Raw genomic sequence first — 281,826 nt, forward strand, 5'->3', positions numbered from 1 at the left:
ACACATCATCTGCTGACGAGCCTCTGACAGCAGCAGCAGCAGCAAAGAGAGTCTGGCAGCAGAACAGCCCCTGGGACCCAGAGAGCCTGAGAGGAGACGTAGGCTGGTCAGTGAGAAAAACACACAGCCATGAGAAGGAGATGGCAAAGGATGTTTGTCCTGGTTTCAATCAGGTAGAGCTAATTCATTCTCAGTAGCTGTCACAGTGCTGTGTTTCGGATTCGGGATGAGAACGGTGTTGATGACACACTGATGTTTTGGTTTTTTGCTGAGTTGCTGAGTTATCCTAAGTCAAGGACTTTGTTCTTGTCTCCTGCTCTGCCAGTGAGGTGGTTCAGGAAGGAAACTGGGAGGAAGCACAGCTGGGCCAGGTGATCCAAACTGGGTGAAAGGATATTCCACACCATGGAATAACAATCTGGGTTGGGGAAGGCTGGTCTGGCATCTGTCAGCGTGTCGTGGGCAAATGCATTGTACATCACTTGTTTTTCTGTTTTTATTATCATTATTATTATTATAATTTACCATTATTACTGTATTTTACTTTATTTTCAATTATTAAACTGTTCTTTTTTCAACATACAAGTTTTACTTTGATTCTCCTCCCCATTCCACCAGGGTAGGAGGGGGAGGGAGGGGGGGCTGAGCGAGTGGCTGCATGGTGCTTAATTTCCAGCTCGGTTTAAACAATGATTACATAATGATGCATTATGTAATATACATTAAATGATTACATATGCAATATACATTAAATGATTACATACGCAATATACATTAAATGATTACATAACGATGCTCCTACTCGTTCTGTTTTCAGAGGAAATACACAATTGCAAAATGAAGTATAACAGCTGACAAAATAAAATCCCTCTCCTGCCTGAAAACGCTGTCCTTACTACAACTGTAACCTCCCTGTTCGTGACTGAAGAGACCTTTTCTTTTCAAAAAGATTTAACACAACTTGTCACAAACCCAGTCTCGCTGTTTTCTCTCATATAAGGCAATCACTTGGGAACAGAATGCAAATAGTGACACATGCTTCAATAAGTTATGTGTTAAACTCAAAGGACTCCACAATACTTGAGGAGTCCCTGAGACTGAGAACTTGGTGACAGAAAATCAGATAAAGAAGAGGGAGCATATACCAAGAGAAACTACCTTTTTTCAGATAGAAGCTATTAAATCAGAAAAAACTGGCACAAGAAGGTCAAGGGTAGGAGGAGCTGATACTACTTTCAGTGAGCTTTCTGTAAAACTTACATTAAAATTACAATTATCTATGTAGGGTTTTATGAGAGGACTAAAACCAGGACTTCTGAGAGCTCTAAGAAATAGCAGAAGTACTGCAGTTTTGCAATAGATTTACAGGTAAAACGTTATGATGATACATTTATGGATGCACAGGTGAAGAAACCAGGTAATAGTTAAAATAAAAACCAGAATGAATGAGCATCTACAAATTCAAGTTAAGAATTAAGATGAATGGGATTTGACAAAACATAAGAGGCCTTTTAGCCAGGAGACAATATTAAACTCATAGGTACTCTTACAAGGTAGAACCTAAGGCAAATCTCAAGTTAACCAGCTTCTGACAAGCTCAGGACCTCCAAACCATCATGGATGCTATGCATTAAAGGGTGTCTTCAAGGATTGTTTCCATTGATCATGGTCAGAATCTCCATGTTACTTGTGAGCTAATTGATTTTTCTTATCAAATATTAATCCTCTTCCTTGAAGCCGTAATGGAAGAAGAGCTCTCCTCTTTCTCTGTCTGGCTTGGTCTGGTTCTTGCCCCATAATTGCTGTGAGCAGATGAGGCTTCTGACACATAGCTTTTTCCTAATTTTTTTGTCTTTCCCTTCTCTGTTTCCAATGCAAGCCCACACCTCATCTACTCCATAAAGACTTGTTACTGGATAGGGGATGGAAATAACAACACTCTTCAGGTGCAGTGCTCCCAAATGATTTCTTGGATCATAGGTTTTTATTCAGTCATGCCTATGAGTTCTGACTCTCTCCTAGGAAGCTCTCACAACAGCACAGACACCAGAGCTGCTGACATGCAGCTGATTCAGGAGCAAGTATTTCGCCTGGCCATGCTCTGAAAGTTATCTTTAATGGATGAGACACCTAAAGTATTTTTATGCCAGGCCCTTTCCTCCCTAAAGAAGGCCTAAAGGTTCTTCTAGACACCTGGTAGCTTGAGTCTGGACAGACACGCATGCCACTATTACAAATCTCTCATGAGTATCTGATCTCCCCATCACTGGTCCTGTATCCTCGTTCTCAAATCAAAGTCACTCCAAGTCCAAACTCCAGGTCACTTATGAGCTGGTGCTAAAAAGAGGGGAAAAAGAGTAAAATTCAAAAAGTGAATGAATCATGACACATCAAATTCACACAGCCTGTTAGCCAAAGATTGAAAGGAGGGAGGGAGAAATATGTCATAAATGTAGAAAATATATATAATCTATTTTCACATATATAACGTGGAATATTATACAATATATATAATGATAGATATTCCCATATATGTACGCATATATATACAGAAAAAAAATACAGGAAAACAAAGCACTTCTGAAGGAAAAAATTGAAAGTGTGTGTCCAGACTCAATATGCAAATGAATCCAGTATCTCCAAGCCATTATTTACATTGCAGAATGCTGATATGTATTGTTCCTTTCTATCCCTTTGACACCACAGTGAGTTTTGTCCAGCATATTAGTATTTTTATAAACACTGTGATTGCAACAAAGGCTCCTGAAGTGATCACAAACATCACCAGTGGCACAAACACGGCTTAGAAGTGCTACAAAGCTTGGTACAGAATGGGGATCTGCTGCTGCTGTCCCCAGCAGTGTTGGGACATATCCCCACCTCAGACCTGCAGATCACTAGCAAAGCTCTAACACTAGTTTTCAAATCAAATCAATCACACACACAGTATACATGTTATAAATATATATATACAGATCTTTTATATATATATATATATATATATACAGATTATACAAATCTTATATATACATACAAAATTTATATATATATACACAGACATAAATGTCTATATAAATGTTATTATTATCCAGACACTTTCATTTCTGCTAAATGTTGTTATAAAACATTCTTGTTTGGCCAAAAGAATTCCTTTCAAGAGTTGGTTCGTAGTGTACTACGTTTAGCTGGGAAAGAGTTTGCTTTGTGCACAGGAGCTGAAACAGTGCTGTGCTCAGGCTGGTGAGGAGAACAGTGCTGATAACACAGCCACACTTTAGCTAACTAGAGAGAAGTCCCATGCCATGTGGCATCATGTTCAGCAAGAAAGCTGGGGAAGGGTTTCTTCCAAGTTTTTTCCCATTGCCTGGGACTAGGTGAACATTGGTCCGTGGATGGTCAGTGATTGCTTGTGCATCACTTGGTGGGGTTTTTCCCTTAGTTTTTTTTTCCTTTTCACTTATTTGTCTGTCTGTATCTCAACCCACAAGGTTTTGTGGGTTTTTTCCTCACTTTTGCCCTTCTGATTCTCTCCTCCATCCCACTGGGAGAAGTGAGTGAGCAGATAGGTGGGGGCTCACCTGCTCACAGGGTCTGCCCAGCACAGCCAGGTAAGGACATGTGTTGGCAGCATGAAGCATCCTCTGCACATAAGGCAGTAATGGTAACAGTTCATTCAGCATTCTCCACACCTGTGGCCCAAGGAAGGGAGAAATCACAGGGTAGGGCAAAATAAAAACTTCTACATGGCAGCATAAATGATGTCTAAAGTAATAGCATTTATAAAAATGGACTTTGGGATACCTTCTAGGCTGACTCTGTTCACAAGTCAGGTGCTCCTAAAATTACTTCTAAAATATCCTTATATTTCAGTACACATTGTTGAAAAACTTTTTTTTAACATCACATTCCCGGCTGTGTGTGAACCTTTGACCCACTGACATAGGAGCGTGAAGAAACTCCTGGAGGCACAAATCCTACTTCTGGCTTTGAAGGATGGACAGTCATGCCACAGTCTTGCTCACATACTTCGCAAGCTCTATTTAAGACCAGGTAAGGCACTGGCCTGCACAGGTGCCATTGTGGGGTTTGCTCTTTGTGCCTCATTTGGGTAGAAAATACTCTTCAAATGAGAATTACCCTTTTGATCATACAGGAGCTTTGGAGGAGGGGTTGTGGATTTTTTTCCTTTTCATTGCCAGGGCCCTGCTCTTGTGATAAAGAGGAACCTCTAATTAACACTTGGCTGGTTCCTATTGATCCATTTGTAACAATGCTCCCTGCTCCCTTCCTGTGTCTGCTCTTCCCTGTGTCTTATATGAGACACTTCCACCAACACACCTTTAGAGATACCTTTTTTCCCCAGAACATCATATTTTGGACTCCTGATCAGTTTATGATGTGTTACAAACCAATTTCTTCCATGCTGCTGCTCCCACACTGTATTTACCATCTGATTCCTTCCTTTCACATGGACAGTCTCATTTCCCATTACAAAATTCCCTCTTTCTGACTGACGTCAATTCCTCCGGTTTATCCCACTGTTTCCAATTGGCTCCTTTCCCATCAGAGTCCTCCCGACCCCTTCCCGCCTTGGCTCAGCCCTGGGGGAGGCCTGGGCAGCAGCAGCTCCAGTCCCAGTACCAGCCCTACTCCCAGCCCTAGTCCTAGTGCCAGCCCCGGCCCCAACCCTGGCTCCAGTCCTTAGTCCCAGTCCCCACTCCTACCCCCATTCCCATTCCCATTCCCAGTCCCCAGTCCCCACTCCCAGCCCCATTCCCATTGCCAGCCCCAGTCCCCAGTCCCAGCCTCATTCCCATTCCCATTCCCAGCCCCATTCCCATTCCCAGCCCCAGTCCCCAGTCCCCAGCCCTCAGTCCCGGTCCCCAGTTCCAGTCCCAATCCCAGCCCTCAGTCCCAGTCCCCAGTTCCAGTCCCAATCCCAGCCCCCAGTCCCAGTCCCCAGCTCCAGTTCCAGCCCCAGCCCCATTCCCAGACCTAGTCCTAGTCCCAGCCCCGGCTCCAGTCCTTAGTCCCAGACCCCAGTCCCGGCCCCAGGCTCATTCCCATTCCCAGCCCCTGTCCCAGTCCCGCCCCCAGCTCCAGTTCCAGTCCCAGTCCCAGTCCCAGTCCCGGCCCCATTCCCATTCTTGACCCCATTCTCGGCCCCATTCCCACTGCTGGCCCCATTCCCAGCCTCAGTCCCAGTCCCCAGTCCCGGCCCCATCCCCAGTCCCAGTCCCCAGACCCAGTTCTGGCCCCAGGCCCATTCCTATTCCCAGTCCCCATTCCCAGTCCCAGTTCTCATTCCTGGCCCCATTCCCAGTTCCCATTCCCAGCCCCAGTTCCCATTTCCAGTCCCATTCCCAGTCCCCATTCTTATTCCCGGCCCCATTACCATTCCCAATTCCCTTTCCCATTCTCCATTACCAGTCTCCATTCCTGGCCCCATCCCCAGTCCCATTCCCAGCCCCACTCCCCATTCCCATTCGCAGTCCCATTCCCAACCCCACCCCCCACTCCCACTCGCTCTCCCCACCCGTTCCGTCCCCGGGGCGGGCCGTGCCCGAGGGGCGGAGCGATGGCGGTGCCGGCGGAGCGCGGTGAGCGCGGCGGGGCCCGGCTGGCCCGGCTGGCCCGGCAGGAGGGCCGGGAGGAGGCCCGGCTGGCCCGGCAGGAGGGCCGGGAGGAGGCCCGGCTGGCCCGGGAGGCCGCGGGCTGGGCTCGTCCCCCCGCAGGCAGGGCTGGGCGGGGGCTCGGCGGGAGGGCCGGGACGGGCGGGTGAGGAGGGTCCGCTCTTCCCCAGTCTCTTACAGGTTCGCCGTGCTGCTCTTCAACTGCCTCCTCACCTTCGGCTCCTACTTCTGCTTCGACATGCCCGGCGTCCTGCAGCAGCAGCTCCAGGGGGTGAGTGTCGAGGGGCGCTGAGCCTCCGCCCGGGCCGTGCAGACAGGGGCACAGCCGGCAACACAGGCCGCGGGCGCCGCTGGAGGTTCCAGACCTTTTCCTGTCGGTGCAGGGGTCCTTGCCTCGCGGTCTCACCTCCCAGGTGCTGCGGGTGGGAGGTTGTCACTGGCACGCCAGGTGTTCGAGCTCCCTCTGCTGCCGGGAGAACTGGGAATGTGGCACTCGCCCGTGCTCCTCTTCACCGCCCTAAGGGAGTCCAGTCGGGACTTCACACCACCCCGCACGCAGGAGATCCACAGCACTGACCGTCAGTACCTGCACGGGGGTGGGAGACACGAGTGCTGGAGGTGATTCATTTGCAGCAAAACTTCACTGTGCAGTGTGACCGCAGTGACACTCACACAGTGCTCCGCGAGGCCTGTCTGGCAGCCTGACGTGCTTGCATTTTCTTATCTGGTGGCTTTGCTAACACTGCTTCAGTTTCTTCCCCTTCTATTTCTTTCCCATTCATTTCATTCATAGCCTGTACAAAAGTTAGAAGCAAAATATCTAAAAATTTGTTTCCATTCAAAAGGAAACTAAAACTTACCAAAAGGAACCAGAGGGTTGGGCTGCTCCAGGCTGAGCTGGGCCTTCTTTTGCTTTGCTTCTGCGCTGCATAAATAGAATGTTACACATCACTCTTTCAAGTCCCACTGTATTCACCAGTTACAGTGAAGCAGCATTTTTTTTAAAAAAAAATCTCTTCATATCATAAGGTAAAAAAAAATGGGATTAAAACATATTAAGCATAATTTTTAAGAAGTCAGACGTAACACCATCACTTTCCTATATCCCCTAGAAACCTTTCAGAAATACACGAGTTCTCAGTACTCACTTTTACCAGTGAGAAGGAAAGTCTTTCTGGGTCTCCAGGTACAAACCTTCTGACACTGCAGGCATCACATCAGTATTTGCTGGCCCAAGGACAGGAGCTGTGCGGGGGGGTCACAGGAGGACTGACATGTAAAAACCAGTCATATTCTCAAATGCTAGAAACTTCTGTTGTTCAGCTTTCACACTGCCATCCCAGCTGATTGCTGGGAGTTCTCCAGAGATGCTGGAGAGCCAAAGCCAAATTTCTGAACCCCTGACAAATTCTTACTGGACTCATTTACCTGTCGTGATTGCATTGGTTCTGTATCTCCTGAGAGATGATTTGCCTCTCATGTGCTGTCTGCTGGCAGGTCAGTGTGTGTGGGGGCAGAGTCACTGTCCTATTCTCTATCTGCCTCAGTAGCCAGGGCAGGAATAGCCAGAGCTTGCACGTAACTTTTTTTTAACATAAATGCAGTAAATCCCTAACATTCAGACAGTGAACTCCAGGCTAAATTGGATGCAGCTTGTCATTGCAAATGTGAGAAAAATCTCCCCCCCAAAATAGGTCAGTAATTATTCCTCAATCTTCCACAACTTCTGTAGGTTTGTGAGGGGAGGAGTCAGTTACTTATTTATGGAATACAGGAAAGGCTATGTCATGTTTTGTTACCCAGGTAACAAAACACTTTGTAGGGTAGTGAAACCAAGCCATATTTTTCTGTGTTAATACTGTGCAGAGTTTTTAATCTGTTGACACTCTTGTCATATTTTTACTCTAGTGAATTTAGCCTCTCCCTGCCTCAGCAGTGGTACTGTGGTGGTTGGAGCAGCTGAGACGAGTGCTTGCAGTGAAACACTTTGTTCTAGAGAGCTGCTTCTCTGCAGCCTCAAACATTTCTGCTGCAGCACACCTGAGGAGTTGTGAATATAAAAATCTCGTGGTGAAAATCACACTTCTCTTGTGCTTATTCAAGGTGCTAAGCTCTTGTCTGCTGGTGTGAAGACCCAGCATCCATGTCCCAGTGCAGGTGAATTTTCAGTAGCTGGAAGATCTTAGGGGGGTTTTCCTGATCATATAGTGTTGAGGAGATGTTGCTTTTTAGTAGCAAAACCAAGGTTTTTAAATCATGCCCAGGACTACCAGTTTCTTACTGGTAGTAATGCTTTAGAGCTGAGAATTGATACAGACTGAGTTGCATATTTACATGCTGCTTGAGACTTTATAGTATGGAATGAAGAGTCAGATGAAGCTGAACTATAACCAAGAAGCTGAGGGATTAGGTAAAGCTGGTGGTGCAGGCTCCTGGCTTTTCTTTTGGTTGGAAATGTGTATAAAAATGCTGAACCCCTGCTGCTACTGCCACAGGAAGGGAAACAGAAGCTGTGCCATGTCATGCCAATGGCCAGTCATTTCCCATTTGAGAAGGGCTGGCTTTCTAGGAGAAGGCACAAGTCCCCTAATGGCTGCTTGTGGAAGTGGGAGCTGAGCAGGATAAATAGAAATCTAGATGGGAAGAACCTCATTTTTAAAGGCACATGTGAGTTTTTGTCTGTGTCTGCACCTAACAAAGGCTCTATGACTTGTACAGAACTTGACCTGCCCCAATGGAACCCACCATAACAGCACTGGGCGCAATGGCACGCTGGAGTGTGTGGAAGGCTTGGGAATGACCCCAGCTCAGTACAACCTGCTCTACGCGATCTACGCCTGGACGTGAGTCACTTTGCTCTTGCTTTTGGGGGTGGGTGGTTTGGTAGTTGCTCCCAAGCACCAAGACAACGCATTTCTGTTCTGGTTTTCTCCTAGAAATGCAGTAGTGGTTATTCTGGCTGGATTCCTGATTGATAAACTGGGAAATCACTGTAAGTTCCGAGGTTCCATTAATTTATTCTTGTTCTGAAGTGGGATTTCAGGCTGTCCTTTCAGTGCAAAGGGATGATTAAAAGTCCCAGTGCCGTAACATCCCAGAGGGATGGAGGGCAGGGTGTGATGGTTAGCTGAGCAGCTCTGTGAAGCAACTGAGACATTTTCCTCCTTTGACCACTGACTTACCTGAATTGACACAGCAGGGCAGTAAACACACTTTTCTCTGACACACACATGACAGGGACTAGTGTTATCTGGTTTTGATAGGACAAACTGATAAAACACGGTTCTGTTCCCTACTCTGGCATTTGTTCTGGCATGTGCCATAAGCTCAGACCCAGCAATCCCAGCAAATGCAGTCCTGATGTCTCTGTATCCTGGAGGTAAACATCTTAGAGAGGAGAGGGGGGCACAGAGGACATCATGTCCTCTAGGACATATAATGGAGCTCAGAACAGGGACAAGGACTCTACACATTTGAGAGTCCTCTGTCTGAGTTACTCTGCCCCTCTAACATCCCACCATGATAATGTCATCATTACTGTGAGGATTCCCAAGTCATTTTATAAAGAGACCAGTCTTACAAAATTGAAAACTGAGAGTAAGCTGATGGAAGCCCACACGTTTAGTGGTGTGTTTTGAGGTTTTTCTTTTGCTTCTTGACACAGAATACTTTTGTTGTGATCTCAGCATGTCTATTGAGGTTTGTGTATTTTTTTCTGTTTCTCCCTAGTTGGTGTCTTTGTTTTCTCTCTTCTCACTGTGCTGGGATCATCCCTCTTTGCTCTAGGCTCACACTTTAAGGGCTCACCATACCTCCTTCCAATGATGCTAACAGGAAGACTGCTCTTTGGCTCTGGGAACGGGTCACTTACTAGTAAGGAATTCACATTTACATATTTTCATATTTACATCTCATCAAATGGTCATGATACATTTTTATTTTGCTTCCTAGACCCTTGTCCTACCAGTGAGCTTCACCTCTGCACAAGGGCCCTGTGTTGCTGGCAGAACACAGCTCCCGCTGCATGGATTTAGTGTGTGCCAAAATGTTTAAAAGTCTTCCCCTCTAACAACTTAGTCCTTCTCTCAAGGTGGGGACTGACATGTGATTTCTCTGCCTTTGAGGTTATTTTTGCTTGCTTTATGTGAGGGATAAGTTCACCTCCCACGTCCCAGCATGATTTAGTACATTTTAAAATGGACTGTGAGGCTGGCACAATCTGCTTCCCCTTGGGATGAGTAGAGGTCTCCCCCAGCCTGAGCTCTCCAGCTTAAGAGAGCTGTTGCTTCTGTGCCATGCTCTTGGCCAAGCCTGTCTGTTCAAGAGAGGATTTTTTGTTCTCCAAGTTGTGCAGAATCGTATCACAGCCTTCTGGTTCAAGGGGAAGGAACTGGCACTGGCTTTTGGACTGACTCTGTCCTTCTCCCGTCTTGGGAGTGTCCTCAACTTCTTCTTCACCCAGCAGTTTGAGGCAAAGTTTGGAATGCAGTGGACTCTCTGGGGAGGTGAGTTTCTTTGGTGCTTTTGGCTTGTTGTTTTTGAGACCTCAGGCCAGCTCGTTTTGTCCAGTTACTAAAAGACTCTGAAAAAGGTAGTGAGGTTAGCGGGAACAGGCACGTGATTTTCCAATTTTTCCTGCTGCTTTCTGTGTGCTATGAGTGGTGTTTTCTACACTGATGCCAGAGAACCCTCTCTTAATACTCTAGTGTCAGCCTGACAGTGTTGTTTTCTTGACATATTTTAAACATCTGCAATCACAGGTAATCAGTACTTAATGTATGTTTACTCCCATGGAATAGAAACTTCAGAGTGAAAACAAGAGGAATCAAGTGTGTTTGTTATTCCATACTTTGGCCAGCAGAACGTGCTGGTTCTGCAGCAGTGTCTGTACTGTCCCAGCAGAAAATACCTTGCACGTGGCTGATTGAAACTACATATTTAAATTACTGTGAGAAGCAGAACCTGAACTACACATTTCTTAGTGTGAATCTGTTCTAGGGCTTGTATCTTTAGAAGATTTGAGTTTCTGTCCTCTTCTTGCTGCAGTGAGATGGGATCTGTCTCTAGTGGAAGGGGTGACTTGTTCCACAGAAGGGTTAAATGGTACACGTGGACTCTGGTGTGCTGGGATGCTGATGTAAGGGAGACCTGCTTCAGGGCCTCCTTTGTGTACAAAAACTCAATGATTATAGGAAAGTGTTATTTTCCAAACCACAAAGCAGCATGGGCCATCATCCACGGAAAAGAGGATGCATGTGTGTGATAAATCTCATGCAGAAATTGAAACCCATTCCTCTCCTCTGATTCCAGCTCTCAGAGAAAAAGCTGTGGTGGGCATGGGCTGTCACATCCCATCTCACATTTAGTTTTGTGCTCAGGCAGCATTTGTAAGCACAGCACAGTGACTTCTGCAGTCCATTTGGCTCTTTGGAAAGCAAAACAGGTACAGAACTCTTTCTGAGAAGGATATCTGCAGCAGATGCCCATTGCCAAACTTGCTAAGACATATCCAGCATAACTGGACTCTGGAGCTGCCTGTGCTCGCAGGTCAGACTGCTGTGGTAACTGCAGCAGGTCACACCAATGGGGAGGTACAGCCTGGCTTCCAGTGCAGCCCTGGGATGCCTCTCCTGCTCTAGGGACCAGGGAAGTTTCCCAGTGTCTGCCCTGCTTTAGCCTTGGGTTTGTTGCATAAGCCTGCTGCAGGTCAGGAGCATCAGGACCATCAGTACTGCAGCCATGGGAGCTCGGTGGGCACAGCTCAGGGGCTGGAACAGGATGCTGTGAGTGGAAGGGTCCTGCTCTGTGTGTTAAGAGAAGCCAGGAGTAGGAGTCCTGGAGAATTCAGCATTTTACATGCAGTGGAGTTTATCGTTCAGCTCTGTCCATGCTGAGGAATTTCTAACACCTCTTGATTTTCTAGGGAGCCTGCTCTGTGTGCTGGGGCTTGTTTCAGCCCTCACAGTCAGTGTGCTGGATAAAGTGGGCATGAAGCAGCTGGGCTTGGATGGCATTATCCAGCAAGAATCCAAAAAAGTGGTACGTGGTGCTTTTCCACCTCCATCCTGGCAATCCCGGGTGCAGGAGCACTGCCTTTGGAGCGCAGGGAAGGCTGCGGCAGCAGGAGCCGGTCCCGGCCAGGAGAGGGCATTCCCACCCCTCGGTTCGATCCTGCAGAGCAGCACTGAGCAGATCAAATCTATGAGCCACCAGCCAAGAGTCGATTCCCTGCCTAGAACCTTTCAGAGAGCACTCAGGACAGCAGTAGCTTTCTGAGCCAGTTACTTCCTATCTGTAGGTGGCTCAGAGGAGGATTTTGTGCACAAAATTCGCTGGTAGCCTCCCTCTGAACTGCTTTCTGGCTCACAGGATCTGTGATAGCAAACAACAATACTGAACTATCTCTGGTCAGCCCTTCTGTTCCTCCTTGCATTCTCCTGTCTAGGAACAAACATTACAGGCTTGTAATGTGTGCAATTTTTATGGCACTTTAATCTATTAGATGTACTTCCTTCTTATGATAGTACTCTCACTGGTTTCTGTAGCTCAGTGTTGTGACTCGTGTTTATCCTGTACCTTTCTGCTGTGTTTCACTTACGGATTTGCAGCGGACTCTTAACAGAGCCTGCTCAAAAATCTCTTGCAGCCAGAACCTTTAGAAAAATAAGAAGAAAGCTTTTATGTTTTCTTTACTGAATAGTGTTAAAGAAGGAATGTGTTAGAGTCAGCACATACCAAATTTCACTTAGAGGTGTATGAGCTGCCTCACAGTTCCCTTTTACCTGCTGTTACTCCTTAAATCTCTCATGCCCTTCAGTGGCTTGCAGGAAGTGACACTGGTGTGAAGCTGGGCTAATGCCTGGTGAGTGAGGGCACATCTTGTCTTTGCAGCGGATTCAGGACATCCAGCACCTTCCCCTTCGCTACTGGCTCCTGGTCCTCACCATCATGTTCTTCTACAACGGAGTGTTCCCCTTCGTGGCTGATGCCAGGTACTGTCCTGTGGCTGTGACTCACTGACTGACATGAGCCTGCAGAGCCTTCCAGGCCTCAGCTGTGGGCAGACTGGGAAATACAGTTTCCTTCCAGTCTTGAAATGCAGAGAAACATGTCTTTAACACCTAGTTGAAGGTTTGAGGGTTCTTTGACCTTTCTTTCCCTTCAAAGATGAGAGAGGCTTCTGAAAGAAAGCAAAAATACCTTTGAGGGAAATGATTCATCCAATATTTATAGCTTGGAACACTGCCAAAGGAGGATCAGAAGGTTTTGGGAGAAGGAGAAAAAATACTTTATTCAAAAAATAGCCCATAGGCATTTCACCTTTGTGATAGCCCAGCAAAGTGGGTGTCTCCTGAGCTGGGTGGGGTGTCAGCTCCACAGGCCTGGGGCAGCTCTGCCTTGCAGCTGCTGCACACTGCTGTGTCTGGAACACAGCTGGGCTTGCTCAGCCTTGGTTTGTACGTGAGGAAGCCTTTGTATCCTGGTGAAGGCCTCAGACTTCCTTTTTAACGCCTTCTTATGCTTAAAACAAAGCAGTGACCTGCCCAAGTAAACTGAGACTCCTGCTTCTGTCGTGGGGCTCTGCCACAGACTTGTCATTTTGCTGCTTTGTTCCCATTTGTGGATGGTGCACAATCGGGATGAACTTTTCTATTAGCAAAGGCCTGCAGTAAAAAAAAATAAAATTATTTTGGTAGTATTTCATTAGCTGTGTATAGGAAGCCACTGTGAAATCAGGGAGGAAGAAATGTCATCAGCATGATGACTGAGGGGAAGTAGCCATGCAAGCAGCCAAACCAGGCTTAAGGAGCTACAAGATCTCTAAATAAACCTCTGTGTAAGCTCTTATTACAACTGGATGACTAAATTCTGTAAAGAATTTGAGGAAGTTTAATGTAATTTCTGCGTGTCCCTAAAAAAGGTGAAAGGCTGGCTTTGACAATGGGTGTTTTTTGCTGTAACCAGGTCTCCTTAAAGGAATTCCTAAGGGGCAGTTCCTAGTACTTCTCAAATACAGGTGTTCAATTTAAATGCTGATCTTTGCTGACGGATAATTTTTAAACAGTTGTCCAGCCCCTCAGCATTCTCCCCCTTGTACTGATAAGGCTTTCTGCCTCGTAAAAGAGGATGTCAAACTCCACTGGTGTGTTGTGGACAGGTGATGGCACATTGCTGCCCTGAGCTGTATTGATGGAAGGGAACAAATTTTAACCTGCACTTTAACCTGCATTTTCACTCTGCACTTGCAGAAGTGTCTCGAAAGTGGCTGTTTAAACTTCTCTGTGGTGTGCACCAATTAAAAAGAAAATAAACCACCAAAGGCTTGGCACTACAAACTACCAGACAAAATCAAGCTTGTTTTCAAGTCTTCTCATTCAAACCCTTCCAGTCCATATGTTTGTGCTCAGGCTTACTTTCTTACTTTTTTCCCCTTCATTTTGTTTTCAGCAAGTTTATCCAGGATAAATATCCCGGTTACAGTCAGCAGGCAGCAGCTTACATTGCTGGGGCAGTGTACGACAGCTCCCTTGTCCTCTCTGCAGCAGTTGGCATTTTAATTGTGAGTACCCAAGACCTGATGCGCTTGCTGATAACTTCCCAATTTTTTGAACTGTCCATTATAGCCCCTCAAACAGAATTGCACCTTTTGGGGCTGAACAAGCAGTCCTTTATACCCTTGCAAACCTGCAAGGTGCACTTCAGTCTGATTTAAATTACAAGAAGTAACATTAAGCTGGTTTTCCCTCTGTCCTGTAGTTGTGCTATGGGTAGCAGCAACCCATGGCACACAGCTGTGTGTTTTGAGGGGTCTGAGACTGGAACAGAAAGGATTGAGATAAGCTTTGCAAAGTAGATGGGGAAGGACAATCTGCATGAAACCCAGACCCTGTTTTGTCAAATGCTTCCTTTCCTTATTTCCATAATTGTCAGGGTATAATACTGTTTTCCCTTACCTTGTGTTAAGGGTTTCACATGAGTACTGGACACCTAGTGTGGCATTTCAGACTCAGTTCAGAGGTACACAAGAGAAACCAGGAACAGCTGGTCTGCTACACTACCAGCAGCCAGGAAATCCCATGTCACTGCCCCTCCTGCCAGCCCACTTTGCGCAGCCCCTCGTGTCCCTGACCCATGGGAAGCAGGATCCCCTGTAAGAGGCCTGCTGTCTGTTCCTGCCACCAGGACTACGTTGGACTGAGAGGTGTCTTTGCTGTTGGCTGTGCCACGCTGACTCTGCCCGTCTTCGCTCTCCTGGCCTTCACGTTTGTGCCTCCGCTGGTCTCTACCATCTGGCTGGGGATCACTTACTCCTTCGCTGCCGTGAGTTCCCAACCCCACTGGGTAGCTGCGTGTCTTGTGGCTACACTCCTACACCTGGATGGTGTATTACTGCTGCCCTGGTGTCCTGCTGAACAGGTTTAGCAGGCACAGGCAGGCACATTAGGCTCCCCAAGCCTAATAACTTTGGTTAGTAACAAATAACCCCAAAGAATCAACATGGAGCAGAAAGTGGGGCAGAGCGAGGAAGCGCTCGTACAGTGTGAAGCATTAACCTGGCTATGATTTGCTTAGTTCTTTTTTACCTTGAATGTAACACCTGAATCTCCTTTGAATCTTACCCACTCAGCCACCAGGTCTGACTCCCCTTCTGAAATCTGGAGTCAGGTTCTTCCAGTTTCAGATAACCTGTGTTGTCTGTACTGTCTCCAGCTGCTTGAAAAGGATGGGGAACAGTCTAGAACCAGCCAATAGGCTGGAGGGACAAGCACCAGATTTTTTGAGGGGAAGGTATAAATGTTTATTTCGTGGGAATAATTCCTTTTTGAACCAATGTCTGTCTAACACCTTTAAATCAGGCTCTGAGTTCCTGTTCTCATTGCTCCCCCAGGCTAGTATGTGGCCATCTATACCCCTTGTGGTGCCCCAAGCAACTTTAGGGACAGCGATGGGGCTGGCAACTTCTGTGCAGATGGTTGGAGTTGGCCTTTCAAATCTGATTGTTGGACACATGCTGGGAACAAAGTCCAGGTGAGAATGCTTTGTCTTTTTTTTTCCAAGCAGAGAAATCACCAGTGCTTTAGTGGAGCAGTGTAAACAGGAATCAGGGGATTTGCAACTTGATGCTGCAGGGAACTAGAGCAGTGCCTTAAGTATCTTAAGTGACTGGTTGTTCTCTCCTGTTTTGGCTTTCTAGTGAACTAAAGATCCCCCTGTGGCGCTGGCAACAGATGATGATCTTTATGCTGGCAAACGCTGTCGCCTGCATCATTGCCTCCATTGGCCTCAATGTTGTGGACAAGAAACAGGTAAGTGTGATAAAAGCTGAAGAAATAGCTGTACATCACCAAGTTCCTTTTACTGATGTACTGGCTCTTGGGTGTGTGAGTAACTCTTAAAATGGGACTGCATAAAGAGAGAACCCTCTCCTAAAGACTGACACAGCGTGTCGCACTCTTGCCTGCTATCAAGCCATTGGTGGCTGTATTTTTTTTGCAAGACAGTGAAGGCAAGGGCCAGGACCCACCTGTGGCAATGTGTGTGTACAGGAAAAAGTGTCCTTTTGTCACCAGTTGCTGCTTTGAATTTCCAGGATGAGACGCTGAACAGAACCAGAAAGGGAGCACCCATGGGGCAGGACAGAGACCCCGCAGATGCAGCACAGCTCCTTGAGGATGAAACGAGAACCGAGGGCTCTGTCAGCTGAACCTTGGCAGGGAGAGAACCATGGCCCTGCCAGACACAGCACTGGTCACTTCTGCCTGAAAGCAGATTTTAGCCTGTGTACTTCAAACATCTTTAAGGGGAATCTTGAAGGGAATTGTCTAGAAAAAGGGAATGTTTCCACTTTCTTATGCCTGGCACAGCAATGGAAGGGGTGTGCTCTGGTTCTCGGGCATTCAACACCCCCCCACCTGCATGGGGCACGTTAAGGGCCACACTGCAGTCACTGAAGCTCACCCAGCTAACCTTGTTCATGAACCATTAGACAGCTGCTTGTCAGCCTTGCAGGTGTGCCTGCCTGCTCTGCCACAAGAATCCTTCACAGCAGCACTCACTAATCCATACAGGGTTAGCCTGATGTTTCACCCCCTGCTCTAGATTAGCCTCTTTCACAAATCACATGCGTGTGCAAGTGACACCATCATTATTCTTTAGGCAGGAGCCTGAATTAATCAAATTGATGACCTTTTGCACACAAGCCTCGCTTAATTGCTTATTACTTTACTAGAAATGCTTCTGTAAGCTATGCCTATTCATTGCCCTTCAAAAGCATAAAGGGTTTTGATCTGGAATCCTGTCCTTTACACCAAGGTGCTCTTACTCATGAAGGCTAGAGGCTTATTTTACTCAACCAACTGCCCTTTGCACTATGCAAACGCTCACAAACACTCACAGTGTTTACAAAAGGACAAAGGAGGCTTTAAGAATGAAGTAAACTGTACCACAGCCAAGTACGAGAACTGCTGAAGTGAACGACACTTAAATTACTAAAATTCTGAAGAGCAGCTGTACTCAAGTTGCATTTAATATAAACAGTAGTAGATTGAAAGCAATTTAGGTACTGACAGCACCCAGTAAAGTCACATTTTAAGACAAATGGACTCATCAAATCAAAGCTTGGTTAAACTGATTTACTGAAGAGGATGAGCTCAGAGAGCAAGGTCTTCAAGTTTTAAGTTACACTGTGAGTTCATTTCAGACCACAGTTAAAGGATTTCCCTTTTGGAGTTTGGTGCAGCAGAAATTTAGAGGGTGGGCTTGAGAAGTCACAGAACTGCAAAAGTCACAGGCTCCTCTAGTTTGGTGGTGGCCTCCCAAGATCATTGAGTCCCACAGCCCAGCTCAGGCAGGGGCAACCAGAGCATGTTGTCCAGGACTTGTATCTGGTGAGAGTTTGAGCATCTCCACAGATGGACTCTGCAGTCTCTCTGAGCCACTTGTCCCAGTGCCTGATCCCTTTCAGGAAAAAGGTGGATCCTTGCAGATGGAATTCCATGTGGTTTCCCTCGTGCCCATTGCCTCCTGTGCAGAGCAGTCAGGCCCCCCCATCCTCGCTCTCTCCCAGCAGGTACTTGAGCACACTGGTCAGACCTCCTGGAGCCTTCTGGAGCAGCCCCAGCTCTCTTGGCCCCTTCTCCCGTGAAAGATGCTCCAGTCCATTTACCCCCTTTGTGGCTCATTTGGCACTTGCTAAATCACATCTCTTTTGTACTAGAGAACCCAAAATTGCACTCAGTGCTCCATGCAAGGTCTCACCAGTCAGACTCCTCAGTGGCTTCAAAACACCCCTCAGTAGCTTCAGAACACCCCTCAGCCTCCATTCACTACACTGTTCTTCAGTGCTGAAATCCTGCACTTGCATTTTTTTACTGGAAGAACCCCATGGTGAATTTCCAGCTGTGATTATGAAGAACCACATGCAGCAGTGCTGTAGATTCATGTTGGAGGCTTGTGTACAGAAGAAAATACGTGTTCGGAGCTGATTTGTGTCTCCATACACTGGTTCAGAAGCAGCAGCTTTCTCAGTTTATACCATGTGATGCTGCAGCTAAACAACTGAGGGTTGGTGCTGCAATGAGTGCTGGGATAGCCGGTGAAAGTCCTGTATTTGCTCCTTCATGGAAGAAGCTCACTCGAAAACCAGGCATTCCTGTTTACCATCCCATAATCTACCTCCAGATGACTAGAAAATAAATGTTATGTCTTCTGTTTTGAAGAAAGAGTTATGACATACTTTCCTTAAAGTCTGCCACTGGTTAACAAGGTTTGTGCCGGTGTAGCACTGCCTGCTCTGCCAGGTGTCACTGGGAAGCATTCCTGCCCCTCTCTGTGTTTGCTGCCTACATGGAGAACTTCTTTTGGCTAGAGAGGGTTTTGTAGAAACCATGCTACAAAGATCCCTGCATGTGCTTTAATAAACCCTGTTGAAGAATCTGAAGATGTAGGGAGATTCTGGGGACCTTTGGATCTGTTGCACAAAGACCATCTTCAGGGTGGGAGGAGTCTACTGGAGCCTCTCACAGGCAGAGTTGTTCTGGACAGACTGTTCCTGTCTTTCAGCTCAGGTGGATAAAGCTCGAAGCTGATCTAACAGCATGAGCCTTACTGCAGCAGTAGCTGCTCACCTCTGCTGGGCACATTGACAACTTCCTCTTACTCTGCTTTTATCAGTAATGTCTCCCCTGATGACAAGGAAAGCCACTCTCACTTTGCTTGTCTTCCCCGTTTGTGCTGGACACCTGCTGTTGGGATTCCAGAGCTCAGCTCTGAGCAGCTTTCTACAAAGCCATTGCATGGCTCTACTTTGCTTAAGCTTGTCATGAAATGAAAGGGTGGTGGTCACAGAGGTCAACATGTTGCAAGAGATAGAAGGAAACAATCGGGGGTTTTTTGTTTAATTTTTGTAGAGTTGCACTGATCATGTATACAGGTAACTGAAACCCCACCCCTCACCCTGTCCCCAGCGTTGGGCAACCTGGAGATGGTGGGCTCCAACAATATTCTCTGCCAGAACATTCCTTTGTCTTAAGACACTGTGGACTGTGAAGCCTGAAGGTGGACATTAGTTCAGGCAACTCACACTGAGATGGGTAGGACACCAGAATTAGAAGGTGGTTGGAGCTAGAAAGGCTGATGGGTAAAGCAAATTCCCACATTCTTGCTGGCTCTTGCCAGTACTTTTGACCTGCTTGAGGAGGAGGAGGAGGTCCTGTTAGCAATATAAGGAGCTGCAGCTTGAAAGAAAGGGAAAGCCAGTTCAAGAAAAGATAGTCTTCATCCCCAGAGATGAAACTAAAAATAATCAGGGCTGCTAATTCAGCCCAATAATTAAAACCCGCTCTTCCTGCTCACTATGGTCAGAGGAAGGAGCAAGTGGTTAACTGGGCACAGCCTGGGCAGCCAGCTCAGCCTGCTGGGGGGTTCTGCCCATCAGTTCTTGGCCAGCAATGAATCGTGCCCCCAGTCCTGTCCTTGCACACCTGATCTCCAGTTATGACACCAACGGCTCACATGTGCCCAGGCCTCCCCACAGCCAGGATGCTGCAACTCCTCTTTATTCCTTAAGAAAAATAAACAATGGAAAACTCCAGCCTCAACATTTAACCCATCGCCTTTTCCACAGCGAAGCCATACAGGGTTTCATCAGAGCTTCAAGCCTGAAATTCAACAGGAGACACATCAGGGGGCTTGGACAAATCAGTGGGTGGCCATGTGGCTTCCAGCCTGTGGAGATGCAAGTTCCAACTGAGCACACTCCACATGCTGAGAGGCATCAAACTGTTCTCTCCACAGTCACCCAGGTAGCCACGATGCTTGGACGTCCATGCACTGGTGCGATCACATTGTACATGAACAACTCCAAGAGCCTTCCAGGGAACATACCGCAGCAGTTACTCATTTAGTGCTTGTCTCCACACAACAATCACTAGACAATCCCCAAGAATGTAGAATGGATATCCCAGGTCTGACTGGCCTGTATAAATCCTTCAAAAAACCCACAGTAATGCTGCTTAAAACACCACCAGAGCGGACATTAATCTTCCTCACTGGGAGTGCAGGATGGGGTGTTAGGCAGCGATGCAGCAGACGGACAGGATCAGACAGTGCTTGCTTAAAAGGTTTTGCACAGCAGCCAGCAGTGGGCACAGGGGAGAACACACACTGCTCTGGGTTAGGCAGGTTCACAGGGAGCAGGGGATCAGTTGCAGCTGGGCTGTTCCCTACAGCACTGCTGTCTTGTACAGGACAGATATGGTGACATGTTTAGGGCCTAAGCAGCAGCCATGCCTAGAACCACACCTGACTCATGTGCAGGTCCTCCTTTAGCCACTTCCCAGGCTGAGCTCACTATGGATACCATAATTTTCCTTCCCAGACTGAAACAGCAACCTAGGTAACATTCTATCCCACATGTTTATGATGGTCCTTGTGGGTCTGTCTCAGTTTGAAGAGACTGGAAAGTTTGCTAAAGAGGATGAGTTATGAGACAAACCAAACTCCTCTCTCTCAGCAATTGTGAATTCAAAATTAAGGGGCTTTAATCGAGGAAGTGTGGAAAAAAACAGAAGAAATAACAACTCTTTATTAAAAGATATATGTATGTTGGCAAGAACAGTAACAGCACACAAAAAACTAGGCAATAGTCCTGTACCCAAAAAAAGAAAAAAAAAAGTCCCCTTCAAACAATAGGGGAAAAAAAAAAAGTCTGAATGAATACTCCTCTGTCCTTCAGCGCAGTTCCAATCACGGCCGGCAGGGGCGCTGTTGGGTCGCTGGAGTGCAGAGCCTGCCGTTCTCCGTGCTGACCGGCAGGGGGCGCAGACGGGCTCTGGCGGTCACCGCGCGGGGAGGGGCCTGGGGTCTGGTCTCGGATCGCGGGAGAAGCCGAAAAGAAACAACGGGGGCCCTTCCCCCAGTGGAAGAAGGGCAGAAGGAAAAGCAGTCCACCCCCACAGGACTCACTGTTGTTCTCAGATGACGGCGCCCCAAAGCTCCTCCTTTTCTCCCAGCGAGCACAGAGACTTTCTGATGAAAGCCCAGTAGGTCCCAGCTGGAGTCACGAGGCAGCGTGCGAGCCGATCGGGGCCGGTGGTCAGGCCTCACCAGGACGAAAAGCCAGAAAGACCGGCTTCCAGGCCCCCTCTCCAAAAATGCCCGGTCCGTCTCCCCAGTCTGATCTCTCCCCTCCCAGAAGAGCCAGCCACCTCCTCCCAAAACTCCTCCCCTCTTCCCCCAGCCTCTGATGGGCCATTCGGTAGGAATGCAGCTTGGCCAGCTAGATTCTTTTGTAAGGCTAATTGACCTTTTTTCCATTTGGACTCCATCTTTCTTACAGTGGGAGGCAGGGGGAAGAAAATTCTCCTGGATTTCTAACCTATAACAGGGTCCCTTCCAACTTTGCATATTCTGTGAAATCTGCAGTTTTGGGAAAGCAGAGGTAAGACACGGTTGCAGAGTGAAGCTCTGTTGTGGTCTACTGCCACAACTCAAAGGAAGGACAATCCTTCATTGCTAATGTGTCTACCAAGGACATTCCCAAATTCCCACACTATGCAGATCCCACTCAAAGCACTGTGCATGCTTCAGAGGAGAGTTCTGAACTGTAAATGGCCAAACACAGCAGGAGCTGTAGGAGTGAGGTCTGGCTGGAAGGCTCTGGAGGATGAACGCCACAGACACACAGCGTGCTGGCTGAGAGGCCACTGTGTCCAGCTCACCCAGAAGAGCAGTTTCTGTGGGTGTAGTTCCCTCCTGTCAGCCAAGGCAGTCTGGCACGTGAGGGGGGTTTTATGCACTCACTGGAAGAACAGAAGTGGGGGTATGACTTCTCCATCTAAAGAACATCCCCTGCTCAAGGGGAATTACTACATTATTGTACATTAAGCAGCCTTAAATATTTAAATTATTTGGATATTTAAGTCTATTTATAATCTTGCTGAAGAACATAACAATCCCTGTGTAGTACAGAACATCATGGAATGCTGCCCCTAAAAAGGCACTGAACTGAACCCTCCCCAGGGATAAGAAGTGTCTGTCTCATTGGCAGCCTTGGGCAGGATGTCACAGCTCCAGAGCACAGTCCCCTGTATGGAAGGCCTGAAAATTTATGTGTAATTTTTCCCGCTTCAGACAATAAAATTCATGAGTGTATCTACACTGAAATAGATTGACTGATTTATAAAAGCAGACATCTACAGCACACAATGAAGTAACAAAATACAGAGGTTTATTGACAATCGCATGTTCTGTCATTTGATTTCCAATCTCCTTCTGTCCCAAAGAAAAGCTCAGATCAATCTTACTTGATGAGTTGAAAACCTTGTTTAGATTCCAAAGAAAGAAATGCAAGAAAATTAACATAGTTTAACTAATTTAAGGCCTAGTTAGAAGTTGCTGTTTAAAAGACAGGCACTGCAGCCAATGCACATCAGGGACTAAAAGATGCCAAATGCTCAGTATTGCAGATGGCACCAGAGTCTGCAATGCAGGAAGCAGCCTCTGGTCGACTTTCCCACATGACAGCCTCCTGTCAAGTACTGGAACAAGGAGCTGAAACAGATAGATGTGTCTGAGACAGCCAGAGGCTAGAGAGCACAGACTCAGGAGTAGTTGCTAGGAAATACATGTTTGGAAGTAACAAAAGTCCATTCCAGGGTTGTAGTTTGAGTCACTGCCTTGTTTTCCTAGGGGGACAAATAACAGGCAGCTCCAAAGCAATCTGAAAGGTACAAAGACACTGAAATCCCTATTCTCCATGGCTGTTTTACCCTTAGCATTGCCCCATATATTTCACGATTTGAAAAGGCAAATAAGTGTCCAAGCAATCACCCACCCTGCTGCCACAGGGGAACTGTGGCCTGGAGAGCACCACCATCACAGAGAGGTTTAGCGCCTGGCCCAGCATCCTCTCACTGGCAGCACTTCCCAGGGAACCTGGGCTAGAACAGCAGTGGACATACAGATAAGGCCACTTGTTCTTTGGTGTACCTGAACAACTCCTGTTTGATACATCAGATTTAAAAAGTCACTATTCAATACATTGAACAGTCAGCACCTAATGTTAACATTCATATATCAAAGTTGTGGATACAATCAAAAAGTCCATTCAGAGAACAAACCCTACCCCAAAAATGTCTGTGCAAAACATGCACATCTTCCAAACATGATTTACAATAGCCAGCACTAACAGAAGGTTTGTATTGCTTAAGCCTTTGTTTTTCCAACTAGGATAGTCTACAGCAAAAACAACTATGGCTTGGTGAGAACCCACACAGCTCTCCCAACCTTACCAACAAAAACGTGAGGCAGTCAAAGGCAAAGGTAAGGCTCACCAAAGACAGGAGAATTCACTAACAGAGTCAGCACAGACAAAACAAACAGGAAATTCACTGTGGTGGAGAGAGAACAGTCATAGTTTCCATGGGGTGCAAAGTGAAAACCTGTGCCAAAGTTAAGGCATTTCCACACATGCTGGGTCAGAGTGACCTGGCTGGGCACCTGGGCATATTCTCCATGGTAACTGTAAACTTCAAGTTACCTCTGTGCAGAGTACCATAAAGCTATTTTTTGCACCCACATCTTTACCAGAACGTGTGCAAGCACTCAAACAGGGCACTTTTAAATAAAAGTCTTCTAGAAGCACCTACGTGAAATAGTATGTTGGACTGCCACGTGTCAAGATCCAGTCATTGTAATCAGCAGATTACCAAAGGCATCAGAAAGGCCTGAATACCTGGGAGGGGAAGACCGCAATCTTTATAAACGTAGCGAAGGTTTATGAGTATAAAAGAAACTTTCAGCATATTTTGTCCTTGTATCAGCAATCACGTGTTGCAAAGCAAGAAAGGAGAAAGAGAACCAAAGACTGAAGACACTTCTAACAGTGGCAGCACTACTTGTTCCAGTGGAACATATTTACATTCATGTCACTGCAAGTCAGCTCATGCTGTGAAGCTGCATCCCACTGCTATGGGGAAAGCCTAGCCTACCTGCTGTACTTTGGAATCTCCAGGCTGCTCCTCATTCACGACCTTTGACATGTTGGCTGCATGGGCAAGCCTGACTCCCCTAGAGCGTCCTGAGCCACGAGCTAGCTAACAACCTAACAGTCTGAGGAACTCACCACAAAGTAGCACTGATCTTTCACAAAGTTACACTAATGTCCCCTCTGCCACCCACCTAGGCAGGCCAATACTTACATCTTCCACAGGGCACCCGTTCCCTCCCCAGCCCGCCCTCCCCAAATCACCAGGTTACCTTTCCTACACACTCTAACATAACCCTCATCCATCTGCCTAAGAATCTACCCACAAGCAATAGTCTATAAACTGACCTCGCCACCACAGACAAGAGTTTCTGTGCAGACTCCATTAGGGACAGTGCCCTGATGACCCTAATAGAAGGCAATGCTGGATTTCCCCCCGGGTGGATTGAGGACTTTGTTGTGTGAGCGTGGCCTTGGCCCCAGGCGGGGCTCGTGATTGTCTATCTTGGGTTCTGGCTCCTTGCATCGCTCCTCTTTGCCCACATCTTTTTTCTTGCCTCCATCTTCCAGCTGTGGTTTGACATTTTCTGTAGCTGCATAAAAGAAAAGGGATTAGATCATTACATCACCATTCTTAGTCCACAAAGTGCCTCATTTTCTGTAGACTATATTATTTCCCATGTCTCCCATCCCCAGCACACCAAGGTTTCCCATTATCTGTTCATTTTTCCTGAAGGAAACAGGTGCTGAGAAAAGAATTTCACTTTCCACAACAATTCCTCTCTTCCTTCAGCAATCTTTCTAAGGAGAATGGGGAGGCTCAGCAATACACCTTCAGAATGATTATGGTAGTTTCAGGAAATTAAGAGATACAAAGTACCAATCAATCCTTTCATCCTGAGTTGAAAAGCAGGGTTCCCATCACTCTTTAACAACTGGCTGAGCAATAATACATTTTTTCAGTCAGCTATTTGTTATTTACAATTACAGAAGGCCAAGATTACACACTTGAAGGAGATGGCAAGGGAGGAAGAAGTAACCTGATAGGATGTTTTGCTATATACAGATTCCATATATATCTATATATACACACATGGTATCAAGCGAAGCGTAAACACACAGACACAGAGTAGCAAGACTCATGCCTGTGTTCTCCTCAAAGGAGGAAGAAAGCCATCTCCCTTAGACAAGAGATTAGATCTCTGACTTCTCAGTATATTATCCCAAAAACATGAGACTAAGGTTGGTGTTTAAGTGGAAGCATAAGAAACTATTCCTCAGAGCATATCTTCTCAAAGAGCACAGAGAAAGGAATCTCTCTTGCTGACCTTCTAGCTTCTTTGGCGTTTCATCTTCTTTCAAGACAATGTGATCCTGCAAAGAAATCAAGAACTGTCTTAGCGTATTATCGTTCTCAAACATCAAGTCTGTCACAAAAGCCTTCCGAAAGTTTTGCTTTGTTTCTGATCTAAGTTCATATGTTGATCACAGTAAAAGCAAACAGCTGCAGGCACCATGTGCAGCTCTTCATCCCCTCCTCCATTTCAGAACCCCAAAAGCAGAGGGACAAAACTCCTGTTATGGTAAGGTGCCCATCTCAGACAATTCATTGAAACATGGGTGAAGAGGCTACAGTGGATCATCAAAATGGTAAGCACAGTAGAGCTGGGCTAACAGCTGGACTCCATCTTAGAGGTCTTCTCCAGCCTTAAGGATTCATTGATCGTAAGGTCTGGAATTACCATTCCTGTTGAGCACCCACTACCACCCAGGAGAAGTTTGGCACACACAACTAGAATACAAGCAGCTCCTGAGGACCTTATTTATATTCAGCAATTCCTGTCTTCGGCAAGTGTCCCAACGGTCAGGTAATAAACAAAACCTCTTAAGACCACTTCCCCAACAATCCCAACTGACTGTCACAAATACAGAGTCACACTTTAGAGAGGTGTGTTTTCCCAGCCATGAAACTCAATTTGCAGTAGTTTTTGTAAATATGCTGTCTCCTTTCCACCCCAGTATTTTCCACAATTCCAATACTCTAATTAAAGACAGGAATTTCTGAAGTGTTGTCCTCCATTTAGTCAGGAATTCATGGGAATTAATGTTACATTTCTAAAAAGGAAACAGTGACCATCCCAATAAAGGGGTACAGAGGAACAAAGCAAAGCCCTCTCCTACACCAACAGCACTACTCCTGACAAAACCTAGCTCCCAGTCTTATTTTTCCTCCTACTTTCTTACTGCCCCAAACACTACTCAGAATATGCATAAAAGGTTAAGCCTTTCTTGCACACTCTGTTATTAATATTGTTGCTGTTACTGTTAATTTCTTATTTCATTGCTGTTTCCAGCAAATTGTTCTTATCTCAACCCGTGATCTTCACCTTTTGTGCCTCCAATTCTCTCCTCCAGTTCTGCCATGGGGGAGGGCGGAGTGAGCAAGTGCTGTGAGGTTTGGAGTGTTTCAGTGGGGACACTAAATTGGGGAATACCATTCCTAAGCCACAACAGACTTATTTGGCACCCAACATGGGGCATGAAGGGTTGAGATAATAACAGAGCTGTCCAGAGTGAGTTGGAAACAAATTTGATCTAAGCATTTGTTGTATTAGGTAGGGAGCCACTGGTCAAAATGTTGCTTGGTCTGTTCATGTGGGTGTATATTCCCATCTTGTATATATTCCCATATATGCAATATGTGCTCCTTGTGATGATATTTTTCAGAGCAGGGAGAGGGATCAGGATTGCTTTGTTGCTGCACTGTGAGATATTGGTTTATGACATGATAACATCAAGGCAGCGAGGGTCATTTGGGATGTGTGTTCAGTGCTGCTCTCCTGCCCTTACCTTTGGGAGTCCACTAATAATCATACCCAGTCTGTGGGAAGAACAGGGGAGAATGATTTACCCCAGCTTTTCACCCCTTTTTCCTCCTTCAGGCTTGTTACAACAGCCTTTGAGAATCTTGAATTCCCTTTGGATGTTAATGAAAGCATGTTCTTGTTGTTAAGTCTGCCAGGTCTCCTCAGTGCAGTCCACACTGCACTGTGTAGTCAAGAAAGAGATTTCTATGGAGGTTATTTGGACATCTGCCCCAAGGGTGGATAGTCATGAGTGTCATGGAATGTGGGAGAAAATGGGCCAGCTTTTGGAGAAATGGTTTGGAAGTTCACCTCTGAACAACCACAAGACCCTGATGAAGTGGAGAATCTTTGACAAGAGAATGCTGTGGCAGCTCCAGAGAACTTATTGCAACGTGCTGGGCCCTGGCTGCTATTTATTAGACACTGCTCATCACCAGACAGAACCCTCAGGGGGAGGAGAAGGAAAGCAGAGCAACAGGCACCATGGCCACTCAAACTGCAGCTGAACCAGAGGAACAACTTGTGCCAGTAGCAGGCAACCCTATACAGAAGAAGAAATCCAAGACCAAAGCAGTTCTCCCAGTGAGGGATGAGGAGGAAGCAGGGCCCTCAGAACATGAGGAAGAGGCAGGGCCAGAGATAAGAGGCAGGGCCAGCTGCAAGATATGCGAAAAGATTTCAGCCTCCAGCTGAGAGAGCCCCTGGTGACCTGGCTGCTCCAGAGCTGGGATATTGCGGCCCACAATATGAAACCAAATGGTGGTCAAGCCAAGCAAGTGGGATCCCTGTCCTGGGATACGGGCATCTAACACAGGATTGTGGGAAGAGAACAGAAACTCTCAGCCTCTGCAGGCGACTCCTGTCAGGCGTGAAGGAAAGGCACCCTTTTCCAAGGATGTTCTAGTAGTGGACCCAAGCAGGTGGAACGCCATGGAGAAAGGTATCCAGTACCTCAGATAATCAGCTGTGCTGGAGGTGAAATCCATAGGGATTCAAATAACAAGCAGTGCCCTGTAGATCCAGATGAGGACCAGTGCACACAATCCCTGGGGCAGAAGTTTATACAGAGAGCACCATCGTCGTACATCGACTCATTGGCAGTAATGTCAATGAAAGGAGGAGAACAAACTGACACCACTGACAATACCACACCAACTGGGACTCTGTGAGCCCCATCCAGGACATAATTTGTGAACTGGAGAGCCAGGGAGCGGTCAGCAAGATTTGCACCCCCTTTAATAGCCCTACAGGGCCAGTGTGTAAGTCCAGTGGCCTGAAGTCACCCCACCACTGATGCCGCTGTGTTGGACATGTTGGAACTTCAGTACAAACTGGAGTCCAAGGCAGCCACCATCGACACTGCTAATGAGTTCTGCTCCACCCCTTTGGCAGCAGAGTGCAGGCCACAGCTGGCTTTCATCTGGAGGGGTGTGCAGTACACCTGGAACCAATTGCCCCAGGCTGGAAACACAGCCCACCGTTTGCCATGGACTGATCCAGACTGCACTAGAAAAGGGTGAGGCTCCAGAACACTTACACTACATTGATGACATCATCGTGTGGGGCAACACGGCAGAGGCAGTTTTTGAGAAAGAGGAGAAGATAATCCAGACCCTCCTGAATGCTGGTTTTGCCATAAAGCAAAGTAAGGTCAAGGGACCTGCCCAGGAAATTCAGTTTTTAGGAGTAAAGTGGCAAGACAGACATTGTCAGATTCCAATGGATGTGGTTAAGAAAACACCAGCTATGTCCCCAGCAACCAGCAACCAGGCAGCACAGGCTTTCCTGGGCACTGTGAGTTTTTGGAGGATGATTATTCCAAATTACAGTCAGTTTGTCAGCCTTCTCTATCCAGTGACATGGAAGAATGATTTCAAGTGGGGCCCTGAGCAACAACAAGGTTTTGAACACAATAAACAGGAGACTGCTCATGTAGTAATCCTTGGGCCAGTCAGGACAGGATAGGATGTAAAAAACCATGCTCTACACTGCAGCCAGGGAGAACAGTCCTTACTGGAGTCTCTGGTAAAAAGTACCTGGGGAGAGACCCAAGGATGACTCCTGGGGTTCTGGAGTCAGGGATACAAAGGATCTGAGGCCTGTTACACTCAAACTGAAAAAGAGATCCTGGCAGCTTCTGAAGGAGTTTGAGCTGCCTCAGGAGTGACTGGCACTGAAGCACAGCTCCTCCTGGCACCCTGCCAGTGCTGGGCTGGATGTTCAAAGGGAAAGTCCCCTCCACACACCATGCCACTGCTGCCCCGTGGAGCAAGTGGATCACTGATCATAGAGAGAGCTCAGACAGGAAACCCCAATCACTCAGAGGTCTTGGAATTCATCACGAATTGGCCTGAAGGCCAAAATTTCAGACCATCATCAGAAGAGGATGAGGAGAAGGTGACACGTGCTGAGGAGGCCCCACCATATAATCAGCTACCAGGAAATGAAAGGTGACACTCTCTCTTCCCTGACAGTTTCTGCCGCGTTGTAGGGACACATGCACAATGGAAAGCTGCCGTATGGGGTCCTATGCGGGGAGTCACAGAAGCCATTGAGGGAGACAAGGCGGATCAAGCAAGGCTGCAGAGCTGCAGGCTGTCCAGCTGCCTTTAGGTATCACTGAAAAAGAGAAATGGCCCACACTCTACCTCTCTACTGACTCGTAGATTGTGGCAAATGCTCTGTGGGAGTGGTTGGACCAAGGGAAAAAGGCCAATTGGCAGCTCAGAGGGAAATCCATCTGGGCTGCTGAAGTGTGGCAAGATATCACTGCCTGGGTAGGGAGATTGGCTGTGAAAGTCCATCATGTCAGTCTGCTGAAGAACAGCGCAACAACGGATAGGTGGATTGAGCTGCCAAAATTTAAGTGTCTCAGGTGGATATGGAGTGGCAACAAAAGGGTGAATTATTTCTGGCTCTGTGGGCCCATAACAACTCAGGTCAACAGGGAAGAGATGCAACATCCAGAGGGGCTCATGATCAAGAGGTGGACTTAAATATGGACACCATCTCCCAGGTTATCCATAACTGTAGAACATGTGCTGCCAAGCAGGTAAAGCGTCTGTGGTGTGGGGGGCAACAGTCAAACTATAAATAGGGGGAGGCCTGGCAGATTGATTACATCACTCTCCCCAAACCTGCCAAGGCAAGTGCTACGTGCTGACAGTGGTGGGAATAAACACTGGATGGCTGAAGATGCACCCTGTGCCTCACAGCACTGCCTGGAGCACCATCCTGGGCCTGGAAAAGCAAGTCCTGTGGCAACATGGCACCCCAGAGAGAACTGAGTCAGACAATGGGACTCATTTCAAAAAAGGCCTCACAGACACCTGGGCCAGGGAGCACGGGATTGAGTAGGTGTGTCACATTCCCAGTTATGCACCAGCCTCTGGGAAAGTTGAACAGTACAATGCACTGTTAAAAACCACATTAAAAGCAATGGGTGGTGGGACCTTCAAACACTGGGATCTACATTTAGCAAAGGCCAGCTAGTTAGTTAACACCTGAGGCTCTACCAATCGAGCTGGTCCTGCCCAATCAAAACCACTATGCACCATAGAAGGGGATAAAGGCCCTGTGGGGCATACAAGGCATATGTTGGGCAAGACAGTTTGGATTAGTCCTGCTTCAAACAAAGGCAAACCCATCCATGGATTTGTTTTTGCTCAAGGACACACCAAGTCCTTGAATTTTTGCACTTGATGGGTAATGCAGAAGGACAGGGAAACACAATGTGTCCTTTAAAGGGATTTGATTTTTGGGTAAGAACAGTCTGTAATGTTGAATTGTATGACAGTGGTTGCTGAATGACACTGCCACTGTGTGCCATAGGTACCACGGACAATGAGGGTGGATTGCTCCAGATACACCAGTCCTGAGCTCCCTGTGCAGCTTGAACCAGCTGACAGCACACCAAGCCTCCTGCCCTGGGAGACATTTTAGGATGGATAGAACCCACAGTCCTGGACTAAATGAACTCAAAAGACATCTTAGAGGTTCATTCATTGACTACGGAAATGACATGACGTAGATTGTATAGAATAAGGGGTAAATAATGTTCTGGTTCTGGCCAGGACAGAGTTAATTTCTGCAGTAGCCAGGAGGTTATTCTATACCACCTCATTATCAACATAACAGCTACTCACTTATTAGTATCTACTTAGAGTAAGGCAGCAGGTTGTAAATCCACATATAGGGCACCTAAATACAGAAATAAAATAACTGGCAACGTATCCTGCTTTTTACCCAAACCCAGATTTGATCATAACTACAAGCAACTATTACACATCACAGGTTTAAGATCTAAACCCAACTCTATAAAATATGTATAACAACTGTAATAACAATTACAGTTATTACAGTTGCAAAGAGACACTTTCATCTACCACAAATCAAGCATCTGCTGGGCCTGACACCATGGCTGATCCCAAGTTCACTTTTTCACTGTTGATCACTTAAGCCCAATCTCCTGCTGAAGTGCTTTCACAGTGACTGTAGATACAGGTACTTAAGGGAGACAAAGTGCACAGCCAGGCCACATGAAGGTTTATGACTGTAGCTCACTGGGGTTCACCAAATTCCCAAATTTGAATCAAGATCACCTCTAGCAAACTGCAGAATAAGGAGAAATATCTCCTCCCTATCCACCTTAAATGCCTCTTGGCTCTGTCAAGAACTCCAGCTGCACCTCACAAGAATGATCAAAAGCTTTTTTCTCTTTTTTTTTTTTTTTTGAACACATATCCAGAGTCTAATTAATACTTTTACAGCAAACTGCAGAGCCTGCAGAGATGAGATACACCCAAAATAACAAGCTATCAAAGAGATTTTGGGAATATAACTGTCTAACTCAAAGTCCCTCTGTGCACAATTCAGGTCTGTTCTTAAAGAGAGCACTGCGACAGTGTGAGAGGACCCCTGGAGCTGCTTCTTGCTCTGACAGTAACAGAAGTACAAATACCTTGGGCTTGTTGGGGTGTGCTCGCACAATGCTGGGAGAGACAGGAGACCCAAAGATATCGCTCGTCTTCCCACCAGGTGGATTCATGCGCGGACGAGGCTGAGCAGAACTAGAGTCCTCAAAAATGCCACTTTCTTTTCCTCCTGCAAGGCAGTTGTTAGATTTTTTTTTTCCAAGATGACTTAGTTTTATCACTCTATATGAAAATATTTAAAAAGATATAGGAACTCAAGGACTTCCAGAGCCCTGCTGCCTAGGGACTTGCTTTTGTTTGCCTATCTGAAAACCTTTGTTGCAACGATTCACCAGTGGATCTCAGATTCAGGGCTGTGCCCACTGCAGCTAACTGCTGACACAGTTCTAGAATAGAATCTGTTTCCTTTCATCATTTCCTAGACCTCAGCTTGGAAAGAATTAACATTTGGGTGATGTGCTAAAAAGTTTGTGAACATGCAGATCACTGAAATATTCATATATTCAAAAGTCTGAAGTGATTTGTTGTTCAAGCCTGCTCAATATGCAAAAATGCAACATAAAAAAGATTACAGTGTTCCACTTTAGAAACATGAAACCAGTTCTGTGCTGCAACTCAGAGCCTAATAGCACAGAAAGAGGGGGCAGGTCTTACCTGGAGGGTTTGTTCTTTTTGGAATGTTTTGAGGTTGTTCTGATGCTCCAAAAATATTGGATGCCATCCGGTGTGGTCTGCTTGAAGAAGGCACTTCCTCTGTACTCCCAAAGAGATTACTAGAACCTCCTCCCGGGGGCTTCAATACCCTGCATCACAGAATGAGGAGCAAGATACAAAAGTTCATTTAAAATTTATAGCATTCAACATATTTGATGACCTCTTCCCATTCTCCCTTGTATGTAACTATTCTGACTTTAAATTACCTCAGGTAATTCTGCTGTGCCCAGCATCTGCTTTTCAAGAGCTGTTCTAATAAAGTATTCCCAAGTCCAGCACAAATTTTGCCAACCTCCTGGTGAGTCAATTTGATCATGAAGCTATCCATGATTACTTGGAATGATGCTAACGGTGCCAGCAGCACAAATGACTACTCTCCCTGTGGTGTTCCAGAAGCAACAGAAGATTAAGAGAAGGCATATGACTGGTTAGAGTTTTAAAAATAAATTACAGAATCAGACTTTCTGCTAAACTGCACATACCAACTATGCATCCCTGATACAATTCAAACCCAACGACTTTTATTTAAAAGCAGACATTTCAGAACTACTAAAAAGTTTGCCAACTCAACCATCAGTTATCATAGTAGCTGGTGTAGAGTTCAGAACGGAGAAGTGGAATACCAAAAAGCCAGATTTTTAGTGGTCAAGCTGCAAATCCATTAAAACCAAAGCTTTGTACCAGAGGATATCAAACAGATCTGCAGAAAAATTGGAGGTTACAGTAGAAATGGACTGACTTCTAGAAAACCTACCAAAAGTCATGCTTGTCCTTGGGTAGTAAGTCCACAGTTAATGCCTATGTTTTGTACAACAAACTTCAGGTCCAGCTCTGAAAAGGAACTGAACCACTACTTGGGAGCAGAATCAGTGGAATCAATTGGAAAATTAACAGAAAAAGCACAAGAAAGCAATGGATACTGAGGTATGGCTGAAAAGCAGTCTAGTGGAAAAGGACCTAGGGGTACTGGTGCCAGGGGCTGAACATGAGCTGGTGTGTGCCCAGGTGGGCAAGAGACCAATGGCCTCTGGGCTGTGTCAGAAATAGTGTGGGCACAGGCCCAGGGCAGTGCCCATCCCTGTGCTGGCACTGCTGGGGCACCTCCAGCCCTGGGGGCAGTTCTGGGACCCTCAGACAAGGGAGACTGAGGGGCTGGAGCGTGTCCAGGGAAGGGAACGGAGCTGGGGAAGGGGCTGGAGCAGCAGGAGCGGCTGAGGGAGCTGGGGGGGCTCAGCCTGGAGAAAAGGAGGCTCAGGGGGGACCTTCTGGCTCTGCAACCCCCTGACAGGAGGGGGGAGCCAGAGGGGGGTGGGAGGGTGGGCTCTGCTTCCAGGAAACAAGGGACAGGACAAGAAGTAACAGCCTCAAGCTGTGCCAGGGGAGGTCCAGGTTGGACATCAGGAGGAATTCCTTCACTGGATGGGTTGTTAAATGTTAGAATGGGCTGCCTAGGGAGGTGGTGGAGCCACCATCACTGGAGGTGTTCAAGAAATGACTGAACGTGTCACTTAATGCTCTGGTCTAGTTGACAAGCAGAGGTTGGACTTGATGATTTCAGAGGTCTTTTCCAACCTTAATGATTCTGAGATTCTGCATCAGAAATAATCTTTACAGTTACATCTACTTGACCAATTACCCACAGTCTAAGCAGCTGAACTCAATTTTATTAATTCTCGTCTGAACCCTTCATCTGGGATCTAAACCAGCCTTTACTTTTAAACCAAGACAACAGTTATAAATTGCAAGATCTTCATCCCACTCAACCTGAACACAAGTCAAACGTCAGTGAATTAATACAACCCCTCCTCTCCTCCCTAGATGAGACTGCAGCACTCCACTTCAGGTGAGCTATCTCCAAGGTTCCTCTTGGAGCCAAGATCTAGTCCAGCTTAAGATTTCATTTCACAGAAGCAGAGGTATTTGGCTGCCCTGTTAGAAAATGAGCTTTGCATGCATTTCAGATCTCAAGATGCAGAGAGCAGTTCTAGGCTCTTTGGGAGGAAGGAGAAAAAAGTTCCTCTTTTAATCTGGTAATAGTTTTCATAGATAGTAGGGGCCTCAGAGAGACTGTCTTTGCTGCCCAATTTCAATATTTTAATCCTTAGCATGACCGTGAATTTAACGAACCCCTTAAGCTTGATGAGTAACAAGAATTTCAGCAGACAGGACAATTTCTGTCCATGGCACAGGTTAGATCACACAAAGCAGAAGGTTTACTTACAATTTTGTGTCCATCAGACTACAGAGCCAACTATCCTATGTGCTTTCCACATATCTTAGAAGATCTAAACCCACTATTAAAGCAGACATTGTATAGGAAAATTATGTATTTCGAGCATTCATAATGGTCCAGAAACCACAAGGCAGTTTAAGTATTTAAACCAGGGAGACTGAAGGAAAAGGGAACTCTATAGAAAAGTACTTTGGGAAGGGGCTTCTGCTAAAAGGGGCTTCTCTCACCTAATTTCAATGATTTTTGACTTTACACATTCTTTTCAGATACTTGTTTTAAATGCATCTAGTCTCTCTTGCATTCCAAGTATACTCAGTATATGAGTAAAGCATTGCACCACAGATTCACTCCCTTTACCATGCTGTTTGCTTAACACATGCCTACAAGCATAGAGGGGAATAACAAAATAACTACATTCAGACTTTTTTGGTGTAAGAATAACAACCAGTCATAATTACTTCTCATTCCTGTAACGTGTTTTAAGATCTATTGTAAAAGAAAATTCTAGAGAAACACCATTTTAAGATTAAAAGTCTTGCTTATTCAGTAAACAAACTGAATTAAGCATCAAAAGAAATCCAACATTGATTAATCTTATATTGTCCTCCCATTTTCAGCTCAGTACCCACACTAAGAACACCCTACTGTTCAATGAATAAGCCAGAGGCATCACTAGTGGTGCTTATGAAGCACTTGGAAATCAGCACAAGCGACCTTTCCTGCCAGCATCACCCAAAATACATACACAAAGTGCATTTGCCACCTCAATCTCAGAAACCTCTAAATGCTGGGAACCTTCCAAGCATTCCATAAACTTTCAAGTGACTGTGACACCAGGTTCATAAAATTCTAACGAATGCCAAGTCAGATAACTAAGTCATTCACAGGAATTACCAAAAACAATCTTGAGTACAGCAACAAAGTTTGCCAGCTGGTGACAGCAAAGAGGACAGGGCTTTGCACTCCTTCCCTTCAGCCAAAAACGTAGGAGAATACAAAGCTATTTTCCTGCTGTGGAGTCTCTAGAGCACTACTGGCTCCTTGTACTCCTGTGCACTCAGTTCTAGACCAGAGTGGGACGTGAAGTCCCCCCACAGCAAATAAGAAAATCAGATTCTGCCTGTGAACCCCACCAAGCTCAGTGAGCCAGTGTGAGCTGCTTCAGCAGAGTACAGGGAAATCCAACACGCACTGCATAGTAACTTCAGTTTATACTTTAGTCATTTTAGTTTACGTTGGTATTACGTCGGTTTACATAGAGACATTTTTGTGTCTTGTAGCCAGGTATGTTGGGTCTTTCTTCCTTTGGGAGAAGGGCAGAAGGGAAGGTGTTTTCTTTTTAAGCAGTAAAAAAAAAAAAATAAAATTGTCTTCTATGAAATCTAAATCTGCCTTTCTCCCCCTCCTCTCCAGCAAAACAGAAGTCTGCCAATTCATCTAGAATAGCTAAATCAAGAGCCCTACCCTGCAAGTTTAAAAGCCTCTAATAATTGCTTTGTTCTCTTCTGGTAGATTGGAAGAATTTTAATTAGTTCTTCTGATCTTTTTTTCCTCTCTACATTTGAACACACTTGAATTTGAATGCGCTTTCCTCATTGAACCTTTCAGCCAACCTATGGAAGGGGTGCAAGACTTATCCATTACTTCAAGACACCTTCTACATAAATAAATACATTTTTTTTTTAGTTCTGCCTGAAAGTTAAACACTGAGCTCCCACCAGTTTTCAGACAGTTCTAACACAGAAGTAAAACAGGATGAATTGAGGGTAAGTTTAAGCAACGCTTCTTTACCATGTGTAACAGCAGAATGATACAAATCTTTCCTGCTTTGCTTTTAGAAACTCTTAGACATGCAATCCCTTGTTTCATTTTGGAAAAGCAAAGCTTCCTTAAAAACACAAAGTGTCATTATTAAAGTTTAATAAAATAAAACCAGGCAGTTAATTTGATTCAGCAAACCAGATGTTTGCTCTATTGCCGTGCACATTAACAGGATCACTGGAAACACATCTCACTGGACAATTATTTAAGTGAAAGGTTTCATTTAAAATCTTTTTAGCATCATTTATTTCTAACAGCAATTTTGACGTTCTCAAAACGCAAAATGTCCTCAGAAAGATCTTCATCTTAGGATGAGTTTGTTTTTTTTCCCCACTTTCACAAGTGTTTGTAGTCACTGCAGGGATTTGGAATTAGGCTCAGTTTTAAACAGAGAAACTTCTACATATCAAGAACTGCAAAAGGATTTGCATTCCCACTAAATAAACTTTTGTTTAGGGAATGAACAGAACAAGCTGTGGACACAGTGTACCTTAAACCTGGTACCGAGCTGTGGGTGGCTCCATCTTTGCTCCCAGGAGCCACGAACACACCCCACGCCGCTGGGACAAAGCTGTGACACCCCCTTTGCTCGCTGTTAACTAACACCTTACAACGGGCTGCAGTCCAGCCCTGCCCAGTTTATACCTTAAACGTGGTTTCAAAGGTCCTGTGAGAACAGAGGCTTCCCAGGGACCATACCAAGGGCAGAGCATCCTCAAAAGTCTTTTACAACCAGGTCACAGCTCAGAGAGACTAGAACCCAGGCAAACGTAAAGCATTGTTACACAATTCCCAAACCCTTCCTTCCTTCCTTCCTTCCCTCCCTCCCGCACGCCACAGCCTCACAGACGGGTTAATCAGTGCACTCGCTCCCTGCAGTACTCGGGAGATCTGCCCTCCTCCAAATATATAACAATATACTTCAACTTCGCAGGGTGGAAACAAGCCGGCGTTTGTGCTGGATCCTCCCTCTCACAGCCTCACGGAGCAGCCGCGCCCCTCCCCGGGGACCCCTCACCGGAGCTCCAGGGCCGGGCCGGGCACTGAAGTCCCGCGGGCGCTGCCCCAGCCCGGGCGGCCCCGCCGGGGGCGCACCGCGGCCGCTCCCGCCCACCCGGCCCAGCCCCGGGGTGCGGCACGGGGGAACTGAGGCACGGCGGGGGCACCGGCCCTGCGCCGGCCCCGGCCCCGCAGGGACGGGGCGAAGAGGCCCCTCAGCAGCGACACGACCCCCCTCAGCCAGAGCCCCCCCGCCCGTCCCTCAGCCGGAGCGCCGCACCCCCCGCGACCGAATAAAGCCCCGCCGCGGGCTCCGCGCCGCCGAGCGGCTCTTCCTCCCCCCCGAGCCTCCCCCGCTGCCGAACCTGGAGCTAGGCTTGGCCGGCTCGGCCTCGCCGCCTTGGAACATGGTGGCCCTCGGCGGCTCCGCTGCCCGGCCCCGCTCCGCCCGCGCCGGGGGAGCAGCGGCCGGCCCGCCCTGCCTCGCGCTTGGCTGGAGTAGCTGCCCATCACACCCAACAGCCTATCGAACGCGGCTCGCCCTCCCCTCATCCCGCCCCCCTGGTCGACCCCGGGGAGGGAGGGAAGCTTGAAACAAGCCGCGCCATCGATCCTCCTGGCTGCCTTCTATTGACTACATCGCGCGTCCGTCAGGAAAAACTGCGCAGCCATTGGTTAAAGACGGGCGGGGGGCGGGCAGCGGGAGGGCATTTAAAGCGGCGGGCGGGCAGGGTCCGCCCTGTGTTCGCTGAGGGCCTGCGGCAGCGCGTAGGGGCCTGGTCAGTGCCTCAGCCCCGCAGGCATTTCACCTGGAACCGCCGGGGCAGAGCAGAGACCAGGAGGGAAGATCGTCATACGGAATACCCTCAGAGAGGACTTCGCGACTCGCTGCCTCTCGGCATCGTCCCCGAGCTCAGGGACACGCGAGCAGCAGCCCCGGGCCCCGCAGCTCTCGGCAGCCGAACAGGATGCCTGGAACATCCGCGGGAGATTTAACGGGCTCCAGGGAGCGGAGCGGGGAGAGCACCAGGGCGCTGCAGCATAGGCAGTTTACTCAGTTGCTGGTCATTACACTTACTGAGGGAGCTCAAATATGTTTCCCCTCTCGGCGGGGAACCAAGTCCTCTAAACTCACCAAAAAAGATGCGGTGACCCAGGCAGAGCTCCCAAAAAGACATGCAAAACATGCCAAAAGCCCTGTAGCCGCCCGGGCTTCAGGCCGTAGGGATTGCCTGAACCTCTCAGTGGATTGTACAGAGATGGCAGCAGATGTGAGCAGGCGGATGAACTGCTCAGCCTGGAAGCAGAGTTACGAGACAAAGCAGAAAGGTTGAGAAGTATTAGAGAATCAAAGAGACACTCTCCTCTGGCCTCCCTAAGACAGGAGCAGCCACCAGGAACAACTTCAGATCAAGGGGATCCTCTGTCCATCCCCCAGCAAGGAGCAGATACCAGCTGTGAAGGAAAAGCGGAATGGATAGTAGTCCATACTCGAAGAAGAAAGCAAAATCCTTTTTCACCCACCTCACTTTCCCCTCACAATATTCTCATAGGCAAGAAGTGTGAGTTGGTTGAGCAGACAGTGGGCTGGATTGAGAACTGGCTGAGTGGCAGATCCCAGAGGGACATGATCACTGGTACAGAGTCAGGTTGGAGCCTGTCACTTAGTGGTGTCCCTGAGGGCTCTATGCAGGGCCCAGTGTTGTTTAACTTGTTCCTCAATGGTTGGATGAAGGGGCAGCAAGTTTGCTGATGACACAAAGCTGGGAGCAGTGGCTAATACCTCAGAGGGCTGTGCTGCCCTTCAGAGGGACCTTGACAGGCTGGAGAGATGGGCAGAGAGGAACCATCTGAAATTCCACAAGGGCAAATGCAGGTCCCGCACCTGGGGAGAAACAACTCCAGGCACCAGTACAGGCTGGGGGGAGGGATCTGCTGGAAAGCAACTCTGCACAGAAAGACCTGGGGGTCCTGGTGGACAACTACCTGTCCCTGACCAGCACAGTGCCCTGGGGGCCAAAAAGGCCAACACTTTCAGCTAAGGTTTCATTTCATGGCTCCACAGCTTTCCATACATATGCCAAGTAAATTTAGAGGCATAAATTTAGCAGCATACTTTTGTCTCAAAGGATTAAAGAAACCCAACCAAACTAAACAAAAAAGCACCAAAATATGTACTCTCACTGCAATATCTCGCTTTGTTTAATTTCTTGCTTTGCCACTCTTCTGACTCATTATTTTTTTAGTCTTCAGTTTTAGTCATTAAGGGCAAAATTAGCTCATTTGTGAGAAAAGATTCAGTACCAGCCTTGACATAAGGTGGAAAAGATTTAAAGGTCTCTTATCCTGCTGAAGGCTGGCAGTCTGTGGAGGGGAGAAGCTGCATAGAAAGAGCTCAAACCTGGTCATAGCCCAGTTTTCTCAGTGAACAGATGGGAGAGACAAGTCCTCACTCTTTGGATGGGAAGGAAGCCTCACAATATTACTGATAAGGCTTTTGTTGAGCTTTTCAGAACATTTCTTATCAAGAACACACTTGCAGTTTCTCAATGCAATGTTAAAGCTGCCTTTGTATGTTACAGAGACCAAAATGCTAAAGGTGTTCAATCCTCTTTGGGCTTCCTGTTCCTGAGTGTCCTGGGGTAAAAAGGTGTTTCTGGTAGTGGTTTTATAAAACATGATGGCCTAAAACCAACTTCCACAGCTGAGTTCCTGCTTATCTGAAGCTGTCAGTGGAAAAAAACCCCAAACCAAACCCCAAGATATACACTACCCTTTTATTGTACCTTTTTTCGTGGTGGTAGTTGGGATTTTTCTGGTGTGGTTTGTTTGTTTTTCTCTCTTTCTCCTCCTTGTTACTGGTGCCCATGGCCCAAGACAGGCCATTCAGGACAGCCAGTCCTCTTTGCCACCTTTCTGACACTCACCATGAGCAGATGCTACTGAGAATGGAAGCTATCAAACAAAAAACCCCAAACAACCAAAACCTTCTCTGCCCATGGTAAGAAGCATTAAAATTCTGGGATGGGAGATGCCAATGGGAGTTATGCCACTGATTTCACTGCAACTAGAATTTCACATTTGAAGGCTTGGCCTTATAGACAAATCTGAGCCCCCCCCCATTATGAAGTAAATAAAGGTTAAATGGAAAAATCTAAGAGAGCATGAACAGCAAGGAACACACTGGACGTAAGTTAGACCAAGTATTAGTATGTATTTATGCACAAGAATAAAAACAGCTTTACAAGTTGAATTGGAAATTTAAACAGAGGAAGTTTAACAGCTTTTGTATATTATATTAAATAACCAAAACACCTTTTTCCAAAATTGGTAAAGAATAAATAATATAATTTACAATATGGTACAAAAAATAATCAGTAAGGACAGGCATTCTGCTTTATACATACACTATATAGGTATATTTATAATCTATAAAACAAATTCACATCTCAAACAAGCCAGAAACCTTAGATGATATGGCTTAACTATTATTAAAAGAAACAGCATTAAATTTTGCTGCCAGAACCATAAGCTCTAAAGCAGTTATCATGTTTCAATAATTAATGATAACTTATTGCCGTAGTGCTTGCCAAGGTTTCGCTTAGTTAACATTTACAAATTGCTGTGAAATTAACAGATTCAAAGGTTTGAAAAGGTTAAAAAAAAGTGCAGTACTTTCCTTATAAATGCATCCGAAGTCTGAGTGTAGAAAACAAAATGCAACTGAATTTCCACTCTGCAGTTGGTAAATGAGATGTCTTTGTAGGTTAGATTTGATTCAAGCCACGTAATTCAATTTAGAAATATAGGGGGGTGTCAGAAAAAGGCTGAACAATGCCATATGAAAAACAATTAGTATTCCTATGCTTAGTAAATTTAGTGATATGGGTAAAATGGATTGTGTAGATGATCAGGATGCAACACCCAGCAGAACCTCAGTCAGCGTGTGCATGACCGGGTGGACCCAACCCCTGCCTGTGACAACAGACACTGACGCTTCTGCCATTCACCTCAGCTACTCAGAACTGCCTGATGATAATCACTGAGAGGGAAAAGCCTAGACCTGGAGGCTGTTAGTGTCCATTTGTCCTCTCCAACATCCACCTCACAGTGCCCTGGAAACAATACTCTCCACCACCTCGCAGTACCTCAGAAAAAATCCCATGGCCATTTCACTGTCACTTGCTTGGATTTTGCTTAAGCTGACATTGTCCCATACACAGATTTTCTTACTGCTGGTGGAGAAGCTGAAATAATTAGAATTGAAAAAGTTTTTAGTTTTACAAAAAAACACCCCTCCCACACACACGTACTTATGTGTGTGTGTGTGGATACACCCCCCAGTTTTTCACTTTGTCTCAGGCACAAACTGATGATGACTACTATTGTAAAGCACAGCCACCTAAAATCTAGAGCTGGTCGGATCACAGATGTGTTTAAGTGGCCTTTCTCATAGGAAGGGTAACAAATTCTGCATCAATTCAGAATTGCCACAATGATCTCAATTATTGTTAATTTTTTCCCTGGTAAGACTTGTCCTAAAAGGGCTTCATTCTTAAACTGAAGTCTGCAAAGCATTTCATTTCTGAACTCAATTTCTGAACTTCATAATGCCAACTTTTAAGGGGCTGATGCCAAACACATTTCTAACCCCAATGCTCTGAGTGCAGAACCAACCCATGTCATTTCCAGTCTGTTACTACTGGGTGGTCCATGCCCACTTGCAAAGGTTCAAGGTATTAAAGTTTTCTGGCATCATCAAAAATAGCCACTTCTGCTGCCTTCATTCTGCAATTGTGTCCTTCCCCCCTGGGAACTGAGTGGGCTGAGCAGGAGCTGACAGCTCCCTGTGGCACAAAAAAAAGCCCTCCCAGATCTGGATGGAGTGCTCTGCTCTCCATTTCGGCTCCAGGTGCAGCAGAGCCAAATCCACTGTCACAGCCGCTGCACTGCCAGCATCAGTAGGGAAGATAAAAAGTTTGTCAAGATACAAATACACTGGAGACCCTCATGCTGGTCTTGCGGTATTTAGAAGTTTAGGAATGAGAGTTCATATTTCTTTTTATACAGTACTTGATTAGAACACATCACATTTCCTCCTGCATATTCTGTAATCCACAGCCACAGAAGGTGCCCTCTACTTTTGTTCTGCAAATCTGAAGGATTTTTTGAGACATAGCATACAGGAAAATCAGCATGAGTAATGTAAAGACCCAAAGCCAAGAGGAAACAACCTGGGAAAGCCTGGACCAAAATACAGATCAACTTCAAGGAAAACTGAGAACTTCTAGCGGGAATGACTCTTGATATTAAGGCGGTGTCCTCTCCATACCAAGGGGGAATGCTCAGAATGAAACAGGCCCCAGCGTTCATTTTTGTGACAGCCTTCAACTTTTCCTATTCCAGGTTCATGTGATTTCCTGATAATTGCATCAAATAAGGGTCTGTAAGAATAATGAAGGAGAAATAATGACAGAAGGACTCAGTGTCTCACAGGACCTACAGTCAGGGTGGGAAGTCAGCCCACAGCTATGAACTTCTCCTTTCTTCTAGTCATGACCTTCCCCCTTGCTAGTGATAGAGGTGTGTCCTGCTGGCAACATCCAACTGTACTCATGCTGGGTTTACACACTGGGTGGCTCCTGTGTCACAGAGCAGAATGCAGCAACCTGGTACGTGGGCTCTTGGAATGTCATCCAAATCTCACCCCTTTCTGAGTGAAACAGGAAGGTTGCTCTGGGCCACACAAAAAGTGCATCAGAAAACTTGTTCCATTTTCTCCTAAAGACAGAAAACATAAGGCCAACTCCAGAGCAGCTAAAAATCATCTGCCTAAAGCAGGGTGAAGGGACTGGGCAAACAACAAACACAGTCAGTGCATCATGAGCAAGGTTACAAGAGACTCCCAGTCAAAGAAATGCCTTGTACAAGTAGCTAAAGGCAGGCAGAACTACATCCACCAAGTATAGTGCAAGTTGGGAAATGAACCCCTGATAACAGCCTAAGGGATGGAGAAGGTTTGTTTATTTATTAATAATACAAAGTTGAGGTTTATATAGGAGCAGCCCCTGGGATAAATTCAGAGCTACTCAAACCAGCCAAGGGACATTCTCTAACTGGAGAAGCAGACAAGTGCTAAAAAAGGGGCACAACAAGGGTATTCTCGCTCAGGACTGGCAAGAAAGGAAATAGGAAAAGTCTCCTGAGTTACAAAGCTAGAACTGACGGACAACCAGCTCTCCAGAAAGTAACCTGATATCCTGTTGAACCCACTGCAATCAGGATCTGGGTCTTTCCTACAGTAAAACACAACATTAAATGCATAGGGATTTCAGAGAGGGAGTGCCAGACCCACTCATGCCTGGGAGTGACTGTAATGAAGAATGATGCCCTGAGGTATACAGAGCACCTGGAATTCACAGAGCAAGGAGGAAATAAGGAAGGACTAAGGGATTAAGCTAGGACTTGACACCTCTCCTCTTCATGACACAAAACTGATCTTAACCACTTTAGCGTTAACCTAGTATTTGTTCCTACACATTACAATATTCTTTCCTATTTCCTCTCCCAGGTAAATCCTCAGTTTTTGTGAAGAAAGATGGCGATATTTACAGGTTTCCAGCAAAGCCAAGAGTAATTATGACACAGCTTTCCTAGTGTAAGCTCTTTTGCAGTGTTTCCCGACTTAAAAAGCAACCGTTCTTCGGGGAAAGTAGGAAAGCACTCTCCCCACTCACAAGGTGAACTGTGCAATGTGCTGAAGAGTCTCAAAGGTGAAGAATGTGAGTGTAGTCAGGGTGATGATGGTTGTGACGTGATGGGGTTTAAAAACTAGAGGATCCATGCATTGTGGGAGGAGGGTGGACCAGAGCTCCCCTACCAAACAGGCAAGCAGGAGTGAGCCCTGCTGGAATGGTCAAACAGCCAAACAAACAGAACGGTCTGTAGGAACAGCATCGAGGAGTGGCAGTGCCCTGGGCAGAGTGCAAGAACTTCAGTTTGACTGACTGATAAGAAGAGTGCCAACTAGGACATCTCAAGATGCACAATTGTTCCCCTACCCACCCCTACCCTTCATCCTCCACAACTTCCACGCGGATCCGAAAGCACGCCATTTTTATCACTACTCAAACAATAATTCATGTAGGGGAGCCTGTGGCAATCCCTTCCCTTCTTGAGCCATTTGCTTAGGCCATTCCAAAGTACAAGTCCAGGACTGTCTCACAAACCTGCCATCTTACATCACTGATGCAGGGACACATGTAATGTTATTCCATGTTTTGTTGTTCCCCACATATTGCACATTCCAGGACTTGGAAGTACTTCTTCAGACCTTTGAAGCCAATGCTTCTCTGTTAGAAAGAAGCACACAGGACAGGGACAACTGGGCCTCAGCTGCTGCTCTCCAACCCACCCTCATCAAGATCCAGCGATGCAAGCTCCAGCTCAGCCAAGCAGTCTGCACCAGCCTGCTGGTCACAGCCTCACTGAGAGAGGTCCCCAATTGGGGGACCACCACCTCCTCCATCAAACAGGATCTCCCTGCGAGTTGGCTCAGGTATCGACAGTTCCTGGGCAAGGTCATTAAACCGGGATATGTAATCTATGCTGTTCTCATTCATCATGCAGGCCAGCTGGGAATCCACCACCTAGAAGAGACAGAAGAGATGACCTACATGTCAGTGGAAATTTTGCAGAATCACAGAACTGTTGAGGTTGGAAAAGACATCTTGAGAGCATCTTATCCAACCATCTCACTCAAGAACCGGCTGCCCTGCATGTAGTTGGGCAGGTGCCAAGTACCCCCACGAATGAAGACGCCACAACTCTCTGGATACTTTGTTTCTGTGTCTGACCACCTCACAATAGTTTTCTTGTGTTCAGGTAGAATTTCACGTTTCAAATTTTGCCTGCTGCCTCTTGTCCTGAGAAGAGTCTGGTTCTCTCAGCCTCCTTCCCAGCCTCAACTCGTATGAAAGATACACTTCATCTCGCCTGAGCTGAGTTAGAGAACAGCTCTTATCCACAGCTAAATGGAAGCTTCTTAAAAACCCAACCACCCATAGTCTCAGTGGACCTTACCTCAGCATTAAGGTGCACAGCTAGATGCTCTAAAGACATTACCTCTTTTATTTACAAACCGTGTTTGTAAATAAACCTTGACTCTGCAGGACACTTAATAAAAAGTCATTCAAAATTCTGTCATCACTAAACCCATTTTAAATACTTGCTTTCTCTGAAGACCCACACAAGCCCACCTCTCTCACAACTGCTCTGGTGTGCCTAACATAGAGGCTAACCCCATTTTCTTCTAAAGGCAGCTGGTAATATCAAGGTCTGCAATATCAGGGTCTGAAACAGCCAAGGACACACTAAATAAGCATGAGTTCACTGCAGCTCCCAGTTAAAAGGTCTGTACAGAACCTCCTTTTCCAAATCCAAAGGGCAATGGAGGAATTACATGTTCCTTCCATAAGGGCAAGTCCCCAAGAAGTTACAAGGTATGTGATGTTGCACTGAGGTAATGACTGTAAATTGTAGAATATTTGAGACTGGAAGGGACGTGAAGAAGTCTCTAGTTCAACCTCTTGCTCAAAGCAGGGTCACCTATGAGGAGAGACCAGTTTACTTGGGGCTTTATCGATGTGAATCTTAGAAAGCTCTGTAGACAGACACTGCACAACATCTCTGGGCAACACGTTTTCCCGCGGGCCTATCCTCAGGGTGAAAAACCTTTTCTTTAGGTGTAGTCTGAACCTTTTTCAATTCAGCTTTTGCTTATTCCTCCCACCTCCCACCACCACTTTGTGAAGGGCCTGGCTACATCTCCTTGATGACCTTACTGTAGGTACTGGCAGGCAGTAGGGTCACTCCCACCCTGAAGCCTTTAGACATCACTGGTGCTTTGACCCCTGATCACGCTGGTGACCCTCTGATGAACTTGGTCCAGTTTATCTCTCTCTCTCTCTCTCTCTCTCTCCTATATTGGGTGCTCTAAACTGGTCACAATATTCCAGACATGGTCTCACAGCAGATAGATTAGACTCTACTACTCTAAGCGTAGAGCGGGTTAATCATCATTTTGTTCAGTATCCTGGCCATGCTCCTGTTAAAACAGCTCCCGACACTGTTGATCACCCCAGGTGCCACAGATGCCCCAGCTCACACTCAGCTGGTGTCTATCAGCATCCCCAGGGGCAGCAGAGCTGCTTCCCAAACAGCCAGTCCCCAGCCCATATTGCTGTGGGATTATTCCTTCTCAGGGCAGGACTTTGCATTTTCCTCGCTGAGTTCCATAATATTCCTTGCAGCTCATTCGTCCTGTCTGTCCCTCTGAAAGGGAGCTCTGTCCTGAAGCATGTCACAGCCTTAGTAACTGCTGGGCTTCATTCTACGCCTTAAAAGAGTTCAACACAAAGGGACAGCTCTGCCAATAGAGACAATAACTCAGCAGCACAGGACCTTCTGCCATTCTCTCAGGTAATTTTGTATTAGCCATCTCCTGTTTCTTCCTTCTGGATTTATTTATTTTTTCCTACCAGCCCTCCAACTGTACTGTAGCTGCATCACTGTTAACCTTTCTCTTACCTTTAGTACTTTCAGTTCCTGCTCTACAAAGCAGGACATACAGAACAGGACCAAATCTCTCTCTGTCAAAACAAAAATATGTCCAACAGGTGACCATGACCTCCCCCACCAAAAGGAACCTGCTCACAAGAGCTTCTCACACCAGCTCTGATGCCGAGTGCCCTCAGGTCATTTTACATATCTCTTTGTTACGACTCTAGTGCTCTTTTACTGAGCTGGAGCACAGGTGTCAAAGCGCCTTTGCCTCAGAAGTATCTCAGGAGGGTCTGACGGACAGTACCCAGTAACTGCCCTGCAGGAGGAAGCAGGCTCTGAGTGTAGTCTGCTGACATACCTCTGCCACATCTGCCAGAGACCGTGACACAAAGGAATCCCGCGAGTTCCCATCCAGCAGGCTGGGTCCCAGTAAGGAGGTGCCACTGGTGTTCCCAACAGGAGTTGGCAACATTTTTCGTCCCTTCTCCGGGGAGATGAAACTTGCTACAAAGAACAGGAACATCAGTAAGTCACTGCACCGAGTGTTTGCAATTGGGAGGATAAAGAGAAGGACCAGGAAGTAGGACATGGAGGACAGATATCCATTTCTTCTCTTAAAAATGATGTGTTACCAGCATGGACACCATCAGCACACTGCTAAGAGTAGGGACACTCATTACACTGGTGCCATGAAATATTAATGAAAAAAAACCCCAAACCAACAACCAAACCACAATCAAACCCAGTGACCTCATGTCTTTGAGACAGTGCTTGCCAAGCACACAACAAGGTCTATTTTTCCAGCAGCAAAGCCTAGGGCATCTTTTTGTTTTGGCACAATAGCCCAAATGCCTCACCCTAACTGATGAGTCAGGCTCCAAACAGACTACAAGAACTTGTCCCAAGGTATGGGTCATAATCTAGCAACGGGATCTTTTCAGGAACAGACTTGCAAAGAGAAAGAAAATGTATTCAGGGCAACACTGTGGAAATGAAAGCAAGAAGTAATGAAAGCAAGACATAATGGAATAATTCTACAAACATCCTACTGGGTTTACAATTTTCCAAAGGATTCACTTCTGATAAAAAGTGCCCTTTTTTTTTTTTTTTTTTTTTACAGGAAAGCACTTTTTGGGCACTTCTCTGCATCTGGACACTTACAGAACAAGCTGCTGAGGGAGGAGTCTGTGGAGTCATTGGGGTACCACTGGGGATCGTGGCTGGGAGATGCAATCCAGTTCTGCTGAGGACTACTGGATGGGGACGGAAGACTTTTGGAACTGTCACTGCCATTCAGCTTTGCAGGAGAGAGAGAAACACCTTCACCTGTAACCAATGTCAGGGGGCACTGATTCAGTCAATGCAGTTACAGGACACTGCACCAACTTTTGTTTGGTAAGGAAAAGAATACAAAACAACAAGCCCCTCATCCATATCTGCTAGAAAATAAAGGCCAAGAACAGAATTTTATTTGCAAAACAGATATTAAAAAAAAAATCCCACAAAAAAACCACAACCCAAGAACTGCTTTCTGGAAAAGTTTCTGCTGACATGTAAGATGCCAGTGATTTGGGATTTTCTTTTAACTTGACAGGCAGACTTTAGTTAAGCTTAGACTTACTGTACTGGCCAGAGCTGATGGCTATTTCGATGATGGAATCACTGATCTGAGTGGCAGGTTCCCCTTGGGAAAGCACATCTTCAGGTGGTCCGGGCAGGGAAATATCCAAAAGAGCAGAAACATTGGGAGGAGAGAGCCGGGTACTGGAAGCTTCTGATGAGGGAAGTGGAGGGGTGGACAGACCATTCTGGAGAGGAGTCTTGGCCAGTTCTGGCAGAGAAAGGACTGATGTGCCCTGTTAACAAGAAACAGAGTTAATTGTTCATAAATTTATGAAGAACTTGGAAATCTAAAAAGCACAGCTTAGCTCCTGAATATCAGATTAAAACCAGACTTTAAGAGGAAAAAAAAATCCAGTAGATAATATTCCTAAATTTAGAGGAATATATTATTTATATAATAAATCTGTATTATTTTCATAAAAAATATCAGTAAGTATGAGCAAATATGCTTCAGCCCATATCCCGCCAAATCATTTGAAAAAACATTCCAAAGAATATTTAGAACACCTACACAACAGACACAAGCATCTTTGTATGATCATGAAATTAACATAATTTTGATGAATCTACTAAGAAATATGTATTAATTTGTATTTGTATAGGCAAAAACCTGTAACTGCTTGAAGAGTATATAGGTCTTTTAGACTGATAACTCACTTTTTACTCACACTTTACAGCCAGACTTCCCAAAACTCAACTCATCTTTAAGGAGTCTCATTACCTCATCTCAGAACTGCAATTTTGTTTTTCTGATGTAGTGTACACAGCTGTCCTGAGAGCAAGAACCAGAACCCAAGGCCCCATTACCCCAATAAATGTCTCACAGGTTCACTTCCTAACTTCTGTGCTATAAAAATTTTTCCTCTCCTTTATGCTCTCCAATCAAACTAATTTGATCTTTTTCACATGCAGGTATCACAGGAAGGGTGGTAAAAGCTTCCACTGAAAACAGAACAGCCTGTATTCTGAGGCTTAAGTATCCAACACTAGGTCCTGGATCCCACTGGAGAGAGAGGTTGGGGACAGGATGACAACACTCCCACAACTTACGTGCTGTCACAGTTACTCTTCAGGTATCTGTCTACGTCTTACTGGATCCAGCACAAAGAACAGAGATCCTCTGGACAGGATTCTGGCATTGCAATCGGGCTTTTAGTCTTAATATTCCTCCTTCAGCAACATCCAGGCAGCAGGACTGCCAGCTGCTGAAACCTCTCCTTGTGATGTCTAAAATACACTCATAGATAGAGCACAGCAATCATAAACTCCTCTGCTCCACCAAGAGATATGTAAAGCCTGTTTGTCCTTCACAGGACAGGCGCTGTCAGCCTCACTGTGATTTTAGGGAACAGCACCCACACATATTTAAGCAGCTTTCCTGAATTTCTTTAAATTTCCAGGGATTTCATTCCCACCAGACAGTGCCAGTGGCGCACGATTACCTGGGGATGTGGGGTTTAAACCAGCAATACCAGTGGTGTTCTCACAGAACATTCCCCACTCCACGGCACTGTTCTCTCAGCACACACTGTACCTGGAAGCCATCAGGAACTGCCTCCTGCTCAGGCCGTGTCGGCAGGTTGATGAATGGTACTCGGCACCCAGGGCCTGAGCCCTGGAACACAACAGAAACCACATGAGTGACTAGCTGGGGAGGGAAGGGACAACGGTATATCACGGTTTATCCTCTTTATACATCTCATGTCTTTTAAAACCGTCCATCAACTCCCTGGGAAAGTGACCAGGACTGACATGGACTAAGGTGTATCTTGGTCACAATGAAAGCAACAGCAAGGAGAAATCAGAGTTCCCATTCCAAATACATCTCTAAAAGTCCATGTTTTGCGCCAGATTTCCTCCTGAATTAGTCTATTGAAATGCCACCATTTTTTTTTTAAGCCAGATTTCTGGATGGCCAAGTTCAACACTCACAACTGCAAGCCACTTTACAGGATGGAAATCTGCTCAATGAGATGATGGTTTGATCCCTCAACCTCAAATACACACTACACAACACAGGGTGCTTTGCCATGACAGCAGTGTCTACCACCAAGCCCCAGGAGAAAGCCCACAGAGGAGTCATAATAATACAGCTTTTTGACACAATGAAAGAGCAAGACACTTAAGTACTTGAAAAAAGAGCCTCTGACCTCCACAGTGGTGATGGAGCTTCCGTTCTGATGTGCTACTGCTGGCTCCTGCCCTGTCACCACCGTGGGCACCGCGTCTGGTGACAATGGAGACACACCTGGCAAACCGTCTGCATCCAGGACAGGCATAGGGCTGCCAGGGATAATGCCAGCACTTTTAGCTGCCAAGTCAATAGCACCTTGTGTGAAACAAAAAAAACCAAAAACCACATTACAAGCCTTTTCTTCACTTTGCTGTGATTCTCTAAAAGATGATTTTTTAAAATGACCCAGAGGCAAAACTTAACCCACATAAAAAGTGGCAATGGGAACACCTGATCAGTTGGGTCAGCATCTCCTCTTCACCAAGGGTAGCATTGCTTTTAGCTAAACGGTTTAACTTTTCTGTCCTGTTCCAACCTGTTACCAGGTATATCAAAATAGATGAGAAACATTCCAGTTCTCCCCCCACCCTTTCCTCCTATATTTTTGCTTTTTTGTCCTGCAAATTGGTAAGTATTTTGTTAGGCAATTTCTAGAAATTTCCTGTGGGTTACTAGAGGGGCTCTAGAAACAACAGAGCCTTATTTCATTACCTTGCCTCTAGCAGCCATACAGACTCAATTTAAAACACTTAAGTTGTTGCAAGGGTCAACCTCACCTGGACCTTTTAAAATCCACTTCAAACATCTGAATGTCTTTCCATCCCAAATAATCCTCTAGGTAAAACCTAGAGGCACTCGCTGTTTTCACCTCACTAATCATTCTAATGATGGGACCCACTCTCTGTTGCAAGACAGTTATCTGCCTGGGGGGCACCAGCACGGCTTTTATTGCAGAATTTGGAATGACTTACTAGACAGATGGTTGGTGGCCTGTGTTGGAAGAACTTTGGGCACAATTGGACGAGAAACAGCAGCTTTAGTCAGTGAGGACTGGATTGGCCGAAATGAACCTCTCCCTAGGGGGAAGGATTAATACCTCTCAGGCAAATGAAATCTAACACCTTTAAAGCAGAGCACAACACAATTCAGTGGAAGCAAATAAATTCCAAGCAGCAGCAAGCCCCAGGAATGCAAGTGATGGAGATGATGGAAGAGAGCTGAAATATAACCAGTGCCTTGCCACAGACAGGCAACAGCAAGTGCTGCTGTGCTACTGGGGCTGCTCTCATATTGTCAGTGAAGACAACCCTTAATCTCATGCTGGCTTTGATGGGGGATCACCTGTACTACCACACCTGTACTCAAGAGTGTACCAGCAGAAAAGGACACATGGGCAGTGGATTGATTATACTGTATGAAATTTAGATAGTATGCCAGGTACTAGAGAAACTCCAATATAAAATCTAGACAAATGATTACACACTGCAGAACAAAAATTTCTACGTAATTTGTTCCAAATTTTGTCTCCTGGTTGAGAACTCCTTGCTCTTCCCTACTTTCAGTATTGGGAAATGGAAGAAAAAAATTCTATCACAAGCCTGATTTGCTTAACAATGATCCAGGAGAACAATCCCATCATCCTGTGGGCTGGTGACACTGTTGTTTTGACAGGGCATTTTTCCTCTTTTTAGAGCTTACTCCTTTATGCAGTTTTAAGGGTCACTTTTCAGACCAAAGAAGTGCTAAAAGAGACACAGACTCACCTGTAATGGATGAGTTGGATAAGATAGAAAAGGAACAGACATGCTGGGACGGATTTCCAGATGGCCTGGGGAGCAGTGTTCTCTATGTGAGAGAAACAATAAACCAGAACAAGATTTAAACACAGAGGGTAATGCTCATCTTTCAAAGCCCAGAAGTTCATGAGACCATCCAGAATAAGCAGAGTATTTCCATGGCATCGCTACCATGCAGCAGACACAGCAATAAGGTCTGTGTACTCTTGATAAAGAAGTTACAGACAGGAATAATGTATTTTCTCTGTAAACTACTACAAGAGAAAATTTCCACGTGAAAAATTCTCAGAGAAATGTTGATTAGAACTATATTCCTCTCTGATTATACTTGCAGTATTTTTCAAATCTCTCAGAGAATTACAGCAGTGGTCTTAAGGACAGGACCTAGTCTCTGTGCAAACTGATCTTCCCTTAAAATTGAACAAGTGTGAATTTATGAGACACCTGTATGTACTTCGGAGCTCTTAAAAAACAGGGAATTGCACAGATCTGAAGATCCCAGGATAAAAAAAATTAGTCCAGGGGTAATTTCTGAGTCTCCTACTCTTAAACAGAGTAGAGGAGACAAAATGGTATATTGGCACTTGGGAACTTTGCTTTCTCCACTAAGTTTCCATTATTTGGGTTTCAGATTTCTTGTTTGCTCCCTGCCTGTCCATGGAGTCCCAGTGGCACGTGCCTTTTCCCTGGGTTATCACAGCAGTCTGAAGGAGGGCAGTGCCTGTCTGCTGCCAAAGCACCACGACAACAGGCCACCTTTTCCATACGTCTCTTTGCAAAAGCCATTTTTTCCCCTGCGATCATTGTTCTTTCAAAGTGTGTTATGATTTATTTCACTACAGAGGTTTATACCCACCACAGTTTAACAGCCACTAGTGAGCAGGAAGCAGGAAAAGTATCTAAAGGGAGATCTTGCTGTAGTAGGGCTGCCAGCTCCAACACTGCCAGCGCAGGACAGCACAGGGACACGCTGCCTCTGCCTCAGTACCAGCAGGCCCAGGCAGCAGAACCTGCTTCCAGACAGAGGGTTTTTTATTCTGCCAAACCACCTCAGGCACTGGACTTCTGCGGTTATTGATATTCCTCATTCAGCGAATGTAACGTGGCTGGTTACACCAGAGACCAAAATGTCTGTTCCCTTCTATGTTCAGCTTCACTTTTCCAGTGGGTGTATGAGGGAAATTCAATTTTTCATTAGGTTCAAATCACTGTAGCCTTACTGATACCCAGTCAGGGAGCAAAACAGGCATTCACACTTTGCTCTGACCTGTACTACCAACGGCTTCCGCAAGTGCCTGTTCCTTAACTTCCTGGGCTTTGGCAGGAAGAAGTCCGACTGCATCTGGACAAGAACAGGAAATGCATTACAAAGTATTTTAAGCATCCGGACACAGAATAAATTATACCCCCCAGACTCTGTTTGTCAGTAAAGTTGACTCTAATTAAGATACTGTGGTTTATTTCAGACAGCACAATATCCTTTCTGCAACAGTCAGAACATTTTCCACCAAGAACATATTTTTTCTTTATGGAGATAAAGCTTTCTCCCCAAAAAAGGCACTTCACTACTTAACTACTGCAGCTTCCTATGAAGTTCTTACTGAGATTGTATTTGACTTAAATACGTGTTAAAACTAGCTGCACATCAGAAGGGGATCAGTTTTTGCTAAACCTGGCAAATATATTTGCTGGAGCAACTTAATTAGAGAGTGAACCAGTTTCATTGGGCTGTGTGATGGCATTCAGACTCGGGTCTGAACAGGTAATGTCACTTCAAAGCACAGTTATATAGTCCAAATCTGACTCATCTCAGCTAATACAACGTTAGACTTGAGCATCATGAGAAGCACCAAAATCCCAAAATCCCTGCGATACCTCTTGGAAGCTGGCTCAGGCTGCATTTTCCATTCAGTCACCTCACTTACACTGATGGTGTCCAGGTGCTGCCGGAAGGTCAGCTCTGCTTCCTTGCTGGGCAGGAACAGCTTCCCATGGCGGCTGTTGGGGGGCAGGGTTGTAGGGACTGCAAAGAGCCCACTGTCGGCCTCAGTGCTCCCAGAACTTGAAGGACCAGCCACCAAGAGAGGTCTAGGGAGGCTTCTCAAACCTAGAAGATTTTAACAGCAATTCAAATGAGATGAAATCAAAAAAAAAAAAGGAAGTAACTTTTAGTAACTGAAGGATCATAGGGAGAGCTGGGACTTAGGGATTCTGGCTCTGCCACCAGCTGTGTGTGATCCCAATCTCTCCATACTTCAGTTTTCCCACTTGCAAACCGACAGTATTTACCCGCTTCACAGGGATACCACTAACATTCACTTGCTTTGAAATCCTTGGAAGTAGGGGGTTAAATGCCATTTTACACTGCTAAAGTAACTAGAATTGAAGCTCTCAGTTTTCAGCCCCATACAGACTGTGATAACCAGTTTATCTGTTATCTGTTCAGTTTGTAGGAATACTTGAGGGCCTATCCCAGTAAACAAACTATATATCCCCCACTCCTTACGTAGGGGAAGATAATACAAACACAGATCCATTACAAACACATCATGAATGATTTATTTACACTCCCCACCCCCCTTTTCCCATAGTAATTCATGGACGCGGACCTGCCTCTTTCCACACAGAACACTGGGTTTCCTTACTCACTACAGCAGAGACATGCAACAGCGTTCAGAAGTGTTCTGAAGAACATCAAACTTTATTTACTGAACCAATAAACCTGCAGGTTTTAATTATCCTCCTGTTTAAAAGACGAAATGGCCACCTCCACCCTGCTGCTCTAAATTCTTTTTTCAAAGGTTAGTTAAAATTTCAGTGTGCTAATGTACCTAAAAATCAACTAAATGCAGAGGAACACATAAATTTGTGCCTCCTGCCTGACCAAATTACTGCAGGCATTTACTAGCACTGTGTGAAGATATAAAGGAGCTCAGTAATTACTGTATACTACAGGTTGCAATCCAGACCACAAAGAATCCTATTTTAGATTCAGAACACCCTTATCAGGGCTCATACAAGGGATTCAGTTTGTCTACCAAACAACCCAACTCAGGGTGGGGATCTCAGACTCAGTTACCCTTTTGACACCCTGGAATGCATCCCCAAGGCCCAGGTAGAGTTGCTGAGGGGCTGAACTAGTTAACTGGGTATAACAGTTGTACTGAACACACTTGTACTGCTCCTCTGTTCCCAAAACACTCAGCTGAAGCCAACGTGGCATCTTTGATACGTACAAAAGCAGGAATACATAGTCTGTGTTTTCCACTTTGCACCAAAGGCAACCTGCTTCCTAATAATATGTTAAAGCACAGAGCTACTTGTAACCCAGTGGTGCAAATCAAAGAGTAACATGGACAATTATATTTGGCTTTGAATTACAGAAGCTCTATTCCAGCAGAACAGGTCTCTGTTTCTAGAGGATCAGATACAAATACTGTTATTTTCTTGCTGTTTCTGCCCAGGATCCTCAGTGGATGAACCTTATCCTTGCTTAAAATGCTTCAGAAAAAAATTTCAAGGCATTAGAGAAGCATGAAGTATAATCTCATAGAAATGAATGTTGCAAACTCAGGAAGTTTGATTCTATTTCAAGTCTGACTTAAAAAGATTTAAAAAGTCCTTTGAGACTGTGGATCTCACTGAACTGCAATTTATCTGTTTGATCTATTAAATTATTGCCTTTTACTAGATATTTAAGTAAGTGTGACCTTGCCTAGAAGTGCAATGAAGCTTTAGACAAAGGTGAAATTGCTATGTCATTTTAAATGAAAACCACCCAGAGTACCAACCAGATTTTACAGCACCAGTTAACCTGGTCCATTGCTTCTCACAGCAGGGGTGTGAAAAGGACACCCTAAGAATCACAACTGGTCCCAGTAACCCTAACACCTTCACAGACTTTCCTAAAGTCATAAACAGTTGGTGGCCAATGCAACTGGGCTGAAGCACAGAACTGAAATTCTTGGCCTTCGTGGCTGGGGCTCACAGGTTACAGCAGCTGTACCTGCTAGTAAAAGAAAAGGTAATTCATAATCATTCTGTATCTTATAATGACAGAATCACAGAATGATTTAGGTTGGAAGGGATCTTAAATCTAATCTAATTCTAACCCCCCTGCCATGGGACACCTTCCACTATTATCCCAGGTTGGTCCAAGCCCTGTCCAACCTGGCCTTGGACACTTCCAGGGATGGGGCAGCCACAGCTTCTCTGGGCAACCTGTGCCAGGGCCTCACCACCCTCACAGGGAAGAATTTCTTCCTAATATCTAATCTAAATCAAAAATGGCAGGATGGCACAGGAAATTTTTAGTAATTATTTATCAACAAACTTTACACCATGTATTTAGTCACCTGCTCCGTGAGCTGATGCTCTCCTGAGATCCCACACCCTGTGCCCGTCAGCTTGTGCTGGTTTGGGCTGGGAAGGAGTTCATTTTCTTCAGTGGGGCGGTTTTGGATTTGTGCTGCAAACAGTGTTGATGGCTCAGGGATGATCTGGTTACTGCTGAGCCTGGCTTACGCAGCCTCAAGGCCTCGGCTGCTCCTCACCCAGCACTGCCAGCGAGGGGGCTGGGGGTGCACGAGGAGATTGGAGGGGACACAGCCAGGACAGCTGATCCCAACTGACCACAGGGGTATCCCAGACCATTTGGCATCATGCTCAGCATACAAAGCTGGGGGGAAGAAGAAGTTAGGGGTGGACATTCAGAGGGATGGCGTTTGCCCTCCCAAGTAACTGTTCATGTGATGGAGCCCAGGTATTCTGGGGGTGACTGAACACCTGCCTGCCCAGGGGAAAGGGGAATGAATTCCTTGTTTTGCTTTGCTTGTGTGGCTTTTGCATTTCTTATTAAACTGCCTTTATCTCAAGCCATGAGTTTCCTCACTTCTCCTCCTCCAATTCTCTCCCATCCCACCAGAGGGGAGTGAGTGAGCAGCTGCATGGGGCTGAGCGGCCGGCTGGGGTTAAACCACGACACAGCTCCCAAAACCCACAAACACTCTGTAAGAGCAACTCAGGGGAGTCCTCCTGGATTGTGAATTGCATTACTGATGTGCACTATTATTTGAGATTCAAAGCAGAACTGAATTCTAAAGCAAATTTAACAGACACCAATGTTCTCAGACAGTGAAGTTCCTGAGAGTAAGAACAGTCCTTCTTCCAGTGTTCCATCACTGGGAAGTTCTCATCACCATGTGAGATAGTAATGGGCAGATCTCTTCAAATGGATTTTTGGGAATACTCACCTGAGGAGCTGGAAGCAGCACCAGGAGAGAAAGTCTTGTTGTTGCGAAGGGCAGACTGATTCCGTGCGCAGCCTGGGCTCCTGGTGCTGATGGCAACCACCTTCCCCGGGGGAGTCAAGGACTGCTCCTCCTGAGCAGGCTTGATAGGGGACGTGGCAACGGAGCTCATCTCGGGCGTCTGCAAATGCACCTTAAATGAACACTGTGCGCTGGTACAACCATGTTTTGTGAAACTCACTCTACTCAGGGAACCTGGAAATGAAAATCTGACTAGGATACCTCACAGGACTCTAAGCAATACCTTCTAGCAGGGCTGTGGGGCAGCTGAAATTTCCCTTCCTACCTATTCAGCAGTGTTAGATGTCACCAGCTCACCATCATTAATTATGTTACAATTGGGTTAACACTCAACAACCTTCACACAGTTTATGCTGGACAACCCCAGGATAGAAAGAAAAAGAAAAAAAAGTGTTGGTTTTAGTTCAGTGCAAAACTAATTTTCATAAACTCCATCCAGAGGGCTCTGGTGGGAAATACATCTGGACAAAAACATTTTGCTCTTAATTCTAATCAAGTAGAGTTTTGAATTTTCTCCCTTCCCTTCTCCTTCACACTGTAACACAGCACAAACAAGAGGCACATGGCAAGGTGCTTCACTAATTTTCCAGGCCTATCCATTTGTTTCATTATGTTGTTTAAGCTGTTTTCTAGAAATCACTCCCTTTTAAGGAATCTGTGTGCAATCATGGGCTTCAAATTACCCCCTCCACTCAAATGCAATGCCATTTGGCACACTTTGTTTTATGCTGGTGATCTTCATTTAAGGAACAAACCACAGCAGAGCTGGCTGTTTGGACTGTTACAGATTATCTGGAGAAAACAGCAGGGATGCACACAATCAATCCTTCCTCTTAAAATACCCTGTGGCAAAAATATTATGGTTTCTGTCATTATTTGATGAAATGCAACTTTAAAATGGCTACAGTACTTCCAGTGAGGCAGTAAATATCCTCCTGACCTCCGGAATATCAGTGCCATTACATTCATGCTGCAATGAGAGTGTCTTCTTCTGAAACACAGCAAGAATAAAGTGGTATTTGATCAATGAAAGGGTGTGTTCCTTCTTTTTGCTGGAATGTATGATATGGTACACATCTGATAGAGCTGCTCTATTGTTCAGTAGCACTGTGCTGCTTTGATTAAAAAAAGTGACAGGGAGACACATGCAAATCATAACTGCTGTTTTTTTCTGCCCCCTCTTCTACCTCTCTCCCCCCCAAGTCTCAGGGATGTCCCTCTTTGTAGTCTGTAATTGTTTTATCATGTCATGTCTAGCTGTCACCTGTGTCACCAGAAGTAGAAGTAGATGCCAAAAGAGGAGACAGTGTCCCAGATCTGTGAGATGTCAGACCAAAAGCCTTTGCAGTTTAAACAAAGTCTATATGTGGAGCTGCATCTGAACAAAGATGGGTTTAAATTTATAAAATCCTTCATTCTATGTCTACATAGAATCAGGATCAAAAGGAACTTTGATGGGGGCTAAGTCTGCGCCAACAAAGAAAGACCAAAGAACTCTGTGTTTGGGAACAGGGATACATTTGCATCCTGGGCTGGAATAGGATTTTAACTCATTGTATCTCCATCACAGGCATATGAGCAGATCTACTGAACTTGGTGTCTTTTTAAAAGGTGTTTTAATAAGTTTCAAAGGGCTGCACTAGGTGGAAATGGCTGCCCAGGTATCACAGGGCAGATCTTAAATACAGGTTACAAAGCACAAGAAGAAAAGTTTGTTCATTCTCTAAGGTCTGCCTAAGGAAGAAAGTATTTTTCTGGAACTGTTAAACAGCCATCCTGGAGTCTGGGAACTTTTACATGTATCAACTGTGGCAGGCACAGTTCTATTGCCTCTGCTATTCCAAAGAAATACATTCTTTTCACTCTCACACTTAGTCTAATTTGAACTACATAAACATTGAAAATCAAGGGTTGCAGTTTTCATGCAGAATATTAATCTCAACCAGGCTCCATTTCCCACAAAAGGTTGGACCAGATGATCTTCCAAGCTCCCTTCCAACCTGGGCTGTTCTAGGGTTCTGTGAACCTAAGATAGGACAGAAGGCACCTGCCTCACCTAACCTCACCACTGATGTTTCCAGCAGTCACATGAAATGTTCACTGAACCACCACTGAGAATCACAGCAAACCAGAAACTAAAAGGCAGTGTAAAAAGCATATTGAAGCAAAGTCCACTCTGTAGCCAGCTGGGTTGTGTTGTGGTTTTTGGGTTTTTTTAAACACAGGAACCTCCAAAGATCTAGACAAGGTTAGTAACTGATTTACTGTGAACACACAAGTGGGCAAAATTATTCCCCAAATCAAACTAGAGTTCAGTATCTGGAGCACAAACAAGAGCTACTTACTGGTTTGGGATTGACCTCAGTAGAGATGAGTTTCAGAAGGCAGTTCAGGAGTCTCTGCTTGTGAAAGGTGGGACACGCAGGGAGAGCACTTGACTCGGACGTCTGGTCTCTAGCATCCTGGGTTTCTGGCTCCAAGACAGCCAGCCAGTCATATTCCAGCTGCAGCTTGTTCGGTTTGCCCATCATGAGGTAGACTTCAGCCAGCGTAAGGCTCTCAGAGGTTCGCAGACTCCATCCTTCTTCTCTGACCTGTTGGGAGAGCCGGCTTGGGTCGTCCTTGAGAGACTTAGTACTGGATTGTCCCTGAGGTGGAGGTGGAAATGAGGAGCCCAGTTTCTCCTGAGAATCCTCCATTACTGCATCCGTGATATCCTTGGTACAAGTGTCGAGCTGCTGGCCCTGGCTGTGGCTGGCCTGAGTTTCACATCTGGATGGGCCGCTGCTGGGGGAAGCCACACCACCTCTCAGGAGCTGGGAACAGAAGTCAGAGGTCTCTGCACTCCTCCCGTTTGGAAAAGCCACCGGGGAAGCGTTACCAGCTGCTGGAGCTGTGTCTTTCCCATGCAGTTTGTCTGTGCAAGAACATTTCTCTGGGACAATTAGGTCCTGGCAGGACTTCATGTACCGTGGGAACGGATCGAGCAGAGACAGCTCCTCCACATCAGGGATCTTGCTGCAAGCACATGCTGTGCTGCACGAGGGCAGCACAGCTGCCTGGTCACCAGCCAGGACCTCCCTGCCCTCCACACAGAAGGCCACTAAGCTCAGCTTTTCCTGGTGCCCCCCTGGATCCTGGAGTCCAGAAGGTGGTTTCTGGATGGAATTGGTGATGCCAAGATTTGAGGCTGTTCCTTCCATCTGGCCAGGCTCTGGAGCACCATCTTCAGTGCTTGCAGAAACTTCAGCTGTGGGCTGCAAGGTTCTGCTGGGCTCTGTAGTGCTCTCTGCCCTCCCTACACCCTTACCCTCTGTTCCCCGCGGGTATTTCAGCTGTCCCCTCGCTGTCCCCTGACTGCTCTGAATGCCCAGGATTTGGGCAGGGGGGAGTAAGTGAGAGTCTTTTGTGTTCTGTTTGCATTTGCCTGTTTCCTGCCAATGCACAGTGCAGAAAGCCTTGGAGTGCACCACTCTGGCTACCCCGGGCAGTGGAGTGAGGGTACAATTCTCTCCTGGAAAGAGATGGAGCATCACTTTCTCCTCTGAGAAGTTGCCTCTTGTTTCTGAGCCTCTGGAGTCTTGAAGCTGCTGTTCTTCTAGTGTTTTACGCTAAAAAGATGTGTCAAAGAATGTAACAAACATCTGCCCCTTCCAAACAAGCACCTGGGAGACTATTTTGTAAGTTTAAAAAAAAAAAAAAAGTAGTTGATCAAGGACGTGTTCTCTATTCAGCCCAGATATGAAGACACTATAATCAGAAATAAGGTCCTTTGTGGTGATAAAGACTACAGCAAAGACCTGCTACAAGCACAAACTAAATCTCCGTTGCAGACAGAATTACTTATCTCTGCTTCACACCCCACTGTAATTGTAAAAAAAAAACCCACCCCCAAACAACATACCCCAAACAAAACCAAGCAAAAACTCCAACGTCACCGCACAGCAAAGCAGCCTCTCCTTTCTGTGCAGCAAATTCCACCTTACAGGCCGTGAGATCCTTTGAAATTTCAAGTGATGTACTGCCGCTCTTCCAGGCTCGCAAATTGAAGAGAATAGCCTGAATGAAAGGCCCAAGAACAGGATAAAATAAAACAGTCAGGAGGAGAACAGAACAGCTGTCAACTCACAAATCCTTCTACTGCATGGATCAGAGTTCAGAGGCAGGGACACCCCAAATGCTGTTTGTCTCAGACAGTGCAGCTTGACAAGAAGCTTAAGCCTTCATTGGTGAAACTGCACAAAGTGCAAAGATCTGTCTTTAAACTCTTTTCTGAAATTGGAAACAGAATTGTCAGTTATTATCTAGGCTCTGTGGGGGTCACCCATCGATAATGAACCAGACTAAGATCACTGTTTGAGGAAATGAAGCAGAAGCTTCATTATTCCTCACTAGCTTTCACGGGATCAAAGCAGAGAAGAGTTGAGGTCAAAGTGGAATGTTGGGGGATCTCCCATGAAAGCTTCTATTAGTAATGCTGAGACTGACCTCTACCTTTACCGAGCAGAGACTCTAAATTTATGAGGTAGATTCACTTTTCTGATACCAAACTGAACTTAGAATCGGAAGGGAACTGCTCCCAGGACACACAGCACATGGAACAGACCGACCAGGAAAAGGATACAATCCGCACTTCATGGAGAGCCCACTTCTGCTTCAGGAACTCAATGAGGCTGGAGACCTTCCGATGTAACTCCACGATCATCCTGTATGTGAGAGAAACAGAGGAGGGAACAAAACAAATGTCAGCAGCAGTTCAAGTCATAGCCTCAATGCTGGAAGGGGAATTAACGAATAAACTGGCATTCTATAACACTAGCACAGAGAACACACCTACTGCTCCCAAGCTCTGAGAAAAAACCCCAACAAAACCAAAAACATGTTATCCCACAACTTTAAAATCTAGATAACTCACATCTGCAACTCACACAATCTAAAAGCCTGTTACATAAACCTGACTGTCATGATTCAAGAAACTAGTTTTTTTCCAGATGGAAGAAGATAGGAAAAGATGGCAGGATTTAGCTGAACTGCAAAAGTGTAGGCAAGGCACAAAACTACCACAAAGTACAGAAAGAAAGACAAAAAGGGGCACAAAACACTCATTTACTTTTTGAAAGCATTTCACAAAATAAACCTAATACATTCTTCTGAATGGAGATTTTTATCATGATCTTTGGTCACTAGACTGAAGTGTATTTGAGCCATATTTGAAAGAACACTCAACACCATAGGCCCCATGAGTTCTGGACAAGGTATAAGTACCAGGATGAACAGCCACTGATGACAATGGAACAGCAGCATCAAAGTCCTTTTGCAACAGAAACTACAGATACCTTCCATGCTGCTCATATAACTGGGTGCAGGTGCAATATTCAGAGCCTTGGTGCAGGCACCTCTGACCACTGTGCAACTTCCCTCCTCTCTGTCTGTGGTACATTAAATACAAATTTTTGTGGAACCAGTGCTACAATCTCCGTTTTCTTTGCACTCTGCTGTGACAATAAGTGGCACAAAGTATATTCATCTCCAAAGCTCCTTCATTACTCAAAAGACATAAAGAACACTGGTAATCTCATTTCCCAGTGTGATAGGTCATGTTTACAAATCATCCACTGTGGCCGGACAAAGGCTTCAGACCAAGTACATTTAGGCCACCTGCATTATCAAAGAGAACCCTGAACTCCCAGGGACCTGGGAGTTTGGATTGAAAGGAAGCTGAAGATGAGCCAGAGTGTGCCCAGGTAACCAAGAAGGCCAGTGGATCCTGGCCTGTATCAGGAACAGTGTGGCAACAGGACCAGGCTTGCCCTGGACTCAGCACTGGTGAGTGCTGTGTCCAGTTCTGGGCCCATCAGTTCAGGAAGGACATGGAGGTGCTGAAGCAGGTCCAGAGAAGAGCAACAAGGCTGGGGAAGGGACTGGAGCACAAGGAGAAGAGAGGCTGAGGGAGCTGGGGTTGTTGAGCCTGGAAAAGAGGAGGCTCAGGGGAGACCTCATCACTCTCTACAACTACCTGACAGGAGGGTGTAGCCAGGTGGGGGTTGGACTCTTCTCCCAGGAACCAGCAGTAGGACAAGAGGGCTCAGTCTTAAGCTGTGCTGGGGGAGGTTTAAGTTGGATATTAGGAAGAAATTTTTTAGAGAGAGAGTAACCAGCCATTGGAATGGGCTGGCCAGGGAGGGGGTGGAGTCAGCCTCCCTGGAGGTGTTTAAGGTGATGTGGCATCAGTGCCATGGTCTGGGAACCACAGCAGGGTTGGACTCGATGATCTCGGAGGTCTTTTCCAACCTGGCTGATTCTATGAAGAAAGAGGAAGGGGCTTGGATGCTGCTCATCTATTTCCCTGTTCTAATCTGAGCAGCATAATCAGTTCTGCTACCTAAGCCGGGGGTTCTGGGCAAGACTCTGCACTCGAGCCCACGCGTGATTATTCCGCGGCTGCAGCTCCACAGGGACCTTGAGAGGGAGTCGTACTGGCTTCTGGTCCTCTTCATCACTCACACCTGAGGAAGATGAAGCACAAAGGGTCAAAGCAAGGACAACTCAGTCACAACACTGTGTGCTCAGTTACATGATAAAATCCACCAGACACCAGCATCACCTACAGACAAGCCAGCAGCTCAACTTCACCACTGGAGCCTGCTTCCTTAATTACCTTCTGTTCCAATGTGTTTATTCTTATCCTTGGACACTGCAGCGGTACTGGAGATTCCAACTGTGCAAGCAGTGTCAAAAATCAGGTGGTTGGAAACTTGAGAAAATACAGTATTTCAGACCTTTTGAACAGCCTGATTCTACTTACTTGGGAACAAGGAAGAGAAGGAAAACAAACAAACGAAATCACACATAACTGAATGGGAGAAGGTGAAGAAAGATGGAAAATGCTTAATGCTAGACACTATAGTGCTCCTAATTCACTGGCAAAAGGGACTAACCTGCACACACAGTGAAAGTATAGTGGGTAAAGCAGTAGTGAGCTGATCTAGTGTGCTAGTGAGAAAACTGGGTGGGTCCTGAAGTCACTGGGATTATTCAAGCAAACAGGCCAACAGTGACACATCCGTGCTCAGCACAAATGTGCAATAGCCCAAATTTCCCTGCCAGTGATGGACACACCACAACAAGCCCACTCATTCTCTATTCTTCCAACCATCTGCTAAAACACCCCATGTTCCAGCATCTCTTACTCACCATCTGGATCACAGAGTTTCTTCAAAGCCCTGCACATGGGAGCTTTGATACGCAGGTTTCTGCCTTTGTAACGAACAGTCGTAGCCCTGGTCACGTGGAAAGAGAAGTACTTAGAGGCACCAGTAACAACAGTTCCTGAATACAGACATATCAGGGACACAGAGCCAAACACAATCATGGCTACAGGAATGAACACAGGAATGGAAGGCTCTGCAGTGCAGGTTCACAAGAGCATTCGGTCTTTTCTGTCACCTTACTTTTTCACTGTGCAAATGCTACTCTTGTTACCCTCCTCTTCCAGACTTTCATGAAACACTGGGCTGTCCACTCAGGGAGGGACTGCTGTTTTATAAGTGGACCAGGACTGTGCTACTTGGGTTGAAGAGCACCCACACAGACAGCTGTTTCATAAAAGACAAGTGGGTTTGTTTTAGTCTCCCCTTTATACTCCTGACTCTTAATTACAGGAAGAAGAAGTCTGAATTTCCATTTTTCCATATTTCCATTTTCCATTTGGAAATATCCCCACCTCCTCTGGTGCAGTCAGGAGGTCTAAGAGCTTGTGCAGGAACCTGAACAAAGTAACTTTTACAGTATGATTTAGCTTCAGTATCAGATCAGCAGTTTCAAAGATCCTTAAAAGCCAGAGGTCATTTTTATTTTCACACAGTGGAACTACTTGATTTCTTCACTCCATCGCTCCTGTTTTCTTTTTAGGGACTTCAAATGCAGGAATTGAGCCCAACCAAGCTACCAATGGCAGCATTACTACCCAAAACTTGAAACATTAAGCATCAGCTAGCATAGAAGCGGCAGGATCGAACACAAGTCCTTGCAGTAAAATGAAAGTTCTAGGAATTAGAAAATATTTCTATGCTGTAAAGAAGACATCATTAGGTAGGAAGAGCACTTGTCTATGGTGCTAAGAGGAAAATTTGCAAAAGGGCAGCAGAAGTGAAGCCAGACCTGAGAAGATGGAGCTGATGGGGTGAACAACTTTCATTTACTCAGTTATGAACTTTGACGGATTCAGAATACCCCAGGGCTGGAAGGGCAGATTTCCTTCCAACTTAATCCTAACCTGAATTCTTGGAAACAGGAATTGTTTGAAGACAGTTGGTCCCACCAAGTCCAACAGTCAGTCTCTGCCAGTGTAAAGACTCTTAGAGAAGGGTACAGAAACCCTTGTGGGTATCTAATCAATGACATAAGACAAGGATGAAAGGTAAAACCTCCTCCTGGGCATTGCAATGGGCGCCTCGGCCTTAACATAGAAGGCTCCATATCCTCTTATACAGATCCTTATATTAAAGTGTAGATATGATTTTATCAATAAATCAGCATTTTTAGAAAATAAATATTCTGAAAACAAGCTTAATCAACTAGCACTCTCTCTCTTTTTTTTTAAATGTGCAAATAAACCCAATTTCAATACAAGTGAGGACAAATCAGTATGAACCCAAACTCACTTATGTCAACAAGGATTGCAATGTATAAAACCAGGAAACTCAACTACAAATTCTGCTGTGCTCGAATTCAGCTGGTCCGCGTTAGGACAACTTCTCTCTTAGGTCTGAATCTTTAGCTGGAGAATCTCCACCTTTTTCCATGAGCTCAGACTTTGGTCTCAGCCAGCAGTCAGAAGCAGTTGCCCAGTATAAAAGTGCCTGGTACAGATCCTGAAAGATTCAGCAGCACCTAGAGAGTTTGCAGCAAATAAAAACTCTAGCTACACATTACATTTCTTTGTACAGTGCTTATTATCATCTCCTCCAAGAACAATAACTGAAAAAACAGCTGAGGACTACAATTCTTCAACTTTTACTGCAGTTCCCAGAAATCACTCTCCATTTTACTCAGTTTTACACTGAAGGAACACATCCTCAGGATTCACACCAAATACCTTGTATCTTTAACTAGAGGGATTCAATGAAACTACATTTGCTTTACTACCAGTAATGCAGTCCCCACGGTAAGTAATTTGACAAAGGTCACACTGATATGAGAAGATGCACAAATGCACCCAACTGCTAGAAAAGCAAAGTCTGGGAATGTGACTGAACAGTCGTACACAAAACAATGCGGCTGCATCAACATGCCCAAGTGACTGTCTGCCTTGTTCCTGCAAGGAGTCCACTACAACATTACAGCAACCTGAACTGCTGGGGTGATTTCCTTTGTGAAGTCCATGCCTGGATGTTCCCTCCTGTTCAAGTGAAAAACACAGGTTTCATAATTGCCTCATACAAAACCCACTACAGCCAGTGAAAATCACCCAAAATTTCAATGCACCCTGGAACAGGTTTCTAAATTGCAAATTTATACTGCTTTAAGACAGCAAATTCTTTTGAACTACTTGTGCGAGCTGAGTGTCCTCCTTGATTTTAGCTAATGCAATTCCTTATTATCAAATGTGCCCTTGAAGGCACATTTATTGTTGTTGTAGTCATTATTACTGTTATTGTTACTACCTTGACAATATAAGGGTACAAGTGGAGAGAAAGATTTTTTTTTTTTAGAGTAACTGATACATCTATATAAAACAGACAAGCTTTGTGGAAACTGGTCCATCACATGAGTGGAAAAAGGGCCTGGCTGCTCAGAAGGCCATTTGATCCACCTACAACAAATGAGCTAATTGATCAAGGAAAAGGAGGAACAAGAGAAGTGCTGCTGCTAATTTTTCACATTTTCTATCTCTCTTCAAGAGCCTAACTAGTTGGTCATAAAGCGTCTATTGTTGAGTCAGGATTCCTGGCAGTTGTTCCTGTTCAATTTGTCTGCCACCTGCTCAGGTGCACCTTGGGCTGCAGGTACCCAACATCTGTTACCACCATAGAGCAGCTCACAAATGAACGTGGATCAGCATCACAAACTCCTGGCTCCATCTGTACCTGTGCTTAAAGGGCAGAGAGATGAGAAAAAAAACAACCCACCCAACCAAAACCTAGGACAAAAGCCACGAAAGAAGTGTGAAAAATGTAAGTATATTATGGAAAAGGTATTATAAAAATCGCACTGGAAGAAAGCAAATAACTGTGAACCTGCTGGTAGCCCTAGAGGAGCAGGAAATGCTGCATTTCCTGAGCACTGAGGGTGAATGGCACAGTTCAGAACTCAGCAAGCGAAGTACAGTGATCAGTCAATGAAGAAACACAGAGCACTCATAAATGTGACAAAACAGCACTGACAAGTTCTCATGGAAGTTTTCACCCTGGCACTACAGCACTCTCCCACAACTACAACAATCCATCCTTTTACTTCCATTGCTCCCTCATGCTGTAGAAGTAACATCCCAGCTCTCCAGATTCAGGTGTTCTGCTTGGAGAGATAGGAACAATTCCCCTAATTCCCTTTTCCATTAAGTCTGATGAGCTTCAAGCAATCCAGGCAGAGTCTAAAGAATAACTTATTATCAAACTAATATAAAAGTAGATATATTTAGAGACTATACCTTCCTAATTGCCATCCATGTCTGGGAGGCTGGAAGAAGACTATTTCTACAAATTTAAGGGAAGAAAGGAGGAATGGTCTGCAACAGAACTACTCTTAGCTTCAAAATACCTATTTTCTCCTCTTACCTGGATCCTGGATGTTTCCAAACGCAGTAAATGGTAAATCTTAAAAACAGTTACTCTACTGACTATGCATTCAGAACTACCAGTCTGACTTGACATCAAGAGCATGTCTTGCCTACTTAAAAAGATTGGGTTTATATGTTATTTTTTCAGGATGAACTGCTATTTTATGATCAAGATTTTCAGGGAGTTACAGATGCCCCCTCAGCCAAAGAGCTTTCCCAAGGAAATAGAAGGCAGTGAAGAATCACTCCCATCCCACACAAAGCACATTCAGAACCTGAACCAGACAAAGCAGCCAATCTGTCTTTCTTACCTTGTGCTATAAAGAGCCTCTCAGTTTGGGGGGGAAAACCACAAACACTACCAGACACTGAGCAGTGCTGTGCTTAACTGCTGCATAGTTACAGTACTTCTTTATTTAGGTGTTTATTGCAGTTTGTTTGGATTTTTATTTTAACTTATCCAGAAATCCTACATGTTTACACAGAGATCAAGAAAATATTTGTATTTGTTTATATACAGGTTTTTATTGAATGTAAAGTGTTGCAAAACTAACTTAAATAAAAATGTTTCACTCCTAGAAATGAAACAAAAAAAAGCATCAGTTTGTTTATTTACACTAGTTACTGAGCAGTTCTGATATAGTGCCATAAATCTCTGTTTCTTGTTACATATCCTAATCACAGAACCCAATGACGTAATAAATGCATAGTAGAATTAAAATGCTGTAATAGAAACCTTAGCACAAAGGACTGGACAGAGTGATCCTGTCTTCAAGCAGCTGGTGTGGGCCAGCGTTGACCTGAGTATGCTGAACTACTCAGAGCAGTTACAGAGTAATTCTTATCTCCCCCTTGCATTTATAAATATCTAAACCTTAATCTGTGAGACCCCCGATTTATTCAGCTACACCTGTCCCAGTGGCTGTGGTCCAGCCTCATTTACCTGTTACTGACATTCTGAAGACAAGTACAGAGATGTGTAACAGCAAATGGCCTGAACTGCAACAGCCCAACAGGAACAGGTCACAAAGACTTTGCCAGCACTTACCATAGACAGATCTGAGTTTTCAGGCATTACTTTTTATCTGTTACCTGGGTTATAAGCTCAGCTACAAAGATCTTAAGTATGGTTTTCTTATGAGTCCCTCACAGGGTCATTTGTTTTTCCACACTCCATCAAATCAGTACAGAAACCAGAGATGCAACACAAGCACTGAATTAGAGTGTGTAACTCCAGGGTCTGGAGCCCTCCTGCAAATAAACCGCCACGTAGCTCCTCACAACCTCAGCCTCTCTCACCAACCAAATGAGGCAAATGTTTACCTAGTTAAGGAGCAGATCATCAGGATAATACATGTTCACATTCCCCATTTTTAATCACTTTGGATTCACTTTCCCTCACAACTTTCCACACAGTGACAAGCCTTACAAAGTGCATTGCACTCAGAGGAAGAGCAGGAGTGTGTCACGCTTGAAAGAAACACGTTATGAACTGAGAAGTGCTTACAAATAGGGAGGGGGATCATAAAATTGTACCATCACTGAGCAAGATGGGAAGTTGAATCAACTGGGATATGTGCAATGTGTTTGCTTCTGGGAGCTATGAGGTCCTGAACATGCAGGGGATTAATTCACATGGTGCAGACAGAGGTAGTAATGAAGACACAGTCTGCTCCTCTTCAGCTGATGAGGTTCACCCACCAAACGGGTAAGAGATGCAGGAGAAAAAGGGAAGCAAAGATGTGCCTCCCATCTGTAGACAAAAAGTCTGTGCAAAAGCAACTATTTCTGAACTGGTTAATGTTACGCACGCTCTAATTTTGGAGTAGAAGATTAGCATTAATATTTTCAAATGCAAAGACTTCTGTTTTCAAAATGGTTTGTAACAAGACTGGCCTCATAGAGTAAGCACCTAGACTTCACAGAAATCATCAGCCCTCATTACCAATTAATTAGAATAACTAAGGCCTGAATCATGCGAAGTGCTAGATTGATGCTACAGCTCACTAAACGTCATCAAGCTCTTTTGTTATGCTTTAGTTTGTTTGGATGACCCAGTATTAGAAAGACTCTCCAGTACAGCACAGAGTGACTGAAACAACTGCTGACATCTTGAACTAGAGAGATACTCATGACACTGTGGATAAAGGCTCATCCCAGGCCCATTTTAACTGGTAACTCCAATTTGAAGAAGTAATTGGCTTTAAGAATAATTTTGTTATGTGAAAAAACATACTGCTTAGGTTTTCTTAACTGTACAAAACCCAAACTAAATGGCAACTTCTAATTTAAAACCCGTCAGTTAACAGAAAAATGAACAAGTGATTTAAGAATCATATTCAAGACCTGCAACACAAACACACCATACAAAGGGCATCTTCCAGGAAAGGAAAGGTGGTTTGATTCTAAAAAACTGATTCTGCAAACTCCATTGGGAACAACAGGAAGGTACAACATCAAGTATCCATATAATGCAAGGTAAAGTCAAAACTCTGCAGCTACTGAGGGGACAAACTCCTACTCCTCTCTGCAGTCAAGTTTACTCCATAGTAACTTGTCTGCTCCAGTGAAGCACCCTAAAAGCAATAATGCCAAAGGTAAGAAGGGACCTGTAACAGACAGAAAATAATGCTGTTTTCAAATCACTTTTAAAGACATGATTAGGACAAAACAATGCCTTCTGAGTGATCACAATCTTTAAAGTAGTATCCTTTCAGAGAGATCTCACTTCAAAAAACATAAATTCTAAAAGCTGGACTACTTCAAAAAATTTTATGTGCAAATACATCAGGTATTCCCTCATTTCTAATAGTACAGCAACTTCTCACTCCTTCTGTCTTCTATGAATACATTGACTCACAGACTAAACTCCCAAATCCTGCAATTCTCCCTTGAAATGGAAGAGAACACTCGTTCTCAAAGTCAAGCAGATGCAGAAGTGACTGGAGGGCTGAGCTCCCCAGTGTCTGAGGAGCCATTTCAGATCTGAAAGTCAGGACTCATGAGCACTGCGCACAGAAGGGTTTGGAGATGAACCCTCACTGCAAGGAGGAGACTGAGGGGCTGGAGCGTGTCCAGGGAAGGGAACGGAGCTGGGGAAGGGGCTGGAGCAGCAGGAGCGACTGAGGGAGCTGGGGGGGCTCAGCCTGGAGAAAAGGAGGCTCAGGGGGGACCTTCTGGCTCTGCAACTCCCTGACAGGAGGGGGGAGCCGGGGGGAGGCGGGCTCTGCTCCCAGGGAACAAGGGACAGGACAAGAGGAAACACCATCAAGCTGTGCCAGGGGAGGATCAGGTTGGATACTGGGGAAAATTTCTTCACAGAAAGGGTGGTCAGGTACCAGCACAGGCTAGAGTCTCCATCCCTGGAGGGATTTACAAGATATGTGGCATTTGGGGACGTGGTCAGTGGTGGCCTTGGCAGTGCTGAGGTAATGGCTGGACTTGATGATCTTGGAGGTCTATTCCAACCTAAATAATTCTATGACTCCATATTCCCTGTAGTGAATCCACATAGTTATAGTGACATAACTTCTGTAAAGAATTCTCATTTAATTATTTTATTAAACTTCACCCATCATTTCTTACTGATAACAATTAATGGCTTCATGGAAAAGGGGAGAAAAACCTAATACAAAACAAGCTAAGAACGGAAAACGTCAAACTGAGCTCTACAAAATGAAGAAACATCCCCAGACTCTGGATGACCAATACAACAGTCAAGCTGGTGAACAACTCAGTTTTATGAGTTTCAGAAGTTCTTACTTACCCGGCTTGAATGAGCTCATTGAGTTTAGCTGCGTTCTTGTCATCCATACCTTTACAGGAAATGGGATAACACAGTGAATTAGGATTTACAGTCATAATGCCATGACCTTTTCTGTGTCCTGTTGGGTTTTCAAAGCTATTACATTTTATTATCACCTAAGACTGACACGTGTAAATGTGCTGTAACATACCCTTCCTGAAAAGTTTGCACTTTCATAACGAGCAAGCTTTACATGATCCTTGCCACAAAAATTACACTTTACGCATGGATTAAATGACCCCAGTTTAGGTACTACAGCTGTCTTCAAATGCTAGGCTTTAATCTGACACTACAACATTACAAAGAAAAGCTTCATCTTTCTGCTCAATCTCTGTTGCTAAGGCAGCAAGAAACAGCATCATAGCAACGAACACAGTAAAAAACTAAATAAAAACCTAACATGTAACCCTCACTTTTCTCCGTGCATTATACAGCAAGTTTTTAAATGGACATTTTGGTAACTTGATTCATGTGATAGTAAGGTCCAGATCTATTTACTGAACAATTAACCTCCCTCTGGCAATGCTGAAAGTATTTCTGACATGCTTTCATGTCTCATCCCTATTTCTGGGACTCTGTGAATACATGAGGAAAAAAAAGACAAAAGGAAAAAAACAAGCAAACAAAAAAAAAGAAACTGCTTTCCCCAGCTGCAAAGCAGACCTCTCATAAACTGGGTGCAGAGCCTTGCAGATCGAGTCCATTTAGTCTTGGAGATGAGAATTTTCCAACTGTCAGTGGATAAAGTATGTAAATAAGTCCTAAAGTTCTAAAAAGACAGAAGTATAGAGGTTGCAGGCATTGCCATGGTGACTGTATGAAACCTTACTCCAAGTCACAGCAAGAAGGGTCTGCTGATGCTTGTAAAACAAGATGTGGGTACAGGGAAGAAACACTAACACTGATTTCTGGTGACAACGCAACGTGCCTTGCCTCTGCACCTGCTTTGTCATGAAACAGCTCAAAATTACTTCTCCAAGGTGAATTAACATGCTGGAGATCTTTGAACATACAGAGTAAAGTCAGTTTGAACATCCAAAACAGTCTTGTTCACGACCTGCTATAACAATCCCTGGTAAGGGACAGCGAAAAACCCCCTGCCAAATACCACAGTCCTGTTAGGAATTGTACACGTCCACCCATGAATCCTTCTTGTCCTTCTCTCTTTGCAACTAGTATAACTTCAAAAAGAAGTATTTTATTTTCCATGTCTCACAAATTAAACAAACATGTAGAAGATGCACTATGACGTAACACTGAATGTACAAAAAGCTTGGGGACAAATGAAAAAATGCACAGATAAAAAGGTGTATGTGCATGGACTGGCACACACAGGGTGTGTTCCTCTGCCCACTCCCCAAGCCAGTCATGTCAGAGCTCTCTCTGGAAACCATAAGGACCATGGGACCCATGTCCTGGGCTGATACCACAGCAGGTAAGGGAGGAATTCTGCCCCTCTGCTCCACTCAGGTGAGACCCCACCTGCAGTGCTGCCTTCAACTCCGGGGGTCCCAGCACAACAACTACTTAAAGGGGGCTTATAAGAAAGACAGGGACAGACTTTTTTACAGGGCCTGCAGCAACAGGACAAGCGGTGATGGTTTTAAACCAAAAGAGAGGATATTTAAACTACATGTAATGAAGTTTTTTTTTTACTATGAGGGTGGCATAGACTGCCCAGAGAACCTGTGGCTCCCCTATTCATTGAAGTGTTCAAGGCCAGGTTGGACAGGGCTTGGAGCAACCTGGGATAGTCGAAGGTGTCAGCAAGGTCAGAACCCATCTTGGCTAGTCAGTAAAGTCTTATGATTTGTAATGTTTTTTCATCTTCAGGGTTCCATGAGGAAAGATTTAGAGAACAACTCAGAGAAAGGCACTATCCCAGATTTTGACTGTGTAGGCACAAATAATTGTGGGTGCAAATTATATCATTTACACATTTAATTGCTTAGTTTTCAATAATAATAAAATAGATCATCTAAGCTGTGTGTGTGTTTACCTGTCACCTATGGGCAATACATGCACTGCATTCTGGAGACAGGAAAAGCTAAAGAAATCTCTCAAAGGGGACTAATGCAACAGACTAAGGTGGTCTCTAAAAATAAAACTACACATAACAAAGAAACAATACCACAGAGTACAGCAATAGAATAAAATGAACACAAGTTCTCAAGAACTCAAAAGTGGAACTGAACTAGACACTGCCACCTTCAAGGGTAGATACTTGTGATTCTACCATGTAAAAATAACCTGAAGTCATTCGTACTCACATCCCCCGATCTTTTTCCTCAGTTCCCCATAGCAGATTAAGCCATACAGCTCCAGGGAAGATTTTTTCAGTCCTTGAGAAAACACTGAAAAGCAGAAAAGGTGTCAGTGAGATGCAGGTTGCAGATACTCACACACAGCTACGCTGAAGATACTCATTTCAACCCTGAAAAGGAGAGCATTTGTATTTTCAGTGATGAGACGAACATCCCACCGAAGGCAAAACTTAAGTTCTCGTTCAAGAAACACCAGAATGGGATGGTTCACCAATTCAGATTACAGGAAAACAAGCAGCTTCCACAGAATTTAAACAAATATGCAACAGTTCAATTTGCAAAATAAAGCAAATTCATAATAAAGCTAACTCCAGGATCACTTCACTGTTTACAAATTCTCAGGGAAATGTCCAGACGCCCCCAAGGAAATGCATACAGAACTCTTTTATATGAAAATTTAGAAGTAGGTCTGGATTTTCCAGAAGACAGAATATTTTCTGTGCACTCAAATGCACCTTAAGCAAGTTAATGTAAATTCCAGATTTTAAATTTTTACATGAAGAATTGCAGACATTTTATTTAACTTTACAAGGGATTTTTTTTTTTTGTCCTTTCTCATCAAGACATATGATATGGACATTACTGCTAATAGATCTAAAGATCTATAACAGTAAGAACAGTCTTGTGGTTTACAAATCAGGTGAAAATATTTATTCTTGTCTATTCATCAAGACTTTAGTCCCCTTTGACCTGCAGACTCATTTAATCCCAAAATCCAGGCACACATTATTTCTACCGATACTAGAGCTTACCAAACTACTGCACTAACTCTTACATTCCTTCAGACAGTGAGATTCTAGACCACACAGATACAGATACAGAACTTTGTTATCCAAAAAACAGATTAACCTCTTCTGTGACATCTTTTAATTTTAAAGATTCTTCCATACTGTGTTTGCTGCAACATTTGTTTTTAAATTAAATACTAATGGCTTCTTTCATCTTAAAGTGTTGCCTTGCTTTGGAAAGAAGGAACTCACAAAAACACATTATGCCAGGTGGTTTAAATATACAAGTCCTCCTTTAGGTAACCCAAGCTCAGGAACAGACAAGTTCATAAACAGACTGTACCATACACTACATTCGCATTCCTTCAGCTTCTTTCTAGACATATCCATTTTTCATTAATGAATTATTCTTCACTTGAGAGGTTCTGGCCACAAACTGTGTAGACGAGTTTACTATCCAAACTTTTGCAGGTATTCAAAGACCAAATACTTCAATCATCACAAACTGCCACGATTTCTGCAACTTAGAATATACGATCAGGACAGGAAAACTCCAGAGACTTCTACTTAATCAACAAGCTAATGGGAGACCTGACATTCTTGACACCTTGAAGTCAAAAGAATTGGATCTTAGTAAAATCTTGTCACTGAAATAGATTTCTTTAACCTGTTATTCAGATCTGGGCACACATAGACAAACTTGAACCCTCACTGCCCATTACTAAATAGTAATAGATTTGATAAAAATCCATTCTCAACAATCATATGTTACTGTTATTGTTACAAAACACCATCAGCAGTTTATCTGACTTCCCAACTTCCTTTTCATTAAACAAGTTGCAGAAGGAGGGAATAGAATGGAAAGGGGAAGTTACTGACCCAATGGTATAATTTCAGGTTTGTTTGAAGTGGGAGCAAATATGTCACCATTTACACTTTTACTGGACTGTTTATTTCTGACTTCCCCCAAGAATTCCAAAGTGGTGCTGAGTGGTGCAGTGGTGCAGCTGCTTGATGCACTCATGCCTGACTAACATTTAGGCAGCTCTCCTCAAAGGAGTGTTCCTGAGAATACAAAAACATTCCATCGAACCTGGCTTTTCTACAGCATTATATAATAAAGATAAATGATGTGGTGAATTCATATAACAGCAGTGACACAAATACCAGGTTTTGAAAAGCATTTTTCAAAAAATATGAACCTCAGCAGGGCCATGCTAACAAAAATAAGATGTGAGATGTTGTGGACTCCCCATCCCTAGAAGTGTCCAAGGCCACGTTGGACGGGGCTTGGAGCAACCTGGGCTAGTGGAAGGTGTCCCTGTCCAGGCAGGGGGTGGAATGGGATGACCTTTGAGGTGCCTTCTAACCCAAACCATTCTCTGGTCCTACAACTCTGTGTTCACAGGCACCCTCCTCAGTATTTATTTTCTCACCTCCACCACTCCAGCCCTCCATGACGGTACCAAAAGGCAGGACTCCAGCCCCCACACCAAGCCCACACTGGTGCATACTGACCATTATCAAAGTCAATGTACTTGGAGATCTTGTGCCAGGTGCGGTAATAGAAGTGCCGGACCTGCTCCTTGTTCTTCACCATGCTTGCAGGTTTGCCTTTCTTCTTGTACTTCAGGGCAATGTTGTTCTGGATAGCTTCAAAGTCCTTCCCATGCTGAAGAATAAATAAACCAAACTGAAATACTCAACCCCAAACATAGATCTCCTCATAAGTCAACTCAAACAACGTGAGGGCCTTTGGGGTTCTTTGTGGGATATTGGATTTCAATGGTCATAAAAAAAATTCTTAGGTATCAGAACTCGACAGTTCTGAGAATGACAGAAAATGTCAGAGAATAACACTGGTTTCCTTTGTTTTATGTAAAATGCATTATAGATGCCAAATTAATTACTTTAGAATTTCTTTAACAGTTTCAAAATAAAAACAGTAATATGCTAGGAAATTAAACAGAAACCCAAAACATCCAACCTTACTCAAAAACGTGCTAAGTAGCAGAACTGAAAACACTTGATTCTCTCCCTGAGCTTTCTTCACTTTCCTCTGCATTCCCCCCACCATTTCTAACTAGAGTGAATGAAAAACCTATTATATTTACCAGTTGCACTTTTATTTACAGTACATTTCATGATACGGTTACAAAATTTGAGTTCCAAAAGATTTGATCTTACATTTAACTCCCGCTATCACAAAATTTTTGTATTCACAATAGGTTAGAACTGATTTACATATAAAGTGTGAAGATCTCTTCTGAAAGGCAGTGACACAAAATAAATGAAGTGGGGGACCAAACAGAGTTCCAAATCAAAAAAAATAGATCAGTGAAGTGACTTAAAAACTCACAATTCCCAGGAATATTACCGCAAGTCAGAGGAGTTAAAGAAAACAGTGTGTAAGTGTTCATTTTGTCCACAAAATATATACATGTGAACCATGCCTATGACAAAAAAAAAATTCAAAAAAATGCACATGTGCAAAGTTCTGACCACCACTGCATCCGTTTTTACCTTTGTTATGCACTTTGATAACAGAAATACTCTTAAAATAATCACGGGAACAGGACAAGCAGGAATCCATCATACATCATATGAGACAGAAGACAAGATGATGTAACTTTTCCGTGTCTCTCGGCCTAGGACTGAACTGGCTCTAACCTCTTCATGGTCAAAGACTAAACACAGTTCTTATTAGAACAGAACAGCTTTTCTTGTTTGGTATTATTACAAAAGAAGTGTGCTGCTTTTGGAAGTCGAGATGGGGACATTATTTATTTCTCATTTGAAACCAAACCGTAATTCAAAAACAACTGAAATTATTATAAAATTTCATTAATAAAACTCAGAAATACTTCCTGTGTATTTAAAAAAAAACACCAACAAACTTGACACTTTTGAAATGTGGCTTTGAGTGACAGCTGGTTTATAGCTCACTGTATGGACACAGAAGTGCTCATGTGTAAGTGTGCCTTCTGTTCCTGCCAACCTCACTGAACCAACCTTCTCTAGAAATATCCAGACTAACCAAAGCCATCTAAGTTTGTTATTTTCTTCTATGTGTACCTCATACAGTCCCTCAAAGAAAGTATTCTTGTCCTCTGTGCTCCACGACTCCCATTGCCGTCGGACCTTCTTCCCTTCTTCCTTCTCTCCAGTCGAGGAGCCCAGGTTCCTTCCCGCTGACTTGGAATTCCCAGCCGGATTGCTGGGAGGAATTCCCGATGTGCCACCAGACGCAGTCCCTCCGTTATCTGCTGCTGCAAAAAACCACGACAAGAGTGAATAATAAACCAACAGGAGGATTCATGGATAGAGTCCTTTTTCACCACTCGTATCTGTAGCAGGGTTTTTTTGCAAGGTACTTCACCTGAAATACATCAGGCAGATAACAAAGTTTGGTTTTATAGAAATAAAATCTTGAAGAGGAAAAAGCCAGGGGAAGGTTTTGATGGCTTAATTTTGTATTTCCAGGAGTAACAGAAATAAGCAGGAATAGAGCACAGCAACCTCTACCAGACAACCCTCTCTGATACTTGCATGCCGGTGAACTCTGCAGTCATTGCTCTGCAGCCCAGGGAGCTCCTGAGCAGTGCTGAACAGGGAGCTGACCAACAGAGTAAACTCATGACTGTGAGGAAAATACATGTAATGTCACATCCTTGTCTTTGGTTTTGATCCTCTTGCCTCTGGAATAACTGTGGTAAGGGACTGACTGAGAGATGTTGGCTTTAGTTCATCACACAATGGATCAGCATTTCCACAGTCTGATCCACAGTGTAGGATCCTCAGAGCACCATCTCTGACATGGCCCATCTAGAATAACTCAAGGTATCCCAAAGACTGGCATGTCCCAACCCCTTCTCCTTCCCCAAATCCTGCTGTGGCTTTCCTTAAAAGGCACAGAAGTGTCATCTTGGTCGTCCCTTCATCAGTTATCGGCACCCAAAGAACATGAATCAGAAGAGAGATATGAAGATTGGAAATACTAAAATCAGAATGATGTCAAATGGAACTGAGAGAATTTGCTGTTTACTCAATTAGAGGGCCAGGGAGAAAATGGGATGGAAAATCTACAAACCAAATATCATGCTTGGTTTGACACTCTAACAGATTATCAGAGTGTTAATCCAAAAACCAGGGACACCTCCCAAAAATGTACCCATTTTTTTCCATAAGAATGTAACCATTCCCAGTAATTTATATTTCCAAAATATATTATCTTTAATTTTATTAAGAAGTATTTAGTTAAGATTTGACTGTCCCTATCAGTGCAGGCATGTACTTAATAAAACAGAAGTCGTTTAACACTAACATTCATTGCTCATTATAAAGAATGCCCATTACACTTTCCATTCTCTAGTTACTGCCCTTTATGTTTTATATTTTATCTCATGATACATTGGCTTGCCTTGGTTTATTGGCTTATACACCCAGCTTGTACAATACAACAGTCCCAACCAGTTCCCCAACTTTTATACATATCGGCACAATTCTCTCTTTCATATTTAGACTTAAAAAGTTATCTTTTCGAATTCAATTACACAAAGCAGATTTTTTACTGACAAAGCCAATGTTTTATACACATATATATCTTACTCAAGAACCCAGATATCCCAGTTTGATAATCCTAATATTATTTTTAAAAAGAGTATCAGAAGAATCAGCTGTGACAGGCTCGGTGTGCTTTAGAGATTTGGAAGACTTGTACGTAAATCCTAACAATTCAGTTGCAATTTGAAAGTAATTCCTTTGGGTGACAAAATAATATTTCTCCAAATCCTAAAGAAGCTGGTTTATTTCAGTAACAGAGAATATTTTACATCAAACCTGGAAGAGAGTAAGGTGTGCAAAAGTACATTTTTCTCCTGCATACAATAACTATTTACTTGATATAAAATATGATATTGTGACCATTTTGAGGTTAACTTTTCTTTTCTTTTTAGGGATGACTATTTGACTCTTGTGAAGAAAATTATTGTAACTACAGGGAAGCATGTAAGACAAGACATGAAAAACCATTAGATATCTAGAAGAAAATGCACTTAAAACAAATTCTCAAGTAAACAGCTTCTCTACTTTCTAAAGTCTTCATCAGCCACTAATAAAATAAGTGAAAGTTAAACCATTTAATTCTGGCAATGAGGAGGTAAATCCTTTAAAAAAAGGAAACCACAAGAAAAAACTGAGCACTTTAACAGATGGCTGAAAAGAAAACCAACACAGACACAGAACTGACACTTCTTTATTCTGCAAATGTGAGATTGGAATATCACAACTTGCATGGTAGAGAATATACATCTTTGGTCAAGAAGAGGGAATTCAAACACATCGGTCCCCAAACTCAATCTCCCATTTCCTGTTGATACCAGCTCCCAACACAAAAGATGTCCTTTATCAGAAGTCAGTTACAAGATTCTAGTGTCACTGGATCACTACTCTGATCATAGCCCTCTAACTCCTGAGAAATCCTTCAGGAGAAAAATGAATGCAGGATATGGGGGGTTCATTTGTTTGTTGGGTGGTTGGTTTTTGTTTGGGGTTTTTGTGTTGTTTGGGGGGTTTCTTTAATACTTACTCAAGTAAGTAAAATCCTAAGTCTGCCTAAAGATCAGATCTTATCAAGGATTTTCTGAAGACTGTTCAGTGCATTTGGTACATATGAAGTTTTCACTATTAAAAAGCATAAGAAGCTGAAGTATCCATCAGTGACGGCTTCCTGGTCTTATTAGAATTTAAAGTTCAGTACATTTCCACTTACATTTTAGGTGTAGATAAAAGATGGACTGAGGAGTTCTGTTGAGGACATGCTGATATTGATACTGATTCAACTTCTACACAGGACACGTAGCTCATAATTCACCTGTTGTTCCTTTATGTACATTGACTATTCTACAAAACCAACTGTAGTGCTGAGAAGTTTATCAGAATCTTTTTTGTTTTAAATACAAATAAATTACCATCCAGGCAATTGTTCAGAGTATTATATATGAAGATCTAAAAATTCGAATATCCTGTCACTTCTACAGAGATCTTATGTGCCAATTAATTATTCCAGGAACAAAGGGGTTTGCTCTATTACCCCTCTGCATAAACCTTCTTACTTCTGTGCATGGTAATATTTATGATTGGGTTGTCCCAATCCACCCTGGAGTACACTGGATCTTGGTATGGCAATGGAATGCACCATATTCTAAAACATGGTATTAGAAACCAACTCAGGATAAAAGGCAAAAGCAAAAATAACCATACATCATCAAATTACTCCCCATAAATTCATTATTTCAATCTTGCTGTATGAGATTCTTTTTAGAGGACGGCTAACGAGCTTTCATCCCCTCACTAATGACTGATGATTCTATGATTAATTCCCAACAACAGACAATTTAAAACTTCAGCAACACATTAAAACAAGAAGGTCCCCTAAGGCCAACCATACCATTACTGCTGCAGAACGCTGGGGAGAAGGAGGGGGCTCACTCCAACAACCTGCTCTGGTGCTTGTTCTAAGTAAAGTTATTTATAAAAAAAGGAGAACATGCAGAAGAGACAAAGACAAGCTGGACTTTCCCCCCGTCTACTCATCCTGCATCACCCAGCCACTGGCCTGGACATCCATACCATGACAGCCATGACAACTCCTTCCCTTTGCTCCAGGTGCATCAGAGCACCAGCATCGGCATACAAGGTTCAAGGCAGACATTTGGATGTGTAAGTTCTCAGCATCTTCCCTCAGCTTTCAACCCACAGTTTGCAAAGATATCATGTTTTTGTAGTTGGTATTTGAACTGTAACCCCCAACAAAATCAGAGATCAGAACACCCATGTTTCAGAGAAACACTGATTCCTTTTATCCAGCCTTCTCACCCATTTATATGCCCCATTATTAGAACTTCATTTATCTATGACTGGTATAACATCATCTCAAAATACATTCCTGTGGAAAAAGCTGGCTCTGTAGCTCTAAGCAAAATGTAAACACTTGCAAAAATTTATATAAAGGGATTCAAAGACTGCAGTTTAAGAGTCTGATATGAAAATGACAATGGAACATGCAGGTATCAAATAACTGAAACACTGACAGTATCAGGGTCGTATCATAGCTACAGCCACAAGTTCTTCCTTCCAGACTCCATGTAGCATCTCAAGTGTTTGCTTTTCAGTCTTCCATGCTGGCTCTTACAGGCCTGCTAATTCATATCTTCTGTGACAGATTCCACACACAGAAGCTGGAATCCCCACAGTTAATCCCAACACATAGGCTGGTTCTCTCACTGGTGTTCCACGGGCTTAGTTCATGACATCTCAACTTCCTCAGGAGTCACCAGTCACTGTAGGTGGAACATCCATCAAGGAATGCCTTTGTAAAGGAGACAACGTGTTCAAACTCTTGCAGACCACAGCCCAAAGGCTGAGTGTTAGGACAAACTCACTCCCCAAAAGTACAGGACACTTGCAACATGCCAGGAACTTTTCTTCAGAAAACTCTTTCTTCTTCTCTCTTGGGTTCTACAGGAGCCAACAGCAAGGCTAAATTACACAAGATCACCTTCAAACAGGGTTTCAGTGAAGATTGCCATTAAGGAGGCCACACCAGAAAACAGCTTCGAGTGTGTATTTTATTGTCAAAAACCTGCATTAATGCTTAGCAGTCTTATGGTACGACACTCTGGTACGAGAATACATTCAAAACATTCTCCTATGGTACGAGATACATTCAAAACAAAAAATCCAATGCCACCAGAGCTGGGTGAGGTGCTGTGATCTGCCCTTTTCAGGAGCTTCGAATGCATTCTGCTGTTCTCACGACAGAGTATTCCTCCTTGAGCATTCGCTTCTCAATTTTAATGAAAAAGACATCAAAGACAAACATACAAACTCTTTTTCTGATCGCTGGTAAATGAGCCCCTTGTCTAGCCATTACAGATATTACATTGGGTACTGCAGTGAAGAACAGAAAGTGCGTGCTGTAGGAATTTAAGTGAAGCCCCTAGAAGGACAGCCCAAGAGAGCTGCAGGCTAGCACCAATCTGCTTTTGTCTCCAGCAATTGTAGCTAAGAAGAAAAAGCAGATGACAGAGGGAGAGAGACAGACACATTCCCCGCAAGTCAAAACTTCATTTTCAGTGCTAGTTTCTACCCTGTATGTCTCTACAGTGCACAGCATGAAGTCCTGAGAAGGGTAGGTCTAGGACAGCTTATACCTTATGGCATGGCTACGGCATATAGTGTTCCAAAGTTTGAAACAGAGAATCACAGAATATTCTGAGTTGGAAGGGACCTACAAGGACCATTGAGTCCAACTCTTAAGAGAGCGGCCCACACCAGGATTGCACCTGAGACCTTGGTGTTACTGGCACCTTGCTCTCATCGGCTGAGCTCATCTCAGGGTCAACGGGTGCCTGTCCTACAGGGATAAACGTAGCCTACCTTCCTCTAATTCCTACCAGTTGCAAAATTAGCACAACCAAGAGATAGCTGAATGTGTTTAAAACATACCCAGTGTCCGTTATCAACAGGAGCCTCCTAACAAAACTATACTGATGGTTTGCCTCTGCCCAGACAGGATATGTTCAATATACAATGTATGAAAGGCAGCACTATCTAAGCCAACCAAGCAGAGCTATAAAAAATAAACAGGGTTTATTATACATTTGCTTACTCCTCCACCTCCAGTGAACCATTATTCTCTTGCTCTTCCATTAGAAAACACCCGTAAAGCCCAGCATGAAGTTCCATCCAAACCTCGCGGCTGTGCAGCCCTGCAGGCAGGTACCTGTCAGAGTTCAGTACCTGCTGCACAGGGCACAGGAGAAAACCCTCCTCTTATGCTGTGGGCTGAGATACTGCACAGTCCTGGTCCTGAGCCACTTCCAAAGGGAGGAAGGCAGAACTGGGGTAACTGGGAGGGCAAAGAATGAATGAAAGCATGTCAGGGTAGGATGGAAAGAGAGGTACGGAGTGCAAAAGAGATGGACAGAATTCAGGAAAATGTTAGAACAAGGGACTGTACAATAGTCCTTGAACAGTGATTCATGTCCTAGAGAAATAAAGCTGGAGGAATGACATCTCAAATGAAGGCTACAACATATGAACTTGGGAAGATACAATAAAACACAATATAAGTACACACATCAGGTGTTTTGGTACATACATCCTCTCCACAGGAAAAGGCTGTAGTTGATTTAACCACATGCTACTGGGACATGCAACTTTGATGTGCTGAAACTAGACTGCTTCCGACCACGTTCTATACCATCCCAAAAAATGGAATGTTTTAATTCAACTAGTGCTTTCAGCTGAATAATTCTTTTTTCAAGAAAGAGCTGCTTATTAGTGCAAATACTTTTGCAAATACTTTTTTGAGCCATTCTACACATTTTAGGAATAAATCCAGAGCAACAGCATGAAACACATCTTCAAGCTTCAGCTCATCACCATTAGCTACTCCTCCTGACTTCATCCTGCACTCAGAAAATGGATGAAAGCATGGAAATGGGAATACTCTACTCTAGTTCAAGCTACATCCACAGCACACGATGGCCATGTATTCCCACACTGGCTTTTACCAAAGTGGCCACAACCTACACATGTGTATTCCATCTGTTCTGGCTTTACGGACAAAAGCACACCTTAACACCTGTGCTCAGCAACCATGTGGCATGGATGGAAGAAGCGGACTCCAAGCAATCCCTCTTTATCAGCAACCTTAACTTGTTCTGCATCTTCTCCCTCAATAAACCTCCTTGCATTGGAACTCTCAAACTGTCTCCACTCCACTAGTCCTTCAAGTTACTCCTACGGTTTCATGCAAGTCACTTGAAGACTCACTTCATACTTCAAAAGGCATACACCAGTTGAGGTGTAGACTATGAACTTGAAAATAAAATAAAAAGATGACCAACAGTTGAAAATAGTATCATAACCATTCCGAAAAAAAAAAAAAAGGCAGATATTTAGATATTCGTGCAGGAAATTTGATAAACCTTCCCGCAATTCTAAATGGATTGGCTGTTGAAGTCAAATAGTTTTCAAACTTTATTTTACTGTACCGCTTTCTATGTAATTTTTGCCCTAAACTCAAAAGTGCACCTCAGTAAACAAAAAGCAAGAGACAGGATCCAAAGGTGCAATTAAAGAGTGTATGTCAGGACAATCTGACGATTAGCAACATGTTTATATACACTAGTAGGCAGAATCTGAGAATTATTAAGAGCAGTTTTCCCTGAACCACAGTAAGATAAAACTGAAAGTCAGTAGCTGCTGAGTGGGCAAACTCTTGCTACAGTTTACTGTCAAGTTTATCAATAATTTGTCTGCTCCAGTTAAGGGCCCTAAAAGCACAAATGCCAAAAGTAAAAAGAAATTTGCAACACATAGAAAAAACCACTACTTTCAAAACTCTTTTGAAGATATGATGAGGACAAGCAACTACCATTCGAAAGAAATTAAGCACACTGATTACACTCTTTAAAAACTACCAAGTGAGAGCGTTTTTAGTCTAGAATGCACAGGTTCTAGAAGTCGAATCACTTCAATAAAATTTTAAGTGTCATTATTGAATGACTACAACAAAAACAAGTTTCTGGTTTCTCTGGACCAAGTGTAAGTGTGGTCTCATCACTCCTGCTGGCCAGTGCCAGAGTTACTTGTGCAGCCACCACCTTGATTGTGAAATAATGGAAAAGCTTCCAGAGCTGATCCAAAGCACATGCGTTCCAGCTTTTTATCATTTTTATACTTACAGAGAAAGGAGAAAGATGGTGGGACAGCGAATGAAAAGATTTAAGTCTAATCTTTCTTAGCAGTCTCCACCCTATCCTAAATCCTGCCCTATCCCAAGCTGGCTCTGTGAGACACTTCACTCAGAATACAGGGCACTATGAATTCTGATCACAAGGCATTCCACTGCGGAGAATTCAGACAAGCCTGGAAAACCTCTCATTATGCATCTCTGAACATAAAGAACTCAAATTAGAGAGGATCCCACTCCATGACTTTGTTCTCTAATATCTGACGGTTATCATCTCAACCATATCAGAGAAATCAATCAATCTGACACATTCACACCAAACCTGACCAGGCAGAGCTGTGGCTGGTCTAACAATTCCAGAAGTGAAAAGCGCAAATCCACTACCAACTGTCACTCCTGATGATTTAAGAAGTTCCCCCAAAGCTCACAACGTAGCCAGGTACAGCAATTACAAGCGCTATCTGTGACGGATTACTGAAATAATATTTTCTGTTCTGTATGTAGCTTTATTAGGGTGGTTTTGGAGTCTGAATTGCAAAAATGAAGGAAATCTCCTTTTCTATTTTATTGATACACCTAGTTAAAAATCGTTCTGCTGCTCTAAAACTAGAAATGAATGTTCACGTACGAATACACAAACATGAATAAACACTTACACAAAGACCCATGTATTTGTTCACACGTCTATACGCTTCCAAAGCAATGGAATAATTTCAAGTGGATATATTCAACTTGTCAATTATGGACCAGATGCATTTCAAAGAAACACCTCCTTGTATCTAATACTATTTACGACCCTGGAAATAATTATCTGAAGCTAAACACTCCTGGGTATTCCATCTGTTTATTTGGTTTCATGCAACTAGGAAAAAAATTACATAGGCCTTTCTGTTCTGTCCTCCAACACCATGTAGAGAGTTTTCACTTAACATTCAAGACATTAAAGAGGACTTACCACGGTATTCAAAAATACTTTAGTCAATTATATAAACTGTCAAGCAACGGAGTTCAAGAATTTTTTTGTGATATGACAATAACCAAAATATCCCAATTTGCACTGATTTATTACTGCAACACAAAACTATCATAACTGTAATGCTTACTTAATGCCCAGCATGTGCACAACCCTGTGATGGAACAGAGTGAGATAACCTCCAGGACACAGTTATGCTCCATGGAGCTATACTCCAATTTAGCAGACAAGAGTAAACTTCATTATTTCAGATACTGAAGAAATCTTTGAGTGCTGTTTTTCTCAAAAATTAATGGAAAATAACACTTGAGTACTTTTGCATAAAGTATCCAAAATTAGGCTCAAGTACAGCTCAACTGCAGTGCTGAGATGTCATCCAGTCACTGCTGAGCACACTATAGCACCAAGATATTCAAATATCCCTGCTGCCTTCCAGCTACTCAAGTTAGAAACAGCTCTGAAAAAATCAAATTCTTGTCTCCAACGCTTAAGTGAAAAAGCAGGTGCGTGTATGTCTGCACCTACAGACATTCAGATGTATACAAAACAATCTTAATATAAACTCAAATTACATTGAAATACCCGAACTGTTCTGAAAAAGAAACATGGGACTCTCCAAACCTTAGAAACAAATACGGCAATATATGTATTTCATAGCTGTTTCCAAAATACTTATTTGGATCATAGAAATAACTGGGGTAAATCACCAATGTCCCATGGGTTGTTTTTTTTTACCCTTTGCTAAGCAGCACCTAGTGAATATTTTGTTATTATCTAAGAACAGAATTCAGAGTGCAGCCACCTGATTACACAGCTATCTAGAGTCTCATTTCCTAATCAAAATACAGGCATTTCCTCAAACTTGAGAGAGATGAAATGCAGAAATCAAAGATTTGCTTCAATAATGGAGAATTCTTCCTTCCCCACATACACATCCAGACTCCCCATTTCTGGAAGTGCAGAGAGAGCAGTGGGCAGCAGAGAAGCTGAAGCCTTGGGACACAAAGAAGATTTCAGCTACTGTGAGAAACAAGCCCCAAAACACCTTCCCAAAACCAAACAAAAGATGGCATCCACAGAAGAAGAATGACAACCCATAGCCCCACAGGTGCCTCCCCTCCTTGCCACCCCCCTTGTCTGTATGTTTTTTGTACCTTTGCCTTTTCCAGCAGTGCTGCTGCCAACCGAGGAGGATGCCTGGGAATCCTTCTTCAGCCTCTTGCTCTGAGGTCTGACGCTGGACCTGAGAAAATGATGCTGGTCCTGGCTGTGGGAGGGCTGGAGGGAGGCCGGGGCCGGCGACAAGCTGGGGTTCGGTGGGGGGCTGCTGGTAGTGTTGTTGTTAATGATCTTCTCTTCTTTCTTTGTGCTGCTGCTGCCTGGAGCTGCCTCTCCTCCTCCTCCTGCCCCTTCTTCTTCCAGGGACTCCTCATCTCCTCCTGCTCTCTTGCCCAGCTTTTTCACCCCTTCCTCCCCGCTGCTCTCTCCCAGTTTCACTGTCATCCTGCGGGGGAGCAGAGAGAGAAAAGAGGGGGGCACACAGTCAGGCCGGGGAGCCCCCCGGGGAGGCAGAGAAACCCCTGGGCTGAGAGGGGAGAAGTTTAGCTGCAGAAATTCCTCTCAACATGGCCGCCGTTGTTTGTTACTAAATCCCCTTTCGTTAGCTGTCCCGACCCAACAACCTGTGCCGAAGGCGGGAGAGGGAAAGCCCCGCCGCAACCCTCCCCAAACCGGCCCAAACGGCAGCCGGGCCCCCCCGGCAGCCCCCCGGCCCCGTCCTGAAAGGCTCTGGGCCGCCTTCGGCCGAGAAATCCGCCCGGCCAAACTCGGGTGTGCGGCAGCGCTCGGCCGGTGCCCGGGGAGCGGCAGCGCCGGCCCGGCAAAGCCGAGCGGGGCAGCGCCGCTGCCCCATCGCACCCCCCGGGGCGGACCCGGGGCTCGCTGCCCTCTCTCCTCACCGCGGAGCCGCTGCCCGGCCCGCTGCGGGGGGGGGATCCATGCTCCTGGATGCGGCGGCGGCTTCTCCTCCTCTCTCTCTGTGTGTGTGTGTGTGTGCGCGTGTGTGTGTGTGTGTGTGTGAGTGTGTGTGAGTGTGTCTGGGACTGGGACCGGCCGAGGCTCCCGCTCCCCTCCGCTCCGCTCCCCTCCGCCCCCACCCCGCACCTCCCCGCGCTCCTTCCCGCCGGGCAGCGCCGACCCCGTGGGCTGTCAGCGGGACCGGCTCCCCGGGCCGGCACCCCCGGCCGCCGCCCGCGCGGGGGGATAATTAATGACACCCCATTCATTAATTCCCCTCCCCCCCCAGTTTGGAGGGCAACAAACTCCGGAGGCACCTGTGGCGGCCTGTGCGCCCTTGCCTCGCCCAGACCTCGCCTGAGCAGGGCAGCTCTGAACCCTCGTGTGCCAGGGGAGCATCCCTGGGCTCCCCCAAGGCATCTCTCATGTTCCACCCCGAACCCGACGCTCAGGCCAGCTGCTGGGATGACCGCTCGCTGTGCTGGCTTCACAAATCCTCTCAATTCTGAAGTTTTTTTTTTCAAATACTTGGAACAAAGCGTGAGATATGCACGCAAGCTTAAGGCATTAAACCACATTATCTGTTAAAATCCAACAACTGTTTGGGTTTTCCTTGAAGAGTGTAGAAATATTACTGACACCATACCTAAAAGAAGTCATCCTCCAAGAAAGAACCACTTACAGCGCCCAGCAAGGAGCAGCAGTTGGGATGCAGCTGCCTTGTCACCATGGCAGGAGCCACCATCCAACCTCCATCAAGGGAAAGATAAAAACCAATAGGAGAAGAAAATTCTGAATATCGCAAACATTGGAATGACTACGGGTTAGGCTGACATCAGGATAAGGAGGTTCAAAAGAAAGAAGATGCATCAACCTGATATGGCCTACAAACTTGTGAGGTTACTCTTTATGGGTTGTATTCCTACTTCGAAAATGATACTTTTCCCTCTAATTTTCAGCTAAACCACTGAACTTACCGATCCAGAATTTTGTTGGGCAAGGTTCCTCTCTTCGCAAACGCTCAATAAACTGATCTGAACTGTGGATCTAAACTCGTATTGAAACTTGGTTATTTATTCACCTGACAGGTCCCTAGTTACTGACTGATTCTCCATACACCAAAAGCTGCAGTGTTTCCCGTTATTTTGAGGACAGAATTCTTACAGTTCTGACAGCCTGTGCTCGAAAACTTCATGTAAGCAAGGTTTAAATAATTCCAAGCCTGGCTTTATTGCTGCAAATTAAACAATACACCCACAGGCATCCCCCAGAGATTAGCTGGGGGACACCAAAGACACACTCCTTGGGGACGCTTCCTTACCAGAGTAGCAAATCCCACTTCCCAACTGCTGGCTCCTTCTAGCGTTCTGCCTGAGCCCTCCGGCAGCGCCCTAAGCCCAGTGTCCCCGTCTCAGCCGCTTTCTCCTTTCGTTTTCACCATGTTCCTCTTGCTCCCGAAGAGAAAACCTCCTCAGCCTCGCTGCTCTGGTGCTCCACACCTCTCGGCCGTCCCTCCGCTCCCTCCCACGGGAGCCGCAGAGCCGCGTCCCCCTAGCGCCGCCGCGCCCTGGGAGAGCGGCGCCGGGCCGGTCCCCCCGCGCCGGCCTCACCTGCCGCATCAACGCCGCCGCGCAGCCTCCGTACTCTGGCTCCGCCGCCGGCTCCCTCAGCCCCAGGCACCCCCGGGCTGCGCCCAGACCCGCCAGCTCGGGAGGCGGCCGGCGCCGAGCCCAGCGGCCCTCCCAGCTTTGCTGGCGGCCGTGGGGCCGACCTCTCTCCACGGGCTGCTCCCGCCCCGCGGCTTCACCGTCTGCCCACGGGCGCGGCTCCCGTCCGTGCCGGGCTGGCTCCGTCCGTGCGGGCGCGGCCGCGCTGGGCTCGGGCCGGGCCAGAGCCGCGGCGGTTCCGCTTCCTGCTCGCCCAGCCCTGGCCGAGGGGCAGGGCCGCGGCGCGCGGGCCCCGCGGAGCGCCCCGACCGCCGCGTCCTATTGGCCCGCTCCGGGCGGGAGCGAGGCCGGGGGGGCGGGGCTGTGGCGCCAGCGCCAGCCAAACAGAGCGCGGCGCGGGGCGCGTGACGACAGCGCCGGGAGAAGGAAGAGGCGGGGAAGGCAGGGGGCGGGGCGAGGCGCGTGAATCGGGTGCTGATTGGCTAAAGGGAAAACCAATCGAGCGCCCCACAGCCGAGCCCTCCGGATTCGATTGGTCAGCGAGCGAGTGATTTGCATACGGCGGGGTATTTATTGCGACCGGGGGAAGAGGTGCTCTCGCACCGAACCGGTGTTGGTCTGTTGTCTTTACGTCTTTGCGCGCTGCCCCCGACTCGGCGCTGCCCTCCTTCTTCTCCTCTACCTCTCCCCCCTCCCCACGCGCTGCCGGCCCGCCCGCCCCCCTCTCTCTGCTCTGCTTGGTGCGCTACCCCTCCCTTTTTTTTTTTTTTTTTTTAAATTTTGTGTCTCTCGTAGCAGGAAAGGATGCCTTAGCTTTCTCTTCTGAGGAAAGTCTTTGTAAGCTGAAACTTAGAAATCAAAGTCATAGCTATTTGAACCTCGTGATGGTATCTAAATTCTGGAAGACTGGGCTCCCATGGAGAGTTTTTCAACTGTGATGGTGAACTAAACTTGAACACGCCTTGGGCTCTGCATCATAAACTGCAAATATGCTGTAAAACTTCTCTGGGAGTAACTAAGTGTACTGCTATAATTAGAATTTTTTTTTTAAATCAATGCTTTGTATTTAAATCTACTTTTTTTTGGTTTTGTTATAATCTGGCACAAGATTATATGGTTTATTTTTGCTCCTTGGCTTGACCACAACCAAATTCAACAGTATAGTCAGGATAAATTCAACAGTATAGTCAGGATAAATTCAACAGTATAGTCAGGATAAATTCAACAGTATAGTCAGGATAAATTCAACAGTATAGTCAGGATAAATTCAACAGTATAGTCAGGATAAATTCAACAGTATAGTCAGGATAAATTCAACAGTATAGTCAGGATAAATTCAACAGTATAGTCAGGATAAATTCAACAGTATAGTCAGGATAAATTCAACAGTATAGTCAGGATAAATTCAACAGTATAGTCAGGAAGCGATGGGTTTTGCATCTCTAGTGCCATGTATTTCCATGATGCTTTTGCAGAGAGACATGGAGTTACGTTCAGCTCCAGAGTTGAAAGTTTCTATTCTCTCTGCATGTAAATAACTTTCCATGCTTGAATAGCCCCATTGCCTCTGGTGGACTGTTAAGGTGTGAAATTGCTCATGTGTGTAAATGTCTGTGAAAGAAAGGCTGACTGAAAAGGAGTTGGACAAGAGCTGAGAGGCAGGGGGTAGGGTAAGAAGTCAAAAGACACTTGAACTTCCATTTGTTCTTTTTTGATCACAGGCCCTCCCCACTATTCTACTTTGACAGACCTGCGCAGCTACAAAATGCAAATAGTCTTCCGGTGTTTGTTGCCATGGTTTTCTAGGCCAAACAAGAACATTAACTAGGATTCATCTCACAGCCTGTGTATTTTAAGGTATGAATAACACATTACATGTTTATTAGAAATAGAGCAAGCAAGGCAGAACTGTCCAGCAGAAAGAAAAAAGTTAATACTTTATGTTGAGATGCTTTTAATTTTGCATCTAATTTGCATGATAATCACCAATTATAACATGGAAATACTCTTCTAAAGATCTTAGATGTAAAAACTACCAGTAAAGTGGATGTTGTTCTGTATTTTCCTTTTAGGTAACTTAGAAGCTACTACATTTCATTTATAATTAATTTGTTCTTAAAAGGCTCCTAAATTGTTTATTCTGGCAAAAGATCTGAAATGATCTTTGTGTTGCTAAAGCAGTTCTTTCCCATGCAAGTAAGAAGATTTCAATGGAAGCACAGGCTGCTATTGTTAATCCCTTATTGCTTACAGAATAGGAAGCACCTAGTCATGCAACTTTACTTTTCTCTCAGTCTGTGAGGTCAAGCCCTTAGAGGAGGGGAGGAAATGCACTGTGTGCAGCTGCACTGCTGCAGCCTGTCCTGGGATTTTAGGGACTAGCAACTGTTAGGCATCTTTTACAGTAGCAGGGCATTGGAACTATATGATCTTTAAGGTCCCTTCCAACCCAAACCGTTCTGAGATTATATGATTCTTTGAGTGCAGTACTCAGGAGGGAAGATGTTAGGATCCTAGGATGCCATGTTCATTTGTCTGTTTAGGATAGAAGCAGAGCTTCTCTGTTGATTATTGAAGGGCAGGAAAATTTAAAAGCCTGCATAAGTAGGGATATGTAGTTGAGTTATTGGGCAAAATTTTGTCTAACAGTGAACCAGCCAATTCTGACAGCTCTAAAGTGGTCACTTGAGCAGAGACAGTCAGTGGGCTATTTAGATTATTTTTATTACAGCCCAGAAAGGGATGATAAGCTAAATGATTGTTTGATGCTCCAGCTGGCTGTGTATTTCTGACTCGATTGTACCATGTAGTTGCAATAGTTTCCTTATTAGCCTGGTTGTCTGAGAAAACAAGGCATCTGCACATGGTCTGCCCAAATCCTCAACTTCCAGTCTGGTATCTCAAAGCTTTTCAATCCTAAACATCCACTGGTCAGATGATGTGACCAATCCATCTGTTCTAGAACAAGCAGCAGTCACAAGTATTGAGGCCATGTTGCTGAGAACACAGCTGCGTTGGGCAGGGCACGTCTCCAGGATGAAGGACCAACCACCGCCTCCCTAAGATCTTGCTTTATGGTGAACTTGCCATCAGCTGCCGCAAGAGAGGAGCCCTGAAGAGAAGATACAAGGACTGCCTCAAACAACATCTCAGCCTTGGCCACATTGATCACCATAACTGGTCTACTCTGGCCTCCAATTGGGACGCCTGGAGACACACCATCTATAACGCTGCTGATGCCTTTGAGAAAGCACGCAGGATCAGCCTTGAGGAGAAAAGGCAACGCAGAAAGAATCGTGCCTTGCAGAATTTACCACCTAAGGAGTCTTTCTGCTGTGCCTTTTGCAACCGGACATGCCTGTCTCATATTGGCCTTTTTAGCCACCAGCACGCTTGCAACAAACGTGGGTAGAGACCTTTCCCAAATCTTCGTTCACGAAGCCCAGCCATGATCTCAAAGCTTCTGTGGGCACCGTGAGAACAGTCAGATGGGCAGAGGCAAGAGATGAATTGCTGACTCTGCTTCAGGAGTGGCACCTGAGTGAGCTGAGGGGGCTATTGCATGTCCAAGGATCCACTCTGAAGAGATGTCATAAATGACTGTGTCAGAGCTGCACAGGAGAAGATAAAAAGCTCCAGGAAACAGGATTTTGTCAGTTCTGCTGCTCTGGTTGTGGGTCTTCCTGGCTTATAGTAAGGTCTAAAGTCAGTATTTTCCCTCTCTACCTGAAGCCTGCCCGTAATTCTGAAAGAAACACTGTGTTTCAGTGCAGTGTGCCTCCCACCCAGTACTTTTTCCTACTTGCTAACAAGTTGGGATGCCTTTTTTTTTTTTTTCCCCAGCGGAGTCCCAATAATTGCTGCATATTTGTAAAAGGAAACTGTGATAAACACCACATAAATTACATGTTACACGTGGCCAGCCAACCTCAGAGCATGCAGGAGCTGCTGGTCACAGGTGTACCAGGTGTGGCTGCTTTTCATCTGCACGGAAGTGTTGAGACTTCAGAGGAATTAGAAGTGACTTTAGACTGGACAGTGCTGTGGGGATTGGGTCTTGAATTGCCTCTTCTGAAGGTGTTGGGTAAACCTGGCTGTTAGGGTTGGCTGCAGGCCCAGTGTGGGCGAGGGCTGGGCTGTATCTGACCTGGGCCGTACCTGGGGTGCTGAGGAGCATCCAAGGGAGAGCAACAAAGATGGGAAAGGGTCTTGATTTGAAGCCGTGTGAGGACACTGAGGACACTTGGTGTGTTCAGATGGAGAAGAAGAGACTGAGGGGAGACCTCCCTGCAGTTCCAACTTCCTGAGGAGGGGCAGGCCCTGAGCTCTGCTCTGGGGGGACCGGGGACAGGACCCAGGGAACGGCTGGAGCTGTGTCAGGGCAGGGTCAGGTTGGATGTCAGGAAAAGGTTCTTCCTCCAGAGGGTGGTTGGGCACTGCCCAGGCTCCCCAGGGCAGTGGGCACAGCCCCAAGGCTGCCAGAGCTCCAGGAGGGTTTGGCTGATCCTCTGGGGCACATTCTGGGGATGGTCCTGTGCAGGGCTGAGGGTTGGACTCGATGATTCTTGTGGGTCCCTTCCAACTCTGCATCTTCTGTGAGGAGGTGCACGGTGGTGTGAGGGCAGGGGCAGGAGGGCTTTGTGGGGTGTCTTCACTTAGATGGTACTAGAAAAACCCGGTCAATAACTTAAAAAGTTACCGAACCCTTTCCCCCCCAAAAAAAAAAAAATCTCTGAAAGAGCTGCCGAACTCCGGGAGGGCCGCTCGGGGCCGCCGCGGGCCCCGCCGCGCTCGGCACTTTCCGCCTCTCTCCGTGAGTCTTCGGCCTCTCCCGCCGCTCCTCGGCCTCGCTCGGCAGTTTCCGCGCGTTGTCGGGGTAACGCGGAGCATCGCGGGGCGGCCGCGGCCTGTGGTGAGAGCGGGCGGGGGGCGCGGCTGGGCCGGGCCCGGCCCCGCCCGCGGCCGCGGGTCGGTCGCAATCGGTGGGAGGTGCGGGGCGGTCGGTCCCGAGGGCGGGCGGGTCCGCTCACGGGTGCGAACGTGGCGGCGGGACACGCGTGTTTGGCCGTGTTTGCCCGCTCGGGCCCAGGGGTGCGCGGGGCCCGCTCTGGGCCGGCGAAGGGTGGCCACGGCCCGGCCGAGGGACCCCCGCGGGGCGCGGCCCGCAGCTCCATGCCCTCTTGGCTGAGGCAGGACTCAAACAGGTTTTTCCTCTGTCTATTTTACTACTTAGAGGAGACTGTATTTATTTAGTCACTAACCATCTTTTTGTAGCACAGCACAGTTTTGTGTTGTTTCTTTTTTTCTGGGGCTGACTGTTTTGAACAATTTCAGGTTTAAAAGCCAACGTTTCTTATAGGTAGAGGTTTTAGGAAAAACTTCTGCTTTTACTTTGGTAGCTGTCGAGTCTTGTCAGGGCACTGTTGAGGCAACGCGGGCAGAAACCTCATTTCACGGTGTGCCTGGAGGTGGGGGCTGGTGGCTGTAGCAGCTCCAAACCCAGTCGTGATAAGCCTCCCTTAAATGCTACCTGTGCTGATAATATTGTGACAGCATAAAAGCAGTTTTCAAGGAATTGTCCCCAAAGACAGAATAGCTTTTTTGTTTTCCTGAACGTTGTTGACTGTCTTGTGATGTATGTGCAGGTGTCCTGGCTCACCACTGTCATTTGCAGCAATAGGAGTCTCGAGGTTCCCTACCTAAGGCCCAGAAAATTCAAACCCAGCAAATCAAAGCTATTTGTTTTGTAATTTAAATACTCTGTCAACTTGTAAGTGATGAATTGAGAGGTTTTTCTGGGGGGAAATTGCCTCATATCAGAAGATAATCTTCCCCTACTCTTAAAATTACAGACTCTTTGGGAAGTCTGGGTGGGTGGGTGCAGACAGACATGACCCCTTGCCCATGCTCTGAGATGATGGACAGTTATCAGTCTGCATTGGTCCCTGTACTGGTGATGTTTGACTTGTGAGCTGACAAACGCTGAAATAAGGCTGGACTTCCCCAAAAGATCTGATATCATGAGCACAGGGCCAAGTTAGTGTTGGTGTATGATGTCTGGACTAGACCTGGCTTGTGTCTGGCCGGTTAGGGACGGAGAATTACCTTCAATCTCTCTTTCCTCTGGGAGCAGTCATTAATGTTCTGTCTAATGTTGATCTCTGTGAACGTCATGAAGCTCAACAAGGCCAAGTGCAAAGTCCTGCCCCTGGGTTTGAGCACATGTGTTTTGGACTCAGTTCTTAATCTGGTTATTGATTTGCCATAACTCCCAAATGTCCTGAGAAGGACTTGGGGGTGTTGGTGGGTGAGAGGCTGGACATGCCTTGTCTGTGTGTGCTGGGATGCAGAAACCCTCCATGTCCTGTGCTGATCCCACAGCGTGGGCAGCAGGGGAGGGGGGGATTCTGCCCCTCTGCCCCCTCAGGTGAGACCCCACCTGCAGAGCTGCCTCCAGATATGGGGAGCTCCTCTGGAGCAAGTCCAGAGGAGGCCACGGAGATGCTCTGAGGGCTGGAGCTCCTCTGCTCTGGAGCCAGGCTGGGACAGCTGGGGATGTTCACCTGGAGAAGAGAAGGCTCCAGGAGCACATCACTGTGGCCTTCCAGTATCCTGAGGAATCAGTGCTGGTAGCTTGGGGTGCAACTGCAGTGCCAGCTGCAGGCTCAGCTCTGGGTGGCCAGAGAGCCAGGCAAGAAGCTGTGAACTGCCAACCCTTTACATAACAAAGGCCACAGGGACCTGTGGCCCAGCCAGGTGAGAGGCACTCGGAGACCCAACAGGAGCCAACAACCCCCAGACTTTCTCACTCTTAGAGTATAAAGCCCAGGGGTTCCTTTGTACGGGATCCCTCCTCAGAGGCACCAGTTTGGGTTTTTATTTTGTTGTTGCACCAAGATTAAATTATTTTAAGGATCAGGATGTCTGAGACTGCTCTGGGAAACCTGGGGTGGAGCTGTTAAGGAAACTGAGTGTGTGGGGGGTGAGCAGCTGTGCAGGGGCCTTGGTCCCAGGTCAGGTGACTGACAGGGGAGCTCCTGGATGAGTTGTACAGGGAAGTTTCCTTAACAAGTATTTAAAGGAGACTTATAGGAAAAATGGAGAGAGACTTCTTACCAGGGCCTGTACTGACAGGACGAAGGGATAATGGTTTGAAACGGGCACATGGTAGGTTTAGTCTGAAGAAAAGTTTTATGATGAGAGTGGTGAGGCCCTGGCACAGGTTGCCCAGAGAAGCTGTGGCTGCCCCATCTCTGGAAGTGTCCAAGGTCAGGTTGGATGGGGCTTGGAGCAACCTGGGCTAGTGGAAGGTGTCCCTGCCCATGGCAGGGGGTGGAACAAGATGACCTTTAAAGGTCCCTTCCAACCCAAACCATTCTGTGATTCCATGAGCTCTTACTGATTTCATAAATTGCCTGTGGCTTGTTTCAGAACGGTCTCTCAGGTGCATCTGATCTGATTACTGAGACCAGGTGTCAGGGCTTGGTCATGTTCTATTCCAAGCCACAAAGTGGTTAACTTTTTCAGAAATTATTTTTTTTTAAACCTTGAAAAAAATAGACTGTACAGGGCCAGAATCATTTGTAGAGGCAGTGCTGCTTGGTTTTCTTTTTTTTTCTTGAAGACTTTTGAAGAGGCATCTCAAAGCTACAGTGTAAATACATGAGCTAGAAGCAACAGTAAATATATGAATAATGAATTCCCAAGATTAGAGAGAGCAAATGGATGTTGGTTTAGTTATTCTTACACCACTGTGTAACCCACGTATGTAAGCAAATTATTTATTTGTGTATAGCAGTCTGCTGCACAATTCTGTATAGTTATTGTGATGATAGAAAGTATATCAGGGATTGTCTGTAACTTACATGACAATATCACTGAATCTTGTTTTAGTAAGTGCCAGTCTGCCTTTTTAAATATACACAGTATTGATGAAAAATTGTTCTTGCTGTCTATTAATGCCAAAAGGGATGGTTATATTAGTGAGCTGATCAAGAGATGCAGTTTGGAAGACTGACAAACTTAATCTCTTCCATTACTGAAGGGGACTGAAATACCTGAAAAATAATAAGTAATATTTAGGACTACGGATGCAAGGAACACTTAAAAGCAGAAAATGGTGGCTGTTGAGTAGACATTACAGCTGTATAGTTTCTTTGATAAAACCATTATTTCATACCAAATGGTGTTTTGTTTTCCTTTAGGCATCTCACATTTTTATTTTAATCTAAAGTGGAATTCTTTATTAATTCAAATTTTTAGCCCAGATAAAGCTTATATGCAAATATGGACTAAATATTCCCCCTGTTAGAAGAAAATGAAGCAGATAAAATAAGGACTAAAGTGGTAGTATGGATACAGAACTCTGGAACAGAACTGGAGATATGAGAAAACTTAAAATATATGAAATCAAGATGAAAAACACACAAAATTTTATTTGAATTTGGGGGGGGGGGGTTTGCATGACAATAAAACTAGACCCACTGGGTGCCACTTTGGGAATACTGAGGATTTTGAAAGAGTGTGAAGATAAAGGTGGATGGATCTTGTTGAAAGATGAAATCGCTTGTCTGCAGGCTGACTGTTCCTCTGTCTGGTAGTTCATGCTGTTCCTTGTAGTGTCAGAGGCAAGATACAGAACTGCCAACTTACTGAGCAGTTGCCCACCCTTCTAACCTAAGTGACCAGCAAATTAGTTACTTTAGGCACTGACAAAAGGTTTGAAGAGAAGAAGCCTTAAAAGAAGAGTCTGTTCATGTCTGTTTTACATCCTGGTAACCTCAGCCAGTCTCACTGCTGAGCATGTGTGTGCCTGCAGGTTCTGAACTCACTGTTTAGCTGCACAGAAGAAAAGGTCTCTTCCCCTTAGGTGTCACAGGAGTATTTTAAACCTTTCATGGTTTGTTTGGTTGTAGTTTTGGGGTTTTTTTTGTTTTGGTTTGGTTTTCACCAGGTCTTGGCAGGATCCTGCACCTGGGGAGGAATAACCCCATGCCCCAGCCCGGGCTGGGGGCTGCCCTGCTGGGCAGCAGCTCAGTGGAGAAGGCCTGGGGGTTCCAGTGGACACCAGCTGTCCCTGACCAGCCCTGGGACCAGGGTGGGGGATCCTGGGGTGTGTGAGGAAGGGCATTTCCAGCAGGTCAGGGAGGGGATCCTGCCCCTCTGCTCAGCCCTGGTGAGGCCTCACCTGGAGTGCTGTGTCCAGTTCTGGGCTGAGGGAGCTGGGGCTGTTCAGCCTCCAGAGGAGACACTGAGAGGGGACCTCATCCCTGTCTGTCACTGTCTGCAGGGAGAGGGCAGAGGATGGACCAGGCTCTGCTGGGGGGTGGGGGGGGAGCCAGCAACGGGACAAGAGGAATGGGCAGAAACTGGAACACAGGAAGTTTCATCTGAAAATTAAGAAGAACTTCTTCACTGTGCAATGATTGAGCACTAAACAGGCTGCCCAGAGACGATGTGGAGTATCCTTCACTGGAGATATTCCATAACCCTCTTGACACAATCTTATGCCATGTGCTCTGGGAAGACCCTGCTGGAACAGGGAGGTGGGACCAGATGACCCACTCTGTGGTCCCTTCCAACCTGAACTGTTCACTGACTCTGTGATTATTTGCTGGTAAATCAAGGTGTTTTGGTCCAGCTGTTTTTCTTTTGAATCTGAGCCAATAAGATCCCACAGCACAAATCCCAAAGGCCGCCTCTGTACATAAAGTATTACATATTAGTGACTTTCTCCATTTCTGACTCACAGCTCTGAAAAGAGTTTTGTTCTTGAGTTTTTTTTCTGTGGAACATCAGCACTTACTGAGTATTTTCATTCAAATCTTGGTAATAGTTCCAATGTAGCAGTTAAACTAATCCTGTATGATTTCAAAAGTCCAGGCTTCAAAGTGGTGACAACTTTTAAAACTTAATTTGAAACCCAGAAGTGAGACTTCACAACATAAAGTAGCTCAGTCTGTACCTTAATTAACATCTTTGGATATGAAGCGCTGAAAATATCTTTCTGGTAAATTCTGTGTTATTTCAGAGTCCTTTGAAATGGGCCAGCACAAGCCACTGGTACAGTGCACTGGTGTGCACTGTAAATCTACCGACTACAAGGCTCTGTGTTTCTCCATGTTTTTTAAAAAAATACCGCTGTGAACTTTCTCATGTCTGTGCAGTGTGTGTTAACATGCTGATACTGTAGTTTTATTTTCTCGCGTTTTTCAAGCATACTCATTATATATAGTACGTAAGATAAATATAATACGGCATATGTAGTGTATATGTATTATCTGTGTAAGTATACCTGCTAGAGATGTTTGCTTTCCTTGTACAGGTTTGCAGTCTGTGGCAGCTCCTGCTGTTATGGCTGTGTACGTGGATCATCGGGCAGACGCTCCTGATTCCGTTGCCTCCCCTTCCCACATTGCTTGGCACCCACTTCACCCACTCCTGGCAGTCGCTTCCATCAGCACAGCGGCTGGGGGCTGTGTGGATATCTACCTGGAACAGGTGAATAATCAGCAACTTTGCTTTTGGTTTTGATATGGAGTCACAGAATCACAGACTGATTTGGATTGGAAAGGACCTTAAAGCCCACCCAATTCTAGCACTTGCCGTGGCCAGGGACACCCAAGCTCCAAGCCCCATCCAACTTGGCCTTGAACACTTCCAGGGCAGCCACAGCTTCTTTGGGCAGCCTCTCATAGTTTAAAAAACTTCACATTTTTTATCTCTATATTTGCAGCCTTACCTTATGCTCTGTAAATCCCTCTCTCTGGATTTGAATTACTATCCGTGTCCTGTGCTATCTAGGACATGACAGATTCATCAGCTACTCATTGTATGTGTTTTTAAAACAATCTTCATAAATTAAATTGATCTTTTGATTGAAATTTGATCTTTACAGCCTTTAAATCTTGTTTGTGATGACTACTGATTTGCTTTTTACTTCTCATAGTATGAGAATTTCAGGCTTATAAGTAAAATGAACACATGCTGTTGCTTCTTTTTAACTATTAAGTGAATAGCACATACAAAGAAATGGAAATTAAACAAATCATTCCACCACCTTGAAACTGAACTGATTTGCTAGACTCAACTTGTTCCATTTGAGTAGGTTGTTTCCTAGTACAGTTTCTGTCTGTAGACAGATATTTCCTTTGCATACTCTAAACTTTACATGAGAGGGCTTTGGTTTGCATAATTTTTAGGAAAAAAGCTTACTATTTAGGGAAATAGCACTACAAGTTATATAGCAGCAGTCTTACTGGAAATGTGTAAGTCTGTTAATAGGAGTCGTCTATAAAATGTGTACTTTTCAAAGGGTATTATGAAAAATTGTTATCCTAGTTTTATAAATGAAAAAATAAATACATAGAGAGGTTAAATGAATCACCTGAAATGTTCTTGCAAACATGCCCAAAGGAGGTTCTGCCTTTAAGAGCTATTTGAGCCTTAGATTATTCTAATAATCTAATAATAATAGTGATGTGCTTTATTCTTTTTCAACACTTGGGGGATTTTTTTCCCTTGAAATGTGCTCAAAGCCTTGTTGTCCTTCATACAGGAGTGGAAGCTTGATATTGACTGGGAGCTGCTCCTGTGTGCTGGGAGGGAAGAACAGCCTGGAAAAGCAGAGCCAGGCTTTCCCTCACTCAACACTGCTGAATTCTCATTAGCAATTTCCAAATGGATGTACTGCGTGTTGTAGCACATTTTCATTTTAGCACATAAAATAGCTGTAACGAGAATTTGTGTAGCCACTTGATATCTCTGGCAGGTAGCTCTCCTACATGCCAGTCCTGTATCACAGGAAAATATCTTGCTGACTGGATAGTGAATCTGAAGGTTTGGCTACATCCATGTGCTGAGTTTCCATCGAGCTGAGCTCACGCTGATTTCGGTTCACAGGGAGAACATGTGTCTGATTCACATGTGGAGAGAGGCTTTCAGGTCACATTGCTTGCCTGGCACCCTTCTAGACCCATCCTGGCAGCAGGGTGGGAGATGGGAGAAGTTGTGGTGCTGAACAAACAAGAAAAGGAGCAGCACATTGTACCCCCAGATCACAGCACCAAAATCACAGTCCTGAGCTGGAGCACGAGTGGTACCTGCCTCGTGTCTGGGGATGAGGTGAGTGGCTGAAATGCCAGTTGTGTGTCTGTTGTGGAATACAGTGTTGGAAGCTCTGTGATGGGGAGGGATCATGGAATGGATTGTTAGGGGAAGGGAGAGTTTTGTGGGAGAGAAATTTCTTTTCTTTAGGTACAAATTAAAACTCTTTGAGAATAAAATCAAATCTTAGGGGTTTAACTTTTTCTACAGTACTCATTGCTGTTCTACCAATTTCTCTTTAAATAAAAGTGTAACTAACCTCAGTAAGTGTTGGAGTGTCCTGTGCAGGGCCAGGAGCTGGACTCAACAATCCTTGTGGGTCCCTTCCAACTCAAGATATTCTGTGATTCTACAATTCTATCTTCACTGAGATTTCTGTCATCATAAATCCTGAAATGCGAGAAAATTATTTGAAAATAACATCAGAAAGTTGGAATAGGATGCTGTGAAAATCAGAAGCTCTTAATTTATGTTTTAAGTAACAAATAACATGGATGACTTTAAGGTTTTTATCACACAAAGAATCCTAAAGACCTAAGTGCCTTCTTATGATGAAAACCTATTTGTAAGGCAAATAACTTTCATAACAAGGAACTAAAGCTTTAGATTGTTAAGAGTGATTGGGAAAATACAGGATAGAATGTGAAAACATATCTATTTGGAAGGGACCCAGATAGATAATGAGGTCGATGTCCTTTGTCCTTTTCAAATACCATTTGAAAACAGACCAGTTCTACATCCTTTCCAGTGAAGAGGTAGTGACCTTTTTTTTTTCATTTCCAATCTTATGTATTTCAAACTCAGAGTTGAGTTTGCAACTAGTTTAGTTTATCTGGATATAGGCTGGGATATCTAGAATGAGATGGAAGGAAGCTCAGCAGCTTTAGAAAGCTGCTGGCTTTTCCTCCATTCCTGTAAATGGTGTAGGTGGTTTTAATTGGGATCCTTGGAATTTGGTGATATTTAAAGCTGAGGGAAGAGTGAGAGGAGGAGCCAGCAAGGTCATAGGATCCTGTGATTTTCAGAGGTAACCAGCAAACATTGTATGAACTGCAAGTGGCCTTGTGGGACAAGAGTACAGCAGTATCACAGATGCACAGCTGAGTGACCTTGTTTAAGCTGCAAGAGACAGAATTGCACTTAATAAACAGTTTTGGATGGTATAAATACTGCCATCTTACTATTGAAAAGAAGTTAGAACTTTAAATCTTAAGAAAAAAAGAAGGAAATAATATAGTGTTAAAGATAACTGATTCCCTGTGGCTTAGTTTTAAGTGGGAGTGATTATGTGTCAACTAAATGAAAGGAAAGGTTTTGTTCTGTCAATAAAATGTTTATTTTATTTTTATGTGTAGTGAGTAGCTGAAGTCTGGATTCTCATCTGTGTGCAAAGTGGAATGAATTAACTGTTGTCTTTTTCCAGCACGGTGTCCTGTTTCTGTGGAAAGTGGACCACCGAGGCAGAGTGCAGGGCCCTGCCCTGTTGAAGCAGGAGTATGGGAAATGCCTGGGGCACTGTGTCTTTCGGCCACCTCCTCCTGGCGAGTGAGTATTGGCCCTGGCAAAGCTCTGCTAGACCAGGTCTTTGTCTTGTTCCACAGAAAGTCCTACTCACAGATGAACTATTTTTAAATATATGAAAAAAGGTTCTTCTCCTAACTGCCCTTTATTTCCAAGCTCTTCTCCCACTCTGGTAGCTGTCTCTGGCAACAGGACTTCTTCCTCTTGTCCATACCTTCTATCTGTTGCTGTTAACTCTTCTGTCTTTAGTTCTAATGAGCAGTGTTGCTGATCGTGAAAAGCACACTGGAAACATGATTATCATTAAAGTATTGGTAAAAATAATTAAATTAAAAGTCAGTTCTTAAACATTATTATTTCCTTCTTCTCCAAGCAAGAAATAGGAAACAGCTCTAGTAAAAAAGAAGAGTTTTCCTTGCCTGGGCTCTTCTGTTTCATATCTCTGTAAAAATAATAATACTTATGGAAAAAAAAAGGTGAAACAATGCAAATGAAAATTAATATTAAATTCTTTTTTTGTATCTTTTTGAGTTTGCCCTTTTTCCAATCAGTGTATGAAACATCTTTTTTCTTTTTATACAATACAATTAGTTAACTAGGCATCCATTCTTTGAGACTGAAACTACTCTGTTCTGTAAGGAATTGGGATTGAAGTATCTCTGTTTGCAGGGACTTTGTACAGCTGGCAAAAGCAGCTGTGAGTGGTGATGAGAAGGCCTTGGATATGTTTAACTGGAGGAAAGCTGGAAAGGGATCACCTCTGAAAATGGCAGTCCAGGAAGGACTCTCCTTCTTTATCACTTTGACAGATGGTAAGAGCAAAACCACCTTTCCAGTCTGCTGGAACATTTCCTTAAAGCTTCAAAGTAGCTCAGTGCATAATAGTTCTGTTTTCGTATATCTAACATCTGGAGTGTATCCATATATCCATCATGTTCATATATTCAACAGGGTAGAGTATTCATAGGAGTTGTAGAATGTTTGGTGGTAAGAAGAAATTAATAAAATTATTTAAATCTTACCATCTTCAGGGTGGTCCTGTCCACAAGGACACCAGAGGTATTGGGTTAGTCAGGTTCCTGAAGAAGTGAGCACGAGGAAAACCATCTCTAACACAAGTGTAGATAAAATTAGCAGTTGTCAGCACTTTGTGCAAACCTTCAAAATAATGTGTGTGTCGTGAGGTGTTTTTATCTATAAATAGGCAAATCCTGCTAAAACATACCTCCTAAAATAAATTCTGAATTTGCTTTTTCATGTTTTTCTCATTCTTTGAAATGATGCTTCAGTCTAAGACAGCAAAAATAGTCTGAGAATCTGTTCTGTTAGTTTTCTCCCTAATATCATCTCTTCCTGGTCTTTTCCTCTTTATGGTCTTTTCCTCTCCCTTTTAGTCTTCTGGGTACTAGTTTGCCCCAAGCAATTTTCTTCTCACCCCATTGTTCTCCTGATGCCTTCTCTCTCTAACCTGCTCATTCTGAACTGGAGATAGAATGTGTGTGACAAGTAGCACAATGAGTATGTTTCTGGCAGGTGATTTGAGTATATAGTCCTCTTGATTCAAGTGTAACTACTCTGAAGACATTTCAGTTACACTGGTTCTGCAGCTCAGTTACAGTGTGATTCCGTGTTTTATCAAGAATGACACCCCCCGTTTACACCAGTACAGCTGGCAGGAGTGGCATGGGCCAGCTGCGTGGTTGGAAAAGGCTTACAGAGCACTTCTCAAAGGTACAAGGAGAGAAGGAAGCTTTGAGCAGCTGTGCCTGTTCCACCCTCACCTTCAAAGCCGCTGTTTTGGTGGTGCAGAGCCCCATCTAGGGACAGGCTGTGCATCCTGCAGGTGCTGTCCTTGCTTTGGCCTCTTTGCCGCACTTCTCAAATTTCAAGTGGCACTGTTCCTTTTGAGCAGCCGCATTGACTAGGTTGGTTTGGGCATGTGTTTTGGACACAGTTCTTAATCTGGTTATTGATTTGCCATAACTCCCAAATGCCCTGAGAAGGACTTGGTGGGTGAGAGGCTGGACATGCCTTGTCTGTGTGTGCTGGGATGCAGAAACCCTCCACGTCCTGCACTGATCCCACAGCGTGGGCAGCAGGGGAGGGGGGATCCTGCCCCTCTGCCCCCTCAGGTGAGACCCCACCTGCAGAGCTGTGTCGGGTCTGGGATCCTCAGCACAGGAAGGACATGGAACTGCTGGAGCGAGTCCAGAGGAAGCCACAGTGATGATCAGAGGGTTGGAGCCCCTCTGCTCTGGAGCCAGGCTGGGAGAGCTGGAGGTGTTCACCCAGAGAAAAGAAGGCTCCCAGGAGACCTGAGAGCCCCTTCCAGGCCCTGAAGGGGCTCCAGGAGAGCTGGAGAGGGACTTGGGACAAGGGATGGAGGGACAGGACAAGGGGGAATGGCTTCCCACTGCCAGAGTGCAGGGATAGATGAGATATTGGGAAGAAATTGTTGGCTGTGAGGGTGGTGAGGCCCTGGCACAGGTTGCCCAGAGAAGCTGTGGCTGCCCCATCCCTGGAAGTGTTTGAGACCAGGTTGGACGGGGCTTGGAGCAACCTGGGATAGCGGAAGGTGTCCCTGCCCATGACAGGTGGGTTGAAAAGAGATGAACTTTAGAGTCCCTTCCAACCCAAACCATTCTGTGGTTTAACAAGATGAAATTATCTGTGCAGTGTTTTATGTCAGGGAGAAAATAAAGCAGTGGGACAGGACTTTAATTTTTTTTTTTTTATATGGCTGGAGTGTAGAGGATGGTAATGTATTTGCAAGATTTTTGGAAATCTAAACATTCTTTTAATTAGATACATCATATTGTTCCTTGGGTACAACATTTTAGCATGGATCCTTAATGTTCATTTTTATACATTTGCATTTTCTGCTTCAGCTTTTGGGGTAAGATACTATTTAATTTCGCAGGTTTTTTTTGATTTGCACTGTTTTAAAATATCACCCTTGTATAATATCATGATTTGCTAAGACATTATGTGGGTGTGGCATGAGATCTGTCAGGTTTCAATTACATTGGTTTGGGTGATTTTTGTAATACCACTTGCAAACAACCATGTAGGGGTTTTCACTGCCTAAACCTGGGCATGCAGTGGGCCGAGGCCAGTTGTATGAGGTTCAGTAAGGCCAAGTGCTGGGTTCTGCACTTGAGTCCAGCAACCTCGCGGAGCTCCAGGCCTGGGACAGAGTGGCTGGAAAGTGCCCGGCAGGAAAGAACCTGGGGGTGCTGGTCAGCAGTGGCTGAACATGAGCCAGATGTGCCCAGGTGGGCAAGAAGGCCAATGGCCCCTGGGCTGTATCAGAAGGCCCAGGGCAGTGCCCATCCCTGTGCTGGCACTGCTGGGGCACCTCCAGCCCTGGGGGCAGTTCTGGGCCCCTCAGACAAGAGACATTGAGGGGCTGGAGTGTGTCCAGGGAAGGGAACGGAACTGGGAAGGGGCTGGAGCAGCAGGAGGGAGCTGGGGGGGCTCAGCCTGGAGAAAAGGAGGCTTGGGGGGACCTTCTGGCTCTGCAACCCCCTGACAGGGAGCCCTGTGTCAGGCTCTGCTCCCAGGGAACAAGGGACAGGAGGAGAGAAAACAGTGTCAAGTTGTGCCAGGGCAGGTTTAGGTTGGATATTTGGGACATTTTTTTCCCTGAAAGGGTAGTCAGGCACTGGCACAGGCTGCCCAGGGCAGTGGTGGAGTCAACATGCCCTGAAACGTGCCACTTCATGGTAGGGTTTAGTGGGCATGGTGGTACTTGGTTGAAGGTTGGACTTGATGATGTTGGAGGTCTTTTCCAACCTTAATGATTCTGTGATTCTATGATTTATAAAATAGTACAACTTAATGTTCTGTGATTCTATGATTTATAGAATAGTACAACTTAATGACTCTGTGATTCTATGATTTATAGAATAGTACAACTTAATGACTCTGTGATTCTATGATTTATAGAATAATACAACTTAATGATTCTGTGATTCTATGATTTATAGAATAGTACAACTTAATGAAATGATAGTGGCTTTTAAAATGTTGATGGATGCCGTAGTTGCTGTTGTCAGTGTTCTTAGAAAGACACAATCCCATTTGCCAGTGAAATTAATGGATTAAAGCTGAATTTGATGTGTGGTGCAGTGTTTCTAAACAATGGAGAACTTCAGGTCTGCAGTTTTCTGTCATCTAAACTCTGCTGTAAATTGGACCAATTCTTAGCTGCCATTCTTCTTTCACATATTATTTCTAAGACTGAAGGTTTCAGAAGCCACTTTCATGCAGAAAGTTTGCTTGGAGTTTAAAATTATTATTATTGGATTTCCTAAATAGGGAAAAATAAGCTTTAGTTTATTGTTCCTGTCAGCTGTCATAGTCTGTATCATGAGACAAACTATAAGACAAAAGAATTGTTGGGTTTTTTACCTTTTCAGCACTTGTGGAATGTTTTGTTAAGATAGAAAGCAGCAACTTTGGGTTTTGTAGCTAAAAGCTTTTGACTAAAAGCTGCACCTTGTTTGTGTGTGCTGCAGGTTCTGTGCACTACGTGAATGAGAAAGGAAAGACAAGGCAGGTGTTGTCCACTGACAGTCTGGTCCGAAAGCTCCTGTTGCTGGAGGAAAGAGATGTTTTACTTATAATAACAGAGAACCTGCAGTTGTCCTTGTATGCACTTACCCCTGAGGGAGAGGCAGAAGAGCTCATGAAGGTAAGAGTCACACTACAGGGTAAAGTTGCAATATTTATTCTTTGTAAGTATTTTTTTTTTTTGATTATCACTGTTTTGCCTACAAATGAATGAACTGTCATTTTTGTTTCTCAGATAATACCTTGGTGAACAAACAAAAATATGCTCATTTAAAAGTGGAATAGGCTGATCTGTTAATGAACTTGGAAAGATGGTTTTTTGATTCTGTGATCTTGTCTTCCTATTTTTTCATAATTTTCTTTCATTTTGATCCTGTCTTAATCCTTTTACACTTCATTGCCTTTTCGTAGTGAATTGGAGAAAAATTGGAAATTCCAGTATAATCAAATATTTGTTAAAATATGTTGTGAATAAATAGTCAATCTGTGTCCTCAGAGATTTGGAGCTTTCTGTCTTTCAGCACCTCCTCTGGGTGACACTGCCTTTGTCTGCGCATCTGAAAGATGGTGTCGTTTTACATGCCTCGAAAGGCGAGGCAGCTTTCGAAAAATTAAAGCCCAGTAATCACAGAATCACAAATAATAATGTAGTGACCCAAAAATTATTTGGGGCAAAAAAGGGCAAAAAGCAAACAAACCTCTTCCAGGATTTGTAATCTCCTTGCCTCAAATAAAATACTGCACTGTTACAGAATGCTGCTTGTGGGTGGAACCCAAACCTTCACCTTCCTAGGATGTTTTTTCTCTTTATCTAAGATAGAAAAGACTGGACACTTGTGTATTACAGGAGTGTCCACCTCTTATTGATCATTACTTATGTTTGACTAGAAGTAAGATTTAGTATTTCACATTTTAAAGCCCTCTTTATCAAGTTCTAAGAGAAGACCTAGTGCAAGAGTGAAAAACTGCTCCTTACCTACTTAATTAACCCACTGCAAGGTTTCTTTTATTAAATTTATACATCACATCTTGATGCACTTAGTGGTGATCACTGTTAGTCTGTCTGAACTGACAGATGGGTCGAGTTATTCTTACATCTTAACTTTTTAGCCAAACTAGGCAGTTCAGATGCTTACTGTCCTTCAGTGTGTTCCTCCCACCTTCTGTAAATTTATTTATGTGCTTATGGTAAACAGGTGAAGTTAAGTGGGAAGACTGCTCATTCTGCAGACATCATTCTGATAGACCATAGCCTGGTTGTTACAGCGCTAGGTGAGACAGTCATCAGGTAAGAACCCTCGTTTGAAAGTTTTCTGGATGCCCCTGAGAAGGGCCAGCTGAAAGGTTTACAGTCTGAACTGAATATTTTGCTGAAATGTTGGTTGTGGTTTTTTTTACCAATAATGAAAAACTCCCAATATTTCCTGTTTTTTTTTTCTCAAAATAAATAGAGAAATTGAATGAAAAATCTGTTTCCTTGAGGACAAAAACTGATTCTATATGGCCTGCTTTCTCTCTAAGGTATTTTATATTGTTAGGCAGTGCTACCCAAATCTGTTCCTTCCTTGAGTGCTGTTATTGATTTCTTCTAAAAATAGACCCACCTGGGGGTTTTGCAGCCATTTAGCTGCTCTTGCCATTGTTCCTGTCTGATCCTTAGGATACTCATAGCATCAGCAACTGGAAAAAAGTGCTTACTTTTCAGGTCATTTCTCTGTTACTGTAATATAAGACAAGTAATTAAGTTTCTCCTGTCCCTAATACTTTAAAGTATGTATGTTACTTTGCTGTGCTGTTATGTTACTGTGTTCTGTAGTTTTACCCTTTTGGATCTTTTTAAAATATTTTCTCCCTGTCTTTACTATGACTTGCTGTACCTGTTTCCTCTAACTGTTTGGAGGGTGGGAGTGTTCCATTAACATTACTAACTCCCTATCTGCTACGATCAGACAGGATCTTCTGTTAATTTTATGAGAATATAATAAAGACCGAGTATCAAGAAGGAATATGTTTTATGGCAGTGTTTAGTTCTAGAAAATAAATCCTGGAATCCGAAGGACTGGTGGCTAACCAAGGGATATGCTTAAAATAGGGGAGGAAGCGTAAGTAGGGAGGAGGAAAATTGCAACTAGCCCTCATTTTTTTTCTTTTTTTCTTAAAGCTGATTTTGCTTCTGATACCTTTCTTCATAGTAGAATATCGCAAAATGTGCTGCAGATTAAAAAGTCAAAGGAAAAGGATTGTTAAGAAATTCACATTCCAGAGGCAGCTGCTGACAATTTAATTTTAAAAATTGCATGATCTGGGTATTAGGGTGTCATGGTTTGAGATAGCCCCAACATCCAATTCCCTAGCTCCATTCCCCCTCCCACATCTCAACCTAATGTGAGAGAGGTTTTTCCAGACAAAACACACCAGACTCCAAAGTGGGGGAAAGGGAAATATATTACAATGACTGTACAAATAAATACCATATCACATTATACACATGATCACAACTATCTCTACCATGACATATAGTATTTACAATGGATCAGATCTCTTCTCCCCTCCAAATAAAAGTCCAGGAGGGAAAGAAGGACAGATCCCTTCCAGTCTCTGAACAGCAGCATCTTCTGAGGCAGCAGGTTTCTTCTCATCTCATGCAGCAGCTGATAGCTGGCTTTCTGCCAGTGTCCACGAGGGAGGTATTCAAGCTCCCCCGGCCCCATCGCCTCACAACCGAGGGGTCTTCCGTGGACTTCGTAACCCCAGACAAGGTCGTTTCACCACGTCATATCACGAAGACCAATACCAACGGGGGCCTCTGGTGGTCTAGTGGTTAGAGTGCCTGACTCTCCCCTCTGCGACCCGGGTTCGATTCCCGGCCCCCTGGGCAGGTGGAGCTCGTCAGCCTTGGTAGGCAATCCACCTAAGAGAAGGTCACTCTAAACAAACCTACATCCTGGGGACCTCACTGCCACTGTCCAAGCTTTGCTCGGCCCCGGCAGATGAACCTCTGGACTAAAGGGTGGGCTCAGTTCAGCACACGCTGTGTCTCACCTAAAAATCCACTGCGCAGGCTGGAAGGGTTAATGACCTTTCCCAAAAATCTTCACTCACGAAGATCGTGACGGTCTGGTATCTCTTGCAGGGCCTCTGTGCCCTGTGGCAGCAGTGCGAGGGGGGGGGAAGCCAAGGTCAACTCCCCCTGCATTCCTCTCGGAGCTCTCTAGCTCCTTTCTACAGTGCATGTCGCACTTCAAGGCTCTTTCAAGTAAGAGTCCATCATCTTCCTCCTTCCAGGAGGTCTCAAAGGAGTTTTGGGGATCTGGTATCAGTCTTACCCCCAAGAACTCTGTAGCTCTCAGCTGCTGGCTCTCCTTTCCTCGACTCTCCTTCCAGGAGTCTCCTCTGCAGTGTTGAATGTTGCTTCTGCTGCTTCTTCAGTTCAGGTTCTTATCTCTGGCTCTCTGCCACTGTTTCTCTGGTCAGCGTCGGCTGCTGCTCTGTGCCCATGGAGAAAACATCTCCCGGCATAACGACAGGCACCTAGCCCAGCTTTATGCTGTTCCAGGTCCCTGCAGCCCCCAGCCAGGGGCTGGGAGGGGGCCAGAGGCCCCAAGGGGCTCAGAGCCCCTACCTCGTGGCTCTACAACATGGCCACCTCTCCTACAACCAAACTACAACTCTTCTTTTCCGGTCTGGTTGTGATATGTTTACATTTCTGCAGGAGCGCCCATTGGGCAGAACTTCAAAACTTCCAGGGGTTTCCACCCCTTGGGGTCTACCACTTCTCTTAGCCTCTGGGGAAAACAAGGTTCAAACCACTACATAGGGAAATAGCAAATTCGTGTCATGTACAGCATCCTATTGAACTGTGTTTAGCAAGACACTTGGAAGGAAAAGCATTATTAACACTCTTGTTTTGTGTGCCTTAGGTTCTGGGATTTGGACCGAGATGAGAACTATGTGCTCTCCCCGGATGTACAATTTGGCTTTGAAGGAGGAGAATGTATTAACTGCGTGTCTTACTGCAGTGCTAAAGGTGAGAAATAACATGGGAGCTGTGATCTCTTGATCCTAATCCTTGTCAAACCTCAGCCTTCCGTGCCCTGGAGTCATTTCAGTATATTTTCCTTGTGACTGAGGGTCTCGGTGGCAGCATATGATGTAGAAGGTTTTAGTTTGGATCAGAAATGTGCCTTTGAAGGTGCAGGGAGATCATTCGATACTCCACCACACCTTAACTTGCTGTGGAGTTGTCTCATGGCACACAAGCTGGATTCCCTTTGGTACTCCTGGAGTACTCCTAATGCACTCCAGCGTGTTTGGGGCATTCAACCAACAAGCCCACACTACAGCTAATGCAAAGGAGAGCTCACCAGCATGTAATGTGTGGATGCCAGGTCTCGAAAATGGATCTTTTCTACAGAGCTACTCTTGTGCATCACCTGGTTTGCCAGTGCAGGCACAGCTGCTATCTCCTGGAATGGTTTTCAGTGGTCGCTTGCCCATGGTGACTAAAAACCAGCTATTCAAAAATAAACACGGGCTGTATGCGGAGCAGCTGAGGGCACCAGTTTTGTTCAACTGGAGAAGAGGAGACTGAGGTCAGACCTCATCAGGGCCAGCAGCTTCCTCACAAGGGGCAGTGGAGGGGCAGCTCCGACCTCTGCTCTGTGTAACCAGGGACAGGACACAAGGGAACGGCTGGAGTTGTGTCAGGGGAAGGTTAAATTGGATCTCAGGAAAAGGTTCCTCCGCCAGAGGGTGGTTGGGCACTGAACAGGCTCCTCAGGGCAGTGGTCTTGGTCCCAAGGCTGCCAGAACTCAAGGAGCATTTGGACAATGCTCTCAGGAACATGGTGGGATTGTTGGGGTGTCCTGTGTAGAGCCAAGAGCTGGACCCAATGATCCTTGTGGGTCCCTTCCACCTGAGGATATTCTATGGTTCTGTATTCTAATAAATGGTTAAAATGAAGTCATTGTAAAAGATAACTTCATCTGGTAGCTTAAAAAGTGCACCTTGTGATGCACTTCTCCAGTGGAACTTCCACAACAATGGAACTTCTCCCATTGTTTCTCCAGAAAGATTCCCCAGTCCAGGACTAGGATTTTGGTTTGCAGTGAGTAAAGCAAAAAATGGTTCTGTGCAAGGTGGATTCTCAGTACCCGAGAGCTGGAGTTGGCTGCCTGTTACATTGTCTAACGTGGGTTTGTTTTCCTGAGGTGTGTCTGTGAATGGCAGGTCTCCTGGCAGCTGGAACGAGCAAAGGGAGGGTAGCGATGTGGAGGAAAATAGCAGGATCTGACCAGAGCACATGGGCTTTGGAGGGCAAGGAGAAATGGAAGTTCCAGGCATCCACAGAACTTGAGGGAAATGTCACTCAGATAAAGGTAAGAAAGGAAAGAGCTTCCTTGAATGTTGGTGGGACTTCACAACAGTTGGATGAATAGAGCACCTTTGTGAAACAGATGAACACAATCATTCTCATAAGGATATGTGTCCCACCACAGGTTGGTCCTCCTTAGGAGGAAAAACCATGAAAATCAAGTAACTTTTAAAATTGAAATGGGCAGAAATATTCCCTGTTTGTAGCTAGTCTCTCCATCATGTGTCTCATCGACAAACCCTTTGGATTCAGCACCCTGAAGTCATCTTCTGGAAAAGAGAGGTTGTCAGGAATGTCAATTTTACATAAATTTATAAAATAACAAGCAGGAAAAGCTGACTAAATGCATACTTTTATTCATCAATAATTTTCTTCTTTTCGTCAATTTCTCAACATAAAGTTTGCTCTTACTGGTAGTTATGAAAAATAAAAGGATGTATTTACAACCAAATATTTTTTTGGTGAGAAGATGGGCCATCTAGAATGGAATGCTATGTTTTTACACACCAAATGGTATTTCCAGCTGCTTTTTCATCAGAAAAACATTTCTTGTTTGCCAGATAATTTTATAATGTGTGATAGTGTCAGACTAGATGGGAATAATAAATTTACTCTTACAAATTTGTAAACCAAATGCTTTAAACCATCTCTACTGCTATTTGCACTATTTTTAATGCTGAAGGCTGTAACAAGATACAGCATTATAATATATTTTAACCCATCGCCTGTTAAGTGTCAGGGTTCAGCATTTTTATTTATTTGGAATATTTTCACTTGTCACAGTGAGGTTAAACACTGTCATTCTATACCTATTAGCATTTTGATGTATGCAGAAGAGAAATGCTGAGTATAACAATCACGAATTTAACTTGAAAAAATTTTATATTGATAAACAGCTTTTTTAACCACCACCATTCTACTAAAAGGCAAAGCTTGTGCTTTAGATTCTCCAGACTTTTTGTTGTTGGGGTTTTATACCATGTTAACTCTTTTCAATTTTAGAGTGTTTCTATTATACTTTATATCATTCTGTTGCTGGTTTCATATGTGAGAACAATCCCCATTATTTTTCATAAGAAAAGAAAATCAAACAAATGTATCTGGTGCCTTTCAAGAGAAAGTAATTTTATATTTGTTATTATTCTGTTTCCACATAAGAGTGAAAAGTATTTAAAAAGCAATGGGAGTCCATAACACAGTCCTGCTTACAAAGTTAAACCAGAAGTGCTGTGAAAATAGAGAATCCAAGTGTTTTATGAACATGCTTCAGTAACAAAAGGTCCAGGATATAGGATATAGTGTGTGCCATGAATAATATCTCATACCTCTGCTAATAAGTTGAGGGAAGGGAAGAAATATAGGTGTTTCTTGCCCATTTGAGCCTTCGTATCCAGATAACAGGATACGAAGCACTGTCCAGAAATAGCACCTTGTTCCAATGTTTGGGAGCATAAACAAAAGCATTGCCAAACAATTGTCAGCAAGCACAGTGGGTCTATCTCATCAAGCTGTCTTTAATTATGGAAACTCTAGATTATTTTTGTTGTAAGGAGGGCAATGAAGATGATGAAGGGCCTTGATTTGAAGCCATGCGAGGACACTGAGGGCCCTTGGTGTGTTCAACTGGAGAAATGGAGACTGAGGGGAGACCTCACTGCAGTTCCAACTTCCTGGGGAGGGGCAGAGGAGGGGCAGGGACTGAGCTCTGCTCTCTGGGGACCAGGGACAGCACCCAGGGAATGGCCTGGAGTTGTGTCATGGGAGCTTTGGGTTGGATATTAGAAAGAGTTATTAAACCCTTTAAATACATGATGCTCTCTTGCAGCAGTAAATGTAAGGTGGTGCAATAGTATCTTAAAAAAAGAAGCGGTTTTAATTTAAAAACCAGCTCCTCTACTTAGACGAAGGGAGTCTGAGTAGCTGGATAACAAGCATAATAGTTTGAATCTGTAATAATTCCTAGTCATTGCCTGTAGCTGTATTTAGATAGTAGAATTTCATGTATGTATAAAAATGTTTGTTTATTTATTTGTGTCCTTCCCTATGTCATCTCCTTGGGGACATTGCTGTGACTGTTCAAGACCATAGATGAAATGGTGTGGTTTTTCTTTCCCCGTTCTGTACAGTGGGGCTCCCGAAAAAACCTGCTGGCAGTGAACAGCCTGAGCTCTGTGGTGATCCTCAGCGAACAGGCCATGTCGGCGCATTTTCATCAGCAGGTGGCTGTGGTTCAGGTGTCTCCCAGCCTCTTCAATGTGACCACCTTCAGCACAGGAGCCACGCACAGCCTCCGTGTCGATATGAACGTTAATGGAGTCTTTGCTACTAAGGTTAATTGTTTTTTTGTTTTGTTTTGTTTTCATTTATTTGCTTAATCAGTTGCCCAGTTCAGTGTATAGAGATGAAACATTTTAAGTCTTTAAGATAAACTTTCTTTGATGTTCAGCTTAGTGTGTTATGGAGGTAGTGTTGTAATGGTAGCAATGGTGCTGTGGTGGAGCTGGTTTTTCGGATAGCACAGGGACTCAGGAATTCTTGAGGTGCTGACCAGAACCCAGAGAACTTCTGGATTACCAAAAGCCTTCCAGCCCAATGTACAGAGGAACTAGTAAATGGTGGCTATTGTGGTGGAGTTCTTGCTGTGTTATTGTGTACATTCCTGTATGTTTCCAAAGGAACTGAATGTACACACTCATTTGGTGTTTTGTTTGTTCTAGGATGCTCTAGTATTCTGGAACGGGAAACAGGTGACTGTCTTTGAGTGTTCAGGAGATACCTTCAGAAGTGCAGGTAGGACTTAAAACACTGGTCAGAGTTGAAATGATTCTTTTCCTCCAGAGTTGTATGTTCTCTTCATTCATGGTAGTTAATGGACTGTAGTCATAGAATCATAGAAGAGTTTGGGTTGGGGGGGACTTTAAAGCTCATGTCGTTCCAACCCCCCTGCCCTGGGCAGGGACACCTTCCTCTAGACTGGCAAAAAATTCAAGACTTGAGGAAACAAACTTCTATCTGATGTAGCTAAATTACATTGTACAGGGCCTTGCACGAAACTTGATATGAGGATAGAACTGCTTTTTTTTGATTTTGGTTTTTTTTTTTTTTTTTTTAAAGTGCATCATTCCAACATTTGATCAAGAACAGAATTTTTTCTTGTTTTTGTACCTGTGGCTCCTGTTGCCTTTACAGATAGGACATGTCAATGGCTATTGAAGGCTTTTCCACTTTGCTTGGGGGAAAGTGTCATCAAGGTTTCATAGCACTTACATAAGAACTGGGAAGAAGGGTTTTAGTCCCAGCTCTCAGGAAAAGTTGTCCCATAAATTTCTGTATATAGAGCTAAGTAAATTATTTTTTAAGTGATTAATTCTCCCTAATTATTTCTGCCTTGAGTAATAAGTGATGCAGAATTCCATCAATCCCATCCAAAATCTTGAGGTTTGTCTTTTAAGAACCGTCAACTGTTTTCTGTTAAGTGCCTTATCTTGTCTACCTTTACTCCTTTGTAAATAATTTTCCATGCTGAATCACTGTGTTATTACCACCACAGTCCCAACAATCTGTACCACTCCTGAAGTGATTGCAAAGCCATAGATTCCGTTGTCCCTCTTCAGTTGCAGTTTGATGAAGGAAGGAGTGAATTCTCTTACCAGAATCTCACATGGCACTTGCCTTTCTCTTTCTTTCACTCCCCATATCAATTCTTTGCCCTTCCTCTCCCATTTGTTTCCATGGAGAGTGTACAAACACCTGTTCACAGTGGGAGCTCCAGGTGTTGAATGTAGTGGCAGAATGGAAGAAGGTGGCAACACCAAGAAGTTTGGAAATCAGTACAAACTGACAGATTGGAAAAGGGATTTGGTGCAAGACAGTGGAAATTGAGTGCTTTAAGTTATTTTTTCCCTTTTTATGGAACCTATTTATTGTAATGATGGCTTTATTGTAATTGTCCCAGGCTCTTTTCTTTGTGACTCTCCAGTTCTGTCCGTGCATGGAGAAAGTCTGTACACAGTGGAGCCATATCGGGTCCAGGTCCGCACCTGGCAGGTAAGGGCTGAGGAAACAGTGAAGGGACAAATATGCCTTATTGTTTTCAAAGACTGGTGTTAGAACTTAAATTTTAAGTGGGTGATCTTTCCAAATCTATTAACTCTACCTATGTCATAGAAAAAATACATTGAGTATTTCAGCAGAAAGATCTTTGACATTTTGTGTTCTTTAAAAAGTCTGTCACTTTGAACACTACTGCACTGTACCTAAGAAGTATTTACAGACTTCAAGAGGATCAAAATTGCATGCAGGTTGAATATGTATATGGATATTACTGACAGGAAGATGAACATACTGAGTATTCTTACAAGATAATGAAAAATACTCTCTGCACATTTTGTGTGTTCTGAAAAATCTTTTGCTGAACCTTTGCAGCCTCTGCTAATCTGTGAGAACCAGAAAGAGAAATCTAATTATCAGAGTTTTATGATACCTCATTTTATTTAGGAAATAAATATTGTATTTTAGAATAGGTGTGATTCATCACATAAATATAATGTATTTATTTTTGCAGCTTTGTATTTAAGGACCTTCAGAGACCATTACTTATATATCCCTCTCAGTTGGAAAAGGTTGCGTTATTGAAGAGGAAATTATTGCAGAAGGACGTGTTTTAAATTTAGACTGTTTTTGAGGCTACATGCATACCTGAAACATAGATTGCATTTGTAGGGATTGTGTATGTGTGTGTGTGTGTGTAGTTTCTCCACCTTCCTGGGAGCGATTTGCCTAACACAGAAGTTCAGCGGTTCGTAACTTAATTTGGTGATAAGTCCCTTCTAGTGAGGCTGTGGCCACACAAACCTGGTGTTACATGTTTCTTCCTAGGGCACAGTTAAGCAGCTGCTGGTGTTCTCGGAAGCAGAGGGCAGTCCATGCCTCCTGGATGTCTGTGGGAATTTCCTGGCTGTGGGAACCGATTTGGCTCACTTGAAAATCTTTGATCTCTCACGCAGGTATTAATAAGGCAGTTAAAAATAATCTGTTTATACTTGAGCATACATCTTGTGTGGAATCTTTAGTTGATTTTGATCTGATGAAAAGTGACAGCCCCTTTGAATCTTGAAACAATACATGCAGCCTATGGGAGCTGATGGCCTATTTCCAAAGCAAGGGAAGAGCCATGGAATAATTAGACAAGTCATGGGATGATGATGATTATTATTATTTTAAAAAGAGAATACAGTGAGCTATATTTCTGTGGATTTAAAAGTTGGTGGAAAATTTATGGAAGATCAAGGCAAGGATGCCCCATGTTTCTTCTAACGACTTGAACAAGAATTTAATCTCAGAAGAGTGTTGCCTGTGTATTTTGGTGCTGAAAAAAATCTCCGGAGCAGTTAATTAGGGGTGAGATTAGAAAGGGTTTATTTGCCAAGGCAATAGGTGATATAGACGCGCGCCCCGGCCGTGCCCGAGAGGTTACATTTTATAGCATTATCCATCCAATCCCAGATGTGTCCACCCTTTGGCCCTTCCTCTGGTCCGCCCCGGGCCCTCCCCCTGAGAATTGGGTCTGGGGTCTTTTTGGGGCCACTTACTTCATCATCTTCAACTTCATCAGAGTACAAGAAGAGTACAGGAAAAGCAGGCCTCTGAATTCAGAACTCTGGTCAGGTGTTCTTGCTGTATAGCCCTATTTTGGGAGTCCTGTAGAAGCACTTGAGTTTATTTTTGCTGATTCATTGAGAAAAGAATGTCCATTAACTTATTCCTGAAGGAAAGGCAGTGGCAGCAGTCCTCTGGAGAAGAAGCTGGAGTTTGGGGCAGTGGTGTCATACAGTGGAAATAGTTTGTTTTTAAAAGTCTTACCCATAATTCGTGAAATGTTTTGGCTGACGCATATTACCAGTTGCTTACCACCATATGATTGAAGTTTATTCCCTCCCCCAGAGAGGCAAAAGTGCACTGCAACAGCAAGGACTTATCCCAGCTGCTCCCTGGCCGTGGAGGCATCGCATCTGTCAAGTGCAATGCTAATGGCAGCAAAGTCAGCATCCTGGTCAGCAAGGTGAGGCACAGCTCTTCACCCACCACCTGGGACCTGCCCTGTTCACACTCTGGTGCAGGTCATGATTACTGAGGACTCAAGATTCACTTCTCAGAAACAAACCTACATGGTCCTTGCAGTGTATTGAGTTGTGTCATGAAGTGTCGTGTCCCAATGTGTAAATAAACACTAAAATTAAGGTCTCTTAAGGCTTTGTACCTGTGGTGGGAACAACCCAGAAAAGGAAGGAGTATTTTAGTTAAGAAAGTTGCTTTGTAGCATTTCAAAGAAATCCAAGGCTGACTTGATGGAATAGAAAAACAGCCAGAAGTTTTCTGGTATTTCTTCCTGAGAATGTCCTTGTGTGATTACCAGTAAAGAAAGTTGAAAGCATGAAGCGGATGAGGTAAACATACCTTTTTTTTTCCTTTGTGACTTGAATGCTTCGGGAACTTTTTGTTTTCCCTTCTTGTAGGCAGATGGGAACATCGATTCCAAGATCTGTTTCTATGATGTTGAAATGGACAAAGTTACGCTCTTTGATTTCAATGCTGAACAGGGAGATGGTGGAGAGAAGCTTTCTGCTGGACAAGGCATTGGCAAGTAAGGAGCTTTTATTTCAAAAAGCTTTAATGGTGGATTTAAGATGGGAATCTGCCCTGTGAAGACAAGCACACTTTGATACTGACATTCCTCTGTCTTGTGTAGGAGCTTGTATGAATTTAATTGTTTTATTTCTAGAGAACTAATGAAAGGTGGTGCATTGTATGTCCATCAGGCTGCATCCCTGTCTGTTCCAATACCGTGAGCTAGGGAGTGTTAGACGAAGATACTAGAAAGCAAACTCAAAATAAGGAGGAGGAGGCAATTCTTCAGCCAACATGCAGCTAAGCTAAGGAGCTCCTTGCCAAAGGAAGTTAGAGGTGATGAAGGAAGGGCTCATGGAGATATTGGAGAAATTCAGAGAAGAGAAATGCAGGGAGAGTTATTAGCTATGTGGAATCCATGTCTGACTCAAGAGGTCTCTAAGGGGAGGGTGATTGAGTGTAGGGGGGGTATGTGCAAGGTATTGCGTGACTGGAATTAGGATCGAAATCTTAAAGTAAAGAAAAATCTTGGAAAGCTACTCTTCCTTGAAGAGTTTACATGATGGGAACTGAAAAGAGGACATTTCGAAGGTCTTTGTTGGAAAAAAATATTTTTAAAGTGCAGTAAGGGATGTTTTTGTATGGGTAAAAACTCATGAAATATCTACTTAGAACTGACACCTTTGTGTTCATGCAAATTGTTCTGTGGGAAATGCAAAGCTAGAAATCCTAGGAGCACAATGCAATGAATTAGGAATTCTTGTGGAAGGCTAGTGGAATGTTAGGGTACAAATTCCAAATTCCCATCTGGTTTTACAGTAATTTTTCTGACTGTATTTTTCTTAAGAAAAAAACAGCATTGCAGTAGGTGGATTGCTTTTTTGGCAACTCTCTGCGAAAAAAAGGAATTACTCGTCTTAGCACTGAAAACTCAGCTCATCAAAAACTAAGGCCAATGCAAATTTAGGGTCTTATGTCTTGGTCAGTTATGCAACAGTGTAGTGTATGAGTAGTGAGGAAGTTGTTTCCAAGTGCAATATGTTGTGTAGCCCAACAGAGGCCGTCCCAAACCAGTACTACTGGTTCACTGCTGTTTGAGCATCAGTGTGAATAATCCATTTATCTGCACTTCATTTTAGAGGTTCTTCAAATCAGATCGAGTAAACTCACCAGGAAGTCATAATAATCTCTGCCTCTTCTGCTTCTCTTTCCCTCCTCCTGAGGCAAAATCTAAACAGTCCAAACTTTTTTACACAAATACTGGTTTTCAGTTTGCAAGTTATTTATTTTGAATTATGTGGCAGAGAAAGGACTTTGAATATTTCTGCACCTCTTTGAATCTTTTAATTTGCCTTCCAACCCTATTCCAAACCTCCCCACAAAGTTCAGCCCTCAGTGGTGACAGCAAATGAGAAAATATTTTGATGATGTCTTTGGTTTCTCTTTTAAAAAATGTGACACCTCTCAATATTCTGTATTTCTTCAGAAGAACACTAAGCCATTGCTAAAATAGTCTGATTCTGTTTGTCTGGAGTCTTGGCATGGCTGGCACTGAAGTAGTATTGAAATGCCCCAAGGAGGCAATAAGATGTTATTATTTAAACTACAGCCAGAGAGTGGCTTTCCCAAGGCTGCAGGGGTTGTCCTGGTGCTTAATGTGCTTTGGAATTCTTCACCCACAGCAGCCAGGTGGGGGTTGGTACCTTCTCCTGGGTAACAATAAACAGGCCTCAAGTTGTGCCAGGGAAGATTTAGATTGGATATTGGGGAAAATTTCTTCAGGGAAAAAGTTGTCAGGCATTGGAACAGGCTGCCCAGGGCAGTGGTGGTGAACACATCCCTGGAAGTGTTCAAAAAATGTGTGGATGAGGTACTTGGGGATGTGGTTTAGTGGTGAACATGGTGGTGGTGCTGGGTTGATGGTCGGACTTGGTGATTTTAGAGGGCTTTTCCAACCGTAATGATTCCATGATTCTAAGGCCGAGCTGAGGTAGCCCCTGTGCTACAGCACCTACAGCAGCAGCAGTCACTGAGATGGATTGTTTGAAGGATGTTCAAGTGTTTCTGTAGGACCTAGAGTCTCAGGGGAGGCAGATTTTGGGTGCCTCTTTATATTTGTGGCAGTATCAGCTTTTTCCTCACAGAGATGTAGAAAAAATATGTCCCGAAGCCATGGTCAGTGTACACAGACCAAACTAACAGTGTCATGGCCATGTGTAAAGTGTCAGGAGGCAGGAATATGTATCTGGTTAATGCTGTAATGCAGAGAATAAATAACATGCTTTATTTACACTCGTGCACTGATAGGGCTGGAATTATTTTGTCTCCCTTTCTACATTTTTTCTTATCTCTTAGTAGGTCTGTATTGGAGTATCCGGAGCTGCACAGTCACATCCCTGTTTGCCATTTCTGGGACCAGAGTGAACCAAGGCTTTTTGTATGTGAAGCAATTCCTGAAACGGGACTCCAGTCTTCAGACCAGAAGAAAAACCAGACTGAGGGCACAGTACGGTCTTTCTTATTTATTTTATCTTGCTTTATGTGGAGTTCTCCCTCCAAGTAATAAAGTCCTTGGATTTGTTTTAGGATGTGGGAGAGGGTAGTACACATTATCTGGAACAAAAATAAGTGGTGAAACCCTGTGTTTGGTGTCTGTGCTTCAGGCACTGTATGGCAGCTCTCTGGTTTGGCCCCAGCTTGCACACGGTGAAGAGGAAAAAGAGGGGATTCCTTATCTCTGCTAGAATTTTGGGGATAGCCATAATGTAAGCTTGTATCCGGAGCACTGCTTTTCAGGTGACATTATTGGGTGGACTGATAATCTAGAAGTTTTTAAATTAAAAAAAATGCTGGTTTTATATCTTGAGTCTACTTTTAGCAGCAAGAATGAATTTGGTAGAATAACAGGGATACTACTGTTAAGTGAACAGAGAAATATACTCTTTCCACCCAGTCCTTCCCATCTTCTGCTTTTCTGGACAGACACTGGACATTTTTAAGACTCCCCAAATTATCTGTTATGGTCTCTTTTACATTAGAAAAAAGATTTCATTTTTATTGATCAGAAGTGATCTAATCAAAGATTTCTTTTATCACACCAAGAATTCTTCCCCTCTTCCCCTGCTACTGTGCTTGTAGAGGTCCTTACCTCTTTGTACAGAACTGCCTGTCCTGCATAAACATTCCGTTGATTTGAAATGCCCATGTTGATCTCAAGTTTTGTGATTCGTGCATTATTTTAATTAAACCTCTTAAAATTAGAAATAGAAAGTTCTTTGTGTCTTTTTATTGGTTGAAATGACCTTAGAAAGATCATGAGAAGATGGGGAGTAGTGGAATAGGGATGTCTCAAAAGGCCTGGGTGAGGTCTTCTAGCCAGAGGAGAACACTTTAACCTAATATTCCTCATGTAAAAAACTTTAAATGTTTGGCTTCTACATATAGTTGAAAAATAAGAAGATAGAAAAAGAATGCAACTTACTTTTTGGCCCTTATTCAACAGAACTTTTTACTGTCTGCTTATGCTTTAAGAAATGAGAAGTCTGATTAACTTCTGTTGGAAATAAATGTATTACTTTGGCTTGAGTCAGGTCAATATTTCAGCTGTTACAGGAACTGTTTCCTGGGATCTTAAAGCAATCAGTGAGCTGCTGAACTTATAATAGGAATAATATGATTTTTTTTTTTAAAGTTGAAAACAGGTGTGGCTGCCCCATCCCTGGAAGTGTCCAAGGCCAGGTTGGACAGGGCTTGGAGCAACCTGGGCTAGTGGAAGGTGTCCCTGCCCATGGCAGGGGGTGGAAGGAGATGAGCTTTAAGGTCTCTTCCAACTCAAACTGTTCCATGATTCTGTTTCTCTGCCCTGAGCCAGGTCTGTCAGGAGACCACTGGAGCAGCTGTGACCTGGGGCTTTTCTCTCTGAGTGGCTGCTGGGAGGCAGAGCTGGAGGTCCCTGTGCAGAGGGAGTCCCTGGCTGCTCACAGCAGGGAGGAAGCCTGTAGCCCTGCCCTCCCCAGCAGCTGTGTATGTCAATGTATATGTCATATTATTTTCAAGAGAAGCTTCTGCCAAGTGAATATGGAAAATAAAAACAAAAAGAAAGAAGGATATTGCAGCATAAAACCAAAACAATGCTTTGCTTCCTTTTCCAGATGGATGTTTGGATTATATCATTCTTCAGTACTGAAGAGCATGGCCTTTTGCTGCAGGACAGCTTTCCACTGCCTTCATCCTATGAAGTTCTGCTGGGCATAGAGGTGCCACATTATTACTTTGCAAAAAAGGTGAGGCAATTTTTAACAATTCCTTCCCATCCCAGAAGTTCATACTTTCCACTACATAGGGATCAAATTTAACCAAATTGAGTCTGGGGTAAGTAGAGGAACTCCAATGGCAGTGGCTGCATCACATGTAGAAATGACATAAAGATAATTCTAATGCAGGTGAACTTGGCAGGACTGTGGAATTTGCAATGAGTTGGCTTTTTGTGGGTATTGCAAACTGAATGTGACATACAAATGTAGGAGAAACAGAAATTACCAGGGAATGCAACTTAAAAAGGGATGTGAAAAAAATTCTGCTTTATCTATTCACTGTGCCTGTTGAAAGCACAGGTTGTGTGTGTGTGTCAGATTTACGTAGGCTGTAAGAGAGAACACTTCCTACTAGCTTTGGCAGAAGCAACCCACTTCCTTGTTAGAATGCAGCTTAATCCCCAAGAATAGTTATCTTGCACTGTCACCAAATACTGCAAATGCCAGGAATGCAGGCTCTAACCTCTTAAACTTGAATTTCAATCCAAAACTGTTTGGATCTCAGGTAAAAAATACCCTGCATGATTCCATGCATACTGGGAGAGCTGCAGCCTGTTACTTACAGATTGGTTTCTGGTGAAGCGCTGACCTGAGTTTCCTGGTGCCTCTCAGGATGATGATTTGCTCTGTTCCTGTCTTGTAGGGGAGTGTAACAGGGTGTTTGTTCTACTAAGGCATTTAGTTTTGTAAAATCTTCAGGGAATTAATATTAATGAGACTTCTAATCCTCTAAGTCATCTGACTAAGGCCAGTTGGATCATGCAAACCTAATTTCCTGAAGTTTAAGAGCAGTGTTAAACAGGGAAAATGTATTGAGGTGTTTTTCTACTTAACATGTTCAGATTCAAACAGCACTTTGCAATTCATCCCTTTTAAAGCGCTGCCTCTTGTCACCCTTCCTGTGCAGATCAAGCTTTTAGAGTTGTACTCTGTTTTACTTTCCTTTTTGCCTTAATTTGAAAGGTTAAATGTGAATGCTACATTTTCTAGTCTTTCTTTTAACATGTCTCCAACATGTCTTTCTCCAACATGTCTCATGCTATTTTACTTTGATATTATGTCTTTTTTTTTTTTTTAAACTCCGTATGGATTATTGCTGCCATTAGTTGTGTTTTCGGAGGGGATGTGTCTATAAACCTGTAAGTATCTGCATTGTTTTGCTCCTCTTCCTTCATCTTCTTCTCCTCTCTTTTCTGTTTCCATTTTCTTCCGTGGTAGGTCTCTTCATGACTCTTCATGACTAAATCACTTGTTACACAATAATTCATTTGGGAAGCTTGATTTAGTATATGAACAGAGTCTGCTTTAAATACAGCAAATTGAGCTGATGCAACAAGCCTGTTTTGACCAAGTTTCATTCCAGGGTTTCTCCTTAGTCGCTACAATATCTTTACTGTCCTAGTTCCAGAAATTCCCCAGGTTTTAGTCAACTGTATTTGTGCTTTTGATTTCTGTCTTTTACTGTATCTAAGACTTCCACTGTATAATAATATAATGCTATTTTTCTTGGCTTCTGTAAACCTTAATATTTAGTTATCTAAATATACAATTGAGGTAGAGTGTACGTGCAACTTCATGACTCAGACGATCTTCCACTGTGCTTGGCCTGGGAAAGTTTCCTTGTTACACTCCAGACACATCATTTGACATTGAGGATTGAGACTTTATTCTTCTTCTGAATAATGATTGAATTGCTTTGAGCTTTGTCAGCCTTTCAGTGACTGGTGAAAGTATCTCTGAAGCTCCAGAACTGCTAGTTGTATAGGGAAGGATTTGAACCTGAGCTTCAGTATTCATAAGCTTCACACAAAGGCAAGGATAAAAGAACTAAGTCTCTATAGTTAACTTTCAGAACAGCAGACTAATGTTTGAGAAGAGACTAAACTTGGAGAAATGCTTATCTGAAATCTTCAGAAGTCTAGGGACTTAATTGTTGCTATTGCATTAGTAATAATAATAATAATAACTATAGGAATAGGAGGTTGCCTCTCTGTGGTATTATACCAGTCTCCAGTGATCACTGACATACTGTGGTTGTTCACTGCAGTATGCTCATCTCTTCTATGACATTCCATATTTTGGGGCATTTTCCAGGAAGTTCCTAAACCTCTCAACTGTTGTCACTATTGATCATGGTCCTGCAGAAATAAACAACTGGTAAATGAGCCTTCATCAACTGGTAAATGAGCCTACCAGGGGTAAGGCCCCACTAGACCTACTGTTTACAAACAGAGAGGGGCTGGTGGATGATGTAGTGGTTGGAGGCCGCCTAGGGCATAGTGACCACGAAATAATAGAATTTTCAATCCTCAGGGATGTAAGGAGAGCCATCATTAAAACTTCTACTCTGGACTTCCGGAGGGCAGATTTTGGCCTATTCAAAAAACTAATTCAGGGCATACCCTGGGAAACAACCCTTAAAGGCAAGGGGGTCCAGGAGGGATGGACATGCTTCAAACAGGCAGTTCTGAGCGCACAGGAACAGGCTATTCCAGTGTGCCGAAAGGCCAGCCGGAGGGGAAGACGGCCGGCTTGGTTAAATAGGGAGGTTCTGAAAGAAATCAGGGATAAAAAGAAAGTTTACAGACTGTGGAAAAAAGGGCTGGCTACTTATGAAGAAGTTACGAAGAGAGCTAGGTCATGCAGGAAAAAAATTAGGGAAAGAAAAGTGGAATTTGAAGTTAATTTGGCTAATTCAGTTAGGGATAACAAAAAGTCCTTTTATAAATACATTAATAGCAAAAGAAGGGGCAAGGAAAACCTCAATTCGCTGTTGGACTTGGAGGGAAATATAGTTAACAAAGATAAGGAGAAGGCTGAGGTACTTAACACCTACTTTGCCTCAGTTTTTAGCAGTAAGACAGGTGGCCCTCAGAACAACTGGCCTCTAGAGCAGATAGACAGAGACAGAGAGCTGAATAGCCCTCCTGTATTCCAAGAGGATGTAGTTAGCAACTTACTGAGCCAGCTGGATCCTAACAAGTCTATGGGACCAGACGGGATCCATCCCAGGGTGATGAGGGAGCTGGCAGAAGAGCTTGCCAAACCGCTCTTCATCATCTTCCAACAGTCCTGGCTCTCTGGGAAGGTCCCAGATGATTGGAGGTTGGCGAATGTCACCCCAATCCACAAAAAAGGCTGCAAGCAGGACCCTGGCAACTACAGGCCTGTCAGCCTGACCTCGGTGCCTGGAAGGGTTATGGAGCAGATCATCCTGAGTGCAATCACACAGCACCTTCAGGATGGACAAGGGATTAGACCCAGCCAGCACGGGTTTAGGAGGGGCAGGTCCTGTCTGACCAACCTGATCTCTTTTTACGATCAGGTGACCCACCTGGTGGATGAGGGGAAGGCTGTGGATGTGGTCTATCTAGACTTCAGCAAGGCCTTTGACACTGTCTCCCATAATATACTCCTGGAAAAGCTGGTAGCCCATGGCTTGGACAAGTGTACCCTCTCCTGGATTGGGAGCTGGCTGGAGGGTCGGGCCCAGAGAGTGCTGGTGAATGGAGCTGCATCCAGCTGGCAGCCGGTCACCAGTGGTGTTCCCCAGGGGTCTGTGTTGGGTCCAGTCCTGTTTAATATCTTTATTGCTGATTTAGATGAGGGGATTGAGTCCATCATCAGCAAATTTGCTGATGACACCAAACTGGGAGGGAGTGTCGACCTGCTGGAAGGCAGGAGGGCTCTGCAGAGGGATCCGGATAGACTTGAGAGATGGGCTGATTCCAATGGGATGAAGTTCAATAAAGCCAAGTGCAGGGTCCTGCACTTTGGCCACAACAACCCCCTGCAGCGCTACAGGCTGGGCACAGAGTGGCTGGAAAGCAGCCAGGCAGAAAGGGACCTGGGGGTACTAATTGACAGGAAGCTCAACATGAGCCAACAGTGTGCCCAGGTGGCCAAGAAGGCCAATGGGATCTTGTCCTGTATCAAAAATAGCGTGGCCAGCAGGAGCAGGGAAGTGATCTTTCCCCTGTACTCTGCGTTGGTGAGGCCACACCTTGAGTATTGTGTTCAGTTCTGGGCCCCTCAGTTCAGAAAGGATATTGAGGTGCTGGAGCGGGTCCAGAGAAGAGCAACACGGCTGGTGAAGGGACTGGAGCATAAGTCCTATGGGGAGAGGCTGAGGGAGCTGGGGTTGTTTAGCCTGGAGAAGAGGAGGCTCAGAGGTGACCTCATCACCGTCTATAACTACCTGAAGTGAAGTTCTAGCCAGGTGGGGGTTGGTCTCTTCTCTCGGGCACTCAGCAATAGGACAAGGGGGCACGGGCTTAAGCTCCGCCAGGGGAAATTTAAGTTGGATATGAGGAGAAAATTCTTTACAGAGAGAGTAATCAGGCATTGGAATGGGCTGCCCAGAGAGGTGGTGGATTCACCGTCCCTGGAGATTTTTAAATGCAGATTGGACGTGGCACTGAGTGCCATGATCTAGTAAATGGACTGGATTTGGACCAAGGGTTGGACTCGATGATCTCGGAGGTCTTTTCCAACCCAATCGATTCTATGATTCTATGATAACTTGGACTGTAGTGGGAGTAATGTAACTAATTACATGTACGAAGGACTGAGTTTCAACCTGCCTGATCCCTAAATGCCAACCTTCTGCTTTTAGCTGGGAGATTCTGAGAAGGGAGCACCAGAGCCTGGCTCAGCTACGGTTTCTCAGATGGTTGCAAGGAGACCCATGAGAGATTTTATTGGCTTGGGAGACTGTGATAAGACCACCCAGGATGCCATGCTGAACTTCAGCTTCTATCTGACCGCTGGAGACATGGATGAGGCCTTTAAATCCATCAAGCTGATAAAAAGGTATCAGAACTATTCGTATGTGTTTCTTTTTGGGTGCGGTTTATTTTTTTTTCAAAGTTCGTATGAAGTGTTGATCCTTCTAAATTCTCCTTACCTTTTCCCTCTCTGATTTCATTCTCCCTTTCATTTTAACAACATGAAGCATTTATTTTAAAGACATCTTCATGCATTCTCTGCTTATTCTTTGTCTACAAGACATTGCAAGCTCTGTGAGTCTTTTTTACTAAACAGGAAAGAGTAACTGATAACCAGCAACCTTATCCTATGTACGAATGGCAAAAATCTCACTAGAAGAAAATGAACATTCACAACTTTATTTATACATCTAAAATAATCACAGTAATACCGCGTATTACAGATTTACCAACCACATAGCTGATTTTTAAATTTAAATGTACATTATTATAATATGGATATTGCAATATTAGGAGAAATAATATAATGTCTCTTAAATACTCCACAATATTTTATTTTAAAAACCCCTGCATTTAATCATAGCATATTATTTTTGGAATTATTTTTTTCCCAGAAAGTAATGCAGGCAAATGAATACTAATCTTAGTTGGTTTTTACAAACCTACTGCTAGAAGAAACTCTTTGTCAGCTTTATGGTGTTTACCCTGATAGTCTAGAGCAGTGCAGTTGTTCTAGAGCATCAGTCTCTGCAGAGAGAGTGAGTGTTGCTCACTTGAAACGTGGTGCAGAGCAGCAGTTGGGGTTGAGTTTCTTATCACATCCAAACTGAGTGCAGAACAGAACTCAAGAGCCAGCTTGATGATCACATTTTAACAAAGTGTGGAAATAGAGAAGCAAAGCAGTGTACTCAGCTGGGAGCAACGCAACAGTCCTAAGGGGTTTGTAACATTCACAGCTCATGGTCCGTCAAACCTATCACTAACTGTGCTCAGAGCAGCATCCTGAGAGCTTTTAAACACCTGACATTGCTTCAGGTTCCTGTATCCCGGGTGTTCCTGCATAATAGTTTTTGGTGTGTTGTTTTTCTTCCTGAAAATTACATGCACAGGACTTTTGTGAGCCCGTGTGCTTCTCAGGGTGAGACTTATAATAGTCCTCGTTCCAAAGGTATTCATTTTTCACTTTGTTACCACATCATTAGCCACCAGCGTGCTTGTAACAAATGTGGATAGAGCCTTCCTAAATCTTCGTTCGCTAAGCCTAGCCATGACCAAATTAAGTTACTAGGCAGGTCGTTTTTAAATCTCATGCTGAAGTCTTGTATATGTGTCTTACTTTCCAGTTTGGGTGCTTGAGTGGCAGCTCTGTTCTCCAGTGTTCCCTGTGTTATGTGCCTCTGAGCATTGCTGGGCAGAGCTGGTGTCCTGCCATAGCACTCTAATGTCAAAGCAAATGTTAAAGCTGGCTGGGAAGAAAAGAAACCAATTTGGGCTGAAATATCTGTTTTTGATAATAGTTCCCAACAATGTAAGTTAATCATATCTGTGATTATTAGGGAGTCCAGGTAACCTCCTGAAGATATTTGCCCTCAATGTAACACTGAAGTAGATTTTTCAGCAGCATGTGTGGCCTGTTCTAGCTGCGTACCCTTCTCATTTTTATTGTCTGTTTACACATGGGACAAACCCAAACCTTTGTCTCAGGATACAAAAGAAGTGTCTGAAAAAATGCAGCTTAATTCTTCTGCATTCCCTTTCTTTACGTTGAAATAGTTGGAGTTGCTTTTGCTGTTTACTCTCTGGGCTGTGCTGGGGCTGGGAGCACATGTTACAGCTAATGGGAATCCATTCCTTGTAGAGAGGTGGATGGAAGGACTAGAGAGTCATGAAATTTGAACAGCTGTTAAACCCATTACTTATTCTATAGTGAGTTTTCTGCTTTCTCAGATTGCCTGTTAACTCCAAAGCCTATAGCTTTTTACTTTATTATTGGGGAGCAGGAGAACTTGATGCAGACAGAGAAAACGTGTGTTTGGTTCCCTCTTTCCTGTGTTCTCATTGCACACACTCGGTGTCTTCTCCAGCTGACCCTGCTGCCATGCAGCTGTGATTCTCTGTCAGGATTCTGACAATCCAACATTCTGTGCTGTACAGCAGAGGGAGAGGGCAATATAATATAATATATATAACACTGTGTTTTATACATATATATATATAGAGAGAGATGGAGCCCATCCACATAATAATTGAGGGCCTCTGCCCATAAGAGTGAGCGTTGTGATGTCTTTCAACCCTTAGTTTTAAATTATAGCATATATTTATAGAAAAACAATTCCAATGCAGATCTCCTTGGAGATCCTTCCCCTTTCAAGTGCTCTCCTTCAGCATGGTGACTCCACGTAGTCGTTTTCCAAGCCCCGGCGAAAGCGAGCGGTCAGGGTGCGGCTGATGACGATGACCCGGGGGGCCATGCAGTCCTCGCGCCTGTGGAGGATGTTCCAGATCAGGATGGCAGCTGCCAGCGTGGCCAAAAGGCAGGCTCCAATGTTCAGGTAGCAGGACCAGGAGAGGTTGGTGTATGGCCCGATGCGGTAGAATGTCACCAGCCCAATAACCAGAACAAAACCTGCAGGCAGAATGACAGACTTATTTTTTTAATGAATTCTTCTCTTAAATTTCTGTAGTGGCGAGATGCCATAGGCTTCTCAACATTTACAGACTCAATGTCTATAAAGCCTTTCCATCCCTATTATGATGTGCTGGATGTGTTCTTGAATTCATATTTGGGCACGATGGTACTGCCTTAAACAGAGGCTCAATGTTAGCCCTGTGCCAGGGCCTCACCACCCTCCCAGGGAAGAATTTCTTCCCAAAATCCCATCTAACCCTGCCCTCTGGCAGTGGGAAGCCATTCCCCCTTATCCTGTCCCTCCAGGTCCTTGTCCCAAGTCCCTCTCCATCTCTCTTGGAGACCCTTTAGGCCCTGGAAGGAGCTCTCAGGTCTCCCTGGAGCCTTCTCTTCTCCAGGTGAACACCCCCAGCTGTCGCAACCTGGCTCCAGAGCAGAGGGGCTCCAGCCTAGCCTTCCTTCCTGTCCCTATTGTCAAACAAAATTATTTTTCACTTTTTTAAAAGAAGTAATTTATGATTAGATTGAAACAAACATACAAAGAGGCAAGTATGCTTCTAACTATTTCCACTAACTAAGGAAAGGTTTCCTCTTTCTTCTCCTACACACTTCCTTAACCACCACCATAACACAAGAATGTCATTGCCAAAAGGACCCCTTCATGAAGGGAGATGGAATAAACAAAGACCCATAAACTGCCAGAACATTTCTGGACACCATCTTCCTGAGGTCATGGGCAAGGAGAAGTCAAGAGCAAGTAAGTCCAGTGGCTGTATAGTGTCTTCTCAGTTAGCCACACTGCTTGTGCCTGCAAACACTGTCCCCATGGATACATGACAATGATGTGATCCCTGGCTCTGGTCCTTTATTTTCCATGAAAGATCCCATCCTGAGTATGCACTGTATCAAGTTTCTAAAAAGAGTACTAGTAATGCAGTGAAGATGGAAAAGACTCGAGTTATATACAGATAAAAAAACAGAGGAGGGAAATTAAGTACAAATAGGAGGAAAAAATCAATCATTTCTTAAAGGCATGACACTTGTACTGTTCTGAGAGTCAATAACGTGAAGGCTGATTTCCCCTCCTCATAATACAAACACTGAAGGAATATTCCTTCGGGAGATGTCTGGCATCTTTGGCTCTCCCGTGTCTATCTAGAGGGTGGTTTGTAACTCAATTGCTTGCTGCACTTTCTCCTCCTGAGAGGAGAGCTGTACCACAGCTGGCACGGCCAGGGAGGCTTTGGAGTGAGGCATCTCTGCCTGAGGATAGGTGAGGAGGAAATAGGTTCTTACAGGTTCTTTCCTGCTCTTTCGATGCTCTGCTGTGAAAAAGGCTTGATGTTCCCTGGAGGGATTTTAGGCTGTTGACTCAGTTGTAAGGACACAATAACTCCTTGATTTTGTCAGTAAATCTCTTAGTTATTTAATGGTTCAACTTAGTTATAAGTGAACAAGTTTCATCTGGGAAAAATGTGGCCACATGGAGCACACTGAGTGGCAGAACTTGCCGATCCACACAATTGTGGTTTGCTGGTGCTCCCAAACGGAGCCTTCAGACTTGCTCAGGGTAGCATTTCCATGTTAGCAAGTCGGAGGTGGATTCCCAGTGCATAGGTGGTCATCCAGCATTATTTCCAAGTATACAGGTTTGAAAGTTGCTTCTTGACTCCTGTTCAAAAACACTGAGTTAGAGCAGAGGTAGAAAAGTGGTGAAGTTGTGCTTTTGACAAATTAAGCTTGAGTCTTGATTTATTCCGCCCCCCCCCCCCCCCCCAGTAATCACTGTTGGATGACACACTGATATCACATGCTTTATGCTTTGTAAAATCCTGGTCCTTTGAAGCCAGGCAGATGTCATTTATATCCTTGGATGAACTCTTGAAGGCAAATGAGGGAGCTAATTTTTCTATATATTCACATGCTCAGCTCATCACCACGTGGGAGGGGGAATGTTCTCTCCTGGTGCATTCCAAATTGTCACTGAAGTTTGCCCATGTTTTTTCAGCATTCACAGAACACTGTTTTTGTCCTCAAAGCCACAGTTAACTGTGCTCTTTCTTTTCTTTGAGGTTTCCTTGAACTGCTTTTGAGTTCCCATGACTTTGCTGTTTAGCGTTATCTGGGTCTTGTATGAGTTTAATCTATTGATTTAATCTATTGATTGTTAGCAATAACACCCAAGAAGATTTTAGCAGAGCTGGGAAACAATAGGTTTCCCTCATTTCCAGTGTCATTCTCTGAGTTCAGTTTGTCCTGAGGCACATGGTAGAGAAGAGAGGGGGAGATCAGATCCCTTATTGTGAGATAAATCAGGTTTTTTAATCTTTCCTCTGAGATGGCTCAGTTTGCCCCCTGTGGAACCTGGATGATGAAGCTTCCCCTGTCTTTATTTTGTATTTCAGAGCACTGGGAGCAGAGGATGCTAGTTGTGAGGTGCTTATAAAGAATTTGGAATTTACATCTTCATTTAGGTCTTATAATGATGACACAGACTGATAGTGCTCTGCTCTGCAAGAGGTTGCGGTCCACTGCTCAAAGAATGATAAATAGGAATTTTCTTATGAAGGTAGGAAATTGAGAGAAAGGGAGATGTTTGCACCTTCTGCAGCTGAGTTGTTGACCTCTTTCATCTCCTTCAGGTTTAAAATTGGCAGGAAGGAGGGTATTGATACAAATCAAGAGTCCCATCTTACTGAGGAGTCTGGCACATGAGAAAACATGATCAGTTTTGATTTTCAGTTTTCCTTTCAGAACTTGTTTCCAGTTCACACACACTTTCACAGGGAATCCATAAGGCATTAAATAAATTTTAAAAAAAGATGTGAAGCAAATCATAAAACTTTAAGCAGGAAGAAGTTTGAGCAGAAGTCATGTGGACCAGTGACCACCCACAGATACCTCTAAGGGACAGTTATAAATATTAACAATAGTCCCCTTCGCACACACTCTCTTGCAATATTTGTTTGAGACTCTCGTGGCAGAGGGACATGGGTTCAGAAACACCAGAGTAACCCTGATGCTATGTCATGTCTTGCAGCTTAATTTCCACTGTAGACTATTTTCAGTATTTAAATGTTTTTCCAAATACCCAGCTTTTAATGAAATTACTTAGCTTTTCCTTTTCTCCTTATGTATCACTTATGGCCAGTTACTGTCCTAAATGTCTGCACATCTCCATGTTCTATCTGATGGAGCAATTATCCACCAGGAAAAAAGCACTAAGGCTTCCTTACAGATCCCAAAATAAAACTATTTATGCTAGCAGGACTATTTCCCTTTGCAGGCCCTTTGCCTGAACCCTGCTCAGATGAGCAGCCAATCATACAAGAGGCTTTCTCTCCTTTCCCAGTTCTGAGCCAGTGGGTGGGCAGGGCAGGGGAACTGGTTTGAGAGCTCCCTGAGTTGGCAGATCCCAGGAGCCAGTTGCCAGAGCTCTTGAGTTAAAATGGAGGCTCTGTGTAGAATCCTTTGCTGCAGGCTAGACAGGAGCTGACATTTAAGAAGAGAAAAACATGTGGGAGAGGAGAAAATATGTTACCGTAGAATTTGTTCAATCAGTTTTAGAGTTCTGCAGGTGTCAGTGAGCTCTAGAATGGAAACGTCACTGAGAATGTTATTTTCCAGTATTCTTATTTTATATTAGTGTGGCCTGATATTGGAATTATAAATGTGGGAGCTCCAGAGCAAAGGGTAAAGAAATCATAATGATCCAAAATGACTGAGTTTGTATAGGATGGTAAGATTTAAATTTTGATGAATGCTGCTTTTGTGAAGATGATGATGAGTGAAAACCCCAAAGTTTGCTTGGATAGATTTTGTCTGTAACAGCTTAATCAACATTTAGTCTGTTATGTAAATGACTGGGCAAACACATGTAGTTCACTTATTTGTGCTGTTTAATAGTTAGAAGTACCCCTATAAAAATTAACCTTGTTCAGGAATAGTTTCCAGGACTAGAACTGACTGTGGTAACTTTTCCCTTTTTAGGTAGATATTTGTAGCAATGTCTGAATTCAGTTTCACTATTCCAGTAAGATACCTGGAGGAAGACAGTTGGCTTCCCAGACTATTTCCCATAGGCAACTCTACCAAAAATAATCAGAAAATTGCTCTCTTTGACATCAGGCTTCCTGAGCTCATAATGTACAGTGCAGGTTAAGGAGGGCTGCAGAAGGGACATATTTCTTTAAATTTATTTATGAAAATATTGAACATTTTCATCTGGTTTAGTTTCTTTTCTGTTTTGTAGAGATGACAAGACTTCGAGATGCGTGGCTGAATTTCCCTCAATTTCATTAGGTACAGCAATCAATTTCAGATAATTTTATTCTTTATTGTCTCAAGTCTGCACAGAGGCCACATCTTCACTAAAAATCCTGATGAGATTACTTGAAGTGCTTTATTTTCCCATAGAACTGCTGTTTATCTCTGGTTGTTTCCCATCCATAGCAAAACAAGCTGGAATGGGGGGGCTTTTCCACTAGGGAAGGAAACAGATAACGAAGTCACTCGGAAGACTTTTGGTTGGGACAGTATTTATTGACTGTGGCAGTGGGAGTGGGCTGGGAGAATGTTACTTTTTGAACTTACATTTCAGATCTGTATGCTGGATTTCCTGTTTGACTGAAGCTGGCTGCAAGCCAACTATGGAATTTTAGCGTTTTGAAAGAACTCTAACAGTCACTTTTTTACTTCTGTGATTAGTTTGTTGCTTTTTCAGGCACCCCTTGATTCTCATTCTTCCTTTTTATTATGCATGGATAGTGCAGTTGAAGACATTCACATTATGTTTTTTTCTGGGTCGCCAGAAAGTCTTTATTGGGATTTATAATCCTCCTCTTTACAGCTTGTCCTATAGGATGACTTTTGCTGCCAGGAAAAGGGAGAAGAAGGAAAATAGAGCAGCCAGACTGTTGAGAATTCACCACCCACGCTTGTGCAGCAGAACTGCAAACAGGGAAGGGAAATGTTTCCCTCCTTTTTCTATGTACCCCATCAAGTTTCACAGGGAATGGTTTAGCTGTGATGAGTCACACACCTGAATGAGATGCTTGTAGGAGCTCAACCTTATTTATCAATGTGAGATGGATTCCCAAAGTGATTCCTGTAGGACTTATGCAAATGATTAGTTAATAAACACCTTTTCCTGTTTCAGCTTGGCACTTAAAGGAGTTGTGCAGGGCAAATGTGGGTCCTCTGTAACAGTAGTGTGCTCTTCATTGCAGCACCAGGCTGGATGATGCTTTGGTTTCTAATGCCCCAGGGACTCAAATGACCCTTGAGGTTTCAGTAGGACATTGTTAAGAACAACAACTTTTTTTTTTTTTTTTTTTTTTTTTTTTTTTTTTTTTTTTTTTTTTTTTTTTTTTTTTTTTTTTTTTTTAATTTAAAATTTCCTTCCAAGGATTTTGGAAGCATGTAACATCTCTTAGAATTAAGAGAGTAGCACAGCTTCTCAGGGGCAATAAGACCCTCTTGTCCTTCACTTTTCTGAATTACAAGGGCTTGTGTTCTTTGTCAGTCCCTGTCTTAAACCTGATGGAAGATTTAGTTAGTGTAAGGCAGTGAATCCTACTTTATGTCAGAAATCTTCAAAGGAAGGTGCAGAGCACTGTTTAACCAGTCTAGGTCTATTGACAGTAACTTGCTTTTCTGGAGGTTTTGGAGGTTTCCTTAGAAATTATGCCAGCCTATGAACAGAAGGTCGAAAAGCATTCCCAATGAATTAGGCAGAATTCCTCTTGGACAGCTGTTTAAATAAGGATAAATGTGCAGACTCTTACACTGGAAGTTGACTATAAGCATTGCTTGACACCTTGGATTCAGAGGCACCTGGAGCCAATTAAAGCTCTGCTTTAATTGTAATAAACTTCATATCAGACACAGCTATAAGGTCCTGTTGTAAATCAGAATCATGGAATAGTTTGGGTGAGAAGGGACCTTAAAATTCATCTCAAACCAACGCCCTGCCATGGGCAGGGACACCTTCCAATCCAAGTTCCAAGCCCTGTCCAACCTGGCCTTGGACAATTCCAGGGATGGGGCAGCCACAGCTTCTCTGGGCAACCTGTGCCAGGGCCTCACCACCCTCACAGGGAAGAATTTCTTCCCAAAATCCCATCTAACCCTGCCCTCTGGCAGTGGGAAGCCATTCCCCCTTGTCCTGTCCCTCCAGGTCCTTGTCCCAAGTCCCTCTCCATCTCTCTTGGAGACCCTTTAGGCCCTGGAAGGGGCTCTCAGGTCTCCCTGGAGCCTTCTCTTCTCCAGGTGAACACCCCCAGCTGTCCCAGCCTGGCTCCAGAGCAGAGGGGCTCCAGCCCTCGGAGCATCTCCGTGGGCTCCTCTGGTCCCACTCCAACAGGTCCCTGTCTGTCTTATGCTGAGGATCCCAGACCTGGCTGCAGTACTGCAGGTGGGATCAGCCTGAGCCAAAATACCCTGTGCAGAGAGAAGCAGTCCTGGACATTTCAATGTCATCTTCTGCTTTCATTGTTCAAGTGCTCTCTTCATCTCCTGATACCTCAGAGGGTTAGAGCTGCATAACTGGATCAAGGGAGGCAACTTGACTTGAATTGTTTCCATGAGACACTTCCATGCATATATGATGTGTGTGTTTGTAAGCAATAAAGTGAATGAGTTGAAGAACTTGCCATTTCACACACTTATTACTGCATTATTTCTAATGCTGTGGCTGTCATAAAACATTCCTTATCCTTGCATATCCAAACGATATTGATCTGGTAATAATTTGTTACCATATTTCTAATCAGAATATATGCCCTTGACAGTGAGATGCTACAACAACCTGCCTGCTGCTCTTGTCAGTGTTTAGCCATGAAGAATACAGGCAAATCTTCTCCCTGCTGCAGCTATACCAGATGAGGAGTTCACCACACTTCTTGGGAGCTACTGCCCTTCCCAGTTTTGCTGGTTCAGCTGCTCCCAGGAACTACTTCAGACAAAATAAGTGGGATAGGCTTCTAGATTTTAAGATCTTTGAAAATGTAGTTCATTTTGCAAGTATGTGAAAACAAGATCACTTATTGTGATGTTTGCAGTCCACATAAAGAGCAGGCACATTTGGCACTGAGGTGAAATAAAAATGAGAAAGAACGAAAACATTAAGCACTAGCCAAGCAGTCAAGTTCTCTCTTTCTGTTATGATTTTTAGGTTATTTACAGCATCTCATTTATTTGCTTCCTTTCCAGGAAGTAGTAGGTTTACAGCTCCATAGATTTCATCTTAGAACAGATCTGGCTTGAGAGTGTCGTGAAGGAAAAAGGTGGAAGGAAGTAATACAGAAGCCAGGATCACATTCTGTCAGGAATATCTTCGGCCTTGTTCTCCGATGGCTGCTGTGCTGTTCTGATCTGCATTGAGCTTTTCTGGATATCAGTCAATCTAAAGTGGTTGGACCCAGAAAGAAGAGAGAAGGTAAATGGTCCAACAACTATTTGATTTAGTTTTAACAGCACGGGAATTAGAGTATGCTTGAGCTCAGCTTTCCTGTGATGGATTAGGGGTCTGGAGTGAAACACAGCATCGGCAGAAAAACACAGTGGGCAAAGCTGGAATGCAGTGCTTGAAATTCAAGAGAGGTAAGACTGTAATGTATTTGGCTGTAAATGACAAGCTCAGTAGGAACACAAAACTTTTTAATCTTCAGGATATTATGTATTAAAGTAATTTAATGCTGAAAGCAGACTGGCAAGAATATTAATCATTATGATTCAGGTTTGCAGTCTTGGACGTTCAGAAACCAGGATGAGATCTAATGTAAGGGGTATTCTATCCCAGATTTTCCCTATTATGTTTTTAACATTTCACTCTTAAATCTGTGATAATCATCATTATACAAGATCAAGACTTGGCTGGAGCCCCTCAAGGCCTGATCACATCTGGCAAGTTAGTGCTTGTAGTAGTTCAATATCCTCTGAAGTGCTCTTTCTTCCCTGTGCTGTTAGTATGGATTTCCTTTTCCAACAGCTCTTCTGTCAGCTGTTATTCATCCTATATTCAGCACATGGAGTTTTTAACAGTTCCTTGATAAAAAACAGAAACCACAAAATCCTCTAAAGGGGAACTTCTGAGCTTTGACACAAAATTCCACGTACGACACTGGTTCCATTTTCACCAGGAGGCTTTTCCAAAGCAAACAGCTCACTTTCCTGTTAACAGGGAGGTGTGAGGCTGCGGAGCTTTGGAGCTGTGTGAATCCCGTTGCTGTCCCAGGAGCAGTGCTGTTTCCTCTCTTTTTTCCTTCCTCTTTGCTTCCTGGGGCTTTATTTTCTGTCAGAGGTCCATCCTTTTTGAATGGCTGTCAAATGCATGTGCAGGTGGCAGGAGTGAGGAAGTGGTGGAGCCTGGAGCCACTGTAAGCTCCAGTGGACTAGAGATGGTTGATTTGAGCTTGTGATAGACTTTGGAGATAATACTTAGCATACTTAGTTTTCTAAGCCAACAAGGACTTCTATTCAGACCATGGGAAACTCTAATGAAACCCACACAGAGTTTCAGTTGACTAAAAATAAGAAAATTGTAGGTTGAGCCTTCCCCCATAATATGAGATCTCATTCTACCACTGACCATTGTGGTTCTCTTCAGCACTTGTTGGCATATTCCAGGATGAAAGGTAGAGATCAAACAGGAGTTGGAATTAGAGGGAACATGATTCAAGATAATTTCTGAAAGTACTGGCAGGATGAGGAACTGCAGAACAGTTCCTCAGATCATTTGGATTTTGAAAAGGAAAAAATAGGGGGTTGGTGCTAGTGTTCTTTCACTTGAAAGTGTAATGAACAGAAATTACCCAGCCAGAAATATTTAATAAGATTGAATGTTCATTCTTAAATATTACCTACTCTTCTCACATAAATAATCTGTCTGACCTGAAGTACCTTGACTTTAACCCTTCAAAGGAAGCAGGGAAGAGCCTTGCAGGGGTTTCTCTTGGACTGTTTGCATGGACCAAATGCTTTTAAGTGCAAGCATCGTATTCACTATTCTGATGTTTTTGCCCAATATTGCTACTTTTCTTTGAGAAAGGCTGAGAGGTCACTGTCTCAGTGGAGGCTCAGAGACTGAGTGTCATCTGTGGCTCATGGGATATGGGGTGGCCACTGTCTTCCCTTTCAATGTAGAACACTCTATGTCTCCCAGTGCAGCATCAGTCCTTCATCGGAGCAGTAGAAATGCTGGGCTTGCTCACCCTTTGCACATGGATTTTGTCTGATATCAAAGGCACTTCATCCATAATGTCTAAATTGCTGTCACCTGGGCCCAATCCAGGGAATTTGGTGAGTGCAGACCCCTGATATCCTAGGGAGTCAGCAGTTGATACACCGCTGTCCTGAAAAAACTAGGGAGGTTTCCAGGAAGTCATCCCGTTATATTGTGATAATGGCAGATATGACAACTTCTTCCCACTTTTTGCAAAAGTATGCATTCCAGAAGACTTCAGCTGGTTGTTCTGGATATCAGGAAGGAATTTGTTTAAACAGAAAACTTACATTAAGATAATGAGATGTAAAATGAATATCATGGGCAGAAAACCATCTGATGAGGGTAAAGGAGAGTGTGGCGTAACTGCAAAGGGGTGGGGCAGTGACAGTCACTGTGTTATTTCTGCAAATTCAGACCCACAATGTCTGTCTTCGTAGCTGTCACAGGCTGCCTTTACACCTTTGAACACAAGCAGGCAGATGAACTCCTTGATCCAACAGCTTCTTCAGCCATTCTCATTTGTATTTTGTTAATCATTCGGACTCCAGCTTTCCTCTCCTCTCCCCTCCCAGCACTGGGGATTTCAAGGTTCAGCTTTCATAACAGGTAATAGCAGGCATTTCCTTCTCCTGTGTCGGGATATCCTGGCGCCCTTCAGTCTCTCTCTGACTGTGTTTAAAACAGACTCCAGCACAGGAAAAAAAAAAAAAGGCCCAGTCTAAAATTAGCAGCTGTGGCAGAAGAAAGGCCCACGGCTGTCCCCTGTGCTGCTCGTCAATGAAACAACACATCCAAACAGAGCCAGAATGCCTTTCCGCTTGAGGAAAAACACACAGGGTGAGTTTGGGGAGGATAGGAGGAGGCAGAGCTCAGCAGGCACCAGAGGGTCAGGGAGAACTTTCCAGAAGGTATCCACAGTTACACAGACCATGGTGGGGCTCTAGGGAGAGCTTTTATGGCAAGGCCTGGAGGTGTTTAAACTGAGACTGCATGTGGCACCAGTGCCATGGTCTGGTAACCGCGGCAGGGTTGGATCAAGGGTTGGACTTGATGATCCTAGAGGTCTTTTCCAACCCAGTTGATTCTATGATTCTGTGATTCTAAGGCTGTATATCTGTCTTTTGGCAGCACTGGCTGGTGCTTGAGGCTCTTGCCGCACCTGAAGCTGGATCGGGTGCTTTGAGAGTTACAGAACCTCTGCAGAACCCTCCTCTTGTTTGGATTTCAGGTTCCTCGTCCTTAATGTACCTAAATAAACCTGAACATTTTATTGCTGTGAAACCTTATGTAAATGACCTAGGCCAAATTCTGATCTTGCAGTGGTGTAAACCTGAGGTCTCAGTAGCTTTATGCCATTCTTAATATTCTGAGTTGTTAAAGTTAAAATTAAAATTGAAAATAAAATGGTGTTGCTTTATTATAACCTGTTTTTATATATATATATATATATATAAAAAAATGTTGTATTTTTAATCTGATCTTGTAAGCGGCTGGAATGTTACTCCATTAATGACAGTTTCCTGCATGGATATATTTTATACTCTTAGTGTAATGAATACTGAGTGACTTACTTTATGTAGTAAAGAAAAGTATTACTGCAGAATGTTTATACTTTGTTGCCACTGTTGTCAAAGTGGAATTGTGATAAACCCATTTCCGCCTTTCCTCATGCATTTCTGTATACAGTCCGTGAGAATTGCTGTGGGAATTTTATTTATAGCAGTCAGTGGTATGAGTTGACTTCAGTTTTCTTTGCTGGATTGCAGAGGTATCTGTCTGCCAAAATCCAGCTGGTGGTCGTTGAGTAAAATTCAGTTAGCTAAAAGCAAATAGTCATGTTTCAACAAGGCTTCAAAAATTTTCTTAGCCCTTCTGCTCCGCTTTCTCACAGTTCCTTTGGTATATTTTATCCTGCTAAATTGTGGGATTACAGTGCATCCAGTTTATTTCTTTTATGTTTGCCTTCCTGGTTTTGTAGGAAATAATAAAGGCTTGTTTTTCTTGGTTGGCAGAAGCCTCATTCTAATATATCCCACATAAAAGCTTCTATTCATGTCCTGCAGAATCTCATAGGGAGAGAGCTTCTCAGAGACAATGAACTTGCTTTTAGATTTAGGTCTTTTTGCTATTCTTTGTCACTTGAAAGATTTATAAAGTAAGAAACTCTTTTCCACCTGGATTTAATAGATACTGAGTACTTTTCCATCAGTAAAAAGAAGTGGACTTACTGGCAAGTTGGAACACGGCAGCTATGGCCTCCTCCCACCACTGAGTGTCCTGGGAGATGATGGGGAGCTCCATGAGCCCCAGGACAAAGATGAGCTGGCCCGCGGTCAGAGCCACCGTGGCGATGAGGTTACAGGCCCTCATCATGTCGAACTGCACTGGGGAAACAGAGGAAGCATAAAGTTAAAACAGTAAAAACCTGGGGAAAAAAAAATCCTGGATGAGCAGGAATGTAAAATTTGTCAGTCCACAGAAAAGAGTTCTCAGACTATTCCTTCTCCCAGCAGTCCCTTGCTCTAACTGGGATCTGATTAAGAAAGGATTTTCTTTATGATGTGTGTCAGATCTTTCCTTTGGTTGCACAGCATCCCATAAGTATTGCTTCAGTGCATGAAACAAACAGCTAATTTTCCCAGGATGACCCACTAGAGGTGCTGGAATTCTGCCCATTGAAGATTCTATCTGTAATTCATAGCCAGAATTGTTCGGGGCAGGAATGATGTTTGCTTTGCATTTGTGTGACACAGATGGAAATGGAACCATAAATAAATAGTTTTTCAAGACCCTAAAATAATAATCACTCCAAACTAATTACACCCTGAATTTCTTTTTTCCCTTGTCCATCTGTATTGTCCTAGAAAATATCTTGTGAATGTTAATGTTGAGGTCTTACAGGTTTATGGAAGCTTGATATAGAGGATTCTTAACTTTTTCTTCTTTTGACATTTATTATTCTTTGGGAGGCACTGGAAAGACCCTTATATTTCCATCTCTGTAACGAGGGAAATGGTTATAATGAAGATGTCAAGGCTTGGCAGTTTTTAATGAGGCATTAGAGCATAATCTACATGTACAAGTAAAAAGTTACCGTTTTTTAAAATGTATGTGTGTGTGTGTGTATATATATATTTATATATAGGAGGAGTTGTAGGAGTATGTTTTGGGAGTCTACTATTGACCACCTGGCCAGGACAATGCCACTTATGAATTATTCTACAAGGAATTAAGGAATATCTCTAGATAGTGCTCTGGGCCTTAAGGATGATTTTAAGTTCCCCGACATCAACTGGGAATATCCTACAGTGGACACAAACAGGTCCAGGAAATTTCTGAAGCATGCTGAAGATAACTTCTTGGTGCAGAGTCTGAGGGGGCCAACTAGAAAAGGTGCCCTCTGAGATGGGCAGTTTGTAAAAAGGTTGTGGACAAAGTGGCTCTTAAGAGTGCAGGAGCTGGCAATTCTAAAGCATGGGGAGACATGCAAGCAGGGAAGCAGGAGGGGTTGGCTGAGCGGGATCTTCTTCTGGAAATGAGTCTGTGACTGGGAGGATGACAAACTCCCAGCAAACCCTGAGCTTGTTCGAGACTGGCTCCTCCAGCTGGATGTACATAAATCTATGGGGCCTGATGAAATCCATCCCAGGGTACAGAAGGAGCTGGTGAATGTTATTGTGGGACCTCTCTCCATTATTTTTCAGTGGTTTTGAGTGGAGAAGTTCCTATTGACTGGAAGGTGGCAATTGTTGTCCCAGTTTTCAAGCAGGGTAAGAAGGAAGACCCTGGAACCTACAGGCATGTCAGTCTCACTTCAGTGCCTGGTAAAATTATGGAGAAAGTTATTCTGGGAGTTACTGAAACACACTTGAGAGACAGTGCAGTCACTGGTCACAGCCAGCACGGCTTCATGAGGGGAAAGTCCTGCTTAACCCACTTACTTTCCACTTACAACCAAGGGAAGGCAGTGGATGTGGTGAGTTTGGGTTTTAGCAAAGTTTTTGATACCATCTCTCACATCATCCTCCTGGATAAACTGTCAATGGATCAATGCAGGCAGACAAGTCCATCATATACTGGGTGAGCAGTCAAAGGGTTACACTAAATGGAGTGATATCAGGCTGGTGGTCAGTCACCAATGGGGTTCCCCAGAGCTTCGTTTGAGAGCTGGTGCTCTTGAATGTTTTTGTAAATTATTTGGGTGTAGGAATCAAAGATACGTTAAGTTTGCTGATGATACTAAACTGGGAGGAACTGTGGCTTCCCATGAGGGTAGAGGGGCCTTACAGAGAGGTCTGGGCAGGCCAGAGGGCTGGGCAGTCACCAACAGTATGAAATTTAACTAGAACAAGTGCCAGATTCTGCACATGGGATGGGGCAATCCTGGTTATATGTACAAATCAGGGGACAAGAGGCTGGAGAGAAGCCCCTGGAAAGGGACCTGGGGGTCCTGGTCAATGGCAAGTTCAATAGGAGTCAGCAGTGCACTTGTAAGCCCAAAAGGCCAACTATGCCCTGGGGGGCATCAGGCAAAGCATCTCCCTCTGGGTGAAGGGGGTGATCGTGCCGCTCTGCTCCACTCCAAGGCAGCCCCACCTTGAGCCCTGGGGGCAGTTTTGGGTGCCCCAATATACAAAGGGCATTGAACAATGGGAGTGTGCCCAGAGGAGGATGACCAGGATGATGAAAGGCCTCGAGGGTAAGATGTGCAAGGAGTGACTGAGGGCATTTGGCCAGTTCAGGCTGGAGAACAGAAGGCTGAGAGGTGACCCCATCTCATTCTGCACCTTCCTCACGAGGTGGAGGTGCTGATCTCTGCTCTCTGGTGACCAGTGACAGGTCACGAGGAGCTGGAAGGAAGCTGTGTCAGGGTTGGACATTAGGAAAAGGTTCTTTCCCCAGAGGGTGGTGGGACACTGGAACGCACTCCCCAGGGCAGCAGTCACATTCCCAAGCCTGATAGAGCTCTGGTGTGTGTAAGATGCTCTTAGTGATAGGGTTTTGTTTTCGGTAGTCCTGTGAGGAGCAGGGAGCTGGACACAATGATCCTTGTAGGTCCCTTCCAACCTGAGCTATTCTATGATTCTATATTAAATATAAAGAACAAATGCAGCAATGACTACAGACATGGATATCTGCAGTCTTGACTAGAAACCTGATTAAAGTGTGTCTCCCAGCTGGCTACTGAATGGAATATATTAATTGCAAAGTTGGGTACTTTTAGTCAGGCTTTTCTTCCTACTTTCCCTGTTAACCTGATGGATGTCCTGTTTTTATCCTTTTCCTTCCTCTCTAGCAAAAGGTGGGATTTGCAAATATCTTTGTGCCAGTTCAACATCTCTTGCTCATGTGTCTTTGCTGTTCTGAAATAGAAGCAGTGCTGTGTTTAAGTTGACATATATTAGAGAAAGAAAGACTCTGGACATGGATATTCAGCAGATTTTCAGAAGTGTCTTGACTGGCTGTAAGTTTGGTGGATGCACTGACCATCAGAATTTGGTTCCTGATCTTCCAAGGAGACTGCTAGGAAGTGCAGAAAACAAAACTCAATATAAACAAGAGTAAACTTAATTGTGGAGTCTGGTCTACTTTTGTGAGTCATAAAAATGTTTACCTTTTATTTTCCCCTTGTAGATCATATTTAGCTTCCAGTGTTCTAAGTAACAACTCATGATTTAATTAAAATTTAATAAAATATAGTATGGTATCTGAAGGGTTAGTTAAGAACCACAGTCCATTAAAATTTTTCGCATTGAATAAAATGTTAAGAAGGAAGGTAACATACTAAGTATTTTTGGCTTTTTCTAGTGAGTTTATCTCTGACCAGAGAGGAATATTATTTCACTGAAAATGTTCAAAGATTTTGTGTTTAACTTCCAAAGTTGTCCTTTTAGCATCGGCAGCATTTGGATCTCTTGCCATGTTGAATGCTCACAGGTCAAGAAGCACATTGGCTGGTAATGGAATCATAGTCAGATGTTTGAACTTTGTAAACATCAGTAAAACTTGGAACATCTGGAGTGTTCTGTTTTCCCACTCAGATGGACTTCTGTAATACTTTGAGGACCAATGCTTCCTGAAGAGATGGTAATGACTTTCAAAGGAGAAAGGCCCAAAGTAAGAGTAGGCTTGCAGCCATTATTAGTACTTTCATTTAGTGACAGAACTATTTGCAGTGTTTAAAAAATTGCTGCCATAATGGATTCTGTTACCCTGTCTGTATATAGTACATGAGAGCTCTAAAAAGAAAGCCTCTGTTTTTGCACAACCTTTAAAAGTCTGAAGTTTATGCCAGAAATATATACTACCCCCAACATAGAAATTAACACCAAAGTTTTGCTTTCACTGCTGTTCGTGACTTTTTTTAACACTTAACTGTATTACAAAGTCTTTTAGCTTTGCCACATGATGTTATATGCATACTAAAAATAGTAAGTTTCTGACTGTGACTCAGTTGAATTTCAACAAAATTTGTAATAATTTAATCTTTACATAATGGTTCTTTGAGCTCTGTCCTCTCCTGTGGCTGGAAGAGCAGCAGCTCTGGATGGGTAATACTGATGATCTTTGCTGCTCTTTGTAAGAACTGCACACTTAGGGATGTTTATTGGCCTAATACACTGCACTGTTGGATATTTTGCATAGCTGCTGCTTTTAACCAAAAAACAGGTTGCACTTGGTCCATGGAGCCACAGCAGGCTGATGGTTGGTTGGATAAGAAGGAAGCAGCTGGTAGGATTTCATTAAATATGAAGACAGTTATTTTTATGGAATAAGGTGTTACAAGAACTGAGTACCCTTCCATCTCTCATATGAGAGATGTTGTTTTATTCTAATAGGTTTAATGTGTGATCTGTGAACTTTTAGTTTTGTTCTAGAATTGTAATGATTCCTCTTGGGGAAAAAAAGAAAACATAGAATCCTAGAATCATAGAATTGTTTAGCTTGGAAATGAGCCCTAAGATCATCAAATTCCCTTGGCACTGCCCAGGCCACCACTGACCATGTCCCCAAGTGCCACATCCATATGCCTGTTAAACTCCTCCTGGGATGATGACTCCACCTCTGTCCTGGACAGCCTGTTAATAATGTATAACTCTTATAATAATGCATGAAGTCCATTCTTCTTGCCATAGAACTTGTTACAGTCAGCCTGAAAGTGCCAGGTGGCTGTGCTTTCTTACTCACAGCCGTGGTGACTTGGCATACTGTCAGATCAGCACAGGGTAATTTTACTTTGTACATAAGCTGAGCTTCTGCACCAGACTACAACCCCAGAAGTGGTATCTGAGGAAAGCAGCTGTAGTCTCCTTTTATTGAGAACAACCAATAGACAGTACAGATCAAGAAAGAGAATTGAGTGTGCAATGTCAAAGCGTTTCCTCAGAGCTGTACCCATAGAAGAGCCATAGAAGATGGAAATCTTGTTGAGGAAGACCAGGCCAAAAAGGCCTTCTCCTGCTTGAATGACTGATTAATCCAGGAATAAATATTCCTCATCTCTTATAAAATTGGTTGCAATATAGTTTTTGAAAGAGCTGTGAAATTTAGTATTTGCCTTTGTGCTCTTTTACTCTGCCTATTTTAAATTATATGTAGGCAGAAATGCCTCACTAGCCAGCTTTATTCTGATGAGTTTTCCGTAGACTTGATTATTATTATTATGAATTTAGGATCATCTGTTCAACCATTTCAGCTTCATTTATAGTAGCCAGGATTCCATTGTCACTTTTTGTGGCCATTGAGGACTTCATCAGCTTTTGCCTAATGGTTTGTTAGTCACAATTTGTAAAACAAGATGTTAATAATGATTATAATGTCTGCACAGTTACTAGTGGCATTTGTGTTAACCCCTCACTTCTAGAATCTATTGCCTAAGACTGTCATGACATAGGTGTTTTGTATTTTGGAGGTCCCACTTTTTTTGTTTTGAACTCAATATTGTTCATGTCACTCATCTCCTGAAGTTTAACTGTGACAGAATTCCCTATAGCCAGAAGAGGATGTACCCTATAGCTAGACAGGGGTATTCCCTATGGCCAGAGATTGTGGTTCCCTGTAGCTAGAGGTGGATACTTCCAGCAGAACAGACCTGGACACTACAGAAGGTGTTTATTCCTTTATGTGTGTCTGACAGGTGAAGGAGGGAGGGAAATCCCTCCTTTATCCACCTTCCTTAAGATGCAATTTGGCTATTAACAGCTGGAAAGGGTTAGTCACTGAATGGCTCCAAAACTCTGCCCTGAGTGTCTGCTCTTCATCAACATCCACTGCTGGTCTCTGCCTTTTTCCTTCTGGTAGCCTGTCCTGGTTTTCTGCCCATTTTCTCTGAGAAGCAGTTAATTCATGGACAGGGCATCCAGCTGGGACTCTTGTTCAGCTCTGGGTACTGGCTTAATGAATTCTGCTTTGTTTAAAACAGTTATCAGTCAAGAGTCAAACCCCAAACTCCAGGGATGAGACCAATTCAAATTCCTTGTTGTTTTGCTCACTTCCTAAACCAGCTGTATCCATCTGGATTAGAGATGTTGATTTGATTTTCTTACTTACAAGCAGCAATTTTGTTTTGTTATGATCCATGATAGCCCCAGGACTGTTGGTGTTATGTTCCAGGATAGCCTTAGGACTATTTGCAGAAGTAAGTTAGTCATACTGGAGAGTAATTTGCAGTGTTTTGGGATAATGAGGAAGGATGATCTCACTGGAAAATCACATTATGTTAATTGCTTAAAATGTGAGCATTTCTTCCCCCTTTCGGTCTGCAGAGAGGCGAAGAAAACCAGTAAGCGGGTCAATTCAAGCTTTGTAGTGATTAAACAAAATGGCTCAAAATATTTTCGTAGTTGTCTAAAACTCCCCCTGAGAAAGACCACTTTTGGTCAACAAAAATTTTAGGGCAAACTTAAGTCCAGCTTCTGTAAGTTATTAAGTTTCCAGCCCTAGGAGGAATCTGTGACTGCACATTTACTCAGTGCCAGGGGCCAGGGCTGACTCTCAACATCTCTCTGTGCCCTCACAATTTCCTGCTGGCATCTGAACGGTAGGAGCTGACTGGGAGTGTGCTGTTATCGCTGTCCATCGTGGGACACTAAGTGTGTTACATCTAAAAAATGGTCCCCAAACTCTTAATTAGCTCTTAAACTCTTACTAATATGGGATGAATTATACTCAGCTGAGGGATGGTGCCACCTCAGGCTGCTGTAAAGCTGATTACATCTATCAGTTCATCCATGCTTTAAATCTCCTGAGGGATTTTGCTTCCTTGGTTTTGTAATGAAAGAACTTAAAAAGAATATTCTACTGCTGCTGTTTCCTTTTTATGGTTCTTGGGTTTATTTACTGATTACTTATTTGGTGAATTATTGAGGACACGTTCTGAGATGTACCTGATTGTCTTCATAAATGCTTGATGTTCATATGTGACTTTATTCTGGGAAGGAGGATAAATGGTTGTGTTTCTGAAATAGAGATTTCTAACTGATTATGGATGAAACGGGTAATACTCCTTACACTTAAGTTGCCTCACTTATTTTTGTTAGAACCCATTTTCAGTTTCTTGAAACTGTGCTAGATTTCATCTTCTTGGCCTGGGTGTCTGCAGGCTGAGATCATATTCTGCTGATAAAATTTAATCTAACTAGATAAGTAATTAGGTTTTCTCTAATATAATCAAGAGATTCTAACTGAGCCCACCAGTTTCCTCTGGAACCTGACATTTTGCTGAGGTGTTATCCTGAGATAAGGGATGTATCCTATGTTTCAGCCTTTTGGAATAATTTTTAAAATTATAGGGACTTCAGAAATTCAAAGCCAAACAACTTAACATTGGGAAAAGACAGAATAGTGTACTTGAACCTAAATGGGTAAAAGGCAAGAGTCAGCAAGAGCAGGGCTTCTGTCTTGCCGACTCTCACTTATGGTCTTGCTGTTCATAAAGCTGAGTTCCAACTTGGAAAACTGGATTCTGTATTAATAAATAATTTTAGAAGAAACCCTTCCTTAGAATAAAAAGAAAAATCACTTTAGTCAAACTTTTGGCAATGAATGGTGTGTTTCTTTCGTTTTGGATATCAGCATTGTCAGCAAAGATCAGATGTGCTGAGCAGCCTCCCCAGCTGCCATGGAAATCAGCTGGAGCTGTGCCTTGGATATCAAGAGCACTATGAAAGTGCAGAGCACAACTGTGCTTCATTTTACAACAGACACACTTACTGTTAAAGCAATTAAGAGATGATAAGAACAATAAATAGCACCACTGTAACTGTTTACTGACAGTCAGCATCATGCTATGCCTCCCAAAGCTGTGCTCTATTTATGAAGTCTTTGACATTTAATTTCTTCTGTCGATCTAAACTTATGGTATTTATGTTGCTAACCTCTTTGAGTATGAATTAGGAAATATATTGAAACAAGTTAAAGCTACTTGTGAAACAAACTAAGCCAAATGTTGGCAGTATCTCAGTGCACCTTTGCATGGCTGTGTCACTGAGACCATAGGAAGGTTTAAAGCCTCTGCGATGCAGATGTATTTTGATGGTCTGAATAGTCACTGATTTCTTAAAAGTGAAACATCTTTTATTTGATTTGTACCCCTTCCCCATGATGATGTTTTTTGCGTGTCTTACTGCAAGGACAGGATTTTGTCCTGAAAAGGAAAGTCTCTCCCTCTCTTTTTTTTTAAAATCTCTGTAAGCAGCCATACAGCTTTCAGCTGCAAGGAGTCCTCAGTATGTTCTGCAGCTGGATGAATATCTCAAAAATGATGGATGGATGGATATCTTAAAAATTATTTTGCTTTTTTCACCTTCGGTAAGGCTTTCTGGTATATGCAATTTATGCTTTTTCACTTAAAAATAATAATTTTAAAAAAGGAGGGGAGGGGAGGGGAGAGAAACCAATCTGTTTTGGCACAATTAAAATAATGTTCTGATATGACAAACTGGCGGAATCTTGCATCCCTTTACGTTTCTTGGAACTTTACCATTCAGCTCATCTTAAGTGTGAAACTTCACATGTGAATATTTAGTTTGAAAGGCAGACAGATCTTGTTTGGGGGGAGGAGTGTGGCTGGTGGGTGTTTTTTATAACAGCTTCAGTGGTTACTTTTGGAGTGAAGACATGGCTCCTCCAACTATTTTCAACATAAACAAGTGCTTCTGGTTAAGTGATGTGCCCTTGCAAACCCAAATTGAGAACCTTCTATACAGTCATCAGTTTTAATAGACATGGCTGCCACATAGTTTCTGATGAGATGTGACTTGTCTACATATCATGATTTTCCTGTTTATAAACCTCAGCAGGGTATTCTGTGTTGGTGGCTGTGATAAATGCATTAATCTGAAATTTTCAAAACCTTCAGAGCCATTTTCACTCATAACACTTTAGTGAATTCCAAGTCTTGATGGTGAGAGTAACCAAACACTGATTGCTCTGGCAATATTTCTGTGTAATGCATTGAAACGTATATTATGTTCCTTTTCCGATCCTGAATCCCAAGAAGTTTTGCACTTTTCTAAAATGAGTACACAGAATAGTAACCCCACATTGAAATGACCATGCACTCTAATTTGAAGAGCCAGACCTTTCAGAATTCACCTCCATTGGTTTCTGCCATTAAATTAGTATTTTCACTTATTTAAACGTTGCTTATATTTCAGATATTAGGCGGGGAAATCACAAGCCCTGTGCTGCCTCATCTCTGTGGAACAGCCTGAGCAGTCTATCATGTACCATGTGTATGATAAGGTTTTGGGCTTTTTTTAATCTGATGGTAGTTCCTGTCTGCTCCAGATGCACTTGGCCTCCTTTCTGGGTCTGTATATATTGAAAACCAGATAGAGACAAGTAACACATGTCTACAGCATGCTCAGCTGCTTGACTCAGCCTGGCTTCCAGACAGCCAAATTTCAGAGAAGTTGGAAATTTTGGAGACATTGGAGCTTTGTGTAAATGCAGTGGACATGGGCACTGAGGTGAACTGCTGCCTCTGTAGCAAACCTCAGCTCCTCACTCCCACCCCAGTGGCATCCTGTCTCAGCCACTGTGTCTGTGTGTTTGCATCAGCCATCCCTTCAGGTGTTTGGATGGGTCCCTGTGGCAGTCACGTAGCTGTCCTGGTGCTGTGCCTCTCCTTGCACAGGTTATGCTCCCCATCCGAACTGCAATTCCCACGAGTTATCTTGCTCTGGGCATCTGATCTTGACACATGCTTCCTGCTGCTGGGATTTTCCTTATGTCTCCTGCAGCCCTGAAGAACCCAGCAAGGTTTTATATCTTTTAAACCCCTCCCTATTCCTGTGTTTCCACATTGTTCCTAATGTTCTTTAGACAAAAAGGGACAAACTGTGACCTCAGCTGATGAATAAATCAGCTCCCTCTGTCCACCCAGAGATAGCCTCGGAGCACGGCACAACTTAAGGGCATATTTGTACCCTGCAAGATGGTTAAAAATATCCAAGTCGATTCCAAGCAATCTGGTGTGTTCCTGCAGTATTCCTGGCCTGATACTGGGCCGGGACATAGGTGGCTTTGAGCAGGGCTGGCTCTGAGAGGGCATCACTGGTGGAACGTGCTGTGTCCCTGCGTGGAGCTGCATCGCTGGGTGTGATCTGGACCCGAAGCTGGGGGTTGACTATTCATGACATGCTGTCTTACCCAAGCCCTTGCTGAGGTTGTGCTTCTACTACCTGTGGGCCTTTTTTTAAAGCATTAAGAGATGCAGACAAAAGCATAATCTTCCAAAATTTTGGAACAGTTCTGAAACTACATCTCCATAACATTTGGCAAATGTTTTTGCCCATGCTTAGGTGACAGGAGAGTTGGGCTACCTGGCCAGGTTTCCTTAAAGTGTTCTGAAGAGGGGCTGTGCAGTCTGAGTTCTCAGTGAAGCCTTTAAGTTTGTATTGTCCAGTGGCTTGTTAGAAAAACTTAGATTGATGTCCTCATAGCTGAGATGATTCTCAGCATAAGTGAAGGTTTCAGATCTGAGAGTTTATTAGCACTAAAAAGTAGCCATCTCACCCCTCCATACATCTGCATCACTTGGCTTATGCTAGCAGCAGCACTTGTTGGACTCTGATACCACCGCTTAATCCAATGGAAAATATCCACCAAAAACCCCCTCCCGTTCCCACGTCCAAAACTTCCACCCCGGCCTGGGTATTCTCTCGCTGTTAGTCATTGGAACTGTGCCAGAAGCTTTTCAACATCACAGATGGTTGAAACAGAGGTGCAGGGTTGCACTGAGAGAGAGAGAAACAAAGAATTGGATAAAGACAGCTGGAAGGGCCTGGGATCTCCCTTCCAGAAGCAGTGAGGTTTGAGGGACAGAGTTGAAGTGCTTTCCCCATGGATCAGTCACCCACACTTCTTGTGTTGTGCCTTGCAGAAATAGTTCACATTGTGATGCTTCCTTTCCCTATATTTTTAATATCACCTGCTCCTGTCCCTGGATTTATTTTTTTTTTTGCCGTTTCTAGGAAGAAATTCTTCCCTTTGAGGGTGGTGAGGCCCTGGCACAGGCTGCCCAGAGAAGCTGTGGCTGCCCCATTCCTGGAAGTGTCCAAGCCCAGGTTGGACGGGGCCTGGAGCAACCTGGGCTAGTGGAAGATGTCCCTGCCTGTGGCAGAATGAGATGAGCTTTAAGGTTCCTTCTCACCCAAACCATTTGTGATTCTGTGATTTCAGTGGGAGAAAGAGCAGGCAGTGAAAAGTTGGTAAAAAACAAGTTCTAAGAATGTGCTTCTCTCTGCCAAGGGGCAAACCTGCTGTAGCAGTGCCTGTGGTTGGCTGTTACTTACAGTCTGCTCATACAGGAGTCTTCAGTGTATGGACAAGCAAAGTTCCCAAGGGTGTACAGTTTTTCTGTTGAACTGTAAGATAAATAACTTGCCCCCTGAATATGTATTTCTGTGTATAAGTACATTTTTTTATATGAGCCAGATTATGGCATTTTTTGCATTGCTATTGGCAGAACAGATTTTTTTATGTATTGTTCTACAAATGGCATCCAAAATACTATGTGGTAACGTAGTATTTCTTCCTTCATAAAGTTATTTTTTAAATGTGTGTATATACATACACAGACCTGCAAGTCTGTGATTTATCTACAACTGACAGATGAGGATTGCCATAGGTATTACTAAAATAGTATGTGATTTCTTATTAGAGAAATTCCTTAGAATGACAAATCCATGGATGCAGAACAAGGCTCATACTGACCATGTGTACAGCCATGGAAACATAGCTGTCTTAAAAATAAATGCCACAGGTGTGTTTCCTACTGAGTTTGTCATGACGCAGCTGCAGAGTGGAGATTTTCCTTTAAGGGCTTTATCAAAATTCAGAACTGGCCTTTTGCTTACTATTTGCTTCCAGATTAAACAGGGAATGGATGCTTTATTCCTATGTAAATTGAGTTTCTGGGCTTGAAAGGCCTCCTTTAAATTAGAATTTTTTAAGAGTGGTTGTCAGAGAATTCCTCTGGGCGCTTGATTGTGCTATAATTATTACTTTGAAATTTCAAGATTTTCTATCACACTATTCTATTTGGATGAGAAACTGCTGCCCAGACAGTTCTGCCATGAAACTGATACCTCTGATCTTTAGACACTGCTCACCTCCTGACCCACACACATCAAGAAATACAAATTTTTGTGATAAAAGTGCTGCAGGAGCCAAATTCACTGAGCAGGAGCTCATTCCAGTGTTGATTACAAAACATGTACTTTTACAATTCATGAATGATACACATTGTTCAAGTTAGAACATGGCTTATCGATATTAATTGGGGCAGTCATTCCAGGGATGAAGCTGCAGATACACATCAGGGAACTTTTTCCACAGTCCAATCCTTTTTATAATCTTTCAGTTAAAAAAAGGTATTGAAAGGGTCAGGACATTAGAACAGTTGAGAAGTTTTCTGATTGTGGTTTATGCAGGTTCAGTATTAGCAAATGTGCAAAAAATGTTCCTGCATAATTTTTTTGGGCAATATGATATGGAACGGGTCCACCTAAAAACACTTTTTAAAGAAATTCCTCTAATAGTTCTTTGTTGTGTCTCCAGAAGGATCAAGAAGAGTAGTTGCACATGTTAAGGCTTATCTCAATTTTACATGTTTTTACCAAAACTATTTCTGTCTTTTCTGCTCCTGGCATTTCCAACAAAAGCAAAGAGAAGGGAGAAATAACTCAGCATGTCATTGGAATACCTTCTTTGGGTTTTTTTTGTTTGTTTTATGGTATTCAGAGCAATTGTGGTTGGTGTTGTACTGAGCAGGAAGGGATACCGTATGGCAGGAGCCCGTGGTAAGAGGGAGAAGAGAGCCTGAGGTGTCTCAGAGCTTTGGGCTCACACTTCACAGGTGATTTTTTCAAAGCAGATCAGTCCCTAGGCTGTATAAACCAGACAGCACCATGCAGCATACTGGCTTTGAGGGGAGAGAAGAAGGAGTTCAGTTCATCACTGGTGGACATAATGATTCTTATTTCCTCAAATGAATTTATTTGGGGGTGAATGTGAAAAGGTGTTTAGACTAAGACAGTTAACAATGATTTCAGGGTTAGGCCATGAATCTCCTGGGGACCAGGTGCACCCTATCGATCGCGACCTGGCATCCGCAGAGAAGACAAGAGACTGCACTTACGTTTGACAGTGCTGCGAGACTCCTGGAACCCAGCCGACTCCGAACCCCAGCCCAGGGCTTCACACTCCTGCTCCTCCCCTTGCCCGTGCCTGGCACTGGTGCTTGCAGCCCCTCTGCTCCACTCTGCCAGCCAGCACATCCTCCAGAGCCCCACGCTGCGCTTCCGCCCGTCCTCCAGCGTCTGGTACACCCAGTTGGGGGTAAAGGCAGCTGCGTTGTTAAGGATCAGTGAGACCAGAGCTACCAACACAGCTGTGGCTACCAGTTTCTGGACAGTCATATCTGACTGTCAGCTTACTGCCAGTCTCTGATTGCAGATGACACAGGGTCCCAGTCAGCTGCAGCACATTGAAATGGGGCTGGGAACAGGCGGCTGCGCTGGGCGGTTATGGGGGGCTAGAGGACATCACCGTTCATTCTTGAAGTCAACTCCAGAGGGGTTTATGATCAAGGAAATGAGAATTTTGTGAGGTAGGTAGGAGAATTCCATAAAATAAGAACACAAAATAAGTCCTTCCTAGCGTTGACTTATCCACCTTCTTGCACTTTGATAAGTAGTGCCAGTCCCGTGGTGAACTGGGTGACAGGGAGGTCCATTCCGTGTTGGACGGGGTGAATCCGGGCAGAATCCAGTCTCGGGGCAGGAGAGCCTGAGCTGAGGCGGGGCAGAGGCGGGATGCTTGCCGGAGCCTGCCGAGCGCAGGGCCCTCCGAGCCAACCAAGCGCCTCTCCAAAAGCCTGGGTTTGGAGGCAAACTTCAGAAAATCCTGCAAACGGTGACAGATGTCATTCTCTCAAAGCCAAGCTGAGCCAGAGAGGAATGCGGTCATCCCAAAGGAGCTCTGCAAGTCTGGAGTATCTCGAGGGGGCTGCTCTGCCGTGTCCCTCTCCGAAGATCCGAGCTGTGAGTGCCGGGAGGAGAACAGCCACTGCAGTGAGGAAAAGGCCCCCCCACCTCCCCACCAAGAGGAAATGGCTGTTTTTCTGGCTGTTTTTGGTGAGCCTCAGGGCGTAGTCGACTGCAACAAACAGAGCCACTACCGCGGCAGTCAAACATTAACAGGATGTGTTTCCTGAAAGGAAAAGACTATGGAGACTTCTAAAGTTTTCCCTCCTCCCCTCGGAGAGCCCCCTCCCCCCCTCACGCCTCCTCCCCTCCCCGCTGCCCCAGCAGAGCTGCCCGGACCCGCAGCGGCTCGGGGAGCCCGGGGAGCGCAGCGGAGCTCCTCGGGAAAAGGAGAGAAGGAAACCCCAGCTCCAAACCTCGGAGCATCAGCTCCGTGCAAGCAGATTGAGGAGAGGGATATTGAAATACCTTTTACTGGAAGCAGAACAATATTGGGGTTCAGTGTTGGACAGCGCGACGAAAGCGCTATGGGGCTGCACTGCTGTCCCCGTGCTCTCTGCACCACTGGGAGGGAGCGTGGCAGATAAATAGGAAGTATAAAATCTCGAGACTCAACCCGATAAACAGACCGGTCTGGGGGTGTCTGCAAAGGCAGGGACAAGTGCTCGGGGGCGAGTGAGGCTGAGAGTCGCTGCACTGCTCCGGGGGCGGCACAGCCTGAGCCCGTCCCGGCGCCGCAGAGCCTCGAGGGGGGCTGCCCACCCCGCAGTGCCCAAGGGATGGAAGCGGCCGCTCCCAGATGTTTGAAGGGATGTCCCAGTTGACGGCCCAGCACGGAATGCACAGGGCAAGGCAGGTGCTGCTCTGATAAACGGGTTAAAGAGAGTCGTTGAGGGCATTCCAAACTGTCCTTGAACATGGATGTTTGCAGAGCGGTCTTGCCCAGGCTGGCTCTCCAGACGGCTCTTTGCTGTTCCATCCGCTGCCACGGCAGGACCGAGACGAGGACAGGGATGCGGCGGGCACTGCCCTGCGGCGGCGGCCGGGCCGTACTGCCGGGGGTGGTGCCCTTCGTGAGCTAAGCCTGGCGAATTTCTTCGGGCTGCCAAAATACCGCTCGAGGCGTAGCATTAACTCGGAGCCGGTGCTCTGAAGGCGCGACACTGCGGTCAGCAGCCTGGAGAGGCAGTGCTGAGGAGCCCTGGCACAGAGCTGCGCCCGAGGGGCTGGCACAGGAGTGCACATCACTGCAATCCATAACCTGAGATGAGAAACTGGTCTGATTTTTCAGCAGCTCTGTCTGACCAGGTTAGAGACTTCACCCCTAACTGGCAGATCTGCAGCGACCCAATACACAAACTGGTCAGAAATTTTTTGCAAGGCTACGTTTTATTTTCTAAGACTTGTTGCTGAGAGGAGGGGGGAAAGTAACAGTGAAGCTCATATGCCCCAATAATTAGTTTACAGCTATTGGAGTTGAATGTACTAACCTGGCTGTGAACTCACCCCTCCTCCATGAGCTTGGATCATTTTTAAATGAATTTAAATGAATTAAGCTTTATATTTTTATTTATATTAATTTAATATTTAAATGAATTAAATTAATTCAATATGTACTTTGAACATCTTCATCCTTGAGAGTACTATAGCATCTTTGGTTTCTCTTTTTCCTCTGATTGGTGATGTTTCTGTACCCCTCCTGTTTTAGAACTTTCAATATAAACACACTTGTATCTGCCATTCTTCAAATAAATTTCCTACAAGCAATGACCATATTTTCATATTTTATAACCGTTGGATTATTTGTTTTTATGATTCTATGTTTATTTTAAGCCAGGGATTCGGCAGCAAGGCAGTGGATGTTTATATGCAGATAATGCCAGGAGAGATTTACCTTTAGGGAAAAATCACACACCTACTTCTGCTCCCTCCTGTATTTGATTTCTGTGATTTGTTGAAGTCTGTGTGTATTTTCAGCAGGGCACAAACTTCCTTCACATGTTACATGTCAAAAAAAAATAATTATATTTTACAAAGGCTGACAAATCAGTCTAATCATAGAATCATAGAAGTTGGAAAAGATCAAGTCCAACCATTCCCCCAGCACTGCCAAGGCCACCACTGATCCATGCCCCCAAGTGCCACATCCACACAGCTTTTAAATCTCTCCCGGGATGGTGACTCCACCTCTGCCCTGGGCAGCTGTGCCAGTGCCTGACCACCCTCTCCATGAAGAAGTTTTGCCTAATATCCAGTCTAAGCAGTCTGGAAATCATTCTGACTTAATAAAAAAATAAAAAATTACCTTAGTGAACACCCTTTGCTGACAAACAGGCAGCAGGATGTGCACTGTGTTCCGTGGGGCACAAGAGGTTTGTGTGATATAAGCCACATGGAACAATCTCTTGGTGTTGGTTTTATCTGGGTAAGTTTGGAGCAAAGCTGTGTGTTCCATGGGATATTACAGACACATTCTGTAAAGCTGTTGGTGTTTTATCAGATGCTCTGTTTCCACCAGGGAAGAGTTTTTAGGAATAACCTTATCAGCTTTCATATCTGAAAAATGCCTGATGTTGCTCAGAGCAGCTCATATCATTAACACTGAGTTTCACTGGATCATTACAACTTTTCATCTATTACTTAGTTCCTTGTTGTCTTTTAGTCCCGCTGAAAGACACAATCAGAATCCCACAAATGCATTTTAAAAGCACCAAAGCTAATTTAGCTACATCAGAAAAAAACTCGTTTTCTCAAGTCCTGAGAGTTTTCCAGTCTACTGGAAGGTGTCCCTGCCCATGGCAGGGAGTTGGAATTAGATGGTCTTTAACATCCTTTCTGACCCAACCATTCTGTGTTTCTGTGATTATCACCTGTAACATAATGTTACAGGATACAATAATATCTTGTTATATATAATATCATGTTATCCATAATATCTATGTGGTAGGGTCCAGTTCAACAAAGTGGGGCCCAGATTGGAAAGAGAGATGCTTTTTTTACCCTGATCCTGATCAATGTTCATTTTCCAAATATAACCCATTAAATAGAGGGAGAGAGGTTTTGTATTTCGATGCTTCAGACATATAAATCTCCAGCACTTCTAGATAATATTCCATTTATGGGAGTTTTTATTTAAACTTACAAGCAAAACAGGCAATGAAAAATACATGGGAATAGAAGGTTTTATGAGATCAGATTGCAGGCACTACAAACACAGTTCCGTGGAAAAATAGATGGGAAAGGTCAGATACAACAACAACAACTTTTTCATCAAATACGTGGTAAAACTTGTGTCCACTCTTAAGAGGTGTCAGCATTTGCTTCCCAGATCCCTGGCGCTGTGGATGTGGCCTGGAGCCTGGGGGATGGTGTATCCCTGTGCCTCATGGGATGCTCAGGATGCATTCCCATGGCTCTGCTCCCGCTGCTGCTCCGCCTGGGCTTCATTAAGTTCCCAGCTTTGGCTGATGAAATACAGATGTGAGAGGCTTTCCAGGGGGAGAAAAGGAGGAGGAGGGGAAGAACAGGAAATTCCCAGAGCCAGAGTCAGTGGGAGGGTAAAACATTACTTGGCATTTTATATGGACAGCAGGGCCGGGCCTGGAAAGGAGAGTTGCTGCCTTTTAGGGATGCACGGACAGATCCATCTTTCTCGCTACAGTAGTGGCTGCTGGGAGATAAACCGTGGTTTTCCCTGGGATTTATATGAACCTGTTCTGCACCTCCTGTTTCTTGTTCTTTCACCACCCCCACATCCATCTGCCCACATTCCTGAGGGGCAGCAAAACTTGCCTTGGTTCTGGAGGTGTGTGCCTGCCAGGGAGATTGTGCATCTCACAGCCAAGGCTGGTCTTCTGAAACAGAGACACATGGAAGCGCATTGTGGATGCTCCCAGGATCCCCTTCCCTTCCCCTTCCCTTTCCTTTTCTCCTTCTCCTTCTTCTCCTTCTCCTTCTCCTTCCCCTTCCCCTTCCCCTTCCCCTTCCCCTTCCCCTTCCCCTTCCCCTTCCCCTTCTCCTTCTCCTTCTCCTCCTTCTCCTTCTCCTTCTCCTTCTCCTTCTCCTTCTCCTTCTCCTTCTCCTTCTCCTTCTCCTTCTCCTTCTCCTTCTCCTTCTCCTTCTCCTTCTCCTTCTCCTTCCTTTCCCTTCCCTCTGCCTGCTCCTGCTGGGTACCATGAGTGCTACTATTCATTTGGATGGCAAATCTCTAACAAATAATGTGGTGTTATAAAAAGTGTCTGTTGTCCCTGGTCACTGCAGTGTGGAGGTGCTGGCAGTTGCTTTGCAGGGTGAAGGTAAAACAGGTTCTGGCTGAAGGTCCCCACGTCTTTCTTCAGGAGCTGTGGAAGATCAGTCCCATGGATCAGTCCCACTGTCCTGGCCCCAGCCAGGTTTGGGAACGTGGATCTGCTGTGTTATCCCCTAGGGTTTTGGTGACACAGGGTCTGTGCCATTGCTCAATGCTCTGTGGTGGTCTGTGGTTTGTGCCTGTCAAGTGAGACCCTCTGTAGTAGTTTGATTTTGTAAAGTACTTTGGATTTTTTTGTGTTTCACAGGGTGGTGTTTCTCTGGCACCTTTCTAGATTTTTAATAAGATATAATAAACAATATATTCAAATCATAAATACAAACAAATACATTGATGAGGACAAGAGGAAATGGCCTCAAGCTGTGCCAGGGGAGATTTTGGTTGAATATTGGGGAAAATGTCTTCATGGAAAGGATTGCCAGGCATTGGAACAGGCTTCCCAGGGCCATGGTGGAGACACCATCCCTTCAGAAAGTGTGTGGATGTGGCACCTGGGGACATGGTTTAGTGATGAACACGGTGGTGATGCTGGATTGTTGGTTGGACTCAATGATCTGAGAGGGTTTTTCCAACCTTGGTTTGTCTGTGATTCTGTGATTCCATGTAATGGATGCACATGGATGTTGCTGTGTCAGAAATACTTGTGTACCTCAGCAGCAGTAGGGGGGAGTGTGGTGCTAAGATGAAAGGTCTCCCAAAGCAGAAACAGTTGTCTAATATTTTGCTCCATGAAGAAAATTGCAATAATACGGGTATGCAGTGTCCTTCTTATGAGAGATGTGTCTGCTGGAGAAAACCAGCCTCTGCTGCAGCTCCACAGGGACCAGGGAGGGCTTGCCTATGGGCTTTGCCCTGTGCAGCTGCTGACCAAACCCAGGGGGGTACAGGAGTCCTCTGGGCACAGCAGGGCTGGGTTCCTTAGGTGAAACACTCCTTCAGGTGGTTCTGGAGGGCAGAGGCAGGAGAAGGGATGGTCAGAGGGAGGCAACGGTCTCACGTGTCATGGGTACTTGTGCTGGTGAGCTGCTCTGATCATGTCTCTTAGAATCATGGAATGGTTTGAGTTGGAAGGGACTTAAGGACCATCTAGTACCAACCCCCTGCCATGGGCACAGACACCTTTCTTTGGTGTCCCTCTTGTCTCTTGCTGTGGTCTCTGTGCTGGATGAGTCAACGCAAGCTCAGCTCTGCTCTGCTCTGAACACTCCCAAATTCAGTGTCTTTGGTCAGGTTTGACCCCAGTGTGCTCATCCCTAGCTGGGGCTGGCAGGATAAAACCAACCACAGAGCACATTGACTGGAGAAGTTTCTCCCTCTGAGTTTGTTGCTGCTCCCACACAGCCTGGAGCCTCTCAGGTTCATTTGGCAAATGGTTTGGAGCGGAGGGAGAAGGGGTGGGATGGCAGAGCCCCAGCTCCTCAGGGCAGAGGCACCTGGGTGTCCAGGTGGCCCACAGACAGGTTGAGGGGGGCAAGAGCTCCCAAGGAGGAGTCCTGGGGAAGCAGCTCCCGCTGAGTTTTGACATTGGCAGGAGCTGTTGCCATCCAGGAAAGCATAACGGAGCCAAGATGATGAGCAGCATCTCCCAAATCCTGCTGTGACTCTCGCATGCTGTTATCTTTTAACTTTGTACTTTAAAATACAGTCTGTTGTCTGTTTCCTTTCAAAAGTTTCCACTCCCTGTAGTCTAAATAAGAATCCTCATCCGCTCTCCTGTTCAAGCCCATGAACTCTCATCTTCCTGCATGGAGGGACTACTGAGCTGTCAGAGCTCTGAAAAATACTTTGATTTCCTTTCAGAAACTCACTGTTAGTCAGCTTGACAAAGCCCAGCACAGACGTGCGTTCCTTCACCCAGAGCCAAATGGCTGTTGGCAGCTTCTTCTGGCACGCTGCAGAGCTTGGAAAATGTATTTCTTCTCCCTGTGTGCTGTGAAGTGCAGCTGTGCCCAGCTTTTCCTAGGGACAGAACTCACTGGCCATGTTGATCACAGCTGGGTGACCATAACTAGCACCATGTTAATCATGTCAATGTTCTTTAAAGGTGTTTTTCCCACTTTTCCCAATTCCAGGTGGCTGGAATAGAAGAGAAACCAGTTCCATCTTTTCAGAAATTAGGAAGGTCACATCTGCTGACACAAGGAATCATTTCTGTACTGAGTGGCACAGAAGGATCTAGTGCTGGTTTCTGTCAGGCCCTTCCATGTCATGCTTTTCTAAACCAGCTAGAGGGGGGACATTTTCACTTCTGATCCTGCTTTATTTTCTCTGCACTGTTTGGCCTTGATGAAGTCTATATCACATATTTATGCTGATTACTACCTGAAAGCTTTATACCAGTTGCACTGTAAATAAAAGATGCTCTAATTGTAAAGTAAATTAGGCAAAATATATTTCCTGTGCCTTTCTTTAGTGCAAGTGTTGGAGAGCACATCGTGGCTCTCCTGCTCTGCTGCTTCCCGGTTAGTCACTTTCCCCTGTTTATGCAGGGCTTTCCCACAGCTGCTGCAAACACAGAAACATTTTAGTAAGAGGAAAACTGGAAGGGAATTTGGTGGCAGGACTTGAAGTGCCATTCTGTTCTATTATTTTCTTCTTTTTTCCCCCTGCTTTTATAATTTAGATCTTTACTTCCTGCCGTGGTGGTGCCTGGGCACTGCACTGTGGGAGTGCCTGGGCACCCCCTCTGCTGGGGGTGGTGTGCTGAAAAAAAACATATTTTCAATGCTCACAGCTTTTATTAGTCAAACAGATTGCATGTAATTCTGAAGAGCCTCAAATGTGAATAGAATGTGTGCAAATCTTTGCTTGTCCCTCACTGTGATGGTCAGTTGTGTCATGGTCCTACTGTGCCTGCCATTCCCGCTGGGAGCGTGGTGCTCCACCCGTCCCTGCCTTGCCTGGGCAGAAGACTTTGCAGTGGGTAACTGTGAGCTTGTAGCTCTGACTAGTTCTCATTCTGTGCATCACAAAGCTCAGTTTTGCCAGTTTTATGCAAGTTTAAAGTAGAACATGATTGTTTGGTCAGTTGTTTCCTCGTTCCCTGTTACTGAGTGCAACTGTTGGGCTCCCAGTAGCTGTTCCATGTTTGAACCACTCAGGACAGCAGCAGGATGTTTCCAGTGTGAAGTTTATGTACATAAGACTTTTCTCCTGCTTTTAATTTTGATTTCCGAACATTGACTTGGGGGTATTGTCTATAGGTTGCAGCTACAGCAAGAACCACAGAGATGGGCACTTTATGTATGTGTAAACACGGAATCACAGATGGGTTTGGGTGGGAAGGGACCTTAAAGACCATCTAGTTCTATCCCCTACCATGGCCAGGGACACCTTCCACTAGACCAGGTTGCTCCGAGATCTGTCCTTGGACACTTCCAGGGGTGGGGCAGCCACAGCTTCTCTGGACAACCTGTGCCAGGGCCTTGCCACCCTCCCAGGGAAGAATTTCTTCCCAATACCCAATCTAAATCTCCCCTTTTTCAGCTTAAAGCCATTCCCCCTTGTCCTGTCACTCCAGGCCCTTGTCCACAGTCCCCCTCTAGCTCTCTTGGAGCCCCTTTAGGCCCTGGAAGGGGCTCTCAAGTCTCCCTGGAGCCGTCTCTTCTCCAGGTGAACACCCCCAGCTCTCCCAGTCTGGCTCCAGAGGTGTAACTGCAGTTGTTTAGACATTGGTGCAAATCAAACCCCACAATGTTTCCTTAAGCCTGGGGTCATCAAGCTCAAGAACTGCCCTTTGTGTGTGAGCCTGTTTCTGTTCCTCTGCAATCTTCACAGAGCACCTGGAGTCTCTGTGGCACCCACTGAGTCCTGATGGTTCCCCTGTCGCTCGCTCTCCTCGCCCCTCCCCTGCCTCCCCCAACACGGTTACAGCTCTGCTCTTCTCTCCCGCAGTGAGGCCGTCTGGGAGAGCATGGCTCGCATGTGTGTGAGGACTCAGAGGCTCGACGTTGCCAAAATCTGCCTGGGGCACATGGGCCACGCCAGAGGAGCCAAGGCACTGCGGGAGGCTGAGCAGGAGCCGGAGCCCGAGGCCAGGGTGGCTGTGCTGGCCATCCACCTGGGAATGCTGGTAAATCCCGAGCTGGGCAGGGTTTATATCAGAGTTCTGCTCTCATGTGAAAAACTGCTGAATGAAAGAAACTGCTCACTGAAGGAGACATCTTTTAAGGATGGTTTATGTGTGAAGCATTTAACAGAAAACCTGTTATCTTGAGGCATAAGTCTCTTTCAAGCTTAATCATTCTAGTTTTGAATGCATTAAAAAGGGATGTATTTTATTGTAGCTAAAATGTTTCCACAAACATATTTTAAGGTCTGAGATGGGAAATGCAAGTTACATTTTGACATGTTTATTTGTAGAGTGAAAGGCTAGAGCTGTGTGCTGCCACAGAGCGAGGGCTGGCCCGAGGTGTTGAAGGAGTTGAGGCAAAACAGATGTTTCTGTTGGGGCTGGAAAGCTCTGGTCAGTCACATTCGCTGCCTTTGCTGTCCCAGGGATACCTGGTCACCTAGATTTCCATCCTGTGTGAGCAAGAACTTGGCTGGATCCCACCCAGCCAGAGGTCATGGTCAGGCTGCTCCCCAGAGTTTGGTGTATGGGACAACTGTCTCTCATTCCTCCACCTGGAGCCCAGCCTGGCAGCAAATGCCCCAAAGTGGACCTTGCCTTTCCCATGTGTCTGTGTCTGAGCCCACCTTTCCTGACTGCCAAGAGAATGGAGATCTAAGCTGGGTTTGAGACCAGCATTGTCATGTGGATTGAAAATTGAGTGGTGCTGTTGAATTAGAGGTGTGTGTATTCCACTCTTTCACATCTTCATCAATGATCCGTAAAAAACCCACATATTTCTAATTTGGGAACCATAAGACATCCAGGCATCTCATCTGTAAGAGGGAAAAACTGGGAAAGAATTGATGAAATACCCCACAGTCTATAGGAAATAATGATAAAAAATGGCAAAGTGCTATGACAGCAAAAATCTGATTAGGGCTGTGTTTGAGGAGATGCCACATCCTGAGGCCTAGGTTTGGTAACTCCTGTCTGTGTATTCAGGGCAGCTACAGCTGGAATGTGATGTCCACCCTTAAGTATCTCATTAGTAGAAAAAAATGTTGATGAACTGGAAGAAGTTCAGAGAAAACCAGTGCAAATTGTTCAGCTCTTGGAAAGGTTTCACAAGCAAGGAAATCTTTAAGATGGCCCATAGTTAGAATTTGGCTTGAAAAGGTGTTTAGCAGTCTACAACTATTTGAAGATCATAAATGCTGGAGAGATAGAGAGTAACTATTCTGAGTTAAAATTAAGAAAGAAAGAAAAATTCAAACTAAATGTTTGGGAAAGCTTCCTGGCAGAGAAAGCCACGAGGCTGAAAAGTGTCAGTGCTTCTTCACTTGGATATTTAGATCTGTTGGGAGAAGTGGAGGGGAACTGCAGCAAAACAAATGCAGTTCCACTGTTTTTTTCCATCTCGTACAGAATCCTAGGGCAGGCATCTTCCTTTTCCACTTTCTATGCTTTTTTGAATTTGAAACAATGAGACAGAAACTATTTTTCTGTCTTGGACAGATAATCTCAATTTACTAAATATAGTGTTCAGCTGGACAGCAGTTGGGTGGAGCAGGAAAATGCTCCTTCCACAGGAGTGAGCACCTCTCAGAGTGTAAAAATAATAGTTCCAAATTTGCTCGCCTTTGCGTCAGCATCAGCAAAGCCCTCCTGTTCTAATTCTGTCATAAACTGATGGCATTTATTCCAAGGAATGGAGTTCAGTTGTCCACGAACAGCGTTGCTGCCTCTCAGACCTGCTGGGAGGTCACAGGGGTTCCCTTGGCTCGTAGCACATGAATTCCAAAACCCCAATTGCCAGGACCTTCTCCCAGGCCTCACCCTGGATGGGCAGCATGGCTGTACCCCCCCCCCCAGCATATCTCCCTTGTCTGGTGGTCCACACTCCTGATGGCAGCGTTTAATCATCCATGTCTTGCTCCTGTCACCCCCTAGTTGATCCCATACAATAAATGCCAGGATCTGAGTGCTTTCCTTATTTTTACATAAACATCCTGTTTCCCAGTAACATGCTATTCCAGGCTACGTATATGTAGTTGTTGAGCCCCCTGCCTGAGCGGTTGTTGCTCCGATGGCACTGCAGTGCCCTGCACGGGTGACGTGCTCCGTGGTGCCCGTGGGACCCATGTGAGGCGTGGGCGCGGCTGACGGGGTTTTGGGTGTTTCCCCTGCAGGAGGACGCAGAGCGACTGTACAAGGCCTGCGGACGGTTCGACCTCCTGAACAAGTTCTACCAGGCCTCCAACCAGTGGCAGAAGGCCCTGGAAACGGCCGAGGCCCAGGACCGGGTCCACCTGCGCACCACCCACTGCAACTACGCGAAGCACCTGGAGGCAGCCGGGGAGCAGAGCCTGGCGCTCGCCCAGTAAGCACTGGCCTGGGACACTTGGAGCCTTCTCCTTGTGCAGGCAGGCAAAGGGGGATGTCTGATGGTGATAATTAATTAAAGGCTTTTCCTGTTTCTGGTGCTTTCTACCTCACAGAGTGAAAGCATTCCCCGTGAAACTTCACAGTACCTTCTCAGGCGAATAACGTGTAGTGTCAGAAAGGTCAAGAGTCTGTCAGGGCCAGGAGCTGAACCCCACTCATATCCAATCCTGTGCTTGTCGCTGGAAGACCACTTCCCTCTTTTCCTTCCTTTTCCATGACAAAACCACTTGTTTACTTTTCCTGAGAGTCCCAGACACAACTGCTGGAGCAGAATTTAGTTTGCCTTGGTTGCTTCTGGTGTCTGGTCCTCTCCTGTGACCGCTGAGTCCATGAGAAGCTAAGGGAGGGGATTTTTAATGTCTTAGATTTGTTGTCTGAAATCTTGCTTTTATATGAGTTTTACCATATGAAGTCTCCATAATAATACTAATACTAATGATGATAACAATGATGATGACAGTAATAATAATACAATAATGTCACTGCTGTTCAGAGTCAAAACAGAGCTCTGCTGTGCTCAGGCAGACCCACTGGGGGCCATGGCGGGCAGAGGGGTGAGGAAAGGTGGGTGCTGGGCTAAAGGCAGTGGCAGAGGCTGATGTTGCAGTGGGTGGCAGAAGGATGAGGCACAATGTGGAGCCCGGGGCTCTTGTGACCTGTTCAGCCAGATGTGCTTGGTGTTTAGGGAACTTTCTGGAATATTTCTTTGGGCCAGCACTTTTGAAGTATTTACTGCCCTGTGGTCACAGATCACACCTCCCTCATTCCGGTACCATTGAACTTTGAATTTTTGATGATGGTGGTGGACTGCAACTGGTCTTACAGTGAACTTATACAACTGAAGCAGTCGTTGCCAGTGTTGTCAGTGGATGGCTGGCAAACAAAAATGGATGTTTTACATAGAAAGTGAGCTAGTAAAGGACGTTGTCATTTCACATGTAATATGTTCTTCTTCTCCACAGCTATGAGAAGTCAGACACACATAGGTTCGAGGTGCCCCGAATGCTCTCTGAAGACTTACAAGCCCTGGAGAACTACGTCAACAAGATGAAAGACAAGTCAGTGCTAGCTCATTCCTTCTCCCGCAGGGGGCTGTCAGGTCTGAAATACAACTCATGATGAAAGCAGGGATGGAGGAGTGTGACTCCTCTCAGCCACATTCAACCCCTACCTCATCCATGTTATGATCCTCCCACAGCTTTTCAGGATTATCTTGCTTAAGAACTGCCACACTGGTTCTCCAGGCTGACCTCCTGTATAGTGCAGACCTTGCAGTATCACCCTTGGGTTGAGGTGAAGCCTGTGTTCTAAAAAACTCATCTAGTCTGTATTCAAGCTCTCCAGGAGTGAAAAGCACAGCCTCTTGTTACTGCAGTCAATACCATTGCTTTTCCAGGAGCTTGTGGAAGTGGTGGGCGCAGTACCTGGAGAGCCAGTCAGACCTGGAATCCGCGCTGCAGTACTATGCACTGGCTCAGGATTACTTTTCCCTCGTCCGTGTCCACTGCTTTCAGGGCAACATTCAGAAGGTGAGGCAGCCTACTCCCACCTGCTCCCAGAGCTCTCATTCCTGGGATGGGCACAGGCACCAAGTAAAGCCATGTGATGCCCTTTGCAGGCTGCTGAAATTGCAAACAAGACGGGGAACTGGGCAGCCTCCTACCACCTGGCCCGGCAGTACGAGAGCCAGGAGGACATCAAACAGGCCGTGCACTTCTACACCCGGGCCCAGGCCTTCAACAATGCCATCCGCCTCTGTAAGGTACGGGGGGAGGGACAGCTGGCCCCAAAATCAGCACACAGGGAAGGCAGAACGAGGTGTTTGTGCCCATTCTCTCCTGTGAGACACTGCCTGCTCATGGACAGCCCACGGTGAAGGTGCTCCTGTTTTCTGCTGCCATCTTCTACCAAAGGTGGATCAATGCAGCTTTGGTGGTTTGGGACAGCATTTTGTTGTACAGCTCATCAGAAACTGCCTGAAAGAAATTACCATAATTGAAGCTCAAAGTCACTGGGGTTATAGAGGTTTTACACAGAAGGGGGTGATGGTATTAAACTGTGTGACAGCACAAAGCCACAGCCTTGCCAGAATTACAAAACTTGTGTCTGCACACCCCAAGCCAAACCTTTGCTTTTGAACAGGCAAACAATTTAGATGATCAGCTGATGAACCTGGCTCTCCTGAGCTCACCAGAAGACATGATAGAGGCAGCCTGCTATTATGAGGAAAAGGGGGAACAGATGGACAGAGCTGTCATGTTATACCACAAGGTAAATATTTTTTTAGTAAAAACTCTCAAACCCTAAACAAAGCAGTTCCTACAGCAGAGGAATGTTAAATCAACTGTAGTTCTTACTATATCCTGATGATTAGTCATTTCTTTGTGGTGGGTAATGCTTTATTAACCCTTTCCAGGGCATCCTGTGAACTGGCTCTGTAGTACTTTAGTCTTTGAAGCCTCATTCGTAATTTTGCAGGCAGGACACTTCTCCAAAGCCCTGGAGCTGGCCTTTGCCACGCAGCAGTTTGGGGCCCTGCAGCTCATTGCTGAGGACCTGGATGAGAAGTCAGACCCGGCCCTGCTCACCCGCTGCTCCAGGTTCTTCGTGGAACATGCTCAGTATGAGAAGGCAATGGAGCTGCTCCTCACGGCCAAGAAGGTGAGCTGAGCCCTCTGGTCCCTCCTGCACAGGTAGAGGAGGTGTGTACCTGCATACAGACATTTATCTGCGCAGGTAAACAGATACACAGAGACACTTGCAGGGTTTAAAGTTTCCTCTCAAGCCAAGGACTCAGCACCTTGCCAGAGTGCTGGGTACCAGACCCATCCTGTGCCCACTCCTCTGGCTGCCTTTCTGCCATGTTCTGCAAGGGCACAGTAGCCCTTTTCTGGGCTAAAAGCTCTTGTATAACCTAGTCAGAATTTGTTCCAATAAGGGAAGTACCAAAATATTTCACAAAGTCTTTCAATTTATTTGTACTTGCTGAAAACCTAATGTTATCAATCATGCCTAACAAATCTGACTTGTATGACTGAAAATTCAGAGTCCAAATGACTGAATCTTCAGTGGCAGCCTTGTGTCCACTGAGAGAACAGGTGAGAACCAGTGGTGTCATGGAAGAACAAACATGTTCTTAGCAAACAAAATGGGACAGTGTGTGCCTGAACAGGGGCGGACGTCGGGGCATGTAACTACACCCATGTTCCAGAGCATCCTCAGCTGCTTGTGTGTGTAGCTGGTTTCCGTAGGTTACACTACAAGCAACGTGAGGTATCACAGTAGTGTTTGCAACATCTCATTGCTCCCTTGCTCCCACCAGTACCACGAAGCTCTGCAGCTCTGCCTGGAGCAGAACATGACCATCACCGAGGAGCTGGCTGAGAAGATGACGGTCTCCAAGGACTCCCAGGACCTCCCTGAGGAGTCCCGGAGGGAGCTGCTGGAGCAAATTGCCGACTGCTGCATGAGACAAGGCAACTATCACATGGCCACAAAGAAATACACACAAGCAGGAAATAAGTTAAAGGTCAGCCTGGATGGCCTCAAAACAAGGGTGTTTTGAAAAGTAAACCTTGGAGCAGACTTCCTACAGTAACTACCCAGACAAAGCTTCTGAGCCATCTTGCCTGGTGTTTTTGCATTCACAATATTTTCCCTCTCTCCCCCATGCCCCCGTTTCCATTGCCAGGCTATGAGGGCACTGCTGAAATCTGGGGATACCGAGAAAATTGTCTTCTTTGCGGGAGTCTCCAGACAGAGAGAGATTTACATCATGGCAGCCAACTACCTGCAGTCGCTGGATTGGCGTAAGGATGCAAAGATTATTGCGAACATCATCAGCTTCTACACCAAAGCAAGGGCCCTTGACCTCCTGGCAGGTTTCTATGACGCATGTGCTCAGGTACTGCCCATTCTGTGACTGCTGAACATGTTTGGTTTGGTAGCTCTGGAGCAAGACCTTCATCTCCTTTCTCCTCTTGCAGGTAGAGATTGATGAGTATCAGAGCTATGAGAAAGCCCACAGAGCGCTGGCAGAAGCCTACAAGTGCCTTTCCAAGGCAAAGGCCAGAAGCCCTGTGGAACAGGAAAGCAAACTTGCCCACCTGCAAAGCAGGATGACCCTGATGAAGCGGTTCATCCACGCTCAGAGGTGAGCTGCAGCACACAGAGCATGGAAGCTAAGTGACAGAAATATCCTACCAGAACAGAAGTTGTACCAGCACCTGCAGTTAAAAAATTAATTTGCAGCCTCGCTTCTAAAAGCTGCTGGGACACTTTTCTAGCAGGGAAACCATGATGTGATTTTTAGAAGTGCTGTTGACATTAAAGGTGGAAAGGTAGCCTGAAAGAGAAGGAAGTATCTGGAGCAAGGGAGGTGTAGTCAGAAAGGTGATTATCACAGAATGGTTTGGGTTGGAAGGGACTTAAAGATGATTTTGTTCCACCCCCTGCCATTGGCAGGGATACCTCCCACTATCCCGGCTCCAAGCCCCATCCAACCTGGCCTTGGACACTTCCAAGGATGGGGCAGCCACCGCTTCTCTGGGCAACCTGTGCCAGGGCCTCACCATCCTCACAGCCAGGAATTTCTTCCTAATACCCAACCTACATCTACCCTTCTTCAGCTTAAGGCCATTCCCCTTTGTCCTGTCACTTCAGGCCCTTGTCCAAAGTGCCTCTCCAGCTCTCCTGGAGCCCCTTTAGGCCCTGGAAGGGGCTCTCAGGTCTCCCTGGAGCCTCCCCTTCTCCAGGTGAACCCCCCCAGCTCTCCCAGCCTGGCTCCAGAGCAGAGGGGCTCCAGCCTTGGGAGCATCTCCATGGCCTCCTCTGGACTCTCTCCAGCAGCTCCACATCCTTGTGCTATTGTTCCCCATATCTGGAGGCAGCTCTGCAGGGGAGTCTCACCTGATGGGGCAGAATCCCCCCCTCCCCTGCTGCCCGTCCTGGCGGATCAGCCCAGGACATGGGGGAATTCTGGGTTTTGTTTGGGTTTCTCTCATGAAACATAATTCAGCAAAACCTCTTCCCTGTCCTTGGCCTGACAAGCTGAACACTCCCTGGGCTGTGACAGTTGCCTTTTGCCCTTTACTAGAGTTTACCCTGAGGACCCCAAGGAAGCAGTCAGGCAGTGTGAACTGCTCCTGGCTGAGCAGGACTTTGACGATGCCCTCCGGCACGGAGATGTTCTGGGATTTCTGCTTCAGCATTATGCACAAGTGGAGGAATTCCACATGGTGAGTGAAGCCTTAATTCTTCCAACCTACAGAGCCCATACTGTACACCTGTGCAGCTGGTGGAGCGTGGCTCTCACAGAGGAAGGCATTCCACAGCAGGAGCTGAACTGCACAGCAGGGTGGGCACAGCTCAGGAACTACATCCGTATTTTTCACTTCATGGGATGCAAAGAGAAAAAGAAAGCTCCCATCACACAGAGCATAAACGGTGGTGGATTCTTAAGCATTCCCAGTTATGAGAACAGAGGGTCTGTCTGGGTGAGTGCCTCAGCAATCACACCACACTGTGTTTGCCACCTGGCCAGAGAAGAAAGCAAACTGTAAAATTGCGGTTATTTGAATCACTCCTTCAGGGCAGATGTGCCACACACCCCCAGTGCTCCCACTGAACTGTGACCTGCTGCTGTGATGGAACGTGAGGATGCCAAGGGCAAGTTCCTCCAGCTGTGCTGATTAACCTCATTTCTGATGTGAAAAGCACATTAAATGGATTACAGGGGCCTGTAGCACTGCAGCCCTGACAGTGATCTCTGCATTCCTTTAGGCTTACCGCTGCCTGGAAGAGATGCAGAAGAGAATTCCAGCCTCCCACCTGAGCTACTTCGTGTCCCCAGAGACCTTGGAGGCCGTGCACCGAGGGGCAGGCGTGCCCCTAAGCCCAGCCCTGGCTCCAGCACACACAGACAACAGGGAGGTGGAAGAAGAAGTGGCTGATGAAGTGGAGAACTCCTGACACTGCAAAGCTGACTTTAATGCCAGGTCTTTTATTGCACCCTCATTAGGGGTCCTGGATCAGTCACGTGCTGCTGCCACAGGGCTTTTTGGTTATTACCAAGGAATTTATTTTTCCTGCTTGACTGTACAAGCAACAGTATTGGAGTTAATAGGCTCTCTCAAACACAACATACAGAGGTTCATGTGTACATCCTGTTAAAAACCTGGCTTTAGTATTTTAATAAATTTGAGACAGAAAAAAACCAGTAAGAACTGCATATTCAGGCCTTTTTCTGAGTCCAGAAAAGAGCTGAGTAACTGAAGTGGAAACCATGAGTTGACAAAATTCTCAAGTACAACTTTGATCTATAATTCCCTAGAAGCGAGACCTTCTAAAAACAATCTCCATCCCATTTGGAAGGAGCATGGTTAAAAAAAAAAAATCAATCTACCCCCTCCTGCAGGCTGAAGGCAGACTTCCCCCACCCAAAGCTTCTGTATTTAAATACATCAGAGGGTCATGTGGGGGAGACCACTTACAGACATCTGGGCTAAACCTCAGAGCCACGGAATGGCTGGGCTGGGCTGGGCGCGACCCTGGATGCCTCCTGGCCCAAACCCTGCTCAAGGGGGGGTCACTCTGAGCAAGTGAAGCTTCCTTCTCACAGGGAAGCTCCTTCTCCAAACACCAGTTACATCAAGCCCCTCTGTTCTAGTCATATTTTCAGATGCAAATTTCTTCGCTGGCACAAGCAGGACTGTGAGAAGTGAAGCTCAATGTACCAACCAAGCTCCTGCTCACCTCTCAGCCTGTCACCCCGCCCCACCAAGGGGTAGTAATCAGGTCACTCACGCATCTCTTACCAACCAGCCCTTCTGCTTAAATGATTTTTCTTTTTCATGTTTTGTGACTTGCTTCAAAACTTGGGATGAATATAAAGTTTTTAAATTGCTTTTGGAGAAGAAGAGTGGGGAAGATTTTAAGGTCAAAATCTGAATGTTAGTTAGGTCCAGCACATTTTCAGCAGTTCAGTGTAGCTATCCAGTGTTTGCATCCCATCAGCAGTGCCATTCCATGCCACCCCTTCCAGCAGCAGGCCAACAGCTGTCACCCCAAACTGCCTGCTCAGGGGTGCAGGAGCCTTTGTCAGGGGCAGGTCAGAGTGGCAAGTGGCCGTCCCCAGCCCTCCTGTTTGTCTGACAAGAAGGCTCCATGAGATCTTCCCCGTATTTTTAGCTGAGTGCTCAGACCTGCCAGGGTTATAAATAGCTGGGTGGGGGGGCTGGGGGAGGATGGCAGTGCTCGCTGCCTTCCTGCATCTGTACTCGCTGTACCGGATACCAAGAGCTCACTCAATTGGCCTCCACTACAAAGTCCAGATGTCAAGTCAGACCTGCTGGCTCACAGCTCAGCACCCTTCCCCCTTCTTCCTCTCCTCCAGCCAGGTGACTGCTGAAGAGGCCCCAGCAGTGCCCAAACACATCCAGCTGGCAAGAGCACGAGCTAAAGGCCACTTCTGTTACCCTTTCAGCTAGGAAGGGACAGCTTCAAGTTTCTTTTTCAGGTTCTCCATGAGCAGCAAGTTCTGCAGGGCCAGCCTCCTGCAGTCCCCATCAGGATCTTTCTCCACCATATCTGCAAAAGAAGCAGCTGCTGAGAGTTGGAAAATGGGCACTTCTCACTATCACTGACAATCACAGGACTAAACACAACAGCATTTGCACCTGTGGCTGGGCTGGAACTGCACTAGGCCTGAAGGCAGAGATGCACAAACTTGATCTCATCTAAAGCAGCATGAGCTCAGCCAAGCCCTGAGTGCCACACAGGACAGTGCGCTGGTCAGTCTTGTAGGAGAAACAAATAGTTGGGTTGAAACACTATAGACACTGTCTGATCCTGGACTCCATGGGATAACCTCCGTGCCAGAATTTGTACTTCTGCCCTCGAGCTACACGTAACCTTGGTACAGCTGAGCTACAAGCGTGAATGCAGCTTGCAATTAGAAATCCACTTTCTCCAAAGCCTAAAGTCTCCATTCTGCCATTCCTCCAATCCAAAATGGTCAGTGCTTCCTCCTGAATTTGGGGTCATGCTGCCATTCCAATGGGGAAAGGAGGCAGGCCCCAAGGTTCAGCACATTCTCCGTTCTGAGAGACCAGTCCTCTGATAAATGAGTTCTTCCACATGTTATGCAGCACGTTAGGGCAGGCATGAGGCTGTTCCCAGCAGCTGTTATTCCAGGGGCCCTTAACAGGCCTGCAAAGTAACAACCAGGATGCATGCAGGATGTCTGAGCAGGGGAGCCTGGAAGAGAGGGGAGCCTGTGTGAGGATATCCTGTACGCACGAGCCCGTGCTAGGAGCCCGGCACTGTCAGCCCAAACACATGACTCATGGCCATGGAGCGGGGCTATTTATAACACAGGGAGAGCTGCCCCATGCTGCTTCCATGATCCCTCTACAGAAGGCAAAAGGGGAGGTTACAAGGCAGACTGGAACAAGCTCAGAAGCTCACAGTGCTGCTGGTGCTGTTTCTGTTCTGCGAGCCTGGACCTGGCACTGCTGGCACAGCAGGGGAGGCACAGAGTATACCAGAGTATCCTTTGGGTCCTGACATAAACCACACTTAGCCATGACACAGCTCCACGGCACTTGCAAGGGGTGGGGAATTCCCTCAAAGGCAGCTGCTGAGGAATCAAAGGAACTGTTTCCTAGAAGTGTTTAGGTATTCTCTCCCTCCCTTAGGAACGATCAGGTTGCTCACCAGTAGGTTCAGCATGGCACTAAGGGCAACAATGGACAAGTGCAAGGCGGATTCTCACCTCTCCCCCCAGCTGAAACGTCCCAAAGCATCCAGTAAGCAGACAATGCCATGACAGTGACTGAAGTAGTTTCTTAGTCCACACTGTGAACAGTTCTGGTGACAGCCCGCAGGCTGAAGGGCAGACACAGTCCCAGGGTCACTACAGCAGTCTGTGTAGGCCCTGGTGTAACAACAAACTGAAGCAGATTTGTGGATTTCTACTCAACACTTCATGGATAACATTTCCTATCCCAGTGTTCATCATTGTGCTTTGGCCATGGCAGGAGAAAGGCAGGGCTTTAATCTGAAACCCAAAGCAGCCACAAGGCTCTTGTGCAGGGCAGCTTGTCACTCCCAGCTACAGCACAGCTAACACACACCACCTCTTGCAAATCTTGTCTGGAAGAGTCATGAAGAAACAGCAAGTTCGTGACCTCAGACCTGCGATTCAGGCACAGGAGGAGGACTCCAGTGTCAGATTTGACCTGTAGGATCAGCAGGGAGGACCCAGTGCCTCCCTGTGCAGCCATTTTACCAACAACCTTAGAACAAACAGCAAAGGCACAGCCTATGAAGCTGGGGTGTTCCAGGAAGCAGCTCTAGAAGCCCTTTAAATTGCACTTAAATTGCATCTGACCAGAGGTGGAGCTGAGTTGAATTCTTTAAGGTTTTTGAACGATTCCTACAGCAATTTTCCCTTCTCTGGTATTACCCACAACTGTGATCTTGCCCTGCGCTCATTTCCACAAGGATCAATTATGTAGTTTTCCTGCAAAAGCACTACATGTAAAGAGATGGCTATTACACTCCCTACAGCCATGAGAAGCTACTACTGGTTCTCTCATCCTCCTCCCCCCCAAAATAACTCATTAAAAACAGATTATGCAGCTCCTCATGCTGGAAATGCATTCCTGAAAGGCTGCACTTGGTAACAGCAGCGTTAACTGTAGAGACAAGCAGATTCCTGAGAGCACACCATGTCATGGGAAAAGTGAAGTCTTGGGCCCCACAAGGCAGCTCTTCCTTTCAAAGGGCACAGAGCTCCCCAACCTGCCAGGATCAGAGCCTGGCTGGGTCAGTGTCGCTTCCTGCTTGCTCCCTGTGGGAAGCCACGCACCAAGAGAGAGAATGGTGAAGGAAACCAGACCAGGGAGTCATAGGAGTCACCCTGAGAACACAGTGGAGGCTTCAGCATTAGTTCCTCTGTTAGCTCCAGCTCCCTGCAGTACCTGAGCACTGATCTGTGCAGAACCCAAGGACACAGCCTGTGTTGACCTCGAGTGCACTAGGCACAGTGTAGATTGTTCTTTCCATCAGCAATAGGAAGTGAGAGATGGAGCCATGCTCCTCTTCCTCTTGATTTTAGCACTAACAACCCCCCCTCCTGGGTGGGTGGTTGGATGCTCAGACAGAGAAAGGGGGCTCAGAACACCTCTGGGGATTTTTTTCATTGGCCTGTGAGGACAGTCACAGTTTGAAATGCCACACACAGCTCTTGGCTTATGCCTCAGGTACCTGGGTACGGAACCCCTGCAGCACACAGGGTGCTCTGCCACTTGCTGATCATGCAAATTTCTGGTGCACAATGCCAGGGCATCACTGCTGCCCTCACAATCAGAGAGATGCTGCACACAGACTGCACCACTAACCTGAAAAGCACTGGTCTACCCCACCATGTCTTACCTCCCAGCCAGGACTGAGTCTCCAACAGCTCCTCTGTCATGTCTGCCAGAAGCAGCTCTGCAGGGACACTGAGGAGCAGGGAGGAGATACAGGACAAGAGGCCCTGGCGCACATACCTGTGGAGAAGAACTGGTTAGAGCCTGCACCTTGATTTCCTCACCTCAGGAGCTCTCCAGTTTCAAAAGGTATGATGACTTTTGCCACATTCCTGCTGATTAGTGGTGTAATCATGCACCAGCTAGCAGCGTGCCCACATCCAGAGCCCCTGGCATGCTGTGATGCAGGAGTTTGGTGTAATTGAGAGCCCTGGACAAGCCTGAGATCAAACTAGAAACTGGATGTTTACAGCCTTTTGGCTACATGTCTTAATTCCTTTCCAAGGCTGAATGCTAGAATTGAATCTATAGTTTTCTGAGCTCCCTGAGTAAACACAGATGAAACCATCACATGGACAGGTGGTCAGGAAATTTGTCAAGCTTTCTATAGGTAACGGCTGTACTGCCACACTGGAAGACATCAGCCAAGTTCATGTGTTGGTCTGGCATTACACTCAGCTGGAGGAGAGCAGAGACTTATTGCATTAAGTCTCTGACACCCCGAGTCAGGTGCTACTCTTGCACAAAGACAAACCATGGCTGGAGACTGGCTCACAGCTGATCTTTAAAAATGAAAGTACACAACTAGAGTAACTCACGAGTCCGTGTGGAAACGCAGAGTCCAAACAAACTCCAGCAGTGCCTTTCCCATTGCTGTCACTGCCTGCAAAAGAGGATTGTGACAGCACTGAACACCTTCCCACAGAGACACACTGCTCACAGAGTCACAGCATGTCCTGAGCTAGAAGGGACCCAAAGATCATCAAGTCCAACCCCTGGCCCCACACAGGACACCCCAACAATCCCACCCTGTGCCTGGGAGCATTGTCCAAATGCTCCTTGAACAAAGATTTTGTAAAGATCAGGGCTACAATTACATGCATTTTACAGATGAGGAAACTTTGGCAGCAAATTGAAATGATGTGCTCAACCCCCCAAAGAAGCTCACAGTTTTTCTACAAAAGATAGTGCAAGGGTGGCTTGAATCCAATGTCTCTTTTCTGACTGATTTGTCCCAGCCTCTTTCACAGCTTCTCAGCCCACACAACAGCAGAGTTGCTGCCAGCCCAGTGCAGCAGGCCCCAGAGCACTGCTGTTCCAGAAGGCACCTCGAGTTCCCAGGCTGGAAGTCTCCCCTGCTCTCTGCCCTTCCTTACCACAGTGTTGACAGCCAAGTACATCAGCACTGCTAAAGTGTGGACCAGCCTTCCAAGGACTAAGTGATCTTCCCCCAGGAGATCAAATGTTGTCAAAGGCCTGCAAGACACAGAGTCGTGTAGCAGTGAGAAGGCTGATCAGTACATCTTTGGAACAGCTGGGGAGTTATGCAGGGGGAACTGTCCCCCTTAAGGCTGAATCCCTACAACAGTCATTGTACAGTCACTACCAGATTAACACAGCCCATGGTTGTTTGCTCTCATCTTTTATCCCAGTCCAGTATCTCCCACAGCAATATCCCCTACTCTTACAGCAGCTATCACTCATTTCACCAACAGGCTTACTTGGAAAGACCTGCAGGCAAAAACTGCCCCCACTGCCATACCCTTACAACTAGTATTACAATAATCCTGATTATCATGGAATCGATTACTTGGCCTTCTTAGGTTAGCAAAGACTTAAGGAACTGACCGTGTCCTGTGTCCTATACAGGCTCCACCTGAGACAGAGTTAACTTTGGTTCCAGACTGCAGTCTGAGCTCTGTGGTTTGTGTGAACCTCCCACAGTGGAGGCTCAGCCAAGACAACTGCTGTGGTGCTGCCAAAATCACTTGTCTGTGAGATTATCCCTCATGATGGATCTCATTTCTTCAGGGTCCTACACACTCCTGCCCCACAGGCCTTTCCAAGCTCTGTGAATGACCCTGGTGCCAGTGCAGTGTCACTGGGCTCCTGCACAGCTCCTGGGCTTTAGCCTGCTGCTCTGAGGCGAGAGAACAAGCAGAAAGGTTCACTCTGGCAGCTGCCATACCCATACCCCAAGGTGTTCACACTCACCTGTCAAAGTGCTGAAGCAATGGAAAGAAGAAGTGCCCAGCAACAGAACTGAACTGGTTTGGGCTGGAAGCCGGTTCCACGTGACACTGACGCTGTCCAAGAGAAAAATGAAGTCTAGACACAAGATGCAGCACCCAGCTCTTCCACTTCACTGGACACTGCCATGACAACAGATTCCGTGCAGCCAGCCACTGCTTGTAGACCCATGGCTACCCGTTTCCTGACTGGATTGCTTACTTCCCACTTCAGATCCTCTCCACATCTAAACCTTTCAGTACAATATAGCTCAGTACTGCTGGGTTAGATATAAGGAACAGGAACATGCAAGGGATAAAGGAGTTTTGGAAAGCAAACTCTCCAGGCTGAACCACAGGGGAATTCTGGGAACTAGGAAACTGTCATCAGTTTATCTCCCTGGAAAATAGGAAGGCTGAGGCAGTCCAGTCGAGAGGCAGCTAGTCTGGGATCTGTGAGGTGCAGTCACAGCTCCCTGCAGCGGCCAGACAAGCTCAGAACAGCCACTATCCCTCGAAGCCAGGTAAGGAGTTCTAGGTTTATTTTCCTCTCCCTACTGGGAGAGGACTGCAGGAATTGGTACTCTGCACCAAAAGATTCAGCCAGATACTAAGATACATTTATATTAGTAGTTACAGAGTTTTCCTTTGGACTGGGCCCACTTTCATGGGTTTTTGCTCTTTCCAGACAGAACTACAGCAGGTCTGAGTGTCCCTATTTTTGCTGGATTTGACCTTAGTTTGTTTCTGCCCTGGCCTCACCGTAGCAAATCTCCGAGTCTTGCTTTTGATCCTCTCATCAACAATTCTTCTCCAGTCCTTAGAGCTGTCATTTTCAGGAAGGAGCTGGATACGAGGCTTTTGGGCATCAGAATGTTTGGGCTTCCCATGGAACTTGGGACAGGACAGTTCCTGAGCTGCCAAAACCAATACCTGGATGAAACAGAGAGATGTTCAGTTAAAAAGGGGTAACCCCTAGAGAACAACAGTCCCCTGCACCCAAACTGACAGAAGCAACAAGGCAGAAAGGCACAACAGGTTTAGAGTGAAGAACAGCAGGGAACTGAACCCCAAAAGCCACCTGGCTTCGAAGCACTGACCAAGCACTTGGTCACTGAGGCCTGAAGCAGAGCAGCAGCTCCTTCAGACAGAGGTGTGGAAGGAGTCATGGGTAGATTTTCTTTCAGAAAAGGAAGACAGAACAGGCTGATGAAGGGAAAGGAAACTGTGGCTTCTCCCAGGCAAATGCCCAACAAATGCTCTGCGTTCTGGGGGGAGGGATCCCTGTGTCATGGAGTGTAGCAGGGTTAGGAACAAGACGGGAATGCCAGGCACAAATACAAATGTAGAGATTCCCCTGCCTCTGCCTCCTCCCATGAGGAATGAAAGGTAACCCCATTACACCTCAGCACTGGTGCAACAAACAAAAGCAAGTGGGAAGTGAGAACACTCACATCAAGGATGTCCATGCGCTGACGGAGACTGTAGTTAAGAGAGTAGAACTGGGAGGTCAAGTACTTTGAAACCTGTACAGAAAAATCAGGGTACAGTGAACGCAGACCCAGGCTGGAAACAGCCTTCCCACTAACTCTAAAAGCATTTCATTTCACAGGGCCTGCTTCCTGTGAAGTAACGGCAGGCTTCCAAGGGAAGGGAAGAGACATGCTGTGTAAACAGGGGAAATTCAGACACTTCCAGGTTCTCCCAAAAGAAGTACATGGCAAATGGGACTTTCTAATTTTTCTGTCCCTCCTATACAGAAGTACCCAAAAAACTGCCATGACAGCTAGCAGACCTCACTGTGGCCTCTCTGTACTTAAAGAGGGTTATAGGAAAGATAGAGGGAGGCTTTTTACCAAGGCCTGTACTCATAGGATGAAGGGTAAAGGTGTTAAACTGGCAGAGGATAGATCTAGATTGGATGTAAGGAAGAAATTCTTGGCTGTGAGGGTGGTGAGGCCCTGGCACAGGTTGCCCAGAGAAGCTGTGGCTGTCCCATCCCTGGGAGTGTCCAAGGCCAGGTTGGATGGGGCTTGGAGCAACGTGGGCTGGTGGAAGGTGTCCCTGCCCGTGGCAGGGGGTGGAACGAGGTGAGCTTTAAAGGTCCCTTCCCATCCAAACAGTTCTGTGATTCCATGATTACAATCACCAGTGAAGTCTTTCTCTCTAGAAGCCCTTTGTGCCTCAGCTCCCCTCTATGTGACACCCTCCAGTACAACAAGTCCTTATCTAACCTGCCTTGTCAGGTACACTCTTACCAACAGCCTCAAACAGTCCCTCCAGTCTGACAGTTTTCTCTTTCCTGTTGGTTCAGTCACTCCTTGCAGATTCTTCAGCTGCATAAATGTCAGACCTGATCTACCTGTTCTACCCCACTGACAAGGAGCTGCCTCTATCAAACCAGCAAGAGACTTCAGCTGCTTCCAATTTTTGCCTGTGCCTCAAATGGAAAAAAAGAAAGCAGTAAGAGGGACTCACAGGTATTGGATCTGTGGTTAAAACAGCTACTTGAGCTCTCTGACGGAGCTCCACAAAGCCTTCAATGCAGGTCTTCTCCTCCAAATGCAATAGTATTTTTGCCAGCTCCACACTAACCTGCTCAAAATATGAAAAAAGGAATCAAATCTCTGATGGTGGGGTTTTTTTTCCCTCATGGCCTTTACACACCATTTCTAATGTTTAAACCAAGACAATCCATATAGGCAACATGTCCATCACTTAGGAGGGACAGAAAACACATTAAACCAAATGCCATCAAGACAGATTTCTCAAAACCCTGAGCAACCCCCCTGTCTGCCAATTCTCTGTCCAGATTCACTTGGGCTTTCTGGAGAAGTGGTGGCATCATGATATAGGATAGCTGATGGGTTAAGGGTACAGGACCATACCCCTCCCGTTTCTCAGCCTGTGTCTCTGCCACCTTCAAGTGTTCACTAACAGGTGGTGGTGAGCATTCTTTGCACAGTGACCTTGTCCCAGGTTCCTCTCACCTGAGCTTTTCATCTTGACCATACAATCCAACTATTCCCCTCAGAAGACATTATGCTTCTACAAGCAAAAAGGGAAAGTCCGTTTGATTTTACCTCCCTTTTTGTTGGGGATTAACAATTAAATTGAATTTCATTTCAAAATCCAACATAGTTGCTCTGTAATCTGCATTTCTGACATTTTTCCTGCCCAGCACAAACCATGGAGCTTCCTCATACAGGCAAGCTCTCCTCGCAGCACATTTCAAGCGCTGAAGCTGATGGATGCCATGGGGCTGCCAGCACCTTTGCTAATTCTTTGTTTCTTTGTGCTCCAGAGTCTCACCTTCAAGGCAACTACTTCCATCTATTTCCCTTCCCAAGTTGAAAGCTTGGGAATGTGTACCTTAAACCCAGGTACACATTAGCCTGGCCTGCTGCTCCATTGGCACATCTCATCTCCTTATGACAGCCCTCTGGTATTGCAGCCCACTGGTAACCTGGGTCCTGCTACTTCACCTCTCTTGTTGCTGCTGGATTCCTCCGAATCAAGCTCTCAAGAGCCTTGACTGTAGCCTCCCATTTGTCCACATCTTCAGATCCTGTCAGAACTGAAGGTAATCAAAAGACAAACAAAAGTTATTAACTCTGCTGTGTTATTAAGTTAAGTTATTAACTTCCTGCTGCCAATAGTTTGTCCTGGTACAGGCAGGTACCACTGACCCAGCATGACCAGCACCAGGAACTAAACTGAAACTACTCAAAAATCCTACAGCTTCTTCAAATTAGCTCAGAAAAAATAAACCTGCACAGAGATCACTCTCCCCACACTTGGTAAGAAACAGATAACGACTCAGCCCAAAATCTCCTACCTTCAATGCAGTCTCGGATATACACAGGAGCCTTAATCTTCAGCTCTTTATCCTCTGACATGTCATAAGGGACAAGGTCATCATCACTGGAAAAGAAATAAAGGCAGGGATTGGTTTATGGGGTGCAGATGTTCTGGCTTTCCCCAGTTAGACACAAAGAGAAAGAACCAGCACATACACTGCCATAACACCACCACTCCTGCATCACCCAGCAGCACTGCTGAAGCCTGGCCTGAGAGGGGTCCTTAGGAATTCCAGGAATTTCTCAGGGAAAGAGCAGTTCTGTGACCAGACCTGCAACTGGATCTCCTGGTCGAGGGCAGGAAGGAGTCAGGTGACCAAGAAGCTGACTCTTGAGATTTCTTTATATATTGACATATGTATTGACATATTTCTTTATATAGTGACAGAATATGGCAGGTCCACTATTAAAATGGGTAAATACATCCACAATGTCCAGGAAACATGTATCTAAGTCAAATGGAATACATATGGTGGTTGCACACAATGTGGGCTGTGCTTAATTTATTGACTCAATTTCTTATGCAAAGCCCTGCTCTGCTGCAAACCACTCAGTTCAACAAGGTCAGAAATCACATTTGCCAAGAAATGCAGGTACTGATAGCTCCCTTCTCCCCACATCTGCCATTTATTTTCCATTTCCTCCCTGTTTCTTGCCCCATACCTGTCAAGCTCAGCATCTGACTCCTCATCTGGCATCACAGGGGCTGCTGTCTGGGATTTCTTGTTACTTTCTGGTACCAATGGCAGTGCAGCACCTGCTTTCTCACTCCTGCTGTGAGGAACAAGAATTTTTTAAAATGAACACAGTAACAGTCCTTACTCACAAGGAAGAAACTCCCCACCCCACCAACCCCTGGTGCCTGAACAGAACAGAATTGCTGCAGTCTCACAGTCAGCTTGGCAGGAAAAAAGTCCTGGGAAGGAGAATGAGATAAAGGGAGAAAAGCAGAATCTCTTAACAGAAGAGTAATGAATAACAAAAATTAAACTGGCTCATTTGCTGTGTTCCCCTGCACTCCCCTGTACCTGGGACTGCTAAGGAAAGATTGTGATAGCCAATCACACTGAGCTGCACCAGATTTGGAGCTGTGAATGAAACTGAACTAAGTTTAGATTGGATATTGGGAAGAAATTCCTGGCTGTGAGGGTGGTGAGGCCCTGGCACAGGTTGCCCAGAGAAGCTGTGGCTGCCCCTGGATCCCTGGAAGTGTCCAGGGCCAGGATGGACAGGACTCGAAGCAACCTGGGCTAGTGGAAGGTGTCCCTGCCCATGGCAGGGGGGTGGAAGGAGATGGGCAATAAGGTCTCTTCCAACCCAAACCATCCCATGATTCTATGAAATGGGAAAAAAACATTTTTCACTATTGCTAATAGGATGAATACAATAATTGAGAATATTTTTCCTGTGTCTGTGTATTTCTGTGGACTTTGCCATTGTCCTTTCATCTCTCTGCTTCTCAAAAGCTGTCTATGCTGGTCATGTCCCTGGAACACAAGCAATAAAATGTTTTGTACTTCCCTGGAGTGCTGGGCATCTTCATCTGCTAATAACATGAAGTGCTTCATTGCTCTGCTGATCAAACTGAGTGCTTCCAAGAGCCTCAGCAGATGCCCTGGAAGTTCAGAGCACTGACAGATGCAGCAGATTTTTGTCATGGCTGGGGGCACATGGCCCAAATGCCACATTTCCAAGATGCAAACAGAAACCCCCATTTAATTGCACCCAAGGGCACACAAGACCCCCGCACCACAGTTTCACTATGTGCACCTATCAAACAGGCTCTTTTAATACATGCTACCACTGGAATTATGAATTTAATATAACTACACTGCACTGTAAGAAGAAGGTACATTATAATGCTTAAGAACGTATAAAACATCTTGAATACTGTACACAGTTCTCACTTGTAACTCAAAAAAGACATGGAGAAGGGCAAAAAGATGGCATGAACAGTAGCCATAACTTACTCATCACCTGGAAGGCTGGGGACAACACACAGTGGTGGAGTCTGCACCAGAAGGGATCTCAATTCTCTTGTTTCATCATCTTCTTCATACTAGACATTCAGAATAACTGTTGCGGCACTCTCATTAATTGCAAATATGCCCAGCATACAACATTTCACCCTTGTACTGCACATGGACTGAACCATGAGCAGATGAACCCCCACCAATTCCATTTGTTTCAATCCCTGTACTGCCAGCAGCACTGTATTTATTCTGCATATGTAATCTTTGTCCCTGTATTTAACAACAGTACCTGATCACACCCTGTCTGAATGTTATTTCCATCTTTAAAACATTTAAAAAAATGGCAATGTGACATGAGGGATGCTGCAGGCTTTTAAAGAATTAATGTGATTTAATCAGATAAGTCACAAAAACTCTACTGGAAAGAGCAGAGCATGTATCTCCACATCAGTTTTGAAAATCCCAGCTCAGAGCAGGTCTTCCCACCATATCAGGGACTAAATGCTCACTACTGGTTTAGGTTTGAAGTTCCCTCTCAACTCCTATGGGTCAGATTCTGATTCCCTCATACAATGTGGTAAACCTCTTTTATTACCAACAGTTTACTCTGAACTCTGTCAGCAGATTGGATTCCTAAGGTCACCCTCAGCCACCCGACCATTTCCTATACAATTGTTTTCTGTAAACAGATATCCTCTCTTTTTGAAGGTGCTGCTGCCCCTCCTTATTTCCAGATTAAAAAAGTGCTAAAATGCCCTGATCACATGGTTTAAAGCTTTTATTTCCTCTAAGCCCCACACATCAGTTATAAATTTCATTAAAACCTTCACCTCAAACTTCAGGACAGGTCCCTCCGTGTTTATTTTGGAGCTGATGCTCTCTGCCACCACCATTCCCAGACGCCGGAGCTGTGGCAGACTGCTGTCCAAGTGGCACTTCACACCCTCCATCATGCTTGTGAGAAGCTCTGAAAAAAACAACCAACAAATGGTGCATGAAACAGTGACAGAAACGAACACCCATCTTTCCGGAGGGCAGCTTTACCCACTCACCACTGGGTAGAAAGAGCCCATGAACTGTGCCTTCCACCTCTGCAGTGGCAGCACTGCCCTTCAGCATCAGCACAGGAGGCCCTGGCCCTTCCATGGGGTACAAAGTCAACAAAACATTACAATATATTCTGAATTTGCAATATTTTGTTTTTTGTTGAAACATAAAAAGGATGGTAAGTCAAGTTAATCTTTAGTTTGGTTTTAGAGTTCTTTGAAGTCACTTAAATAAAAAGCCATGTTTTGAGGAAGCTACAGGTTCTGACCAATACAATAATCGGAGAGAGAGATTTCCCCAACCACTTGGGTAAGTTCAAACAGGCAGATGACACAAGTATTTCTCAGCCCACAGAAGATGCTGGCTGCCAGCTTTACCAGGCAGGCTTACTGCTGTCAGACTGACCTCCTTCATCACAGAAAGCTTATTTTTCAAAAGCTGTCAGATAAAAAAACTGACTATAAAACTACAGTACTGTTAGTACATATCAGGTCACTTATTCATCTAAAGAACAGTTAATTCCAGAATGAAAGAGATGAGCAAGTCTTGAAGGCAACCTCTGCACCCCCCATGAGCCACACACACAGAGAAGTAACTCTAGACATTGTACAGCACTTTTTTTATTGCAACAAAAGCAGAGATTTTAGACCAGGACCCCAGTGAGCTCCACACTGTGTGAACAGAGAACAGGAGGTCTGTGCCAGTGACTCACTATCCCTGCTCAGCTCAGGTGAGCGGAGCAGTGACACAGAGAAACGCAAATGGACAGTCAGACACCAACCAAACCCTCAGATACCTTCCCCATCCCCTCTGGAGCTGTACCCATGCTCCACGGTTAAGCTCAAATCACACCATTCCTCTCACTAGTCCCAGAGTCAACCCTTGTTTTCCTGTGACAGAACTTTGGGGTTCCTAAACCACTGCTCAGTTAAGACCCTTAGGGCAAAGATAAGCTTTTCCAATTCCATAACTTAAAGCTATGCACTTGGAATTATATCATGTCAATGCAAAAGAGGATTCCAACAGGTTACCCTGTTTGCCAAGGAGAAGGTGGGGCCATTGTGCTTATCCACAGATCAGAATGAGATCTTTTTCTACTCCTAGTAAGACTCTCTGCTAAACAAATCTAAGCTCTGCTTCTCACAGGACCTCACCTTGTCTGCAGCTCTCGATTTCAGGCTCCTTCAGGTGGGAGAGGCAGATGAGGATGGCCTTGCTAATATACAGCTGCTGCTCGGGTGGTGAGTGTTTCACAGCACTGCTGCTGCCCCAGGTCTCCAACAGCTCCTGCAGCACCTGAATCAGAGAACTCAGGCTGGCCTGAAACGGATCTTTTCTACACAGAAGTAATTTCTTGAAGAACATTTTTAGTCTCCCTACAAACAGAGCTAACTTTGTATTTCAGGGCCCAAAGCATACTGTGTTTGACCACCTAAGAACTCCATTTGACCTTCATTTAAGATATTGTTAAATATAATGGGGTTTTAAATTTAAAAACTATAAATGTGTATTTCTGATAAATAAATATTATATGCAAAGCAATGTGTATTATTTTCAAAACTCAGTATGATAGCATATTGTTTTATCTGGTTTTAGTCCAATTTTAAATAGCTTTCAGTACTTCCAGATCATTTCAGAACATGTAACCAGTGGGAAAAAAATTATTTGACTAAATGGTAGAGGTTTCCAGATACGCAAATTTCACAGAAGTTCCATCACACTGCTGACTTGGAGAGGGAAAATATCTGCCATCCCCACTGAGAAAAATGTAGATGAGAGAGATTCTGAAGCATCAACCATTTGGCACACAGACAGCTCTCCACCAACTTGATCCCTTGCTGCCACCGGCTCAGCCACACAAACAGGGTGAGAGAGGAAGCTGAGAAGGACAGAGGACATGGAACATCAGTCAGAATCCAAGCCTCATTAGTTTTGCTACTTGGAAGACAATTTACCAGTTAAATACAAAAAACTAATGCCAGCAGTGCAGCAAGCTTTGATTTGTGTACCACTATTTACTTGTGATATGTCAGGGCTTCCCTTGCTCTCATCAACAGCAACCAAAGGGTCTTGGAGAAGTACCAGAACTGTGCACCCCTCAGACACACAGAGCAGAGTGTTCTCCATCAGACACCTCACCAATGACATTGGTGATCCTTACTCTGAGCAGCAGGGCCCGCCGGAGGCTGTCCAGGGACAGGTACCCAAGGAGGTTCTGCAGCACCGCCGTCTGCAACGAGAACCACAGCTCTTGCTTTAACTGGGCACAAAGCTGTCACCCAACACAGACAGGGCTGTGTTTTTACTACATTAAACTTCATTCTGACAACATTCAGAGACAGAAAAGTAAGCAAATTTTAAGAAACAACCAAACACACATATGCAGTTGCTGATGAAACACACGGGAAGGCATGACAGGAATACAATGCAGTGTTTTCACCAATAAAACCAGCACAGTCCCAGGCAAACACAGAACTCACAAAGTCTAGAGAACATCTCTCACAACAGTAGCACAAGCCACAGAACACTTCCTAACACCTCGTGACAAACTTAGGGGCACAGGAAAAAAAAACAACAGTCCTTGCCTCATCTCTTTGATCTAATTCTTATCTCCGAGGGTGGGCTATGGCTGTTTCAGTCTCCTCTTTCAGATTCTAAATAACTGAATGTCTCCAGCTCCCCAGAACACTGAAACCATGTGCAAACAACCACTTGGTTCCAGAGAAAGAGTACAGTAATTCTGCCAATCACCATCAACCCTGAGCGAGTACATGAACTCCATGATTTCAAAGCAACCATTCACCACTCCCTCCCCATAACACTCCTCTGTCCGTGAACAGCTGCACATATGTGGAGAGACTGAGGGCTCATTTTGGAATAAATTCATCTTACTCAGGAAGAGCAAGAGCTTCGCTAAAAAACCCACATTGGCACTGGGGAAAACCAGGCACTCCTGCAGTGCTGTTCCCCACAGTCCTCACCGTGTGGCCATACTGCAAGAGCAGCACCTTCTGCGTCACCACAAACTGAGCCTTCTTGTTCTTCACAACCAGGTTCCCCAGTAATCTGGACAAGACATCTGACCTAGCGAGACAGGTCAACAACAAAACATCAGGGATCCATGCAATTGCTGTCATGCTGCTCCTAATCATAGGAAAAACTGAGAGCAGCTATTTGCAACCAAGTCTCTAGAACACCTCTCAACTCAGTGAGCCAGTAATGGCAAAGAATGTTTTCACTTGTTTTTCCAGTGCAGGCCACAATGTAGATCCTTAAGGAATGGCGTAGGTTCTACCTGAGAGGCAACAATCAACCACTCTACCCCTTGAGTCTCTCAGGAAATGGCACTGTAAAAAACCACCTACACAAACACAGCACCTTTCAGACACTGATTGTGCGAGTATTTGTGACAAAATTCCAGCCTTTGCTCTGGATCAGGGAGAAAGCAGAGCTCTTACCCAGGTGCTCTCTGCACAAAGCCAAGGACCACTGCCTCCATCCAGCGCTCTGGCACACACTCCACCAGCCGCCAGCAGATCCTCTGCCAGATACAGTCTGACTTAGTGAGCTCTGTCAAGCGGGGCACCAGAACACCCAGAATCTCCTCTGTGGCAGAAGAGAAAACAGTAAATACCCCAGGAGGGCAGGACTGGGGCAATGGCACTCAAGGTCAGCCTGCAAATTTCAATATCCTGACAACATGAAAAACTGCAATGTACAGTTTGCAGTTCTAAATTGCTCCTGCAGTAGAAATCATAGAAGAAAATCATGGAATCACTCAGGTTGGAAAAGCTCTCTAAGATCACTGAGTCCAACAATAACTCAGCAGTGCCACCACTACACCATGTCCCAAGTGCCACACCCACAGAGCTTTTAAATCCCTTCAGGGATTTAGTGACTGCACCACTGCCCTGGGCAGCCTATTCCAGGGCCTGAAGTTTTTCCTGAAACCCAATTTAAACCTCCCCTGGCACAACCTGAGGCTGTTTCATCTTATCCCATCCCATGTTTCCTGGGAGCAGAGCCCGACTCCCATCCTGATTCTCATCCTGACGAGGATGCTCTCCCCTTCAGGTTTTAAGAGAGCAGAGGGCAGCCTGTGCAGCCCAGCTCAGGACAGCTCCAAATTAACTGGTCAGTCTCCCATTCCTTCCATTGGTCATCATCACAGTCATGGTCCCACACTAATACATTAAAACACTTTCCCTCTCCCCAAAAGAGCATTGTAAAACACTCACTTTGCCTTCCATGAATGCACACCTTCCCCAGGACGTGAGAAACAAAAGAGATGGAGCAGTCCAAGCCACCTGGGATAAGAGACAGGAGCTTAACAAGCGCATCGCCAGCATCCCCCAACCAACCTTCAGGAGGAAGTGCAGAAACTTCTACAAGTGCTGAAGCCTGAAAACACAGATTAACTTCTTCTCTTCAAGCATCATCTCTTCCTCTGTCCACCGCCTTGTGCCTTCAGGCACAAACCAGCACTCAGTATTGTTTACACACAGTGACAGGCAGAAGGCTAAAGCAGCTCAGTCCCAACTTTTAACAAGACGGTAACAAAGCCGCTGGTTCATTCAGCACCATTTAAATCTCCCATACAATTCCATCAGCACACACCAAGTGACTCCAACTAAGCTTTAGGAACAGATGCTGCTGCTTAATTGCTTGTAGGATTGCTGCTTTCACTGGGATATCAAAAGGCCTCAGCTATCTTCCTCATCCCTGGGATCTTATGCTTTTAGGATAGCCTGAAGAGGGAACGTGAGGCTCTGCAACACTCATCATCTGTATTTCAAGCAGCAGCCAAGGGGTCCACGCACAAAACACTTCTTCAGAAAAGTCATCCCTCCAGCGCAGTCCTTCCTTACCTCGCAGAGAGTCGGAGATCATCTGCAGCACCTCGAGAACTGCAGCTCCCAGGAGAGGGAAGTAGTTCTGCGGGAAGAACACTGGCGGGTTTTCCCCCTGGAGTTTATTGCTCACGTGCTCAGGCAAACACACGATTCTGTTGAGCAGGGCGTCCTGCAGCTCCGGGCACCCACCGTGCGCCTGCTGCTGACACCCGTCCCACAGCAGCGCCGACAGCCGCCCCTCACGCAGGAATCGCTCCAGCATCGCCGCCGCCTCCCTCGGCGCGAGCCCGGGGCTGGAAGAGAAAGACTGCTCTAAGTCCCTGCCCCTCGCAAATGGCAGAAACAAGATGCGCGTGCAATTGCTTTTCACTTGTGGTCTCACCACTGAAACACCGCTGCTCTGTTAACACTGAATTCTACTCAACAATCAAATTAAAACCAAAGCGATTTTAATTCCTTTGTATCGTCTCCAAAAGCTTCAGCACATTCATTCAATAACCAGGCCTGAAGGAGCCCCGCGACTGCGGGACGCCCCGTACCGCGTGTGGGGTGTGCGGGGGCTCAGGGCAGCGCCAGGGCTCCCCGCGCCCACCCCCATCCCCGGCGGGCACCCCCAGACCCCCGCCCGCCTGCCCTGGGGGGCCGCACTGACCCCGCGGAGCCGAGGGCCTCGAGCAGGACGCAGAGGGCGAGGCCGGGCGGGCCCTCGAGGAAGCAGCGCTGCCACTCGCCCTCGGGTCGCGCCGCGCCGGGCGCCCGGGCCAGGCTGCGCAGGAAGGCGCCGAACTGCGCCCGTTCCCGCTCCCCGAGCGCGGCTGGGCCGCCCGCAGCCGACAGGGCGGAGAGCACCGCGCCCAGCGCCGCCGCAGGGCCCTGCCCGGCGCCCTCTGCGGCCCCCGCCCGGCCCAGCGCCGCCGCCGCCTCGCGCAGGGCGCGCTCCAGCCCCTGCCCCGCCGGCGCCGCCATGGCGCTGACGGAAAGGCCCCACCCCCCCACCTTCGGCGGCCACCAATCAGCGGCGCCCATGTGCCCCGAGCACAGCCAATCCGCGGCGCCAGCACCGTAGAGCGGCAGACAAGCCCCGCCCCTCTTCAAGAGCCCGGCGCCTCCGGTGGAGGAGGGGCTGCGCTGAGGGAGAGTCACGGGACGGGCCGAGCTGGAAGGGACCCACAAGGATCATCGAGTCCAACCCTCAGCCTGCACAGGACCATCCCCAGGAGTCACACCATGTGCCCCAGAGGATCATCCAAACCCTCCTGGAGCTCTGGCAGCCTTTGGGAGCCTGGTCAGTGCCCAAACACCCTCGGGGGGAAGAACCTTTTCCTGACATCCAACCTGACCCTGCCCTGACACAGGTCCAGGCCAGTCCCTGGCTCCTGTCCCTGGTCCCCACAGAGCAGACCTCAGGGCCTGCCCTTCCTGAGGAAGTTGGAACTGCAGTGAAGTCTCCCCTCAGTCTCCTCCAGTTGAAAACGCCAAGTGCCCTCAGTGTCCTCACACGGCTTCCCCTCAGGGCCCTTCCCCATCTTCATTGCGTCCTTTGGACACTCTCTAATGGCTTCATATTTTTCATATATTGCAGTGCCCCCCAATATTGCAAGGGAGGCCGCCCCAGGGCAGAGCAGAGCGGGACAATCCCCTCCCTGGCCAGGCCAGTGATGCTTGGCCTGATGCCCCCCAGGAGAGGGGTGGCCCTCCTGGCTGCCAGGGCACTGCTGACTCATGGCCAAGTGGCCATGGACCAGGATACAGCACTGAATCCCAAGTAAGGGCCCCACGTGCCCACACCGAGGCAGCAAAAAAAGACAGCTACTCTCAACCTACTGCTTTATTCAGTAATTGCTGGTCCTACACAAGTACAAACACAACATGGCCCAAAAGGCTACAAAGTTATACAAAACAAAACAAAAAAAAGTCTGTATAGTATTGGCTGTACAACAGGTGGTAAATTCTTTGCCTTTCCCTGTGTGAACCCCAGATAATCCAGCCAGCACCGTAACCTTGAGCCTCCCTCTCTGACTTGCAGTTTCCAGGAGGTTGGCGCTCAGTCGCTCATTTGGGATTTGTAAAAGCAGAAGCACTCACACTGTTTTACTGGGGGTTGTGTAAGAAGTTTTTATCAACACCCTCAAAGAAAAAGTGAAAGAAATCAATTAACGGGGCAGCTACAGAACTGTTCTTAGGATTTCCAGCTTCTTCTCTAAAGTGTCATGTTCAGTGGGCTGGACCATTGCTTCTGAGGTGATCTCCTGGTATAAGTGTTACAGAAGAGCTCACTCGGCAGAAACTAATCATCATGGGGCACTGCAATAAAGCAACAACTCTGCATTTAATTAAAGTTTTGGGCAGGTCTGGACTCCAGCTGCCCTGAAAAATCTTGTGCTGGCACCTAGAGATCAAAATAAATGCCCCCCGGCTTACTCACCGGGGTTCTGAAACAGCTCAAGATTTACATGCTGATCTGTACAGCATGCTAAGCATTTACAATCACCAAGCAGCAACCTGCTAACTGGAGAAAGAGGGGCTGAAACATCTTTCCTTCCCTCTACCTGGAAAAGATGTTTTTGCAGCCTTTAAAATCAAAGCCATTTTTAAATAATTTCTATTCAATGCCAGGAACCCCAGTAGCAAAGGTTACTGGCCAGGAACTGGTGCTCTCTCCTCTTAGGTTGCCTTCACTGCCACCTTACCTCTCTCACTCCTCCTCACCCAGACTCGTTATAAAAAAAATGTACAATATATAGTCTGATGGGATTTAAGTTAAAAAACAAAAAGCTGTCCAGTCCTTTTGCTTTATCGGGAGGAGTTGGAGCTGGAGCGGCTGCGATGGCGCCTTCGTCCGGGAGATCTGGATCGGGATCGCCGGCGGACGGGGGATCTGCGCCGCGGAGACCGGGACCTGGCAGGGCAGGAGGAGGAGGTGGAAGCTTCCGTTAGCAGACAACAGCAACAGGTTTGAGTATTTGGTCAGTTCTTTAAAAACACTTCCCAGCCTCCCTCCAAAATCCCTCACACCCCATGGGAAAAGAGATCGAGAGCTCCAGAGAGGAAAAGGGCAATTCAAACACTGACTACACAGCAGGAATATCCCAACTATCCTACCTCTGCTTCAGGAACTGGAAAGAATGTTGAGTTTCCAAACAACAGACAAGAACTTATCTTCTTCCTCAAGGAAAATGAGCTCAAATTCATTCTACATCAGATTCTCCTTCACCTGAAGTCAGCTTTGACTTCTGAAACAATGATATTCAGGGGAGGGCTTATCCAAGCCCTTTTAAATTCCAGGGAAGTTCCTTAGAGGAAATAACCTCAAGAAATGGTTTACCTTCAAGCTCTTCAGTACTACAATCAACCTGTATGACCACTGCTATGACATCAGGGTTCCAGGCACAGAATATTAACAGAACTTTAACAGGACAGTAAAAGTTGGACTGGGGAAGAAAACAAAAGAGGAGGGAATAGCAAACCTGCACCTGGCAGACCTCAGCAGAAGGTGTGTTTAAAGGAGGACTAACAGGCAGTGCATCTTTTGTCAGGGTAACCAGTGCTCATTTTTAAACCTATGGCTCAAAGCTGTTCAGCAATCAAGTTAGTACTGATATGAATTTAAGCAAATTTCTAAGACAGAGGAGCCCATGTAAAGACTCAGAACAACTTATCTGCGCACAATCAGGTAGCCCTGAGTCACACAATGGGCATGTGCATGTCAGGTCACACCTTGGGGCCGGTGTACTCCACTCACCTGACACAGGACTGCTTTTTGATCATGTGCCGATTAAGAAATAAGGGTGGGAGATACAAGGACTTCCAGGAAACAGGCAGCTGGTGCAGGCTGCCACAAGTGTCCTGCCAGCCAGAGTCTGTTCCCCTCAAAGCCTTTATGCAGAAGGGGCTCCAGGGAACAGGGTGGGGAGCACCTGACCTTTCCCACAGGCTGCATCGGGGGTGCAGACCAGGGCAGGTCACCTCGGAGCTACTGAGGAGCTGGCAACTGCAATCCAGGTTCAACAACTGCCCAAAAGTGTTCCTGTCACTTGGAGGGGAAAGTCAAGTCCAACAGGATTGTCCCCACGCCAAGAACTTCAGCAGTAGCGTGCTGTTACACCGAGAAGGAAACACAAGTTGTGACGGCTCTCACCTTCTCCTCATGCGCGGGGGCGAGCGGCGCCACATTGGGGGTGGTGGCAGCATCCTGCGGGGGGGGCTGAAGCGCCGGGGGGGCGGCCGGGGCCGCGGGGCCAGCACAGCTGTGGCAGTGATCTCCTGCCCATCGATTTGGCCTTTGGGGGGACCACACAAACAGCCAGGAGTCAGTATTTTTCAACACCAACATCTACACATCCATCACATTTACTGCAACTCACGGCTCTGTCACAAGCGACTGAAGCGGGATCAGCCCACGGTGCCGCCTCCACCCCCCACTCAGGGGCTACTCTGACAAAGTCCACACACATACTCTGAAGATTTTTAGATACCCCCAGGCTCCTTGCAAGATGATACCTACCTCCATCCATGTGTTTCAGGGCTTTCTCAGCATCATCTGGGTTCTCAAACTCCACATAAGCATAACCTTTGGAGAGGTGAGGGTTTAGCCTGTCAACTGGCATGTCAATCATTTTAATCTTTCCGTAAGTAGAAAAAATTTCCATGATGTGATCCTGCAAGGAAAGAGCAAGCTTTATGGACACAGGCCATACTCACTGGTCAGGTCTGGCTGCCACAGAGCAGTAAATCCACAGCACATCATTTTTTCAGCAGCCTTTTACCCCTGAAGACCTTTAAACTGCCTTCTAGCAAAGACAACTCAAGCCAGCCCAGCTCTCTGTAGATCCTTCATCAAGAACTGCCAGACATCATTAATGCCTCCAAGGTAATTTCAGCTGTTGTCCCAACTTCTATAGTCTTCTTTCTAATAAAACAGGATATAAGGTCTGGGATACTGTCAAAGCAGGCAGACCTCTTAAGCGCTACACAGTCTCAGAAGCCTGCATGGTATTTGACTCACTAAAACCCTACTAAAATTTTCCTCCCTAATCAATCTGGACATAAAGCGAGAACTTCCAACAGCAACACCTTGGCATCTCTCTAGCAACCAAAACATCCTGAGAGCTTTGAAAAAGCCACTCACACGTTCTCACGGAAGAACGTGACTGCTTGATACCACAGGGGAACATTCCAGTACCTTGGTCACATTTCTAGTGAGCCTTCCAACATGCACCTTTGTGGGTCTGAGGGACGGGCTCCGCCTCTTTCGCTCCTTCTCATCTCTCTTGGGTGGCTTGGACCTGATTTGGGCAACAGAAAATATTCACAGTTTTCAAGGAACATGCAAGACAAAACCAAGAAGCCAGTCATTATCACACAATTAAAAAGTACCATTTTTCTTGGAAGGACACCTTTTTTCTGAGAAAGTTACAGGTTAAGAGGTGTTGGGGTGGTGGTGAGGCTGTTCCACTCAGAAACACCTCAAGACTTGCATTTGCCCTTCTGCTTTTGCTTTAGAACCTTCTGGAATTTGAGAGCTTTTTTTTTTGCAACTTCTCAACTTCACAACAACTAGGGTAAAAACCAGGACATTTAGCAAACAATTCTATGAAGTTGTGGCCATAGTTCAAGGATTTCCCAGTTGTTAACACAAAAAAACATTCTTTGCCTCAACAGTTAAAGAGCCAAAATGAGGCCATAAACAGCACAGCACACCACAACCAGTCAAATTAACAGATCCAATGATTTGTGTTTCTAGATCTTCTGTTCACTACAGAGGTCCAGAACTGTTAAAAAACCTCTGTTTAAGTAGCTACATATCACAACGCCTTTGCAGTTAAAAAAATACTGGAATGCAATTTTAATCTATAAAAAAAAAAATCAGTATGCAGAAAACTTATATTTATGCTTCTTCCTGATCCTAAAGTCCATAAATTGAGTGATACCCTAAAAAACCCAGAGTGGCTTAAGTAGATTCTTATCTTACCCAAAGGAAGAACTTTACAGACGTTAAGATAGTTTGATTCCCACATCAGCCTTACAGGAAAATGCTTCCTTTGATCCCCTTCCCATTTTATTTTTTTATAAACAAGAACATATACATATATATATATATATACATATACACATACACACACACATAAACATATATCCCAGATTTAGCCCTGACTTTTCTGTTAGTCTTAGCTATAATTTACAAGAACTGAAGAGCTCTACTCTGATCTAGGTCCATACTACTGGGGAAACATTGAATAAGACTGCCTTTACAAAATATAATACCTAGAATCACTCCTTAAAATGAGGTTTTTAATCTCTGTTCCTACAGGGCATATGTCTGGATTGTAAGGAAACGGAGCACGCCCATTCTAACAAAATTCAGATCTCTAAGTTATGGAAAAAGCAAATGGTCCTCAGAGAACAACCTGTTCTGATCACAATCTTGTATTCTGCATGGAAATTAAGCTGCCATCTGGCAACTCCTAGATGACAAATGAAACTCACTTGGAGCGGGAGCGTCTCCTGTTGTCATGTCTCCGTCGAGATGGACTGGGAGACCCAGAGGAGCTGCTGGAACTGGAACTGCGTGAGGTGCTGGAGCTCCCCGAGCGGCTCGAGGCAGAAGAGGAGCTTGAGCCACTGCTAGAACCAGTGCTGGAACTGGACCCCGAACTGGAAGTTGAGCTGGAACGGGATCTGTTGAGAGGGGGAGAGGAATAAAATTAGTGGAATATCCAGAAAAGCAATGGCTGAAAAACTGATAACTACAAGAGAGAGGGACTGTGAGTTAGAACAACAAAAACTGAGGGTCCACACCTCACAAAACAGCCAAAGAAATTCATACCTAAAATATAACCATAAGTTAGACAAAACTGCACTGTGACTAACACAACACAAGCTTTCAACAGGCCCAAGACTACCAGAAATCAAGCAGCTGATTTCTGGAAACATTGTTATTTGTTCCTCCCCATAGAAAGTAACTACCTGGTGCTGCTGCTCCCACTGGAAGCGCTGCGTCTTTTGCGCGTCTTGTCCCGACCACGATCCTTCTCACCCGACTCCTTCGTGGCTGCTTTATCCTTGGAACGGTCCTTTGACTTCTCCTCAGACCTGTCCTTGCGCTTGGTTGGTGAGGGAGCCCTTCAACGACAAATTGCAGACAGCACTGCTTAATGCAGAAAAGCACAGACAACAAAAGCCCCACACCCAAAGGACAGAACAACACAAAACACTGAACTTGCACCTTAACTCAGGATCACCGTAACTGCAGAGTTAATTAGGCAAGTCCAGATGGTTTAGCAAAAGGGAAATATTTTGCATTACAGAGCAGCTTTAAGAAAGACAGCCATAACACATAGAAATTTACTCAGTAAGACGTACATTTCCAATTCCTCACCCTCACTGGGAGAGAGCCCAAGCACCCTATAATATCCTCAGTTTTGTTCAGCCTGGAAAATCCGGACAGCATGATTACCTAGTGCTAGATTTCTTATTATTTTCTTTTGAATCCTAGCAAACTCTTCTTTTTCAATCCTGCTTACTCCTTTTCCCCTTTGGAGGCATCCAAAGCAACACCGAATGGGCCCCACTTACCTCAAATCTCACTTTTAACTCCTCAATTCTGAGAACCAATCCCTAATAAACCCCAAAGAACAGCCTAGTGACAAAAGGGCTCACAAACAAGAAATTACAGTTAGGCATATAACAGCAAACCTGCTTGCAACATACTGGGCATCCACTGCCTTCTCTAGAGTCCCGAGTTACACATTCTGTCCAATGTGTAGGAGCCACCCCTTGTGAAGGCTCGCATGGGCAATGGGTGCCTCACCTTACAGTCTGCACTCATGTTTAAAGCTATAATTTCAGATTCACAGAAGTACAAAACACCTTAATTATCCAACCAAAAAACTGGCAGAGGCACACAAGCAGCTCGCGCCTCTTGACACAGCCCTGGCTCCAGAGGAGCAAGCACCAGCTTTCTCCAAAGTGTTTGTGCCATGCAGCAGTGTTTGCCAGGAAGGAAGGGCTGTTAAGAACAAACCCTCACTGAATTATGCCTGCTTCCAGCCTCAAAAAGCTGATCCCAAAGCTCTGTCACCCTTGAAAAGACCAGGTGAAGAGGTTGAGTTTGCTGCACTGCTGCCACAGCAGCTATCACTTCAACTTCTCAGCAGTCTTAAACCGGATTCTGACCTCCCCTACCCCCAGCAGTTCCCTCTTTGCTCTAGATCCAAAAGGAGACAAATTCAACACCCCACTATTTAGCACTGAAATGCCGGACGTTAGCTGAATTCCAGATGTTTCCCACATTTTAATAACCTCAACTTGTGTTAACTTGTGTGTGACACCCTCAACTACCAATGAATGAAAGGTTCAGGGAATGAAGTGTGGGCACAAGCATGTGGGAGCTGCACAGTGGCACTGAACATGCAGTGCTGCAGGATGCTGGAAACATCTCCATCTCCATAGGCACCACAGGCAAACTCAGTCAATAGGAAAAAAATCTTCCCAGCTCACAGCATCCCATTGTCTCGTTGCTTCTGCTAAGCAATTACTTTATTCTCTGGATTGCAATTAAGTTGATGGTTGGGAAGAGACCACTTCTGAACAGCCAAACTCACTTTCCTGATTTTCAGCCTCACAGTTTTTCCTTAATACACCAACTCCAAAAAGCAACACAAATGAAGATTTGCACACCCAGCTCCCTGCAGACACCAGGAAACACCCATGGCTTTCTGCATGGAGAACAGGAAACCCACACACAGATGTGACAGTGTCAGGGCTTGCTGGGAGAGGAAATGTCTCCTCTCACACCAGCAGCAGGAACAGTCCATGGACTGTCCCACAGGTGCTGCAAAGGGGACTAAGTAAAACAAACCTGTGTATGTCACTCAGCTTTAGGACATTTCTATCCAGCTCTGTGCTCTAGTGCAAGGTGTGAGAGGGCTGCAGTTCAGGAGCTGAAAGCCACTGCATGAGACCAGTTGAGTAACTGGACAGTACAGAACAGAAAAGTTTCAGTTTCACAAGACCAGAAAACTTTACATTTTCCTTCCATAAAATCACAGAATGGTTTGGGATGGCAGAGACCTTAAAGTTCATCTATTTCCACCCCTCTGCCTGTGGGCAGGGACACCTTCCACCAGCCCAGGTTGCTCCAAGCCCCGTCCAACCTGGCCTTGGACGCTCCCAGGGATGGGGCAGCCACAGCTTCTCTGAGCAGCCTGTGCCAGGGTCTCACCACCCTCACAGACAACAATTCCTTCCCAATATCCCATCTAACCCTGCCCTCTGGCAGTGGGAAGCCATTCCCCCTTGTCCTGGCACTCCAGGCCCTTGTCCAAGACTCCTTCCATCTTTCTTGTAGGTTCATTTCAGGTACTGTAAAGGTGCAATTAGGTCATCCTAAAGCCCACTTTTCTTCTCCTAAATATCCCACAGCCAGGCTTGGGTTACCTCTGCCTACCCCCCCAGCACCTCCTGCACCCATGGACTCTCACAGCCATGATGTATCAGCTCAGCCATGCAAAACTACCTGTTATTGTCTGACAGTCGGATTTGGTTTTACCCCTTCTGGGAGGAGGGAGGACAGAACACGGATGAAGACCAGCATGTTTGCTGTCACCCAGCCTGCTGCTGGAGCAGGGAATAGACTCAGAGAACCAATTAGGCTGGAAAAGACCTCTGAGATCATCAACTCCAACCTCTGAGATCATCAACTCCAACCTCTGACCCAACACCACGTTGTCACCCAGACCACGGTTTTAAGTGCCATGTCCAGGGATGGCGACTCCATCACCTCCCTGGGCAGCCCCTTCCAATGTCTGATCACCCTTTCTGTTAAGAAATTCTTCCTCACGTCCAACCTAAACCTCCCCTGGAGCCGCTTAAGACTGTGTCCTCCTGTCCTTTTGCTGACTGCCTGGGAAGGGAGCCTCACCCCCACTTGGCTACACCCTCCTTTCAGGTGACACTGAGGGAGGCCTGTTCCTCGGGACAGGCCTTACCAGGCAAATTAACCACATGGCTTTTAAACACTCAGCAAATGATGGGATTCAGCAAATGAAGCTGCATTTCAGCAGCCTCCAAACTAACCAGTGTTTCCACTCCACCAAAATACACACTCCTTTCTCAGGAACACCACTGGCCAAGCTGACTTCAGTTTGACACCTCAGCCTAACCCGTGGGCAGTCTCATCTATTCACTAGAAAACGTGGAAAGAATAAATCAAAGAATTCACGCAAGGCTGTGCAACAATGCACTTCTAAGTAACATGTTTCTTCCCTACCATCAAAAATCTCTCAATCCCTAACAAATCGCTGGTTTTGGAGCATCCACCCCAAACCAGAGTCTAAAAGCAACCCACACAGAGCCCAAGCGTCCATCTTACCCCCCCTCCCCCTCTGCTTCAGAGTGTATCTGCACTCTCAGAGAGCAGCAGCTCTGTGGCCAAGGAAGCGAACTCGCTCCCCCTCGCACGGCTATAGGCGAGTCCTGCGCCGCTGTTTGCTCCAGGCCCTCGTTTGCAAAACGGGGAAAGGGGCTCTCGGTGCGAGGAGGGGCCCTGGCCGGCAGTTTTGAGCACCCCGTGACCGCTGGGCCCAGCAGCGCGGGCAGCCCCGCAGGCCGTGTCGCCACAGCACCAGGGTCAGGAGCAGCGGGAGCAGCACACACCGAGAGCGGGGCCAGGTCAGTGCAGCGCTTGCCCCTCGCCCTGGGCCCCCCGGCCCGGTCGCAGGCCCAGCCCCGCCCCGCTCCTCCCTCCCCGCCCCGCTATCGCCTCCCGGGCGGCCCCGACGCACTCCCCGCGGCCGGATGGCGGCGGATGGGACGGGACGGGACGGGATGGGACTGGATGGGATGAGATGATCCCGCACTCACATCTCAGCACCGCCACCGCGATCGGCGCCGCGCGCGCGGGAACGGGCCGCGCGCAGTGATGACGTCACGGCAAGGGCGGGGCGCTTAAAGGGACAGGAAGGAATGGAGTGAGGGGAGGATCGAGATCAGGATCGGGAGTAGGATTAGGATCGGTCAGTCAGATGGGGAAGGGCCTTGATTTGAAGCCGTGTGAGGACACTGAGGGCACATGGTGTGTTCAGCTGGAGAAGAGGAGACCTCACTGCAGTTCCAACTTCCTGGCGAGGGGCAGAGGAGGGGCAGGCCCTGAGCTCTGCTCTGGGGGGACCAGGACAGCACCCAGGGAATGGCTGGATCTGTGTCAGGGCAGGGTCAGGTTGGATCTCAGGAAAAGGTTCTTCCCCCAGAGGGTGGTTGGGCATTGACCAGGCTCCCCAGGGCAGTGGGCACAGCCCCAAGGCTGCCAGAGCTCCAGGAGGGTTTGGGTGATCCTCTCAGGGACACGGTGGGATTACCGGGAGCTGATTGCAGGAATAGCCTGAGCACAGGGTGGGTGTTGCTGCAGAGGGTCAGTTGCCCCTTGCAGCTGTATTGCTCTGTGGCCGTGGTGCTCAGGGGACATGGGCTGGCCAGGCCTGGCCTCGTGTGGTAGAGCACCCAGTGCTCCCGGCCAGCGCTGCTCCAGCCCTGTTCGTTCAGCACATTTGACCTGTGCAGTGAGCACCAAGTCTTGTTTCACAGGATCACAGAACCATAGAACACCCTGGAACTGCAGTGAGGTCTCCCCTCAGTCTCCTCTTCTCCAGCTGAACACACCAAGTGCCCTCAGTGTCCTCACACGGCTTCAAATCAAGGCCCTTCCCCATCCTTGTGTCCCTCCTTTGGACACTCTCTAATGGCTCAATATCTTCCCTACATTGTGTCCCCCCAAACTGCCCCAATATTGCAAGGGAGGCCGCCCCAGGGCAGAGCAGAGCGGGACAATCCCCTCCCTGGCCTGGCCGGCCATGCTGGGCCTGGTGCCCCCAGGAGAGGGTTGGCCCTCCTGGCTGCCAGGGCACTGCTGACTCCTGGCCAAGTGGCCATGGACCAGGATACCCCAGGCCCTTTCCCGGCACTGCTCTCCAGCCTCTCATTCCCAGTCTGTCTGTCCATCCGGGGTTGCCCCATCCCAGGGGCAGAATCCAGCCCTTCCCCTTGTTGAACTTCCCATGGTTGGTGATTCCCAGCCCTTGGATCTGTCCGGGTCTCTCTGCAGGGCCTCCTTGCCCTCGAGGGACTCAACAGCTCCTCCCAGTTCTGGGTCATCTGCAAACTTGCTCAGTGTCCCTTCCAGTCCTGTGTCCAAGTCATTTATGAAGATGTTGAAGTGCTCAGGGCCCAAGACGAAGCCTCGTGGAACCCCACTAGTGACAGGCCACAGTTTGATGTCACCCCAGTCACTGTCACCCTCTGTGCCTGACCCGTGAGCCAATTTCTTACCCCTCACAGGGTGTGTTTATCCAACTGTGAGGTGGACAGTGTGTCCAGAAGGATCCTGTGAGAGACAGTATTGAAAGCTTTGCTGAAATCCAGAAAGATCACTTCATCTGGCCTCCCTTGATCAACCAGGTGGATGACCTTGTCATAGAAGGAAATCAGGTTTGATAAGCAGGACTTTGCTCTCATGAAGCTGTGCTGGCTGTGACCAATAACTGTTGTCTTTCAGGTGTTTTTCAGTCCCTCCCAGAATAATCTTCTCCGTAACTTTACCAGGCACTGAAGTGAGACTGACAGATCTGTAGTTTCCAGGGTCCCCCTTCTCGCTCTTCTTGAAAATCGGGACAATGTTCACCAGCTGTACTGGGTTTGCATGTCTGGTTTGTGCAGCCACACTTACTGCTGTAATAAAAGTTAAACTTTCCTACAAACTCTTCCCTGCATAGTGATATTAATGAGAGTAACAGCTGGGGCTTCAACTCTCCACTTTCCATGATCTTGACCACCCAGCAAGCTGTTGGCCTACACAGGGAGATGCTGGGCCCAGCTTCCTGTGTAGGTTGCAGATTCACAGCAAACAAACTCTATTTTGAGGGGGTGGCAGATGTGTCATGTTAGGGAACAGGAGCAGAAAGTGGCAACACTGCTGAGAGGGGACTCTGTCGCTCAACTGCAAGAAAATTGTGAGGAGGAGAATGAAAGACTTAAGATGGAGCATCATCCAGTGGCATTTCATGTTATGTGGGAAGGATATCTCCCCCTCTCTTCAGCTGAAGTGTCACCATAGGCATTTTTGTTAAATTCCTAATAAAGGAAGAGAGCTTCACCTCTGGAATGCAGTGTAAGAGCATGTCCCATCTACCTCCACCACAGGACAAGGGCGAGACCAGGACAGGTGTCTGTAACATCACATGTGGCAAGGAGAATAATTAGTTTATTTTCTCTTCTGCTGCAAAACCAAGGGGGTATTACATAAAACCAGCCATTGGCAGGTTCAGAAAACAAACAAAAAAAAACCTAAAGAAAGGGAAAAGGAAGTTGTTCTTCACACAACATCTTGTCAAAGGGCAGATTTCCCTGCCAGAGCACATTGTAGCCTACTAAAAGTTTATATGGGTTCAAAGAGAAACTGCACTATGTCTAATGAGGACTATCAGGAGCCTGACATGATTATCATGGAAAGATTTAGGCTGCAGAAGCCCTCTAGGACCATAGAGTCCAACCGTTCCCACAGCACTGCCAAGGCCACCACTAAACCATGTCCCGAGTGCCACATCCATGTGTTTTTTTGAACACTTCCAAAGATGAGAATTCCACCACTGCCCTGGGCAGCCTCTTCCAATGCCTGACCACTGTTTTTGTGAAGAAATTTCCCCAATATCCAACCTAAATCTCTCCTGGCACAACCTGAGGCTGTTTCCTCTTGTCCTGTCACTTATTACCTGGGAAAAGAGCCCAACCCCCCCGGCTCCCCCCTCCTGTCAGGGAGTTGCAGAGCCGGAAGGTCCCCCCTGAGCCTCCTTTTCTCCAGGCTGAGCCCCCCCAGCTCCCTCAGCTGCTCCTGGTGTGCCAGCCCCTTCCCCAGCTCCGTTCCCTTCCCTGGATATGCCCCAGCCCCTCAATGTCTCTCTTATCTGAGGGACCCAGAACTGCCCCCAGGGCTGGAGGTGCCTCAGCAGTGCCAGTACAGGGATGGGCACTGCCCTGGGCCTGTAGCCGCACAATTGCTGGTACAGGCCAAGTGCCATTGGCCTTCTTGGAAAGTCTCTCAGTGCTGCACTGTGGGGGTGTACTTTGGAAGTGTTACTATGTGCTTACACTACTTTTACATTCCTGCTCCAGATCTGCTAGTCGGCCTGCTGGAGTCAGGATGATGTCCCAAAGGAACCTGGGACAGACCCAACATGGCTGGTCTTCTCACCTTTCTCCCAGTTAACTCGTTACATGTGAAGTTTTAGGTACTGCAGCCTTAATTCTTAGGTTCTATGGTGCTTTAATAAAGTCTTCAGTCCATTTTTGTGCTGCCCATTTTTGTCTATATTTATAGTAACCACTGAGTAAGGGAAGCCTTAAGAAATGTGCCCATGAGAGAAAAACTGCAGTCATGGCTGGAGAACAAGACACAATACACCAAACCTCTTCTGTACCACATTTTAGCTGCTAATCTGAAAACTGCTTTATGAAAGATGGCACGTACCACTGCCTTGATGCAATAAATGGCAATATGGATGTCACAAAGATCAGCCACAAGTCTCAGCTTGCCTTACCTGCGGGACCTATGGCTTTCAACAGGTTGTACAGTTCAGTGACAGCCTTTTAGTGCTGGATCCCAATCTGGCCTGCACCCCAGGTGCTACTGCAGAGAGAAGAACCTGGGGAAGAGGCTGTGCTTCCTTGGGCCAGAAGGATGCAGACTTGTTTCCCTTGTCTGTGCTCATTGTTTTGGGGCTTTAGGGCCCAGTGTTTAACGTTTTCTTCTCCCTCAGTTGTGACAAAGCCATAAGGGCTGGGTGATCCCAAAGCCATGCACACCCTTATTCCCATAACGGCTCTCATCTCTCCAAGGGTGGTCAAGTGAGGTCACTGAACCAGCAGAAAAATATTGCTGTGGAAAAGTTTTCCTGCCACCTATGCCCCTGGAGCAGGTTCCTGCAGAGCTGTGAGCAGCAGAGCCAGCCCCAGGACGGTGGTGGCAAGGTGAGAGGGGGCTGATCCCCCTCACAGTGGCTGCCAGCAGTTGGCAGGACTGAGCCATAAGGCCAAGCCTGAACAAGGAGGGATATTCGAACACCTCATTTGGGGGCACTAGCAGAAGTGAGAACAGGAGTCCGCTTCAGTTTCAGAGCGAATGGCACTGCTATGACCTTCTACCCCATGCCAGCAGCCCACAGCAGTGCTGAGCATGGAGCTGGTGCTTCCAGCCCTGGATGGGACCTCTAGGGACAGCATCGCTGCCTCCCGAGGGGCTTCTCTTCCATCCTGTGGCACAGGTGTGACCGGCACGCCTGGGCTGTGCTCTGGGGTGGCATGGCCAGCTCTGTGCCCCGAGGCCGCCGATGGGATGTGACTCCTCACGGCCCCGCAGCGGGGCTGCCCCGAAAGAGTTAAGAGAGGGCTCCTCCCTCCCGGTACAGAGTCTCCTCCTGGGTGACCTTCCCAGCAGCCTCTGCTGGCTCTGCCCCAACCAAACAAAGAGGGCAGGAGCTTTTCAAAGAGCAGCCTCCCAAAAAGTTGGGTGCCGCGAAGCCGGTCTGGGCGCGGCCCCGAGCAGGCGGCGGCGGCAGCGAGGCGGTGCCGTCGCCTGGGAGGATTCCGGCAGCCGTCGGCAGTCCCTGTACGTGGGTGCTCTGCCCCTCTGCTTCTGTGCACGGAGCTGGTTTGGGTGCTGGGAGCGTCACGGGGAAGGATGAGAGAAGCTCCGGCAGTGGTAGTTTGAGGGGGTGGGAGCACGGGGTGGGGTGTTGGCGAACCCCGGTGCCCGCGGCCACGCCGGGGCAGAGGCACCGGGGGCGAGCAGAGATGCGGAGGCTAGGGCTGCGCTGATGTTCAGGGTCGGGGCTGGGACTGGTGTGCCCGAGCTGAAGTGCTGTCCTCCAGCTGCTTCTTGAACTCAGAAACCTGCCCAGCTGTTTCCTAGCGGAAGTCCAGACCCCTTTGGATGCTGGGCGGTGGGTTTAAGGCAGCAGGTAACCACAAAGCTGCTCGGGCAAGACACCGTGGACAAGCAGGAGAAGAAAGAACAGAGCTCCACCAGGGCTGCTTTTGACTCTTACCTCTGTGTTTTTCTGTCCCTTCCCTCCTGCACTTCCAAGCTGCTGAGTACAGGCTATTTACTGCCACTTCCTCAGGTGAACTGCTCTGCTTGTGATGTGGTTGGGACTAATTAATGTCTCTAAATCCTACCTGAGGCTGAGTGCCTGTCCTCTGTGTTGCATAGACTTGCAACTGGTGCTTCATTTGCCCTTCCCATTCACTGGCGTTGGGTTGTGGTGGTGTGGCTACAGATGGCTCTCCTTGAGCCCCACGAGCTCCAGGGGATCTGTGGGTCACTCTCCCCACAGCAACAGTGGCATTCATGTATCGCGGTGAGGTGTGAGTACCCTGTACCAGGCATGGCTTAGCATTTGTAGGGATTGCAGTGCGCTGGCTCAGCCTGCAGCCTCTGGATGCTGGTGCTTTCTGTGTGCCGGAAGATCTTTGGTCTCCCTCCCTGTTCAGTCTGACACTCCTTCTGCACCTGTATGAGGGTAAGGGTAGATGTGCTTCAGAGGATACAGCCTGTGTGGCTTCCTTAGAGGAATTGCAGGGTGTGGAATTTGTCTTCTGAGGACTTGGAAACTTTTCATCCTGATGTGTAGTAACAGCATTTGTTATTGTTGCAGAGAATTGAGAGAGTTCCAATGATTGCACCGTCGAGTAGCTACATAGGTTTGCAACAGCAAAAACAGGAGATTTTGAGGGTTCCTCTCTAGTTTGCAGAAGGAGGTGAATTTATAAATTTAGCTGAAATACTTAAAGGTGAATTAAGTCTTCACCCATAGCCTCTGAACACCTAGCCTGTCCTCTCTCGAGGTCTGAGGCTTTTCTTGCAGTGCACACTGGTAGCTAGTCCTTGAACAGGCTTAGGACTTCAGGACTGTCTGCCCCTGGATGTGCCAGTGCATACATTTGTGTATTTCAGTGCTCTTAACCTAAAACCTGTGCCAAGATGCCCTTTTTTCTCTGTTTTCCTGCAACACTTATATGCCCTGATGCTGTAGGAATACGCCTGCTCAATGTTAAACTTGGTCAAACATCCTGCTTTCACCATAAGGAACAAATGTCATGGTACACTTTGCAGTAATTTCTTTGTTTCCTCTTCATGCATGTGAAAGACACTAGAAATTCAAGGTGTGCTTGTGGTTTAGCCAGTGCAGTTCTCTCTGCTGGAAGGGGTGCATCTTTGGAGAGCAGTGACTCAAAGTGCATAATGCTTTAAAGAGAGGCACAGGTAAAGACAGGGCCTTGAGATACTTGGCATTTGTTGTTCTTGGCTGAATACTTAAATTCTCCTTGACAAATTCAGTTTGAGGGCATAGATGGATTTTGGGCCTGGATATGAAATCTAGCCTGTTCCTCTCCACAGGCCTTCCCAGGTGCTCTGTGAAAGCCTCTTGTTCCTTCAAGCTGTAGTTCCACAGTGCTTAATATCAGGCTTGGATGCTCCAAATAATTTCTTAATACAAACCTGACCTTTACCAGGTACAGGCACAATATCACAACCATGCTGAATTTGTCAGACCAAGTAATATGGTGTTGAGGGAGACCTGTGGGTTTTGGAATGCAGGAGAGCTGATCCAATGTGAAGCCTTTTTGTTCAAAGCTATCAATCAGTGTGATTTTTTTACAGAGTCTCTGCTCTGTGCTGTGTGGCCTGGGACCTTTTCACCATCAGAGGGGATTTTCCTGTATTCCTGAAACTGCTCCTTTCCTCCCCTCAAACGTGAGATAACAGTACTAACAACACTAATACAGTTTTGTTACCCTGTGCCCCTAAACGTCCCAACATGCTCCTAGTTGTTCTCCCACTGTATCTTTATACTCTATTCCCCAGTGAGCTCCAGGCTTATACTGACTTTGTCTGGGGCAAGAGCAAATATGTGTATCATCCTACTCACAATTGGTTTTGCAACCCCCCAAACAGTTAAAGAAACCTTGTGGGGATCCAACCTTCTTCAGTCTGCATGTTCTGCAAACCTTAAAGTAAACCCATGAATTTTTGTATTTTGCATTTGAGGATTTAAAGCGTAGCCAGGCAGGGCTAGCTCCTCAACTGCTCTGAAAGCAGAGCCTAAAGGAATGAGGCAGTTATCATGGGTGACAGAGCAAAGCAAGCTGTGGGCTCTAAACAGCTCACTTCAAACCCTGGGCCAGACAGCCAGACCTTTCTCTCTGCCATTCTCATGGCTGAAGTACAAGTTGGTTGAAAAGCTTCTTCTGAGGTTACCCCTTCAGAGGGGAGCCAGCTCGGCTCAGGTGGCAGCAGCACTGTCTAAATCCTCTTGATCCATCAGCATTTAATAAAACCTGTAACAGAACTGTTCCTTCACCAACTTTGCAAAGAAAGTTAGGGCTTGTAAGGTGGGATGCAGCTGTTTATGTGGCTGGTAACAGTCAGTGCTGTCAGATAATGGCTGCTTGGCAAGTCCCACAAAGCAGTGACACTGACTAAAATGGCAGCCTGGGAGAAATGGCCATTTTTCCCTGGCACAGATCTTCCTGCTTTGGCAATATTCCAGCATTGGACACCTAATACTGTTCACCTCTCTCCAAGCTAGGTTCCATTGAACCACATTGCCAGCTCATTGCCTTGCTTGGGGTGTCCTGTGCAGGGCCAGGAGTTGGACTCAAAGATCCTTGTGAGTCCCTTCCAGCTCGGGATATCCTGTGATTCCATGAGCCCCTTGTCATTACCTGTCTCCACAGAGCTAAGACTTTCCAGTCTGTCTGTACAGCAGTGAAACTGTTCCCTATGTGAAGAGCCAAGAACTATCCATGTCCTTTCCAAGCTGTGCCAGGCAGGCACTGGAACAGGGCCCTGAGGGCAGGAAGCCCAGTGGAGGATTGCTGTACCAGTTGTTTGTCCTGCCCACAGCTGTGTACAGAGCACAGTTCTCTGCAGGGTGAGGATTGGGGCATTCCTGGCAGACTCGCTCCTTCCACAGCACCTTTGCTCTACTTGATACACTTCTTGCTGTCTGAATCCATATCTGAATCCTATCCAGCACTGTCCTTCTTGTGCTTCTGGAGGATGATTTTAATAATTTTTTTCCCCTCTGAGCTGCTGCAGAGTGAAAAAGAACTTGTCTTGCCAGCTTCTGCAGTAGCTATTTAAAACTGTGGGAAAGCCATAAAACCAATGAGGATGGATGAGTGTCCCTCCCCAGTTGCTTGCAGCTGCTCCAGCTTCCCAGTATGTGCTGGGGATCTGAGAAGGAGATCTGGAAACCAGAAGCAATGGAAAGGGTGGGAAGAGGACCTTGTTGGGCTGCCACCAGCCACAAGGCCCAGATCTGACAGATTTGTCTTGTGTTTCCCTACAAGGTCCATGAGGATCAATCCCCTTTTGCCAACTCTGAATCCATTAGGAGTGAATTTCCCAAGCCCTGGTACACTGGCCTTGCGCTGTACAAAGTTAAAGTTGAAAGGGGAGAGACATATCCACATCCAACTTTGTTGTTCACGATCCTACATGGCCCTTCTTAGGGCAGGAGTATTTTGCACTCTGAGCAGCACAGCAAGCCCTTGAGCCCAACATCCTTTGGGATGTTAACAACATAAAGTGTCTGTTTTCAGTTGTTGAGACCAGACAGGATGATTTGCATCTTCTTGCTCTGCATCTTCATGTTCCCTGTGGGTCACAGCTTTTCCTCCTCCCACTCCTCCGTCTCCTTCAGTCAGAGCAGTTCTCAGCATCAGCAGTTTGTCTCTCCAGTGAGACCTGTTGCTCCACCTCTGTACCCGCTACCCTGTGGCTGTGCTGCTCCTGAAATGGTGGGTGGGAGCCTGTTGCTCTGGTTCAGCCCGTCTCTATGTAAGTGCCTACATCTCTCCAAGGCTGTTCCATCTCGGGGGCCAGGCTGTTGTGCAGCTAACTCAGATGGTTGAAATAGCCACTGAGAAAACACAAACCCAGGGTAACCTGTGGCATGGCTGTTGAAAGCTTAACTCTTCCTTGCTTCAACCCAGCATGAATTTCAGAAGCAGCTTGTACCTCTGCAGGGTAAACACTGCCCATGTCCAAGCTGTAAGACCGAAGGGAGAAGCCAATCTGCCCAGACACGAGCGAGCTCTGTGGTCACACAACTAATGTTTCACTCTTGGGGAATTTGGCATTCAAACCCAGGTAATCAAGGCTGCAGGACTGTGGGAGAAACAGGCAGCAATGGCTGGGGGTGTGTGTCTGTGTGTGCAAGCAGATGGGGGAGCTTTGCCCTGAGGGACTTGCAGGATGGACACTGGGGAGTTCCTCTCTCTCTCAGGATCACCTCCTGGAGCAGGGGCTTGTGCTGGCATAGAAACAAGTGGTGCAGAGGAAAAGCCTGTTTGCCCTAAGGCATGTAGTTAGGTAACATCACCTGGGTTGTAGGAAACTTGGATTCATGCTCTTCTTCCTCTTTCTTAGGGTTAGAGTTAGGGTTAAGCCTTAAATCCACTCTGCTCTGAAAGGAACTTGGGGATGTGTGGGAGTGCTGCCTTCGTTCTTCTCTCTTGAGGCTATTCCATTTTGCAGTATTTTCTGCTCCAGAGAGTGTAGGAGCTAAGGAAGTAATCCTGGTGAGGAGAAGGCTGCTCCAGGCTCTGGGCTGTGCTTTGGTGGATATAGCTGCTTGCAGAGTTATGGAATAGAAAGACTACCAGCAGCAATACCTGGGTAAAGCAGCTTTCCCAGCTACAACTAAGTACTTAAAAACTTCAGACATTGCAAGCATTCAGCAGCAGCTGAAGAAAGAGTGGCTGATCTGAAATTTGGACAGACACCTAAATTGGCCGACTGGAGCAAAATTCCTGTTGCAGGCCTGGTGGTATAACAAAGCATGCAGCTGCTCACACAAAGGTGTATGTCCAGCTGGCTGGGTAAGGTCTCAGAATCCAACCCACCAAAGGGCAAAACTTGGAGCCCATGGTGCTGTGGGACAGCCCTCCCCAGCTGGAGCTGTAAGCTGAGTCTTCCAGTCACTGTGTCTTCCCCCTGGGATTACCCATCCCACTGCAAAACAGGGGTGTGGGTGGGAGAGGACACTTGCAGACCATGAGGAATCACACTGGAGCCATCGTGGCTTGCAGGGGAAAGATGTAGAATCTGGGATTGCCAAAGGACTTGCAGCTGTGGCCAGTGGCACACAGTGTGACAGCTGGGGAGGTGGAGGCAAGAGGGATTTCAGAACAGGGGACTTACAGTGTCCACACTCAGCTCAGAGCACTTTGTGTGGACATGCCAAGCCAAGCTGACTTAGTGGTGCTGCTCTGTTTTAGAAGTAGCAAAGGCTGAGTCAGCCCAGAACAAGCTGTTACAGGGACTTTACGGAGGAGATGAAACCTTTTTGTGTTCCTGATATCCACAGAAATGGAAGGGGATCAAGGCAGAGAGTGAGCTCACACAATTGCAGTGCTGTAAATTTTCTTCCACGGATGCTCTTTTTCCCTGTTCTGCAAAACCACCTCTGGAATTAACTTCTCCAAGTGGCATAAGAAACCTTCAGAGGAACAATGTCACCCCCAGCCTGCCCCTGGAAAGTGAAGGGAACTCCATTCCTATGCAAAATCACAGGTCTAGGAAAATCTCTGAATCCTTCCCTCTCACTGGGTTGATTTTTGGTTTTCCTTGTGCAAAAATTATTGGAGAGTAACAAACACCTCGAAGGCTAGGTGAGTGTAAAGGTCTCATCTCTGTGAATGTGTAACTTGATAAGCTGTGTGCACGGCGGAAGCTGCAGCTCCATGGGAAAAATCCCCTCTGGAGAGGGAGAAAGAAGAGAAGGTGATGGACTCAGCTGTGGAAATAGGGAGCACATTTAGGATGGGAAAAAAAAGCTTAGTGCCATGGCCTAGTTGACAAGGTGATGATCAGTCAAAGGTTGGACACAATAATCCAAACTAATTGATTCTGTGGTCTTGGAGGAAATTGCTGGAATACTGTATTATCTGTTGCTTTCACTGGCAGCCCTTTTCCCCTGACAGGGGCAGAGAGTAGCTGCTGTGCACTTTGTCCACCCTCAAGGTGTAAGTAGGGCCGGAGCTGGATTTCGACGTGCACTCCTGCCTGCACTCACCTCCTGCATCTCCTGCTCGCCAGCTGAACTCTGACCCACAGCTTCTCAGTGTCTTTTCTGAAATGGCTTTCCAGATCTTGGTCTACCTCTGATCAGTAAATATATATTTTTTAAAAGCCTTGCTGCGGAGGCAAGTGCTGTTGTTGAAGCATAAGGAGCCTGGTGAAGCCTTGAGCATTGGTGATCTCCATGGAGCTGCTGCCTGCAGCCGTCCTGGCCAAAGACCTCATGCTGCTGCCCCTCCAGCCAATGGGGGGCTGTGGGGGAACACCCTGCATTGGGAATGCTGAGCTTATGTGGGGTTAGCGGGTGGTCTGTGCCTCCTGTGAGCTGTCCCCACGCCCAGGAAGGCAGAGCAGGGCCGTGGGAGCTCTGTGGAGGGCTGGGAAGGTCTGGAGGGGGTAAGCATGTGAAGAAGGAGGGTGTTGGGATGGTGGGGGGGTGGTACACGGTGCATGACATCTTCAGTGGAGAGGGAGCTGGAGGAGATGCTGCGTTTGCACATCTCCAAGACACTCTCATCATCCCCTTCCCTGTGGAGCTGGATGAGGGCTGCAGCCATGGGTGCCGGCTCTTCTGGCATTGATACAAATGGTATGTGTCTGTCCCCAGCTGCTCAGACACTCCAGTGTCCTCTGGCCATGTCTGGAAACACTCTGGGAGGAGGGCAGACTATCTTGCCAGGGCCCGAGCTCCTCATACCAGCAGCCTCAAGGGGATGGTCTCCTTGTAGCATCTTCCCTTGGCATGGGGAAGGTTGAGAATTTCTAAGCTTTTCCTCTTGCTCTGCAATTGCTGTGTCTGCGTCCAGGGACGTCTGTTTTCCTATATCCACTCCCCCAGCTCTTGTCTGCAAGGTCCCTAATGCACACAGCAGGGCATGGCATGGCCTTTAGATGCAAACAGAGCTGGATCTCTGGAGTTAATGTCTCTCTCTTTTGCCATAGAAGAAGTAAAATGCAGAGGGACACAACTCCTCTGTTAAATTAAGTGACTCCATTTTCCTGAGGCTGATGTCTCTGTGCCTCCTTGGCCAAGACAACATATTGTTGTCCTTTTTAAGATCCACATGTGTCTAGGGAAGCGGGGTTTGGAAAAGGCTCCTGTATCACATCTGCTTGGCAGCCACTTGATGCAGCCTCTATTGCTAATCCAGAAATTGTTTTGCTGCCTTATGGGAATTCTTGAAGGATATTTATCTCAGTGAAGTGAAACCCAAAAAGTATGTCCTTTAGGCAGCAGCTGCAGCATTGAGGGTCCAAGAAATGCCTGGAGATTAAGGAATTTGGTAGGAAATGGAAAAAACCCTCCACCATAGGTGTATAGGCATGTGCATGTTTACACATACATAGGTGTGAAGGGGGAAGCACAGGAACTGCAGCCATTACATTTACAGTTGTGCCTTCTTTGATTTTGCTTCTCCAGAGGTACAGGACAGTGCTCTCTCCAGACCCAAGAGCAGGCTCTGCAGCATCAGCAGTTCCCATGCAGGAGTTTCTACGTGGGCATCTCCAGTTCTGCTTGCTGTGACCTTCCAGGCTGCCAAGGAGACGTGAGGCTCTGCCGGGGACCTGCCAGCCTTGTGTGATGAGCAGCCACTTGCCAGAACTCACACCAAGCTTCCCGGGACACTGAGCTGCAGCTTGGCATCCTGACCGCTTCTGATTCCTTGCTGTGCTGCTGGCAGGGTGAGATTGATGTCCAGTTTGGGACGCTGGGCAGGGCCAAGCCCATCACCATCCTCTGTGCCCTTGGCAGGCTGGGGGACCAAGCTGGACCCCTCACTCTAAGGGGGCTCTGTGTGAGCGAGGGACGGGTTTGAGGCTGTCCATATTCATCCTGGTGGGAAGAGCCACCTCCTTTCCATCTGGGAACCGTGTCACTGCTGGAAGCTGGAAATGGCACCACATGCACCACAGGCCAGAGCCAGCAGCCTGGCAGCAGGGCAGTAGCTGAGCCTGAGCACCGTCCCCCAGGGCTTGGAGCTGCCTGGGGGGCTGCCGGAGTCCCCAGCACAGGCGTGCCCCAGGGATGTAGGAGCCGGGAGCAGGAGGGGCCCTGCAGCCATGGGCAGGCTGGACGACCATGCCAAGAGGAGGATCGTGGAGCTGCGCCGGGCTGGGCTGAGCTTCCGCAAGATCAAGAAGGTGCTGGAGCTGGACGACATCCGGGTGACGCCGCAGGCCGTGTACCTCTTCCTCAAGAGGAAGAGCGTGGAGCTGGGGCTGGCAGCACCTGGCTGGGACAGGGACCAGCCCTGGCCTCCATTGCAGGGGCACGAGGCTGAGCCCCCCAGGCTGCTGGGCACCCGGCCCCCTGCAGTGCCCCTGGGGGATCCCACAGGCAGCCAGGACACCAAGGAGAGCATCCAGATGGTTAGTGTGGCCTCCCTCTGCAAGGACGATGGGCAGCTCGGGGACACCCTGCCCGTGGGGCCGGCCCCTGGGAATGGTAAGGCCTGGCTCCCTAATGGGGGCACCATGGCCACCCCCTGTAAGTGCTGGGCTGGGGAAAGGGCCCCATTCCCCACTGGGGAGCCCCCAAGAGCCTCCTTTTGAGGCATTTCTCTCTCTATCCCTTGCAGGTGACGACAGCTCCACAGGCACCCTCTTGGCTCCGGGGAGCTGCCCCGCTCTGAGGGGCTTGGCCACCCCCCATCAGCCACTGCCCAGCCGAGGGCGGCTGGTCACACCTCACACCAGGAACCCAGCCCTGGTGGTGAAGAAGACAACTGTAGACAGGGCTGTTCTCTGGCAGAAAAAGGTAGGATGGCAGGATGGGGGAGCCCATCTGCTCCATCCAGGAGCCGGTGTGGAGCTGCCATCTGGGCAGCTCCCAAAAATGCCCCCCAGCCTCTGTAGGCTGCTTTCCCTAGCAATGCTTGACTGTGGCACTTGGTGAGCGTATCTGGGTAGCCCCTCTGGGGGGGCTGAGGCTGTGGGCTTGCTGCCCACCCACCTGCAGCCAGCACTCACTGCTGCCCTTGGCGGATGCTGGCCATGGAGATGCCAGTCGCTGCCAGCCTTGGCCTCCAACCTGCAGCTCACAGACCTCTCTTTAAGGCCTAGTGTCAGTACCAGCTCAGGAGATTCTCCCAGCCACCCAAGAACACCAGCAGCTGAGTGGCTTGGTGCCACACCAGGAGATGAAGGGCTGTGGACACTCCAGGACAGAGTGACACAGTCAGGATGGCCACCTTCCATTTGCCATAATCCCTAACATGTACCCCCTTGCCTTGCCTCGCTACAAGACCCCCAGGATGTGGCCACACATATGTTGTCTCAGCAGGTCCTTGTCCTTGTGGCCATCCTGCCACCATGGTGGGCACACAGCCACCTGGCCAGCCCCATGGCCATGCCCAGCTCTGCTGGCAGCAGTGGTGACCATGGGACAAACCTCCATGACACAGCAGTCCCCACACCAGCCCCAGGCAGGTGCCAGTGTGGCTGTGTGGCTGCCCCAATGCTCTTGCCCCTCCGGAGCATCTCTAACTTCCAGAGGCTTCACTGATGGGCAGTGCTGTTGCCACATGGAGGGTGGTAGGATGCTGGCACTTGCCTTTCTGGCCATGACATGCTGGGAACAAAACAGCCGTGAGTCAGGCTGGGCCTTCATCCATGACCCTGTCTCTGCTCAGAGAGAGCAAAAGCCTTCTCCAGCCCACTCAGATGTTTGCCAAGAGCCCTTGCCAGCTGCTTGAGAGGCTACCCTGGCATTCAAAACCAGCATGTGATCCCTCACGGGGAGCAGAACAGCCCTTTGCCTCAGGGTGCAGTACAAGAAATGGAAGGGTTAGAAAGCAAAGGCCACGAAATGCTGTTCCTGTGCCTGCAGAGAGCAAACACAAGCCTGGCTGTAGTGTGGGCAGCCGCACTGCTGTCTGGCAGCATCCTGGCTCAACACATGCTGACAGGACACTTGGCACCAGGGACTCCGGAGCGGGGTGGGGATGAAGTGCAGCTCATGCTAAGGTCTAGAGGTCTACAACAACATGATGGCTTTCCCTGAGAGCTTTTCTCTGAGCCTTGTAGCTAGTGCAGAATAAATCTTTCTCTTGTTAAATGCCATCAAAGGGGCAGCTGATAGTGTTTCACCTTCCCAACTCCAGGTCAAAGATGCCAGCACTCAGACTGCCCTGCCGAACGCCTTGGGTCCAGAAAATCACCAACTTGCTTGGGGTGTGCCAGTGCCCCCCTCTGCTCCCAGTTCCCAAGCCATTGCTGAGAAGCTGGACACTGTGCAGATGGAGGTGCAGAGGCTGAGCCAGGCCCTGCACGTGGTGCTGGAGCAGCAGTGCCGCCTGGAGCGCCAGCAGGAGCACCAGCAGCGGCTGCAGCAGGAGGTGCTGATGACGCTGCAGCAGCTCAGCTCCACCGTGAGCCACGGGGCCGTGCCAGCCAACCAGCCCCGCGGCCCCTTCAGCAGCATGGCCGAGCCCTCGCCCACCCTGCCCAACTTCAGCCAGTTCAAGATGGAGCTGATGTGAGCTCCCGCAGTGCCGGTGCGCTCCAGTGCTGTGCTGATGGAGCCAGGAGGAAGAACCACCTCTCAGAGGCTGCCCGAGGATTACGTGCAGCACCCAGCAGAGAAGGTCCCTGGTGCCTCGTGTTCTCAGCCCTGCTGACTGGAAGGGGCTGCCTGGCACGAGGGGCTGGGCAGTGGAAGGCTGAGGCTTCACTCCTGTGCTGCTCATCCTGGCTGGTGCTGGAGCTGGCTGGCGGCCCCCTAAGAGGGACACAGCAGGGAGGTGGGACTCAAAGGAAACATGAGGCTTCCTGCTCATGAGGGTCAATCATGAGTGCTGTGATGGTCAATCACAGGAACACCTCCTGTCCTCCCTCTGCAGAACGTTGTTCAGTAAAAACCTATTTACACCATGATTCAGATCCAGTGGTGGGATCTCTGTCTGCATTTTCCCTCGCTCCAGCAGTGAGTAGGCTGGGTCTGTCTGGGTCACTAGCACCATGAGTGGAACTGCACAGGGTGCTCAAACCCACGAGGTGAGACCAGCACTCCACACATGAAGGGTGTTACTGGAACCTGGCATCAGCTGCTGCACCATTAGGGATGTGGAGGAAACAATCTTTTACTGAGCAGGTTCCACCCTTCTCACCCCACATTCTCAGCAGATCCAGAGTCTGGCACTGCTGCTGCCCATTGTCTGGTAGGACTACACCTGGGCAGGAGCTGATGAACTGGGTGTTCATCTCTCCTCCAACTCCTTTTTCTAGGCAGGACTGTGATCCACAGCAGCAAGGGCTGTCCCTGGAGCAGGCTGCTGGTGCTGCAGAGCTGCTCAAGCAGAGCAGAGCACGATGCTGAGAACTCCTTGCCTGGACCAGAAAGGCTCAGGGAGGCTGATGTACCCTAGCTGCAGCAGTTAAGTCCAGAGAGACCAGATCTGGCTTTGCCTGTCATGGAAAGGTCTGATGGGGGTGGCCTTGGCTCATCACCCAGCAGTGAATCCTGAGAGGAGACAGGGCATGTCCTTCCTCCACATCAGCCAAGCAGCCTTCCGTGTCCAGGCACCACACTTAGCACAACCTGTGCCTAGAAGTCCCCAGCCTGTTTCTTTGGTCTCCTGGAGTCTGAGGTTAAAATTAAGAAGGGTAAGAAACAATTCGGGTATTTCTATGCACACACACACCAATGTAGGTGTATGTGTACACCTGGGCATTTTGCAGGTCTGTGCAGCAGCCCCACTGGGTGGGGGAGCTGAACAGCCCTTCTGCCCCCCTGAGACACATCCCTGGCCCCAGGGCTGTCAGAGCCAGCTGTGCCCAGGAGCATTAGAAGTCTGCTGCGATCTCCCCGCACTCATTCATTTCGATGTTGGTGTAATTTTGGGGACGTCTGAAAAACAACAGATGGAGAAAAACACAAGGTCAGTTGCTCTGCTCTTTTGCACAAGGCAGCTAATCTGCACCTCAGCTTTGCACTGGAAAAGGAGAGGCTGGATGGGCAGCCCTCAGCAGGCACAGCGTTTACTAAGATCTCTGTCAATGTTTCGGAGAAAAACAGGAGCAGAACAGCTGTTTCCCCAAACCTTCTGAGTTTGGATGACCTCCCTGCAGCCCTTGGCCAGTTGAGGTCAGACATGGGAAGGTTTCCAGCCCATGCAACAGTACCAGCACAGACACCAGGAACCTGCTGCCTTCTTGTGCTGTGGGGCCACATCCATGTGAGGTGGACAGATCAAGAATGCACCCAACCCTCCAGCTGCTTAAAATCAGGGCTGCTGATCACAGCAGCCCCAAGGGGGGGACATCTGTGATCTTTTCTAGTTGAGTGCCAGCTGCAGTGCATCACATCCTTCAGCTATGGCTGTAAACACCCAGGCTGGTGAGTGAGCCTGTGGTCCCATTGTCATGGCCACCTGGGCTGATACCAGGGCACAAGTGCCTCCTCACAAACATTAGGAGGCAGCTGTAACTCCAGAGAATGACGCTGACAGTGATTCCATGAAAGAACAGGCCCTGATGGAGAGGTGCCCCTGAGCCACCCTGCCTCAAAACGCCACCCCATCTGCCCTGCCCCACAGCCCTTCGTGTGCTGTTCTTGGGTCACAGAGGACAGACAAGCCCCCCACGCCTCCTGCCTCCCCACACGGACCTGGCCCAGTGCTGCTCTCCCTTCTCATCGATGGTCACTATCAAAAAGGTCCCCATTCCCTTTCAGGCACAGTTCATGCCCAAAATTGCTCTCAACATAGAGCCAGCAGGCTCTCACTCCTGCCCGGCCTGCAAAGGACAAGGAACGCTTCTCTCCCCAAAGCCACCCCCACGAGGTGCCCAATTTCCACCATCTCTCCCTATTTCAGTTAAAGGCGGGAGGAAAGAGGAGGAACACTCAGGTTGTGCCTCTGTCCAGGGGCCGGCGTGAGACGGAAGGAAACCCACCAGGAATGGGAGAAACAGCGGGAAAAAGAATTGACAAATCCCCCCAAAGCCGGGCAGGAGCCCGGCAGGCTGGGAGGGCAGGGGCGGGACTCCCGAGGGGAAGGGGCAGCGGCCGGAGGGGGGTGAGAAGGGATGGGCATGGGCATGGGGATGGGGATGGGGACGGGAGAAGCCCCGTCCCTCGGGGGCCCCGCTCGCCCCGCGCACTCACCGCTCGCCGCCCGGGGCCGGTCCGGGGAGGGCGGGGCGGGGGGAGGAGAGGGAGAAGGAGCAGGAGAAGGAGGGGGAACCGTTCACGGGCTCCATCTCCAGGGTGAATTCACTCGTTCGCCTGTCCCAGAAGATCCCGCAGCGGCTTCTCCCAGCTCTTCTCCCGAGCTGGGGTAGATGGATGGATGGACAGACGGATGGACGGATGCACTCGCATCCCAGAAAGCCCACTGTATCCTGGCTACGTCCCCATGGCTGGCAGGACAAGGGAGAGGATTCTGCCCCTCTGCTCCACTCTGATGAATCCTCACCTGCAGAGCTGCCTCCAGCTCGGGGGTCCCTGCACAGGAAGGACATGGAACTGCTGGAGCGAGTCCAGAGGAGGCCATGGAGATGCTCTGAGGGCTGGAGCCCCTCTGCTCTGGAGCCAGGCTGGGACAGCTGGGGGTGTTCACTTGGAGAAGAGAAGGCTCCCGGGAGACCTGAGAGCTCCTTCCAGGGCCTAAAGGGGTTCCAAAAGAGCTGGAGAGGGACTTTGGACAAGGGCCTGGAGTGACAGGACAAGGGGGAATGGCTTTAAACTGAAAAGGGGGAGACTGGCATTAGGTATTGGGAAGAAATTGTTGGCTGTGAGGGTGGTGAGGCCCTGGCACAGGTTGCCCAGAGAAGCTGTGGCTGCCTCATCCCTGAAAGTGTCCAAGGCCAGGTTGGACGGGGCTTGGAGCAGCCTGGGATAGTGGAAGGTGTCCCTGCCCATGGCAAGAGAGTGGAATAAGTGTTAAGGTCTCTTCCAACCCAAACTATCCTGTGATTCTACGGATGGGTGGACAAAGGGATGTTCAATGGTTTCATATCCATTCCCTCACCCTCCTGGACTCCCCAGCCAGGACTAGCACAGCTGTGCCGTAGGACACTGTGTCTGTCCTTGCACCAGCCTCAGAGACTGAACCAGTAGCTGGAGGGTGGTCCTTGCATGGTGATGCCCTGGCCGTTCCCAGCCTGCCCAGAGCTTTCCCATGGACAGATCCCTGCAGTCTCCATGAGCTACTGTGCTGTTTCTGCTGTGCAGGATCCATGCCCAGCCCGTCTGGGTGCAGAGGGAGGAGCAAGCACCTCTGCACATCTCCCAGCATGGGAGTCTGGGAGAGGGGGTCTTTAAGCCCCCTCAGGTTGCGCTGGGATCTCATTCCCTGGAAGATGGGGAGGAGGCAGCCCTGGCCTTTCTCTTCTTCCCCCTCCTCATCAACTCCCAGGTCCTGCTCCCCCAGATCTGCTTATGGGGCTGCCCAGCCCCTTTCCCTGGATCTCCACATGGGAAGATGTGTGTGGCTCCTGCCTCGCTCCGCTGGACATAAGGACTGTGGCAGGAGGAGGTCCCGCAGATCTCACTCGGGGCTGGTGCCAAACACCCATTTGACTCTGCAGCTGCTCCTGCAGCTATCCTGGATCTGACTCCTGCTCGTGACTCAGCAGCCTGCTGTCTTTCTCTTCCTTCTCACTGGAAACCAGAGCAAGGGGGGAGCTCTGCCAGAGGGGTCACGTTTTCCCCAGGTTTTGCCAGCTGGGCTGAGGGGACCTGTGCCCCCACAGCCTCAGTGTCTTCATGGGATCCACAGCTATTCCTGGAGGAGAGGCTGTGTCACAAGACACAGCCCCTACAGTGCTCCTTGGAGTATAAAACAGTACAAGGGCATCTGCCCCCAGGGAGGGAGGAGCAGGATAGGCTTTCCCAGTGCCCCCAGTGCAGCCCCAGGCAGTGTGTGTGACTGCAGAATGGTGCTGGGGCAGTTCCCACCCAGACTTGAGCAAAATGAACTCCTGGAGCACACGGAGCTGAGTGCCGGCTCTGAGTGCTCTGTGGGACTTCTCCATGACAGAGCAGTGAAGCCAATAATCCTTCTGAGATTGTTTATTCAGTTGAACTATCACATTTTGGGGTCATTGTGATTTTGCAATCATGAGGCTCTGGAATTACAAAGGGTGAAGGAAAGGAAACACCCTTACTCCTTACTCATCCCTTGCTGGATCCATGTGGTGCAGTAACTCCCTGTCATGCTTGTAATGGGTCCCAGACCTGCTCAGGTCCCTGGGGGCTCCCACTCACTTCACCCTCTGCTCACAGACTCACATCCTGGTGTGAGCTTCCGGAGCCCCAGGAAGCTCCTTCCTCCCATCTGTGCCTTTTCCACGCACATCATGGCTCAGCAGCCTGTGGGGAAGCATAGCCAGGTGGGATTTGGAGACAGACCAAACATCCTGCCACGAGGTGAAAGGAGTCTCTTTGGAGCCTGAGGGGCTGCTGCTCATGGAACGAGCAGGGACTGGTGGGGGAGATCTGGGCCCCCAGAGGGAAGAAGTTCAGGGGTGATGGGCACGACCTCCTGTCCATGACCACTGTGTTCAGGCACGTGGTGACGCCGTGATTCCCTTTGTGTCCTGTGTGGCTGGGAGGTGTGCCTGTGGTGCCAGGCAGCTCTGGGCCATGGAGGCACCAGGAGGAAAGCTGCAGGTCTCACTGCGTTGGGGGTCCATGTCTGCTGGGTGGGCTGGGCACAATCATGGCTGTGCTCTCCAACCTCCAGTGAGCACCAGGGCAGAGCTCAGAGAGTCAAGCTTGTACAGCCTGTACAGCCCTGCCAAACCTTCACTAGGGCAACACATCTCACTGCTGGAATGTGCATCCTACCTGTGTCCTGAACCAGCTCTGCTGGTCAGGCTATTAAAGGCAGGAAACCCCAGGAAAATGCTGTATAGGGGTGGAGTTTTCTCATGGCAGAAATACCCCCTTAGCAGAAAAGCTGCTTTGTTCAGGTGCTGGACTGTGGCCAGCCCATATCTGGGTCAGAAGGTCTTATTGTGGGAAGGTCAGAGATGGACGATCCGACTGCACGGGGGACAAGCAGGAGCACCTGATGGAGCTCCAAGGCTGGGGGTCACTGGGGGCACTGAGGGGACCCATGCAGGACCAGCTGGGGCAGAACCACCTCAGCTGTGACCATGGGTGACCTATCCTGCCGGTGTGTCCAGAGGAGGGCAATGAAGATGAGGAAGGGCCCTGAGGGGAAGCTGTGTGAGGAGCAGGTGAGGGCACTTGGTGTGTTCATCTGGAGGAGAATGAGGGGAGACTTCACTGCAGTTCCAACTTCCTGGGGAGGGACAGAGGAGGGGCAGGCCCTGAGCTCTGCTCTGGGGGGACCAGGGACAGGAGCCAGGGAATGGCCTGGACCTGTGTCAGGGCAGGGTTACGTTGGATGTCAGGAAAAGGTTCTTCCCCCCGAGGGTGTTTGGGCACTGACCAGGCTCCCCAGGGCAGTGGGCACAGCCCCAAGGCTGCCAGAGCTCCAGGAGGGTTTGGATGATCCTCTGGGGCACAGGGTGTGACTCCTGGGGATGGTCCTGTGCAGGCTGAGGGTTGGACTCGATGATCCTTGTGGGTCCCGTCCAACGGCAGGTTCTGTGATCCTGTGAGCTGCTGGGCACATGGTCCAGGACAGGGTGTGAGGACACTCGGCTCAGTGACAAACGCAGGCACAGAGCTCAGTGTTTATTGGTTTTGATCCAGACAGTTTGTACAAGCAATAAGTCCACTCGGCTGCACAGGCAGTGCACACACGATACATCCCCGTGGCTGCCTCGGCCGCCGTTGCCGGACCCAGCCTTGCAGAGCGGGGCTGCACCAAACCGCGCAGCCACGGCGGTGTCCGTGCGCTCCCGGCGAGCCCGGGCTGTGCCCACACACCCGCAGCCCCTTCCAGCCCGTGTCTGTGAGGGCACCGCGTCCCTCGGCCGGCCGGAGCCTGCGAGGGGAGCAGCGCTCCCCAGACTGACCCCGCTGTCACGACAGAGCCGTCCCTGAGCTCCCTACAGTTCCAGGACAATTCCGTTCTGTGCTACTCTTCACTGCGCAACGTCTCTCAGCCAGCGAGCGCTGCCACTGCGGCTGCTCTGCAAAGTGAGTCCAACGCGTGCTGCCCTCCCGCACCCCGAGACCCCCTCCCTGCCAACAACGAAGCGTTTTGGGGGCTGCTGACCTGTCCCTTGCGGGCTGAAAAAGCCCGGGCACTTACAGCTGGGGCAGAGTGGTGCAGTCATGAGGGGGCTGAGATGTGAGGTCCCAGGTGGGGTTTTACAGCACCCACCAGGAGATGCTCCCACCCCTAGGATCAGCTGTCAGGGCCCTGGCAGCCCGAAGGGACAGAGTCAGATGAGCCTCCCCTGTCCCCTTCCCCTTCTGTGAGGGGCTGGCAGATGAGCCCCACAGCATCCTGCCCATAGGGACAGCTCCCAGCATGGGCTGGCTCTGCCTGGCACTGGCACTGGGATGAGAGAATGCAACCAAAGAAAACGTGGGACTGATCCTGTCCCATGGAACACAGGTGGTGCTCCCAAACTGATCAGCCAGGTACTGGGGGATACTGTCCCTCCAGCAGGATCTGCCGCCTCAGGTGAGAGCGTGGCCCTTACCTGTCCTTCCTGCTGAACCCACCCCTCCTGCTCCAAGAGCTCTGTCCTGGCACCTCTTGAGGCTGAGCTGTTTATTGTCCGCCTGGAGATGCTATTTTCAGCATCTTTGTGCTGCTCACCTGTATCCACTCTAGATGAAATCCTGAGGAAATCCTTACTATTTATCCACTTCAACCTTCTTCCTTCCCCGGCCGTGAACTGAACTCTGATGGGAGTTGTTTTCTTTCCTAAGCACTGCACTCATTGGTGCTGTGCTTCCCACAGGCTCTCTCTGGCACCCGTTTCACAGAAAGGATGCTCCTTTGTGCACCTTTCTGCCAGCCCAGCAGCAGGGATGTTTAACTGGCCCAGCGTCCCAGCCCAGACGAGGGGTTCTCACCTCCCACCCACCTGTGCCAAGGGTAGGACTCTCACAGGACTCAGCCCAGAAAAGCCGAGGAGATTTGGGGGCCAAAGCAGAGGCTCAGTGTTCATCCTGGGGGAGCATCACTGTGGCACCTTGCAGAAGGGCTCTGCTCTCTCCTCTGCGAGCTCATGGCACAGAGGCAGAAAGGCTGAGGACATCAAATAGATAGATCCCTCATGACATGAAAGTCCTCAAGGGGCTGAAGGTTTTCTGGGCGCCAGAGAAGGGCAGCAGAGCTGGGGAAGGGTCTGGAACACAATTCTGATGAGGAGCTGCTGAGGGAGCTGGGGGGGCTCTGTAATGGGAACAGTTCCAGGCGTGGAGAAAAACATACAGCAATTGACAGGATTTTATTATATGGACCTTACAGTTATTATATGGACTTTACTGTTATTATGTGGTTTCATTGTATTCATACTACACAGTGCACAGTCTGGACAAGCCCAGGCTTGCCATGAATTTGCCTGCTCCCTGCTTCCCGCGCTCCTCCCCCTTTTGCCCGTGTCCCTATCCTGGTTTGTCCCCCCGCTTGTCTGTCTCATGCTCCGCCCTATGTTCTGGCCCTTTCCCCTCCCGAGCTGATAAAAGACTGCGTGCACACGTGAATAGAGGATTCTACTTGCTTGTGTCCCGGACCCGTGCTGTGCCACAGTCCGATCCCCCCTTCGGACCGCGACAGAGCTCAACCTGGAGAAAAGGAGGCTCAGGGGGACGTCTCAGGGACCTGCAACTCCCTGACAGGAGGGGGGAGCCGGGGGGAGGTCGGGCTCTGCTTCCAGGGAACGAGGGACAGGTCGAGAGGAAACGGCCTCAAGTTGCACTGGGCAAGGTTTAGATTGGATATTGGGGGAAATTTCTGCACTGAAAAGGTTGTAAAGCATTGGCACAGGCTGCCCAAGGCAGTGGTGGAGTCTCCATCCCTGGAAGTGTTCAAAAACCATGTAGATGTGGCACTTGGGGTTCAGCAGGTGTGAAAATCAGCCCAGAACACTTCTACCATCTGCATTGGCTCTTCTCCCCCACTCGGCCTCTGCCCCTGCCTCCCAGTCTCACAGCCAGCTCCCCTGACTTCCAAGTGCTGCCATGTGGGAGGAGGCTTTGGAAAGCCACTGAAACAGAAAAAAAGCTCTAAAGAAGAACATGCACCAGTGCTCAGCCCCAGCACACTCTGGCCACACTCTCTGTTCATAGACATGAACCAAACTGCAGCTGACAGCTTTGGGTTTCCATAGGTGCCATTTCTCCCTTTCCTGTCACTTAGGTCACTTTGGAGCTGGCTGAGCCTACTGTGACACGGCTGTTCAGCTCTGGTCCATCAGCATGGCTCGTTCTGGGTCTCTGAGCCTGCTGTGAAGTGGGTCAGCAACAGAAATGAAACCTTTCCCCCTCACCCCAGGTGTAGCCCCCCGCATCCCCGCACAGTGAGTGAGGACAGCTCAGACAGCTGCTGCCAGACAGCTCAGCCAGGTCCTGCCCTGCACGGCCACCGCAGCCCATCAGGATGCTGGACAAATTCTGGGCTCCACCGCCACCCAGGGACCACACACTGGCAGTGGGCTCTCCATCTCCATGGAGGTTCCCAAGACAAGCCACTGTGTCATCCCCTCAGGCACACAGGCACCAGGTGAGTGAGGGAAGCTGCTTTGCCTACGCATCAGCCAATTCAGATCACTCATGAGACACCTCCTTCACACAGGGGGGAAATGCTGCCACCTCTTCCTCAGCTCTTCTCTACATGGACAGAGCTGCTGCCCCACACTAACACAGAAAATATCCCAGAACCACCTTGTGTTCCTTCACATCCCTATCTCCATAGCTCCCTCCATCCCCAGCCCACTCCTGCCCCCCAGCACACCTCCCACGGGGAGCCACAACACCACGAGGAGCTGCCAGCAGTTGTCCTCTCACCCCAGCCCATAAAGAACATGGCTGAGCTTAGCAGAAAGAGTCCAGAGGTGCAAGGAAAGAGAGGAAAAAGAAGGCAAGGAGAGCGACAGCCAAGACAAGATGCCCATTTCCATGTGGCGTTTACGCGGAACCCTCGCGGTTCCTCTGGGACGCAGACTGGCGCTGTTGTCTTCTCTCATGCAGGTCTGTATCTGCTGTCTCCTGAACTGCTTGCTCTGGAAGCAGGACAGAGAGAGCTGTACCTCAGGGACAAGCTCCTTGCAGATGTCAGCAAGCCCTGAGGAGACTGCTGGGCAATAGCTGCTGGTGAGGCTGAGCACTGTGGGCTCTCAGGAGCGGCATTCCCGAGCGCTGGAGCTGGTGCAATGCTCCAGAACACCAATGCTGCAGCCCATGTCCCTTCCTCAGCTGAAAATGCTTGATAAAACTGCTTAAGTTTGGTGCCTTTTTTAGGGTGGAGTGTATGGAAATCCAGCACAGCAACCTCCTGAAGATCACAGCTCCAGAGACCATCACTCCTGTGCTCTCCTAGAGTTCAGGAGAGACCTCTCAACCCGGGCTCACACCCAGCCCCACACAACCAGTACAAGGCAGTCACTGGTTTCCAGCACAAACCTTGAAACAATGGTTCCCAGTGATTTCAGGGACATCCTTCTGGACTCCCTCTCCTCCAGACTGGCCAGCAGGGCTGCCCTTACACCGCACGAAGCCAGTGCATCCTCTTTCAAGACCTTTCACGGAAAGCACATCACCTGCTGCCTTTCCCATGCAGGTTCAGACAGCTCAGAAGAGCATAAAACCAAATGGCCAACCTCCAAATCCTTCCCCATTTGGGGAATTGGCTTCATCCCATCACTGTTCAGTCCCTTCCGTGCAGCTGGTGCAGCTGGAAGCCTGGCCTTGTGCTCTCTGTGTCACAGGGCCCATTGTGAACACACTGATTATGCTAAATATGTGTGCATTTAGCAGCATAAGGAGGTATACAAATAAGGTGTGGTATATAAATAAGCTGTGGTTTCCAAACTTAAATCTGCAGGATGAGGAAGTTGGTAAAGCAGCTTTACCTGGGTGTGATATAACAGAGGAAACTAAAATTAGGAAGGCTTCCTTCCCTTCAGCACACAATACTACGTGCCTGTAGAGCTGGTCAAACCAATTTTTGGCAATATATTTGTGGTAAAACAAAGCATGGATTTAATTATTTGGGTTTCTTTTCTTTTGTCAAAAATGCCTGTTACGATTGTGGATAGAAGCAATAAAAGCTTCCAAAAGCCTCCACTGGGAGTAATTGCCAGTAACGTTTTGTGGACGGCAGTTTTGTAACTGAAATTCTGGGCCCACTGGCTTCCCATGAAGGAAGGGCAGTTTGTAACAGGAGAATGTTAAATTTGATTTGGAAGTCCTTGACATATTTGCAAACCTAGCTGAGCAGCAAAAGCTTAGGGAAGGGATCCAGTGCCTGTAGAGTGGACTGGCCTGGGGGAGACTGACAGGAGGAAAGGGAAGGCAAGACCAAGAGTATCCGTATCCTTGCTCCAGTCTGCTGCCTCAGGAGCCCCTGGTGGTGGTGGGTCAGCATGAGCACCACCACCTCTTTTCCTTTTGTCTGTGACTCCAGACACAGCCAGAGAGCACCCCACAGAGCACACCTGGTGCCACGTGCGGAGCGTGCCAGCCACACATCCCCAGGATTATCTGCCAGGCCAGTGGGACCATCTTCTGCTTATTGACCCTGTTTCAGGGCTGTGCAGACACAGTGTTCAGGAGAACGATCCCTGGGCACTGACCCTCATGAAACCAATGCCCAAAGACAGGTCTTGGCTTGATTTCCCTGTAGGCTTGCTTCCTACAAAAAACAGCTTCAGGGAAATGCCCACTTGACTGACAGATCATCCTGAGAACTCAGAGCTGGACTCTGGGTGCTAAGAAGGACCCTGAATATTTGGTTGGGATATTCATGCACGAGATGGCAAAGCCAGGAACACTGTTCCTGTCACTCTTGGTTGAAATGGCAAAAGAAAATGCCTGCATGGGAGAAGGAGATTTCTGCAGCCATAATCTCCCATAATCTCACCAATCTCTTCCACAATATTCTCAGTGCTTCCAGAAGGAGTGTTTTTTTCCTATTCAGAAACAAAGTAAGAAAAGAATAAACACCTCAGGTAGGTGACCTGCCCTGGGGCTCTGAGAGAGGAGGAAGAAAAGAGAGACATTGAGGGGCTGGGGCATATCCAGGGAAGGGAATGGAGCTGGGGAAGGGGCTGGAGCACCAGGAGCAGCTGAGGGAGCTGGGGAGGCTCAGCCTGGAGAAAAGGAGGCTCAGGGGGGACCTTCTCACTCTCTGCAACTCCCTGAGAGGAGGGGGGAGCCGGGGGAGGTCCAAGAGCTCTGTCTTGGCTCTGCTTCCAAGGAACAAGTGACAGGATGAGAAGAAAGAGCCTCAAGTTGTGCCAGGGAAGGTTTAGATTGGATATTGTGAAAACTTCACTGAAAGGGTGGTCAGCTGGCACAGCTGCCCAGGGCAGTGGTGAAGTCACCCTCCCTGAAGGGACTTAAAAGACCTGTGGATGTGGCATGTGCGGCCATGGTCTAATGGTGGCCTTGGCAGCGCTGGGTTAATGGTTGGACTTGGTGATCTTAAAGGTCTTTTCCAACCTTAATGATTCTATGTTCTATGAATTCTGGGGCTTTCTTGGTCATGGCTGGGGTTAACACCAGCAGGGACAGGGACAGGTGGTGGACAGAACTGCCACCCCCCTGCTCTCAGCACCATCACAGCTGTCCTCAGCCACTCCACCCAGCACTGTGGTGTCCATCCCACTCAGCCCAAGTCCTTCAGTTATGCTGCTGTGAAACCACCTCAAGAGCTAAGTCCTTCTCCTCAGGGTGTTTTTCCCCCTTAGTTAAAACAGGTAACTTTCCTTGAAAGATAAGTGTGCAAATTGGCACTGTTTGCTCCAGAGTTTGGGAAGAAGAGCAAGAACAGCACTGTCCATCCTTCTGATAAACACCACTGATGTGCACACAGAGAAATGACAAAGAACAATGCTGCCCCCAAACTGTAAACATGTTACAAGTGATATGTTTAGAATAAGCAAATATTAGAGATTCTCGTAGAAAAATGGAGTAAACTCTTAACAACATACAACCATTGGCACTCAAACCCAATTAAACACACACCATCCCCCTGCACCTCCATCAGAGCTGCCTGAAGACACGTCCAGGTCTTCAGGAGCTGGATCTCACCCTCCTGCACTGAAAGAACAGATCCAGAAACCTGTTCACTTGGACTGGTAATGCCTGATAAGGCATTTTCTAACTATTTTCTAGGCATTTCCTAACTCCAGCTGAATGATGAATGCAAATACCTCAAAATGCAGATGGCATTTTCTAATCTGTTCAACTCAGCAGTCACAATGTATCCAGAAAAGAGTGAATTCAAAAGGAGATGGGGTGAAATGATGTCCTTAAGGATTCAGAGTTTATCAATGGAAACACTGACTACATTGATCCAAGGGTGCTGGAGTATTTGGTGCTTTGTTATTTGGGATAACAAAGGAAATCACACCATCAGAGTCCATGAAGTGGCATTGGATTTTAAATATTAAGAAAACTATTAAAGTTAGAGAAAAAAAAAGCTTTAAAAATCATAATTAAGAACTCTTTTTATGGTCATAAGGGGAAATTAAAAAAACCTCTGACTTGATTTAATATAGATAAAAGATATCACTTGTATAGTGATATACACCTGTGTCAAGCCCCTGCTGCCACTGTCTTTTGTGCCCTCTGCTGTCGGCAGCTCCTTGCTGGGCCTCTTCTCCCACCAGGTTGGAATTCCCCACCCTTTTCCTGCTCACCACAGGATCCAGCTCAGAAAGACTCATGCCTTGGGTAGGAAGAAGCTTAATGCAGTGCACAAAGCCTATTTTCATCAATCATAAGATCCCTACTGGGCTTTCCCCCGTGTCTCCCATCTCCTTGCTCACCCTCCTCGTACCATAAGCTGGCAAGTGAGGATGAGTCAGGGAGGAGAACCGTGCTGGAGTGAGGGGCAAGCAGTGGGAGTCAGTTTGCAGGTCTGATGGCTGAAGTTTGCTTTGCTCCCTCTCAGTGACTGCAGGAAACAATGGTGTCCTGCAGCCTGTCACCAGAGCCACACACCCGAACTACACACTAGGGACTGGGGACACGGGTGACTCCTGAGCTCCCACACTGGTATTGAATGTTAACGTTGGTTTAGACTGTTTTCCAAACCTATGGATTATGCTGTATGGGCTGAGTCCAGATGGCAGGATGAAGGTAAGGGGATTCTCCCCCCTACTCTGCCGTAGTGAGACCCCACCTGCAAAAGCTGCCTCCAGCTCTTGAGTCCTCAGCACAAGAAGGATGTGGACCTATTAGAGCAGGTCCAGAGGAGGCTCTGGAGATGCTCCGTGGGCTGGAGCACCTCTGGTATGGAGATAGGCTGGGAGAGCTGGCTGTGTTCAGTCTGGAGAGGAGAAGGTTCTGGGGAGACCTGAGAGCCCCTTCCAGGGCATAAAGGGGTTTTATAAAAGAGAGACAACTTTTTACATGGACAGACAGTGCTTTTAAACTAAAAGAGGAGAGATTTAGATTGGGTATTAGGATGAAATTCTTCCCTGTGAGGGTGGTGAGGCCCTGGCACAGGTTGCCCAGAGAAGCTGTGGCTGCCCCATCCCTGGAAGTGTCCAAGGCCAGGTTGGACGGGGCTTGGAGCAACCTGGGCTGGTGGAAGGTGTCCCTGCCCATGGGACAAGACACAATTGGGTTGCGGAAGGAGACGAGCTTTCAGGTCCCTTCCAACCCAAACTTTTGAGTGATTCTCTGATTCTGTGCCTGGGCACTGGTGCTGCCAACAGCTGATTTACATTTCGGGTAAGGCTTTACATTCACAGGCAAGGCTTTCCTGTGAGCAGGTACTCTTGGGTATGTGAAATGATCCCCTCTGAACTCAGAGGAGTTCCTGTGGCTTATGTGAGCTGGTGCAAGGATTTGTTTCTTACTGGAGTGGCCATTCTGAGCAGTTGAACAGGACCTGACCTTTCAGCTGGGAAAACTCCTGAGACCTCTCTGAAGGCAAGACTTGCTGGGGACCTGCTATGTGGGCTCTTTGCTGAGCGCTGCCTGCCCTCCAGAGGTGTTTTTGAACTTTGTCACCCATCCAAGGGCTTTAAATCACCCAAAGATATCATCTGAGCCACCCTTGCCTCATCTGGGCTTCACCATCACCCTCTGGCATCCAAACAATGATGTCCTTCCAGCAGGTTAGGCCTGATCAGTGAGAGGAAGCAAACAAAGGAATGGAAAAATACAGAACAGATGGGGAAATCACATCCAATTAGCTCCCAGAATGCACTTTCACAAGCCTTCCTTCTGGCAAAGGTGTGCTGTGACATTAATTTGACCTCTCTGCTTGAAAGACCGCCAGGGGCTCCTGCTCTCAGCTGGGATATTTGAACTGGTCATACTGGCACGGTCCTGCATTCCTGTGGGGGGCTGGTTGTAACTCAACACTGCCCCGGTCAGGCAGTCCATATCCTGCAGCAATCCACCTTCAGGAGCAGGATCCAAGCCCCGTGGCTCCTGCTGGGAGCTGGGTGCCCCATGAACAGCCCTTGCAGAGGGCAGGTGGCAGCAGCGTGGGGGCAATGCTTGGATAGAGACAGGTTTCAAACAACAGACAGCTTTTCCAAGACTTTTCCAAATAAGAGCTGTGGGTTTCCTGTGAACACCATTCAGCAGGGATGCCCACAGCTTGAGGCCAGAAGCTGAACAAGAGCAGCCAGGAAGGAGGCCACGGAGATGGTCCCAGGAGTGGAGCCCCTCTGCTCTGGAGGGTGTCCAGCCTGGAGAAGAGAAGGCTCCAGGGAGACCTGAGAGCCCCTTCCAGCACCTAAAGGGGCTCCAAAAGAGCTGGAGAGAGACTGAGGACAAGGGCCTGGAGTGACAGGACAAGGGGGAATGGCTTTAAGCTGAAAAAGGGTAGGTAGAGATTAGGTATTACAAAGAAATTCTTGGCTGTGACATTGCTCAGGCCCTGGCACAGGTTGCCAAGAGAAGCTGTGGCTGCTCTATCCCTGGAAGCGTCCAAGGCCAGGTTGGATGGGGCCCTGAGCAATCAAGGGTAAGTGGTGATTCGCTCCATCCTTCCTCAGACTTAGTCCAAGAGATGAACTCACTGCACCTAAACGCTCCACCAGCCATGTGAGCCATGGCAAAAGTGTCCTGGAGGACTTCGGGCCCAGCATCGATGCCTGGGAAAGCGTGGGGATTGTCCTGCTCTGCTCTGCCCTGGGGCGGCCTCTCCTCGAGTCCTGGGGGCAGTCTGGGGCACTGCAATATAAAAAAGACATTAAGGTATTAGACTGTCCAAAGGAGGACCACGAGGATGGTGGAGGGAAAACTGTATAAGGAGTGGCTGAGGGCACTTGGTTTGTCCTCACTGGAGTCTTCAACATCCTCCCAAGGGGCAGCAGAGGGGCAGGTACCAATTTCTTCACTCTCGTGACCAGTGACAGGACCGAGGGAACAGCTGGAGCTGAGTCAGGGGAGGTTTAGTTTGGATCTCAGGAAAAGTTTCTTCCCCCAAAGGGTGGTTGGGCACTGAACAGGCTCCCCAGGGCAGTGGGCACAGCACCAAACTTGGCAGAGCTCAAGGAGTGTTTGGACAACACTCTCAGGCACAGGGTGGGATTGTTGGGGTGTCCTGGGCAGGGCCAGGAGTTGGACTGAGGTGGGTCCCTTCCAACTCTGCATATTCTGTGATTCTATGAAGTGACTCAGAACACCCTGAGAGTGATTTAAGCCAATATCAGCTCTCCACACTTGCAGTGGGCTAAAAGCATCCCCATGACAGCTCCTGCAACTCTGCCCGGGAGCTTTATCAAAACCTACTGTTTTTGTGATTCTCTTCACTGAGTTTCTTCCTAGTCACTTCTCACTGTTCCCCGGTCACCACTCCAGGCTTGCCCTGCTCTCTCCACCTGGCAAATTCTCTGGAATTAACAACCCTGTCCAGGTTGTCCTTTACAACGGCCTTCGACCCTCTTTGTTCAGCCTGGGGAAGTTCAGTTAGCTACTCCTGACTTCCTCCTTCCACCCCCAAAATAACATCAATTCTTCCTACTCGATTCCCCAAAGAACCAACCATCTCCTCGAGTCGATGTGCCCTCTTCCTTCATCTTGACTCACCCAGTTTTATGAGCAAGTGCCACACGATTAAAAATGCCTCATCACAAAGCCCCACAGTGATACCAAATGGGCAACACGTGTAGTACAGTCAGCTTATGAATAACCTGGAGGTTGAAACTTGTTTGCACAATGTCCTTGAACAAATAAAATCCAGGGGCAGTGCTCTTGGAACCTTTTGAGAGCAAAGATCCATGGAAGGCCATAAATATCCATCCCTTGTCATTCTTATATTCCTACTAACATTCCTACTAACTTGTGACCTTACACCCTTCCTTTTATCTCTTTTAACCTGAATCTGACATCCACCACTGAAATGGGAAATTAATTCAACAAACCTAAAAACGGAAATGTGTATAGGATGACAATGTTGACTCCCTTTTTCTCTGAATATTCTTTTGTCAGCTCCTGGAAGCAAGTCCACAAAAGCCTCCCACATGCTGCCTAACAAAGCAGAAATGATTAAATGCATGTTCTTCTTTGGTCCTCTTCAGTCTGTATGGATCCTTCTCTCTGAATGCACAGGGTGGATCCACACACACATCTCCACTGCTGAGTGCTGGCTCACATTACAGACTGCTGGGACAAGCTGGATTCTTACAGAGCTTGTAGGTCACATGCAGACCGTGACACAATTAACTGTCCAGCCAACTGGAAGTTAAATCCTGCAAGAAAAAAACCCCATCCTAATCTTCTAGACTACAAATATAGCTGTCACTTAACTGTCACCAGCTGCTGAGGTAAGAAAGAGATTCAAGGAGAAAGAAATTCTCTACCTGTAAACAAATACTTGTTACTGATGATGGACTCCAAACCTATTGAACCTCTATCATCTTGCTGGAACACCCTGAGCTTTCTCACCAGCAAGGCAAAGAGGGCAGAACCGTCTCCTCATGTTAAAAGAGTAAATTAGAAGTTCACCCTGCTTGGAATATACCTGATTAAAAGTCAGGGCTGAGGCACAAACATGAAATGTCATGTTTCAGATTTATGTCCTGATATCTGCCTAAATTACTTCTCGGGGGCTACTGTGTGCTAGAGGGCTAAGAGATTGGGAACACCTAGAGGCAATACAGAAATAGAGGACCTGGAGAGAAGCAGAGACTTCAAAAGAAAGTGTTTTGATTTTCCTGCACAAATGCTCAGACTTTCATGTGTTAGAGGACATCCAGGTTTCTAGATAGAAATATTAAAAATCTGACTGGGTGTGTCCCTGGGCAAAAATGCTGCAGCTGACTGTGCACTGAGCATTGACCTCATCCTTCCCACCTCATCCCTTCCGTGGTTTTACAAGAGCCTACGTGGCATGAAGCTGTGTCAGGGCAGGGTTAGGTTGGATTTTAAGGAAAGGTTCTTCCCCCAAAGGGTGGTTGGGCACTGAACAGGCTCTCCAGGGCAGTGGGCACGGCCCCAGGGCTGCCAGAGCTCAAGGAGCATTTGGACAACGCTCTCAGGGACAGGGTGGGATTTCTGGGCTGTCCTGGGCAGGGCCAGGAGCTGGACTGAATGATCCTTGTAAGTCCCTTCCAAATCAGGATATTCTATAATTCTATCTGTAGATCAGGGGCACCCTGAAACACTAAAGTGGCAGACAGATAATCTTTCCTGAGAGCAAATGATACCTTTGAGGCAGAGAAGCTGCATAGGTGTAATGACAGAGATCCTCTCTGCCTACAAGCCTCTCTGCCTGCAAAATGACAGCTGCAACACAGGCCTCCAAAGCAGCACGAGGGCAGGGCCTGAGGGGATTACAGAAACACCCTGACAGTAACCTCAGGTAATGTCATTTAAGGTGTCTATCACCGCAGCATGAGATCCACAGAGGTTTAACCATATGATTGTCTTAGCCATCTATGTAGTTTTCAGGGCCTTTAATGGGCTGAAGAAGCGGACTGAACCGGGTGATGGACTGAAGGTGGAGAGGCTCTTGGTAGCACAAATAAAATCAGCCAAAATCCACCAGGAATGTACTGCAGAAAGCCTGCTACTCTTGTCAGACCTGGAGAAGTGAGGAGGCCCAGGGCTGCAAGAAGTTAACCTTGTGTGGGTGAATAATCACTATTTTCCCTTGCAGCTCTGCCTATTCTGCTTCAGTCACATGAATCATGGCTGTACTACCATTGACATGTCACCACAAGGATTTTCATGGATACGACTTAAAGAAGCTGTGGCTGCCCCATCCCTGGAAGTGTCCAAGGCCAGGTTGGATGGGGCTTGGAGCAACCTGGTCCGGTGGAAGGTGTCCCTGCCCATGGCAGGGGGTTGGAAAAAGATAAGCTTCAAGGTCCCCTTCAACCCAAACTGTCCTGTGACTCTGTGCCTCTATAGTCAGGTTAAGGACAGCACTGGAGGTTGCTGACTATAGAAAGCGCTTCCAGCAGAGGCACTCCTGACCCGTGTCAAACTCTGCATATCCAATTACAGGGCCATCAGAGCCAGGCAAGCCACCATCAATCTCCCCAGCAGGTATTTCCCAGCCCCTGATGACAGACACCCCTGGCACGCTCCCTCTGAACTCCAGTCCTTGCTGTCATGGGACACACAGCCCTTGGAAACGACTCCCGACTCACCCTCGGCTGGGGCATTGCACTGACCTTCCCCCCGTGTGGCTCCAAGCTGGCACTGTGGGTTTTCTAAAACCATGGCTACACTGAGGACTTCCACCCTGTGCTTGTCCCAACAGGCACACGTGCTCTGCCACCCATGGCATGTCCCACAGACTGGCTGGCAATCTATTTTTCCAATGTGTGGGAGGCCCACGCCTCCCTGCCATCTGCCACCATTCACTTCTTGTTGCTTCTGGAAAAAACTCGAAAAATAACCCTGCTCTCATTAAATTTAATGAAGCAGGAAGCCCTCTGAGTGCATTTTTCCCAAATAATCTGCTCACTGCTCCGTCACAACATCTTCACCCATCTTACTCCTCCCACACTTCTGAATCCATTCATTTGCTCCCATTTTGGCTGTAACGAGTGGACTGCCCAGTTTCTATGAGAACAGGGAATAAGTGGGAAATGGGGGAAATCTAGAAATCATTTTTAGATCATAATGTATAGCAACAAATAGGAATTCTTAAGAAAATATGGATTCTACCCTACTAGGCAAGAGCTTAGATGAGTGACAAAAAAAATTCTGACCTCCTTCTAAATATCTGTTTTCATGACAGAACAGCTTCTTCCAGTGGAAAATGGGATAACTGAAGGAATCTAAACTGACAGCTGACCAATTGTGCCCAAAGTCCACTGAGAAAATCCAATGTCCCCTGAGAAGTCTGCAGCTAGTACTGCCTCTTACCAATACTAGTTACAGTACTCTGCCTTTCCAGAGATATTGCTCCAGAATGTCCTTGCTCCAGTGTGGTGGTGGTTTCTCTTTCTCCATCCCTCACAGAGCTCTCTTCCCTACACAGCAGTGCCAGCAGGCTGCTAGAGAACTGGGCAGGAACAGGAAACAGAGATCCTGATGGGGCTGGATGAGAAGACTGGCACACTTACAGAAGAAGCTTTTGCTGCAACCCTTCCTACCTCTGCTAGACAATGATTTCACTTTCCAGAGTTCCTAACTTGGCCCATCCCAACAACCTACATCACTCCAAAAGAGAGACAAAGCTCTCAGAAGAAGGAAGAGAATGCTCTCCCCTCCCTGAACAAAAACATCAGTGTCCTTGACCTGGGAGAGATCCGACAGCCCTTGGACATACCCACACATTCTGCTCCCAGACAGCACGTTCTGACTTGGCTGCATCTCCCTCACGCCATGCACCCAGGGAACCACCCAAACATAGCTCCTGAAACTGTCCCAACTCCTGGTCTTTGCCTGGGCAATAAACACCTGCCCCCCCCCCCCCCCCCAGCAGTTTTGGCACTAACACTATTCCGAGCAAAGCTCAAGTTCCCCGTTTCAGTGTCCTAACCTGATTTTTCAGGTTTGTTTATGGGGCGACTTCTTTCTCACTGCTCCCAAAACACAAAATGAAGGACAACAAAAGATTAGTTCTGCTGCTTTACTTCTGCATGGTTACTGTTCATTCTAGGTAGCAAAGGAGCTCATATTAAAGTTTTCAGCTTTCACATGAGGATCATCTGCTGCATCAAGTCTCTGAACATAAAGGCAAATGCAGGGTCCTGCACCTGGGGAGGAATAACCCCATGCCCCAGCCCGGGCTGGGGGCTGCCCTGCTGGGGCAGCAGCTCAGTGGAGAAGGCCTGGGGGTTCCAGTGGACACCAGCTGTCCCTGACCAGCCCTGGGACCAGGGTGGGGGATCCTGGGGTGTGTGAGGAAGGGCATTTCCAGCAGGTCAGGGAGGGGATCCTGCCCCTCTGCTCAGCCCTGGTGAGGCCTCACCTGGAGTGCTGTGTCCAGTTCTAGGCTGAGGGAGCTGGGGCTGTTCAGCCTCCAGAGGAGACACTGAGAGGGGACCTCATCCCTGTCTGTCACTGTCTGCAGGGAGAGGGCAGAGGATGGACCAGGCTCTGCTGGGGGGGGCCAGCAACGGGACAAGAGGAATGGGCAGAAACTGGAACACAGAAAGTTTCATCTGAACATGAGGAAGAACTTTCCTCTGCACTGGAAGAGATTGCCCAGAGAGGGTGTGGAGTTTCCCACACTGTGGATATTCCAGAACCCTCTGGATGCAATCCTGTGCCATGTGCCCTGGGATGACCCTGCTGGAACAGGGAGGTGGGACTAGATGATCCACTTTGGTGCCTTCCAACCTGAACCATTCTGTGATTCTGTGTGTGAAAACAGTGTACCCCCTTTTTCTAATCAAGTGAACATTCCCTGAAGGTGCCTAGCATTAGATTGAACTGTGTGAAAATAGTGATCACAGCACCTTTTCTCCCCAGTCTGTATTTTGTCAACACAATCATCTTTAACCACAACAGAAAAATAAGCTAACACTGTTATTTTGCAACATGATTCATTTCCATAATGAAAAATCATTACTATTCTTTGATCTGTAGCAGATCTAATAAAATAGCACCTTCTTCAGTAAATGAAATTGGCCACTAAATAAATCTGAATTACTAAGTAAACTTGAATTACTCTTCCTGCCCATGTGCTCTGAACAACACTCTGTGTATCTGCCCCTCTGCCTTGAACAGACTGTACTGATTCCCCCAGATAGCTCAGGCAGCTCCAGAGGACTTTCGAAATTATAATGTCCTGGCTCACTGCAAAGGTTGTTCACAGCAGTGCCTTCCTCACCAAGAAATCTCTCTTGATTCCTGGGCAGGGCACCACTATTGACATCAGGGTCTCCTCTGCACCGAAGGCTTCGTGCTGGAGCTCTCACCTGGACCCAGGACATGCTCTGGGGGTGGGGATTGGCACTGTGAGATCCATGTCTCAGGAATGAAGAATACTAACAGCTGCTGGCATAAAGTGACACAGCCTTGCAGAGCTGCCATGAAAACTGTCATCTCAAGGGCAAAATCTGATGTATTGCAATGAGGTTCATGATAAAAATATAAAGCCTTGCATCATTTCAGCCCCTAAAAAAGGACCTTGGCCAAGGCAAAGGAATTTTTGCAGGTTGCAATAGTGCCTTTTATGTTTACATTCTGTGCATGATGATCATCATGCACAGAAGAGATATTCCAGAAGTATTTCCCATGGCTCAATACCATGCAATGACCTCTAGACAGGTGTCTGCAGAGCTCCTGTACCCTCCTGGGCCAGACCCTTAGCTGAGCAAACTGGCAAAATGTGGCTGTATGTGGGGAAAGAGGGAGACTTAAAACAGCTGAAGAGCTGCACAGTAATTTCTTGAAGTAAGAAATGATGCCTGTTTCTATTTCTATGGGAAGGAGTAAATTACATCATGGATATACACACATGCATGGGTGCTAATGCCAATGTTTACATCCTTCACGTGTGACATACATACCACACTTGTCACACAGAGCTGTCTCTGGATGAGTGCTTAATGTCGAAATAAACAGTGAAAAAATAGGAACATATTATCTCCAAAATAGCAAGACTTCCCCCAACCTCTTCCCTGTCCAACTTCATGGACTATGCAGTTCCTCAGGGTTCACTGCCTCAGCCAGGAGCTCGAAGTCTAGCTGAGTCTGACAGTCTTTCTAAGGCTCATACCTGGACTTCTGTGGAGCCTGACAGGTGCTGAGAGTGCTCCTTAGTTTCCGACACAAAGTCAGCACTTCTGTGATGGTGGGACTTCTGATCATGGTGGCCATCCCTTCTCCTGGCTTCTGTGTCAAACAAGACATTGTTTAGCCTCTCCAGATACTTATCCAGCTCTTCCTGGGTGTGCTCCAGTTGTTTGCTGACATTACTGGGGGAAAAGGAAGAGGATGGTGAGGAGGGTTTGCTTTCCCTGTCCTTCCTGGCCTCTTCCACATGCGGGTTTTGCTTCATTAGAACAAGCACGATGATCATCAAGATCAGGCAGAGATACACAACCCAAACTTCTTCCATCTTAGTGGGAAGGTATCAGGAGCTGGTCGTGCCTGTTGATGCACTCACAGGGAAGAAGCCAAAAATGGACCAAACCCAGCCAGTGGTCAGCACTCCCCAGCTGACAGTGCCCACAGGAGGACTGGTGCCAGTAATCAAACCACTATGGGAAGGGATGTCAAAGCTGGATTTTCCGAAGCAGCATCGTGTTTAGACCTTCCGCGGTTCTAAACACGAAAGCAGCACAAACAGTGAGCAACAAAGAAATCTTAGGCAGCAGAAAGATACAAGATCATCTGTCACAGCTTCATATGACCTTAAAGTAGCAGTATCTCCTCTTTTTCCTGCTATGGAGCTGCAGGTTCAATGCTCCTCCCTCTTCAACCTTCCGTTACAGTGTTCCAGTTGTTGTCTTGCTCGAAGTGCTAAGTTTTTCTTCTTTCTAATTCAAAGAAAAGATAAATTAGGATTGGGGTTTCCCTCCCCAGATGAAGATAATATTTTATCCTTTAGGGGTGATTAGTTGCTGAGTCCACCCTCAGCACTCTTAAAAATTTAAGTGAGACAAGGTAATACTAGTCACCTCAGTTACAGGATCAGTAGGACCAACTTGTTGGCTTTCTGTCTTTGCTGGTCTTGGGAGAGGGAGTCCCCCCAGAAGCGGCTGCTGAGACTCTGAAGATGATTCCAGCTGGACTTTGTGGGGATCCCTTGGAGATCCTTTGTGGGCTGCTCCTTGGTAACTCTGCCCCCCAGATTACTCAAAGAGGGGCGGCTCAAGGGCCAATAAATGCATTTCCACTGACCCAGCCTAGGAGAAGGGGTGGGACAAATGTGCTGATTAGTGTCCAGCATCCAGGATAACAGCCAAAATGCCAGTAGGGATGGGAGCGGGGAGGCTGGCCATTCCAATTGGAAGCAGGGTCTGTCTGGAATGGGATTGCTTTTCCTAACCTTTGCTCAGAGGGTCTATTTACAGAGGAGGGTGCCAAGCCCAAAAGGACCAGAGATCACATCCAGGTTTCTGCTGCCTCCGTGTGGAAACATTCTTGGCCTCACCCTGCCACATAAATAACCCTAAAATTCTTCACTTTGCTCCCCAAAGCGAGACATTTCTCCCGCTTTACTGCAGTGAATGGTCTGAGACAGGTCACAGTGTTCCTTTACCCCGTTACTCATTTTAGAAGCTGCTCCTCAGCTTTTAGTTTTTCAAGATCGATGCTATGAAGCAAGTTTGGCTCTAGAGGCACTGTGGTACTTCACATTCCCTTTTGCCTTGTCTTTAACTCGCTCCTGAGGTCACAGCCGTGCTGGAAGCTCCCGTAAGCAGTTTGCAGCCTACAAGCCTGGGCCTGGCACTGCTGCCCTACATTTAGGTGGGCAGTCACCCAAGAGATACAGAATACCAAATCCAGTCACCCTGTTGGCACCAAACTGAAATGCCAGGCACAAAGCTGAGGAGAGGATGCAGAGACAGACAACTGAGCTCGATTTTCTACCAAAACTGAGCTATATTTCCTTAAAGCAAGAACAGTGGAACAGAGATGTCCAGACAGATGAGAATATCTCCCTTCTCTCTCACTGCTGTACATCATTAATGCCTTGGGGCATGGACCAAACCTCCAGCTAGAGGTATTACACTGACTAGCGGAGCAAAGCCCTGACCCAAACCCGACACTGCTGCAATAAGAGACATTGCTGAAATCCTAAAGAAATACTAAAAGGGGAAAACACCACTTTAAAAAAAAAAGTCATTAAGACTGCACTGTGGCCCCTCTAAAGGGGAAAGGATGGATGGAGCAGCCCACAGCACTTCCTAACTCCTATTAACATTGCTTGTTTCCTTTCAAACAAATGTAACACAGCAGAGATGCTTCAAGCATTGCAAAGCTTAAAAATGAAGTACAGAGACTGCTGTAGTTTCAGATGCAAAATGCCATAGTGTTGCCTCTTCAACACAAAATCACTAGTGAAGTAACTTGGGCACATCTGTCAAAAACTCAGGAGGCATCACCTTGGCTATGAAAACAGGGAGTGGACAGAGAGAGGCAAAATGCTTTGTCCAAGATCCCCATGCTGACTTGTGGAACTGACCTGGAATGACACTCAGGGATGTGAGGGATCACACTGATGAACGTTTGCCTTCCCATATACACATATGTAAGTCCTCCAATAACAGAGCACAGGAGAAGGAACATAGGCTGGCTTTGTAGGTCAGCATTATCCAGACCTCTGGAAAACCACAGGAGCTGTTCTCATATCAGAATGCATTTTTCTCTGACCTCTTTTTATCTGAAGATAAACTGCTGGATCAGGTTACACCAAATGCACACCTCACTGGTATCTTTATTCTAATTGTGAACGCCTAAGGAACAGCATAAGCACGAGGCAGTTATATAAGAATGCTTCCCAGAATACTCCTGCAGCCTTCCACAGCAAAGATTTTGTAACATTTTAGCAGCTTTAGCTTTACCTGAGACAGGAGAAGGGAAAAAATAACCGTTTCCCAGACACCTGCTGCACAACCAGCCAGGAAAGCAAACAGCTGTAGTTCCAAGGTCATGTACAAGATGCTCTTTAATCTCAGTAAATGGCATGAAAACACTAAAAGTTTGACAAGGACACAGCTTTTGTATGTTTAATATAAAATCCTGGAAATCAAAACTAAAAAAAAACTGTCTAAGGTTGTTCCACACAGTCAAAGTTGTGCTCCTTGGCAAATAAAATAATATGCCAACCTTGATTTCCAGTTTTTACCCACTGACTTCAAGAAGACATAAAGTCAGCTCTGCATATTTTTCCCTGTCGTACATGTTATCCAGGTTCAGTTTCCCAGACAGGAATTCTTTAAAATATTCTTTTAAAATAAGTCTTTGCCAGCCAGTATTTTCCACCATCTCTCAGCTGCTCTCCCTGGAATCTGCCCACACTCCCATTTCTCACTTCTCACACAGGCTGACTGGACCATAAAAGGGAGGAAAGCACTGCTCCCCAGGGACACCTGATACCACATAGCCTTTTGCAGCACTTCTCTTCCTTCAGCTTTTTTAGGCTTGGTGGGAAGATCTTCTGTAGGAACACAGGAGATGGCTTCAGTGACTAAAGTAGTATGGAAACACTGGAGACACACATTCAAAAAGCCAAAATTTAATACAAATCAAGTGGAAGAGAGTCTTTGGGCTCTGACAGTTCATTTCACCACCACCCAAGGTTGGCACGCAGCTGATTTTACCTCTGAGTCACTGGTGGCTGTAACTGGACTACTTACAAAGTAAACTTTATTTAAGAGCTCATTGTACGCCCTTCCTAGCTGGCCAGAACCTGGCTCCAGCAACAAAAACCTTTCCCTGTCTGGAAACAACTGTCCTTACATCCCTAGGCTGGATTAAACCAGCATTTGCAGTTTTATTCTAAGTCTGTTTCTGCCATTGAAAGAGATGAATCAGCAAAAATGGTTCTCACTCACTCTCTCCCCAGACCCTGAGCTCCACTCCCTCGATGTCAGTGATGGCATTGCTGGTGTTTGCTGGATGCCAGAAGCCGCATTCACACAGACTCATGGAGTGGAAGCATCCAAATATCCACTGCTGGATCTTCACAGAAGCTGCATCTTCTTTCCAAACCATTCCCCTCTGTGTGCATGGTTGCCTCAGCTGCTAGGAAAGCTCTGCTCTATTTAAAAACCACAGGAGAATGGGAAAATCTCATGGTATAAAAGAGAGATTTCACAGTTAATGTAAATTCTACAGGAAGAAAACCAGATCCTTTCACTGCTGACCCTTTCAAAGGTGCCTCTCTACAGTGTGAGTACAGAGGAGCACTACGCTGGCTGAGTCTTGGGGTCATACGGTACTAGGCAGATTTGGTTTAGATTTCTAGATAAGGCACTCTGGAACAGGATCAAGAGACTTACTGATGACATTTCCTACTGCACAGCATCTCTCCACCGTTCTGCAGTTTACAGGGGATCTGGCACAGGGATTTTTTTACCACAGTTTTAGTCTAAGACACTTTTCTAGAAGAAATTAAAGCGAAATTCTTCTTTGGAAGCTGTGTCATTGAATAAGCCTGTGTAAAGCGTCCTGGGTGACTCTGAAGGGAATCCTGCTGAACCCTGGCTTTTCCTGCAAGCTGCCGAGCATTTCCGGATGAATTTGCCATTCTTCTTGCGGATGCTTCCCTTCACCTCCACGATCCTGGCAGCCTTTGCAGCTTAAAGAGGGGAGAAAAGAGCCGTTAGAGATGTTTAGTGATCTCACATAGCGAGGCTCCATTCTGCAAAACAATCTGCAAGGCAGGAGTGAGTCCCTTTCTTCTTCTTCTTCTTCTCCTCACTATGAGAAGTTCTCCTACCTGTTTCCATGAGCTTCAGCTCCCTGCACAGCTCCTCCTGCACCTTCTTCCTGTAGTCTCCAAACATGGCTCTCATGAGCTGCCGCTTCTTTACCAGTGGAGCCTTGTCACTGCGCAGTGTCCTGATGGCCCGGAGAGCCTCTTCAGCTGCAGCAAAGGAGGAACAGCACACAGCTTAAGGTTTCCTGCTGGCTCTGCCCCTGCATTCCTGCCATCCCTTCCCACAAGAGAGAGCTCGCCTTTATTTGAATGCCTACCCTGCTTTGGAGTGGGTTTCTGTGTCTTCAAGCCAAGTTCCAGCTGTTGCACACACCAGTCCAGCTCCTTCTGCAGCTGCTCATCTGACTGCCATCAACGTGGGGCACAGGGAGCAAGAGGAAATAAGTCACCCAAAAATTAAAGCAGCAGTTGCTACACGAGATAAAAGGGAACTGCGTAAAGTCAGGACTATTCTCAACATCACATGCTGGTGATCAGTTTACAGACTCCATGACATTTTCCCTCTAGTGTTTTTCATTGGATAAACTAAAAGCACTGCACAAATGTTTAGTTGCAACTCACTGCCTCTATTTGATGGGTTTAATATGTGGCTGCCATTCAGAGGGTGCTGTTTTCTGGAAAGCTGTTCAGTGCCTTTCCTCTGAAAGAAGCTGTCAAATACACTTACAGATGGGAGAAATAAGCATTAACAACAAAAAAAACCTATCACCAGACCTGCATAAAATCAAAAAAAGTGAACAATGGACAAATAAGTCTTTTTTTCTCAGCTCCTGCATGCTTGCTAAACCAGAAATACATGAGGAGAAGGAAGCTGAAGCCCACAGAGATGGAGGAAACCAAGTCCCATTGAGCAAAGCCAGCTGGTTAACTCAGCAGTGGGACAGGAAAACAGGGCTGCACCCTGGGACCGAAGTAATTTGTAATTGTTATGTACATGTAAACACAAAAGCCCTCCCCTACAACAGTCTCCTTCCAAAGGACTGGAAGGGCTTTACCTCACCTTCCAATCTTCCTGCCTCTCCTGTACTCAGCAGTGTTTATTGGTAGGATGGAATGTTCCAGAGGCGGGTGAACACTCAGTGCAATTTCCTTGAAGAATATTAAGAAAAGGAAGATTTTGTGCAATCTTCTATTTCAGTATTGCTCAGCTGGTACTGTTTCTTAATAATACCTACACTGGTGCTGAGAAGTAAAATAAAATGAAGACCCAGACCCTCAGCAGAACAGAAAATGTCAGGGTGTGCCTTAATGGTGTGTTGACACATAACTTGCAACCTCAGTGGATTTCTGGGCCATGCCCTACAGCGGGAACCTTCTGAGAAGCACCTTGAGCTTCACCCCAGACCCCTGGCTATACCAGGTGGCAGCTCTGTGCCTTGGTTTTGCTACTTGCAGTATGTGAGCAATTCATCCTGCCTGGCAACAGGAGCAGGGCCTGGTTCGGCACCCACAGGCACTGATTGAGGGCAGTTACCTCCATTTCTTATTTTCATTTCCTTAAGAAAACATGGCATCCAGCTCCCCAGGATTAGCTGTCATAAGCCTAAACATGAAATGTTTCAGCACAAGTCTGAAGGACCATTAACTCCCTTTCCACTAGTCAGGCTCCTCAGCTGCGTAGCAGAGAAAGCAAACAGCTGCTGGAAGAAGCAAGCAGCAACCCCGGTCTTTCAGCTCTCATCTCAAGGCAGTATGCTAATTGTTCATCTGTGTAAAGTGATAAAGTGCCTCTTTAGGTTAAGGGTTTATAAATTATGGGATCTCATCAATATTTAACTACCTGGGAGGTCTTCTCATCCTGATGGGAAGTATTTGTATTTTGACAGCTCTTAGCTTCTGTCTTTGCTTTCCTGCTGGTCTCAGTTTCTTCTCTCTCCGTTTTACTGACTGGTGGTTTTTGTTTCTTCTTCTTTTTCTTCTTCTGGGCAGCTTCATCTCCTGTTGATTTTGCTGTTGCTGCTTCATCTGCAGGAGCAGTCTCTGGTTGGGGGATCTTTGATGTGACATGGCTTCTGTCCTCTTTGGGTGCACTCCCTGCAGCTTGAGTCACCTCGGGCTCCCGCACGGCTGCAGCCCGTGGCAGGGCTGTTGCTTCAGCCCGTGGCAGGGCTGTTGCTTCAGCAGGCAGTGAAGGATCTGTATGTTGGCTTGAGGGAAGTAGCTGGAGCTGAGGACAGTCTTCATCTGGGATGGCAAAGTTGAAAGCAAACTTGGGTTCTTGTCCAGAGACAGCAAACCTCAAGGCTCCATTCCAGCTCTCCTGCTTGGTGGCTGTGACAGCTCTGCTGTCACCAGGGTCTGCTCCTGGGTTGGTCTCGGAAAGTGTAAAATCAAATCGGAAGCTGCTGCCAGATGATGTGAACAGCTCTGGCTTTGCCTCAGGGCTTGGGTCAGACTGTTTCCTACCATCTGCAGCCTGCCCACTGCTTGGCTGTACTTCCAGAGCACCAGGTTTCATGCCTAGAAAAGACAAAGAGTATTGTTTCTATCAATACACCAGTTTCCTACCACAGGGATGCCACTGCAGCTCCCTCTCTAAGGCACTGCCCAGAGAGTTGACTCAATCAAAAGAACAACCTAAGAAATCTACAGAGAAGAATCAAGTCTCACCATCCCCTGAATGACAGCTCAAGCTCACCTGCTTTCTCCATGCTGAGACAATAATCCCCAAACACATCACTCATCACTTGTTGCTTCTTTGCAAGAGGAGTCTCAGGGGAGCGCAGGACCTTGAGAATGTGCTGGGTCTCCTCTACTGCACTCAGAAAAAATCCAAGAGAGACAAGAAACAGGTTATGGTGGGCCTCAAAATCCCCACTGTGGGATGCTGATGACTGAGTCTTCTCTGAAACGTGCTCTGTGTTCATATCACCTCTGACTAATCCACAACTGGCATTTGGTTGAAAGGGAACTCCAAGCGCTTCTAGAAGATGAAATACTGTGAAATGTTCTTAGCGGGGGAGAATCTAACTACTTATTACATACAGTCAGACTCTTACACTGCAGTAAGTGCACTGCTAATGGCATAGAAGTTACATAGGGCTCAGCAACCCTCTCCTCAAGGCAAATACAAATCCCAGGGCCCAGCTCTGTGTGTCTTTTCTGAAAAACTGGAAAAAATCTTAGTAGAGAGCACACCCTGAAAAGTAGGACTCTTGCCTGGCTCTCATACAAACCAGTCTGACCACAAGAGGGATCCAAATTTTTTGTGTCAGAGCAAATTCTCTAAAAAGCACAGCTGTTCTGTGACAGTAGACCTCAAGACCTCAGTTCGGGTACCCTACGTATAGTCTTGTAGTGTTTGTCTCACTCATTTCCAGCCACACGACAGCCTGATGTACTGCACTAGTACTGTGGAATGGGCACGTCCCACCTCTCCTGGCTGCAATGCCCGACCACCGCTGGGGGAAGAACCTTTTCCTAATATCCAGCCTAACCCTCCCCCGACACAGCTTCAGCTGTCCCCTCGGGTCCTGTCCCTGGTCACAAAGAGCAGAGATCAGAGCTGTCCCTCCTGAGGAAGCTGCAGACCCTGATTAGGTCTCCCCTCAGTCTCCTCTTTTCCAGCTGAACAGACCAAGGGCCCTCAGCAGCTCCTCCTGTGGCATCCCCTCCCGACCCTTCACCATCCTTGTGTCCCTCCTTTGGACACTCTCTAACAGCTTCAGATCTTTTTTATACTGCAGCACCCAAAACTGCCCCAATATTGCAGGTGAGGCTGCCCCAGTGCAGAGCAGAGGGGGACAATCCCATCCCTCACCCAGCTGGGACAATCCCCTCCCTCGCTCGGCTGGCAATGCTGGGCCCGATGTCCCCTAGGACACGGTGGGACAGAAGTGGGATGTCTCTTCACAGCACCTGGGTATCAGGGTCCTGAGCACACGTGTATCCCTATTTCAAGGGGTTGGTCTGGTTGTAGTCCAGGATCTCATGCAGACACTGCTGCAGCCAGATAACTCATGGATCCAGATGCTGAATTCCTGGCTAGAGCTTGGATCTGCCTCCTCACTGCACACTCCTTCAGTGACTGGGACTCCAGGCAGAGCCTGGGTACCATCAGCAGGACTGCCCTGCTCTCCTGGCTCAGGCTCTGTGCAAAGGGGCTCCTTTCTGGCCAGGCCACTGCTTCTGCTGCCTCATCCCTGGACTCAGCTCCTGCCTCCCCTCCAGGAGCTGCCTTCCCTGCTGCTGAGCACTGGGGATCAGCACAGGACATAGATGTAACAAAACGGTCTGATCATAGAATAGTTTGGGTTGGTTGGGACAGTAAAGCTCATCCATCCTCTGACATGGGTAGGGACACCTCCAAGCCCCGTCCAACCTGGCCTTGGACACTCCCAGGGATGGGGCAGCCACAGCTTCTCTGGGCAACCTGTGCTGGGGCCTCACCACCCTCACAGCCAACAATTCCTTCCCAATATCCCATCTAACCCTGCCCTCTGGCAGTGGGAAGCCATTCCCCCTTGTCCTGTCCCTCCAGGCCCTTGTCCCAAGTCCCTCTCCAGCTCTCCTGGAGCCCCTTTAGGCCCTGGAAGGAGCTCTTGGGTCTCCCTGGAACCTTCTTTTCTCCAGGCTGAACACTCCCAGCTCTCCCAGCCTTAATTCTTGGAGCCTGATACTCAAGCACCATGTGTGGGCACATATTAGTTACTGCTACATCCTCAGGTGAACCAGCAAACACTCACCTGGGCACTTTACAGATGGTTCACACCCCTCCTCTACAGGTTAAGTAGTGGCCAGGAGCAGGACGTGAGTCTGCATTTCTCTACAAGTTGTACTGATAAGATCAATCTGTGACCTTATGAAAAATATTTTATAGGATTTTATCTTCCATGTAATTTCTCCTCGGAACAAGCTTCACAAAAATAAAAACACCTACTGGTGTTTAAGGGCCAGACACACTGGCACAGTTAAGATGGAAAACAAAGGCAGAGATGTAGCAGAACCAAACAAGCCATTAGATGGGAAAATGAGAACATGAGAAAGGATACAGAACACAGGGAGAATGAACACTACAGGAATGAAAGGTAAAGCTGCTTCCAGATAGACAGCCCTTAAAATTCAATGCTTTAAGTTGTTTTGTATTTAAAGCAAATCCCAAATGACAAAAGAACAGGGAACAGAAGGGAGAGAAGAAACAGAGAAATGTCCAAATCTGCTAAATCAGACCTGAGGCTGGAATATGGGATTTGTGGGCTGGGAAAGAGGAACATACCTGGTTTTGGGGGTGGGGTGAGGTGGAGATCTGCCTCCAGCTGCGAAATGCACCACTTCAGCTCCTCCTGGAACACATCCTGGGGAGCCTTGGACATGGGATGGGGAAGGAAGAATGTCTAAAAGAAGCACAAATCTCTCGTCTCCAAAACTGATTCCAAACCTGACTTTCTGAGGCCCTCTCCCCTCTCATAGATCAGATCTGGCTTTACACTGGAGGTGCGCTGTGCAACTGCTCATTTATACCATCAACCAGCACAGGGACACGTGTCCTGTGCGGAGAGCACCAAATGAGCCCTCTGCATTACAAAAATCACAGCCATAAACTCCTACTAGCAGGAACACCCCCCACCCCCCCCCCCCCCCCGCTCCTGGCAAGCCAGGACTTCCCACAGATTTTTTTTCTCCCTCTTTCTCTCCTCCTTCTCCTTTTTAAAGGCCCACCCAAAAAAATTCTCATTTTATCCTGAAGCTTATTACGGCACAATGTCTCCACGGCAGGAAACTTCCCTTTCACACAGCTCTGCGCCCTGTGCTGTATTTTTACGCCGCCCGCCTCCTGCTAAGCAGGTGGAAGTGAAGGCTTTGCAGCCCGCGGGGGGGGATGGAAGGAATGTTCGGGACAAGGAGGTGAGGAGGGGCTGGGGAGGGCATCGGCGCTGCTTTGAGGAGCACCTTTTGGGGCCCTTACCCGCTCCATGCCGCTCCGCGCCGGGGAGGAAGCGGCCCCGCCGCACCGCCCACCTCCGGTCACGGGCAGCGTGTGGGCTCCGGGCCCAGCTCCGCCCGGGGCCTCCCCGGGGCCTCCCCCGGCTCTCCCCGCCGCCCCTGGCCGGTTCGCTGTGCGAGCCCTCAGCGCTCCGCAGGCCCGTTCCGGCCGTGAGGAACCGGAGGGCTCCCGGCACAGCCCGGCCCGGGGGCGCCCAGCACTCACCTTGGCAGTGCGTTTGTCCCTTCGGGACTGCCCGCGCTCCCCTGAGCCCCGCAGGGAGCTGTGGGACACCCGTGTGTGCACTGCCCGCCCGGGGGTGCCACGGAATCACAGAACGGGCCGAGCTGGAAGGGACCCACAAGGGTCATCGAGCCCAACCCTCAGCCTGCACGGGACCATCCTCAGGATTCACCCCCTGTGCCCCAGAGGATCATCCAAACCCTCCTGGAGCTCTGGCAGCCTTGGGGCTATGCCCACTGCCCTGGGGAGCCTGGTCAGTGCCCAACCACCCTCTGGAGGAAGAACCTTTTCTAATATCCAACCTAAAGCTCCCATGACACAACTCCAGGCGACTCCCTGGGTCCTGCCCCTGGTCCCCCCAGAGCAGAGCTCAGGGCCTGCCCCTCCTCAGGAAGTTGGAACTGCAGTGAAGTCTCCCCTCAGTCTCCTCCAGCTGAACACACCAAGTGCCCTCAGCTGCTCCTCACACGGCTTCCCCTCAGGGCCCTTCCCCATCTTCGTTGCCCTCCTTTGGACATTCTCTAATGGCTCAATATCTTCTCTACATTATGTCCCCCCAAACTGCCCCAATATTGCAAGGGAGGCCGCCCCAGGGCAGAGCAGAGCGGGACAATCCCCTCCCTGGCCCGGCCGACGATACTGGGCCTGATACTGGTCCTGGCCCCCCAGGACATGTCTGGCAGTGCCCCTGTCCCTGGGCCAAATCCTGGCAGGAATGCCCACACCAGCCCTTGGCCCTCACACCCCAGCAGGACATAGGCCATACCACCGCCCACCTCCATGAGCAGGGTACAGCCTGTTGTCAGCAGGCAAAAAGGGTCAATACACACCCACAGGTGCTGTCTAATCCCGTCTCTATTTTAGATTTCCTTTTGATTATTTAATTTTGTAAATAAAAAGTTAGACACCTTGTTTCATATACATTTTTTTCCCCTCGGATTGTTTTCAACAGCCGCTAGAAGATCCCCACTGAGGCCGGTGCCGCGGCAGCCTGCGCGTGTCACAGCAGAGGGTGTGATGTCTCTCTCAAATGCTTCAAACTGTGGACATTATAATTTCTGCTGACATTGGCAGCTGATGTTAGAAATTCTCCAAGGCTGCCAGTGATTCCAGCAGGGCTCTAAAATGCTGGGAAAGCACTTCCAAATGTTGCTGTTAAAGGTTATAAAACGGTACTGGAAAAATCAGCACACTTCTGCCAATCCTGACCAGACTCCTATCTGCCGTACAACCTCCATCCTTGCAGAGACTTAGCTATTGTCTAAGTCCTCTCCTCACCACAAAAACCATCTCATTGGTTTGAGCCTTGTCAGAGGTTGTCTAAGACTTATCTCAAGGCTTATTCTGCCCATAGTAGGTTCAAAATCAGCATCAGTCCTCACATGCAAGTGTCCAAGTGTCAGGAAAAGAGCTGACAGTCAAGTATTGGAGAAGGTAGTAATGAGCACTGAATAATGAGCTATCACAACTGTCTTGAAAGGCCAGAATCCCACTGCAGTCCTCCTCTCCCTCAGTTCCTGAGCTGGACTGGGGGCTCGTGAGCCCATGACCACCAGTTTGGATGCATCCCCTAAAGCAAAAGCTTCCAGTCCATGGCCTGAGGAATGCACAGACCCATCAGGGGATGCAAAGGCCCTACTTCATATGGCTGGCACAGAGCCTGCAGGACCCATCCAGCCAGAGCCAGGGGTGAAAGGAGCATTGCTTTCTGAGGCAGGATACTGTCCATGTCTCCAGCGCTGTGGACTCAATGCCCATACAGGGAAAAGGCACAAAGGACCAGCAATGCCTTGGTTTTCCTGGTTTTGATCTCTGCCCTGAGGATTCAGTCCCACAACAGCACCGAGTCGGTGAGCTGTGACAGCCCTGCTCTGAGGACACACCATAGAAGGGCTGTCGGGAGACCCAAATGTGATCCTCAGCTTCTGCTGACACAACAGGAAGCTTGTCATGGGAAGAGCTGCGAGCTGAGCTGGTGGAAGATGATGTCTAACAAGCCATGGCTGCCCAGGAGCAAGGCAAAGAGCAGGCAGAGGAATGGGAATGGCTTGAGCCTGCCTTGGGCATGGGGCAGGTTAGTGTGTGCTGTATAAACAGTGCAAAGGCTGGAACAGCTCCTCACTGCTGTCAGATGGTGACAGGAGCACCTGTCTAGGGGCAGGACAGCTGTGCAGTCCCTCAGGCCACTCCAGGAGTGGAATTCCCTGCCAGCACAGAGCTGCCTGCTTTCCCCATGCCACCAACTGAGCACCAACAAATTCGTGGCAGGCATGGCTGTAACTGGAAGCTGGAAAACGCAGCTCTTTGGTATGAGGCTCCTTTAAGGGAGTTGCAGGAAGGAATTGGGATTAAAAAAAAAAAGAGGGAGGAGTGGGGTGGTTACCAGAGCTGCTAACCACAGTGCCAGGGAGCCTCGGAGGGCACTGGGACAGCCCAGTGTCACATGCCTGACGCATCCTGTCTCCAGACCTCCTGGCCGGCGATGTACGTGGCTTGCACATACAGGCTGTCGTTCAGCATCAGGAAATCTGTGTTGGACAAGAGGGAAAGGAAGCAGCTGTCAGAGGAATGGAGCTGCTAGAGCTGGCTGGGGAGAGCTGAGCTCAGTAGGGAACAGCCTCTCCCCACCCCAGACACAGCAGTAGGAGGGCAGTGTGGTGCCACCCTGGCTATGGCAGCTCTGCTCCATGCTTGGCTGAGGCATGGGGGGCACTCCAAAGGGTTTCCCAAACCAAGCATACAAGGGGATAACCACTGGAATAAAAGCCCAGAGCAAATCCCAGGAAGAGCGAGTCTCCCTGCAGCTCCCAGTGAAACAGGGGATGAAGATGTGCAGCAGCCTCTGCTTTGCTCCAGCGCTCAGGAGCCCTGACACCATTGTCCCCATACCAACATCTCCTGTCCCCATAACAGTACCTCCTGTCTCCATGCCAATAACTCCTGTCCCCATACCAATACCTCCTATCCCCATACCAGTACCTGCATCGGAGTCATAATTCAGTGTCCCCTTGTTGTGTTCAATCCCCAGGAGCTGGGCAGGATGCAGAGATGCTGCCTCCAACGCCGTCTCTACGGAGCATCCTTGCACAGAGAGTTGGGGAGATGGTTAGGGCAGCCACAGCCCCACTGCCAGAGCAACCCAAAGTTCCCTGGCCAAGGCAACTGTCAGCTGGGCACACCCTCACCACAGCCAGATGAAGCTGGGAAGGGAAATATCCCTACAGGAGATAGCAGGAACAGAAGAACTGAACACCAAGGGTATGGGGAGGGGAAAATCATTCCACCTTTGTGAGGAAGGAGCAGGAGAGTTCACCTCTCATTAGTGCTATGGGTTAAAATGAAACCTCCCCTCAAAAAGGCGCTCATCTGAGGGCACTGATCCCAGCCCGTCTCATGTCTCAGGTGAGAGGGAATGTTCCTGGTGGAATGGACACAGCTGGCAAGAACAAGACCTCCTCCCACATCAACATAGGGAGCAACAGCTTGTGGACAAGGCTCCCTTACCTGTGGCCTCTTGGAAGTGTCGCACACACGTATCCATGGTCGCCACGCTACCACTCAGGGTCTTTGTGCCTGGGAGAGGAATAGGATGGCTCTGAGCAGCTCCCACAGCTCACAGCAACAAGAAGGGGGGCAGTAGGGAAGCATAACGGGACCAGAAGGGCAGAAATCATGGGTGGCAGGAGGGGCAAGCTGAAGGGCCCACAGCCACTGCTGCCAAGGGACAGACTGAGGCAAGGGAGAGGTGCTGGCAGGGCAGGGAGAGGTACTGGGGTGTCACCCTCCAGCTCCACCACCAGACCAGCTGTACTGGGTGAAACCAGCTCACAACGCAGGTTCCTGCTGCCAGAGGTGAATGGATCCTTCTCTGAAATACCAGTCTCTAACTGCTTGGGTACTTGAAACTTAGGGAATTTAGGTAGCAAGAAATGGTAGTGATGTAATAAAGAAAAGGGACAATAAATATCTCTTCAGATTTCTCTGTCCTTTCTGACCCTCTGCATACATGACACTAGGCAGTGAGGCTTTCAATGGTGTTGCAGACAGCTACAAATGGACAGATTCCTCCCCACTTCACAGAGGTAGGGCACTTCCCCTCCTTACCAGGTACCTCGTTCTCCCCAGGGCCAAGTCACTGCAGATCCACCAGGCACCAAAACCTGAGAGGCTGGCACAAGCACTGCCTCACACTGGCAGGGCCAGCCAGCTGTGCTGAGCTCCCCAGGAATGGGCACCAGTGGCAGTGCTGTCCCCAGCTCTCCAGCAAGAGGCCCTTACCTGCGATGTAGGTGTTCAGCCCATCAATCTCCACCACCTGCTGCCCCAGCGTGTGCCGCCCCGGTGCCAGCCCCATGCCAGCAATCGCATCTGTCACCAGCACCAGGCCTGAGCAACACAAGCAAAGGGGCCCTGTCAGCTTTGCAGCTGATTTTGCTGCAGCTCTAAGCACTGTGCCCCGCTGGCCCTCCCAGAGAGGGGTCATGGTGTCTCCAGCCACATCCCACCAAAGTGCGAGGGTATCAGCACACGTGGCTGTGACCTTCCAGGCAGCGAGGGCAGCACGAGTGTCTTGTGGGAGGTGGCCCAGTGCTTGGAGGGGCTGGTGACACCGGTGTGGCTCACCTTTGGGGTGGGCTCGGTGGGCGATCCGCAGGGCGGCAGGGTTGGTGTGGATGCCATCAGAGATCATCCCGTAGAAGACCCTCCGCCCAGCAGGAATCTTGTCACTGGTCAGCAGCCCCACGATTCCAGGGTCACGGTGGTGGAACTGCCCGAGGGGAGAGACGGGACAAGCTGTGGAGCAACACCAGGACCTACTGGCTGAGACCCTTCCCCTTAGGGGATGCAGCTGCCATCTCTATCACACAGTGCCTGGGAGCTTTACCAGGCAAATCTGGGCATTGCCTTGAGTCACAGATCACAGGGTGGTTTGAGTTGGGAGGGATCCTAAAGCCCATCTTATTCCAATCCCCCTGACATGGGCAGGGACACGTTCCAGTAGACCAGGTTGCTCCAAGCCTCATCCAAACTGGCCTTGGACACTCCCAGGGATGGGGCAGCCACAGCTTCTCTGGACAACCTGTGCCAGGGCCTCACCACCCTCGCAGCCAGGAATTCCTTCCCAATATCCCATCTAATCCTGCCCTCTTGCAGTGGGAAGCCATTCCCCCCTGCCCTGTCCCTCCATCCCTTGTCCCAAGTCCCTCTCCAGCTCTCTTAGAGCCCCTTTAGGCCCTGGAAGGGGCTCTCAGGTCTCCCGGGAGCCTTCTCTTCTCCAGGTGACCCCCCCAGCTGTCCCAGCCTGGTTCCAGAGCAGAGGGGCTCCAGCCTTGGAGTATCTCTGTGGCCTCTGGACTCTCTCCAGCAGCTCCACGTCCTTCTGAAGTTGGTGCTCCATATCTGGAGGCAGCTCTGCAGGTGGGGTCTCACCTGAGGGGGCAGAGGGGCAGGATCCCCCCCTCCCCTGCTGCCCACGCTGTGGGATCAGTGCAGGACGTGGAGGGTTTCTGCATCCCAGCACACACAGACAAGGCATGTCCAGCCTCTCACCCACCAACACCCCCAAGTACTTCTCGGCAGTGACTTTAAGAATCTGCTACAGCCTCTCTTTAAGATCCAGCAGCAGAAATGTGAAGCCAGAGGTTCAGTGCCCAAACCTCAGTGCAAAGCCTGGTATGAAACCAGCTCGGGAGAACACAGATCTTTGGGAGAGAAAACCCAAAAGCAACCCTGGTAGCAGGAGAGAAAATCCAGAAGAAAGCCGGGTGCAGGGCAGGCGCCCTCGGGAGCTCACCGGCAGCATGGCGTTGAAGAGGTGCGTGATGAAGGTCGCGCCGTGCTGCACAGCCTCCTCGGCCTGGGACAGATTGGCCACCGAGTGACCTGGGAACAGACACAGCGTGTGACTCCTCTGCCCATCTCTCCATTCATTCCCCTACAGGAGTGAAGACATTCCATCATTGGACTCTGCTCTGATGCCCATCCTGGGCTGAGGTTCAGCCTCGGCATGGAAGTGTCTGGCCACGACCTGGGAGGACTGTGGGGGTGGGTGTTTCACCTGAACACCTTCACTGCTCACATCACAACTGCCACAAATGCTGCCTTGCTCACAGTGAGTTGCCTTCAGGCTGGGTTCGAGGTCCAAGGACATGCCTTTCTGCTAGCCTCAGATACTTAAAGGTTCAGTAGAGAGGTATCAGGGGAGTAGAGACAGTAGGGATTTTGCCAGGAAAGAATATGGGGATAAAACTATCCAGAAAGAAAATAGTTTCCCCAACAGGACAGTAGCTCCAGTGCTCTGTGGGTAAACCTTGCCTTTCTGGAGTTCTTTATGTGGCTGTCAGATAAGAGATGCTCTGCTGTATGAATGCCCTTCTCACCTGAGGTTTAATTGCACCCTGAATAACTTCCCCTCCCTTAAAAAAAAAAAAAGGTTTCTTCAATGATCTGAAGCAAAGAGGAGTTTGTGAAGCAAAGGAAAAGAAAAATGCAGCCAGAGTTAAGTCAGTGGCCAGCCAGATGTTGGAGGGAGAGGCTACTACAGCACTTCCAGTTGAAAAACAGAGTTATCAAACCAACAGTAACCTTTGGAAAATGATTTCTCCTGTCAAATAAGGTCTTAAGCAGTGGAACTTCAGAGTTTGAACCTTCCACATCATCAACCCTCCAAGGAAGACTTCCTTGTGTTCGAACAGCACCTTATGTTTGCTGAAGGGCTCTGCAATCGATACAAAGTTTGGCCCTTGCCATGAGACATTCACTGCATCAAGCGAGGTCCCCATTTGTGACAGTTCTGTCACCCCATACAGGCCAGATCAAAGAAAATCCCACCCTGTCCAGGCACCAAGACACTGTTAGAGCCCCCCCAGCCCCGAGAGAGGGGCTGCCAGAGCCCCCCCAGCCCTCACCCAGAGAGACGCAGACACCCCTCTTGGTGAGCTCCCGGATCACCTCACTGCTCCTCTTCATCTCAGGGGCCAGGGTGACTATCCGGACACAGTCCAGGGAGCCGTAGGTGTTCAGCAGGTCCTGGAAGGCACCTGCCTCGAAGGTGCGCAGGCAGTGCTCCGGGTGGGCCCCTTTCTTCTCCCTGCTGATGAACGGCCCTTCCAGATGGGCCCCTGTCCAAACAGGAGCAAAGAGCTGTAACCCTTCCTCTCCCCGCCAAGGACCAGGAAACCTGCTCTTTCTACTCTGCTCCAGTTGAGCTCCTGCCATTTTTCTGCAGCAAAACACCTGGCTCAGGTAACTCTGAGCTCAGCACAGTGAGAGCTGCAGTGCTGGCCCCTGGTCAAGCCAAGCCACCCCACTGCCATTGCCCCAGAGGGCCCAAAAGGGCTGGAGCAGTGTGTGTTGTGTGTACAGTGACAGGACCACAGCAAAGGCCAGGCACAGGCTGAGGGACAAGGTGGCTCTGTGCCCACCTGTGCATCCCTCCCATAGAGAGAGCTCCAGCCCCCATTTGTGCTGTCCCGCAGTAACTTCTTTCCCCTCAACAACAAACAAGATAATTGCCCATCTACAGTAGCACCAAAGAGGGACAAATCCACTTACCCAGGATACCTGCTCCGTGGCCTCCACCATTTCTTACGCTGATCTGAGGGAGAACCTAGAGAACAGGGTTTGTCAGACATGGCACCCCAGACACAGCCCCCCAGCTGGCCAAATCAGACCCAAATGTTGGGTCTGGAGGGAGATTTGTAGCTGGACCATGTGGGACCATCACAGCCCACAAAGGAAAAGCCTTCTGCAAGTCCTGCAAGAAACCCAGGGGAGAGTCCAGCTCCTCATGCCCATGGCTCTTCCACCACGGCAGCTGTCCCAGACTTGAGAGGCCCAGCCTTGGCCCTCCCACCTCCTGGTACCAACCTCAGCTCCTGATCACCCTGCAGATGGGAGAGGAGAAAGCCCCTTACCTGGTGGTACACAGATGGAGGAGAAGTCACCAGGGTGGGACAGAAGGAGGTCACTCCATGGGAGAGGATTTTCTGACTGACCAGGTCAATCCCTGATTTGAAGTCATCCGTAGCCAGGGAGAAGTCCACCCCGAAGCCTCCTGCACCACCAACAAAACAGAGGTGAAACTGCAGCTTCCCCAGAGGATGTTTCCCGCCCAGAAACATTAAAGAAACATTTTGTGTGACTGGATGGAAACACTCCATTTGTAGGGCACTGATGCAAAGGGCTCCATCAGCATTTGTGTCCTACATTCCAAGGCTCCACAAGTACAAATCCCACTATGAAGTGCTCTTCCCCACAGTACCTCAGCATTTTGCAAGCACAGCTTTTCTATTTTCATGCAGGGCAAAATGTGAGGATTCCCAGCCCAGAGGGATCTGACTTCCAACTTTAGCTGCCCTAGAATGAGCCCCTCTTTCCCTTGGGAGAGAGCTCTTGCAGGTAATGTTTGTTCCCTTGGGAAGTCTTGCTCTGTCCTCCCACATCCTGGAAAGAGTAGGGTGGGCACACTGTCAGTAAAGGGGTAGGATAAAAAAAATTGATTGACATTCAGAGGAAACTTCACTCAACCAAAGCAGATCAGTTACGTGACAGCAGCAACCATGTGCAAAATCGTTCTTTGTCCTTAGTTTGGTGACTCACACATCCCTCGAGCACCTGAAATGCACTAGGCCATGGGCAGGACACCCACAGAGGGGCTTGGAGGTCAGGGATGGAGAGATGGACAGACCCAGGACCCCCCCCGTGAGCACACGTGGCTTCCCCATACCATTGATCTGGACGTCGATGAAGCCTGGGGCGATGATGCTGCCCTTGCAGTCCAGCTGCACGTCAGCAGAGCCCTTCTCATCAAAGAAGAGTTTCTCCGGGTTGAGGATCTTCCCCTCTCGCACCCACAGGTCCTCCCTGAAGGAACAACCACACACACTGAACTCTGGTGCTGTCCGTGGAGTAGGTGGCCATGGCCCCAGTGACAGTGGCCCTGGGCAGAGGGAACCCCACTGGCACTTCCCAGTGTCTCCCAGGGCACAGCTGCTCTTCCAGCCGGGACACGGTGGGCAGCCCTCTCTGCCTGGCCTCTGGCTCTACAAAACTCACGGGAATGGGACTGCCACGGGCTGCCCCTCAAAGGTGGTGGCGATGGCAAAAGGGCCACGGGGACGGCAGGGGACGCAAAAAGAAAGGGGAGTGGAGAGCGGCCGTGCCCCACACACGGCTCATCCCCTTGGAAAGCAGGTGGAGAGGACGTGGGCTGGGGGGAGCGCAGGGTGCGAGGGAGGGCCAACAGCCGATGCGCTGGGGGACTTGGTGACGGGGGACCTGGTGACAGCCCCTCGGGCACTGCAGGTGCCAGGTCAGCCCCGCAGCCCGTCCGGGAGCTCTCGCAGCCCTGGTACCCCTGGACATCCTTGGTACCCCCGGACACCCCGGTACCCCCATACTCTCGGTACCCCCGGACACCCCTGATACCCGCAGCCGCCCCGGCACCGCCGGTACCCCGGGCTCACCTCTGGAGCCAGTGGTCCCTCAGGATGCGGCAGTTGGTGAACTGGACGATGGGCGCATCCGACACTGATTTGTTGGATGGCATCGCGGGGCAGCGGGAGCCGGGAGAAGCCGCGGCCCCGGCAGTGTCCGGCGCGCGGGGCGGGCACCGGGCGTGGCGGAGCGGGGCCAGGCCGCGGCCCCGGTGCGAGCGGCTGCCGTGGGACCGGGGAGTCGGTGAGGGGCGGAGGCAGCGGAGCCCCGCCCCGGGGGCAGGCGGCGGGTAAGCCCCCCGCCCCTGCCCGGCGCTCCGGGCCGGCGCTGTGAGGGACGAGCCCGGCGGCTCCCGGCGGGTCCCGGGGCCGGAGCAGCGCCCCCGGCCCGGGGCTGTGGGACACGGGGGGCGGGGCCTGGGCGGGTCGGGCCCCGGTCACGTGACGCGCTCAGCACGAGCCGGGATCCCCCGCCTGCCCCGCCACACGTGATCGGCCCCGCCATCATGGGGAGGGCGCCGCCATCTTGAGGAGGTCGGCGGGGGCCGGGGAGATCCCCTCGTTGTGCCGCGTCGGGGACCCCCGTCCTGAGACCCCCGTCCTGAGACATCCGTCCTGAAACACCCGTCCTGAGACCCCCGTCCTGAGACATCCGTCCTGAAACACCCGTCCTGAGACCCCCGTCCTGAGACATCCATCCTGAAACATCCGTCCTGAGACCCCCGTCTTGAGACCCCTGTCCTGAGACCTCCATCCTGAGACCCCAGTTCTGTGACCCCCCATCCTGGAGCCCACATCCTGAGACCTCCATCCTGCCATCCCTATCCTGAGACCCCAATTCTGGGACCCCCATCCTGAGACTCCTATCCTGGGACCCCCATCCTGGGACTCCCACCCTGCACACCCCAGGCCTCTGCCCTCCTTGTATCCGAGGGCAGCTGGGGAGAGGGGGTTCCACCCAGCTGATGTGGCTCCACAGGTGAATACTCCCAGGAAAGATAAATGATGGGGAATATAATTGTGCAGGAACATAACATCGCCGTCTGGCCAGGAATTGGATTTTAATTAGGTTTTGTGCTGTGCTTAGTGTTCCATGATGTCAGTGCTTGTCCACACTACAGACTGCTCTTACTGTGTCACAGGATGCCAGGAAAGGGCCCTGAAAGGGAGAGATGGGAATGATGCTGGATGAGGACAGGAAAACTATGCGCAGCATTGTTTTGGGGATCTGAGGCTAAAAATGGCATCTCTCAGGCCATGGAGATGCTTGGGGTGTTCAGCCTGGAGAAGAGAAGGCTCCCGGGAGACCTGAGAACCCCTTCCAGGGCCCAAAGGGGCTCCAGGAGAGCTGTAGAGGGACTTGGGACAAGGGATGGAGGGATAGGGCAGGGGGGAATGGCTTCCCACTGCCCGAGGGCAGGGTTAGATGGGATATTGGGAAGGAATTCCTGGCTGCGAGGGTGGTGAGGCTCTGGCACAGGTTGTCCAGAGAAGCTGTGGCTGCCCCATCCCTGGAAGTGTCCAAGGCCAGGTTGGACAGGGCTTGGAGCAACCTGGGCTAGTGGAAGGTGTCCCTGTCCATGGCAGGGGGTGGAACGAGATGAGCTTTTAATGTTTTCCTCATGAAATTATGCACATCTGGGACACCCAGCACTATATTGCTGGGAATGATTTGTAGCTTCATACATGTGGAGCTGAGGAGACTCCAAAACTCTAAAGTTTGGAAAATAAATGCTGGAAGCAGCTCTCAGGCTCATTTGTCTGAGAGGAAGGAAGGACCTGTCCAAGCTGCTAAATTGAATTTGGACGTCAAAAGGCACATATGGCACCCAAACTGCCTGTGGCCAAAACAAGGCCCTTCCACAGGAACACACAGAGCTGTGACAGTAACTTTATTTGGCAGTGGAGGAGACACAGAGGTAAAGGCAAATACTGAATGCACAGACAGGGACGCCCGCCCTGGGCCCACCCCAGGGACACAGCTCCTGCAGCCACAGATCCAACACTCCTCCAGGCTGCCAGCACCAAGCCAACCCCTGAATCAGAGCGCTGGAAACTGGCCCAGCCCTCCCTCTGCACTGCTGGGAGAACAGAACAGCCTGTGCCAGAAGGGAAGGGATGGAAATCTGCTCATCGAGGCTACAGGTACGTCACCCAGCCCAGCCTATGTCATGTACCTGTCCTGCTTAACGCTTACCCCTTTGGATGCTCTCCTTTTATTTCTCAGCGTTAAATTAACCCTGTCTTGCATCGCCAATACTGCACATTCCTCTAATAATAATTCCATGCTCTTTGTCTCCACTGCCCCAGTAACAGGCTGAGGGAATCACAGGCTGTAGTTTCACTTGCATTTTCTTTGGCAGATGTGTGGGGTGTTTTTTTTCAGGTTGAGTTATTTTTAACCTGGCTCAATTCCCAAATTAGGTTCACTGCCTGGCAGCAGGAGCAGTTGTACCTGTGCTCTTGGGAGGAGCAGGGGAGCATGTGGAGCAGCTGAGAAGCAGGACTGGGTGTCCAGAGGGAGCACTGAGGGCTGGTGAAATGCAGCCTTGGCTTCTGATTTTCACAGGCAAGGAGGTCTAAGAAATTGTCCCAAGGCACATGAGAGCTGGGGAGAGGCTGCTTAGAACACACTGTCAGTCTTGGGAATATATACCATTTCCCAAGATTTGTCCTCAGCTTACCTCATGCAGGCAAAGCCATGAGGTGTAGGTGGCTGAATTCACTCTCTGCCACTTAAGCCACCCCTTTCCCCTCTCCTAAAGGGAAAGGAGGAAAGCACAAGTGCAACAGCATGGACAACACAGTTCCAAGTGCCAAAAAAAGCTCTGAGACTGCAACAGCCCCCAGTATCCCCTTGGTGAATTCAGAAGGGCCAGACTTGACCTTTGGTGAGGGCAGCTCATCCCCTCAGCAAAAGAAAAACAGCCACGGGTTCTCCAGGAGCCCCATCCTGTTCTCTCAGGTCAGTGGGAACTGTCAGCGGGCTGTAGGTGCCTTGTGGGTGCAGTGTGGCCCCTTGGAAAGCCTCGGCCCTTCCACACTGTAAGGTTAGGGCAGGATTTTTCCATGTGCTTTGGTGTTGTGACACAGGAACCAGCTCAGCAGAAACCCAGTGATCTCAGCTGCAAAGCTGAGGCTCTCAAGAGCTCAGTGAAGCGTGGCTTGTAGAGAAAGGAACAGCATTCATTAGCTGTAACAGGAACAAAAATGGAGAAGCTTTTTGGGACACAGTGACACAATCCTCTGACCCTGAAACAGAAAATTCCCACTCCAGGATATGTGTCTTTGGGAAAACTTACTCTGGGTTTGACTTAATTACGCCAGGAGAAAAAGCTGGTCAATAGCTGTAGAACTAAGGGCAGAGGTGGCAAGTCCTGCATGTCAGAGACAAATATGTCTCACCTGAGGACAGCAATGGTTTGGATAGTAAGGCTGGATGGAAACAGTAAAATGCACTAAAATCAGTATCCCCATGGTCAGCCTGGGAAGAAAACAAGGGTTACTGAGAGTGTAGTCATGAGCTCTGCTGTTACCCTGAAAGAGCAATTTGGTTTCTGGGATCAGTTTCTCATAACGAGGTTTTTATTTCCCCAAAGCTTATTTACTTTTCCAGATTACTGTAGTTCTCTGTAAGCCAGATCTCCTTAGGAAAGCCAGTCCCTGAGGAATCAGAGATAAAATCCTGTTACTTAAAAATGCTTCTCCAACACAGTGGAGAAAAAATAAATAGAAAAAAATCTGCCGCCTTTGAAAAAAAAAAAAAGAAAAAGCATGAAAGAAAACCAACTCCAGAGTGAAAGAGTTAACAAAGAGCAAGGTCAGCAGGCTCTATGGAGGCATTGTCTGTGCTGCCAGTGCTGCTGGCCCTGTCCCTGTGCTGCTGCTGCTGCAGAGCCCTGCTCTCCGCAGGGCTGACTCACTCACTCTGCAGTGCTCCCAGCAGGGAGCACCACGGATGTGCCAGCACACCCCCCCTCCTCAGCAGGGACTCATTCTAGGCTCTGAGGCTGCCCGTTCCCCCTCCCAAACCAAACACTGAGTCCCTCCCTGCTACCCAGGACTGCACTTTGAGCTGCCCCGCTCCTGGCAGTAAAGGAATTCCAAAAACTCAAAAGGTCCCTCATTTTCTTAATGCCTTGAATCACTTGGGAAATTTGCTGATGCAATAGCACCAGTGGAGGACTTGAAATGCGAGTTTTCAGCTTGGGAGTCATCACAGAGGATCCAGAGCATCACTATCAGAAAACACCTGGCCGTGTGCAGACTGTTAATGTGACTCTGGCTGTATCTGCAGGTACTTGGCACAAAGTGATCGTCGCCCACCTGTGCTCCCCCCAGCTCAGCTCTCCTTGCACGGGTTTGTATATCAATGACAAAGGCTTCACGTTCCAAGGCATGAGACAAAATGCCACTGAAGGGATTTTCTCTGCATGTGGCTCCCTAAGTGCCCATCGCCCTCCTGAGCCTATTAACCGCCTCTGCACGGTGTCACCCGCCTAAAACTGGGCCTTTCAGTTGCTTATTGCCCTTGGAGATGAGAGCTGTCACCAGCATTTGGCTGCTCTCTTAAATGCAATTTGCTTGTGTCCTTGTCAGTTGGCAAAAAGGCTGGCACAGGGTCCCCAAAGCAGGTAAAGCCACAAGATAAGCACATTTGCAGCCCCAGGTGGGACCCTCTCCCCAGCTGGGACCCTGCCACACAAGCCAAATGCAATTCCTCTCACCAGGACTGCAAGCTGTACCTGGCACGCTCTCCAGAGCGCCTGGATTCAGGATTCACCCCCCAACTGCCCCCACTGCAGTCAGTGTGAGACACAATTATGCTACAGATTCCATAAATGTTTATGACTCCTGGGGAAAGTCTAATTCAGAAGTTCAGAGTCAGTTACTTCTGCTGAAGAACAACGAACGTCACGCTGATCACGAACTTCCCCTTACCCCAGGCACTCCTTCAGCAGAGAACCAGAATACTCCTTTGGTCAGCTTGTGCCTCTGTACAGCCCCAGGTGCACCTCTGCTCGCACTGCCATGAGGCAAAGCCCTTCCCAAGCACCACCAGCCCAGCCCACCCCAGAGCCACACACAGCTGACAGATCATTTTAGCAAACAGAATAAGCCAATACATTTGTCAGTAATTATTGATAATCAACAACTGTCAAAACTACACCTTCACCAACATGTGAAAATACACCCTAGCAGAATGATTGGCTCATAGCCACAGTCTCCTGAACAGTTCCATTTGGGGAACACCCTTGGCAGGTTAGCAGTTCCAAAGTTTCAGTGAATTCCTTATGCTTGGCCACAGCTCTTCATGGTACTTGCACCAGACTCACTGGGCAGGTACATGGATGAAACACATGTACAGCACACCTCCACTCCCAACCAGGGATCCCTCCACGTTCAGCAGCTTAGTTTGACCACAAAGGCCCTGCTGGCACTAGGCATCTGTGTAATAGCAACATTTTGGCTTGAACAAGGTAGAGCTTGGCCTGTTCTCTAAGCTATACACGTAGGATTAAGGTGATATATTCGCCCCTGGAAGGGCCCAACATGTTATTTCCCACAGCAGCTTTGCAGTACTCAAATCCTCAGGCCAGAGAATGCTGCTCCAGCACTCCAGTAGCTGCAGCAGCAGAACCTCCCAACTCAAATGCTTCTGATTTACAAGTTAAAAATACAAGTTCTTGACTGAAGCCATTTTGTTGATGAGAGACTACTGTTGAGGTACTTCAGAGGCAATTACTGTGCAGACCACAGCTTCCAACGAGCTCAGCTTCTGCAGGGCCAGCATGAGGACAGGACAAGGCAGCTCCTTTCCTTGTCACAGGTTGGAGCCGGCACCCTCATTCCCCGACCCTCAGCGCAGGCTCTTACAGAGCATTACCAAGAGCCAGATGTGCTGATCAGGCCAAACACAGCCCTGTATCCCTCCTCACCCTGAGTCCAGCCCACAGCAACAGCTGGTAAAGCAGCTGCCACTGCCCAGGAGAAAGGGAAAGGCGTGGCAGTGCTGGCAGCACCACTCCTGCAGGTGCTCAGACACTCCAGGAACCTGCCTCCCCCCGGGAACTCCTTCTCTTCCCAAAGGAGCAGCAACCACCTGAAATCAGAGCCAGAGGACCCATTACAGCAATGTAGTGAGGAAGTTTTATTTGGAAACATGGTAGAAGTTTGTAACCCAACACTGGGTGCACGACTCTGATGCCGGAGCATACGCGGTTACTACTGAAACACAGGAGTGTTTCGGACAATTGCTGTAATAAAACACAAAATTCTCATACTCCAATACCAGGACACTACAGCAATCTTTAGAATCAAAGTTACATCCAAGGAATTCTCTGCACTTACAATTGACCCCACAGTGTAATCTACCTATATATAAGATTAATATATATAGCATGGGAAATTGAAAATCCTTGCTCCATAGATGTATGAACATGTCAAGTCTTTTATAAATAAACATCCAGTGAAGAGAAAAAATTACATTTCTAGTTCATATTTATACATAAAATACTAACAGCAATGGGTGGAAAATTGCACACGGGCCACCCCAAGCCATGCAGCAGGCTTGGAGCAGCCCATCCAAGTTAATATTGAAGTACACACAGGACAGACAAGTCACTAACATACATTGCGCATTTACAAGAGATCAACTACCAAATTGGGACAACTGTACACATTGGAGAGACCATTTTCATTCTGGAGCTTTTGTTTGTTTGTTTTGTTAAACGTGGATTTGTTACATCTCTTTACATCATACCGCAACATTTACTTCGTGGAGAGGATAAGGGCAACGATGAGGCCATAGAGACCCAAGACTTCAGCGAAGATCAAAATGAGGATCATGCCCACAAATAACCTGGGCTGCTGTGCTGTTCCCCGGACACCTGCATCGCCCACGATGCCGATGGCAAAGCCAGCAGCCAGGCCACTGAGGCCCACGCTCAAGCCAGCACCCAGCTGAAGGAAGCTCCTGCGGGACAGAGATGGGCACAGTTTCAGTGGCAAGGAACAGGACACCCAGCCTTAAGCTCCTGACTCTTGAGACAAGCCCAGTGTACCTCAAAGCAGATGCTTCCTGGCACTCCCAGCTCCGATACACAAGAAATGGGCAGCAGTGAAGGATCTTCACCTGCTCTTCAGGTAGGACTCATAGTTCAAGCTAAGCTACTGCACCTGGAGCTCACGTGGCCACCCAGTCTGTCCGTGGCCACTCCAGCCACTGTCAGAGCAGCACTAACAGCAGTGCCTGTCCCACAGTGCAGTGTAGCCTGTTAGTAGTTGCTCATCTGCAACCTTATATACAGCCACAGCACATCAAGTGTCTTGCTCTGCAGGAGCTGGGCAGGACTGGTTTTCCAGGCAGGATACCTGAGGAGCAGTCCCTCTCACTATCTGCCCACCTGCTAATTGCATAGGAGCACTTGTACCTGCTGTTTTAGACCACAGCTTGTTAGGCCAAGCACACTGCTCATCATGTACAGCTTGTACAGTGACACAGATACCTGTCACACCTCAGCAGCACTGTTTTATTCTGAGAGGTCTCAACCAAGCCAGTTCCAGCTATTCTCTAAAGCCAAGAACAGATTGAGTTTCAGACTGTACCTGCTGTAGAGGCCCAATGTATAGCTTAGGGATTGATTTACCATCACATAAAACAGAAGCAATATTAATTATTCACTTGCATCTGCCAGGCAACAGCAGAACTTGGACAGCCTCAAAAGACCTGTGCATTCCAAGTCTAGAGTCTAGCACAATGACACAAGCTTTGCCTCCTATCCCTGTACACAGCTTCTCTCAAGCCGCAGCCCACAGCACGAGCTGCAACAGTGGGAGCCCGATTGATCTGTGCCAGCCAACGGAGCCGGGAGCACCGCTGGGGCTGAGGCAGCACAGCTGGAATCCAGCCTGTGCTCCCAAGCCCAGCTCAGGAGCACTTAGCACCTTCCAGGGCCTTTAGCCAACCCCACCCACACTCAGGGCATCAGAAAAGGGACAGGACAATCTGAAACAGAAGTGCCACATAGAGCAACTTACTTGAATAGCGTGATGGTGGGTGAGAGGGCGTTGGCAATGAGCACTGCCACTACGAGGCCATAGATCGCTATAATCCCCGCCATGACCACAGGGATGATGGACTTCATGATCAGCTCAGGCCTCATGACAGACATGGCTGCAATACCCGTGCCACTCTTTGCTGTTCCATATGCAGCTCCCAAGGCTGGAAGAGAACAAAAAAAAAAAAAAAAAAAATGCATTAGGCACATCCCCAAATACCACTTCCTTCACTAGGCTGCAGTGTGAGAACAGCTGAGCCAGCACAAGGAAGCATTGTGCAAAATTACCAGGGTCACTTGACAGCCAGGAATACTTGCCTAATGGATGAGGAAGTGACCTATCCAGAGTTCTAGATCAAAGCCAGATCACTAAGAAGGTGCTGTTCAAACACCAGTGATAACAGAACACCCTGTCCAAGGCCAGCTTCACAGCAGGGCACACCCCCAGCAGCCATCCATTCTTGCTTAGGGACCAAAACGCAAGGTCCAAAGTGGAACTCGTTACTCACTGTGTCCTCTCAGGGTCCACACTGCAAGGTGCAACAAAGCCCAGCTGTCTACCCCAGCTGAACACAGCTGAGAGCTGGGCTTTACAGTCACTGATCTCTGAGCCACCTGAGCTGAGCTCAGAGCACAGGTCACCTTTGCGGGGCCTCTTCTCCCAGGAAACCCATTTGCCTACTCTTTGGCCCTAGGGTTAAATGTGCCATTGCAGCTTCATCAGACACACTGAGACACCAACAAACTCAACCATTACTGCTGCATGCCATTCCCTGGAGAAAGGCACCCTCTGCCATAATCTCACCTGTAAAGGATTCAGGTCCAAACATTTGTTAATCCAACCACTGGAACCACAAAGTACAGTCTGGCTTGTGGGTTACAGAGGACCACAACCACCTTACCCCTAAGGCTGGCTCATCACTTGTGTCAACACCTGAGCGTGCAGAGACCCACAAAGGATCCAAAGCAGAGCATGGGCTTATCACCTGCACCTGAGACCTGCTGGAAGAGTCCAAAGCACTTCCCCAAAAAACTAACTTCTGCCTTGAAAGCTTTGTATTAGTCTCACAAAAGCTTCCATGAATACCTCATTCTTTAATTCTGCGGCACTTGAAAAGACCCCTTTCCTTCCAGCCCTACTGTGGAGTACTCTGGGAACTCCAGAACTTCAGGCTGCACTCACCATCACCCTGAGACGACAATGCAGCTGCTAGCCAGGAGTAAGCCCCTGGAGCAGCAGTGTAAGGCACATTGGAAGGGAAGGCAGGCTCCTTTTCCAACACAGGCTGATATTCAGAGGTAACAGTCCTACCTAGCAAAATAATGCTCTTGCCTGCTCTAAAAGGCCACTGGAGAGTATTTAAACGATGGGGATTTAAAGTCTTGGTAATGTTGAGACTTACTAGTTGGGTTTGTTCCAGCCATGTAAAAACTAAGGTTTCTCCAAGGGAAGACTTGCTTGCTCCACAAAGATCTGTAGCTGCCTTACACTAGCATCCAAGTGTGAGATGGTGCACCTTGTCCCAGAGAGCTGCTGGGAGGTATTTGGAAGGGTTTGGATATATGGGCTTTCCTGCTGCTTGCTCGGCCTTCCCATAAAGCTTGTCTTTGAGAAGTCATCCTCCCGGCTTGGCACTAAAACTCCAGACCATCCATACAGGTAACACAAGGTTCATTCTCAGAAGGAAGTTCAATTTTAGTTACAGAAACCCGAAGGAAAAGCCTCATTATCAACTACCAATTTGTTCTGTACTAGGAAAGCTCTTGAACCTTGACTGGCACTGAGTGATGTAAAGGGCTGTTCAGGGCAATTCAGAACTAGAACCCAGTTTAGGAAGCCTGAGCCAGGAGCAAGTTTTACCTGGAAATGTAAGTTGAGCCTGGAAACTAGCACGTGGACTTAACCAGTGATGGCCCTGTTTAAGGATCTAGTCCTTAAGAAGTCTAGAAAGAAATCACTGTCTTGAGTTAAGAACCCTTTTTGTTGGATAAAGCATTTTTAAGGGCTAGAAGTAAGCCTGAATCCTGGTTCCACTATCTACCCTGGCTATAGCATTTAGCAGAAGCTGTCTCCAATGTTTTAAAAACCTCTCCAGCAATGCAGAGGCTCATGAGGGAAGTTCACTATTTAAAGTCAGATAAGTCATTACTTCCTCTAAGCCTGAAGCTACTCGAAGGTTTTGCAATTAATGCAGTGATGGATTACAGGTGATTTTGTAACCCCATTTACAGAAAGTCAGCCTGCTCAAGCCTCCGTGGAAGGGCAAAGCAGCACAAGTTTGTCGGTTCCCAGTTAAAACCCCCAAACAGGCAAGACCTTATGCCTTGAACTTGGTCTAGACACAGTTACAGAGAAAGCCTACGTGTACCAGTTTTTACATGACAATTTTAAATGTCACTGAAGCTCTACTGACACTCCCACTGGTGGAGTCACAGGTGCCACACACAGAGCTTCAGAGGTTGACACATCTGCTCCCAAGGAAGCCTTTATCAGCACCCTGACCAACAGGCACCTCCAGCACCTTATAAGGCAGCTTTAACCGCCCTTCACCAGCCTGACAAGTTCTCCTTGCACCTTTGACAGCATCCCAGTATCACAGTCAATACCTGCTTCCCACCATGACCCAGCCTCTAGTGGCACAGCCCCTCAGTTCTGGGCTGTGGGCACTCAGAACATTCCTGCACAACTTCACTTGTACCTTGTGGCAGCTCTGAACATCTGAAGCACATATGCTTCATATGCCAAATTTAAATATCCCTGATGCATTAGAAGGATGTGTTTTCCAAAATCTGTGAACAGGGTTTGAGGAGATCTCTGTGGCAGACAGTGGAAATGGGACAAGAGCTGTACCACTGAAGACTCCATATTTGTGTCAGATTATCCAGCTCCTAACCTCTAACACCCCCCCCCCATCAAGCTCCAACACTACCTTTAAAGAGGTAGAGCAGTCATAGAGCTGTCAAAACATTTCCCTGGCAGGTGGAGAAACACTCTGCCTACCTTAGTTCACCAGAGAAGGAATCTATGCTGGTCTCTAACCAGAAACTCTGCCATTCAGAAGTTTAATGGTGTTACAACACGGAGAAGTTGCTTTACACACCATTCAGGACTTACTCCCAGTAAGCATGTTTCAGAGGTTAACTCCATTTCGAAATACTTCTGAGTTATTCCTTGAACTCATAAGCCAGAGCTGATTTAGAACTGTTCTTGGGGGCAAAGCACCCTCCCTCAGGGCTGGGGAGATGCCACCTGGCACCTCCACCATAGCTGTTGCTTTATTAGTCCAAAGTGGTAGCAGAGGTAGTGAGGCTGTGCAGCTCCAGGATCAGGTATGAACTAGAAAGTCACTTGCCACATAGACTGTACTGTCAAAGGCTGAAGACCAGTTGTAGCCTTGCCACTGCCAGGACTTTCGGTAGAGGCTCTGCCTCTGACACTCAGTCAGCACTTGAGCAGCCTGCTCTTCACATCAAGTGCCAGTCCCAGTGTCAGGACCAGCCTTTTGCAGCTGCAGGGACAGCTCAGTCAGGTCATACAGCGAGAACAGTGACCTTGCAGGTGAGTCAGTGACACCCTCTCGGTACAGGGAGAGGCTACAGAGAGCCTTCCAGTCAGGGAAATCCAATAGCACAGATCCAGTTTCACCAGTTGATACATTCAGAGAGGCTCAGAACCAGCCACACACACTCCAGCAGCATTTGGTCCATTCAGAGTCAGGAATTCCTCCTGTGTCCCACCATGGAGAAGCAGGTTTCCACACTGCACATGTGACAAATTTCCAGAGCACTAACATACAGAATTCCCCTGCATTAGGAAGTGAGCTAATGACACAAGTCAGATTTCCAATTAGGATACCACAGGTTACTACCACAGCAAGCCTGAAAGACCACTTGGGATGAGCACTTACATCTGGAGCCTTTTACAACTCATCACTATCAAATGGGCTGCCCTCTGCAGCTTCTCTGGGAGCAGACAGGCACCAATTCAACACCACCTGTCCATCCCTGAGCAGGTTGTTCTCAAATGGCTGGAGAACTGTTAGAGGTGACATCCAGGTCCAGTACAGTCCTCGCTTTGCCATGCCAGAAACCTGGGCACATCCAAAGAAACAGGCTGCTTCCCACTGGTTTTCCCTGGCCCCTCCCCATCCCCCCCATTTGACACAGCTCCACCTCAGGTTACAGTAACAGATAGTCCATGGCTGCCTTGGAAAAACCCTGTTGCTCTTCCCAGGTGCATCTCCACAGGACAGCCAGGGGAAGTGTACCGGAGCCTATGCAAATTCCCATCCCACTGGCTGAAGCCAGTTCCCCAATGAAAACCTGAAGGGTAAACAGAGAAGCTGTAGACTCTGAAGACCTTCAGTGAATCACCTGTTACGGGATTAGCAACGGCTTTTTGCTCTTCCCTAATGTAATGAAAGGGTGTGTGGATATCCACCAAGCCTGCCACTGTCAGCCTACATTATCAAAAACCCTGCAAGGCTGGCAGGCCTTTTACTCTTGTGTCAGTAAATCTGAGAACTTAGAAGTCCACCAGCTCCTTGAGAAGTTGTTGCAATAGCAGCAATCCAAGGCAAAGAGGACTTGCTAGTCAACTGTCCAAGAGCTGGGACAGCTGCAATTGGCACTCTGGATTGTCTGACAGCACACAGAATCCTTTGATTTATAAGTATGGGAAGGCCCAGCACTTACACCACAGAGCAAAGGCTTGCCCTTCTGCCAGCAGCAGAGTCCATCCACCCACTTGTTATTTTATCTTTATCATCATACAAGCTCCCCCCTGCAACCTTAAAGACAACCCATTTCACAGCCTGGGTGACCAGTGTCCTCTAGGTACTGACTGACTGGCAGAGTAGTTTGTTACACCAGTTAGCAGGACCCCTTTCCACCAAGCAGGTCCAAGGGCAGCTCACAGCACTCAGCAGCACCCACAGCCCCATCCCTGCAGTGTGGAAAAGCCTGCATACAGCAGACACTGCTGTGGCCAGACCAGCCTGACCTGAAGCCTCGTGCTCACAGGATTCAGTCTGGAGGAAGCGAGTTCAGCCAGTTATGCCTCCCTGGTGAAAAGCCCACACTGCTGTAAACCACTGCTTGAAGCAGCACCCAACAGCCTGGGACACTGTTCAGCTTGCAACCTCTGCATGTGACCAGTCAGGCTCTGGAGACAAAGAAGAGGCCAGTTTTAGGAAGGAAAAAAAGGAAGCTGACCAAGAGGTCCTGAGGCAGCTGGCATCCATGTCTGCTGTTGCTCCCAATGTTCCCACCAGAGGGGAAGCACCTGCAGGCTCTGCAGTGACTCCAGGGTGAGACAGGGATCCATTAGGAAGCCACAGTACAACCTGCAGCATAACTGCTTCGGCCACATTCTGCAGAGCCAACGGCTTATACTGATGCTCCATCTCATTTTCAGATGTTCCCAAGACTGGCATTTACTGAGAAGAAGTGACGCCCTTGTCAAGATGCCTTCCCTCAATCTCGAGCTGTAGAAACATTGCCTACCTCACTTCTGTTACAGCACGTAGGTCTTAGCAGTCCACTGCTTTACCCGCTGTAAGGACGAAGGCTTAAGCTAATCTCTGGTGCAGACAGTCTGGGAGCTCCCACACCTGCCCACACCACCAGGCCTCTAGGGCAGAGACTACCTAGAGCCGCACAACGCTCTGCCACTTCATTTTACCTGCAAGCTCCTCTTGGGATTAGGTCCACAGCTCCTCCCTGAGAAGCAAGCAGCTCTCCTGTTCCTCCTCCCCACCTCTCGGACAGTATTTCAGGAAGCACAGGTGCCATTTGCCTTCGAGGCTGCAAGTTGTTTATAGTCACGATGCCTTCTAGAATCAGACTGTGCTGGGCTGTCAGTTGCATCAAGCGACATGTTCTGAGCCAGCAACTCCACTATGGAGGTCCCTTAAGAGCCAACCAACTGCTATAATATCCGAAGCCCTAGTTTAAAAGAAAAATACTATTTCATTAGCTCCACAGCAACAACGAGGAGACACAGGACTAATCTAACACTGCTGGCTGGAGTTCTCTTTGTGAGGAATCTTTCAGCTGCTTGGCAGTGCAGTGGGTATTGAAGGCACTGAAAACCCAACCGGAGTGCGAGTGTAAGGACAATTCCCCACACCATGAGAGGCGCAGTGGGCACATCTGGGACAGCAGGCTTTACATCACCAGCACACTCAGAACCAGCCAGCTTGGCCCAACACCACACTCGTCTGTTCTGGCAGCTCAAGTCACATGGGAAAGCCACAATAATTTAATCACTCAACAGCACCTGACCCTGAGCCACCACATTTTACACATGGGAAATAAGGAACTGCAGCAATGAAACCAAGTTGTAATCTGCAAATAACCAAACAGGCTTGAAGATGGCCAAGGTCACAGCAGCCTGCTCTTGTCTCTGGCTGACTAGAACAAGTTCTGCTATCTATTTACCATCAGCAGGTACTGATCACAGGTCACACAGGACTGCACAAAGTCACTTGTTTTCACATCAAACCAGCCTGGACAGTACGGAACCTGAATGTGTTTACTACAAACAGGTCTCAGAACTACAAGCTCCACAAGAATGTGATCTTCAGATACAGCATGAGTCAGACATGATCACTGCACTAATTAACACTGATCCGGGACAATTTTAGAGAGTTTTACACTGCTTGTCCAGACATAGCTCCTTTCTTCTAAATCAGGACATCAGAACATGCCACAACTCCCTTACAAAAGCTATATGACACTGTAAATTTTAGTTTATCCTATATTGACATCTCTGCCATATTGCCTTAAAAATCCAAACTGCTTCACTACAACTCCACATCTAAGAAATAATTTCTCTTTGCAGTATCTATAACCTGTTGAACCCATCAGAGGCCCTAGCAAGAGCACCTGCATGGCTTAGACCTGCTGGTATTACAGCATCATTGAGGTTAGGAAAGACCTCTAAGCTCATTGAGTCCAGGGCCACCTGACACAGATTCTGCACCAAGGCCCAGTCACATACCAGCAGTGACAGGACAGATACCAAGCCTTCATCAACACAGCTTAAGAACTGACTGTGCATTACCCCACTCAAAGCTCCCCCCTGCAATCTTGCAGCACCATGCTGTCACCGTGCAGCTTCTAGGAAAGGCTGCACTGCTGGTTCAGACACGCCAGCACCACTCTGAATTCCTGTTAATGCACTGACTCAAGCCTACATCCCTCCCCAACATTCTGATGAAGCACACTCCCATGTGTGGCTTTAGCTTGGTGTCTAAAGCCACACAGACATGTTCTTTTGCTTCTGAGGTCGACTCTGCAAGAGGAGTCCAGTGACTCCCTCCCTGGAAAGAAAGCTCAGTATTTAGGACTATTTTACAAAAGGCAGTGTACTGCTGACTGCTTTTTCCCAACAAGTAACTAGGTCTTAGTTTCTTCCTCCATTATCTTCATTAGGTAAGAGGCAGGTAGGCTCGCAGTCCCAACACTGGCTCCTGTGGCATTCCAATCATTGAGTTTTCAGGAAACCCTTACCTGTCAAGTGCGAGTACAATGTCTGAATTCCAAGGTGGCAGGCCACCAACTGACCTCAGCACGGACATCTGCATCCCACCACCAGGCACAGACTGAGCAAGACCAAACGCAGCCAGCCAGGCTTTTGTTTTACCAAAAACTAAAACCCTAAATGGGGCTGCTGTGAAACCAGTCCATGGTGCCCACACCAGCACGGCTAGACAGCTTCTTCTCAAACACCCATTTTAATCCACCACTTGGCTGTCTGCACAATTTAATCTACCACACTAATCAATCAAGAGCAGCTTCCCCAGATCTGTCCTGCACACCCAGCCACCATCTCAGAGGCTGTATTGACACAGTGAGACCCCAAGCACACCAGCTACAGCCAATTCAATACTGAAGGGTTTTGACTGCCCAACTGGGAACCAAGTGAGGTGGCAGATAAAGGCCAGTCCATATCCTCCTGCCTGAGGAGGCACTGCCTCCTTCTTTCTGAAGAAGAGAAAACCAAACTGGTTCCTAGTTCTTTTATTCCCAATTACTGTAACACTTGCATTTGGGAAAAGAAGCCAGCTGAAGCCTTCCCCACCCTATAACCCAAACGGACCAGCAGGTCTGCACCCCCCAGGAATCAGCAGTCACCTTGTGCAGGGGTTTAGCCAGGCTCTGAGAAAGGGAAAGCACGGCAGGATAGTGTGTCTGGTGTAACCCAGCGCGGATGGTCCCCACACCAGCGCTACCGCAGGATGACCCAGTTTACACCGCACTGAGCTCACCGAGCTCGCCGCCCGGAGCCGCACCGGGACAGGCAGGGAGCGGGACCGGCCTCGCCGCTCGGGCATCGCCCCATGGGCGGCTCGGGAGCCCCCTGGGACGGCGTCACCGGCCGCGAGCGGTCGCACGTTCAGGTTTCACCCCGCTGAAAAACCGGCTTTGCGTTCTACGGGGAATGGTTTGAACGCCCGTCGTGCCCGACGCACAGGGGGCCGGGCCGTGGACGGGGGACCGTGCCCGGTGGGACCCCCGGCCCCGGTGCCCGGGGAGGCGCGGGCGGCGCCGCCGCAGTCACGTGGCCCCGGGGGCTCCGCCGGCGGTGACGTCACCGGCGGACCCTCCGCCGCCCCCGGGAGCCCGGATGGAGCGGGGGGAGGGGAGGGGCGGGGGAGCCACCGCCGGGCCCGCAGGACCCCCCCACCCTGCGGGCCGCGCCCCGCCGGGCGGGGGGAGACAGGGCAGGGGAGACACCCTTCCCCCCCCCCTCCTCCACGACAGCCCCCGGTACCGGCCGGTGCTCACCGCTGAAGACCATGGCGGCTGAGGCGCCCATCACGGCGAAGAAGGAGGCGTACTCGGGGCTGGCGCCGGAGGACATGGCTGCACGGGCCGGGCCGGGCCGAGGCGCCGCTGGAGCGGGAGCGCGAGAGGGCGGAGGGAAGGCGGGGGGCTCCGCCGCGGCGCCGGTCCTCGGCAGGCAGCGCTCGGCCACAAAATGGCGGAGGCGCGGCGGGAGCGGGCGGGCGGGGAGGGAAGGAGGGAGCCGGGGCAGAGGCGGGCGGGGCGGCGGCGGGGGCCGGGGCGCGGAGCTCCGTCCCGGCAACAGTGGTGGCGGCGCGGGCGCTGCGCCCTAAATACGGCCTCCGCAGGACAAAATGGCGGTGGCCCGCCCGTCACGTGACCACCCCACCGCCCCCGCCCGCCCCGCCCTCGGCGCGCACCACGCGCACGCGCGCGGGGGGGGGAGCCCGCCAGCCCTCCCCGCTCTCCCCGCGCCCCTCAGCACCGTGCCGCAGCGGGGCCGCCGCAGAGCACCGGCGGAACCCGGGCCTCCCTGCGCGTCCCCGGCGTGCGGGGCAGGCATTTGGCCGCGCCGGCCGCCCCGCTCTGCTCCCCTGCTCTCGTCCCCCCTCTCTCCCGGGTGGGCCCGTCCTGCCCGGTGGCCGCGGCCCGCTGAGCGTGATTCAGCGCTCATTAGCATAGGAGGGCGTGGTCTCACCAAACCACGCCCATGAAGCGGTGGCTCCGCCCCGGGCCGGGGGCTTCGCTGCCACGTCTCGGTGTTGTGTCCCGATGTCAGATCCCGGTGTCAGATCTCGGTGTTGTGTCCCGATGTCAGATCCCGGTGTCAGATCTCGGTGTTGTGTCCCGATGTCAGATCCCGGTGTCGGATCTCGGTACCGTGTCCCGGTGTCCTGCCCCTGCGGCACCGCGCGGGCCGCGTCCCTGTCCCCTGACCCCGGGATACGGCCTCTGCCATGTGTTGCTGTGGCCATCTGCCACCTTGGGGGTGTCCAGCCCCTGCACTCACCTCCTCACCGGGTCCAGTACCAGTAGCATCCTGCTGGGGTTCTCCTGCTCCCCTCCTCCATCGATCCTGCTCCCCTGGAGATGACAGGCAGCACCTCTGGCCCATCCCTCAGGGCAGGAAAGGAGCTGGCTCTGAACCACGCTATCGCCCCCCTCCATGGGCACTGCCACCCACCCCGAATGCAGGCACTCCTCCGAGCCAACCTCATCCCGAAACATCCCAGAGGGATACTCCTACAGCCCGTCCTGGAAGGGTGACTGATGCCATTTTGTTCCCAGGATTTGGGGGGCTCCTTAACAGTCCCCTGTGTTGAGGTTTCCATGCCCCAAAAGTTACTTGAGGGCCACCTGCCTTTTCCCAGTGTTGCCACTTTCCTGGACACCTCAGCCTTGTCAGAGCTCACAGGAAAGATGAGGACAGGATTTATTTGGGCAGATTCCCTGCTGCTGTTTGAGCACAAAGGGCCCTGGTGCTGCAGTGGGTAGAGGTGGGTGACACGTGCTGGGGACTGGCACCAGGATATGCTGGCTCTGAGGGGGATGCAGGCTTGTGGCAGACAAGGTCTTCATGGGGACATCCAGCACGTGGCCCATGGCAGGGACTGGCAGAAGGCACAGG

At 47.3% G+C, this 281,826-nt stretch overlaps 11 protein-coding genes across 19 annotated transcripts; 3 read left to right on the forward strand and 8 right to left on the reverse strand.

The window, feature by feature from the left end:
* The first annotated feature begins 5,556 nt into the window (after positions 1-5,556).
* Positions 5,557-19,725, forward strand: LOC113996741 (major facilitator superfamily domain-containing protein 1-like). The gene is made up of 13 exons (XM_027737969.2): positions 5,557-5,600; positions 5,804-5,904; positions 8,352-8,476; positions 8,570-8,625; positions 9,363-9,506; positions 9,980-10,138; positions 11,557-11,672; positions 12,525-12,625; positions 14,082-14,193; positions 14,817-14,954; positions 15,523-15,662; positions 15,829-15,940; positions 16,225-19,725. The coding sequence occupies exons 1-13, from the start codon at positions 5,579-5,581 to the stop codon at positions 16,336-16,338; spliced, it is 1,440 nt and encodes a 479-aa protein (XP_027593770.1). The 5' UTR covers positions 5,557-5,578; the 3' UTR covers positions 16,339-19,725.
* A 4,646-nt stretch (positions 19,726-24,371) lies between these two features.
* Positions 24,372-38,145, reverse strand: JPT2 (Jupiter microtubule associated homolog 2). Of its 3 annotated transcripts, none has more exons than XM_027737972.2 (5): positions 38,054-38,145; positions 32,576-32,724; positions 31,948-32,090; positions 25,449-25,494; positions 24,372-24,713 (listed from the first exon to the last, which is right to left on the reverse strand). In XM_027737972.2, exons 1-5 carry the CDS (start codon positions 38,095-38,097, stop codon positions 24,529-24,531), a joined length of 567 nt encoding a protein of 188 aa, XP_027593773.1. In that variant the 5' UTR covers positions 38,098-38,145; the 3' UTR covers positions 24,372-24,528. The 3 variants fall into 3 exon arrangements, with proteins under 3 accessions (XP_027593773.1, XP_027593772.2, XP_027593771.1); XM_027737971.2 differs by lacking the exon at positions 38,054-38,145 and adding an exon at positions 37,335-37,349; XM_027737970.2 differs by lacking the exon at positions 38,054-38,145 and adding an exon at positions 32,842-33,096.
* A 2,733-nt stretch (positions 38,146-40,878) lies between these two features.
* On the reverse strand, positions 40,879-91,319 carry CRAMP1 (cramped chromatin regulator homolog 1). Of its 3 annotated transcripts, none has more exons than XM_027737967.2 (21): positions 91,011-91,319; positions 88,539-88,888; positions 78,725-78,918; positions 77,168-77,321; positions 74,868-74,951; positions 72,559-72,607; positions 65,210-65,295; positions 64,398-64,521; positions 62,640-62,721; positions 60,361-61,626; positions 57,938-58,115; positions 54,611-54,792; positions 53,953-54,027; positions 52,653-52,734; positions 51,861-51,965; positions 51,026-51,204; positions 50,410-50,490; positions 48,874-49,108; positions 48,414-48,578; positions 47,611-47,756; positions 40,879-45,337 (listed from the first exon to the last, which is right to left on the reverse strand). In XM_027737967.2, the coding sequence occupies exons 2-21, from the start codon at positions 88,885-88,887 to the stop codon at positions 45,173-45,175; spliced, it is 3,981 nt and encodes a 1,326-aa protein (XP_027593768.1). In that variant the 5' UTR covers position 88,888; positions 91,011-91,319; the 3' UTR covers positions 40,879-45,172. The 3 variants fall into 3 exon arrangements, with proteins under 3 accessions (XP_027593768.1, XP_027593767.1, XP_027593765.1); XM_027737966.2 differs by lacking the exon at positions 91,011-91,319 and adding an exon at positions 89,343-89,437 and having other exon boundaries at positions 78,725-78,915; XM_027737964.2 differs by lacking the exon at positions 91,011-91,319 and adding an exon at positions 89,343-89,436.
* A 4,641-nt stretch (positions 91,320-95,960) lies between these two features.
* Positions 95,961-175,687, forward strand: IFT140 (intraflagellar transport 140). 3 transcript variants are annotated; one of them, XM_027737912.2, is made up of 30 exons: positions 95,961-95,979; positions 101,392-101,567; positions 102,969-103,190; positions 104,596-104,717; positions 105,363-105,505; positions 109,214-109,389; positions 110,465-110,556; positions 113,189-113,295; positions 114,499-114,647; positions 116,770-116,973; positions 117,361-117,433; positions 118,599-118,690; positions 119,522-119,649; positions 120,587-120,704; positions 121,159-121,286; positions 123,626-123,776; positions 125,422-125,553; positions 130,199-130,395; positions 166,862-167,039; positions 169,211-169,401; positions 170,429-170,524; positions 170,863-170,995; positions 171,085-171,228; positions 171,609-171,737; positions 171,945-172,127; positions 172,789-172,995; positions 173,158-173,370; positions 173,453-173,619; positions 174,562-174,703; positions 175,248-175,687. In XM_027737912.2, exons 2-30 carry the CDS (start codon positions 101,421-101,423, stop codon positions 175,434-175,436), a joined length of 4,353 nt encoding a protein of 1,450 aa, XP_027593713.2. In that variant the 5' UTR covers positions 95,961-95,979; positions 101,392-101,420; the 3' UTR covers positions 175,437-175,687. The 3 variants fall into 3 exon arrangements, with proteins under 3 accessions (XP_027593713.2, XP_027593714.2, XP_039242146.1); XM_027737913.2 differs by lacking the exon at positions 95,961-95,979 and adding an exon at positions 96,065-96,271; XM_039386212.1 differs by lacking the exon at positions 95,961-95,979 and adding an exon at positions 96,065-96,271 and having other exon boundaries at positions 123,629-123,776.
* TMEM204 (transmembrane protein 204) lies at positions 131,077-158,790 on the reverse strand. Its single transcript, XM_027737916.2, has 3 exons — positions 157,812-158,790; positions 144,394-144,549; positions 131,077-132,936 (listed from the first exon to the last, which is right to left on the reverse strand). Exons 1-3 carry the CDS (start codon positions 158,089-158,091, stop codon positions 132,692-132,694), a joined length of 681 nt encoding a protein of 226 aa, XP_027593717.1. The 5' UTR covers positions 158,092-158,790; the 3' UTR covers positions 131,077-132,691.
* Positions 175,448-194,468, reverse strand: TELO2 (telomere maintenance 2). Its single transcript, XM_027737915.2, has 20 exons — positions 194,393-194,468; positions 193,756-194,033; positions 193,126-193,194; positions 192,346-192,493; positions 191,869-191,971; positions 191,049-191,117; positions 190,042-190,183; positions 188,671-188,807; positions 187,838-187,926; positions 186,531-186,641; positions 185,846-185,931; positions 185,493-185,584; positions 184,486-184,602; positions 183,462-183,533; positions 182,770-182,940; positions 181,994-182,085; positions 181,156-181,255; positions 180,598-180,662; positions 179,904-180,019; positions 175,448-177,053 (listed from the first exon to the last, which is right to left on the reverse strand). Exons 2-20 carry the CDS (start codon positions 194,000-194,002, stop codon positions 176,950-176,952), a joined length of 2,130 nt encoding a protein of 709 aa, XP_027593716.1. The 5' UTR covers positions 194,003-194,033; positions 194,393-194,468; the 3' UTR covers positions 175,448-176,949.
* Positions 194,469-195,550: 1,082 nt separating this feature from the next.
* On the reverse strand, positions 195,551-204,667 carry RNPS1 (RNA binding protein with serine rich domain 1). Its single transcript, XM_027737986.2, has 7 exons — positions 204,604-204,667; positions 200,707-200,862; positions 200,227-200,418; positions 198,923-199,025; positions 198,245-198,398; positions 197,879-198,020; positions 195,551-196,639 (listed from the first exon to the last, which is right to left on the reverse strand). Coding segments are annotated over exons 1-7 (855 nt in total). The 5' UTR covers positions 204,606-204,667; the 3' UTR covers positions 195,551-196,533.
* Positions 204,668-209,282: 4,615 nt separating this feature from the next.
* On the forward strand, positions 209,283-220,753 carry LOC113996762. Its single transcript, XM_027738004.2, has 4 exons — positions 209,283-209,395; positions 217,299-218,324; positions 218,458-218,636; positions 219,982-220,753. The coding sequence occupies exons 2-4, from the start codon at positions 217,940-217,942 to the stop codon at positions 220,357-220,359; spliced, it is 942 nt and encodes a 313-aa protein (XP_027593805.2). The 5' UTR covers positions 209,283-209,395; positions 217,299-217,939; the 3' UTR covers positions 220,360-220,753.
* Positions 220,754-243,563: 22,810 nt separating this feature from the next.
* LOC114000280 lies at positions 243,564-254,025 on the reverse strand. Of its 3 annotated transcripts, XR_005565415.1 has the most exons (8): positions 252,959-253,238; positions 250,382-250,498; positions 249,524-250,203; positions 248,001-248,088; positions 247,744-247,890; positions 246,857-247,602; positions 243,974-244,201; positions 243,564-243,832 (listed from the first exon to the last, which is right to left on the reverse strand). XR_005565415.1 is itself a non-coding variant. In XM_039386211.1 (7 exons), the coding sequence occupies exons 1-7, from the start codon at positions 253,655-253,657 to the stop codon at positions 247,406-247,408; spliced, it is 1,326 nt and encodes a 441-aa protein (XP_039242145.1). In that variant the 5' UTR covers positions 253,658-254,025; the 3' UTR covers positions 245,719-247,405. The 3 variants fall into 3 exon arrangements, 1 of the variants encoding a protein (XP_039242145.1); XR_005565416.1 differs by lacking the exon at positions 243,974-244,201; XM_039386211.1 differs by lacking the exons at positions 243,564-243,832; positions 243,974-244,201 and adding an exon at positions 253,649-254,025 and having other exon boundaries at positions 245,719-247,602; positions 252,959-253,046.
* A 721-nt stretch (positions 254,026-254,746) lies between these two features.
* On the reverse strand, positions 254,747-263,734 carry AMDHD2 (amidohydrolase domain containing 2). Its single transcript, XM_027738033.2, has 11 exons — positions 263,377-263,734; positions 262,638-262,774; positions 261,826-261,965; positions 261,464-261,518; positions 260,818-261,030; positions 259,704-259,792; positions 258,533-258,677; positions 258,188-258,295; positions 257,414-257,482; positions 256,889-256,990; positions 254,747-256,437 (listed from the first exon to the last, which is right to left on the reverse strand). The coding sequence occupies exons 1-11, from the start codon at positions 263,457-263,459 to the stop codon at positions 256,349-256,351; spliced, it is 1,230 nt and encodes a 409-aa protein (XP_027593834.1). The 5' UTR covers positions 263,460-263,734; the 3' UTR covers positions 254,747-256,348.
* A 5,739-nt stretch (positions 263,735-269,473) lies between these two features.
* ATP6V0C (ATPase H+ transporting V0 subunit c) lies at positions 269,474-280,578 on the reverse strand. Its single transcript, XM_027738034.2, has 3 exons — positions 280,200-280,578; positions 271,387-271,570; positions 269,474-270,322 (listed from the first exon to the last, which is right to left on the reverse strand). The coding sequence occupies exons 1-3, from the start codon at positions 280,273-280,275 to the stop codon at positions 270,118-270,120; spliced, it is 465 nt and encodes a 154-aa protein (XP_027593835.1). The 5' UTR covers positions 280,276-280,578; the 3' UTR covers positions 269,474-270,117.
* Between the last annotated feature and the right edge of the window lie 1,248 nt (positions 280,579-281,826).

This window comes from Pipra filicauda, unplaced genomic scaffold (assembly GCF_003945595.2).
Source record: "Pipra filicauda isolate LSUMZ 115617 unplaced genomic scaffold, ASM394559v2 scaffold472_size498715_pilon, whole genome shotgun sequence".
NCBI classification, from domain to species: Eukaryota; Metazoa; Chordata; class Aves; order Passeriformes; family Pipridae; genus Pipra; species Pipra filicauda.

Coding starts and splice junctions, on each gene's coding strand:
- LOC113996741 (XM_027737969.2), top strand. CDS start 5,579: ATGGCGGTGCCGGCGGAGCGCG. Junction 12,626..14,081: donor CCCTTCGTGGCTGATGCCAG/GTACTGTCCTGT, acceptor TTTTGTTTTCAG/CAAGTTTATCCAGGATAAAT. Junction 15,941..16,224: donor ATGTTGTGGACAAGAAACAG/GTAAGTGTGATA, acceptor TTGAATTTCCAG/GATGAGACGCTGAACAGAAC.
- JPT2 (XM_027737970.2), bottom strand. CDS start 32,963: ATGGATAGCTTCATGATCAAATTGACTCACCAGGAGGTTGGCAAAATT. Junction 32,725..32,841: donor GCACAGCAGAATTACCTGAG/GTAATTTAAAGT, acceptor TCTGTGATGCAG/GGTATTGAAGCCCCCGGGAG. Junction 24,714..25,448: donor AACGCCAAAGAAGCTAGAAG/GTCAGCAAGAGA, acceptor TCTTTTATGCAG/CTACAGAAAATGTCAAACCA.
- CRAMP1 (XM_027737964.2), bottom strand. CDS start 89,383: ATGGATCCCCCCCCCGCAGCGGGCCGGGCAGCGGCTCCGCG. Junction 61,627..62,639: donor CTCTCCATGAAGTGCGGATT/GTATCCTTTTCC, acceptor ACATCTTTTTAG/CGTAAAACACTAGAAGAACA. Junction 50,491..51,025: donor GCTCCATCACCACTGTGGAG/GTCAGAGGCTCT, acceptor GTTGTGTTCCAG/GGCTCAGGCCCTGGGTGCCG.
- IFT140 (XM_027737912.2), top strand. CDS start 101,421: ATGGCTGTGTACGTGGATCATCGGGCAGACGCTCCTGATTCCGTTGCC. Junction 104,718..105,362: donor CGGCCACCTCCTCCTGGCGA/GTGAGTATTGGC, acceptor CTCTGTTTGCAG/GGACTTTGTACAGCTGGCAA. Junction 123,777..125,421: donor AAAACCAGACTGAGGGCACA/GTACGGTCTTTC, acceptor TTCCTTTTCCAG/ATGGATGTTTGGATTATATC.
- TMEM204 (XM_027737916.2), bottom strand. CDS start 158,091: ATGACTGTCCAGAAACTGGTAGCCACAGCTGTGTTGGTAGCTCTGGTC. Junction 144,550..157,811: donor GTCTCGCAGCACTGTCAAAC/GTAAGTGCAGTC, acceptor CTGTTTCCCCAG/TGCAGTTCGACATGATGAGG. Junction 132,937..144,393: donor TGCCGTGTTCCAACTTGCCA/GTAAGTCCACTT, acceptor TTCTGCCTGCAG/GTTTTGTTCTGGTTATTGGG.
- TELO2 (XM_027737915.2), bottom strand. CDS start 194,002: ATGCTGGAGCGATTCCTGCGTGAGGGGCGGCTGTCGGCGCTGCTGTGG. Junction 192,494..193,125: donor GTGCATTCATGGAAGGCAAA/GTGAGTGTTTTA, acceptor CTTCTGCCACAG/AGGAGATTCTGGGTGTTCTG. Junction 177,054..179,903: donor GACTCAGTCCTGGCTGGGAG/GTAAGACATGGT, acceptor CTTCTTTTGCAG/ATATGGTGGAGAAAGATCCT.
- RNPS1 (XM_027737986.2), bottom strand. Junction 199,026..200,226: donor AGGAGACGCTCCCGCTCCAA/GTGAGTTTCATT, acceptor TGCCCAAATCAG/GTCCAAGCCACCCAAGAGAG. Junction 198,021..198,244: donor CCTGAAACACATGGATGGAG/GTAGGTATCATC, acceptor GTCCCCCCAAAG/GCCAAATCGATGGGCAGGAG.
- LOC113996762 (XM_027738004.2), top strand. CDS start 217,940: ATGGGCAGGCTGGACGACCATGCCAAGAGGAGGATCGTGGAGCTGCGC. Junction 218,325..218,457: donor GGGGCCGGCCCCTGGGAATG/GTAAGGCCTGGC, acceptor TATCCCTTGCAG/GTGACGACAGCTCCACAGGC. Junction 218,637..219,981: donor CTGTTCTCTGGCAGAAAAAG/GTAGGATGGCAG, acceptor TCCCAACTCCAG/GTCAAAGATGCCAGCACTCA.
- LOC114000280 (XM_039386211.1), bottom strand. Junction 250,499..252,958: donor CACCCCACCCCCAAAACCAG/GTATGTTCCTCT, acceptor TTCTGAGTGCAG/TAGAGGAGACCCAGCACATT. Junction 248,089..249,523: donor AGGATGAGAAGACCTCCCAG/GTAGTTAAATAT, acceptor CGTTGATGGCAG/TCAGATGAGCAGCTGCAGAA.
- AMDHD2 (XM_027738033.2), bottom strand. CDS start 263,459: ATGCCATCCAACAAATCAGTGTCGGATGCGCCCATCGTCCAGTTCACC. Junction 257,483..258,187: donor GCTGAACACCTACATCGCAG/GTAAGGGCCTCT, acceptor TTCCTCTCCCAG/GCACAAAGACCCTGAGTGGT. Junction 256,438..256,888: donor GAATTATGACTCCGATGCAG/GTACTGGTATGG, acceptor TGTCCAACACAG/ATTTCCTGATGCTGAACGAC.
- ATP6V0C (XM_027738034.2), bottom strand. CDS start 280,275: ATGTCCTCCGGCGCCAGCCCCGAGTACGCCTCCTTCTTCGCCGTGATG. Junction 271,571..280,199: donor AGCCGCCATGGTCTTCAGCG/GTGAGCACCGGC, acceptor GTTCTCTTCCAG/CCTTGGGAGCTGCATATGGA. Junction 270,323..271,386: donor CCCACCATCACGCTATTCAA/GTAAGTTGCTCT, acceptor TCTGTCCCGCAG/GAGCTTCCTTCAGCTGGGTG.